This window comes from Delphinapterus leucas, chromosome 18 (genome assembly GCF_059928025.1).
Source record: "Delphinapterus leucas isolate spDelLeu-1000000601 "Yukka" chromosome 18, BTC_Dleu_Yukka2, whole genome shotgun sequence".
Lineage (NCBI taxonomy): Eukaryota > Metazoa > Chordata > Mammalia > Artiodactyla > Monodontidae > Delphinapterus > Delphinapterus leucas.
Genome location: NC_143146.1, coordinates 58,385,742 through 58,674,099, shown reverse-complemented (window position 1 = coordinate 58,674,099; position 288,358 = coordinate 58,385,742). Strand labels below are relative to the sequence as shown.

At 38.3% G+C, this 288,358-nt stretch overlaps 4 protein-coding genes and 1 non-coding gene across 14 annotated transcripts; 4 read left to right on the top strand and 1 right to left on the bottom strand.

Annotated features, from left to right (window-relative positions):
• Positions 1-15,241: 15,241 nt before the first annotated feature.
• On the bottom strand, positions 15,242-57,536 carry LRRC63 (leucine rich repeat containing 63). The gene is made up of 9 exons (XM_022574425.3): positions 57,092-57,536; positions 49,944-50,618; positions 49,398-49,466; positions 46,120-46,280; positions 39,578-39,676; positions 34,692-34,828; positions 28,303-28,386; positions 26,513-26,752; positions 15,242-16,083 (listed from the first exon to the last, which is right to left on the bottom strand). The coding sequence occupies exons 1-9, from the start codon at positions 57,174-57,176 to the stop codon at positions 15,840-15,842; spliced, it is 1,794 nt and encodes a 597-aa protein (XP_022430133.2). The 5' UTR covers positions 57,177-57,536; the 3' UTR covers positions 15,242-15,839.
• Positions 25,806-25,877, top strand: TRNAG-CCC (transfer RNA glycine (anticodon CCC)). Its single transcript has one exon. It is a non-coding gene; the product is annotated as a tRNA-Gly (tRNA).
• Positions 57,537-84,216: 26,680 nt separating the features above from the next.
• Positions 84,217-139,212, top strand: LCP1 (lymphocyte cytosolic protein 1). 3 transcript variants are annotated; one of them, XM_022574859.2, is made up of 16 exons: positions 84,220-84,337; positions 103,080-103,168; positions 103,777-103,940; positions 104,109-104,238; positions 106,167-106,299; positions 108,311-108,392; positions 110,238-110,403; positions 111,740-111,882; positions 114,623-114,718; positions 118,723-118,918; positions 121,002-121,080; positions 121,660-121,774; positions 122,982-123,115; positions 130,886-131,009; positions 134,272-134,396; positions 137,419-139,212. In XM_022574859.2, exons 2-16 carry the CDS (start codon positions 103,105-103,107, stop codon positions 137,549-137,551), a joined length of 1,884 nt encoding a protein of 627 aa, XP_022430567.1. In that variant the 5' UTR covers positions 84,220-84,337; positions 103,080-103,104; the 3' UTR covers positions 137,552-139,212. The 3 variants fall into 3 exon arrangements, with proteins under 3 accessions (XP_089755667.1, XP_022430567.1, XP_022430568.1); XM_022574860.2 differs by lacking the exon at positions 84,220-84,337 and adding an exon at positions 97,632-97,744; XM_089899541.1 differs by lacking the exons at positions 130,886-131,009; positions 134,272-134,396; positions 137,419-139,212 and adding an exon at positions 126,176-126,783 and having other exon boundaries at positions 84,217-84,337.
• Positions 139,213-139,335: 123 nt separating this feature from the next.
• On the top strand, positions 139,336-188,236 carry CPB2 (carboxypeptidase B2). The gene is made up of 11 exons (XM_022574861.3): positions 139,336-147,631; positions 159,624-159,699; positions 161,311-161,435; positions 162,973-163,081; positions 166,504-166,605; positions 168,895-168,999; positions 172,878-172,988; positions 175,668-175,761; positions 180,534-180,736; positions 183,474-183,561; positions 187,439-188,236. The coding sequence occupies exons 1-11, from the start codon at positions 147,558-147,560 to the stop codon at positions 187,621-187,623; spliced, it is 1,272 nt and encodes a 423-aa protein (XP_022430569.1). The 5' UTR covers positions 139,336-147,557; the 3' UTR covers positions 187,624-188,236.
• Positions 188,237-188,410: 174 nt separating this feature from the next.
• On the top strand, positions 188,411-280,761 carry ZC3H13 (zinc finger CCCH-type containing 13). Of its 8 annotated transcripts, XM_089899535.1 has the most exons (21): positions 188,411-188,783; positions 191,959-192,128; positions 194,679-194,804; positions 195,133-195,242; positions 198,110-198,221; positions 216,279-216,387; positions 225,608-225,747; positions 226,325-226,485; positions 231,925-232,122; positions 243,764-244,074; positions 246,741-247,205; positions 251,345-251,536; positions 255,532-255,615; positions 255,955-256,498; positions 261,072-261,175; positions 261,522-262,703; positions 263,373-263,885; positions 266,129-266,281; positions 267,988-268,188; positions 271,389-271,552; positions 279,922-280,761. In XM_089899535.1, exons 3-21 carry the CDS (start codon positions 194,688-194,690, stop codon positions 280,090-280,092), a joined length of 5,031 nt encoding a protein of 1,676 aa, XP_089755661.1. In that variant the 5' UTR covers positions 188,411-188,783; positions 191,959-192,128; positions 194,679-194,687; the 3' UTR covers positions 280,093-280,761. The 8 variants fall into 8 exon arrangements, with proteins under 8 accessions (XP_089755661.1, XP_089755662.1, XP_022430573.1 ...); XM_089899536.1 differs by lacking the exon at positions 191,959-192,128 and having other exon boundaries at positions 194,682-194,804; XM_022574865.3 differs by lacking the exon at positions 191,959-192,128 and having other exon boundaries at positions 266,132-266,281.
• The last annotated feature ends 7,597 nt before the right edge of the window (positions 280,762-288,358 follow it).

The following is a 288,358-nucleotide window of genomic DNA, read 5'->3' as shown; positions in this document are numbered from 1 at the left end:
AATAAACATATTTATAGTGACCAAATTTTTAATAAGCTTAGAAATCATAATAACAGCATACGTTCTATGAAAAAGAGAGTTAAGAAAGAATCAAATCGAATTTCTAGAAATAAGTCATTGAAAAAAACTTGTATGAATTAAACAGCATGTTAGGAACAGCTGAAATACTGGAAGATAAATTTGAAGAAATCGTCTTGAATGCAGTACACCAAAATAAAGAGATGGAAATATAAATGAGAAAAGTTCAAAGACATGGGGAACTAAATAAGAGATTTTTAAAAATTACATCTAGAAGGAAAGCATGGAGGGAAGGAGGGAGAGGCCAATGAAAAGCCAATGGCTAAGAATTTTCTAGAGAGGAGCAGTATGCAGTCTCAGTTTGAAGAAGCATTCTGAATTCCCAAGCATAAAAAATAAAACCAAGTCCACACTAAATATATTAGGGTCAAACTTCAGAATATCAAAGACAACAAGGAAATACTAAACACAATGAGAGGATCCATAGGTTACCTACAAAAGAATAGTAGTCATGCAGAGAACAGACTTATCAACAATAGGTACAAAAGATAAATGTCACAGTGCTGAAGTGAAATAGTCATCAGCCTGGAACTCTGTACTCGCCTAAATTATTATATGAGAGTGAAGTGAAATAAAGGCGTTTTGTACATCCATGCCTACCATGTAACAGAAAGTCTTCCTGTAGAAATTCTTCCTGTATTTAAAATATATATTTGTTTCTAAAAATTAGTGTTTCTCATAATACACTTTATAAATGTTACTACTGTTGATTCAATTCCCTGGGCGGAACAAAAAAGCAGAGGAAAAAACACCAAGTTTACCAAACAAGTTGAAGACAAAAATCATTGATCTTGGACTTCCAGCTCCAGAACTGTGAATAATAAACTTCTGTTGTTTACAAGCTACCCAGTCGGTGTTGTGTTGTCGTAGCAGCCTGAATGGACTACCAGATAGGTAACAAATAGTCTGTGGACTGACAGGGATCCACAAAACATGCATCATGTAGCACTGTCCTGCAACACAGTGGCTTCACCCAGAGGATTATTCGATTTTAGAATTTTAGAGCTGGAAGGAATGCTAGACCCCATCCAGTCCAAATCCTTGGTTTTACAGTGTAGGATACTGAGAACCTGAAAGTTTTAGTAAATTGCCCAGAGTCACACAGTGGGTGCAATTCCATATGAAGTCAAGGCCAAGTGTCCTAAATCTCCTCACCAGCACCCCCTGAAATTCCCAAAGGAAGATGAATTTCCTCTGAGATTCCTGTTGAATAGTCTTCAGGCTCCATCTGACATGGGATTTAGTAGAAGGGCCAGGGTTGCCCTCCTGGATGGGGGCATGATGTGGAGGATGAAAGGGGTCATGTTCCAGCTGTCTCTTACTAGAAGAATATCTTTGGGAAAATTACTTAAATTCTTAAAACCTCAGTTTCTTATATCGTAAACGTCCCACCTTGACGTTTGCTGTGTGGATTAGAGATACAAAACTAACGTCTCTGGTGTTCCCTCTTGTGGTAGGCAGAATAATGGTCCCCCGAAGATGTCTCGGTCCTAATCCTTGGAACCTGTGACTGTGTCATGTCACATGGCAATGGGAGAATTTAGGTTGGCAGGTGGAGTTAAGGTATGTTAATCAGATGATCTTGAGATGGAGAGATTATCCTGGATCATCTGGGTGGGACCATTGTCAAGAGGGTAAGAATCCTCAAAAGACGGAGAAAGAAGAGGAAATATTAGAGATGACAGCGAGAGACAGAATCATCGCTGGCTTTGAAGATAGAAGGGTGTCATGAGCAAAGGAATGAAGGCAGCCTCTAGAATCTGGAAAAGGCAAGAAAATGGATTCTCCCCTAGAGCCTCCGGAAGAAACGCAGCCTCGCCGACACTGTGACTTAAACCCTAAACCCAGTGAGACCCATTTCAGACATAAATCCTCCAGAACTATACGATAACGAAATTGTGTTGTTTTAAGCCACTGATTTGTGGTAATTTGTTACAGTAGCTCTAGGAAACGAATATACCTTTCATCTGAGCGTGATTCCTGCTTTCCTAGAGCAGCCTTTACTTATCTTCTGGAAGACATAGCTCTTTGGAGGACATATCTCATAGTGGTATTTGGGGCAGAATATGCTCTAACAAAGCCAGCCAGGGCAGAAAGCCAGCTTCTTTTGAGGGTGTAGCTTCTCTCCTGCTGTTTCTCAGTTGCCTTTAGCTATGTGGGTTAGAAACAGTGATTTCATTTGGGAGTCATCACACTTGGGAATTCAGATGTATTCTAAAATAGCTAATAATCTGATTTTGTTTTTCTCTTGCCTGATTGTACATTTTAGTTAGAGCTGCCTTCTTGCAATGTGTCAGGCGCTGTTGGCCAGGAAAGGGTTAAGGGAGCAGCAACAATGAGGTTCCGTGGTGCCTGGCAGTGGTGGCCGCAGACGGTTTGTGGTCTCTGCCCCTTGCAACACCCATCATCCTGTTTGATGCAACCCTTTGATGCAGTGTGAAAGGGCAGCGACCTGCTCTGTTTGACCCACTTCCTTATACTCGAGCACAGGTATTGGGATTTGCATGTTTCGTAACTGGGTATTCATTACATTGCATAAAATTCTCAGCGTGTGGAGACACCATAATATGACCGTTGCCAGTGATGAGTTTATATAAAAAAAGGAGAAAATGCAGCGTGAGGCTCAACCTAGTTTGGACACATTCTTGTCCGCTTGCTTCCAATCACATGGGTGTGTCGCCCTCAGCTTCTCTGGTGATACTGATGCTGGTGGGGACCCGCTGGCTGTTGAGAAGAGGAACAAACTTTTTAGTGGTTCCTCAGAGTAAAGAAGCTGTTTCTGTTTCTGAAACAAGCTGTAGAAGTGTGGGATACTTTTAGCTTCCCCCTTTTCTAATTTTTTTAGAATAAAATAGCTAAATCTGGCTCCAGGTAAAATAGTGAAGCATTTAATCTATTTCCTTAAGATTTATGGCAATCAAATTTATTTAATTTTATTACAAAATTAAACTAGTAGAAAATAGGAAATTTTAAAAAAACCACAATAAGATACCAGTTTCCCCTATCAAATGATTAAAAATTTTAAATGACAGTCCTCAGTGTTTTGGTGAGTGTGTCGTGGAAAAGGTGATGTAGATTGCTGGTGTGTACATGAGTGAGCACACACATTTTCCAGAAAGCAAACTGGCTTTCTGTGTCAAGAGCCTTCAGCGCGTTTATATATGTAACCCTGAAATGATACTGTTCAGAATTCATCCTTTTTAAACTCACCCTTTCAGTTTCCTTATCTCTAAAATAGAGATATTAATAGAGACTATTTCATAGGGTGATTTGAGAATTAAATAATGGAAAACTGGCACACAATGTGTGCTAGACAAATGTTAGGCATAATTATTGATGAAAAAAATAAGAATCTTTCCAGATAAAAATTATTACAACATGGTGGCATAGAACTTTCAGATATTGGTACCCTGTGTGCTTGAACAAACCTAAAAAAATATTTTAGGAAGAGAGCTTTGGTCCACCCACTGCTCATTCAGCTCTGGAAATAGATCTCTTAAGATGTCTCAAAGTTACGTAAACTGGAGCTTTTGATTTAATTCAGACATATTGTCATAAAAAGGGTTAAGGACTTCTTTTTTTTTTTTTTTGCGGTACGCGACCTCTCACTGTTGTGGCCTCTCCCGTTGCGGAGCACAGGCTCCGGACGCGCAGGCTCAGCGGCCATGGCTCACGGGCCCAGCCGCTCTGCAGCATGTGGGATCCTCCCAGACCGGGGCACGAACCCATGTCCCCTGCATCGGCAGGCGGACCCTCAACCACTGCGCCACCAGGGAAGCCCAGGACTTCTTTGACGTAAGAAAACTACACATATAATTTTTATGGATTGCTTTTAGGGTAAACTTTGTTTGTTTTTTTTAAGATTTTTTTGATGTGAACCATTTTTAAAGTCTTTATTGCATTTGTTACAATATTGCTTCTGTTTTATGTTTTGGTTTTTTTCGCCATGAGGCATGTGGGATCTTAGCTTCCCAACCAGGGATCGAAGCAACATCCCCTGCATTGGAAGGTGAAGTCCTAACCACTGGACTGCCAGGGAAGTCCCTAAACTTCGTTTTCTGAGGGAACATTCTAGTGAGCACTCAGTGCCTGGAATTGTGCGTTTCATGTGGGCTGATTGAACTTTATAAGCAGCAGGTGTGTAGGATTAGGGTCTGGGTCTATTTGAATGTTTTCAAAGGTCTTTGATGACGAGCCTTCCTGGCCCCTAAGGAACAGGAATTCAGATTGCTTTGGCTGGTAATGATTGGGCTGTAGTTTGGATGAGCAAATCAAAGTCTGTTGTGAAAGGAAAGAAGAGAATTCGGCTGTTTGGGAAGACAATAAAGGGAGTGTGCAACAGGAACTCACAGAAAACAGAGAAGAGAACGCTGCAAGTAGTGTCTATGGGATGGAGAGCTAGTTACCTGGGACTTTAGAGGGGATGCTCAGAATGCGGAGGGGCTGCCCGGGGAGGGAGAGGGGGAATTGGGGAGGGGAGTAGACTGATAGACCTGTCCTGGGTCCTTCTCATGCATTTGGAGCCGCCTTGAATGGTGTCTCCATCACTGACCCACAAGCGTTCACACATGTAGAGACCTCCGTCCCCTCCACCGCTGAGCTGCATATAGGGTAAACCTGGGCTCCACCTGTCCTGTGTTTTGTCAGCTGAAAGAGAGACCCTCAGGCTGGGACAGTGCTTAATGGCATCCCCATTACCATTATAAGGTAATATTGTTTTCCTATTTTTTAAAAACCTGTTTGTCTTTTACACAGGACATGCTATCTGCTTGTGTCCATTGTGAACTATAAATAGTGGTAATTCCATTTGCTCTGTAAAAAGGAGGTCAAGGAGATAGATCCAGTAGTCATGATAACAAACACCCTCTGTTATCATAATGGAATGAAGACAGCTGCAATCTAAATTCAGGGACGTTTGGGGGTTCTTTGAGAAATCACCAAAAGGAATACTGTACATCATTTTGGGTCTCTTTCTTGGTGTATTGCCAAGTGGACAGGAAAAATGAAATTGGAAAGTTCCAGTTAAGGCAGTTCTTTCTATGACACATGATGTTACAAAACAGCGCCCTTTTCCTGGATGCTGTTTCAAGGACTGTCTATTATCGTGCTTTCTGGGCCAAGAGCGTCTTCAGTTAAGGTCAATTGGAAATCTGGTGGCTGAGCAGATATTTCCCAAATAGATAATGACTTTTTGTAATTGTCTCTGTATCTGTCCTAGGCCTTATGGAGACTATTGATCTGTGAGCTGAGCCAAGTTTTGCATTACTATAAATTACTGGGGTAATTCTTACTTTTTAGTGCCTCGCTCCTTAAGTGAAAAGTGTATGACCAAAGCAAGAGTGATTCAGGGATCAAAAAATGCAATTGGTGTGCATCTCTTTTTAGTACAGAAAACACCTACCGTTTAAAAGCTGTGTGAAATTGAGCTAAGAAAAAGTAAAGGAAGAAAATCAAGATGACTGTCATTTGTACAGTTTCAAGTAAGCCCATGGTTCTCACTGAATTTTTTAAAATTATTGGTAAGTGGCTTAGCTGAGTTGCCAAGGAATATGCCACTTGTCCCCATAAAGTTTCAACTCTGGCTTCTGCAGAATTTTCTAACATGAAATTCCTGTATTTGAAACCCAGTGAAAATTTAGTTGGTTCAGGTTTTCCCAGGGATCAAACATACTCAGCAAATTGCTGTGGAAATGCTGTTAAGGCGGGTCAGACAGCATTTGAAAACTGACACTGTGAGGAGGCTGAGCCTTATTCTTCTCGCACTCCAGGCGCCAGGAAACATCCTTTCCAATTTTCAGAAGCAGCCGGGGTAGAAATTCTCTCAAAAGGGACAGGTGGTCCCAGCGTCCTGCACTCGTGCATTGTCCTTGGGCCACGAGGGCCCGATGGCGAGGGGGCTGCAGCTGCCCTTTTTGAGCGAGTGGGACCCAGTGAGGGCGGAGGCCGTTGTCGGGAAGGGGGCGGCACCGAGTAACTTGACCCTTTCTCAGCACAGCCGTTTATATCCACGTCCAAGGGCTGGTTCTTTCCCTGCCCCTGCATGGAATTTCTGCTAGATCCCGAAGTCCTCCTGCCCTCTGTGTCCTAGGCAGTATCCTTTCAGTACCAGAGCAACCAGTCCAGTGGGATAATCACACTCTGAGCTCTTCAGCAAGTAATAACATATTGGGTCAGGCCTGGAACCCATGGAGGGGAGGGGCTGTGATCCACTGCATCTGTCACCCCTCACTACCCTCCCCCACCTTGCTCTCTGATTGCTTAGCTACAGTTTCTGACCTTTCAGAGAGGTGCCCCGGGGGGGAGGGGATGAGGAGAAAAGGACACAGTCTCGTGTCGCTGTCATGATCTGGCACTGTGCCATGTGGGCTTGGTGGATGCTCGAAGCCCTCTCTTTCTGGCAGTTTTGGGGGGTTCTTGGAGAGTCCGCCATGCCCAGGAGTCCCCTGTTGCGGCTCCCACTAGTCAGGCAATGCTTCCTTCAGTTGCCGCTTCCGTCTCCCTCAAGCCCTGTACCTACAGCAGTAGATCCCCCTGCAGAATCATTTGACTCCACACCCCAGTAGAGCTCCCAGAGAGAACCCTTTCACAATGACTCCAGGCCTGATGTTCCCTCTGGTCACCTGACTCAAAGGGAAACTCCTGCATCCTTGCGCCTGAGTGTGGTCCTGCCGCTCGTGCCCAAGCTGTCCTCTTTTATCTTTGCTTGGCCACCTCAGGCCTGTAGCCACAGCCTCTTTCCTTTAGAATTCTTTGTGCGTGTCCTTCACCAGTGCCTTGTGTTCGTGAAGTTCCAGTGAACATACAACTCATCAAGCAGGCCCTAGAAACCTCTCCCAGGTGCCTTAAGGCAAGGGGGAAGCTACCTCCACGATTTCTTTTGGGTAGCTGGAGGATACCTGTCTGTCTGCTTGTCTGTGACGGTCACAAATCTAGTTTTGTCCACCTTATTTCCAAGCTCTATATAACGTTTTGACTTGAAATGTTATGTGTAACACCTCAATTTGGAAACTTATTTTAAGCATTCAGGCCCCCGCAAAACAAACACCAAGAGTCCCACTTTAGCATCCTGTTACAGTTGCTAACCAGTATCAAACAATAGCTTAGAACCCAAGAAGTGATATCAAATGCATTTATAAGGTGCTAACATGTAAACAAAGAAAAGCTTAGTCTGACAAGTTATACTGACAAGGATTCAGAGGTAGGTCAGGACCTAGCAGGTGTGAGTGTTAGGATTGATTAGTAATGCCTGCAGGGAGCTGGGGAATATGATGATGCGGGGCTAGGTGTCTGCCCGTCCCAGAAGATGTTGGGGGCTCAATAACAAAGCAGATCTTACATGCTGTTCCCAGGCTATCTTGGTTTGCTCTTTAGAAGATTTTTTTTTCTTTGAAGAGGTGTACAGAGGTACAAAAAGGAAAGTAATTGGACCAGGAGTGGTTGCTTTCTTCCTTGCCAGTAGGCTAGATAGACCAGTGTCTGGTGAGGTGAAAGACACGGGCCCCCTGCCCCACCCCACAAGTGGGATCACAGCAAATCAGTTTGCTTAACCTTGTTCCCAGCCTAACATTATAAACCTAAGTGAAATCAGGTTTAAAAGAGCAGCTTCAAGGGAAAAATAAGTGAGCTCAAGACAGATGACTTTAGCAGGGGCATATTACTCTTTGCTGGTATGGTTGATTGGAGTCACACGACAAGCTATATTTGTTAGGGTTAGGTCTGGCTGGAGATAACAGCAAATGCAAAATATCAGTGGCTAAACCAAGCTAGAAATTAATTCCTCTCTCATATACAAGATATGCAGTACCAGGTCTGACATTGTGGTTTATGGTGTCATGAGGTACCTGGGATCCTTCTTTCTATTCTCGAGGTCACCTCATGGCCCAAAATGGCTCCAGTTGTCTGGTTTTCATCCTAGGCTGGAGGAAGGAGGAAAGGGCAGAAAGGATCTTCTCTTGGATCAATCTGATCCCTTTAAACAGACTTCCTGGAGCCCTGTGGAAACTTTCATGTCTCATTGGCCATAATTTCGTCATCAAATCTAGCCTCAAGGGAGCCTGGGAAATTCAGTATCTTATACTGGGAGGCAATGTGCCTAGCTAAAAATCAAGATTCTGGTCCTAACGAGGAAAAGGAGAAAGGAAATGCTGTGGGTTATCAGTCTTCTGTGCCACACAGGTAATACTAGAAAAGCAATGGCTTTAAAATCCCTCCATTCTTTTGGTATATGAAAATGCTTTGCAAATTATAAAATATTTAGGCAATGTAATCTGGTTTCTAATGGGTTGTAAGAGTTTGAAGTGATGCAAAGACAGGGCACTATTTGGTGAGAGGTTAAATGAGCAAATTAGGAGTATTCAAATCGTAGTGTCTTTTTCTCCTGATAAATAACTTAAACATTGTGACCATATATCTGAATTTTTTTTTTTAAATGAGAATGTATAGTCTGGCATCTCATCTGAGTCAGGCAATAGATCAGAATATTGTGAAGTCATTTTACAATATGTTATTAGACTCACTTTCTGTTCTGTTGAAAATTTATTCAATTGAATAAAAACATAGAAGGTGCCTGCTATGTGTAAGGCATTGTAGTAGAAAATACCTGAAAAACTAGCAAAAGGGAAAATGGCATACCCTCTTTTTAAAAAGGAAAAAAAAAATGGCCAATCCATTAGAATGTGAATTTCATGAGGACAGGAACTTTTGTCACTTTCATTCACTGCTATAACTGAACGGTCTAGGACAGTGTCTGGCATACAATAGGAACCCAATAAATATTTGTTAATTGAGTGAATGACTGAATGCATCCTAGAGAATATTGACCTGCCTCCTACTCTAAAATAACAAAACATAAATCAACTTGAAAGTATATATATATGTATGTTTTTCTTTATTTTTTTTAGGCCACGTCATGCGGGACCCTAGTTCCCCAACCAGGGATCGAACCCATGCCCTCTGCATTGGGAGCATGGAGTCTTAACCACTGGACTGCCAGGGAAGTCCTTATATATGTATGGTTTTATAAATATGTTTCTGAGGAGTGGTATATTAAATCATACTTAGAGCTAATAATTTAAAGATGCCATATAAAGATTTTCAAAGAATGCTTTTATTAAGAGAATAATCACCCTTACTTTGTTTGTTTGACAAACCTAGATTTTTTTAATATGTGACACTTGCATGAAGTGGCCTCAACTCCACTTCAGTGCCCAGAAGAGAACAGAAATGACTTAAAACTAACATAGTTTTTAAATATCATATCAGCTCTATAAAACTAATTTTTTCCTATGACAAAGTTATAGTCTTGGTGAATTAATGAATGAAATAAAGATTTTTTTCATACTTTGTCCTCCTATGAAGTATAAAACAAGGGAATCATTCTAGAGACTTCCCTCCCTCCATCATGTTCAACATCTACTAATTTTATATTTTTAAAATATTTTTTATTTTATATTTATATATTTATTCATATTAATATTTATTTATATTTTATTTATACTTATATTTTTTATATTTTGTATTCTAAATATTTCTTTTTTTTTACATCTTTATTGGAGTATAATTGCTTTACAATGGTGTGTTAGTTTCTGCTTTATAACAAAGTGAATCAGCCATACGTATACATATGTTCCCATATCTCTTCCCTCTTGCATCTCCCTCCCTCCCACCCTCCCTATCCCACCCCTCCAGGCAGTCACAAAGCACCCAGCTGATCTCCCTGTGCTATGCGGCTGCTTCCCACTAGCTATCTACCTTACGTTTGGTAGTGTATATATGTCCATGCCTCTCTCTCGCTTTGTCACAGCTTACCCTTCCCCCTCCCCATATCCTCAAGTCTGTTGTCTAGTAGGTCTCTGTTTTTATTCCTGTCTTACCCCTAGGTTCTTCATGACATTTTTTTTCTTTAATTCCATATATATGTGTTAGCATACGGTATTTGTCTTTCTCTTTCTGACTTACTTCACTCTGTATGACAGACTCTAGGTCTATTCACCTCATTACAAATTGCTCAGTTAAGTTTCTTTTTATGGCTGAGTAATATTCCATTGTATATATGTGCCACATCTTCTTTATCCATTCATCCGATGATGGACACTTAGGTTGTTTCCATCTCCGGGCTATTGTAAATAGAGCTGCAGTGAACATTTTGGTACACGACTCTTTTTGAATTATGGTTTTTCTCAGGGTATGTGCCCAGTAGTGGGATTACTGGGTCATATGGTAGTTCTATTTGTAGTTTTTTAAGGAACCTCCATACTGTTCTCCATAGTGGCTGTACCAATTCACATTCCCACCAGCAGTGCAAGAGTGTTCCCTTTTCTCCACACCCTCTCTAGCATTTATTGTTTCTAGATTTTTTGATCATGGCCATTCTGACCGGTGTGAGATGATATCTCATTGTAGTTTTGATTTGCATTTCTCTAATGATTAATGATGTTGAGCATTCTTTCATGTGTTTGTTGGCAATCTGTACATCTTCTTTAAAGAAATGTCTGTTTAGGTCTTCTGCCCATTTTTGGATTGGGTGGTTTGTTTTTTTGATGTTGAGCTGCATGAGCTGCTTGTAAATTTTGGAGATTAATCCTTTGTCAGTTGCTTCATTTGCAAATATTTTCTCCCATTCTGAGGGTTGTCTTTTGGTCTTGTTCATGGTTTCCTTTGCTGTGAAAAAGCTTTTAAGTTTCATTAGGTCCCATTTGTTTATTTTTATTTCCATTTCTCTAGGAGGTGGGTCAAAAAGGATCTTGCTGTGATTTATGTCATAGAGTGTTCTGCCTATGTTTTCCTCTAAGAGTTTGATAGTGTCTGGCCTTACATTTAGGTCTTTAATCCATTTTGAGCTTATTTTTGTGTATGGTGTTAGGGAGTGTTCTAATCTCATACTTTTACATGTACCTGTCCAGTTTTCCCAGCACCACTTATTGAAGAGGCTGTCCTTTCTCCACTGTACATTCCTGCCTCCTTTATCAAAGATAAGGTGTCCATATGTGCGTGGGTTTATCTCTGGGCTTTCTATCCTTTTCCATTGATCTATATTTCTGTTTTTGTGCCAGTACCATACTGTCTTGATTACTGTAGCTTTGTAGTGTAGTCTGAAGTCAGGGAGCCTGGCAGGCAGATTCTTAACCACTACGCCAGTAGGGAAGCCCCTATACTGATTGGTTTTTGAAGGTTAAACCAGTCCTGCATTCCTGGGATGATCTTTATAGATGGAATCTCAAGGATGACAGTGTATGGCTGAGATGGAATGAGAAGACAATAAAGTATTTTACACCAAAATCTGCATCTCTTATTTAATCAGCATCTGTCTGTGAGCCTTCTGGCCTCTGGAGACCAATGATTCCAGCTTCAGTGAGCCTTCGAACAACCTGGAGAGATAGTAGTTATGAAGATTCCTGGATACCATCCCCAGAGATTCTGATCTAGTAGGTTTGGGGTGGATCTGAGAATCTGCATTTCCAAGAAGCTTACAAATGATGCTAATATAGAATATAATGCAAAAAACTGTTTTTTAAGCCTACTGGAATAGGGGAGGTTCTTCTGTATACAAATGCATGCTTATATGTGCTTGTAATTTCTCTGGAGCTGGTAGCATTGTTTGCCTCTGAAAACTGGTTTCTGAAAAAAATTCATATGAGGCAGACTTACTTTTCACTCTCACCTAAATCTTTTTTGAACTGGGTATTATGTGCTACTGTTATTCATTCAAAAGTAAATAAAACAAATATATATTCCCTATTAAATATAAACACACATACCTTTTGAACCAGCACTTCCACTTCTAGGGATATATCCCACAGCTATATCTAAGCATGTGCAAATGACAAGGTTATTCACTGCAACATTTTCTTTTCATAGCAAGAGTTTACAAAAATTTGAAAGTTCACTACTAAAGTGAACTGGTAAAATAAACTATATACAGTGCTCAGCGGAATAATATGCAATCATAAAAAATAATATAAGCTAATATATGCTGATGTGAGACTATCTCTGTGACATAATATTAAATGGAAGGGTGCAGAAAGGAGCATGTATTATTTTAATATTTTATAAATAGTAGGAAATGTATATATTTATTAGCTTACATGTACATAAAGTATCCTGGAAGAATATAAAAGGCTTGATATCATTGGTTGTCTCTGAGAAGGGAAATGGATGACAGGGCACTGGGGTTAAAGAATTTTTAAGATATACTCTTTTGTATCTTTTAAATTTTGAGTTACGTGATTTTAATACCTGGTAAATATTTCTCTAACAATACTTGGTAGATATCTTTTCATGTCAGGCAAAACAAAGCTGTCTAATTTTTTAAGTGGCTGGATGATACTACCTTGTTGGATTTACCATATTTAACCAACTCTCCACTGATGAAAACTTAGAATGTTTCTAATTTTTCACTATTGTAAATATCATTGCAGTGAATGTCTTTGGATATATTTTTGCATACATGTACAAGTTTTCTTTTTTAAATTATTTTTTAATTTTTGGCTGTGTTGGGTCTTCGTTGCTGGGCACGGGCTTTCTCTAGTCGCAGTGAGCAGGGCCTACTCTTCGTTGTGGTGCACGGGCTTCTCATTGCGGTGGCTTCTCCTGTTGCGGAGCATGGGCTCTAGAGTGCAGGCTCAATAGTTGTGGCACACGCACAGGCTTAGTTGCTCCGTGGCATGTGGGATCTTCCCAGACCAGAGCTCGAACCCGTGTCTCCTGGATTGGCAGGTGGATTCTTAACCACTGCGTCACTAGGGAAGTTCTGTGCAAGTATTTTTGAGCAATAAATTCTTACAGTTATTAGGATAAAAATACACATATTAAATTTTGATTGTTATAGCTATTTAAATATTTAGTTCATCTTTTTGTTGTTATTTGTAAAAAGTCTCTGATAGCTCTAGATTTTAGCTGCCCAAAACATTTTTCCTTTCCCCAATTTTCAGTTCCAGAACTCTTCTTCCTTGTAAAGAATCTATTTCATGTGTTTGGGGAGGGGCTAATTTCCCTTTTCCCAGTTACAGAAATGGGCATGTGACTCAGCCAATCAGAGTATTCCATTCATGCATCTAGAATGATTTGTTCATATATGGACATGTGAGAACCATGTTGAACCAGTGAAAATCATCCCTAATGTGTTTTGCAGTAACAGTGGAGATAGATAGTGCCCTTTTCTCTGAGGTTCCTGACATTCCAATACACGAACCTGGAATCATCAGTGGTCATCCTTGCTACCTAGAAATGAGACAGACTGACAGAAAGGTGTTACTAAGAGGTAAATGATAGATAGATAGATAGATAGATAGGAAAATAGATAATGCCTTGATGACACGGTTTGAACTGAATTTGCTTGCCTGAAGACTCATGCACAAATGACTACTAATACATTTCCTTTTGTTGCTTCCACTGGTTCTAGTGGGTTTCTGTCATTTACAATCAAGATTCCTGGGTGAATAGTCTAGTTCTCTGTCGGTCGTATGTATTACAGATGTTTTCTCCAGTATGCTGCTTTGTCTTTTGACTTTATTTGTGGTGGTTTTGGCTGTACAGGAATTTTAAAAAATTTTACACAGTGAATCTGTTCATCTTTTCTCTTGGGTTTCATTTCCTACTTAAAAAGATCCTTCTCATTCTGAATTTTTATTAATACCCTATTTATCTCTTTATATTTTCAATTTTGACCTTTAGGAATCTGGAAATTAATTGTTATGTGTGGTGTGAGGCAGATACAGATCCCATTTTTTTAAGTAGAGTAATACATTATTTCAGTGTGCACATATACACATATACCTGTTAGAATGATTATCTCTTGTTCATTGTGTGGTGGCATTACAACAGAGATTTTGTTTTCCCTAGGTTTAGTTCTATTTTCAAATATTTCTGTAATGTATGCCTTTTTAAAAAAAATTATTTATTTTAGGCTACATTGGGTCTTTGTTGCTGCATGTGAGCTTTCTCTAGTTACAGTGAGCAGTGGCTTCTCTTGTTGCAGAGCATGGGCTCTAGGGCGCGCGGGCTTCAGTAGTTGTGGTGCACAGGCTCAGTAGTTGTGGCTCGTGGGCTCTAGAGGGCAGGCTCAGTAGTTGTGGCACACGGGCTTAGTTGCTCCGAGGCATGTGGGATCTTCCCGGACCAGGGCTCGAACCCATGCCCCCTGCATTGGCAGGTGGATTCTTAGCCACTGCGCCACCAGGGAAACCCCTCTATAATGTACGTCTTACTTTCATATTTAAGAAACACACTGTAAGTTATTTTTTTAAAGATCTATAAGAGATCACTTAGATTCTGGGTTTGTACTGAACATGAAGAAATAGCGAGATTGAGCTCTAGGTATGTTTCATGTTTGTCCAAATGTCTAGGTATATTTGTTTCTCTGCAATGTCTCTAAGATATTGTAATTTCCCATGAACCCTATTCTTTCCTGTTTATTCTTATTTCAGTATGACACCACCCAGTTACTCAAACCAAGAAACAACATTATTTTAAATAAAAAATAAATATACTTTTCCTCCAAGAAATATTTCATGGACAAGTGTAAGCATTAATAGGCTATATGCCACTAGGATTTAGCGAATTAGGATTTATTTTTTTAAATCTTGTTTCACAATTATGGGTGTATTACATTTTTAATGAATTTATTATCATGCTGTAAATATCCCCTTCTGTATTACATGTGTGATATGGTAGTTACTTCTCCTACATTAATAATTTTATTCTTTTGCTGGACAATACCTTGTATACTTCTCAGGCAAGGTTTTCCTATTTCTGCTTAAAATTGAATTAATTCTCAAGGAGAAGAATACAGGCATCCCAATTTATTGAATTCATTAGTCAGAAAAATTATTTTGCCTGGCCTATTTTTTTTATTTAAATGATATTACTACATGATACGCACAAACTGACATAAAATGTATTTTCTGACATTCTCTAATGATACGATAGTTGTATAAATTTAAGTCGTTTCATTTCATCAGGTTTCATTAGCAATGACATTTTAGATTTAAGTTACCTGCACATAAAAGATACGCCGTATATGAAACAATTCTATGCCTTTCTAAAATTGTTTGTTATCTCAAAATGCTCTTTTACCTTCTTCTTACTAAATACTAATTCTTAAAGCCTCAAGTTCTACTGTATCCATATGTTGCTTTGCAATGTAATTTTGTACATTTTACTTTATTTTCTTTCCAGGCTGTCACTGAAAGCCTGCTGAATGCTGGCACTAGCCTGTGGAATCAGGCTTTATGAGATGGCAGTCAGGATAACTGAAAAATTGTCCCGGTTTTCTTAGAGCCTGGGTAATGAATTCAAACAACTAAATATAGTCCTGGAATTAATCTTTTATTCCCCAAAGCAGTCCACATTTGAGATGGTTGGCACTGGACAAATTTCCACAGAAATGCACAAATATTGAGAACTTGGGTACATGACTTTGAATCCATATGAGGCCCAAACCTCACTGATGACTTTGATTACTATCTTATCCCTGAGAATGGTTGCATAAAAAGGCCAACTGTAAGATAAACACTTTTTGCAAAGGATTCTAACATTTTTCTTTTTATAGTAAACATGCTCTGAAAGAAATTTTCTAGATCTTCTTTGAAATCCCTGAAGACCTTTTTACTAATCATTCTTAAGGAAATATTCTGCAAAGATTCCCTAACAATCACAGACTTTCATTAGGAGCTAGGATTACAAAGAGGATTCACATGAGAAGACACTTATCTTCCACACAGAACCTGTGCTCTCAAAGACATGAATGATTATATACGTAAACTTTAATGGCTTTTAAAGTGGGACTCATAAATCACTGTATGATTCATCAACTCGGGATTTAGAGATATTCTTTTACCAGGAACATTATCGAAAACAAAATTGCTTTCCTTTACTTTTCTGTAGCAGGAAGAGGAACAGACATAAAATATAACAGGAAACTGTGTTACTCCAAAAATATTGCAGGATCGGATGATGCGAAAACCTTCACCGAACATTGGACCATGACACCATTCACATCGGGATGTGCTGCAATGAAGGAAACATCAGATCTACTAAAGGAAAGACATTTTGCTTGATGCTATGTAAGACTCAAAGTAGTATAAAATAGGGCCTTTCTCATTATCGATCTTACCATCTCCTTGAGGAGCTAAGACATATGCAAGTGAAAAACTAAATGCTAAAAAATAAATATATGTGTATAAAATAATCCTAGTTCTCTAAAACAAAAAAAGTATAGATTCATAGTAAGAAAACACCCTAAGGATAAACCCCAAATGGAAGACAGTAATTATCCTTGGACCTATTCTCCTATGTGATCACAGGGAATTTTAAATTTCTTCATAATGTTTTTCTGTATTTCCCAAATTTTCTATAATAAATACATATTATTTTTATAACTCAAAATAAATATATCATTTTAAAAATAAAGGGACTGTTGTAACCTAGTGTAGGATTAGTGTCCATGTATATTTTTAAATGCTCACAAATCAGTTAAAAAAAGACATCAGCCCATTAGTATGTTAAGAGTAGCACATGAATGGACTATTCACAGAAGATGAAACTTGAACATCCAGAGAACATTGAAAAGTAAAGCTTCTCAATTTCATTAGTAATCAGGGAATACAAAACAAAATAACAAAAGAATACCATTTCATAAATCATCAGATGGGCAAAATGTAAAAGTCTGATAGTGCAAAGTTTGGTGAGGATACATATAAATTGGTGGAGTATGAATTGGTGTAATCACTTTGGAGCAACTTGGCAGTTTCTACTTAGGTTGAAGATGCACATACTCAGAAAGAGTAGAGTGATGGTTGCCAGGGGCTGGGGGAAGAGGGAAATGGAGACATGTAGGTCAAAGGGTACAGACTTTCAGTTATAAGATGAATACATTCTAAGGATCTAATGTACAACATGGTGACTATAGTTAATGTGGTATTATATACTTGAAATTTGCTAAAAGTAAACCTTGAATGTTCTCACCTCATAAAGCAAGAGTTAACTATATGAGGCAACGGATGTGTTAATTAACATTATCTTTGTAATCATTTCCTGATGTGTATGTATATCAAATAATCCTATTGTACAATTTAAATATATACAATATTGTAAAAGAAAAAAAAAAAAAAAGACAAAAAACAAGCCTCCTCTGGCCAGGAATTGTTAGAGAGGAAAAATATCTTTTCCTCTATACATCTTAGGTTCATTGGCTGGGGCCCTGGAAATTAAATTTGTCAGTTTAAACTTGTCAAACAGATTAGCAAGAGAAAAAAACGGTTTAATTATGTACACATACATGGGACTTTCTCAAAGAAATGAGACTCAAAGAAGCAGCCAAATGATTGAGGCTTATATACCATCTTAGGCTAAACAAAGGAAAAGGGGATTTGGGCTTCTGGGCTGAGAAGCCCAGTTATGGGAAGGCAAAGGGTGGAAATATATGGTAAATAAGGGTTGTCTTGTTATACAGCTAAGAGTCTTTCAGGTGATAAGAGTTGTCTCCTGAAGTAGTTCTCTTCCTGGTGTGAAAACATTTTACAAATGGAAATTTCCAAAAGGGGAAATTTATGTTCTATTTTAAGGTAGTTACTGGGAGGTAAAGAGCTTTTCCTGCATCTGCTAGATCTCAGTTGCCTTAAGCTCAAAATAATACCTATGTCAAAGAAGCATATTTTGGGGTGGCATAATTCTGGTAGCCTTAAGAAAGTGGAACAATTCAGAAGGTCCAATATTTGCTATAGTCCCAGAAAGAGCACAGAAAAATAGAAGATAGAATTTTCGAAGTAATAGTGTAAGAAAATTTCTCAGAATTAAAATACATGAGTTTCCAGATTGAAAGGATACATCAAGTACTGAACACACTGAGTTAAAAAAAAAAACACTCACAACGGCACATCATCTTGAAAATTTTAAACAACTAGCAAAAAAAAGAGAAGATTCAAAAAGCTTCCCCTTCCAAAAAAAAAGGTATAGGTTATATATAAAGGATAAGGAATAAGAAAGCTGTAGATATCAAATAAAAAATAGAAAAGTTCATGATGAAGCAATGTCTCCAAAATTCTGAAGAAAATGATTGAACCCAGAGTTTTATACCCAGCCAAATTATCAATCAAGTCTGAGTGCAGAATAAAGACATATTCAAATATATATGGTGTTAAATTTTTATTTCCATGCATTCTTTTGCAGGGAGACACTGGAGGGCTGGCTTCACCAAAATGTGGAGGTAAACAAAGAACAAGGTATCCGATGTGACTATAGTAAAGGAAATTCCAAGATAATAGTGAAGGGAAGTCTTGGAATAACAGTTGTGCACCAGATCTAGACAGCAACATTTCTAGATTAGGGCAGAAAGACACAGGGCTCCAGGATGTATTAAAAAAAATTAATAGGACTGATAGCCATATCTGATACATTCATACTGATAAAGATTTAAATAATTCTATTAGAATTTTCATGGCAGAATTAATGATAAACACATAAAGCAAAGTAAATGAATAAAAGTCAATTACTCTTTCTAGGAAAAACAAAAAGTTGTACAGTAAAAGAAGTATATTCATAGTACACTGTGTAGCCTAACTATGCATTACTTAGATTTTATAATAATTTAAATAATAATTATTGATTTAACTTAAAATCATTATTTTACTTGAGAAGTATTAATCATTTATTATGTCACCAGAACTATCCTAGGTACTGGAGATAACATTAATGAACAAAACTGTCATGTATTCTTCTCTTCATGGAGTTTACATACTAGAGGACCAGCCTGATATTAAATAAAATAATTAGGTAAGATATAAAATGAGGTGATGGTAAGTGCTACAGAGAAAAATTAAAGCAATGAAGGGGGAGGAATAAGGAGTGCCAGTAATGCGAGGCATAGGCTGCTTGAACTTTTAAACATTCTGTAAATAACTATATTGTGAGGTTGGAGGAAGAAGACAGGTATATATGAGGGCTGATAAAAGTCCTAATACCTATCTTGCTTAGTAGGAAATTTAGAGATAATAGCTAAAATTGAAAACACAAGAAGAATGACTCAAGGATGCTATTTAAAAACATAGAGGCAGCTCCAAAATAAATCCTCATATATATGGTCAAATGACTCTCAGTAAGGGTGCCAAGACAATTCAGTGGGGAAAGGACAGTCTTTTCAACAAATGGTCTTGGGAAAACTGAATATCCACACATAAAAAAAATGAAGTTGGACCCTTACTCACACCATATCCAAAAATTTACTCAAACTGGATCAAAAACCTAACTGTAAGAGCTAAAACTATGAAACTCTTAGAAAAAAATATAGGGGAGGGACTTCCAGGTGGGGCAGTGGTTAAGAATCTAACTGCCAATGCAGGGGACACGGGTTTGAGCCCTGGTCCGGGAGGCTCCCACATGCCACGGAGCAGCTAAGCCTGTGCGCCACAACTACTGAGCCTGCGCTCTAGAGCCCGCCAGCCACAACTACTGAAGCCTGCGTGCCTAGAGCCCGTGCTCTGCAACAAGAGAAGCCACTGCAATGAGAAACCCACGCACCGCAACAAAGAGTAGCCCCCGCTCGCCGCAACTAGAGAAAGCCTGCGCACAGCAACAAAGAACCAAAGCAGCCAAAAATAAATTAATTAATTAAAAAATATATATATATATGGGGAAAAGCTTCATGACATTAGATTTGGTAATAACTTCTTGTAAATGACACCAAAAGCACAGGAAACAAAAGAAAAAATAGATTAAGTTGTACTTCAGCAAAATTAAAAACTTTTGTTCATTAAAGGACATCATCAACAGTGGGAAAAGGCAACTGACTGAATGGGGGAAAATATTTGTAAATTGTATTTTAAAGGGGGTTAATATCCAAAATATATAAGCAACTACAACTTGACAAGAGAAAACACAAACAATCCAATTTAAAAATAGGCAAAGGACCTGAATAGACATTTCTTCAAAGAAGATACACAGATGGCCAAAAAGCACATGAAAGGATACTCAGCATCACTGATAATTAGAGAAATGCAGTGAGAACCACGGTGAGATCCCACCTCACACCCATTAGGATGGCCAATATAAAAAACAAAAACAGAAGCAAAACAGAACATAAGTGTTGGAGAGGATGTGAAGAAATTGGAACACTGTGCACTGCTGGTGGGAATGTAGAATGGTGCAGCCTCTATAAAAAGCAGTGTTGCTGTTCCTCAGAAAATTAAAAATTCAATTACAGTAATTTCACTTCTGGAAATAGAAAAATGGAAAGCACGTGTTTGTACAACCGTGTTCATAGCAGTATTCACAATAGCCAAAAGGTGGCAGCAATGCAAATGTCCTTCAACAGATGAATGGATAAACAAAACGTGGTGTATCCATACAATGGAATATTATTCAACTTTTAAAAGGAAGGAAATTCTGACACATGCTACAGCATGGATGAACCTTGAGGACATCATGTTAAGTGAAATAAGCTCATCACAAAAAAACACTAATATCGCATGATTCCACTTATATGGGGTGTTTCTGGAGTCGTCAAACTCATAGAGACAGAAAGTAGAAGGCTGTTTTCCATGGGCTAGGGGGAGGGAGAAGTGGGGAGTTGTTCTTTTATGGGTATAAAGACCAATTCCAGTTTTGCAAGTTGAAAAGACTTCTGGAGATTGGATGCACAGAAATAAAAATGTGCTGATTGCTAAACAGTACTCTTTAAAATGACCAAGATGCTAAATTCTGTGTTATGTGTATTTTACCACAATTGAAAATAAAATTAAAAAAAATATGAGAGCGAACACCCAGAGGAGAATTGCAAAAAGAGTTTGGCAATAGGTGACTCTGGAGGTAAAGAGTGAAGGGGGATAGAGATGCAGGCAGGGGTGATTTTCATGGAAAGACCTGTAGTAAACATTTGATCTTTTAAACTAAATACTTGTGTTGATAAAAGATAAAATTATTTTAAAGAGAAGAAAATTTGGTTGAGCAGGTCACCTAAACTCTTGAGGAATGTCATCTTCAGAATAAGGGAGTTTAGTGGCCTGAGTTGTTATTTCCTTATTTCCTCTAACTAAATAGTTCTATTACTGTCCCCAGGTAAGTGATATATACTTGAGAAAATACGCTGGTACTAATAAAATCACATGGAAAATTAAATTGTAATATTTAATATAATTTTATCAAAAAATTCAAAGACTTTTGCACAATAATGAAAAATGGAAGGCTACAAAGATGTTAAAAAAAAACATACTGAGCTATCTCTAGTAAAGATGACTTCCAAGTATTAAGTATGATCAAGGCTTTATAGTTTAGTGAAACTGAAAAATACTTTTGAAACTTTAGTCTATATCTCTAAGTAAACATTTCTATCATTCTCGTGCGCAAGGAAGTTAAGGTAAAATCCCATGGAATGTGAGTCTTCTGACCCAGCTCTCAACAAAGGCAGATTCTCTGTCTGATTGAGGTGATAGAATGCAGGTAGAGACACAGGGAGGCAAAATGCAAAGAGAAGTTGTAGGGGTCAAAAAAGAAGCTCACAGCTGCTAATGGGTAGGGCCCAAATCACTGGGGTAGCGGCAGAAGCTGGGCTTGGAGCAGCCTAGGAGCAGACGTTGTACAGAGCCCAGAGCTGAGCCACCATCCAGACTCAGCAAACATAGTATTTGGGACGGAGGTTGGAAATTAAGGATCAAAGCCAAGAGTAGACGTTAGAGGATGAGGGTGGGGTTGGGTGACAAATGCCTCCTTCGTTGTTTCTTTATTAATATGACAGTTGTCCTTGATGAGATTGAACCCCTCATCGTTTTTACTCCTCCCTCTTTTACTTGCCTCACATACTCAGGCAGCCATTGAGTTCATTTTACCTTCATAATTTGTCTTGTGTCATTTCCTACCCATTTACTCCTATGCCTATTACTTTGGTTTAATCTCCCCTTACCAGTTACAAGAGCGCTTTAAGTGAGCTCCACCCAGCCTTCCGCTACTCTAGCCCATCTTCGACACTACTGCCAGGTCTTGCTATCACCTGCAATGGCTCCCATGGCCTAAAGAAGAGACCCCATCAGTGGTCTCCATAAGCTAGCTCTAACCTTCCTTTTTAAACTTACTTTTTGCTACTCTTCATAGATGTTTTGTTCTGGCTGGACATTCACTTTTCTCTGCCCACGTTCCTATTTTTACTCAGCTTCGGTTCATTTCCCCACTTGGTTCCCTCTCCCTGGAATGTCTCTTCAATACAACACATATTTCCAAATATATAAATTTTACCTGTTCTTCTAAGACTCTTTCCAAACACCGTTTCATTCCTAAATCTTTTCCCTATTTTCCCAGCTGTAGTTGTAATCTTTCCTTCCCTAGCCCCTTTTATTTGTAATTCATTTGTCACTTTTTATTTACATGAAAACCCATCCTTGTAAAATTTCCAAAAAAATATAGATACATACAGGAAAAAAAGCACAGAATTTCCCCTTTATTCCTCCTTTAAATCATTCTAACTCCCCTTTGCAGAATAACTAAAGCTCATATTGGTGGTGTTCCCTCTAGCTCCCAGACACATGACTCTTCTCTACATAAATGGAATCTCTCTTGTGTATGTGTTCTCTCTGTATGTGTCTGTACATACAGCTTGCTTTTCTGATTTAACAAGATGCTCTGGACAGCTTTCTGTGTCAATACATTTTGTTTTACTTCATTCTTATTAACAGCACCATAATGTTCCAAAATACGAATACACCATTTTATCTTACCACTTTTTTATTGATGCACACTTAGTCTGCAGTTATCATCCCTCTGCCTAACTGTGTGTTCACATATACCTGTTTCTATAAGACATATTACTAAAATTTAAATTTCTGTTTTAAGGAATATGTAAGATACTGTCAAATTAACCTTCCACAAAACTTCCACCAACCTGACAGTGCCACCAATGGTGTGTGATAATCTTGTTTCTGGGCATGCAAGGGCAACACTTAATATCAATCTTTTTAATTTTGATAAAACAGGTAAAAAGCCCTATTGTTGCTATTTTACATTGCAGTTCCTTGGTTACTAGAGAGATGTAACATTCTTTATGTTTATCATCTATCTATGTATTGTCTTCCATGAATTGCATATTCCTATCATTTAACCACTTTCGTATGGGTTATATCTTTTCTTATTGATTTGTGGGAGATATATGTTTAAACAGTTATAAGCATTGCAATATCTTCTTTCAGTTAATAGCTTGCTTCTTAATATTATTGATGGTTATAATATTATGTAGAAACATCTTTTGTCAAATTTATGAAACTTTGCTTTACTGTTTATATTTTTGAGGTTTGTTTAAGGTATCTTTCTCTACCTTGAAGTCATACAGATAGTCTCCTATACTTGCTTGTTAAGGCTTTAAAATTTTGCTTTTCATATTTAAGTCATTAATCCAACTGGAAATGATTTTGTAAATGATGGTAACATATACATAGCAGAAACATAATTATATACTTCTTACTTATAGATTATCAGATGTTTCAGTGTCATTTATTGAAAAGTCTCTCCTTTCCCTACTGATCCACAGTGCTATTTTTGTCCAACGTCAAGTTTCACATGTACATGAGAACATAACTGAGCTATGTATTCTTCATTGGTTAGATTGTCTTTCCTTGCATGTAATATCAACTGTATTTCTCTAATTTTATAAGTCTTTATATCTGATAGGCAAGTGCCTAATGTTAGGCTCCTTTTTCAGGCTTGCTTTGGCTATTTTGGAGTCTCTGCTTTTCCATACACATTTTATAATCAGCTTATCAAGTTTCTCAGAAAATTCTGTTCAGATTTTGACCAGAATTGCATTGAATCTATAGCTCTATTTGGGGAGAACTGATATATATATCTATATCTCTCTATATATATCTCTATCTATATATCTCTATATATCTATATGTGTATATATATATATATATTTTTTTTTTTTTTTTTTTTTTTTTTTTGCTGTACGCGGGCCTCTGGCTGTTGTGGCCTCTCCCGTTGCGGAGCACAGGGTCCGGATGCGCAGACTCATTGGCCATGGCTCACGGGCCCAGCCGCTCCGCGGCATGTGGAATCTTCCCGGACCGGGGCATGAACCTGTGTCCCCTGCATCGGCAGGCGGGCTCTCAACCACTGCGCCACCAGGGAAGCCCAGAACTGATATATTTTTGGTATTAAATCTTATTATACCTGAGTGTGTGTATCCCTCCCATTTAATTCAGCCTTCTTTACCTTTTTGTAAAGTTGCAATCTTTTTCTCCATAAATATCTTGGACATACTTCACTTGATGTATTCCTAGGTACATTATGTTTTTTATTGCTATCATAAAAGGTATCTTTTTAAAAATCACATTTCTAACTGTTTGATGTCTGATTTTAGTTACGTCTTCTTTTTAACACCACACCATAGACTTTGTTGTTACTATTACTTTATAGGTCGTAGAGATCATATTTGTTTAATTTCTTTTCCCTCCATCCCTTCTTACATCTCAGAACATACTTCTGGAGTTATCTTCCTTCTTTCTGATGCACATTTGTTGCAAGTTTCATTTCACTAAAGTGAAAATCTGTGGGGAATAAATTCTCTGTTTTATTATATGAAAATCCATTTTTCTCCCTTGTTCTTGAAAGTTAGTTTTGCTGGGCTAAATAACATTTCTTCAGTTATTGTTCCATTGTTGCTAGCAGTTTATTTGTTGTTCTTTGTAAGTGACTTTTTTTCCAGCTGATTTCTAAGTCTTTGTCTTTGGTGTTCTTCACTTTCACCACAAGGTGTTTTACTTGGCTTGTGTAGAGTGTTCAATCTCTGTGAATTCACTCCTTTCATCACTTCTGAGAATTTACAGTCACTACCTCATTGAACAATGACTCCCAACATTCTCTGGGACTCTAAGGATATGTTAAGTTTTCTCCTTTTACTGTCCGTGTCTCTTTGCCTCCTGTCCACATACACACAATAATTTCTCCAGATTTCTCTTCATATGTGGATAATTGTCTGTTAAACCCATGCACCAATTTCAACTATTACACTTTTAGTCTCTAGAATTTAATTGTGTTTAAAATTTCTTTCTCTTATTTGCCTGGTCATATTTGATGGTCTTTTATTCCTTAACCATTTAAAAAATTATATCTTACTTCTTTAAACTCTTAAAGAAGGTAATTCATATTCTGTCAACAATTCTAGTATCTTGGATCCTTGGAGATTCATATCTGTTGATTGTGCTAATTTTTACTCTTGGTGGTTTATTTCCTCATGTATTTGAAAGTTTTAATTTTGAGATAATATTCATTTGAAATTACTTTTCTGGAATCTTTAATGTCTAAATTGAGGATGTTTCTCTCAAAAACATTTGTTCTACTGAAAGAGAAGTATTCACTGCTCTGGGGCCACCAGCCCCTTTGGCGGTACAGATTTCACTCAGGAATACCATTTTCAGCTTCCCTACTTTGTGGTGAATTCAAATCTCTTGGTCCCATATATGTTTACAGTCACTAGTTAGGTTTTAATTCTTTTTAAATGTTTTTGTCCTCGGTGATTTTCTTACTTTCTCATGCGCATTCAAACTCATAAACGTTGACATAGTGCATTAAAATTGAAAACTTTGGCACCTGGTTCCTTTTTTTATTGATAGATTTTTAATTACTTTTTCAGTTTCTCCAATGGTTACTAGTCTGTTCAGATTTTCTTTTATTCAATCAATATTGTTGACTAATATACTCCTGGAAAACCATTTTACTTAGACATACAACAAATATTTGTTATATCAGGGAATTCCCTGGTGGTCCAGTGGTTAGGACTCAGCACTCCCACTGCTGTGGCCTGGGTTCAATTCCTAGTCAGGGAACTAAGATCCCGCAAGCCATGCAGCACAGCCAAAAAAAAAAAGTTATATCAGCAATACAAGCACTGATCATCGGTAGTGCAGTAAAAAATAGTTTTACACCATCTGAAAGGAAATAAGAGGTGAGCCTGAGTGGACTCATAGTGTGTGGGCTTTGAGAATCCTAGTCCTGAGAGAGGCAATAATTCCCACACTGGCTTTCGACCCCTGAGGAAGAGAAGTTGCCCTGTGTGTGTCTGCTCTATTCCTCGTCTCTGTGAAGTTAGAGTAGAATAAAGCATTTCCCTTCATAGTGTGCCTGGCACTAAAGAATCGTTTTCTGGAAGAATCCCCTTCTTTGTCCTTAGGGGTTCATAGAAAAGACTTATACTACAACTGTATAGATATTGCCACTATACCCCAGCAATCTGTACCTCACATTGGATTTAAGTAATAACATGAGAAGGTGGGCTGAATTCAGACTACAGCATTATGCCTGAAGAGCCCAAAGGAGCAGTCTGAAAGATTGCATGGATGTTTTGGTGTGTGGTGGTGTGTGTGTGTGTGTGTATGGTAAAACTATCATCTGGCCCTGTAATAAAGAATATTTTAAACCCTAAAAGTGTGTCTTGGTAAAAAGAGCTTCAGAATTTGCTCACCATTTTAGTAACTTTTGAATTTCCACTGGGATCACATTATAATATTTATGTAGATTATTCTTTAAAAAGAACAAAGAAGTGAGTTGAGTAAGACGTTGTGGACTATTCATAGAATTCTCCTTCCAAAAACTAGGATGAGTGAAATTATTCTCAAATAGGATTTTTTTCAGGTTAAGCTTCAAAATTGCATGTGGAAAACTAGTCAGTTCATTTCCATCAGCGATCAGTGTTTCAAGTGATCTGCAAATAAAGGAAACCATATTTTAAAAGATAGAAGAAGAAATCTGTCCCAGTGTTCCCAAAAATTGGTATAAAACTTAGTAGTAATATGTGTTAAGTATTTCCTTAAAATCAAGAGAATTAACTAAAAAGCAACCAAACCAATATATTATCATGGAAATAAGTGCATTTGTGTAAATAGTAGAGTTAAAGCACATATTTTGGGTCTTTGCAACAAGTCATCGCTATGGAAAAAGAAATAATCACAAACAGAAGAATGAATGTTACACTACATAAAATATAATATAGTGTAGTACAGTGATACAAAGAAAGAATTTATTTTCATAGACAAATTAAACATTAACACGTACTTTTTTTCATTCAGGTAAAGGTCTCAACTATTGGTGGAAGGCAGCAGTGGGGAAACAGACCATCATACTGGGGGAAGCTTTTATCTTGCTTTTATAAAATATTAAAGAAAAATGTGTTTGTGAATTTTGGGGAAGGAAAGATAGTCTGCAATAGACTCAGAAAGTTCAGTGGAGTTCCAAAATTAACAAGGGAGAAAAAAAGAGAACAGATAGAATCCTGAAAAAAATCTCCCCCCCCCAAAAAAAAGAAATATGAAAAGGAGAAAGTGAATAAATAGTAAATACAAAGTAAAACAGAAGGTAAAAAATTATAACAAATATGAACAGGCTGCATTCTATTAAAGTACAAAGATTGTTACACAGGAAATTAAATAATTGGTATAAATATTAGAAAGCAGAAACAAAATGAACTCATTTTACTGAAGATAAGATAATCCTCCTAGAAAGCAAATAAAATCTAGTAAAACTCAATCAGAACCAAGATAATTTTTTACATAGTTTGATTTTAAAATGTAAAGAAGTAAATAGCTCTTCTCTATTCTGTTGTATTCTTTATTTCTCTATTCTCACTGGCGATAGTCAACTAGAAATGGAAATTACAGAAAATATTACATTCATAGTAGCAACACAATTGTATGTTTTTGGGGGGAGGAGGGGCTTAGAATGATATTAAATGATTTTAAAGATCATAATCTAAAGAGACTAGTTGAGACTATTATTGAAAAACAATCTCCATACTACTTATTAAAATTATTCTAAAGTCATAATCAAAATAGCATGGTACTGACCTAGAAGGTCAGAGATCAACTTCAGAGACTTTTTAGAAATTAGCACAAGAAAGAATCAGATCTTAGTATTAAAGCACTGTGTATTACTAGCATTTTGTGTATATGTATTTCCTTACAAAAAAATCAACTGATAAGAATTCCACGTGCACACATGGATGAATGGACAAAAGCAGCTTGTCATTCTGTTAAGGTGGCCATCAATACTAGCTTTTAAATAATTACTGAAAATGTTATGTCTTAAAAATACTAAACACCAGTCATTCAATTTACATTTTGGTAAACCTTATGCTTCACATATTATGTTTTATGGCTATTGAATAAATGAAAGGACTCAATTTTATCCATCACAATCATCACCTAATATATCCTTAAGGGACATATGTCTTATGGGTACTTACTACTTCCAAAATACCTGAGTTTCTGGATTTCATTTGGAATAAAAGCAATACTATTGTAGGAAATATCAAGTTCCTCAAGATTAAACAAGCAAAATAACCTTAAATAGAAAGAGAAAATGATTATATGTTTACAGTTACTGGGCATTAATAAAGAATTTAATTCTTCAGTAAATAGAAGCATAGGGAAACTGTATTTTTCTAAGATTTTTCAACTTATAGACTTCTTTTTAAATTATAGATGGTATAATTACAATGAAATTTCCTAAAAATGATTCATCTATCCCTTAAGACTGGTTTGAAATGTTTAGAGTTGGTAAATCCCCATCTAGAAAAAACCACCTCTATTAGTTCCCTAGGGCTGACATAACAAATATCACAATCTGGGTGGCTTAAAGCAACAGAAATTTATTCTCTCACAATACAGGAGGCCAGAAGTCTGAAATAAAGGGGTCGGCAGAGTTGGTTCCTCTGGAGGCTCTGAGGGAGAAACTGTCCCTTGCCCCTCTCCTAGCTTCTGGTAGTTGCCAGCCATCCTTGGTGTTCCTTGGTTTGTGGCAGCATAACTCCAATCTCCACCTTTGTCTTCACATGGCCTTCTTATAAGGACACCATTTATTGGATTTAGAACCCACCCTAATCCCACCCTAATCCAGTATGACCTCATGTTAACTAGTTACATCTGCAAAGATCCTATTTCCAAATAAGATCACATTCTAAGGTTCTGCATGGACATGAATTTTTGAAGGGCACCATTCAACCCAGTGCAGTTGCATTAAGATTTTCCTGGTGAAATATCTTTGGTCTTTCTTTCTATTAAGCAAAGTACTTAAAAGTAAGAACCAAAGAACACAAAGGCTAACGCAGAGAGTCCTGTCTCCTGGGGGGTGGGAGTGGGAGTTGCTTCTTGGAGACTGGAATTGAAGTATGACATTTACCAAAATCCCTAGTAAATATTCCCCTCTTTGTGAATGCTCTTCTCAAATACCTTCCTGTTTTCCTTAAAGGATGAAAAATTACTTGCATGATTATTAACTAAGGCATCATGAGCACAATATTTCATTAACTTCGTACTACTTTAGTGTGGATTATAATGGTCCTCATGATCTGTCCCCAGACTACTCTTTCAACTCACCTCTCACACTACCCGACATTCACCTCAGGCCCAGAATTTATTTGCTGAATTTCCCTGAATTAGCCCAGTTCTCACATATCTCCAGTTCCCCCAAATTTGATCAGTGTCTTTCATTTTTTAAGTCTTGGCTTAGATGTTACCTCTTCCAAGGAACTCTTCCTGCATCTTTCAGAATAGGTGAGCTGCCTCTTCTGTACTTCTGTGCTTACCACTATCATAGAATTTATCACACTGTGTAATAAATGTCTCCTAAACTATGACATTCTGGAGGCCAAGGATTCTATTTTACATTTCTGTATATCCAGTGCTTTGGCCAGTGCCTAGCACATCAAAAGTGCTTACGAAATCACAATTGAATAAAAGGTATGGTGACCCCAGTTAATACAAAATCATTTGCTCTGGGAAAGTAATGAGATTGAATAGAAAAGCAAAAAAAAAAAAAAACTTTTCAGTTCAGTGTTCATCTCAGACTTTTTTTCCACCTCTGTAAAGAAAATATTAGTACCATCTGTTCCATTTTTTTAATTCAAAATTATGTTATTTCATTTTCTTGCCTTAGGCAGTTTCTAGAGTCATTTTGTATTCCCTTATTACTTCAGTACAAGCAAACTAGTCTGGTTCTAGGCTTTCACTGTTGATGATAAATTCCTGTTGATTGTGATGTTTAATTGGGCTTGTAGACAGCACTGAGAAAGCTAATTAAGAAATTTCATAGGCTCTAGAGTTGAAATTTATCTCATCTATATATGATTTTAGAGAGCACATTTGTTTAGACAGCCTTAGTTTCGTTTGATACTCTATACCCCACTAGCAACAAATCTATCACAATTTTCAGGGTGTATAGAAGGTTTTACATTTATTTCATTGTTTTATTTATCAGCATATTGAGCAATGAGATGCTTAAACTAGACACTTGCTGTTGGCTTGGGAGATTGTGCTAGCATTAATATTTGCATGTCATAACATTAATCACCACCACAGCAACATAAATATTATTTATTGAGAGCCTACTATGTGTTTGTGGCAGTTTAGAATGGTCTTTCATTGGACCACAGCAATATTGTTAATATTATTTACAGATTTAAAAAATGGAAGCTACCTTGATTCCTTGCAGTGGTAAATGAGAGTGTTCAAAAAGAATAAAATACCTAGGAATAAACCTACCTAAGGAGGGAAAAGACCTGTATGCAGAAAACTATAAGACACTGATGAAAGAAATCAAAGATGATACAAACAGATGGAAAGATATACCATGTCCTTGGACTGGAAGAATCAACACTGTGAAAATGACTATACTACCCAAAGCAATTTACAGATTCAGTGCAATCCCTGTCAAATTGCCAGTGGAATTTTTCACAGAACTAGAACAAAAAATTTTACAGTTTGTATGGAAACACAAGAGACCACAACTAGCCAAAGCAAACTTGAGAAAGAAAAACAGCTGGAGGAATCAGGCTCCCTGACTTCAGACTATACTACAAAGCTACAGTAATCAAGACAGTATGGTACTGGCACCAAAACAGAAATATAGATCAATGGAACAGGATAGAAAGCCCAGAGATAAACCCACACACATACGGTCACCTTATCTTTGACAAAGGAGGCAAGAATATACAATGGGGGAAAGATAGCCTCTTCAATAACAGGAGTTGGGAAAACTGGACAGCTACATGTAAAAGAATGAAATTAGAACACTTCTTAACACCATACACAAAAATAAACTCAAAATGGATTAAAGACCTAAATATAAGGCCAGACACTCTAAAACTCTTAGAGGAAAACATAGGCAGAACACTCTGACATAAATCACAGCAAGATTTTTTTTTTTTTTTTTTTGCGGTACGCGGGCCTCTCACCGCTGTGGCCTCTCCCGCTGTGGAGCACAGGCTCCGGACATGCAGGCCCAGCAGCCATGGCTCACGGGCCCAGCCGCTCCACGGCACGTGGGATCCTCCCGGTCCGGGGCACGAACCCGTGTCCCCTGCATCGGCAGGCAGACCCTCAACTACTGCGCCACCAGGGAAGCCCACAGCAAGATCTTTTTTGACCCACCTCCTAGAGTAATGGAAATAAAATTTAAAATAAACAAATGGGACCTAGTGAAACTTAAAAGCTTTTGCACAGCAAAGGAAACCATAAACAAGATGAAAATACACCCTCAGAAGGGGAGAAAATATTTGCAAATGAAGCAACTGACAAAGGATTAATCTCCAAAATATACAAATAGCACATGCAGCTCAATATCAAAAAAACAAACAACCCAATCCAAAAATGGGTGGAAGACCTAAATAGACATTTCTCCAAAGACATACAGATTGCCAACAAACACATGAAAAGATGCTCAACATCACTAATTATTAGAGAAATGCAAATCAAAACCACAATGAAGTATCACCTCACACCAGTCAGAATGGCCATCATCAAAAAAATCTACAAACAATAAATGCTGGAGAGGATGTGGAGAAAAGGGAACCCTCTTGCACTGTTGGTGGGAATGTAAATTGATACAGCCACTATGGAGAACAGTATGGAGGTTCCTTAAAAAACTAAAAATAGAACTACCATACGACCCAGCAATCCCACTACTGGGCATATACCCTGAGAAAACCATAATTCAAAAAGAGACATGTACCACAATGTTCATTGCAGCTCTATTTACAGTAACCAGGACATGGAAGCAACCTAAGTGTCCATCGACAGATGAATGGATAAAGAAGATGTGGCACACATATTAATGGAATATTACGCAGCCATAAAAAGGAACGAAATTGAGTTATTTGTAGTGAGGTGGATGGACCTAGAGTCTGTCATACAGAGTGAAGTAAGTCAGAAAGAGAAAAACAAATACCGTATGCTAACACAGGTGTATGGAATCTAAAAAAAATGGTACTGATGAACCTAGTGGCAGGGCAGGGATAAAGACACAGTCTTAGAAAATGGGGGGGGGGTGGTGGGGGGAAGGGGAAGCTGGGACAAAGTGAGAGAGTAGCATTGACATATATACACTACCAAATGTAGAATGGATGGCTAGTGGTAAGCTGCTGCATAGCACAGGGAGATCAGCTCCATGCTTTGTGATGACCTAGAGGAGTGGGATAGGGAGGATGGGAGGGAGGCTCAAGAGGGAAGGGCTGTGGGGATATATGTATACTTATAGCTGATTCACTTTGTTGTACAACAGAAACTAACACAACATTGTAAAGCAATTATACTCCAATAAAGATATTTTTTAAAAAAAGAACTGTAAAAAAACAAAAAGGAAGCTATAAGAAGTTAAGTAGTTTATCCAAGTCAGTATGAAATCAAATTAGTACTCCCTGTTCTTCAGGTATATGGATACAAAGTAATTCAATCCCTATCTTTAATCAATACCAATATGGGAAAATAAATTTGTGCATTTTTAGAATCAGCTCTTACTTCAGGGTTCACAAGTATGTTCTTAAATTCTTTATTCCAAACAGCTTCTCTTTCCCAAAGAACATGCTGGCTAATTAAACTGAACCAAAACAAGGCAAAACTTTGATTCTATTAGTTAAAAGTAGTAATTTTCTATGTCATTTTCCTCCTGGTATCCACTGAGAAAAAGATAAGAGCATTTTTTTAAAAACTTTTGTTACAGTTATGGCTTCATAACTTCAGGGAGTGAGGTGTGTGTACATAGATGTACGTGTGTGTGTGTATACACAGAAACAAATGTGTGTACACAGATTAGTATACATACATAAGTTATCTATCTCTGTCCACTGAGAGTGTCTAGAAGCAATATCATCCCAATAGCAGTGGGAATATCCAGCACCCAGGTCTTGTTTTTTAAATACCATCCTCCAATAAAAAGGAAATAGGGTTTCCTAAGAGAAATGGCTGATTCTAGTATCAAGGCAGGGAATCAAGGCAGTACAGTTTATGTTACTGTGGAAAGATAGATGAGTCAAACAAAAATAAAACTCATAATGCAATATCTTTACTTAGTATTTATTCTTTCTTTTTAAATACACTTTATGTGTAATGTGTGATGTGTATATAAGCGTTTTTACACAGAAATATAATTTTTATATACTTTTTAATTTTTCAAAATGAATAGTTTTACAGTGTTTTAAATGTAGATCTTGGATTGTTAATTACAAACAATGCTGGATGAACAGTTTTATAAATGAATTTTGATGCACTTTCTTAATTACTATAAGAACCTTCTTTTGCAAAATGTTATTCAACTATTTAAGAGTCCCTGTGCTCTTAACTTTTTGCCCTTAACCTACATTCAATTTGTTAAAATCTAACTGGAAGAGATATCTTGTTTTGGCATTTGGTTAAGGTTTTGGTTCAAAACTTTCATTAAGACTTAAATAATTACCAGTCCATATGTGGGGAAAAAATCCATCTCTTTTATACCTGGATATCAACATTCCTATTAGAGTTTAAAGGATCTTAGACATCATACAGGTAATTTCTTAGTTCATAGATTAGGAGATTGAGGCCTAGAATGGACTTGTGTCTTTCTCCAGATCAAATAGATAATTCTCAACTTTGAAGTTAAAAGTCTAGAATTCTTTTTTTATTCTCGATCTTTTTTTTTTAATAAATTTATTTATTATTTATTTATTATTTATTTATTTATTTTTGGCTGCATTGGGTCTTCACTGCTGCGTGCAGGCTTTCACTAGTTGTGTTAAGCAGGGGCTACTCTTTGTTGTGGTGTGTGGGCTTCTTGTTGCAGTGGCTTGTCTTGTTGTGGAGCATGGGCTCTAGGCACATGTGCTTCAGTAGTTGTGGCTCGCGGGCTCTAGAGCACAGGCTCAGTAGTTGTGGTGCACAGGCTTAGTTGCTCCACTGCATGTGGGATCTTCCCAGAACAGGGCCCAAACCCATGTCCCCTGCATTGGCAGGCGGATTCTTAACCACTGCGCCACCAGGGAAGTCCCAAGGCTAGAATTCTTAATTCCAAGTTCAGAGTTCTTTCGATATCCAAAAAGGCTACCAAGGGATAGGTGTAAGTTTCTCACCTGAGCTTCTTTATATGACTTATTCCATACTCAGATAATGGATGTCTAGATATGTATTTACTAGCCCCAGATTAATTGCCATCTATGTAGCTGGTAGGTTTTTTTTTTTTTTTTTAACACAGTAATTAGAAGCAAATCAGCTAACTGGAACTGAATAAAAATTATCAAATGGCTAAAAAGTAGCTAGCTGCTTTCAGAAGGGAAATTGATCCTTTTCTAAATTACATGCTCTTTATTTTCTGTGTTTAGAATCTCAGACTATCAACCTTACCCAGGTGGAAGCATAGTAATCAAATTAAAGGCGATGTTGAAAGTTCTAAGGAACTTAAGTTGTTGAATTGTAGAAGGGATTTCTTTGATAGGATTATTTCTCAGATTCAGTATTTGTAAATTTTTAAGACAGAATATCTGAAAAATGGAAAAGAGAAATAGCATGAGTAGAATACTAAAGTGTGCGAATCCTTATTTTTTACATTTTATAAACCCTTTGAACTAATGCAGTCAAATCAGTATGGTAACACTAATTGGCTGTGTCATATATCTCAGTAAATACCTTTGGTAAGCCCTGAAAATAACTAACCAGCATTCATATGTATGATATGGTAAGATAGTGCAGCTACTGTACTCATATACCCTTGACTCAAGAATGTTCCTTTTCTAAATGGGAAAATCATGCTGTTTGATCAAGCTCACGGTTTCATAAGAGGCAACCATGTCAAGAATGAGGAATGTAGGAGATACCTGCAGAATCAAGAAAATAAGTGGAATTAACCGTAGCAATCATGGGGTGTCTGATATCATACCCAGCTCGATTCACTCTGATATCACAGTAATTTGTAAATAACTGATTTTTCATATGAAATTTAAAAATAGAGTATGCCATTTAAATCCACAATCTTTGCTTGATTTATATATTTCTTCTTTTCTAGTGAATCTTAACAAGCTTTTACATTAGCTCTCTTTAACATTAAATTAAAACTTTTTATATCATGAAGATTTAAAATTGGTGGAGTAGAGCATGCTTATTCTTGCCATCAGAAAGTTTAAGTCCTCCAAGTTTGTTTTTTCTTTTCAAGATTGTTTTGGCTATTTGGAATCCCTTGCAATTCCATATGAACTTTAGGATCAGCCTGTCAACTTCTGAAAAAAAGGCAAGTTGTAATTTTCATAGAGAGTGCAATGAATCTGTAGATCAATTTGCAAGTATTGCCATCTTAACAATGTTTTCAGATCCATGAACATGGGATGTCTTGTCATATAATTATGTCTTCTTTAATTTCTTTTAACAATGATCTGTAGTTTTCACAGTATAAGTTTTGTGCTTTTGTTAAACTTCTAAGTATTTTCTTCTTTTTCGTGTAAGTAGATTTGCTTTATTAATTTTATTGTCAGAATTGTTTGTTGCCAGTATGTAGAAATACAATTGATTTTTGTATATTGATCTTGTACACTGCACCCTTGATTAACTCACTCATTAGTTCTAATAGTTTTTGGTGAATGCCTTAGGATTTCTATATATAAGACTGTATCAGCTACAACAAAAGATAGTTTAAACTCCTTCCTTTTTAGCGTGAATGCCTTTTACTTCTTTTTCTTGTCTAATTGTCTTGGCTAGAAACTCCAGTACAATACACAGTGACACGAGTAGACATCTTCATCTTGTTCCTGATCTTAGGAAGAAAATTTTCAGTTTTGCACCATTAAGTATGGTATTGGCTATGGGTTTTTTGTAGACACCCTTTATCAAGTTGAGGATGCCCCCCTTCTATGCATAGATGTTGAATGCTTTTGTCATGAAAGTATGTTGGATTTTGTAAAATGATTTTTCTGTCTCTGTTGATATAATTGTATAGTTTTTTTTAACCCTTCACTATATTAATGTGGAATCACATTGATTGATTTTTGTATGTTTAACCATCCTTGCATTCCTGGAATAGGTCTCACTTGGTTATGGTGGAAAACCTCTTTATATGTTGCTGAGTTTGGTTTACTAGCATTTTGTTGAGGATTATTGCATCTATATTCATGAGCTATTGTTCTGTAGTTTGCTTTTCTTTCTATATCTTTGTCTAGTTTTGGTATCAGGGTATTACTGGTTTCATAGTTTGAATGAGAACATTTTCTCCGATTTTTCATAAGAGTTTGTAAAGGATTGGTGTTAATTCTTTTTAAGACATCTGGCAGAATTCGCCAATGGAGCTATCTGATCCTGGACTTTCCTTTGAGGAAAGTTTAAAAATTACTACTGAAACTCTTTCTTTTTTTATAGAACCATTCAGGTTTTCTATTTATTCTTGAGTCCATTCTTGTGTCTTCCTAAATATGTGTCCACTTCATCTACATTATCTAGTTGGCTGGTATACAGTTATTTGTAGTATTCTCTTAAAATCTTTTTAAAAATTTTCTGTAAGGTTGGTATGATATCCCATCCTTCACTCCTAATATTAGTAACTTGAATCTTCATTTTTTCTTGGTCAGTTTATGTCAGGTTAGTCAATTTTGTTGATCTTTTCAAAGTAACGGTATTAGATTTTGCTGACATTGTTTTTCTGTTCCCTGTTTCACTAATTTTTATTATGTCCTTCCTTATTCTTTCTTTAGATTTATTTAGCTCTTTTTCTCTTGTGGCTTAAGATGGAATGTTAGGTTTCGATTTTTTCCTTTTTAATATAGTAACTGATAGCTGTAAATTTCCCTCTGAGCACTGATGTAGATGCATCCCATAAATTTTGGATTGTTGTGTTTTGATTTTTATTTATTTCAAAGTAATTTTTAATTTCCCTTTTGATTTCTTCATTGACTCATTGGTTATTTAAGAGTGTGTTGCTTAATTTCCATTTATTTCCAAATTTCTTTCAACTACTGATTTCTAATTACATTTCATTGTGGCCCAAAAATATACTTTCTGTGACTTTCAATTTTTTTTAAAATTTTTTGTAGACTAACCTATGGTCTCTTCTGGAAAATGTTCCACGTGAATTTGAGTGTTATGTATTCTGCTACTTTTGGTTGGAGTGTCCCATAAATGTCTGTTAGGTCTTATTGGTTTGTAATGTTGTTCATGTCTTCCATTTCACTTTCATCTTCTGTCTAGTTGATCTGTGTGTTATTGAAAGTGGGGTATTGAAGTGTCCAACTATTATTTTTGAATTCTCTATTTCTTCCCTCAGTTCTTTCAGTTTTTGCTTCATGTATTCTGGGGCTCTGTTGTTAAGTACCTAAATGTTTATAGTTGTTACAGCATCCTGAAAGATTGACAAAACGTCCCTCTTTATCTCTAGTGACATTTTTTGTTTTAAAATTTATTTTGTCTGATATTAGTATAGTCACTCCAGCTTTCTTATGATTGCTATTTGCATGATATATCTTTTCCTATACTTTTACTTTTAGCCTCTTTGGATCTTTCACTCTTAAGTGTATCTCCTTTAGACAGACTACCACTGGGGCTGACAACTGTATTTTTTTATTAGATTGTTTCATGTATTAACATTTAATGTTATTGACATGGTTGGATTTATATCACAATGTCACTTATAGTTTTCTAAATGTCATGTCATTTTTGTTCCTCCTTTACTGGCTTCTTTTGCATCAACTGGATATTTTCTAGTATAACATTTTAATTACTTTAATGATTTTTTTCCCCACTGTATTCTCTTCAGTTATTTTCTTAGTGATTGCTTTAGGGGTTGTAATATACACCTTGACTTACCAGAATCTACTTCAGATTTACACTAACTTAATTCCAGTGAGATATGGAGATGTTGTTCCTAGATAGCTCTATTCCCTCTTCCTTTTTTGTACTATAATTGTTATACATATTATATCTATATATGTTACAAACGTAACAATACATTATTATAATTAATTACTATTGTATGTGATTTTGTGTCTTTTAAAGAAGCTAAGAGAAGAAAGGAGACCAAGTATATATTTATATGGTTTGTTATATTTACCATTTCTGCTTCTACCTTTTCCTATCCTAAACTATTTCAGTAGGCTCTGTCTCTGCCAGAGTCTACCATCTTGAATTTTCCATGAAACTTGTCCAATCACCACATGTATGCCAGCCTCTAGTCTTCTATTCATTTCACTTACACTATGCTAATAGCTTGGCATCATTTGCCTACCCCTAGTACGGCCCTTCCAAGCCTGGATATTGCCATTTTCATTGGAACATTTTGTCTATAGCTGTACAACACTGATCTGCATTTTAATGGCAAGTTCTACTTATTTCTATCACTTTAAAAATGAGCGTTTTATATTTTACACCTGAAAATCTCCCATATGGTTATACATTCTGCTTGAGTGGTTAGAGTATTCTTTGGCAGATGCACAAGTCTCATATATGACTGTTTAGAAGAAAGGTTAAAATTAATGTGAAGAACTAAGATCCCTATATTCCTTGGGAATTCTTGTCAACTTGTCTTAGTCAAATTAATAAAACTAGTGTGATATACTAGAAAAGAACAAATAACTCTTCTAGTGAAAATAAAAACACAATATCATAGAAATTATGGAAAATATATGTTTCCAATACTACATGTTTGAAATAGAAAACAAGTCAATTTGCTAGAAATCAATTCACTAAAAGTTAATACTCTGGAAATCAATTCACAAAGCAACAAAACACCCCATGACCAATGAAACAATGACTAAAGACACTGAAAACATAATCTGTCCTAATTACTTATAATGACTTGTTTATATAATGACATTGAATCATCTCATCCCATATCTGATTATCCTTGGTATGTTTTATTAAGCAGAATATCCTATTTCAGCCTATTGTAATTAAAACTTGTTACAACATCATATTACCTTGTCACTAAACATTGCCTTTAAAGCTTCCAATTAACATGGATAAAGTATATCTTAGGTTTTATTCAGAATCAGAAAAATAAATAATTTTATACACGTTGTACAATTATGAGAACATATTTGGGAGCCTGACCATAACACAGTCTTTGAGGATTGTGTCATGGGACTTGCTAAGAAAAATGTACTATACTTTTGGTACTTCTAAAAATAAGCCTTTTAGGATACAATCCAAAATATATTTATTTATAGTAACTCCAGGGTATCATAAGTGTCTATTTTTAAATTATTATTAATAATAAGAAATTATGACAATATATACAATAATAAAAATGGACTCACTTCTGTGGGAAAGTAACAGATGTTATTATATGATAAATTAAGATATATCAATTGGAAAGCCAAAGGTGTTAGGTCTGGACAATTCAGGAGAAAAAAGCCCTAAAAGAAAGTGACAAAAGATAAGAATTAATTATTTACCATGCACAAAATATTTTATACAAGTGTTTAAAAAAATGAGCACATAATCTAAATGTGTGACCTAATAACAAGCCTATAATAATCTTCCATTCATTTATTTTAGTCTTTCATGGTAATAATTTCTTAAATATGTAAAGAAACAAAATAGAAAAACTAAGTATTTACATATGTAATAAATATAGTGTTACATGTGTGAAAGGCATTATTTCAGTTAATAACAAGCAAACATTTATTGACTGTCCACTACATGCTGAAATAAGTCATTAAATATATTTTATATTTAATTCTCTTTACCCCCTCTTTTTTTCATGTTTATACTTCTGTTTCTCTGTTATCTTTCTATTAATCTAACATCTTCTTAAAGTTTCTTGCTTAAATATGCCAGTTTCTGATTGAGGAAAACATATGCCTTTGTTATGGACTAAATGTTCGTGTTCCCCCAAAATTCATTTGTTGAATCTCTAATCCCCAACATGATGGCATTTAGAAGTGAAGTCTTTGGGAAGTAATTTGGGTTAGATGAGGTCTTAAGGATGGAGCCCTCACGATGGAATCGGTGTCCTTATAAGAAGAACAGTGGACCAGAGATCTCTTTCTCCCTGCATGTGAGGATACAGCAAAAAGTCAGCTGTGAAAAAGAGAGCGCTCACCAGGAACCAAATTGGCTGACACCTCAGTGTCAGACTTCCCAGCCACCAGAACTGTGAGAAGTAAATGTCCCTTGTTTAAGCCACTCTATGGCATTTTGTCGTAGCAGCCCAAATTGACCAAGACATGCTTAGTGCCCCCAGTATCTTTAATATTCCAGTAAAGTTGGTACGTTTGTTTCTTAAGTATCATAGAATCAGTAGTGTTCAACTGAATGAACCAAGGAACTCTAATGCTGAAGGATCAAACCTCAGCTTATAGTGAAGGGAGGCATTGCTACCAGTGCATTGGGTTATGGCATGCACTGTATGAGAGAGATGAGGTTCATGGCTAAAGAATCTTCGAATTGACAGTACTGGTTTCAAGACTGACCTCTTATTAAAGTATCAATATTTGTAAATGTCTAGATGTTGGTAGACATATACACCTATAGAAGAGTACGTGTTCTTTCTTCCTGTCACCAAACATTCATCTCTTCTCGACATAACTAGTAGTACACTAAATTATGTAGCAGGAAAGTGTCTGTCAGAGTCTGTAATCATTCCACTAAGTGTGCTCAGATAACTAGTGCCTTTACATTTTCTTCTGCCTGGAAAGCTCTTCCCCCATCTATTCTCATGAAGTATCTTCTCACTTCATTCACAGGTTGCTTATAGGCAGCTCTCTGCTCCATAAGTCATCACATCCTATCACAAATAGCAACCTCTCAAACCAGTGCCCCATTGATGGCTCTCTGTCCCCTCCACTTGCTTTATTTTTCTTCGTAACTCTTATCACCAGAGGACAGACTATATATAAATGTATGTATGTATGTATGTATGATCTCATCCCACTAAAGTATAAGCTCCATGAAATAGGTATTATTTTTCTGTTTTGCACACTGATACATAATGAGATACATAGTTTACCACTGGGTACATAGTGGGTTATTAATAAATATTGGCTGAATGAGTGACTATCCAGGACCTTCTCATTGCCTCATGGAATCCCAGGAACCTTCACTGTGGATATACTATGAGGTCTGCCCAGCATAGGTATGCTGGATCTCTCTTTTACCATCCCATCATAAAACCTGTTTGCTGCAGTTACCATGATAAGGATGTGAAGAATTAAACAACACCAAGAAAGTGGAGGCTTTCTCAATCTCTTGAATTGCTCTAGCAACATTTAAGCATTGATGCACTGAGTCTGTATTAAATTAATCAGTACATTTGTTTTGTGTAAATTCTATTCATGTAAAATCTGTTTCCTTAATAAGTCCATGAGATAGATTAGAAATTATTACTTTTAATTCTTTTATATCACCCCCACAGAGCTCAGGATTCTACTCTGGAGTCAAATATTCTTTTAAAATAATATTGATGACTGTGTAAGTAGATGTTTCTCTTGACTAGCTCCATTTAACTCTTTAGAAGATATACTCTTCCTCGATTTAAAGCAGGAATCAGTGAGCTACAGTCTGCCACCTGTTTCTATAAATAAAGTTTTATTGGAACACAGCCACACTCTAAGTTTGGGTGTTGTAATATGGCTGTTCTTATACTACACAACAGAGTTGATTAGTTGTGACAGAGACCATGTAGACTTCAAAGTCTTCTCTGTCCCATTACAGAAAAACCTTGCCAACCTCTGATTTAAAGTAATTCACTTTGGGACTTCCCTGGTGGCACAGTGGCTAAGAATCCACCTGCCAGTGCAGGGGACACAGGTACAAGCCCTGGACCGGGAAGATCCCCCATGCCGCAGAGCAACTAAGCCCATGCACCACAACTACTGAAGCCCGTGAGCCTAGAGCCCGTGTTCCGAAACAAGAGAAGCCACCATAATGGGAAGCCCATGCACTGCAATGAAGAGTAGGCCCCGCTCGCCACAACTAGAGAAAGCCTGTGTGCAGCAGTGAAGACCCAACGCAGCCAAAAATAAATAAATTTATTTAAAAAGAAATAAAGTAATTCACTTCAAAACCAGATAATCTGATTTTTTCACTTATACTAATGGGCAACAGCCTTGTTTCAAACCAGCCCTTCAACTAAAACCAAAAAGGGAAACAAACACAACACAACAAAGACTTGGAGAATGACTAAAGTAGCTAGGTCTTAAGAAGCCAAAATTCCAGAAAGAAGGGAATCTCAGGGTGTTAAACACAGCACTCAACACTATTTTTCTCCAAAAGTCATTTGCCTAATCCAAAGCTGTGGTGGCGAACTACAGCCAGTCTCACAGGGCTAGGGAGACAAAAATTGGAATTCAGGGCTTCCCAAGGAGAAGGGACTTCAGACTTGATATGAGGTGGCTAAAAGGCTACAGCCTTAGGAAAGAAGTTTAACAGGAAATCTCTACAAAAATTAAAGTCCAGCATTAAACCAGCTGATTTTGATTAGATTAAGATGAACATCCCCTAGCCTCTTTGCCTGTCAGAAGCAACAATAAAAAAATTTTGGAAGAATGTAACATTATCTAGGGCCTCAAATTATTTCTACACAACGTCTATCATGCAATCAAAAATAAAAAGACATGCAAAAAGATAATACTTGGACAAAAATCAAGAGAAATGATAGAAATAGGCCCATGGAAGGTCCATGTTTTGGATACGTCAGGTGTGTTAAACAAAAAAAAAGTTAACTGTGATTAATAACCTTGAAAAATCAAATTATAAGATAAAGAATTTAAAGTTCAAAGAAATTAGATTATAAAAGAAACCATCCAAAATTAAGGACTTGATAAAAGGTTTAACAGCAGATTTCACAAAGCTGAAAAGAGAATGAATGAACCAGAATTTAGGTAAGAAGAAAATGCTCAGAATAAAGCACAGAGAGTAAAAGGGATACAGGAAGAGAGTAAGGGATATATGGGACAAGATGAAAAGGCCTAAGATACATGTAGCTGGAGTCTGATAAGAAGAGGACAAAAGGAATGAGACAGGAGCAATATCTGAAGAGATAGTAGGAGAGTTACACAGGCATCAAACAATGAGTTAGCAAGTGTTCTTCCTCCTCTGATTTCTGAAGGAGTTAGCCTAAACTGATATTATTTCCTTCTTCATTGTCTGATAGAATCACCAGTGAGGCTGTTTGTGCCTGGAGCTTTCTCTGTGTGAAGGCTCTTAATTAAAATTTCAATTAGGTTTTTACAGGTGCAAGACTATTCTGATGTTCTAGTCCTTGTTGTGCCTGTTTCAGCAAGTTGTGTTTTTCAAAAAATTTTTCCATTTCATCACAGTTGTTGCATTTATTGGGAAAATGTTGTTCTTATTATTTCATTATTTTCTATTTTAATGTCTGTAGGAAATGTGGTGATTTCCCCTTTTTAAATTTTGAATTTGGTATTTAGTGTTTCTTTTTTTCTTAATCCTATCATGGATTTAGCAATTTTATTAATTAACAAAGGATATTGATCTGTAGTTTTCTTGTGGTGTCTTTATCTTCCCTTGATATCTGGGTTATACTGATAGCATAAAATGTGTTATATGTTGTTGATATTTTTACTTGTTAAAAAATATATTTGGTCATCTGAATGACCAAAATATATTTTTCATATATAGCTGGACTTTATCCATGGTTCCTCGCTACCAGCTCCCAAAACCCTTGGAATTTCCTGAACAATAAGAGCAATGGGAGCATCTTTTGTCATAATACTTATTCTCTTATCTTCAGCTCCTGAAATTGCTTCAGAACCATAAAGGCGAAATGGGTGTCTTGTTATTCATAACAAACCCCTTTCCACCACAACTGGATTTATGTTGGTGAGGTGACTTTTGAAAGGGGCTGGGTGTCAGAAGAACCAACCATGTGATTAGAAGGTTGGAACTTTCAATCCCCTCACCTCTGAAGAGGGAAAGGGATTGAAGACTGAGCTCAATCAGCAGTGGCCAATGATTTAATCAATTATACTATTAATGAAACCTCCATAAAAACCAGAATGACAGGATTTGGAGAGCTTCCAGGTCTGTGAACACGTGGAGATTTGGGGAGAGTAGCACCTGGAGAGGGTGTAGGGTCTCCACACCCTTTCCTCATACCATGTCCTATGTTTTTCTTCATATAACTGTTGATTCACATCCCTTAATATCCTTTGTAATAAACCAGTAATCAAGTAAGTAAATAGCTTTCCTGAGTTCTGTGAGCCACTCTAGCGAATTAATCAGGAGGGGTCGTGGGAATTTCTGATTTATAGCCAGTCGATCAGAACTATAGGTAACAACTTGTGATTGGCATCCTGAGTTGGAGGGGGTCCTTGGAACCTCCAGTCTGTAGGTGGTTGGTCAGAATCACAGGTAACCACCTGGGCTTGTGATTGGCGTCTGAAGTGTAGAGCAGTCTTATGGGACTGAGCACTTTACCTGTGGAATCTGATGTTATCTCTGGGTAGATAGTGTCAGAATTGAGTTGAATTGTAGGACACCCAGCTGGTGTCCAAGAACTGTTGGGTGATGTGGGATTCCCGCCCCCTCCACCAGCACAACAGTGGAATTGGGTGGTGTTCCTTCCTCTTTTATTTTCTGGAAGATTTAGAGAAGTATATATGTTCCTTTTTCTTTAAACGATTAGCAGAATTCACCCATAAAGCTATCTGGACCTGCACTGTTCTTTGTTGGGAGGTTTTGATTATTTTTTCAATCTCTTTACTTTTTATAGGTCTGCTCAAATTTCTATTTGTTGTTGAGTCAGTTTTGGTAATTTATGTTTTTCTAGAAAATGTTTCATTTCATCTAGGATATTTAATTTGCAGGCATGCAGTTGTTCATAGTATTCTCTTATAATCCTTTCTGCTTCTGTGAAGCCAGTAGAAATGTTTCCATTTTCATTTCTGATTTTATTTATTTGGACCTTCTCTCTATTTTTTCTTAGTCTAGCCAAAGGTCAACTTTGTCAGTCTTTTCAAAGAACTAACTTTTGGTTTCATTGATTCTCTCTATTGCTTTTCTATCCTCTGTTTCATTTATCTCTGTTCTAATCTTTATTTCCTTCTTTCTGCTAATTTTGGGTGTAGTTTGCTCTTTTGTTCAAGTTCCTTAAAGTGCAAAGTTAGGTTACTTATTTGAGATCTTTCTTTTCCACATACCCCTTCCCCACACACATCCAGTACATCTCCCGACATCAACATCTCACACACCAGTATATTTGTCACAATCAACGGACTAACATTAGCACATCATTATCAACACAAATCCGTAAATTATGTTAGAGTTCAGACCTTTTGTTGTATATTCTATGGGTCTTGACAGATGTATAATGAAATGTGTATCCATTATGACAGTATCATACAGAATAATTTCACTGCCCTAAAAATCCCCTGTGTTCCTCCTATTCATCCTTCCCTCCCTCCCTCCAAAATCCCTTACAACCACTGATATATTTACTGTCACCATAGTTTTGCCTTTTCTGGAATTTTTGTTGTTGTTATTCCACGTTTACTACATTACTGCCTCCTTGGTGTTTAATTAATTTTTTGTAATCTGTCATGTTGATTCCTTTCTCATTCCCTTTTGTGTACATTTTTAAGATAGTTTCTTAGGAGTGGCTACCATGAAGATTACGATCGGCATCCTAAATTTAAAACATCTAGTTTGGATTGATACCAAGTTAACTTCAATAGCACACAAAAGTTTTGTTACTATACAACTCCATCACTCCCTCAGCCACCACCACTTTATGTTGTTCCTTCAATACCATGGAGAATAACCTAAGTTAGGAAACGTAAAACAAAAATGACCGATGATACAACAGGAAATTGCCATTGAGAAGATGTAGCAATACCTTAAGATTAAGTGCATTTCTTCCATGAATTTGACAGTTTACTATGGCCAGCTTGGTCACGGCTGTTACTGTTCCATAGCGTGTTGCCACAACAGCCTTAAAACCGTCACCATGTACGATATGTGCCACTGAGGTTTCGATTTTTCTAGATTTAATGCTACCTAAATAAAACAAGACAGGAAATGTAAATGTGTCATCACTTAGAGTGAAAGTTAAAAGGTATTCATGTTATGATAACAGTAAGTCATCACAAATAGGTTACCTGGATGCCTCCTTTGGAAGAGATTCCCCATAACTTTCACCCACCCAACCTCACGTTGGAGATTCCCTATAACCTCCATCCACCCAACCTCAGTTGGTTCTGTTGGCCAAACATTTTAATATTAGATAGCAGACTAATATTAGATAGCAAACTTTTCTTCCCAAAAGAAACCATAAGCTCATAGATTTCTACCTCAATAATTTAGATTCCATCAGTCTGAGTCTTGTGCTATATGTAAAAACATCTTATTTTATGATGAATTACATAAACAACTTCTTTCTTCACAAAATGAATAAAGGACATCATATAAGCATATCTCAGATAGAGATCATATCCCAAGGAGAAATCTTGCTTTTTGCTTTAATAACGCATTGATGCATGATTCAAATACCCTGTGTAACTAAGCTCTTCCCTCAGTTTAAAGACCTCACACAAGAAAGGGGGGGGGGGAAAGCAGACAACTCAGGAGTAGCCAAACAGCGACAACCTACATTTACTTTATCACAACCCTCGTGGGTTTCCCCTTTTGTCAAAAATGGCATGTTCAAGCACACACCCAGGTGTGGCAGGAAAATATTTTGAAATATATTTTACACTCCCAGCCATTCTTGCTATATTACTTGCTGCAACATATTTTATCATCTCAATAATTCTTATACCATTGCTTCAATGAGAAGAAACGAGGCATCCTAGACCAAAGAAAACAATGTTCAGTTGTTAATTTCTAAAATAGGCCTTTGTGCCCATTTCAGGTCAATCGATGTGAAAGTTAACCACAGAATGAAGAAAGATGTATGATGTGATATGGAGATTCCTTGTCTTGTGGGAGGGAATGGAGCAAGAGGAATGGAGAATGAGTTAAGAATTAAGTCTGTGGCCTGCTTCCTGCCCACCCACACTTATGGGCTAAGCTCAAGCAGTTGATTTTTGAGTGAAAAGGAGGGAGATGGAGGTGCAGAGGTGGTTAGAAATTCCCTGAAAGATCTCTGAAGGATCTCAGGATGCTTAAACTTCCCTGGGAACTTTTCAAAGAGGGAAACACCAGAGTGGAATAAACTCCCTAAGTCAGAAATGGTAACATGACTTGTTTAGGCCTATGATGTGGAGGAGACCCAGTGGTTAATTTATGTCACAGACAGGGATAGGGAACTGCTGGAAGGGTAGTGTGCTCAGAAAGTCTTATGGCTGCTGTAGTTAATGATACTACAGTGTATATTTGAAAGTTTCTGAGAGAGTGAAGCCTAAAATTTCTTGTCGCAAGAAAAAGTTGTCAGGTGATGGGTATTAACTGAATTTATTGTGGTAATCATTTCACCATACTGTATATTCATGTATCAAATCATTATATTGTATACCTTAACTTTATACAGAGTTGCATGTGACTTGTATCTCAATACAACTGGGGAAAAAAGAGAAAGTTTTATGGCTGGAGTGTTCTTCTGTGTATAATCTCCTACTAAACACATCTGTGAATCATTAATTTGTTATATTACTTTTTCTGTTCTAAAATTTTATATGACTCTAATTTTTAAAAGCAGAAATTCCAGTTCTCTGATAAAATTCTTCAACTTTTTATTTTCTTCAACATAGTAATCATAGTTATTTTAAACTCCTTGTTTGAAAACCCCAATATCTGATCCTATGGTTCTCTTTCTTTTGCCTCTTTCTACTGGTTTCCAGACCTTTTATCCTGTTTTTAGGATGCCTTGTGATTTTTAAGTTTAATGCTGGACATTGTGAATGAAAATTTTAAAGGGTCTGGATAATATTATCTGTCTCTAATAAGTGTTAGGTTTTCTTTGACTAGGCAGGAAGTACCACTTTGATTTATCAAGGATTGGTTTTGAGTTTTGTAGGGGATAACCTATTTTAGTTTTGTCCTTTCTCCTAGAGCATCATTCTTATTCCCAAGGCATAGGTCTTCTGGGTCTGCAACTGAAAGCCCAGTGTGTTTACCAAGGCCCCTTCATTTCAGCAGAGCTTGAACTCCAATAATTGTCTTCTGTGCAACTGTCAAAATCTAGGCTCACTTCCTTAGCATCTCAGCTGTGTTTCTTAGCGTATTGTCCTGTACATGCCCAGCTTAGAAATCAGCCAACACTCTTAAGGGAGTTTGTATGCAAATATTTGAATTCAGTTCTCTCCTCTCTGATATATTACCCCTCTATCCCAGCTATCTTGTCAACTCTGAAGTCTGACTGCTATCTCCTCAATCCAGTAAAACTATCACCTTCTTTCTACCTGTGCCCTGTTCTCCAACACCACAAATCCCCTCAAGCAAAAGCCAAGGTAAATGTACAGCTAATTCAGCTTATTTCAAAGATGGTAACCACTCAAGTCATGCTTGCAAGGGTTACTCTCCAGTAACTTCAATGGTTATTTTATATATTTGTGGGCAGCTTTAATAACTGATTTTGGTGGGAGGGATTGTCCAATACAAGCTACTCAATCTTGGCTAGAACCAAAAGTCATTAGGTTATTTAAAAATCTGAATCTGATCATTCTAATAGCTGGAACTCCTGTGGGTATGTTTCTACTGCTTACTATTTCTGCTAGTTTTCATTCATTTTGTTTTTCTTTGTGTACCTGATAATTGTGAATTGTTTACTACACACTGTATTTGTGAAATTGTTTATAGAAATAGTGTGAGATGTAGGATGGTGTAATCTTTCTTTAAAGATGATTTTTCATTTGTTTCTGCTAGGTAACTAAGGTCAAAGCACTTAAAACAGTGCTGGCACATGGCAAGCAGTTAACTGTCATGATTGCATGTCTATCTTCTCCATCCAGATTAAGAATACTCCATCTTTTATGTTCCCAACATCAGTACAAAGTTGGGTTTATAGTCAACACTCTAAAAATAGTTGCTGAGTAAATAGCTTAAGGAATGGAAAATGAGGTGGGACATATGTGTGAATCACACACATATACACAAACACACAAAATCACAAATACTTTTATGGAGAGATAATCATATATACAATTTTTAAAAGAATGATATAAACCTAGCATTTACCTTCACATACGTTCAGCACGCTTTGCTTTGGGACACTTTCTACATGTTCATATTCTGTTACACGACTTTCTAGGAAAAAAATTTAAAATAGGATAATGTTTAAATTCGTGTGAAAATTGATGTTGAGGGTATTATGACTTCATTATAATTGTTCATCTTTTAATGAATTGAGGTTATCCATGGAAAAGTGCCCATGAAGGCATCCATGAGCACTGGCATTCTGCTTCTAGAGTTCATCTAGACCACCTTACGGACGACTGTTCATTCACACTCCTCCTTCATGTGAGCTTTTCTGATCCTTTGAACTGCTTTATCTGGTTCCCATCACCACCATCTGGGTGGAGTTCCCAGTTTGCCCTTGGCAGACCTGCAAGGTCAGGATTTCTGCTACTGCATTCTGCCCCATATATTAAATGTACAGGTGAAAGGGGATCCCACCATCCCATTCTGCAGACCCAAGGGGGAACCACCATATGCTTGGATGCCTTCTCTCCCTTTTGCTCTACTTGACCCCATTATTACAGACCATGTTCAGACTGGATTTACCTATCACAGACTGTCTTAGAGGTTTCCTTGGTAAAACCGGCGTCGGTATGAAAATGGAACCTGGAAAATCTTTAATATTTAGTGTCACTGTACGACATTGTAAACGGTCAGACTGCTGACTTTCAGCTTTAACAGGTATAGTCCTCGGTACAGGGATTGGCACTGTTGCACTTAAACGTAACAGGGGCTGCTTAAAAGTATAGGTACTGCTCATTTGTAAAAACTGGTCAGAATGAACTTCCTGGAGTTTGGGAGTGGGCACTGAAGAAGGGGCACTTGGTAGCTTGGAGAACTCTGAGGAGAGAATCAGAATCTCTTTTAAAATGTTAGCATAAATATTTATTTTTAATGGCTCTTCTGATTTTCTGGAACTTTCCATCTTGCTTGTTTCTTTCCCAAAAACTCGACTTGAAGCTGAACGACACTTGGGAAAAAATATGGAACCAGTAGCAGTCTCTGGAATGTGCCAATAGACATGCTTAGAAGATTTTGTGGTTGTTGAAATAGTAGTCACTCTTTTTTGTACACGATGATCAAGAAAGAGATTTCGAATATTAACAGGGGGTTGTGACTGATCTCTTGGAACATCAGAAAAACTAGTTTTATCTCTTTCAAATGAAGCGGTTTTATCTGGAATGAACCGTACACGTGGTAGCTTAGTTTCACCAGTCTTTCCTAAACCAGAAAAAAAAAAATAAGGCAGAATTAGATTATGTTTATCAAGGTGTCAGGGGCAGAACTATTAACGTCTCAGCATTCATAGCTTTTCTTTATCCACTCACCCTCTCTCACCTTATAAAAACATTTCTGTATACACTCACTCAGCTATCAGGACTTTTGCTTACCTTACTGGGATAAAGTTTGCATGAACAATTGGAGAATCAGGAAGGCTAAATTGTATTAGATTCAGAAAGATGAGGGGGCTACTCCTGGAAGAACAGAATGGATGAAGAAGAGTAGGACATAAAGGGAGATTTTTGAGCAGTTGCCACAGAAAACTCTGGCAATATGGAGAGGTAAAAATGACTCAGTGAAGTTTCGCTATTTATCATTATCACTTCCTCATTTGAAACTTTTTGAGCAAAGATTTACATTTCTTTTCAAAGCCAGATATCAGACCAAGATGGCTTTGGAACATGATAACATGCTGATACTGGCTACAGGGTACCACGAGTTCACTCAGGTTACAACCAGAAGTATTCTTATCTCTCTTAGGTCCAGAAAATGCACTGTGTCTGCATTCTTAGGGACCTCACTATATCAAATCGTGCTTTCTCTTTCTTCTGTGACAGAATGTTAAATAACATTTTTGTCCATCATCTCAGTTGAGTACAATAAATGATGAGGACCTCAGCATTCTGATGAGAAGATAAGAGATTCATTAAGGCAGGATTTGCAAAGAGATGGCCAAAACAAGCCCAAGTCTCACCTGTTGTCTGTATATGAGAGATGGCTAGAGGTTGATCTACACTCGCAGAGAGGATTTCTTCTGAATTGAGCTATTGGTGTGCTGTGTGTTTCTCCGATCTTCCCCTCCTTGTGGTGGGTAGAGGAGGATTTACCCCGACCTCAAACCAAGTGAGGGGGATTCTCAGAGAACCATCTACAGAGAACAGGAGTGTATGCCACAAGGAGAAGATAACATCTCATCACTCCCTGCCATGGTTCCCCCAACCCCCTTATACCTACAGAGTAACAGAAATGTATTGGCCCTCCCATTGCTGTGTCGCAACTTGTGTAAGGCAAGAGAATCCTTGAATCTACTTGACCTCTACCTTCTGGCATTTCAGGGGAGTACAGAGACTGATGACGGATTCTCACCTTCACTCTTAACTCCTTAACTCTTTCCCACTCCTAGCCACACCTATGAAGATACCAGAAACTATGAGTTGGGGAAGAGAAGTAAAAGAACAAGATGGAAGCATTTATCATGCCCCTGTTTCCCTTGGCTTGTCTAAAAATTAGCAGACCTAGTCTGAGCTGGGAGAAAGGGCAAGGTTTAATTGCATGCTAGATGAAGGTATTGATTTAGATTGGACTTAATATCTAAAAATGAGACAAGGCTAATAGATGAAAGTGACTAGAAAAGCCTCGGTAGAGAGATGTGTGCCATGTGAGTTTAAAGGGCAGTAGTAGGAGAAGGATAATGTTTGCTTCCTGCTTATATGGAGCTTATCAAAGCTAGCTCATTCCATAAAACGGTTACACCACCATCTTCAACTTTCCTTTCTCTCTTTCTCATATTAAAACAAAACATAACATGAGCAAAATCTAGGTGATGTTAGGTGTGGCAGTGACTTTTATTCTTAATTAATTTTTTTATTGGAGTATAGTTGATTTACAATGTTGTGTTAGTTTCTGCTGTACAGCAAAGTGAGTCAGTTATACATACACATCTATCCACTCCGGTTTTTTTTAGATTATTTTCCCATATAGGTCATTACAGAGTATTGAATAGAGTTCCCTGTGCTATTCAGAATGACTTTTTAGATATGACACCAAAACAACAATCCATGAAAGAAAAAATGGTTAAGTTGGACTTCATTAAAATTAAAAACTTCTACTCTGTGAAAGACATTCTTAAAAGAAGAAAAAGACAAGCCATGCACTGAGAGAAAATATTTGCAAAACATTCATCTGATAAAGGAATTGCATCCAAAATAAAGAGCTCTTCAACTCAACAATAAGAAAACAAGCCAATGAACACAGCTACTCCAGCTTTTTTTTCTTTTTTTACATCTTTATTGGGGTATAATTGCTTTACAATGTTGTGTTAGTTTCTGCTGTATAACAAAGTGGATCAGCTATACGTATACATATATCCCCATATCCCCTCCCTCTTGTGTCTCCCTCCCACCCTCCCTATCCCACCCATCTAGGTCACAAAGCACCGAGCTGATCTCCCTGTGCTATACAGCTGCTTCCCACTAGCTATCTATTTTACAGATTGCCAACAAACACATGAGAGGATGCTCATCATCACTAATCATTAGAGAAATGCAAATCAAAACTACAATGAGGTATCACCTCACACCGGTCAGAATGGCCACCATCAAAAAATCTACAAACAATAAATGCTGGAGAGGGTGTGGAGAAAAGGGAACCCTCTTGCACTGCTGGTGGGAATGTAAATTGATACAGCCACTATGGAGAACAGTATGGAGGTTCCTTAAAAAACTAAAAATAGAACTACCGTGTGACCCAGCAATCCCACTACTGGGCATATACCCAGAGAAAACCATAATTCAAAAAGAGTCATGCACCACAACGTTCACTGCAGCACTATGTACGATAGCCAGGACATGGAAGCAACCTAAGTGCCCATCAACAGATGAATGGTTAAAGAAGATGTGGCACATATATACAATGGAATATGACTCAGCCATAAAAAGAAACGGAATTGAGTTATTTGTAATGAGGTGGATGGACCTTGAGTCTGTCATATAGAGTGAAGAAGTCAGAAAAAGATATTACTCTATATTAACACATATATATGGAATCTAAAAACAAAAATGGTTCTGATGAACCTAAGGGCGGGACAGGAATAAAGACGCAGACATAGAGAATGGACTTGAGGACACTGTGGCAGGGGTGGAGGGCGGGGGATGGGAAGCTGGGACGAAGTGAGAGAGTAGCATTGACATATATACACTCCCAGCATTGACATATATACACTCCCAGCTTTCTTTCGATTAGTGTTAGTATGATGTATCTTTCTCTATCCCTTTACATTTCATCTATCTGTGTTTTTATATTTACAGGAAGTTTCTTGCAGACAGTATATAATTAGCTCTTGTCTTTTATCTACTCTGACAGTTTCTATCATTTAACTGGTACACTTAGACCATTCACGTTTTAACGAATTACTGACATCGTTGGCTTAACATCTACCACATTTGTAAAGTTTTCTGTTCACTGCCGTTGTTTTACTTCTTTGTCTTTTTGAAATCTTCCATTCTTTTTCTGTCTTTTCTGGTTTTAGGTGAGAATTTTATGAGTCAGTTTCTCTCCTTCAGTTTCATTCCTTTCTTAGCATATCAATTATACTTATAAAATTTTTTAAAAAGTGGTTGCCCTAGAGTTTGCAATATACATTTACAGCGAATCTAAGTCTACTTTCAATAAACACTACACTGCCTAATGGGTATGGCAAGTATCTTTTAACAGAATAGTCCCAATTCTTCTCTCCATTCCTTATAACACCGCCGTCATTCGTTCCATTTATCCTTGTGCTATAATCACCCAGTACATCGTTGCTATTCTTGCTTAGAACAGAAACTTACCTATTAGATCAAGTGAGATCACTTATCCTTCTCTGACACTCTTCCTTTTTTAGGTAGACCTGAGTTTCTTTTGTTGCTCACACGGTGTGGAATACTTTCTCTTACCAACCAATTTAAATCATTTTCCTTTGCCGAAGTCTACCTTAAACCTTATACAATCCATCCTTCTTGATTAACACAACCCATACTTACCGTTCTCATTACTTAATTAAACAAACATTTAACACCTCCCGTGTGCTAGCTGTACACATAGTGCTGAGGGTACAACCACACAGCACAAACCTTACTACCATCAACGATCTCATGATTTAATATAGAAACTAGGCAGGTAAACAGTTACACTAGAGAATAAGAGCTCAGTAAGGGGGTAGATAGGGGATACTCTGGGACCATAAAGGTAAGAACTCTGACTGGGTGAAGAGAGAAGAGGTGCTTAGGGAAATCTGCCCAATGAAGATGATATCTGTCTTCTCAATTTAGACTTCCCTATTTTATTTATTTATTTATTTATTTTTTTGCGGTACGCGGGCCTCTTACTGTTGTGGCCTCTCCCATTGCGGAGCACAGGCTCCGGACGCGCAGGCTCAGCGGCCATGGCTCACGGGCCCAGCCGCTCTGCAGCATGTGGGATCCTCCTGGACCAGGGCACGAACCCGCGTCCCCTGCATCGGCAGATGGACTCTCAACCACTGCGCCACCAGGGAAGCCCATAGACTTCCCTATTTTTTGATACATTTCCCCATCCCCATGATTTCTTTTCTTTTTCTTCTAGTACGTTAAAATTCCACTTTTCCAATAGACTCCTCTGCCATCAAAAACTACACGGGTCTCCTCTATAATTAAACATATTTCATTTCACTTTCACTAATTCCTCAAGTCTTAGTTCACACCCCATTCCTGCCCCAGGGTTTCTCACATTTATGAAGTACTACTGTCTGTACCATTAATTGGGCATAAATTCTATGCTTTTTGTATTATTATTTAAGGTACTTACTGTATGTGTATCTCATCTTTAGAGTTTAACTAAAGTTCTTGAAAGGTCCTGAAAGGCAGGGACCAGATCAATAGTGTCATTCATTCCCTACAGCATTTAGCATTGTATGCAAACTGCAGGTATTTATTTCAGGTTTTTATTTCAGTGTTTGAATATTCATTTTTATAAATTGTATTTCAGTCATTTTAAGTATTCATTCATTTATTCAAGTATTCGAACATCTACTATATGCAAAGCACTCTGCCAAGAACCTTTGGAGACACAGGATTACTAATAGTTAAGGTCATTGAATCTCCATGTTGTCAAAAGCAGGAAAGCCCCCCCCCACAAAAAAATTATCCAGCCCAAAATAGCAAGAGTGAGAAACTCTGTACTAGAGGATAAACTTCAACCAAAAGATAAACGGAAAAACTACAACCAAAGAACTAGTAGTGAGCAGTATATCTACATAACTGTGGGTATTATTATTACAGAACAGATTGTAAATGCAGAAATGTAGACCATTATGAAATGTAGAAATGATATAACAAAAGTTGGTAGGGAAAGTGAGAGAGGAAATTGGATGTAACATAGGTATGTTGATTCACACATCTTTAATAGCCATGGATCAAAAGGTAATGATATAGCATTGTAAATCAAGTTAGACTAGGCACATTTTAACAGTATAAATGCCGACACTAAAATAATTAATGTAATCAACTAAAATCAGGGGGTAGAGGAGACTGAAAAGGGGAAAGAAGAGGAAATATGCTAATTTTACCATTGCTTATAAGTAAGGAGTTAATAAATACCATATACAGAAATAGAGGATTAAGGGTATTATATAAAGTTATAATCATAAAAGTGGCTCATCTTTACTTCACAGCACTTATCACAGATAATTTTACATTTAGTTGTATGATCAGATCATTGGATCCCACCAGAGGGTAACTAAGAAAGAGGGGTGGCAGACTTGGTTTTGCTCACTATTATATCTCCAGTTCTTAGCACTGTGCTTATAAGTACACTCAGTTCTCATGATTTGTGGCAGTTCTGTTCTGTAGTCTCAGTGAGCACTGAGTTATCCAACACTGAACCATTACTTCTTGGGAAAATACGGGGTTAGGTTCCTCCAAGCCTCTGGTCTCAACATTATCAGCAGCCAGTCAATACATAACCTTGTTTTATATGTGCTTCTATTTCAAGACACTTTATTTAATATAGATCGTTCATTCATTAACATTGAACTCTCAGCCAACAACACTGTAACTCAGGCCTGAAGGAAGCTTCTCTAAGGCATATATTTTCTCCATAAGGCACATCACAGCCTTCTTGTACTATACTTAGGGGCTATTTTAGACTGTTAAATCACCAACATAAAGTACAGAATTGAGAAAACATGGTACTAACTAGACCAGGAAAAGGGCAGTTATTTGTAATATGAGAGCTAAAACAAGAAGGCACAGCCATATCTTTCTTTGACCTCAGCTGGGAACATGTGTGTTTTCAATGCCCTGCATGTGTCCGAGAATTATCATATATACCCCCCTCCTGCACAGTTTCACTATTATAAAAGGACTGAGAAAGAGCTCTATATACTGCTCCGAAGTGTTCTTCATGGTATATTTTGGAGCTAAAAAGACAAAATATAGTACAGTGTACTGATTGGGAGGTTACAAATAGATTCTAGCAGTTAGGTAAATTCACTCCTACAGAATCCACAAATGATGAGGATAAACTGTACTTGTAGAAATGAATTGGATGTTACCATCTTACAACAAACATTTGTAAGTTGCTGGTTATTAGTGAATGTCCTTATTGTGATTCTGAGCTGTGCAGGTTGAGAGACTTCTGTAAAAAAATAAAGTTAAACATCTGAGTAATGCACATACCTGCACGGGCTTTCTTCTGACATAAAGACAGCTTAGGGAGATTTGGAGGTAAGGGTCTTCTAAGAAGTTGTGGATGGTTTTGCATTTTACTAATAAGCACTGTTTTTCACAGCTATTGAGAATTGAAAAGTTTTTGAATATGTTTGAATTGTTGCTGAAAAATAATTCATTCGAATGCAGATTACATCCTAATGAAACTTGTTCTGCACTAATACTATACTGGGTCCAAGCAGAATTCCTATAAAAGGAAAAGAGGGGAAGAAAATAATTTCTTAAAACTTCTAGAATCTAAATAAAATTTAGGTTTATAATTAATACAAAATTTAAAAATACATATACTGTCACCAATCAGGATCATTTTAAAATTTCACATGTTAGCAAAAAGTTCAGTCAGTGTTATCTCAGCTAGTAAATACTGATTTTCCAGAACAGTAGAACTGAGACTCATTTTTTTTCTACCTCCAAAATATTATCAATTTATAAATTTGGAAAGAGTTTTTGGTCAAAAAGGTGAGGAAGTCCTTCCATGGCCTCTGAAGACCCACAATACCTAACTCTTCACAGATAAGTTGTTTCCTTTCTGTAATAATGACTTATTTTAAATTTCAGCCACTACACTTGGGCCATAACTATTTAACCCAAAAATAAAATGGTCTTCAGTACAATGAGATTTTCCAGGATCGCGGTCCCAATTAGTACTGTTTGAGAAATGACGCCAGAAGATAGAACCAAATATGTGTGCTTAGTCGGGACAATATCAAAGTGCCTGGGACATCACTATTCCGTTGACAGTCTAGGCGGCTACGCTCTGGAGCTGCACAAATGGGCCGCTTTATACCCCCAGGATGACTTGCACACAAGCACTCAAGGTATGCTTCCTGGTAGTACGTCCCACTTGATGCCTGTAATTTTCCGTTCTTATTATTGGAAGAGGTGCTTGGAAACGTTGGACTCGTACGCTCTCCTTTAGGGCAATCAGCTGCTTCTGAAGACAGTCAGCTTTTCCTTTTTTTATCTCCTCTTCCTGGGAATTTAGGCAGGTTAAGGTCAAGTGAGGTCGCAGGTCTTCCCGCGGTATATGCTGTCCAGAAAGAAAGCACCCAGGCCACCCTCCCCCAATCGCCAGGTGCGACCCGAGGCCAAGGAGACAGGCCCTAGCAACCGGAAGCCGATAAAAGCGTCCCGGCCGCCGGATGCGCAGGCGTAGAGGGGAGGGCGGGGCCGGGCGGGGAGCGCACCCGCCTGCGGAGCACTGCGCAGCGGGTCCCGCCCCACCGGGCGGCGCGCGCCGAGGCCATTCGCTTTGCCCAGCCGCTCTGCCGGGCTGCAGGAGAAGCCCGCTCCACGTGCACCTGCTGTACGGAACCCGGTGGTGACAATCGTTATTACTGTTTTTATTCTTAATGACAATGACCACTATTATGTATTTACTTTCCTCGCTTGCAAGGTGCTTAACTCGGGTGTCTACGGTCCAGGCTGGCATTCTTTCATGCTGCACTTCTGTGCAGCCGGGTTCCGGGGCTGATTTTACAGGGCCCCCGAATAGCGAACATTCTGTTTTGTTTCTCTTCCTTTAATGCAACCTGTTTTGTCTTTCTGATCCTTTAAAGTGCCTGGATGAATAGGAAATGTGTAGGCATAGGGGCATGAAGGATCCAAGAAAGCTTTAAAAGAAACCCATTTCTCACTGTCCTAGTTATTTGTTCTATCGTGTTGTGACTTGTGTCCTGTGTCATGTTGTTGATGAACCTGTACGTACAGTGATCGATACATCGTGTGTGTTTGCATGTATGCGCATGTGTTTCTCTGGAGATTTGATGGAGAAAGTGCGAGAGAGAAAACTCATTAGGTAGGTGTGTAAATCCCAGCTCAGAAAGTGAAGTAGATGGAGCTACCTTCCAGTCTTTTGTTTTGTTTTGCTTTATTTTGTAAGTACAAGTGTAGGAACTTTAGTACAGTTGTTGGAAGATGAGACTTGTGTGTAAATCTTTGTAACTTTGGGGTCTTTGAAGATTTACTCCCTAACCAAGTCTTCCTTTTTCTCCTTAGGAGCAAGCATATATTTTTAAACAGTCAGTGAAAAAAGTGGAAAAGTAAAAAAGTATTTCCTCAGACTCTGGGAAATATTCTGCACCTTGTTTTCCTTTGTATGTGGTTTCTTTTCCTTGTAAGATAACTATGTCCCAGTTAAGCTGCTGCTCAGCACTATGAATTTATTCCACTCTTAATTGCATAGATTAATTAGCTTCTCAGAAAGCTAAGAAAGTTGACAATAGGCAGATCTGTTTGCTAGGTTTTGTCTCAAGTAATATTTGTTGTGCATATTTTGTAAGTGTGAAAAATGTTTATATTTTTAACCATGAAAAATATTTATGTTCCAATAGATAAATTGAGTCAGGTTCCTATCCTCTTAAAAGTTGTTTGAACCGTGAGAACTACTGGGATTCACTTTTACTGACTAATGCTTGGCCTTTAAAATTTGTACTTAGTATTGCATAGTCAAAATCAAAGCGATGCACTTATCAATAGTTTTTTTTTAAATGCTTTGTCACACATGGAGTCAGGCATCAGGCTTCATTCCCTGCAGATTTCTTCTAGCAAATAGCAGGCAGAAACTAAGGCTGTTTAATATGTAACCTTCTTAGGTGTGAATATTTTGTCTTCCACTACTTACTACTTCTGTTACTTAGCACCAAACATTTAGGTAAATGAGATCGTGATTATGAAAATTAAATTCATGGCTTGGTGTGTTTCATATGCATATATCAGTTTTTCTAACACAGATTACGTGCTTCATCTATGGAAATGATGTACAAGTGCAGGCCGGATTTAGAAAGTACACATCACATTCAATTTGGATTCTTTTACTGTTTTTATTTAATTTATTAATTTTTAAATTTTGGGGGGAAATATTGCTACCTCAATCTCCTTTTCTTTTTTAAAAATAATCATGTCTCTTCAAATAATACAACTCCCTCTGATTTTAAGGGTCTCCTTCACCTGATATACAGTACAGTCATCCTTTTTGTTTGTCGCATTAGCTGTGTGATGAAGCTTGTCAAACTGAACCACAGCACTTTTAGCAGACTGTATTAAGGAGGCCACAGTAATGGTGAGCGCCAAGGTTGTATACATCCTGCGGTTTTTTTTGTTTTTTTTTTAATGTTGCTAAAATGAGATAAAAGCCTTATGCACAAGCAACCCTACGCACCCTGCAGGTAATGCTATTGATTTTCCTAAGGAGTGGGGAGTACTTGGGGAATCTCAGATTTGCTATTGGTGAAAGGACACAGCTCTGTTGGAATGGTGTAGAAACTGTTGCTGGAAATCTTCTATATATAGAAAAACTATTCTCTATATACCGCTCTATTTGTTTGTTTTCCTTTTAAACAGGATGGAGGTTTACAAAATAGTTTGGTCAGTGTAGATTTAATTTAGCATTTTACTTTATGGAAATAACTGCAGTGATCTGTATTTTTGTGCTCATATTAGTTTTTTAGAAGTTCTTTTAAAAAAAACAGTTATTTTTGAGAGCACATTGAATAAACTGTTGAGTCCCCAGGGTAAACCAAGGCACAAAAAGCTTTTGAGAAAGAGGTATTTTCTTGATCCGAGTTTACCTGTTTTCTTATATATATACTGAGAAATGTCTTTACTCTTCACCAGTCACAGTGGCTTAAATGTATACTTTTGTTTCATGTGTTTTCATGCTGCTGCATAGAGAACAATTTTATATTTTCTTAAATGTTAATAAAGATATTTTGAAGAAGCTGCTTTTCTTTTTACCTCTCCTATCTCATTGCAAAGGCAAAAACTTCGTTTCTGTTCTTAATTATTTAGGGGCGGGTTATTAATTTTTCCTTTTTGTCTTTCATGATGATAGTCCTGGGATTTTTTTCAGAAAAATCATTATTAATAAGGAAGGGTCATGCAACCTGCATCATAGAATTAAGAAAAATTCCCAGACATAGTGAAAGAACAATGTCTATCTGTTATAAAAGCATATTCATGAATTCAGCCATTCATTCCAGAATGATTTATTGGAACCTGTGTGTAAGGCTCTTTGCTAGGTGCTAAACTTTAAACTTTATTAAAACAACATGTAATGATTCATTTGAGGCTTTATAATTTTAGACATTAAAATGAAATTTTAAATCTTTTCAGTCTTTATAATTACGACCACTTGAGGTTTTTTAATTTTTTTAACATTTTTTTATTATGTTGCTCGGATAGAATACTGTTATGTATTCACAGTACCCCGAACACTTAGGAACAGTTCTGTATTTCCTTAGTTTCAGTGATTGTTTTAGACTGTCTGCGCCCAGCTGATACTAGATATCTGTGTGTATTGTATGATTGTGATCTTCACCAAAAAAGGGCAGATAATACTTGTTTCCTTAATGTTAGGTTGACTAAGCAACATTGTCTTTCATGCTGTGAGTGACGAAATGTCTGTCAATGGTGGCTACTTACCATGTGGAAGGCACTGGTCTAAGTGTTGGTTTTATGTTTTATCTTACTCCACAGTTCTCACGTTAACTGAAAATTCTATTACCTGCATCATATGTCAATCCAAGGCAGCATAGCCCAGCTCGGCTGGGTTCAAATCCCTGGCCGCTACTTGATAGCTCTGTGCCCTTGGACCAGCTACTCAACCTATTAAAGCTCCTGTGGTTTCTTCACCTGTAAAACTGGGGTAAAATGGTACCTGACTCAGGATGTTGTGAGGATTTAGAGAGAGAATCTAGGTCAAGGACTTAGGTTTTGCTGAGAACAGGTGAGTCCTCATTAGATGCTAACTGTTAAAAACAAATAGCTCAGATTTCCTATCTGCGTTGTCCCTGCTTTATGTGATTATAGTTGATGTTAACCAAAGTATTTGGAGGGTTGAAGGGTGAATCCTGGGCATTTATCCATAAAGTATCACACTTGGTTTGCTAACGTCTCTGGTATGTTGGTGAAAGAGGTCTGCACCTCTCAGACTGTGAACAAATGCAGCGCATGCTCCAGGGCAGGTCCCTACATTCTGTCACTGGTCCTTATACCCCTCTGGGCCGCAGAGGAGCCATGGGACAGCTCATGCCTGAAAATGTCCAAGTGCAGTGATGTGAGTAAAGAGACCTTGACCTGTGTCATTCACGTGAGTTGAGTCTGTGAGCTGCTGTCAGCATTGACTGAGCTGGACCGAATCCATGATGAATGTCAACCTGTGACCCAAGGATGAAAGCCGCCTTGTTCTTGGTGTCCTCCAGGCCAGCTGGTGAGCCAAACAAAAGTGGAAAAGGCCAAAAGGCTGCAGTGTGTCCCTCCTTAGAATTGCTAGAGGGAAAGATGTTCTGACAGTATATAATTTTTCTCAGGTTTTTTCTAAAGTGCTCACTGGACTTTGGGAGAATAATCTACTGAGTCCTTGGGGCCAGCTAGGATTTAGTCCTAAACTTACAAGGAGCATGTGCCATACCCAGGAGGTGTAGGCGCTGCATGCCTTCTGTTCAGTCCTCAAAAAAGACCTCTAGGGCTTCCCTGGTGGCGCAGTGGTTGAGAGTCTGCCTGCCAATGCAGGGGACACGAGTTCGTGCCCCGGTCCGGGAAGATCCCACATGCCGCGGAGCGGCTGGGCCCGTGAGCCATGGCCGCTGAGCCTGCGCGTCCGGAGCCTGTGCTCCACAACGGGAGAGGCCACAACAGTGAGAGGCGCGCGTACTGCAAAAAAAAAAAAAAAAAAAAAAAGACCTCTAGCATGTAGAACCATAGGTAAGCAGAAATGCTTTGTAATGACTTACTCTTCATTCTAAGGCAAATAGCAATTTATGATCTTAAACAGTAAATATGGTGGATTTGCTTTTCAGACTTACTCTGCTTTATGCTGACAGTCCTAAGTGTAATGAGGCCTGGGGATGGCAGGTGGGGAAGAGCACAGGTTGCCTGCACATGTCATGGTGCTTTATATTCTCCATGTTGGTGAAGAACTCACATTTCTTACACCACAACCAGACTAACAGAACCATCACTTTTGTTTCAGTGTCACACAGTGAGTTTAGTATGCTCTTGACAGTTCTTCAAGAGTTACAACAATCTCAATCCCCCCACCCTTATGTTTTGATGTTGGAGAGTATATCAGGATTGAACTTAGTAAATCCCAGGATACTGTTTCTTTTCTCACCCTGTTCCTTCATTTCCTCTGCCAGTTATTCCAGGTGAGGTAATACCCTCCAATGGAAGAGATACGGTGTCCAGCTCTGTTCAGGAGCCATGGGGAAGACAGATCATGGGGCTTTGCTCTTCCCTCCACCACAGTTCCAAGTAGAGCAGCTACCCTTTTATCTGTTTGACATATTAATATGGCTCTGCTTAAGACTTGCTTTAAAGAAGAGGTTCAGTAACTACAAGAGATTTGCATGCAAACCACCAAATAGCAGGAGAGTAAGTCTGTGCTCCTGCTTTTCATCAGATGGTACCTCGTCCTGAATCATGGAGACCTCGCATGCCATTGCTGGTGGGGTACCTTCCTTGCACCCACGAACCCCACACTACCCACCCACCCGAATCAGGCCCATAAGGAGATACCTCTACTCACCCCTTCTTTCAGTAGGAGCTAAGGAAACCAGACCATCCCCTTCTTCCCCAGCACCCACTTCCCAAACCCAGACTCCTGGCATGGAAAAGGATTTGCATCCAGGGGAGTTGTACCTTCTCATATCACTTTGCCCAGGTGATCCCTTTTGGAGGAGAAAAGCATCTCAGCCTCACATTCACTCTGCTTCTTCTCAGTACATGGTTGTGAGGCACTTGATGTCCCCAGTGAATGGAAAAGGGACTTATGGGGTCAGTGAGGAGCTAAGCTGATAGACCACAGTGACTGAAAGTGGAACCACAAGTATAACAAACCCAGCTTGTCACCATTGGCTTAGTAGGAATTAGTTAGGAACCAGAATGGCCGGTTTTGCTAATCTTGTAGTGTAAGACAAGCTGTAATGAATTAGAGCAGCTGTGATTTTTAGACCCACACCTGAGGACTAGACTTGATCCAGAGTGGGGTTTTTTGTTTGTTTTTTTAAATATCCTCAAGGTTTTTATTTATTTATTTATTTATTTTTGGCTGCATTGGGTCTTCGTTGCTGCGCACGGGCTTTCTCTAGTTGCGGCGAGTGGGATCTACTCTTCGTTGCGGTGCACGGGCTTCTTATTGTGGTGGCTTCTCTTGTGGAGCAGGGGCTCTAGGCGTGTGGGCTTCAGTAGTTGTGGCACGTGGGCTCTAGAGCACAGGCTCAGTAGTTGTGGTGCACAGGCTTAGTTGCTCCACGGCATGTGGGATCTTCCCGGACCAGGGCTCGAACCCGTGTCCCCTGCATTGGCAGGTGGATTCTTAACCACTGTGCCACCAGGGAAGTCCCCCTATTTTTCTTCTAGAAATCCTGATTTAAGCACCTATCAGCTGTGTGTAAGAGTGTTTATTTCCCTTCATTCTAACTGATCCTGGGAATTAGTCAATTTTTTAAGCTTTGCTATTCTAGTAGGTGGGAAATAACATCTTATTTTAATTAGCATTTGATTATTAATGAGCTTAAACATCTTTTCCTCTGTTTATTACTGAATGTTTTCTATTATAAATGACTTATTCTAGTCTCTTGCCTATTTTTACATTTTAGTATTTATTATTCCCCCTGGTGATTTTGAAGGGAATCTTTGTATAGTATAGATACCTAATGTACCCAGTTTGTCTACCTCAGCTATTTAAGATGAGACATAAAGTGGTTACATATTTGGGCCCTAAAACCAAACAGGCATGGTTTGAGTACTGTCTCCACCATTTACTAGTTGTAAGACTTTGGTCAAGTTTCTCAACCCTCTAACTATTAACGTCCACATCTGTAAAATTGGGACAGTAATGGAGCCTACCCTACATAGAATTGTTGTGAAAATTAAATGAGAATGTCCTCAAAGTGCTTTAATACAGTCCCTGGAGTATTGAAAATGCTCAATAAATGTCAGCTATCATTTTTTCCCAATGATAATTCCAGAATCTAATAGTATAAAGAAAAGGCTACACTCCTGATCATTATTATTATAATTACATATAACAGTGACTTTCTTTGCTGCTAAATTAAACTGAAATGGAACTTGGTATCCGACGTGAAGTTTTAGGGGCCAGGCACTGGGATTGTACCACTGACACAGGAAGTAAAGATGAGCTCTCTAGTCTGCAGTGGGCAGAGAACTGAATCAAAACACCCTGAATAAAGTTGAGAGCCTCAAAACTGAGACCCATCCTCTGGAGCTAGAAAATCTACACCTTAGCCAGTGAAGTGTCAAGGAAGTTGACCATAAGGCTGGGCAAGAAATATACAAATATTGGACAAAGTAGGCTCTCATGGACTTATTTTTTAAGGATGCAAGGAAATGATTCATCAAGATGACATGCCAACATGAGACTGTCTGCACCTAACAACGTAACTTCTAAATACATGAAACAAAAATGGACAAAATTACAAGGAGATGTTATTGATACATTCATTTCTAAAATGGGGATTTTTAAAAAACACGTCTCTCAGTAACTAAGAGATCAAGCAAACAAAAGAGTACTAAGGATATAGAAAATTTGAATAACCCAACTGATAAGTTTGATCTGATAGACGTATATAGATAACTGTATCCAATAACCAGAGAACACACAGTCTCTTCAGTACACAAGAAATTTGACCAAGATTGATGCTTACTTGGCCATAAAGAAAATCTCAGCAAATTCTAAAAGAATATTTTGCAAGTGTCTTTGTCTGTTCTGGCTGCTATAACAAAATTACCATAGACTGGTGCCTAATAAACATTTATTTCTCACAGTTCTGGGAGCTGGGAAGTCTAAGTTCAAGGCACCAGCAGATTCGATGTCTGGTGAGGCCCGTTTCCTGTTCCATAGATGGCTGTCTTCTGCTGTGTCCTTACATGATGGAAGGGGCAAGGGAGCTCTCTGGGATCTCTTTTAAAAGGGCACTAATCCCATTCATGGGAGCTCCACCCAAAGGCCTCACCTCCAGATACCATCACCCTGGGGATTAGGTTTTAACATATGAGTTTTGAAGGGACACCGACAGTCTATGGCAAAAGGTATCGTAGTTTGACTAGAGAGAAGATGGGTAGGTAAGGCTGCAAATGTAAGTCTGGAAGAGACTTAAACGTCAGGATTTTGACAGGCAGAGAGCTACTGAAAGATTTGGAGCTGGGAATCCACGGGCATCTGCATTAAGAGATGTATCTAGAATTGAGACCAACTTCCTCCCTTAATTTTCAAGAGCTAATGAAAAAGAACCAGCTCCAGGTAATTCATGAGCTCATGCAAAGTGAAGGCCAAATGATGTCACTGAAGCCTGCAGTTGTTCAAAGAAAGCGAAGTGGGAGAACTGAGCAGAACACAGTAGACAACCTGGACGGTGAACACAGAAGAACTCGCACAATGGGGGATCAGCGCCATGTTCACAAGGCGATTTAATTCCAGAAAATCACCAATATCCTCATTAAAATAACTTAATTTGGTTTTGTTGTTATTGTTGTTTTGAAGTTAACCTGATTTTGGATTTATACTTAGGCTCTGACGGCATTAGCAGTTTATGTCAAGTTTTATGGTTGCTCATGTAATAGAAATAAAGACAACTTTGGGCGCTTCGGATAATTTTTCCAGATATTTATTCATGTTCGAGAAATTCTGGTCTAGCTGATGCCCCTCATATTTTACAGTTATGTAAAACGAAGCACAGAATGGTGACTAATAATATTAGTAACTGTAATAAAAATTATTAAATATGACTTACTTTTGGTTCATATCTTGTATATTGGTCATTATGCTAAGTGCTCTCCATGCATCACTTCCTGTATACCTTGTAACTATGCTAGGCTGTGAGTGCTGTTTACTTTTCCCATTCTGATGAGAAAACAGGCTTACAGGGATTAAGAAGCTTGTCCAAAGGCACAAAGACAATAAACCTAGGAACCAAGTTAGGAACCCAGACCTTTGTAACTCCAGAGCATGTGCTCTTTATCACCTAGCTATACCAGCTTCATCTGGCCACACAGTTGAAACAGCCAAATTTTGATCCAGGATCTCTTGACTTGTGGTCAGGTATATTTTCCACATCAGCCCAGGCCTCCATTTCTTTGAGAGTATATAGGTGAAGCCACAGAGTAGTTCAAGATCCTATTGCAAGGAAAATGTTTAATTAGGCATATCTACTGTGTCAGAAGTTTAGAATATTTAATCATATTTTTAATGTCATTTGGGAAAATATTTGACTTTTCATGGAGCCTCTGGAATGTTTTAATCAGATATTTGACACATCTTTTGTTTTCTCTATCACCTGTAGCACAAACCAAGTATTCAGGTTTTGGACCAGATATTGGTCTAATAAGTATTTGTTGGATGGATGAATGAAAATCTAGAACCTCTTTTCTACTTATGAACAGGTTAGATTTCAGAAGGCTGTTTTCAAGTACACTTGTATATAAGTCTATAATGACGAAAGTGGATTGAAGTAGTATTTCCCAAAAGTCCCCAGAAGTATTTCCAGTAAAGCTGGGTGTAAATCAACCAGTCCTGGAAAACTTTAAAATCAGGTCTGTTTATCTCCTTTGATAATCAATCTATCAAACATCTCTTCTATAACTGATTGTCTTGGTCTACTTTAAAAATCTTTTGAGGCAGTTAACCCTTCTCTTTGATGATATCTACAACTGTTTTAGTTATACCTTGGTTGAGGTCCTCACTTGATAAACCACAATATTAAATCAACCCTCCACTTACTCAGTACCTGCAACCAGGGGAGATGAATGGGGTGGGGAAAAAAACATACGAAATGCTTGTATTTTAAAGTCCATGATCACTGTATTATTAATTATAAAGGAAATAGTACCTTTACAGAGGAGGACCCTGGCAGAGATCACGTGCCGCATGATGCGATGCACTAAAAACGGCACATCACTTTTGTGATATTCTTGCCAAAACTATGTACCTGATTTAAATTGTGAGGAAACAGACAAGCCCAAACTGAGGGACATTCTATGACTAGCCTTTTCTAAGGTGTCAAGGTAATGAAAGACAGACTGAAGAACTGTCCCAGATTACAGGAGACTAAGAAGACAACACAACTAAATAGAATATGGGATCATGGATTGGATCCTACTCCAGAAAAAGAACATTCATAGGACAGTTTTCTAAATTTGAAAAAGGTCTAGTTTAGTGAAGAGTGGTGGATCAGTGATAACTTTCTGATATGGACAGTTATACTGTGATTATATAAGATGTTAACATTTGGGGAAGTTGAGTGAAGTGCACATGGGAATTCTCTGAACTATTTTTGCGTCTTTTTGTAGTTCTGAAATGATTTCAAGATGAAAAGTTAAGAAATTAAAAGAAAAATATTTTTTAAATGTAATCACTAGCCTTAGATGTTGCTCAGCCATCATACCCTCTGCCCCTAAAGCATTCACTCTTCCAACCTCCTCAACAGTTATTTCATACACTCTGCTTTCTCTTTAACCCTTCCATAGCTTCCCCCAAATCCTTCACTGTGAATATAGAGGCAATCAGAAGAATTTCCACAGCCCGACCTCCCAGCACCTGTGACCATTTACTCAGCTCTCTCTCCTGTCGTTGTAGATGAGCTGTCTCTGCTCCTAGCCAAGGCTGAGCCCTCTACTGTTCACTAGAGCTTATCTTTTCTTATCTTTTCTCTTATACGAGAAAATTGTCCCAGCTAATCTTCCCCCTGTCTCTTGCATTATTTTTATCTTTCTCTCTGCTGGATAATTCCTGGAATCATAGAAACGTACTGTTATTTCTCCTGTCTTAAAAAAAAAAATCTCTTGAGCCCACTTCCCCCTTGAACAAGCTTCCACAACATTTCTCTTCTTCCCTTTATAATAAATCTTTTGAAATTTGTTTATAGTTGCTATCTCCAATTTCTTCCCTCCCATTCTTTCAGGGAAGCTCTCCAATGGGACTTTTGCCCCACTCCTCCACCAGACTGCTCTTACATGACTACTAACGGCCTCCATGTTTCTGTATCCAGTGGCCAGTAGTTGTCCATCCTTAAATGACCACCAGTGGCTTTTCAGAGGTTGAGCCTTCTCCCCAACTTGAGATCTATCTTCCCTAGGCCTCCAAATCATTACCATCACCTGATTTATCTCCTACCTCACTGAGAGTTCCTTCTTAGTATGCTCTGCTGGTCCCTCTTCATTTTCCTAACCTTTTATGTTAGAGTGCCCCCAAAGCTCAGAGCCTGGTCCATTTCTCTTCTTTATCTGTATTCACCCTCTAGGTGATCTCATCCAATCTCACACCTTTAAATACCAAATATATGCTGATGACTTCAAATTTAAACCTAAAGTGTGGACCTCCAGACACTATATCCAACTGCCTACGCCACATCTCCTGATTGGATCCCCAGTAGGCTTAATGGGTCTAAAACTGAACTCTTGCTGTTCTCCACCCCGAAGCCTGCTTTCATCTAGTCTTCTCCACATCAATTAATGCCAGCTTCATCCTTCCAGTGGCTCAGGCCAAAGGCCTTGGAGTCATCCTTGCCTCTTCATTTTCTCATATGCCGCAAAGAATGTCAGCAAATCCTCCCAGTGCTACAATAAACATATACACAGAATCTGATGCCTTCTTGCTGTCTCCACTGCCAAGACGTTAGTCCAAGCCATCATTGTCTCTCACCTAGATTATTGAAACAGCCTCCCAACTGGTCTCACTGCCCCTGGCTTTGCTGTCTTTTGGTTCAATCATGACAGCAGTCAGAGGATCCTTTTAGAACATATGTCAAATCTTGTAACTCCTTTGATTAGACCACCTTCCCTGCAATGACTTCCGGTACCACTGATGGTAAAAGCCAGCCCTCTGTGTGATCAGGCCGCCCTGACCTCACCTGCTGCTGCTCTGCCTCTAGTTCTTGGATTTATCATGTTGCTCTTGAAAGTGACACATGCACCTTTCCCTCGGGACCTTTACACTTGTTCCTTCTGCCTGGACTTTTCTTACCCCAGATATCTCAAGGCTTGCTCCGCTTCCACTCTCTCAGTGTCAGCCCTCACCCCCCTCATGTCTCTATGCAAACGTTTCTTTCTCAGTAAGGCCTTTCCTGTTCCCCTTATTTAGAATTTCAAATCCTCTTCACCCTTCTCCCTGCAAAAGGATGCACACATACTACACAAAAACAAACTTCTATTCCCCTTTCCCGATTTAATTTTTCCCCCTAAGACTTATCAGTATGTAATATAGAATATACTTATTTATATTGTGTATTGTCTGTCTCTCTTAACTGGAATGTCAACTCCAGAAGGTCAGGAACTTTTGTCTGATTCATGCACTATTGTATCTCCAGTGCCTCTGATGGTACCTGGCACATAGTAAGTGCTCAATAAATATTCGTTGAATGAATGGATGGATGCATGAATCTGTACTGGAACCTCAACACAAGCCTTAGTGAAACAGGCTTTGAACCAACAGACTTATCCACGCCTTGCAACAACTTTGAGCGGTAATTTGCCACAGTGTGTTATGACTCAGATTCTTAGCTTTCTTCCTCTAAATTAACATTGGACATCCAACGTTTATCACACCAAAGATTTTTCCCTCGTTTCTTGCAGATGGTAATGTCGATGTTGATGATGATAATGATTACGTAGGTAAAGCCTGTTTCAACATTTTGCATGATTTGTTATCAACCTTTCAGTATCATCTTTACTGTCACATCTTCATCCAACATGCACTAGTAATGGTCATTATTTTCTTATTATTCTTAAGTTTTAAATTTGTCTCTTTTGTCATGTCAATTATAATTGCAGGCCTCTTCCTTTAGGTTATTTCAGCATTCTTAAGTCTTTTGCACTGATTGCATATGCTAAGGTTAATCATGTTTGTAAACCTGTGATGAGTTCCATGTTTCTGTGCAAACACAGCAAACTTGCCGTAGACCAGAGGTTGTAAATTAATGACCTCTGGATGAATCAGTTACAGAGTAACCAATATGACATTTAATATTTTTAAATTCATTGCCAATATTTTTAAAAATCAGATGATTTCCAAAAAAATCAGATTTTTGGTTTCTCTTGAACAATCAAATTTGCCTTCCTTCTGCTACTACCTTTAGACAAGACATACATTTTCCAGTGTGTGTCAGTTCCTGCCACCTACACTTGGCCCATTTAGCTCAGTTTAGTTACCTGCCTGGTCCCTGGAGGTATTTGAGATGGACTCAAACCATAGGCAGGGAAATGGCTTAGAGATTAAAACAACCCTGTGTGCTCACTGTTGCCACCTGCTACAGTAGGCAGAGTTGTATACTTGCCCTGAAGCTTTGCTTCCTCTCTCTGAACACTTAATGAAAATTTATAAATTCAGTAGTTTCAGTGAAACTACCACTGGAAGTAGTTTTGGAGAAGTTCATTCATTCTAGCTCATTCATTTCTTTTTTTATTCCTAATTTTAAAGTATATATTTTTTTGTTTATCTTTCGTTTACCCTTCATTTCTTTGTTTGTTTGTTTGTTTCGTTTTGTTTTGTTTTTTGCGGTACGTGGGCCTCTCACTGTTGTGGCCTCTCCCGTTGCGGAGCACAGGCTCCGGACGTGCAGGCTCAGCGGCCATGGCTCACGGGCCCAGCTGCTCCGTGGCATGTGGGATCTTCCCGGACCGGGACACGAACCCGTGTCCCCTGCATTGGCAGGTGGACCCTCAACCACTGCGCCACCAGGGAAGCCCTACCCTTCGTTTCTTTTGATTTACATGGGAAGGAGCAATGAGATGAGAAAGGAGATGAGATGGCAAAGGATTCTTCTCCCTCCCATGTTCTCATTCCTCTGACTGGAGTCATAAAGGACTAGGAGGCCTCTGTAAGGCCCAGACCTCACTGTGTTGACAACTGACACAGCCCTCTGGAGTGGTAACAAGTTCCTGTTAAACTACTCAGGTTAAAATGTGTAACCACTGGGGCATATATTTGTCACATTTTCTGGCTACTCTATAATTCATTTAAAAGAAGACTTCTACTTGCTGGTTAACAAACGCTCAGCCTTCATCTGTAAAAAGTATGTGGCCAGGGACTTCCCTGGTGGCGCAGTGGTTAAGAATCCACCTGCCAGTGCAGGGGACACAGGTTCGAGCCCTGGTCTGGGAACATCGCACATGCCGTGGAGCAACTAAGCCCGTGCACCACAACTACTGAAGCCCACGTGCCTAGAGCCTGTGCTCCGCAACAAGAGAAGCCACCGCAATGAGAAGCCCGCGCACCGCAACCAAGAGTAGCCCCCGCTCATCCCAACTAGAGAAAGCCCACGCGCAGCAATGAAGATCCAATGCAGCCAAAAATAAATAAATAAATTTAAAACAATAAAGAAGAAGAAGTACGTGGCCAGAGGACAATGGGAAATGTTACTGAAGTTCAATCCTGATTGCTTTGGATTAGAAGCAAAGAGGCAGGATATGAATTGTGGACTAGACTATGAACTACGCAAGAACAGAGAGTGTGTCCGTCTTATCCATCACTGTCCTCTCAGTGTCTGGCTGAGCACCTTGCAGAAAGTAGGATGAATGAGGAAAATAGTGAATGAATTTGGATGTTGGGATCACTGAAGGCAGAAGCTGGGCACTTTCAGGGTCTTGCTGATGGAAACAGATGTTACACGTTGGTGTAAATGGAAATGGATTCTAAATATTCCCATTTGGTTGAAGGGACTTCATTTTCAGCCATGATTTCCTTTCCCTGAATATGATTCTTCTCAAAATGGACAGAATTGAAAGTGTATGTGCCTTCTCTTTTGTTGATACTTAACCTTTACTGGGCACAGAAAAACAGGAATAAAATGTAGTCCTTTATTAGCTCATCTAATTTAAAATAATATGAATGCTAAAACAATATTATCTAAATATTATCTAAATATCTAATATCTAAATATCTAAATATTATCTAAATAATATCTAAATATTATCTAAATATATTCTTCTTTCTCCCTCTCTTAATGTTAGATGTCAGTCCTCGAACTTCTGCTCACATGCTTCTAAGCGCTTCCCCCTCCTAGAGAGTTGACTCCATCCCATGGTTTTAGTTATCTCCATGGTGATGAGGCTCGGATCTGTATCTTCTGCCTTGATCTAGCCTCACCCTCCAGTTACACAGCTTGCATTTTGCACAGGTGAGCTCTCCTGAGCCTTTTCCGTGTGACCCTAACCTCATTGTGGTCACGTGGAGTTCATCCTTTTCCTCCCTAAGTGCCACATTTCCATCCAGGAGATGACTCTTCCCGCAGCTGACTGACCTCAAAGTCATCCATGACTCATCTTCTCATTTATTTTCTATAGACAGTTAGCCTCAGAAACATCTCTTAGGTGCCCACTGCCACCGTCTAGACCCAGCAGTTACTGCCTCATACCTTGTCAGTAGCCATGGCTTCCTAACCCTTCTCCCTGTTTCCAGTCATTTCCCATCCATCCCATTTCTCTGCCACCAGACTAATCTAAAATCATCTATTTCACTGTTTTAGTTTCTATTGTGTATGTTTCCTAAGATGCTCTTTACCTGGGTCTGCTTTGTGTCTTCCTTGGCACTTCATTGTACACAGTAAATACTTGCTTAATAAGTGAGTGAGTGAAATCTGGAAACTGTATCATATGAATTCACTGAAACTCTGCTGACTCTCCTTTGGCCTAATACGCAGAGAATTAACGGCTGATTCATATCTCTATTTAAAGAATGGAGAACTTGACCAGAAATATTTTCATATTGCAGCTGCAGATAAACGGAAAAGAGAAAAACTTTTCATCTGGGCCTCAGTTTCTTTACTTTAGGATAGAGTAAATGCCACTTATATCATGGGTTTGTTGGAGGTATTCACTGTGATGCATTACGGCCCCCAGCTCAGGGCAGTAGTAGATGTAAAATCAATTCCAATTGAATCTTACTAAAAAACAAGATTGATTGATGGAATGAATTTGAATCAATATAATGAAATATTTAGGTATTTTATATAAATCACAATTTACAAATTCAGATTCAACTAAAATTTGGCACTAACTAGGACCACGGTGTTGGGTGTGTTAGCATATATCATCTCGTTTAATTTTCAAAGTAACCCTATGATATAGGGGGTATTTTCTCTAATGTACATGTAAGTTCAGCTACGGAAAGGGAAAATGCCTCATTCAAGATCTGTTAGCGTATGCTGGAATCAGGATTTGTCTCTAAAATTTTTAATTTCAGGTCTTTTGCTTTTCCTGTGTACCATCCTCAAAGAGTTTTCTTATTAGTTTTTAAATTTTTATTATTTTTAGGTTTGCATTGTTAAAAGGCTCATTCACACTCTTTTTCTTTTATTGTTTTCTGTATGCTTATTTAAAAATCATTGTCCTTGTATTTGTATTCTTGGTGGTTGGGAGTGTCTCAAACATGGCCTCAGCTGCAGCAGCAGCATATCTATTTACAAAAGGTGAGAAAATATTGTATTTCCAGTGTAAGTTGAATGTAAGTAGCGTACATTTGAAGTTGAATGTAAGTAGCGTACATTTCAGCCTGCATCTGTTTTAATGACTCTGTTAGTGCAGATGGGTTATTAAATGTCAGTGAATATCTAGGGAGTTGTTATAAACCAAAGATGTGCAGATGCTCTACTTCTGAAATGGTCATAGACCACATACTGTGCTGGATTCAACTTTTTAATACTTAGAAATATTGCAGAGATACATTTTTATGTACTTGACATTTTGTGAAAATAAAATTTGCAGCTATGAACAGCCCTCTTCCTTTTATAATCTATCTGGCAATAATAGCTATAATTAGCTTTCATTGCACCATTATCAGAAAGGGAAAGTAAAATTAGCATTAAACGTGTGAAAGTCAGTCTTTATATGGCAGCTGCATACATAAATTCTCTGGGAGAACTATCATGCTTAGTGAATTTTAGAGGTATATTTAAAACATCTAATTGCCTTTGCTCTTTGGTTTAACCTTTAAATGCCATATTGTTCATAGAATCAATTTGCCTTCTCAACTAACCAAATATTTGTTGAATTTGTACTGTGAGCAATGAATTGTGTTAGGTGGTAGGAGAGGGTGCAATTCCTGTCCTCCAGAAGCTGACATTTTAGTTGGGAGATGACCACACTGTACATATGCTGGTCCCTCTATCTGAAATGCCCTTTATCGCTCTCTTTCCCATCCTTTGCCTGACGAGCTTCTAAGCATTTTGGAGGTTCAGCTACACATCTTCTAAGACGCCTTCCTGCCTGCTTCCCCACTCCCCTGTCATTGGTACATTAAGCATCTCTCTATCACAGTGTTTGTCACAGGGGATGATAATTGTTAGTGCGTTGGCTAACCTCCCAGATTGTGAACTCCTCGAGTTTATGAGACTGAATCTTTTGGGTTTGTTTTCTGAGGGCTTGGAACATAGTATGTTCCTAATAAAAGCTTGATGAATGAACAAAGATGCTACAAACACATAGATAGCTAGTCATAGAGACTAATTGACAAAGGTAGCATGCAGTCAATGTAAAGAATGGCTTATAAACAAACACTGTAGGTTTTAGGAGGAGAAGAAAGACTAGATTGATGGTCAAGGAAGGATTCTTGACTGGGGGCTCCTCCGTGGGCGTGTGGCATTTGCCACGTGGGGCCCTGTGCTCAGAAGGGCTCTGCACTTGGCTTAATGTTCTGCTGTCAGGGTCTGAAAATTCTTAATCATTTTTCAACAGAGAATCCCATTTTTTCATTTTGCCAGCAACCACCAGAAGCTGGGAGAAGGGCATGGAACAGATTGTCCCTCACAGCCCTCAGAAGGAACCAACCCTGCTGCCATCTTGATTTCGGACTCTAGCCTCCAGAACCATGAGACCATACGTTTCTGTTATTTTAAACTACCCAATCTCTGACACTTTGTTACAGCAGCCCTAGCGCACCAATACAGACCCTACAAGAGCTCCCCATTGCTTGCTGGGTAAAGCCCAAAGTGCTTAACACAGCTAGAAGACCCACCACCACCTGGCCTCTGCTGCATTCTCCAGCCTTTCCTCTTTCTTTGCATCCTCCCCCCACCCCACCCCCACCCCCAGCTGCCTTGCACTCTTCACTGCAGGAGTGCTCAGCTGTATCAGGTTCTAGATGTTCCTTGCTTTCTGTCACCTACGATCTTCCACACATGCCAGTCCCTTGCGGTCAGAGTACATTTCTGCCTTTCCATTCCATCTCATCCTTCAAGTCTCAGCTTAGTCCTCTTCATTTGTTTATTCAACAAATCTTTTCAAAATGCCAGGTATAGTATTTAGAAGTTAACAAAACAAACACAGCCCTTGGCCTCATGGGATTCCCAGTCTCGCAGGAGAGACCAATGGCAAATGAGGCAACAGTGGACGAGCAACGTCAGCAGAGTGTTGGGGGCCATTAAATAGGTGGACTGTGGAAAGTGCCCAAGCACACACGACAGAGCTGGACCCCAAACCTGTAATGAGGGAAGGCAACACGAAGCAATTCAAAGCCCACCATAGACTCTCAGCAAAGCTCAGACCTCTGAGATACCATGTGTCTTTGAAGGCAGGGGTGCAGGATAGAGCTATCAAACAGAAGCATTGGTAGAAAGCTTATATAAGGAGCACAAGACGTTCCTAACCCCATCCTGACCCCTACCTTGCTATAAAAAAGGGAGATTCATAGAAAAAGAAAGAGCTTTGAGTTATTTTAAAAAATGATAAAAGAAAGAAAATGTTCAATAGAAGTTTTGAAGAAAAGGTTAAAACACTTCCCTGACAGTAGAACAGGAAGGTCAAGAGGCAGAAAATTAGAAGATCAGTTTGGGAAGCCCAACATCCAAGTAAATCTAGTCTCAAGGAAAAAGAACACAAAAAAAGTAAGGAAAGGGAATAAGAGAGAAAAAGGGAGAGAAAACTTACCAGAACTTAAATCTTTGAATTTCCAAATTAAGAGACCACTGAGTCCCTAGCACAGTGGATGGAAACAGGCCCACTTTAAGACATATCATAAAATTTTGGAATGTCAGGCATATAGTAAAAACCCTAAATATTTCCAGAAAGAAAAAGTGACATGCAAGGGACCATAAGTCAGAACCATAGGTCAGCAGATCTCTCAACAACAACACTGGAACAGTTTCTTCAGAATTTTGAAAGAAAATGATGGTGTGGACTTCCAAGAATGAAGGTAGACTATGTATGTTTTCAGCTATAAAACATCTCAAGAAGCTTCTGTCCCATGCCATTTTTCTCAGGAATCTACTGGAGGATATGCTTGTTAAGACAATGAAGTAGACCAAGAAAGTGGAAGGTCTGTGGTCCAGAAACAGAAGATCCAACCCACGGGGAGAAGGGGATTCCCAGGATGATAGTGAAGGGAAGCTTCTAGATGGCAGCTGGAAAGCAGGACCAGGCAGCGGGATGGAAGACTCTGGGAAGGACCTCTCCAGGAGGAAAAGAGAGGAATGGATTCATTTCCTGGTTTTGCAAATTGCGTTTTAGCTCTGTTGGAGAGTTTGGTACAGGATTACTAATGTGCACGTAGAAACCTAACAAATGAAAAAAGCAAGATACGAAAAAGGAAATATAAACATTTTGCTCTACATAACTCAGCTATAAGTATTTACATAGTCATTGTCAAAACTGCACGTTGGTTTAAAGGTATTATAACCTGTTTTAGAGGATGGTGGGGAGGCTGGTGTGTACACACTGGGGGAGGGAGAGGGTCAAATCTTCAGCTCCCAAGTAAGAAGTTAAAAAAGAATTGAACCTGAACAATCAAGACATAGTATAAGCATAGGCTCTAGAAATATGAAGTAGCAGAAGAAATAGCTAAACTGTTGAAAATAATTGTTTCTGGGGAATAGGAATCAGAGGTAGAGAAGGAGTGTGTCAGGAGACCAGTGTTTCATTATAAACCCGGAGGTAACGTTTGACTTCTAAAACGATGCACATGTATTACTTTATTAAAAAATTCAAATGTATGTCCACACAAAGTGTGTGCACAAATGTCCACAGCAACGTTATTCATAATATCCAAATGGTGGAAACAACTCGGATGTTTATCTGTTAATGAATGGATCAATAAAATGTGGTGTATCTGTAGAGTGGCTATTATTCTCCCATAGGAAGGAATGAAGTACTCATCCACGTTACAACATGAATGAGCCTTAAAAACATTCTGCTAAGTAAAAGAAGCTAGACACTAAAGACCACATATTGTACAGTTCCATTCATATGATATGTCCATAACAAGAAATCTGTAGGGACAAAAATTACAATAGTGGCTGAGGGTTTGGGAGGTTGGGGGTCAAATGGAGAGTAACTGCTGGTGCTTTCTCTTGGGGGGTGATGAAAATGTTCTGGAATTACATAGTATGATGGTTGCCCAACTCTGTCAGTATACTAAAAGCACTAAATTTCACTTTTAAAAGGTGAGTTTTATGGTATGTGAATCATATCTCAATAAAGCCATTATTAAAAAAATAAAGGGGAAATGGGTTGCCAGAGGATAGAGTTGGAAGATAATATTTTTACTAAATAATTCATTGCATCTTTTGAATTTTGAGCCATGTGCATATATTATTAATCAAGAAATTAATTTTTAAGTTTAAATGAATAGTAATTAAAACATGATGAAAGAGAATATCATAATCAACACTATCGTATCCAACACTTGTTTTTGCCAAATCTCAACATTTTGCTGTGGACATAGTTGAATTCTTCTGTCTACCTTCCCACCACCTCCCTAACTTGCCAGAGTAGCCGTGTTCTTGAATTGGTATTTATCATTTCTCAGACATATTTTTATTATAAACACACACAGGTACAGACATATCCATAAACCACACTATAATAGTTCTTTAAAATGTATACAAATATATTAGTAGTATTCCACAACTTTTGCTTTACACCAACTTTATATTTTCAAAGTTCACTCTTACTTAGTCAATCTAGTTCCATTCACTCATTTTAACTTCTGGATACTGTACTGAACCACAGTTTACATATTCCCTCTCCTGTTAGCTTCATATTTTTTCTGTCAAGCAAAATTGCAGTAAACATTCATTCATTCATTCATGCCATCCCATCACTGGGCACTGCTGCTGCTCCAAGAGCCGTAAAGACCTGCCCGAAGTTGGGCTTATTTTTGGGAGGAGACAGTAAGCTTCATCTTTATCATGTGTGTTAGAAGGTGTTAAATCTGTGGAAGAGCAGAGTGAGGAAGATTGGAAACGACAGGAGTAGGAGTACAGTTTTAAATAGCTGGTCGTGGCAGGGGAAGTACAAGTCATCTGTTTCTGTGATACTGCTGCCTCGTAAACAACCCTGAATCTCAACTGTTTACAACAACAAACCTAGATTCCTGCGTCAGCCGGGATGGCTCTGCTTCAGAACATGGTGAGCTGGAGTTGGCCTGGGCTGCGGGTCAGTTTCAGGTTGGCTTCATGCATCTCCTCATTCCCTTTGGACAAAGATGGGATTTTCTCATGGTAAATGTACTCAGAAGTACAGGAGACCAAGTTGAATCATGTAGGCGTATTCAAGACCTCTGTTTGTGTCCTGTCTGCTAACGTTCCAAAGCTCAAGCAAGTCTCGTGCAATAAGCTCAGGTAGGAGGAGAAGCATGCTCCACCTGCCTGAGTGGGAGGTCCTGAGCCATCTCACAGCAAGGATGTCAGTGTATAATTCTGTAGTGGAGAAGTAGTGTAGAATTGGAAACTATAATTTTTAAAAATTGAAGGAAGAAGATAAAGCTAATACCTAATTAATAGGATTATTGTGAAGAATAAATAAAATAATGTATGTGAACAGTCTAGTCCAGAGCCTGGTATAAATATTACAAGACTAGTTAACACATATTGCATTTCCTATGTGCCACACACTCTTCCAAGTTCTCTACATGTATCAGTCGACCTCACCCTCACAACAGCGTAGAAAACAGACACTGTTCTTATCCCCATTTTCTAGATGAGGGAACTTAGGCCAGTGAAATCAAATAATTTGCCCGAGGTCACATAACTAATACAATAGTAGAGATGAGGTTTGATAACCAGACAAGTGGCCCAGCATCTTTACTCTTAATCACTCTGCTATGATCCCCCTGCATGCCTCCCAGACCCCAAGTCTGGGTTAATGCTGTGTGTTCTCACGGGCACCCAGCTTTGCTTTTGTCATGGTTCTGAGTACCACTGTGAGGTCACTTGTCTGCATCCTTGAATACAGTGGACATTCTGCCAAGGCGGAGATTGTGCTCACCTTAATTGCTCTCATTCCCTGCCCATCAAATATCAGGGGGAGGGGATGGGCAGTAGAGTGAGGCAGAGGCATTTTCCTCTTTGAACAATCCCCACAGTGCATGAAGGGGAAGTGGGGAGAGTATAAGCCATTAAAGATGCTAGAAAAACATGAGATAATTGATGGAGCAAGGTATCTAAGTAAGTAGAATATATAAGATTAAGATTAAAATGAGGAACTATTGACCTTGAGAAGATAGAAGAACACCTTCTCTTTTAAGAGTGAAAGAGAAGGAGAAGATGGGTCTTTTAATTTTTTTAATATTCCATAAGAAAACAAGTTGTCCCATTTATTGAAGAACTGGTCCTCATTTATTTTAATGCTTCCTTATGCCAACCAAGTTCACATGTACACAGGGAATTGTTTTTGATCCATTCCCTTAACCAGTACATACTCTTTGTAGTATTTGTACTATAGCTCTGTAATATACTTTAATTCCTAGTACCCTTCTTGATATATTTCAGAACTGTATTTGGTTATTCTCATGCAGTTATTCTTCCTTACATATTTTAGATTTAATATTTCAAGGGCCATAAAATCTGTTGGCATTTTAATTGGAAATGAATTGAATTAATAGACTAAAATGGGGAAATTCAACATTTTCAAGAAAATGGCCATGTCTATCCATATATTTTCCTATTTTTTGGTCAATTATTTTATGTCCATGTATAAAATTTTATAACTTTTTCCATATAGGTTTTGCCTATATTTGTATTACAAATGCTACTACTACTACACAAATTGAGCCAGATATCATTTTAAGTAATTTGCAAGTATTATTTAACTTAATCTGTACATTAACCCTCTGAGAAAAGTGTCAATTATTATTCCCATTGAAAAGATGGGTCTTGTGAGAGTTGAGGCTAGAGAAGGAAGCTCACACCAGATGACTCGGATCATCTCAATCAACAAGGGGCAGGAATATTGGGCCAGGAAAGGATGCAGGCTGGTAGGGAGATAAAAGCAAGAGGAGAGAGTTTGGAATAAATGTCTAACCTTTGGGTTCTGTGATCTCTTTAATACCATGATAAATAGTATGATGGACCCAGAAAAAAGCACATACATGCAAAATCATGCATAAAGAGTTAGGGGTCCGTGGACCCCAGGCTGAGAATACCTGTTCTCAGGAATTAATGAAATTGAATAAAAGCATTTCTAAGAAGCAATTTGAAGGCAAACAGCTTGAATTTATAGCATTTCAAGTCTATGTTTCTGGGACTTTCTTCAGCAACATTCAGTAGCCGGGGAGTAGCAGCTGAGGCGGTTTTAGGGACTGAGGCTGTGAGCTCCATAGCCACCCAGGGTGGGATAAAGTAAGGAGGGCAGTAGGGGTAGAGGGAAGGCAAAGCACAGGCCAGTTAAGAGGCAGAGGTGGCAGTGGAGGCATGTGGATGGTGGGGTAGGAAGTGGGAGAGGTCCTCTCTGGGTGTAGGCCATCAGGGGGGCATGACCTACAGAGAAGGTAAGAATAATAAAACCAAAATCAGTCTGCTGTTTAAACAAGCAATTCTAAACACTGACAGTGATGAAGTATTCCTCTTCAAGAAAGCCTTGGCCTGAGACCTAAACAGCTGACTGCCGCCGGGTAGCCTTGTGCCACTTGAGGCAGATAGAGATTACGATGGAGGGAGTGGTCCAGGATGTGGGTGAGGCAGTGGTGGGAGGCTGAGTTGGGGACCACAGCTGAGCGGGTGCTAGAGAGGAGGGTTCCTTCAGGTGGGTGTTTGCAAGCAGCAGAATTCAATGGCTTTCATCTCCTAGAATCTAGATGTTGACTGGAATCCAACGAGCTTTTTTTGGGTTTTTTTTGACTTGAATCAGCTGCTAGGCATAACCGCACATTTCGCCCTCTTCAGACATCGGCTCTGCTCACATCTGCATCTGCCTCGATGCTCCACTGCCTTTTTCACCCCTTTCTGTAGCAGATGGCACTTATTTACTTACATGCTTTTCTCCTCTACAGACTGTGTGCTCCTTAAGAGCAGCGATTGTGTCTTACTCATTTCTGAATCACCAGTGCCTCCAGACAGGCACTCAAACACCTACTGAACCCATGCACAAGTGTATTTTGCTCTTGTTTTAGATTCCTCAGATGTCCAATGACCAGGCACCAGTAGCCGCCATGCTGCTGCTCTCCTCCCAGGTAAACGAAATGAGTCTCTGTTCTTCTTGATGAAGTGTTACTGCCACACCTCCATTCCATCCTGAAACCACAGGGATGCAATTAGGGAGATCCACAGTGTCTCGCGTATTTTCATCCTTCAGACCATCAAGACAGTATCTGTGCAGCTGCGGAGTCCTGACTGATGACTATTCACCCCAGAGTGAAGACCACCAGCATTTGGCTGCTTTGTCGTGTGATCAGCCCTGTCACAGTGATGCGTGGTTGTGTCTCTGGTGTCCTGAAAGAACTTAGGTGCCTCTTGAACCCCACCCCCTGCAATGAATTACTTGGGAGTAATTATGCAATGGAGAAAACGGGGTCCAATTCACCCCCTCAGTCTTCCCTGGGGAGTCACAAGAAAGTTGACAGTTCTCTGTGAGGTGAACCACTTCTAGAATGGACTGAATCTCCACCATCTATTCCTATTCTTCTGCCCACCCTCTCCACCAAGATGGCCCCTGTAGGGTTCTGACCAAGACACTGCCACACCGCTGACTAATGAAGTAGAGAAACCAGAACAGCTTGGTCTGATATTTGAGGTTGGAAGCAGGAACTTTCTAGAGGAGAAGTCAAAGAAGCAAAAGGAGTATAATGGCAGCCCCCCAACCATAGTACCCACTGGTGGGGTCCCAGGCCCCTCGCAAATACAGAAGCGTATTGAGCAATCAAGCATCTTCAACTCACCATCAGAGCTGGAGCAGAGCCTCAGATTCTCATTCCTTAATAGCAGGCTGGGTGCTGGAGCTGCACACAGGCTCTGGGCAACACGGAGACAGACTGTGTAATGTTTGGTCAACATTACTCAGGATACTATACAACCTTCACATCCTCTGTTAGGCTGTGAGCGCTTGAGCACTTCCATTTGAAGATGAGAATTAGCCCTCAGGACGAGCATTCGGGGTTTGGGCATAGAACTGAGATATTTTAATTCTCCTGCTAATTTTCTAAAATGTGCGTTCAAAAAATAAGTGTGGTCTCTGGGAAGGAATTTAGCAGCATTGGACTATAGCAGCTGCCTAAGTGATCCGCTGGTGCTCTTTGTAGGAAGCGTCTAAATAATTGAAATCTTTAATTGGGTTAAAGAGATCCCTAGTACATAGGTGCTCTATAAATAAAAGAATGAGTAAATAATATGGTGACCTTCCCTTTCGGGCCCTTCCCCTTAAAGAGATCGTTTTGTTTCGTTTGCACCAATAAGATCACTGTTCAGGGACTCTTGAGAGGGGTTTGGTTTCACCTTGGGGTGGGGCTTTCCCAAGGAACTCCCTTTTAGCTTGTTTCAGGGATGCTGCCACCTCTTCCCTTGGCTCTTTCATTAAAAATGAATAATTTGTTTATCTTTGCTGTAAGTAGCTAGGCACCAGAGCATTGCGTTCGCAATTAGGGGCAGATCAAGAAGTCAGGGTAGCAGGCTGACCTTGCCTTGTTATCTGAAATCAACAGGTTTAAGTAGCCCAATGCCTACAAGACAGCTAGAGGGGAAAGAAAGGGAAGGAGAGAGAAAAATGCTCATAAAGAGGAAGTGGTAAGAGGCTTCTGAATTTCAGTGTGACCTGTCAGGTGATTTTTGCAGGGGAGGGGACATGAGAAAAAAAAAACACGTTAAGTAAAAATGTCCTTATAAAGACAAAATCTATTTCTTTCCTGCCTGATGATTTGTCATTCTAGTCACTTCCTGCCTTGTGACCACACACCCGGGGTTGACAAAGTTGTTCTGCAGATCAGAAAGAAGGGAGTTTCTGGTCACATACCAGTACCACTGAGAACAGTTTTGCTACCAGGTAAATTTCCTTTGTCTTTTTGTCATTTCTAAGTGCTTATGATGTTTTGCTTGTTGGGCGGCTCTGGTTCTGTGGATTGTGCCCCCAGGGGACTAGAGATCTGAGCACCTGTCGCCCTTGTCCGCTATGAGCCAGGGCACCGTTTAACTGCCCAGCAAAGCTCCAGCCACATCTCGTGGCCGCCCAGAGTGGGACCCTCCCCTCCGCTCTCTGGGGTGGCTTCTTCTCCAATTATATGCAGTTATCACCCCCCCCAAAAAACTATGATTTTTGCTTCCTTTTTAAACCAAGCCATGTTCTGATTTATTTCTATTGCTTTATTTCTGGGAGGCTATTTACTGTGATTTGATCTACTTTCAAATGTTCTCAGGAAAGTGGACATTGATCGTTTAGATGCTGTTGTGCATTGGCCTAATGGGGATAGTTTAACTTTAGCTCCTGTGGTTCTGTTTTTCTAAAAAAACTCCTTTACAGTACTTTAGTGGATGTGCTAACATCTTGAGTCGTATGTTACTGAGTGTGCTCCTGGTTATTTGAGTGATTTTGGGTACCGCTGGTTTTCAATGGGTGTGCTTAATAACCACATGGAATTAGAGGCTGCCTCTTCTCCATTTATTCTCTAAAAATAAAAGCAACTTGTGTTGCTTAATTGTACTGTTTTGTAGAATTGTCTGAACTATTTGGTATCCCTGTGATCATACAAATGACCATTAATTATGGAAGAAAGGCTTCAGTCTATAATAGAAATTCTTATAAAGTTGATATGGGATATTTATTCCAGAAACTTTATGGAAACATAGACTTTGAAACTTGTAGCATCAGCCTTTATTAATTACCATTATTCAACAATATTTAGTACCATTGACAGATGATAAACATAAAAGCCATCCGGACCGCAAATGGATTCATTTATCCGCACACTTATCAAAACCCAATTTTTCTTAATCAAGTATAGCAACTTGTTTCTAAAATTACCTCCTCAGGACAACTTTAAAAAAAAAAAAAACTGTCGTTAAACGAAGGTGATTTATCCACACGTCTTGATTTTGAATTTATGTAATTTATCATAATTGGTTTCTAGTAAATAAAATGGTTTAAAGAACATCTACACAGGCAAATTTCAATGGAATTAACTGCTTACCTATAAATGTGAATTTCTGAAGTTGTAAAATGTGATCATCAATATTGTTTGACGCATCTCACCTGAATAGTTTTTTGTTTGTTTGTTTTTTGCGGTACGCGGGCCTCTCACTGTTGTGGCCTCTCCCGTTGCGGAGCGCAGGCTCCGGACGCGCAGGCTCAGCAGCCATGACTCACGGGCCCAGCCGCTCCGCGGCATGTGGGATCTTCCCGGACCGGGGCACGAACCCGTGTCCCCTGCATCGGCAGGTGGACTCTCAACCACTGTGCCACCAGGGAAGCCCCCTGAATAGTTTTAAACTAGCAAAAATGTGGAGCTGAGGGAGAAGGACTTGGACCCCTAAAAATAACAGATTAAAACTATGCTATGTCATATTTTAAGTAAAAATATTGATGAGAATAAAATGAATTAGGATGCAAAGGTATGTCAGTATTTTCCTTACATCGGGAGGAAATAAAAATGGAATCAAGTTTAGATTGTTAAAGCATCAACCTGATATCCATTTCTCTTCATTCTTGTTCACTCCCAGCAGCATCAGGGAAGAAACTTCTGAGTCTTGCCCTTTGAACAAGCACTGCTGAGGTGGGACATTTCATTAGCTATCCCAGGGATGCTTTCTTTTGTCACGTTTGAAATTTTGTCTCCTTCATAAATTGTGCCTTGAAACAATCGGTAATTTGGGAAACAATTTCCGTGTTTTAACACCATTTCTAATTCTTTTGCTGAACCCTTTGGGGAATGGGAGGCCACAAAGTAACTTTCTCATTCAAATGTATCTATTTAAATTAGGACAGAACAAGTAGTAATACCACTTAATATTGATACGTACTTACTATGTAAGCCTCTCTTCGTGCATGACCTCATTTAATCCTCCCAACTACCTTTAGAGATGAGGAACAGGCTTAGATGGTTGAAGGACACGGCCCAAGGTCACAGGGTGAGGGGCAAGGGCGGTAGGTAGCCAGGATTTCCGGCTGCATTCTGCCTCTCTGTAAGCGTCGTCTATTCCAGAGCCTATCTTCCCCACCAGCATCTTTTTCCCAGATGTACCACGTTATAGGCTTTTCGTTCTGAAGCTGACTGAAGAGATCTTAGCATTCATGATTTGAAGAGAGAAAGAAAGAAGACAACAGTTTGCAATAAACCCAGAAACTTTTTCATAAATAAGAGGTATCACTGTGGGTTTCATATAATAATAGAATGAAGTGTTTTCTTTTAAGCAATGCATAATTTTACTCAAGAACTGTGTGCCTTCACAAACCTGCCTCAGCCACTTTCCCAACCTTATTTCTTGTCACTTCCTTCTGCTCTAGCTGCCACCTCCCACCTCTCCCCCTCCCCCCTCCACTTACCCACATGTCAAGTGCACAAGTCCACAAAACCACCAGAAAGTTCCATGCTCTTTCACCCCTTTTCACTCCAACTGCCTTTCCAAGTGCTTTCTTCTTTATCTGTGAAACTTCTGGTCACTTTTTAAGGCTTATTTCAAGAAACCTGTCCTTTTGCAGGGCTTTCCTACTGGTTCTTGCCTCCACCGATTCTTCTGTGTGTGTTTGTTTAATGCTTTGAGTTTAGAGTAAGTAGAGCAGTAATCATATTGTTTTCCTTTCAAGTCCTTAATTTGCTGACAGCCTGAGCTCCTTCTCTGTTTCTCCTGGCATGTAGTAGGTGCTCATGATATTTACTGAATTTTTTCTCAGTTCCTTAGATACGCATAGAAGTCTTTTTTTAATTTCACTTGTTAACCTAATATTTACTGAGTTCCCCCAGTGACTGCTATGAACGGAGATATAACACCATTACAGTATTTTGCTTTCTAACATGCTTCCTTTTTGTCAAAGCACTATTCTTCATTTTAGTCTCAAAGCACTAAATAGACATTGACTTCAAGGCATTTAAGGAATTGTCCAGTGACCACAGCCAGCAGGCAAAATTAATCTTATTATTTTAGTTTAAATACATTAATTGAGCTAAAACTTAGCTACCCTTACCAAAATTATGTACCTGATAATAAGCATATTGGATGACCAAGAGCACAGGAACAGATACCATTAACTTTTATTTATTCATTTTGCACTCTTCTCAGAAAATTCTCAAGTCAACGTCTCCTTCTTACCAAAAAAGTGAAGGCTCCTCTGCGTATATGGGGGAGATGGCAAATGAATTCTAAAATCAGGTTAGGTAAAATAAAACTAAGAAATTTTCTCCTAAGATTATATTTATGAAGAGTCAAAAATTTATAAAATAAAATTATAAAATCTGATGACTTTATGACTAATAGATTTTATAGCAAAGTGACATTATTTAGATTCATGTAATTGTCTCCTTAGGATATTTTTTATTTGCTAGTTTTCCAACTCACGGATATCATCAAATGAAATGATTCTATTCCATCTGCGTGTGAACCCTGCAGAAATAAAAATTAGAATTAGAGTCCACCAAAATATAAAACTAATCAGTGTCAGCAGACTCCAAGAGTTTCAAGTTTCCCTATTTTACCAGATGGCAATGCACTTCTTAAAAGAGTTCATGTTTCACATTGTTTTCATTCTGAAGTATAAGAAGTTACCACCCAATCAGATATTCATCTTCTAGGAGCATCTCCCTACAGCTGCTTTGACCCCTGGGCTCCCCAGATGGCAATTCCCCGTTGCTTTCCTCAGTTGCCTCCTGATTGAACTTCCTTATGCTGTTGACTGTTCCCGTTGTTTTGTTTGTCAATTTCAGTCATTACATCAGTTTTCCCAGCAATTTCATAGTCACTCCACTTTGTAAGACACTGTAGGCAGCAGATGGGGAACAAAGAATTTCCATTCATCATCCTGATAATAACAGCTTAGCCTTCTATACCACTGTTTTGGATTGAGTGTTTTTCTAAGTGTTTGGACCGTATCAATACATTGAGTCATCACAACCCTGTGAGGTAGGTATTGGTGTTACCTTCGTGTTGGAAGGCAAGTTAATCCATTCAAGTATGTTATTACTTTAATTTTCTACAATTGAATCAATTTTATATTAACCACTGAATTCCAGGGGAAACCTCCTGGAATAAACAGGCAGCGGGCCATGGTGCTTATTTGTACCTAGACCTGGAGTTGCACGCAGATAATAATAATTTATCCTAAATAAATGCATCTGTATCGTTAATTGCTTTTATTAAAGACTGTTCTTTGTCAACAACATCATCAGTATTTACTCAGCCCCTCTGCCCTTGACTATTTGGTTTCTACCAACTTATAGACCTGTGTATAGGTCACAAAACATGATCTCTACCCTCAAAAGCTTTGAGAAGTTCTCAGTCATAGAAGACTAGAACACTTGAGTCAAGTGGCATTCCCATTTTCTAACTGTTGTGATCGACAGACATGAATAAATTAAACAATTTAGTGTTTATACCCAAGCACACATATCTATAATTACATAGTAATGGCCAAATATAGGTGTCCTAAAAAATGTGAAAAAAATGAAAGATTGTTTTAATTGTGAGCTGAAGAATAGAGGTAAAAAGTGACCCACTTACTGAGTTAAAATAAGTTTTGCTCAACTTCAGAGCCACGCCTGCCTCAGCCCCACCTTAAGTTATAAGGAGGCTTGTTTCTCAAATATGGTCAGTTGTTTTTTCTGGCAGAAGCAAAAGCTAAGATACTAAATTGAGGAACTTGCAAAGAAAGCCACAGTTTTGTGGTTGCAGCATTGATTCTTGTTTTAGTCTAGCACCAGTTCCACGGACAGATGGACACACTTGCATGCTCTCTCCATCTCTTTGTCTGTCTGTGTGTCTCCCTCTCCCTCTCTCTCTCTCTCTCTCTCCCTCTCCCTCTCTCCCCCCACCTCGCTGTCTCTCTCTTTCACACACACACACACACACACACACACACATCCTCTCGACTGGCTGAGATAAAATGGAAAAGAGATTACATTCTCCACAGGCAGAAAAGCCAAGATGCCGAATTTGGCCAGCAAATTAATGTGGCATGTGAATTGCAATCTCTAAGATAATTTCTTTTCCCTTTTTCTCTGGTTGCACTTTCAAGAGGGAAGTGAATGAATGGACTAATTACTTTACAATTAAATAATACCCTGCATTTTGATTCCTCAGTCTGGTAGTTGTCTCCAGTATTTATCCAAACTGTGTATCTGAATGAATGAAGTAAAGAGGCGCACAAGTGCATCTGTATAAAATTTGCATCCTCTGCCTTTTCGCCGTTCCTCAGGCAAAATTTAGAATTAGAACTGCATCTTTGTTAACCTCAGGTGTCACATTTTAAAATGTGGATCCTTGATGTCATGGGCTCACATTACCTTCACCAGGAGGCAATGTGATTAAGAAAGAAGAGTGGAAAGTACATTCCTTATGGAGAAAGCTACATAATAGATGCAAAGAGAAAGTAAGAAAAAATGAGGAACATGTATGCAGTTTTGCATTATTGAGCCCCTTTTTCTTCATCTCAAAGATGTAAATGGGGCTTCCCTGGTGGCGCAGTAGTTGAGAGTCCGCCTGCAGATGCAGGGCACACGGGTTCGTGCCCCGGTCCGGGAGGATCCCACATGCCGCGGAGCAGCTGGGCCCGTGAGCCATGGCCGCTGAGCCTGTGCGTCCGGAGCCTGTGCTCCGCAACGGGAGAGGCCACAGCAGTGAGAGGCCCGTGTACCGCAAAAAAAAAAAAAAGATGTAAATGAACTTTCCCTTCATTTCCAATGCTTTATAACATTAATTTTCTTTTCCCTTTCGAAAGATGGAATATCATGGGCACCTTTGATGACTTTTTTCAGATTTTTTTCCCTTCCCTCCTTGTCTTTCAAGTTGAGATTTTTCATCAAATATCCCTGATGCTCTGTTTCTTTCCTGTGACCACAGAGGAAGACAGTTGGGACTCTTAATCTGTCTGGTGATTGAATATAATGTATATAGTATAAAATGTATTAAATATCATATATAATGTCAGTTTTTAAAGCTTGTGAGTCTGAGTGTCTGCAGTTTCTGTGCATGAGACAAACAGGTATGGTCTAAAGAAAAGAGCAAATTTGGAGGCAAATTTGGATTCCTTTTCTAGCCTTTTACTAATTGTGGAGCCCAAGCAAGTCTCTTAAGCCCCCTGACGCTCAGTCCCCTCATCTCTGAAATAGGGAAAAGTACTGTCTATCCGCTGGGTCTGCTCTTGGGTCCATCTCCCCTTCCGTTTCCCCGTTTCATCAATCTGTGTGTATATCTCACTCTGCTATGCTCACCATCGCTGCTGACTTACTGAGCCCTCACTGTTTGCTAGGCATTGTGCTAAGCGCTTGACATATATTTGCTCTTATATTTCCACACAAAAGCTGCCTGGGGTTGATGTTCTCATCTTCTTAGAACAGATGATCAAACTGAGGTTCAGGGAGGCTTAAGTCCAAGGTTACAGAGCTAGTCAGAGCCGAGATTCACACCTTGCCTCTTTTCCATTTTAATATTCACGGTTTCTTAAACATGTAAACCATGTCTGTTTTCACTGCATTGTATTTTCTAACATGGTCCACTGGCTACTTTCTAATAAGTCTAAATATTCCTTTCTGTGGTTGAATATTCAATGATTATTCCTAATTTTCCATCAGGCGGAGATCCCAACTCTGCCTTTGATGGGTCCGCCGCTATATCAAACAAATAAATGCTTGAGGATATTATGGTACAGAGTTCTTAAGGGTTATGAAGCATTTACGCTATTTAGTTATTTAAAATTTTGACAAAAGAAATGTCATAGCATATCCCATTAGTAAACTGGTACTGGTAAATATTTGCCCACCAAACTGTGGCTTCCAAGAAAGTGTAGATAAATCTAGTCTATCAAATGAATACAAATTCCTGCCTCAGTTTATCTGTAACTGCTTGTTTTGTCTTTTATGAGAATGAGCTGGTCCTTAGAAATTCTAAAAGAACTACCCCAAGGAGCCCATAGAAAATGAGGTCACATTATTGAGAGTAATAGAAGCTTCTGTTGGCATTGCTGGCATACAGATGTCAGCTGCATGTTGTCTTGGTGTTTTTCCATCAGCTCAGACCACAGCAGAGAAAGTGCCTGGAGAACTCCGGAGTGGGTAAGAGATAGAGGCAGAGAAGTGGCCAACAGACTCAGTCCCCAGGCACTGGTGTACCTGAGAATGAGGAGAGACATAGCCCAATGGTCTTCATCACAGATGCCCAAGATCCTTTTTCATTTCATGTCTCACAATGGATGTGCGGGCTTTTCTTAAGATTGCTATACATTTTCCCACTCTGGCCACACTTCCTCAACTGTCAGAAGGTACTTTCCGCGATAAGTATTTCAGGCAAGACTAAGCCCAGAGCCCCTTGACCGCTCAGCATGAGATCAGCCAATACCGATGCTGTTGGCTTCTAGCTGGTATCATCTTCTAATTCCGCAATTGCTTTTGAAACTGCCTTCAAGGACTCTGGAGGAGAGATGTGGTACAAGCGCCAGAGCAACCAAGCTAAGATCATTTGAAGATAAAGCGTAGGTGTGAAATCTAGATTTACACCTATCCACACATGTGACATACATACAATTAAGTGTGACTTTTAGACAGTGACTCTAGATAATATTTCATATAGTTTATAGTGGAAATTGGGTTTGTTCCCCAAGATAATTTTGTAAAAGTTCTGGGTTTTTTTATTTTCTCCTTCCTTCCTTCTTCCCTCCCTCCCTCCCTCCCTCCTTCCCTCCTTCCCTTCCTTCCTTCCTTCACCAAGCACTGTTGTATACAGTTTAAACACTTTATCTAATTTCATTCTAATGCAACTCTTATGGAGTGAGCACCGTGATTGCATTATTAATATCCCCTTTGTACATATGAAGAAACTGAGGCTCAGAAATTTTAAGTAACGTGTACTCAAGCACACAGCAAGAAGCTGTTGCATCAGAAAATCCAGCATCTTTTCACCATACCATGTTGCTTCCTAGTTCATTCTTTTTTATGTATATAGCAAGCTTAATTTCATGAAGGAAGATAAGATCGTTAACGTACAGATGAGGTTTGTGAGACGCCTATGATGCCTTTTCACACTTGCTTAGACTGGGAGAAAGTGGGTCGTGTTCTAGCACAGGTGAAGCTGTAAACTAAGCCAGTGCTGTTCTTAAAATGAGTGGAAGAAACTCCTCCCCTCATTCTCTTCATCCACGTATTGAAGATGTGAAGTACATTTCATGGACGGTGCATCTCAGGGTTTTTTTTTTTTAACCTTTAAGTTGTTTAAATGTTCATTGACTTGTGTTTTTCCCGTACTTTGGTTACACCAAACTAAGCTTCCGGAGGCTCTACTCCTCTTTTCTGACGAGTCACTGACTCACTTTGAGACTTTGGGGAACAACTTCACTTTTCAGAACCCCCATTTTCCCGTTTTCTCGCACATCAGGACCATAATGCCTGAGGCTTCCCCAATTCAGAGCAATGTAACCCTGGGCCGGTTACTTAAATCTCAGTTCCCTCATCTATAAAGAGGAAATCATCATAATGCTCCATAGAGTTGTGGTGGAATTAAATGTGATAACGCATATAAAACATTCAGCATTGGGTAACCACTCGGTAAACATTAGTTTGTCTTCCATTTGTCCTTTAGCTATTGTTTTCTCTGGCTCCAACATAGATAAACTTTCTGTGGAGAGACTATGGGTTCATCATTCTACATGAATAAGGAAAAGACTGACCTTTAAGCTCTCTCCTCTTCATCTGTGGAAACCCAGGTCACATGTCACTTCTCCCCGGGGCACCACGCATGGCTCCCCAGGGGAGAGCTGTTTTCCCCATTCCTGTGGATCTAAAAAGTCCCCCTGTATTCTAGTGATGGGTGTCTCTCTCCCCTACTAAACAGGCCAGGACCACATCTTATGTCTGCGTCGCCAGCATCTAACCCACGACCTAGCATGTAGTAGGTACTTACTTGGTAGATGTTTAGTGAAAGAAGAAACGTACAAATAAATATATGAATCCGCCTAGTGGTGGACACTTAGAATTACCAGAGGATGAAGTTCATCGTCCAGATAATGATATGCAAATTACATTCAAGTGAACTCTAACGCCCATTCCTAATTCTTTCCTGTGTGTTCCTGGTACATTGAGTTTGTGCATCTCAGCTGATTTTACCCTCCTTTCCGTCCTGCTCTGTCTGCACACCACAGCCCCTTTCCTCCCAGCAGGACTCAGCTCCAAGTCAGACACTGTACACTTAGGTAGAGAGACCTGAGCATCAGCCGCGGCCAGCAGGGTTTACAGAAACTGCCCGGCCCCAGGTTTTGTTACCTCAGCCAGAACCCTCTGGTGGCTGGAGGGTAGGGGCCAGGGGGCATCCCCAGCCTAGTTCAGAGACTGCCAAGGGACACTTGCAAAGTCATCTTTCCTACAAAGTGGTTTCCTATAAACTTGATGCATCTGCTTGCCTTGTTCTGTTGTTTGTATCTTTCAGTGGGAGGGATATGATAAGTATGTACACAAGAATATTATTGTTAAAACTCCTCAAAGAAGGTGATAGTAGACTTCTTTTTTTTAATGTTTTTTTATTGTGGTAAAAGTCACATAATATAAAACATACTATTTTAACCATATTTAAACTCTACAGTCCAGTGGCACTAAGTACCTTCACATTTCTGTGCAACTCTCACCATCATCCATCTCCCGAATTTTTCACCTTCCTAAACTGAAGCTCTGTCCCCTTTAAACACTAACTCCCCATTCTCCCCACCCGCTGGCCCTTGGCATCTACCAACGTACTTTCTGACTCTATATGAATTTGACTATTCTAGGTACCTCGTATAAGTGGAATCAAACAGCATTTGTCTGCACCTAATGTATATTGGAATGCACTTTTAAGGTTCACTTAATATATGTCCTGCAAACAGATTGTACCTTCTTTTTTTTCCCCTGTGCTATACAGTAGGCCCTCACCAACCATCTACTTCATACATAGTAGTGTATATGCGTCGATCCCAGTCTCCCAATCCATCCTACCCGCCCTCCCACCCTGGTGTCCATACGTTCGTTCTCGGTAGTAGACTTCTTAAGCCCTGTATACCGTTTGTTTATGGGTTTGTTTGTTCACGGTTACAACTGACTTCCTACGTACTTACACTGCGTGCCAGCCAGGAGGCAGTGCTGTGAGATGACCTCATATAGTCTGTGACCTCATCATGAGATGCGGACGTGGGGTCTGAACCAGAGCTCAGAGGAGGAAAGATTCCCAGAGCCCCACCCAACCAACAGAGGACAGAATGTCTGAAACCTTGCTGATCTCAGAAGTCTAAGGGTATCATTTTCATATTCATCTATGAATTTGGTGTTTTGTCTTAAGGACATTGTGCCTCGGCATGAGTTATTTTAATGTGGTTTGCTTTTTGGTTGCTAAGAAATATCAGAGGTCCTTCCTGCAAAGTCAAAAATGAATGTGCAGATGAATACAGAGGACGTTCACCTTGCCTCGGTCATTGTAACCCTGAAGGTGCCAATAGGATATGTATGTAGTATTGGGCATGTGTTGTTTGTAGCCCAGACCTGGATGCTGCCTGCTCAATACCTAGATTAAGTTCTCCTTCACGTGTAGGAAACGTACGTGAAATTATATTCATAAGATATTTGAAATCATGGGGGAATTATACTTTACCATATGTTGAGCAGGTCTTATTTAAAGAACAACATTCCCTCTTAGGTTTGAAAACTTATTATAAAGGAAAGAGGAGAAATAAGGAGCCTTGGACTCCAGTCCCAATGAGCTCGGTGACATTGGTCACATCCTTTAACCTGGGTGTTATTTCACTCCTCTGTGACAGGAAGAGAGTGGCCAGGTAGAAAATCTGGTGCCTTTACCTCTACATTCTGTGACTCTGTTTTTCTTGTGTTATCATTTAAGGAACTTGACATAGATGCAGAAGATAGCAAAGGAAACTATTAAAGATTTGGAGAAAGCCTCCCAAAGCAGGTTAAAAGAATTTTTTTGAAGGCCCAGTGGCTATCACCAACGCATGTGACAGAATTTTTATGAATTGAGCAGCTTCTGTAATTCCCTCTGAGAATAGCCCAAGAGAGGGAGCTTTAATCGTATCAGAAAAGATTTAGGTTACAGGGTTGGGATATGAGACACCAGAGAGGTTGTAGGGTTTCCTTATTTGGATATTTTTGAGAAAATAGTAGATGGCTCTCTTTCTGGGGCAGTTTGCATGCAGTCTTGCCTAGAAACTAGGAGCGAACTGGAGCAGCGGGACTTAAGATGTACGCAGTGACATCCCAGAAAGCTGATCTCACGTGCCGTTCTGGAAACTTCCCTGCTCTGTGCTGAGCGGTCAAGCAGCTGAGCAGTGGGCATCTGCCTTGGTCAGTGAGGAGAATGCATGAGGACAGAGCTTTGCCTGCTGCTGAGGTAAGAGCAGGTGGGGCTGGGAGATGCTGGGTCCACTTCCGAGGAGGTATCTCCCCGGAAGCTGCTTCAGGCCATGGTCACAGCTCCTGATGGCCCCTGACCCTATTTCTAGGCTCATTTGAAATACACCTTACCCTGGCTCTAACTTGTACATACACTTGTCAGCTAGTGAACAGACTTTTGGAACTTTTAACGTGGAAGGGACTTCATCTCTCAATTTACAGATGAGGAAACTGAGGCCCGGAGAGGCTAAGTGGAGTCTGACGTTACATAGACAGGTAGCATCCTGGGTCTCCCGACCCCCAGGCTCTCCCTTCCACCCCCTGCTCGTTATTTTATTCTGATTTCCTTGGAGATGTCCATGTGTATAAATGATCTGATTAGTTGTATTGCATGGGCTGATTGAGTTGTTTGGTATTTTATTTTTTGAAAAGCTTCTGTGCTAATTTCTTCCTCTTATCTGATCTCTTCCCTGCTCCTCCTCCCACCACTGCCCTGTGTTTAGCCTTTCCACCTGTTCATATTTGATCTTCAGAACCTCTTCACTCTATAACCATTTTGCAGTAAGTGAGCTGTAATCTCTGTGTTGCATTTGAAACTTGACATTTAACGGTGGGTGTCATGAAGCCCCAGTCTTCGTGGCCCCCTTGCTTGTAGCCCAGCAACCAGGGCAGTGCTTTGCACTTAGACTTCTAGGTGGAGTGAATGAATGAATGAATGAATGACGTCCGATATTGAGGTAATGGTGTCACAGTGGGTAATCAACTAGCCCATAATAATATTCAGCTTTTTGAAAAGATTATTTTCAAATAATCTTTGGGGTCCCCTGAGCTTTCAGTAGCGGAGGTCTGGATCTTAAGTCCTTGTGGCTGCATGTGAAATGAAGGGTAGCTGTGGATCTTCTAGACATGAACGCCAGGAGTATCACTGTACAGCCCAGGGAAGGAGAGAGAGGCCAAGGCAATGAGGGTCTCCCCAACCCCAGCCTGGAGCATCCCCTTTGCTTGCAAGAGGTTTGCTCTGTGTTCCATCCTTAATGGGGTTGGACAGCTTGGTAGAAAACAGACATTGGGGGGTGCTGAGGGAGAAAGCAGGGAGCTGGACACTCCTTAGTTGGGGACAGAGTAGGGCTCCGTGTGCCATGCTAATACAGCTTCAGAAGCCCCTCAACTGAGTGATCAAACCACAGAGACCCCCAGAGAAACATCAGGTTTGGAGTAATCAGGGCTGCTGGCTTCCTCGGGGGGTGTTTTCATCCCCTGAGATAGACAGCAAGCTGCTGAGCCTGTGCTGGGAACAGCCTTCCAAGAGTGCAGAGAGAAGAATTCTCCCCTCTGCAGCAGCCTTGGAAGAATCAGTGTATCTGCAGGGAGAGAAAAGACAATCTCAAAGAGATTTTGACTTGACAAAAGAATTCATAAGAGCCCCCTTAGTGGCCATCTGTATTTGGGGACATTTATAATTATTTGGTTCTTAAAAACAAAGGCACTTTTAAAATACATTTTGAGAATCGTCCCTTGTGTGAAAGTTTGGAATATCTGTATCCACAGAGAAATTGTATCCCCAGCATACATAGTAAGCTATCACCACCACCACCCCGCCCCTGCACAGTGTTCTACTTTGTAAAAGAAAGCGGACAGAATTAACTGAAAGCAAAACTCCTTCCTTATCTAACTGTAGTATGATAGCTTCTAAAAAAAGTTATGGGGATTTTATTTTGCTTCGGAATCCTAAGTATTTTATGTTTCACTTCTTTAATCATCAGGGTCTAATGCTAAAGATTACGGGATTCATGATGTTCCGGATGACATGTTGTTTTGGGTTGCTCACTACTCAGTGAGGTGTTCGGAAGTTGTACAATTTTCCCCTGGATACGTACTGAACTTATGAGGTAAAGGTGGGAATTTGGGTCCTGAGTTTCCAGTTTTACTTTCCCCACTGTGTCAAGTTGCAGGAAAAGTAGGGCACATTCAAAATAGTCCCTTGGCAATGTGATGCCATGTTACAGATGCCACTCTGATCCTAGCAGTTATATAATTGGGTGTCAATCTATCGAATCAAAATACCAACCCACACAGTGTTACCTCCTTTCAGAAATGATGCCAGTTCAGGAGCCATTTCATTTTGCCAGGTCACCTTTTATCAACCTGTCTACTTCTTTTCATTATCAGTTAGGAAACTCCTCAGAGAAAATTCAGCTTACATTTTTACATTTATTTTAAAGAACGCATTTCCTTCTGTAAATTCTACAGCACTGTGTTCTATAGTAAACTCCTACAGATTGTTTCTACATTCAGATTTCGGGGAACTTGAGTCAGGTACTTTTATTATAAGAAGTCATTCTCAGAAATTCTCTTTCACTACCCATCTGGAAAATACCAGCCTCCTTGAAACAGAGACTCAGAACTGGCTGACCTAAAGGAATGGACAGGTTTGGTGGCTTTTGCAGTTGGTGGTTATTTGATTTTCTTATGACTTTAAAAATAATCTTATTAAAAAGAACAACTGGTACTTTCTTTGGCCAAATGTCCTGGGATTTTATAATCATTGATTTAATAAATGTAAGTGCTTACAGAGAAACTAGCCAGACGTGACTTAGATGAATGATTTGAGATGTGTCTTCTTAGATTTATGACTTGGGCAGTGATTCAGAAGTGGGGTTCCAAAATTCACCACTGATTTGCAAAAAACCTTAAGATGGTTCTTGGCAAGTCATAGTTAGATGATACAGTCATTGAAAAGGGCCACACTTACTGCAAAAGCAGTAGAGCAGAGCCCAAGAAACTGCTCATTCATGCCCTGAAAGGGACATGCCTTCCTCAGCCACTTCTTTTAAGCTCCAAATGGGAGTATCCAAAAGCCACAGCCCATCCCATTACTGCAGTGACCTCTCTAGAGTCAGCTGCCAATATGGTGCCGGTAATTTGCAAACAAACCCTTGTCAATTCTCCTTAAGAATCTTAGTCATATTATAACCCAAACCATCAAACATGCGTGAATTAAAATGGGTGTTTTTTTTCAGGTAAACATATTAATAGACTGTGTAAAGTACCTAATATTTGATTCTAGCCCCAGCCATGTCCTTCTTAGAAATGGTCTGATCCACATGTTTTTCCATCAGTTACCTCCTCTTCCTGCTTCTCTGCTTTGTGAAAATGCTGTCATTTGCACATTCAGTTTAATTAGTTAAAGAGTCTGTTCTCAGTTCTGGATCTTAATGGCCCTGTGAATGGTCAGTCCATCCTCTTCCTGCTCTGCTCTTTCAGCTCTGCATTTACAAACCCTAGCCTGGCAGTGCTTTGAGGACTTGTACATAGACAAAGCATTTCATCTCATTGGACCTTATATCTCTTTATTTATAAAATGAGGGAGTTGTACTAAATTATTTCTTAGCTTGCTCTGTCTCTAAAAGTTGGGTTGTGTTTCCAGGACTTACAGCTCACTCTGATGGTAAAAGAGATTCTCTCTCCATATCTATTTGTGTTTGGGCGCAACAAACAACCAACGGTATCAGAGTAATTTAGGCTGGTGAAGCCTTCTTCTCCAAGTCACCTCTTAAATTAATTCAATCTATTCTCTTTTCCTTTAGCTATTAAATCACTGGAGGGTTTTGGATTTTTTTAATTTGAAGGCTGTCTCACTATTTGTCTTCTCCCAGTTGATCCTCCCCATTTATGTAAATCTCTTACAAAAATGTGGTTTACCAGATGCTCAAGGTTTTTCATCTTGTCCTACCTGCCATGGTTTAAAAATCACATCGTTTTAAAATAAACCTACTTTCCCTTCCTAGGTCTTTTATTTGAATGGGCCCTGCAATTTTTATTCTAAAATATTTTCTCTGCTTTTTTACTGTACCATGATCTTGAGATTTTCTTTCTTACCCAACACTGTAATTCTTTCCTTTCTTCCCCGGCCCTGCCCTTGATCCTTAAAATACAGTCTCATTCCCTGCCTTTACATATATTTCTCACCAGTGTCTCACAGTGCTCTCAAATCTAAAACTCTTGCATCAAAGGATAGGCCAAGTTTAGATTCGGAGATCCCATTCATTCTCTTTTTTTTTTTTTTTTTTTTTTTTTGGTACGCGGGCCTCTCACTGTTGTGGCCTCTCCCGTTGCGGAGCACAGGCTCCGGACGCGCAGGCTCAGCGGCCATGGCTCACGGGCCTAGCCTCTCCGCGGCATGTGGGTTCTTCCCGGACCGGGGCACGAACCCGTGTTCCCTGCATCGGCAGGCAGACTCTCAACCACTGGGCCACCAGGGAAGTCCCAAGCTTTGATTTCTTAACACATGAAAGCGAAAGCTTCTTAAGCTAGAACACCTGGATAGAGACTTCATATTATAGCTTTTTTAATCTCCCATAGGCTAGGCATGTTATATACTTAATGAATAATTGCTGAATGAATGAATGAATGGGTGGATGGAATGAGTGTCTAACAGAAATGCAAAGCAACATAAATAGACAGCATGGGAGAGGAGAAAAGACTTGACAACTGGAATCTTGCTGCACCTCTACCTGGCTGTGTGAGCTGAAAGATGAATCTTCTCTGAGTTTCTGGTTCCTGCTCTATAAAGTTATGCTACATGTACCTATGCCATCAGCCTTCCTTGAGCAACATTATAAGAAACATAAAACTTGCGTTTACTACATCCCACAAGTGTCCTCTTCTCCAGGCCTAGGTGAGGATATTGCTCTCAGACCTCAGTTCTCCTGCCCTAAGAAGAGTGGTTTGTCTTATGTAAATAGAGTGAACTATGTAACTGAGATGTCCTTTCTTCATTGAGCATCTCGAGAACTCAGAGCTAGATTTTCAGCATACTTCTAGCAAAACGTTCAGTCCTGACCATGTGTTTGAAATATGCAAGCTCTTGCTTGCTATCCTCTGATTTCACCTAAGCTAATTACTCCTTCTCCCTGATCACATGATTTTATTGGTTTACTTCTTAGGTTTGGTTAGATCTTTGTAACTAGGCTCAGATTGTTTTCGGAACAAGGCTTGATTTAAAAAAAGAAAGAAAGGAAACGAACAACAAAAAAAAAAAAAAAGAAAGGAAAGAAGAGAGGAGTGAAGCGGGGGAGGGAGAGAGACAGAGAGAAACAGACAGACAAAAAAGGAAGGAAAGGAAGTGAAGGCAAGAAAGTCAGAAAGCCAGTAGCTGTCTCTTGAGGGTTATTGTGATGTGTGAGACTGTGTCTCCTTACACAGTTAAGCCCTCGACAGTTTCTACCTTCCATCAGAGAACCCAATGGACTGGTACATTTTTAGATATAAGGTAAATAATAATACAATAAATCTTTATTGATAGTAAAAGATATTTTTCAAGGAATTGAAATAATAACAATATATGTAATCCCACGATTTTTAAATCATGCTCCCTGGAATTCCCACCGTGCGTAGATGACAAGGAGGTGGGATAATGGAGGTAAGGTGACCTTCAGGGTCTTTTTCAACCAAAGGCTTTCAGGGTTGGTTTTTTTTTTTTAATTGAAGTATAGTTGATTTACAATGTTGTATTAGTTTCAGATGTACAGCAAAGTGATTCAGTTATACATATATAAATATCTATTCTTTTTCAGATTCTTTTCCATTAGAGGTTATTACAAGATACTGAATATAGTTCCCTGTGCTATACAATAGGTCCTTGTTGTTTATCTATTTTATATATAGTAGTGTGTATCTGTTAATCCCAAACTCCTAATTTATCCCTCCCCAGAGTTATTTTTATTTGTTCGCTGTTATTTACGTGTAAGGTTTCTATTCACAGAGGGCTGCTTAGGAAAACAAAAGTTTGAAACTACTGATACATGCGATAAATGGTACGTGACAGGATAGTGAGTTGGTGGATAACGGATGAGGACTTGCAAAATTGAGCATAATGCATTTCTGGCCGACAGGTTTAAGTGCTGAAACTGTTCCCTTTCCTGTGTGGTTGTTCATTGTCACTGAGAACAAGTACGGCACTATAAAATGATGTGCAAATATAGAAAAGGAAATCCATTTAAAACAGTATCCAGTCACGAATTTTAAATATTTTTAAAAATCAGTGATTTCACGAAAATTCCCCAAATATAATTATACATAGAAGTACCCCTTCTCCCACACTCTCACCCCACTTATCCCTTCCCCACCAGGAAATCCTATAAACTTTAATGGAACTCCTATTTGAAACATGGGCGTGTGAATTAGCTAGAGACAAGAATATAATCCATTTTCTGTTGCATTCTCTTTCTACCCACTAGAGGGCAGCCGTAAGGCACAGGGAAAGGGAAAATACTCAGGCATTAGCATTGTCTCTCAGCCAACACTAGCCTTTCTGAGAACACCTAAAAAGTCCCTCAAATTCCCATATATGAATGATTAGCGAGTCAGATTCCCTTCCTCTTTTCTTAAATATTTAGAGAACTTTGATAACTCCCTTTGAAGTTATAAAATTTATCTGTTGGCTTGGCCAAACATATTCATTTGCAGTATGAACATGAAGATATCTCTTAAAAAGACATTTATATAAAAGTCGTGTTTTGGTTGTATATTTCTGTGTTTCAGACTACTCCAAAATGTGATTTTAAACAACCATCATTTTACCATCTCTCAGTTCTGTTGGTATCAGAATTCTGGGCAATTCTGCTTCATGTGATGTTGGCTGAGCTCGTGTTCATCCGGGGGCTCAAGTGGGCTGGAATGTCCAAAATGGCCCACTCCGCTGGCTGGTAGTTGACGGTGGCTGTCGGCTGGGGGCACAGGAAGGACTGTTAACCAGAGCATCCAGTTTTCATACTTCATGTGGCTTCTTCCTGTGGCTTAGACATCTCACAGCACAGCAGTTATGTTCCAAGAGGGAACAGCCCAAGGATGAGCATTCCAAAAGGAGGGAGAATTCCAAAAGGCAGGAAGCAGAAGTTTCCAGCCCCAGACATGGCTTCTCCAGCCTTCTAAATGGTCAAAGCAGTCACAGGATCAGCCCAGATTCAAGGAGAGGGAAATAAGCTCCATCTCCTGATGTGAGGAGAGAATCAAAGGGAGGAGAGAAACTGGTGCAGACCATCTTTGGAGACCACCACAATGAGGGTTAAGAAAAAGGCTATTTCTTACATCTGGGGAAGATAATTATAAGTCATGATGGATGCAGAGGAATATTTCTTTACTTAATAAATGAGAATTGCTTCTCAGTGTTGTATCTTAAGAAGATACACATCAACCACTCCCTATGTTGTCCCCTCTCTGCAGATCTGTTGCCTAAAGCAATAAAAAAATGGCCAGAGGATCGGTATCTGAGGAAGAAATGTTGGAGCTCAGAGAAGCTTTTGCCAAAGTTGGTAAGTAAACCTGATACCTCAAGTCACACAATTCTCTTCTTTTTTAGTAGCTTTAGCACAGATGCGGTGACTGGTAACGTGAGCAAAATAGCAGAAGGGACAGGAATACAGTGGTATTGGTTAGAGGAGCTGGGAAACATTTTTGAAAGCTGTTCTTCAAGAAGATTACTTCTTTCTCTATCTAAACATGGAATATGGGCCCTTTGTCATCTGTAGCCTTTCCTGGTAATGGCCAACTAAGTCTCATCTTTCATGGCTTGTCTGCTTTCTTTGGTTTCCTTTGTTTTCCTAGTATTCCATACTTATTCTTACTCTGTAGCCCCAAACCTGTGATTTATTTTCCCATCTGTTTCTATGAGAGTCTCTTCAGATTCAGCTGTCAGAACCTCTGTTTTGAAATTATGACTCTTGGATGTTGGAAGTGATGCTAATGCCCATATCCAATAGCAACAGGCCTCTTGTGAGATTCTGACTTTGCATGGGGTCAGGCCACAAGCCCTGAATGACTGCCTCTCCTGCCCGCTCCCTTCCAATCCAGCCTACTCTCACCTCTCTTCATGCTGTGACCCAAATCGCCCCAAACCTTCAGCTCCCCGTTTGCCTTACAGATTCTGACGGCAATGGGTACATCAGCTGTAATGAGCTGAATGATTTGTTCAAGGCTGCCTGCTTGCCTCTGCCTGGGTACAGAGTGAGAGAAATTATAGAAAACCTGATGGCTACAGGTGACCTGGACCAGGATGGGAAGATCAGCTTTGATGAGTTTATCAAGGTGAGTATGACGCAGAATCCAAGGAGATGCATTTGAAATGTGGGAGTTCAATTCGGAAAACGTCCAGAAAGACATTCCTACCCTCCTTGCTTCCACATTGCTTATTCTTTCCTTTATGGTTTTCTCAATCACAGATGGGGTTTCTAAAGATAAATTACGTTTTTGCAGGTTTTTCATGGCCTGAAAAGCACAGACGTTGCCAAGACCTTTAGAAAAGCAATCAACAAGAAGGAAGGCATTTGTGCGATCGGGGGCACTTCAGAGCAATCTAGTGTTGGGACCCAACACTCCTATTCAGGTAGGTGTACCAGTGTGGGGCGGGGAAGCCGAGGTGGAGAGAGTGTTGGGATGAGCTGAGGGCGGAGGGAGACAGAACCATGTCAGAAGGATCCACGTCTTCTAGGGTTACAGATTCCAAACTCAGTATTCAAACCTAAGGGGCACAAAGAAAGACAGATGTTAACATGAGTTTATTGACTACTGCCTATTTTCCTATGTATAAGTGGGCCAGCGGTTCTGGCTCCAGGTAGGGTCCGATACCAAATAATCGCATCAGCATTTAAAAAGTACATTAAAGGCTGCCAAAATTCCTTTGTAAATCTTCTGGACAAAAAGAGCTACTCAAGCTTCTACCTCCAAAATTCATGCTCCAAAATGCCTGCTGAGCGGTGAAAAAAAAAGCTGTGTTTTCATTGATCTGAAGGAAAGTTGTATATTTATTCTGAAGGCTGCCATCCAGCAGCCTTCATGGAAACTTCTCCAGAACAGCACAGTAATCCAATAATTCCCAAACTGAGGACTCCAAAACATTAGTTGATGTTAAAGTTCAGCTCATGGTTAAGTACGATTCTTAATTGGGAAGAAAATTTCACAGCCTCTTACTATGTAAACGTGCATTAGGAATCTCCAAGTCAATAAAATGCTGTGCGATGTTTCCCAAACTTGTGTGACTTAGGATTCTTCTGAGGGACTCTTTTTTTCAGTGACATGCAATTCGGGAAACACGGTGCTGGGCTGTAAGGCATAACTTGAGGCTTTATTAAAATCTCTAAAATCAAGTTCTGGCAGCTTTACTGATAGGAAAGAAATAACATAACACAAATGATTTCATTTCATAGCAATTTCATTATACAGTTTTCCCCTGCTACCTGAAAGTAGAGTGTTCCTGTGAAACGTTTCATAAACTGAAATGGCGTAAAGCAAAGAAGCAGTTACCTTAGGACATATCTTGCTAATGGAATGCACAGAATAAGTTGAGATGAGACAGATGCTCACAGACACAGTTCAAAACAATGGCCGCTCGATGCTGAGGTGCGGAGTGTCGTTCCCGGGGAAGGAGCTGGGCAGGGCCACTCTCCCTGCTAGGGGTGCCCACCGCCTCTGTAAAACAAACACTGCAAAACAAACACGGAGAGCTATTTTTACTTTTAACCTTTTCTCGTAAAAGCAAAAATCCTCTTCGGATTTCTTCTGGTTAACGGAAACAGGTACTAATGTAGGTCTTTTGTAAAAGTGAAGTGGCATACAGCAAGTTTCAAAAAGTGGGGTTACCTGTCATTGTATAAAGAAGCTCAGAGCTATTGCAGAGATTGCCTGTGATCATCCCATATTTAAATCAGCAGAGCTAGAGCTAAGCATTAAACCGCATTCACATTTAAATTGTATATAAATATAAATAAGCACTTAATTATTTATATATATTTACATGTATAAAATACAGATATGTATATATTTACTTCTTTTTTTTAAATGTATGTGTTTTTTTTTAATATTTATTTATGTGGTTGTGCCGGGTCTTAGTTGCCGCAGGTGGGCTCCTTAGTTGTGGCACATGGGCTCCTTAGTTGTGGCATGCGTGTGGGATCTAGTTCCCTGACCAGGTATTGAACCTGGGCCCCCTGCATCGGGAGCGCGGAGTCTTAACCACTGTGCCACCAGGGAAGTCCCTATATATTTACCTCTAAATATAATATATTTGCATATATGTAGCTTCTAAATCTGCTTGCTATATATATGTTTTATGATTGGAGTGAACAGAGATTCTGTGCCTATTTCCCAAATCATTTGAGATTTTTAAATGTCAATAAATGTGAGATGATAGGATAATGGACGAGATTAGCCTCACAATGTCTCTCCTGGGCACAAGAATCTAAGATCCATGTGTATAATTTTGTTTGTATCAGATTTTCACTTTGCAAATAAGTCATATTAATCATTTACTTGCAGAGGAAGAGAAGTATGCCTTTGTCAACTGGATAAACATAGCCCTGGAAAGTGACCCCGATTGTCGGCATGTCATCCCAATGAATCCAAACACCAATGATCTCTTCAGTGCTGTTGGAGATGGCATTGTGCTTTGGTAAATAACACTACCTTCTTGGCTTCCGAAGGTTTCCCTAGAATTTTCTGGAATACCAGCAATTCACTGCATTTATCTTTAGGCTCACTTCCTCTGGTACTCAGCTGGATCTGAAATGCTTTTCCAGACTTTCACGTGGCAGGTTCAGGAGAGCAAACTGATTTCAAAAGCAGCTTATAATGAGAAATGTAAAACTACCATCACTTGGGTGGAGGGGAGGTACGCACAGTACAGAGACAAACATGAACATAGAGATATAGTAACACAAGGTCAAAATCAATTATTTTTGGAATATACGTCATTTTGCTTCATCTGAGCATGGCCTGCTGTGAGAGTACATAGAATTGAATGATAATAGCAGCATGATAATTGAAGCATCCAATGCAAATCCTCAAGCCAAAGAACTATTATGTTGAACTACTATTATGAACTAAATATATGTTGTGTGAAAAAAAAACAAAAGAACTATTGAGTGGTGCACAAATGCTGCAGGCGCCTGGAAAAGGAGGGATGTATTCTATGCACGGGAGCCCTCTCAACACGGTTGGTCAACTCAGGATGGTGCCTTTGAAAATGCCTCTGTGGCTCTTGCTTTGGCAGCCTCTCTGTCATTGTAAGATGTGGCATGAATGAGGAGGCTTGAAAGGCCCAATCTCAGGTGGGCTCGGGAATTGAAGGGAAAGATGTGTGGGCAAGACTTTGAGCCTCCTACCCCTCCTCTGCTCTGACCAGAGCAATTCCACTCTCGGTATTTTGTTTATTAGAGCTCACCATGAGATTTCATTTTTAAAAAGTTCAGTGGCTGAAAAAAGACATCAACAACCTAGCCTGCATGTTCAGGTCCTGACTCTTTAAGACCACCCCCTGGTCTTCCCTCAATCTCTTTCTAGTTGTACCTCCCAAGACCCCCATGACTCAGGCACCCAGCCCAGGGCACGAGTGAAGGGTTGTATGAATGATTGGATGCTTCATCAACCATACTCACTCTTCCCCATACACGCCCTGCTTACAACTTGCGACTCTGGCTTTGCCTTTTATTTTCCTTTTTAAGAATGTCCTTCCCCACCCTCTCCTCCTACACAAATCCATTTACTGTAAAACTCCTACTGATCTCTCCCTTCACTGAATTCTTAAAGCACATACTGTTTGTAGTACTTTGGGAGCCATTATAACGTTCTGCTTTGGACTGTTTTGTAAATTTTCATATCCATATATTTTGTCTCTGTAATTTGACTCTAAGCTTTTCAAGGGCAGGGATATCTTACACTTTTTTAAGCCACCCCTCTCTCCTACTGTTTCCCAGAGCTTCTAGTTCACTAGAGTTTCATATTTTTCAAATAATGATTTAGGGGTTTGTTTTGCCTAAATTGCAATAAAGTGCCTTTTATTTAAATATATGTACACACACACACACAGAGCAAAGTTGTGGAAATACATCTTTATTTAAGCATCTATATGCCTAAAAATTGTTAGAAAAAAAGTTAATGTTGATTTCTCTTATTAAAAAAAGAAATAGTCACATTCAAGTTTATTATTCTTTGATTTTGTTGTTGTTCCTTTGGATTTTTTCCCAACTTCCTTTCTCTAAATAAGATGCAAGTGACCTAAGGAAATTTATTTTTAATGACCCATTGGAGGTTAAACCAAAGCTAAGTGGGTAAAATAAGTTTTTCATAAATAATAACTGTTTATTTTGGATGTCTGACCAATGTATTAGCTACGTAAGTGGGAGACATTGCTAAAGTACTGATACTATAGTGCCTACAGGAGAATATAAAACATTTTATTATATGATCAGTTGAAGGTATAGAGTTTGACCAGCTGTCAAATAGAAATTTAGACATTATATAAGCTCAAAAGTGTACAGATAATCTTTTATATAGTGGAGCAATTTTCATGGCTAACGATGATGTTGCTGTCCTCTTTGCTTATGGCATTGCTAGAATTTAAATTCAGTGTCACTGGGCTCTTTTATTTAGAAGCCTGCTTTATTTAATTGTTTCTCTTTCAGTAAAATGATCAACCTATCAGTGCCAGACACAATTGATGAAAGAACAATCAACAAAAAGAAACTCACCCCTTTCACCATTCAGGTGTGTCTTCCCTGTGTTACCTTAATGTAGGATTGTGCTTTGAAGAAATGAGTCGCCGTGACTGCTGGCCTTTTTCAGGCGCTCAGACATTATTTCCAAAGCCCAGGCTTTGGGCTGGTGATCTGTCATGACTAGTAGGGAGAGGGGGACACATTTCTATTTTGTCTTGTATTAATATAGTGGGGGGGTGAGGGAAGTTAGTGAATATTAGTAGTTGGGGCAGACTTTGTTTGTTCTGGCCACGTATGAATAAAATTCACACCGGCTAAAATTTAACTCAAACTTTCCCTGGCAATTTATCTCGGAGCTGATGCCAACTACACAATATTTTATCTGAAAAGATTAGCCTTTCTAAGAAGTGAGGGGGTAAAAAAAGAGAAGTGCTCTGGCAGCCTTCACGGTGCTATTGGCCACAGACACCAATGTGATAAATATAACTTGCTTTTATGCCTTCAGTTTTGTCGATTAACTGGAACAGTGACCGGTAGTAAGTAAGCTGCATTTCTGTCTTATGTTCCAGCATTTTAACATTATTGTAATCTTTTGCTCAGAAACTACATCTCACTTCTTAAATCATGAGCAATATATTATGTCCTGTTTGGATTTAAGCAACCCTGTGTTCCTAAAAAATGGAAGCTGTGATCAAAGCAAGAGCTATGATTAAATGTACATGAAGGCACTTAACGTCATATTTAATCTTGATGTTAAATTTTAGTCTTGGCCGTAAGTGGACGTGATATTTTTTACTTGTCATTTTGAGCTCTACATTAGGGTAAAAACCCAGTTTTCTTCTGATAATCCCCTTCCCAATTCACTGGTGGCCTGTGTTTTGTTTTTAATCTGTCATAAAAACAAATTCTGTACATCTTTGACTCTGATATCTCCTTCTTTGTGGACTCAAAAATAATAGTAGAGTTGACCCTTGAACCATGGGGGGAAGGGGGAGTGTCAGCCCTCCGCTCGGTCCAAAATCCAAATATAATTTACAGTCTGCCCTTCCTGTACTTGGTTCCTCCATAACCACGGTTCTGCGTCCATGGTGTCAACCAACCGTGGATCATGTAGTACTGTAGTATTTACTATCGATTAAAAACCTACATATAAGTGGATCCAGTAGTTCAAACCTGTGTTGTTCAAGGATCAACTGTAGAAATACCCTGGACTGCAAATTTCACTGACCCTATTCCAACTGTATATGAGTTACCTTACATACATTGTTGTTAGTTATAAGAACATATAATCTGTATGCATGTGGATATGCGTGTGTGTGTTTGTGTGTGTGTACTCAAGGTCCCTAGATATTATAGATAATCAATAAATTGTCCTAGTAAAAACTGCTCTGTCTTTTCTAGGAATTTCATTTGAATCTTTTTCATTCCTTCAATATCCAATCTGAATGTCAAAAAGATATTTTGTCACTCTCTTTCATGACCTTGATTTACATTAACAACTGGGTTATTGACAATAGCTAGTCACAAGACAGTGACTGCCCTCAAATGTGCCCCTTCGTTGCTGGCTGATGGAGATGCTGAGAGCGGAGGCTCCATCACAGAGCAGTATGGAAAGAGAAGACTGGTTAGTTTCATCGGGACCAGGATGAGCCTTCAGCTCAGGGCTCTGGCTTGATGGACTAGGCACTGCCTGAGCCCAGTGTCTGGTTACTGGATTTTACTCCAGTAAAATCCAGGTGTTACTCCCTGCTTTTTTTCAATGTTAAAAATCTAGTGAAGACAATGCCTCTAGACCTATGAACTTTCTAGAAGCAAAACGTTGCTGCTGCCGATCAAGGATGATCATTTGGCATCTGCAAAGTCAAAAACAAAACTCATACTTTTTCCCCTTCAGGAGAATCTGAACCTGGCTCTGAACTCTGCCTCAGCCATCGGCTGCCACGTGGTTAATATCGGGGCTGAGGACTTAAAGGAGGGGAAGCCTTACCTGGTCCTGGGACTGCTGTGGCAGGTCATCAAGATTGGGTTATTTGCCGACATTGAACTCAGCAGAAACGAAGGTACCAGCAAAGACTCCGACGTTAATAACGGCATGACTTTTTGTTAGTGCGTGTGTTGGGGGCTGTGAGAGGAAGATGTCAGGAGTTGTCAAACTCAGAATCCTCAGTTTTTGAAACTACAGTTATATCCAATCCATTGTATTAATGTAACACATTCTATCCACACTGCCCAGACTTTTTAAAACAACAGAGCAAAAGCTTTTTTAAGACCACAGACTACTAATAAGCTTTGTTTAGAACCTAGAGCTCAGTCTAGCTGTCTGGGACCCCAACCTCAAGAGCTTTTCTGAGCTCGCTTTGCCTTTAGACGCTTTGTAACAAATTAGGCTAATTTAAACTTGGATTTTACAAAGTGATTCACATTCATATACTGTAGTGATAGCACCAGAGTAGAAACTCAGTCTCTTCCTTACCAAGATTATAGGAAATTACATTTAGAGTTTCAGAGCTCTCAACTAAGTATTTGTAGCTGTCATTCTTATCCCACCTGCTGTCAGCGCCCTAAGCACTTAAACAATTCAGCCTGTCCTTTAGACAGTAATAGTAGACCTCAATAAATATACAAAACACACTGTTACCTTTCATTTTTCCTGTACAGATCCTAGTAATATGAAATCTGTAGCCAAATTCTAACCCTTTTTATACATATATTTATTTACATGTTCAAATCAAAGTAACCAGTGAAGAATCCTGGGGTACCATTTGAAAACCAATATATTAAACAGAATATAAAGAAGAAAAAAGCAAATAGGGAACTTAGAACACATTAGAAAGAATATTGATTTGCAAATAATGACCTCAGCTAAATTTAAACCTTCTAGCTGAGCAAAAATGACTTAATTCATCTGGGAAACAGAGGAAAGAGTTAATTACACTTTCTGAGATGCTATAATTATGCAGGTAAGCATTTGAAATATAAAACACCTATGGGAATAAACAAGAGGACATTGTCATGATTATGAAATAGATCTCTTAAAAGCAAAAATGTCATACCATATCAAACGTGCTCTGACAGACCCAGCAGAGTATTCTGAGTCGATAGTCTGGGTTATTTCCATGGCTCTGCTCCTGTATTCTGAGGCATAGCACTGATATTCATTGGTGCCTTGTCTTCTCCGCCCGAAAAATGGGGATAATAAATAGGCTTACAATACCTTACACCTCTTTTTAGGGAATAATAATAAAGTGTTTATTCCATGGGAAAGGCTATATGTCCCTCTATCCCAGAGAGATAACGTGGTATCTTTGACTTCCCAGCAGGGCTTAGTTTAATTTATAACTAATCCCCCCAAATATCCCCTGCATTTATTTTTCTTCGGCTTTTGCGCTTCCTCAGCACTGGCTGCTCTTTTGAGAGAAGGGGAGAGTCTGGAGGATATGATGAAACTCTCCCCTGAGGAGCTCCTGCTGAGATGGGCTAATTACCACCTGGAAAACGCAGGCTGCAGCAAAATCAACAACTTCAGCAGTGACATCAAGGTAGGAGGAGTGGACTTTGTACACGACTAACCACAGGGGTGAAGGGAATTTGGGCATTAACAGAGAAGAGACAAAGATAAAGACAAAGGGCTTCATCTCTTCAGAAGTTCTGGCGTTAGTTAGAGTGGCCGATGCTGTTTCGGGGCCCATGCTGTCCTCGAGTCCATGTGCAGCTCCAGCTCAGGGCCACATGCAGACCTGCCCAAGGCCCTAGCAACCGCACCACATCAAACGAGATGGGTGTCCCCTGGAGTTTCAACATCAGAACGTAGAGGGATGAGGGTGAGATAGAGGAAGAGCAAGAGGTAAGACTGATTTTTAGGTAAAGAGAGTCTGTGTAGGATTCTAATGTCTTTCTGATTTTATCAACGGGAGCATCAGATGGGGATTCCTTTAAAAAAAATTAAACCAGGATTACTCTTCTAGTTACCCTAATCATAGCAAACAGTATGTACTGCATGCCAGGCGCTGTTCTAACTGCTTCATGCATGTATTGACTCATTTAATCCTCACAACAGATCTTTGAGATAAGGATTATTATTTGCTCATTTTGCAGATAAGGAAACCGAGGTAAAGAGAATATAAGTAACTTGTTCGAGCTCACATAGCTGGGGGAGTGGGGTCAGGACTCAAACTGAGCAGTTGACCTCCGTGATACTTGACCACCATACATACTGCTCCTCTAAAACAATTCATAAATTTCTTGAAAGCTTTTTATTTGTAGAAACCAGAGTGATGTTTAAAAGATAATGATTCTGGAAACCATCTGCAATGAGAATTAACCCCAGAAATCGTAGAAGACACAGTTAGTCCTACAACAGCGATCCAAAGGCGGAAAGGCTGAGGGAAGCATGCACTGTAGTTTTCAAGTTTGTGAAAAGTTCCATGCCAAGGTGAAAGGAGCAGCTTGTTAGCATTGATAACAGATGGACCGACACAGAAAGAGCTTAAGGAGCGGGAAGGAATGTCAGTCCCAGGAGGAAATGGTATGAGATGCTGGAATGCAACATGAGAAAAACATTCCAGTCTCCAGTTTCTCAAAAGTTAAAGACATTTTCTCCAAAGAGGAAGAGTCAGAGGAAAGGTCACATGACTCACCAAGTCAACCCAGGCTTGTAATTCTTGAGTGACAACTTCCCCCTGCTGTGGACTTAATGGCTTTTAGAACTCAAGGTCTGCCAGGCACAGTACCAATTAGAGTGAAGCTTCTAGATGGAAAGTCCCCAGTTCCTTAGGACATAAGCTAATAATGCCAAATTTATTTTTTCTAACTACACAACTTTCATTGGTTATTAACATTCTTCTTGCACCACCAGCCAAACTGGGATTAAACAGAAACAGGATAGCATTATCTTTCTTTGTGCTCAACACTTAGGCTCTGCAATTATTTCAGCCAAAATTCTCAAACTTTTCAGATAAAATTAGGTTGCTTGGTTGGAGCCATAAATTTACCTGAGTTCCTATGACTGAAAGGCTGTGTTCTTTAGAATATGAGATAGGAACTGGCAGGCTGAGCACTTATACAGTGGTTGTGCCTGTTCTCTGGGAGTAGCTGCCTCACCACCAACGTCAGTGCTGTGACATGTAAGTCTGAGCATGTGGTAACTTTGGGAGGTGCCCTTAAATCACACAAAGTCAGCAAAGGAGGGGAGAACCCCCCAAAATACAATGAATGAGACAAGTCTCTTAGGGTCTGGTGAAATGAGGTGACTCTTAGCAAAGCTAAACAGATGTGACACATGATGTGCAGATTTTATTCATGCCTAACCCTGCGTGGAACTTTCACTGACTTCGAAATACCTACAGCAAAAAGTAAGAGAAAGGAGAAGGTAGAGAGAAGAGATGAAAATCAGTTTCCCAGGTGCAGCATCCATGGCCGGTGCTGTCTCTTCTCATCTTTCTAATGTCCCAAGAGGTGAGCATACCTCTGCTCTCCCTGGGCTCTACCCAGTTTTTAAAAACAAACAGAGGGACAGCTGATTTTTCAGACTTTAAGAGAAACTAAGATGTCTTTAAATGATTTAAATAAATTACCTGAAAATCTGTATGCTTTCATTGAATGAGAATAAACTTGTCATTTTAAGACTATGATTCAGAAAATTTTTTGTCAATAAGCCTATTTCCAGAATCTAAGAAAACATGAGAATTCAATACCCACATCCACTCTGCAATAGCTAAACTAAACCACCTTTTCTAGCTTCTTGATAAATAGTAAATGCACTTCCCTTAATATTGCTCCCTTTACATAAAGACTGCTTGTGAATGCTTCAATACTCTGTCTTCGAAATCTTTTTCTTTTGATGATTGTCCATTTAAATGTGTTTTTAAACTCTGCCTTAAACTTCTGCTTCCTTTTTCTGTCACTTTTTTTTTTTAACTAAACCTTAGCTGACTGACTTCTACAGCAATATAAAGGTATATATATTTTCCTGTATACGATTTAATACATGTAAACAAATTATATTTCTCCCCTAAGATCAACAGAATAGCATTTGCCTTTTATGTATGTCCTGTATTTTTAGCTGTTATACTCCTTTTAAAAAGAAAGGCAAATATAATATATAAAGAGATAAATAGAAAATTCAAATTAGTGAATGTTCCCGGCTTTGTTAATTAAGTTGCATTCTTGAATGATAGTTGGATGAGAAATGAAATAGGTTTGCTTTGGGGAAATTATTGTCGTGCTAAGTATGTAATTAGCTGTGCCATTTTGAAATTGTAATTTCCTCATTTCTCACAGGACTCAAAAGCTTATTACCACCTGCTTGAACAGGTGGCTCCAAAAGGAGAAGAAGAAGGTATTCCTGCTGTTGTTATTGACATGTCAGGACTGAGGGTAAGGCCATGCCCCAAGTCGTGTTAGATGTGATGATTCCTCTGCATTGGCTGTTCCATTGCCCTATGTGATGCTGGCTCCAGAGTTCCATGAGTGGACATCTCTGCTTAGAGCCGTGTTAAATTGTTAAAAACTGTTAACAGTTTTGGGTTGTAACTGTGGAAAATTGAATCTGGAATTAAAATTAAGGAAGGAGAGGAATGCTAATTAAATGCCATACACCGTCAGAGGCACTTCTGCATGTGTCCCATCATTTAACAGGCCCTACAACACCAAGAAGGATTCTTTTTTCCATTTTTAGATACCTGAATATTATTTCTAGAAATAGACAGGATATTTACACAAATAAATAAGTTCCCACTATCACGATGAAAAACAAAATGAGATTCAGAGGGGTTCATTAATATGTTCAAGATCATATGACAGATTAGTGTAAGTCATGTGATCCAAGGCTGGGGCTCTTTCCTCTATTAATCCTAATAAGAGGAAACCCCACTTGCTGGGCTCTTCCTATGTGCCAGGTATTATGCTGGGCATGTTGCTTACACTGCCCCTAATCCTTGCAAACATCACTAAAGTAAGTGCTAATAACTCTGTTTTATAATTGAGAAAACTGAAGGTCAGAAAAGTTAATAATCACCTCATGGCCACAGAGCCAGTATGTGACATAGCAAGGATTTAAGCCCAGTATGGCTCCAAAATCCACTCAGCCACAGCCCTGCCTCACTACACCACTGAGGGTAACGGGAGAAAGGGCTGGACAAGATCGTCTGGGTTTTTAGAGGTGTCTGGTATGAGGACTCATTGAAAACAAAGTGGACAGCCTGGAAGAAATGGACAAATTCTTAGAAAGGTATAACCTTCCAAGACTGAATCAGGAAGAAACACAAAATATGAACAGACCAATCACAAGTAATGAAATTGAAACTGTGATTAAAAATCTTCCAACAAACAAAAGTCCAGGACCAGATGGCTTCACAGGTGAATTCTATCAAACATTTAGAGAAGAGTTAACACCCATCCTTTTCAAACTCTTCCAAAAAATTGCAGAAGAAGGAACACTCCCAAACTCATTCTATGAGGCCACAGTCACCCTGATACCAAAACCAGACAAAGATACTACAAAAAAAGAAAATTACAGACTAAGATCACTGATGAATATAGATGCAAAAATCCTCAACAAAATACTAGGAAACAGAATCCAACAATACATTAAAATGATCATACACCATGATCAAGTGGGATTTATCGCAGGAATGCAAGGGTTCTTCAATACATGCAAAACAATCAATGTGATACACCATATTAACAAACTGAAGAGTAAAAACCACATGAAAGGATGCTCAACATCACTAATCATTAGAGAAATGCAAATCAAAACTACAATGCAGTCACACCAGTTAGAATGGGCATCATCAGAAAATCTACAAACAACAAATGCTGGAGAGGGTGTGGAGAAAAGGGAACCGTCCTGCACTGTTGGTGGGAGTGTAAATTGATACAGCAACTATGGAGAACAGTATGGAGGTTCCTTAAAAAACTAAAAATAGAATTACCATATGATCCAGCAGTCTCACTACTGGGCATATACCCAGAGAAAACCATAATCCAAAAAGACACATGCATGCCAATGTTCATTGCAGCACTATTTACAATAGTCAGGTCATGGAAGCAACCTAAATGCCCATCAAGAGACGAATGGATAAAGAAGTTGTGGTACATATATACAATGGAATATTACTCAGCCATAAAAAGGAACGAAATTGAGTCATTTGTTGAGACGTGGATGAATCTACAGACTGTCATACAGAGTGAAGTAAGAAAGAGAAAAACAAATATAGTATATTAACGCATGTATGTGGAACCTAGAGATGAACCGGTTTGCAGGGCAGAAGTTGAGACACAGATGTAGAGAACAAACGTATGGACACCAAGGGGGGAAAACCGGGGTGGGGTGGGGATGGTGGTGTGCTGAATTGGGCGATTGGGATTGACATGTATACACTGATGTGTATAAAATTGATGACTAATAAGAACCTGCAGTATAAACAAACAAACAAAAAAAAAACAACTAATACTAAACTTTCTTTGGGTTATTTGTATGGAAATATGTTAATATAAATGTTTCAGACATTACATGAAATTTCTAAAAATCTTATATGTTCTGGTATAATGTTATAAGTCATAATTCTAGTTATTACTTTAAAATGTATATCTCAGAAATAACTAAATTTCCTAGTCAACTGCATTATTATGAACTTTCATCAAATCTTTAACCGTGGTCATTTTTAAGTCTTTTGTCATTTACAGACAGTTCTGGGTGTACTCTTATGCTTTTGCAAAAATGTTCCTATAAAAGGGTTTCATCTTCAAGGAATTCACGGAAACGACTCTGACAAGTACAGGTTTCTGGTAACTGACTACACTGCTGAACTGAATGAATAAGCGTTTTCAGAACTCTAATGGAAAACTGATGAATTCATAAAAGTGCTAACAGAAGATCAAGATGTAAAAAAAAAATTAATTACATGGGACTGAGTGAACTGATGAAGATAATTATAATTTTTGTGACTTTCTGTTTGAATAAAAAAAAAATCCCACAAGGACTCAGAGGCAAAAAATATACAAATCAATTTTCACTGCAAGTAAAGGAGCTGTTACAGTGGAGGATTACTGGACTGAATGTCAATATTATGACATAGCATGAGTGTGTTTCGTGTTTGGTAATTGCAATCATTGTTGCTTTTGTTGTGGTCATCCAAAAAAAAAATTTATTCTTACAGTTGTCTCATCTGTTGTTCAGCCACATTATCTGACACAGATAGGATTTAGAGAGAATAATCTTAGAAAATCAGTATGGTTGAAATCCTCAAGAAAAAAAATCCTGTGGGTCAATCCAAAAGAAAATCTTGATGGAATGTTTTTATCTTATGTAGAAAAACAACTTTGGAAAGAAAATAAAAGATTTTGCCAAAAAAATAAATAGAACCATACAGTATAAAAAAAAAAAGAAAAGAAAACAAAGGGCACAACAAGGGTCCGATTAAAACTTTAGTTTTGCCAGCACTTTAGTATTGATGTAGAGAAGTTGCCTTACCCATTCTTGTACCTCATTTCATATCATTAGAGTTAAATCCGGTGAGTTAATATTAAAGTTAACTCATTCCTGCATGAGAAGTAGAGCTTCTGAAATGTATAGTGTTATCTAGCAAAGCATCATATTAAGAGATAATTCTAGTTTTAATAAGTTCCAGTTGTCTGAAAATTTGTGGTTTCATACACTTTTAAGAGCATTAAAGGGCAATGGACCATATTTCAACAAAACTTTAGTTTTCTGATAAGAGTCTGTTTACAAATGACTGGAGATTCTCTAGAACTATTTGAATAGACTTTTAATACATTAAGGGGGTGATCCTCAATCTGAAGTCTGCAGAAGCCAAATAGATATTATATATTTATCAATGACACTGTGTAGCTTAAATTTATTTTGTCTGAGCTGCAAGTACACCAACTAAGTGTGGGAAAGGCGGTTAAACCAATCAGAAGTTCTTGTTGGCAGATGTAAATATCTTTGATGAACTGAAAATAGGAATATAATTTATTCCTTAATAAATGAACATTTTTCATGAGGTCTATGCAAGAAGATAATAAAAAGGAAACCTAATGGTTGAAAATAATTAAGATGAACTTAAATGATAAAACTGTAGAATCTACTGAATCTCTTTAAAAACAAGACAACCAGCTATTCATCTGAAATCGTTCCGTTCTGTATAAAGATGGAAGGACTTGATTACTTAACTTCTGAGATTCCTTTTACTTGTGACGTTCTGATTTTGGTTCAGGCAAATACAAGTGATAATTTGCTGTTTTAAGTGTCTGTCTGAGGTTGAATACTAAGGGTTTCAGTAAGATTCCCATCTCTTTTTCATATTATTATCCATGTCTACTTTGTGCCTGGAGAGGCTTTGACCCAGCCTTGAGACGTCCATCCTTTTTCATTGCAGGAGAAGGATGACATCCAGAGGGCAGAATGCATGTTGCAGCAGGCGGAGAGGCTGGGCTGCCGGCAGTTTGTCACAGCTACAGATGTTGTCCGAGGGAACCCCAAGTTGAACTTGGCTTTTATTGCCAACCTCTTTAACAGATACCCTGCCCTGCACAAACCAGAGAACCAGGACATCGACTGGGGGGCCCTTGAAGGTAACTGGAAATTGGTTGCTTAAATGTTCGGAAAAGCAGTCACAATTCTAATTCAAGGGCAATTCAAAATCACCTCCTAAGCAAACATAAGCCCCTCACGTGGAAGATTTGCAAACAGGTCATCAATTCTCTGGTACATAACAAAGAGAATAAATAGATGAATCAAGTCAGTTACAGACAAACAGGGATAATCAAATACCATTATATCACATCCATTATACATAGGCTTCATCCATTATCAGAATTAAATGTTTTAGGGAAGACAATGCATTTAATTATCAGATGAAATAAATCCTGAGTTCCAAAAACCTAATTTATGTACTTAATGGACTGAGTGTTAATTCCTAGAGGCAAGAAATTGCAGGCACTCATCATTTAAAAATGATATTTAACTTATGTTAAGAGATGGTTACTGAGATTTTTGTTTTGCTTCTTTGATTTGGATAATGGGGGCCACAAAATAATATTCTGAGGCAGAATCCATGACCGTTACATTTAGGAGGTTAAAGCCCTAAGACTGGACAAAAAAATCACACAGCTTTAGTCAAGTTCTAATAGGTGATAGTGCCAGAGATGTTTTTCTTTTTTTCATCATGAATTGTCCCGATATTGAGACAGAAAATCAATACAAAAGTAATAATAAATGAATGTCACCAAAGAAAGAAAATCCAGATTTAAAGAATTGGTTGATCCTTTTCTGCAGCGCTTTACTCTAGCTGGAAGTGCAAAATCAATCTGTGTTCCAACGCTGCTGCATTTGTATGATTTGATAAACAGTGGTCAGGGGTCTGTGCATTCTGTTGACTACCAAATATGTACGTCAAGCCCTCTAATCACCCGTTTCTAGCTGCCTCTAGATCATCCAGATTTGGGTCCATCACTATCGCTTGAAATTCAGCATATACAAGACAGAATTGATCATTTCCCCTTCCCTCATTGCCTCTCTACCCCCTGCCCCCATTCCATCTACTCTCCTTTAGAAATTCTCCATTTCCATTAATCATACCATTTTTTTTCTTCAGTTACCAAAACTCTGGGTTCCACTTTGATATCTTCCTCTCCTTCGCGCCAAAATCTCTTGAATCAACAAATACTAATAATTCTTCCCACAGAATGACTTTTAGATTGTTATTTTTCCTTTCGGCTCTTCCGGACTCTTATTAAATCATACACCAACTGTTTCACTAGGTCTTAGGGACCTACTCCTCCATCCATCAAGCACTGGAATGTGCCCACGTGCTGGTGTCAAACACTATCCCCTCTGTGTGTTTAATTTAAATGCATATTGCCTTTCAGTAATTCTGCACACTGCTGCCGAGCACATCACAGCGCTGCTTTCGTTATATCTCCGCCTTGCTCAAGAATTTATCATAGTAATAAAAAAAAGAACCCATAATGACTGTCATTGTCTAATATATCAACCAAAATCTGCTACCTGGCATCCGAAGATCCCTGATTCTGGTTCCAGCCACTAGACAGCCTTGTCTCTGTGGCCTATACAACACAGATCCCTGAAAAATCAGTTCTTAATGGTTTTAAGACAGACCTTGCCTATCGCTCCCTTTGTGTTCATATTTACACAACCTCCTACTTCCACTCCTTACTTATCCCCCCCAGATCCTTTCCTCTTTCCTCTTTAGTATCCTCTTTAGTATCCAGATTTTACTAACCCTCTAAGGTAAAGCTCAGATTGCGTTCCCTCCAAATTTAGCCCATAAAATTCTCTCCTTTATCTCAACTCAAATATAAATATCTACCTCATATTTTTGCCTTCTAGCTTGCATGATCCCTCTTTGATGCCTAAAATACTTGTTTTTCCAGAAAGAATGTAAGCCTTTGAGGGACAGCCCTGAAGAGTTTCCCCACACAGGATCTTGTGCACCACTAATAGATGCTCTAGAGATACTCATTGAATTGAAATGGAAAAAAAAATTAACACAGAATAGCAACCCTCATCCAAATCCATTAGGGTTTTTTTTTTTCTACTTTCAGTATTTATTACAGCTTCTTTAGTTAAACTTTGATCATAAAAAAAGGCATATTTTCTAGGTACGTGAAAGATAACTGGTCTTCATTCATTTAGGTGAGACAAGAGAAGAGCGGACATTTAGGAACTGGATGAACTCCTTGGGCGTAAGCCCTCGAGTCAATCATTTGTACAGGTAAGAATATTGGGAGACTCTTCCTTAATATGGGGTACCAAGACCTGGAAAGATCCCCAAGATTTCAGATACCACTGTGGTGTGCAATCCTCTTTACAAAGTGGGTGCACCTCGGTGAGAAGGGGGAAATGCCACATTGAGCAGCAGATGTTAAGAAACTCACTTCCATACACTAACCTTGCTGTGTATTTAGGACAAAAATCATAACCCAGCAGCAAAAGGACAAATGGAATCCCTGTTGTAAACCCAAGATCTGCTCAGAAGCAGGCCAAACAGTAAATGTTCAGTTTGTGGCTGTATCTCCTATGCCATTTGTTAGAGCCGTATTTCTTTTTCTGGAGGCTGCGTGTTTCTGCTGAAGGGGCAAAGGTGGTCACACCTGGGGGAGACCTCCAGTAAATTCCCTCCCCTTCTCTGAGTCGAGGTTTCTTCACCTCTAAAGATGGAGCTACTGATGCCACTGTTGCTAAGTTGCTGGGAATATTCCTTGAGCTAATATATAAGGAATTGCCTGGCCTGCTGCAGGAGCTTCATAAATGCTGAGTATCTGAGAATTCTTTTGTGTTTGTTTTTGTTCAGTGACTTATCAGATGCCCTGGTCATCTTCCAGCTCTATGAAAAGATTAAAGTCCCTGTTGATTGGAACAGAGTAAACAAACCACCATACCCCAAACTGGGGGGCAATATGAAGAAGGTAAACAATGACTCTTTTTTTTTTTTTTTTTTGGTTGCATTGGGTCTTCGTTGCCGCATGCGGGCTTTCTCTAGTTGCATCGAGTAGGGGCTACTCTTCATTGCGTTGCGCAGGCTTCTCACTGCAGTGGTTTCTCTTGTTGCGGAGCTCGGGCTTTAGGTGCATGGGCTTCAGTAGTTGTGGCACATGGGCTCAGTAGTTGTGGCTCGCAGGCTTAGCTTCTCGGCGGCATGTGGCATCTTCCGGACCAGGGCTCAAACCCGTGTCCCCTGCATTGGCAGGTGGATTCCTAACCACTGCGCCACCAGGGAAATCCCAAACAATGACTTTTCTGATGTTCTGGTAGGCAGTTGAAGTCATAAGCCTGCAAGAGTACCTTGTGAATACTTTATCAGGAGGCCAAACTTAGATAACTGTTTATCCATGGATTAAATTAGAGTACTGCAATCAGAAACCTGAATGGTTTTTTTAAAGTGAGTTCATTATTTCAGTTGATTACTTATTTATAATTCCATGTTGGATGTCTTTAAACTTTATGATGTAAAAATTCTAATTAAGATAATTAGAGCAAGCAGAGCTGCAGGGTTGCTTTTGCCCCAGCAAGATCATCATTCTAATTTTCTAAAGAATCAAAGCCTTGTACTAACAGTTTGACTTGTACAAATAGTATGCCTAGTGTCAACGTAATGGGAACACATTGTTTTGTAAAAGCAGCCACGGGGTTGGCACGAACATTTCCCACCATTTCTCGTGCCTGTGACCCAATGATGCATGAGTCACAGCCACAGGAATATCTGTCCCACATGTCGGTCTACCGTGTGCCTGTAGGATGGAGAATTCAGATGTTCTGTGTCAATCTCTATGAATTCAGCTATTTTAGGAATATTATAGACAGGTCACTTAGTATGGCTGTCTAGTTCTGTAGTGTGATATAGCCATGAAAATGTCCATCATAATTCATTTTGGTTTTGCACTTAAAGTACACTATGAATATGTTTTTGGTGGGAGTGAGGGGTTCGATTTAAGAAGAGACAGAAAATTATTTGACTAACTTAGAATCCTAGAATTGCAGAACCAGGCGCGGCTTGAGAGATCAATCAATCTCACCTTATTGTTTCATTTCGTGTCTTTATTATCTTATTTTCTCGGGTATTTATCATCATCAAGATGCTGACATTAGATTGTTTCCCTTCCCGCTCATTAACAGCTTGAGAACTGTAACTATGCAGTGGAACTGGGGAAGAATCAAGCGAAATTTTCCCTGGTGGGCATTGGGGGACAAGATCTCAATGAAGGAAACCGCACTCTGACATTGGCCTTGGTTTGGCAGTTAATGAGAAGGTAAATGCAACCCGGGGGAATGACATTTTATTGAATGTATTCTTCATCTAGAAAAATACTTGCAAATTTCAGAGTTGTGATTTAATTTGATAAAACTATATTTTAAGCTAAACTTAAAACCAAAGGAATGTTGGCAGAGCAGTCCTGCTTTATTTTTTTCTTCCGTTCAGTTCTGACAGTTCTGTTTCAGGTACTTTGAAACTCTGTTATTAGGTTCGTCAGTGTTTTAGATTGTTATGTTCTCTTAATGAATCACCCTGTTTCATTATGGAGTGACCCTGTTTATGCCTGGTAATATTCTTTTCTCTAAAACCTATTTTTCCTGATATTAATACAGCCAGTCCTGCTTCTTCCTGATTAGTTTAGTGTGGCACATCTTTTTTCCATCCTTTAACTTTTAACTGATTTGTGTAAATACAGTCACTTATCTTTTAAAGGGGCTTTCAGAATAAGGGGGTAAATATGCTATATTTACCTACATATCTGCCATTTCAGGTTCTCTTCTTCCCATGGTGTAGATCCAGATTTCAATCTGATATCATTTGCCTTCTACTTGAAATATTTCTAGCAGTGTGCATCTGTTGGCGAGGAATTATTTCAGCTTCTGTCTGAGAAAATCTTTATTATATTTTCATTTTTGAAAGGTATTTGATCTGAGTGTACAATTCTAGGTTGATAGTTTTTTCTTTCACTATTTTGAAGATGTGTTCACTCTCTTCTAGCTTGCATCATTTCCAATGATAAATCTGTTGTCATTCCTGTCTTTGTTCCTCTGTATGTAATATGTCTTTTTTCCTCTGGCTTCTTTTAAGATTTTCTCTTTATCACTCATTTTAAGTAATTTGGTTATGATGTGCTTTGGTATTTCTTGTGCTTGAGGTTTCTTGAGCTTCTTGAATCTGTGGGCTTACAGTTTTCACCAAATTTGGAAAAATCTTGGCCTCTATTTCTTCAAATATGACTCCTGTACCCACCCTCTAGTTTTTTGGGAACTCCAGGTACATATTTATTTGGTCATCTGAAGTTGTCCCAAAATTCACTGATGCTCAAATCATCTTTTTCCTTTATATTTCATTTTTTCCTCTCTCTCTTTCATTTGGGATCATTTCTATTGCCTTGTCTTAAATTCACCACTCCCTTCTTCTACAATGTCTACCATTAATTCCATTTGGTGTATACTTTTTTTATCTCCGACGTAATAGTTTTCGTGTATAGAAATTTGATGTGGGTCTTTTTGACATCTCCTCTACGTCTTTCCTTAACACGCTTGAACATATAGAATATAATTGTAATAACTGTTATTTCTGGGTCTGTTTCTATTAACTGATTTTTGTCTTCATTATGGGTCATACTTTTCTACTTCTCTGCATGCCTACTGATTTTTCATAGTATGTGAGGCACTGTGAATTTTACCTTGCTGTGTGCTAGATATTTCTGTATTCCTTTAAATATTCTTGAATTTTGTCCTGGGATGCAGTTAAGTTACTTAAGCACAATTTGATCCTTTGGGGGCTTACTTAAAATCTTAATTAATCTCGAGCTAATTTTGTCTCTCAATACTGAGATAATCTCTTCTGAGTACTTCACTTGATGCTCCATATATCATGAGATTTTTCCACTCTGCCTGGTAGGGACCAAATTTATGCCAGCCCCTGTGTGAACTCCAAGGATTGTTCTGCCCATTCATTTCTGAAAGTTCTTTTCCCAGCCTCTGGTAATTTCCTCACATGAATGCTCCAAGTAGCACTCAGCTGAACCCTTGAGGCAAACCCTCTGAAGATCTCGGGAGCTTTCTTTCTAGATGACTGTCCTCTCCAGGCAGCTCTCTTCTCTCTGCTATTCTGCCCCACACATTCTAGCGCCCTGGCTTCCTTGAGTTCTCAACCCTGCCCGCCTGGCTCAGGGTCACTGTCATGCTCTGTTTGAGTTCTCTTTCCCTGCACTGCAGCCTGGAAACTCTCCATGCAATAATCTGGGACAATCTTAGGGTTTACCACATTTGTTTCCCTCCTCTCGGGGACCACTGCTTTCTGCTTCCTGTTGCCCAATGTCTGAACAACATCGTTTCATAGTTTTTCATTGTGCTTTATGTGTTTAAGGCAGAAAGGTAAACTGGTCCCTGTTATTCCATCATGACCAAAAGCAGAATTTCCTGCTACTTCCTTAACAGAACTTTAGATACCTTTTAGAGTCAAACATAAAATTGATTAATGTGAGAGCTATGTGGCCATATTATTTAAGCAATAGTAGAATATAATAAGATATACAAATAGAAAATAAATGGTGAGAAAAGTAAACAATTTTGGGTACAAAAGCATGAGCCTGGGAAGAATTCTAGACAGCAAATCTGTAAGCATGAACAGGTTTACTTTTCCATGCTTTGCTCTTTCCCCCTTTACTGATAGCTCTGACCAGGCAGAAGTCTTCCGCTCCTTAATTAGAACCTATGTTAGTGTGACTTAATTCACTTTTCTACCTGGAAGGAAGCCCGAGAAACCATATGTCACATTACATTATGTCTAACAAGGTAATGGCAGAGACGAGGGTTTGTCCCTCAGCACTGCCGCTTTATTCCCAGGCCACTGTCTGCAGATCCTAATATTTATAATGGTCCTTGGAGTAATCATGTCAGTGTCTCCAGGTGATGTAGGGTGATCAGAAATGATCATAATCAATTTAACTACCTGATTTACATTTGCTTTATCAAGTATGATGCTCCATTACTCTTTTCTCAACTGGGATCTCTTTAATGGTTGAAGGCAGATATCATAAGGCTTCTCTGGCACAGAAAACTCCAGAGCTAAAGAAACTTTAGCCTCTATTTCACTGCATGTATCTAGAACATCACTGAAAGTTCCTAAGGGCTGTTCTCACTGGTGTATTTGTAGAAACGATTTCTGAACTACTCTCTATTTTCTTTCACATGTGTTTTTAATTCTTAACAGACTGGCTTTTGGTACTGATTCCTTTAAAAACCAAAGCAAAAGTCTTTTTAGTTGCAACAGTTAAATTGACTCATGGGTTTGAAGATGAAATTATCTTTGATATTTTCTATTTTAGTGACTTTAAAAGAAAACTCAGGGGGGCTTCCCTGGTGGCGCAGTGGTTGAGAGTCTGCCTGTGGATGCAGGGGAGGCGGGTTCGTGTCCCGGTCCGGGAAGATCCCACACGCCGCGGAGCGGCTGGGCCCGTGAGCCATGGCCGCTGAGCCTGCGCGTCCGGAGCCTGTGCTCCGCAACGGGAGAGGCCACAACAGTGAGAGGCCCACGTACCACAAAAAAAAAAAAAAAAAACGAAAAGAAAACTCAGGCCAACTCTATTCTATTTTGAATTTCATAATATCTGAAAATCACTTTGTAATATGATCTTCGTTCTGGAAGTTTTATAAAAATGTGACCCAACATCATAGTTTAAGGCTAGTATATATATGATAAGGGCTAGTTTGCTGCTGTGTCTCTACCTGGTAAATAAGTCATATTTCTCATGTGTCTTTACTATATAAGAATTGTGCCTATAAGAAAATGGACAGAGAAATACATTACTGTGAAAGGTGATGAAATGACTGATAATTATGTAAATGCCACCAGAAGGATATTTTTTTTTCTCTGTATGCCACACATGAACAGATCTAATAAATTTAGAGCCAGTTCTAGCTGGAATTTGTTTCATTGGGTTTCACAGATGTGCTAATTTGGTCATTTATCTGGACAATAAATGGCATGTCATTTTTCCCTCTAAAAACAAATGAAAGCTTAAACCTCCCTTTCCCCTTCAGTAGCCTGGAAGTCATTCTCAGATTGGAAAGGTGGCAAATTGCACGTGTCTAAGTTTGGAGACAAAAGCCTGAGGCAAGCAGGCTGCCAGCAGACAGCCACAGTAGTTAGACTCCAACAGATGAATCAAGAGTCTGAGGCAGGCCAAGGAGGGAATTCTCCCCAGATCAAACAGGCTGTGGATGGTGAATTGGGGATAGGTCCCTGAAAAACAAAACACTGAGGTATGTCCCTCTGGGTCACATGTTAAATAAATAACACAAGTGTTTGATGGCAGGAAATCACACAAGTCATAATCACAGCTTCTCCAGCCCCGCACCCCACCCATCGTCTGCTGTTGGATGAGGCCCTGGCTTAAGCTGGAGCTCACGGGGCCATTTCATTTTGACAGAGGGCTTCTCAGCACTGCGTGGTGTGCAAACACCAGAGATACTGGGATCTTGTCTGCAGGGTTCCATTTAATAATAGCACAGTCCCCCCAAAACATGTTTCATGATAAGGAGTGATTATCTCACAAGGAAAATCCTAGGAAGACACAAGCCAAATTGATTTTTGTTTTCAATTTTGAATCTACATTTGGTGCTTCATGGACTTTCTAGACTGGAGTCTCCAACCTAAATTTTTACCTTTCTTCCCTTTGTTTTTCTGATGTCCTTACAAGCAGGTGTCTGATTCCTTTTAAACCTCCACATCTCCCTTGAGGCGGCAGAAGGACAACTCGGTGCTCCCTAGCACTGTGTGCCACCATGAGGGGCTATTCTCAGACCCCTGAATGCAGTCAGCCGCCTCCAGGATGTTCTGTGTCTAAGTTTCCCTGTCCCTTTGTGGCCTTTTATATTTGCATGAATAGACTTTTGTATAAAGGTGAGCTTCTCCTCTGCACCATTTTCTTCCCTCACTCAAGGAGTGGCTTGAAAGCACTGCTCCTGTCCACTGGAGAGAGTCAACAAAGCAGCCTGGGCCTCCTGGCAAAGGGAAGTGAGAGTTTGGTCCTGAGATGAGTGAGGCTGCTGGAAGATTAAACCTAGTCTGTTTCTCAGGTTATTTATGGACGTGACCTGATGAAACAAACACTAACCCACCATCTCTTAATGAGCGGACTAGGCAGAAATTCTTACATGGTATAGTAAATGCTGGTAACTTAATGCACATGCTGTTAGGAAACAAGCCGGTTATGACATAAATGATATGATCAAACCTCAGGCCTTTTTCCAAACTAGTAATATTTTGAAAATCTAACTGGAACTTATCCCATTTGTACTCATTATTCCTTAGCACTTTGGTCCCATCTCTGGGCCCAGACTAAGCATTTCCCATCTTGACTTTCTCCTTGCTTTTCCTGGGAGAAAATCATTCTGTTCGTTTCATCTACTACTCTACTCCTTCATTTGCTAGATGCCCAGTATGTACTGGGCACTCTGCTAACCCGTGAAAGCACTGAGATGAATATGGTCTATGGACTCTGTCCAAGGGCACAAGGTAGGCAGAGAGACATGCACATCAACTCCATGAAAAGCTCTGGGAAACAGGTTGGAAGCAAGTGTAGCAATAATGATTAATATACTGCATGGGTCAGAAAAATGATGCTTGAACTGGGACTTGTTCTCAGGATTAGAAATTCACTAGAGAGGAAGGACATCCAAGGCAGAGCACGCATCTGAGTCATGGAAGCAGGAGGCAGGAGGACACATGGTGCGGTCGGTGAGCTGCTGATGGTTATGTGCAGCTGGGAGAGCATGAGTGTGTGTGACCATAAAGCCTCGAAGAAGGAGGGGAAGGAGGAAATGAGAGAGGCACTGACAAGGGACACTCAGGTCAAATTGCGAAAGGACTCATGTGCCATTCTAAGGAATTTGATCTGTGTTCTTTGGGCCTCGGAGAGTCACTTTAAATGACATGACCGGAACAGTAGTTTAGAAAAGGCAGAATGAAGAGGAACCAGCTGATGTGAGGGAGTCTGGGGAGGTGTCATTGAGAGGACTTGGATGCCGGATTGGTCCACACGATTTTACTGTTTTGATAAAGAAAAGTTGCAGAAACCCTCTTCCTCCCCATCAACAATGATAGGAAAGTGCTTTCACCTGAAGGAAGCAGGGCATTGCTCCTGTTTCCGAAATTACACTTGGAAACCATTGTGGAAGAACTGTGTTTAGCGCAGAAGCCGTAACTGGAGGAAGATATCCGATGGATTATGTAATGAGCAAAACCCTGGGCACCCAAGTGGAGGGTGACCTCATTTAGGGAGGCCCTCAAGACAGGACTCAATGGCACAATACTTGAGTTTCATTTTGGACAACACACACTGAAATTCTAGTCTTTCGTGGGTAATTTGACTCTCCCCCCTTACAAGACTGAACCGTGAGGCCAGCAGACCTGCCCACCTGCCCTACTGCTTGGCTCTCTCCCTGTGTTTACTCTTTGAGAGAGATTAGCTTGGGGAATGGTGAGTCTTCTCTGCTCCATGGAATTTGTTTTTTTTTTTTTTTTTTGCGGTACGCGGGCCTCTCACTGTTGTGGCCTCTCCCGTTGCGGAGCACAGGCTCCGGACGCGCAGGCTCAGCGGCCATGTCTCACGGGCCCAGCCGCTCCGCGGCATATGGGATCTTCCCGGACCGGGGCACGAACCCGTGTCCCCTGCATCCACAGGCGGACTCTCAACCACTGCGCCACCAGGGAAGCCCTGCTCCATGGAATTTTAAGAGCTTGAAGCATCTTCTTAATGTTTCCCCTGCAAAACCCACTTCTCATAACAGTATGTATCTAAGGCAATTCTTACCCTCAAACTAGAGACTAACTAGAGATTACTGTGTATTCCCAATATTTCTACTTCTGTGATACACAGAGGAAACTCTTTTATATTTTTTCTTTATTATGTTGGCTGCCTGGGCTGATTTACAATGTTGTGTTAATTTCTGCTGTACAGCAAAGTGATTCAGTTATATATATATATATATATATATATATATATATATTCTTTTCCATTATGGTTTATCACAGGATATTGACTATAGTTCCCTGTGCTATACAGTAGGACCTTGTTGTTTATCCATTCTATTATAATAGTTTGCATCTCCTAACCCCAAACTCCCAATCCATCCCTCGGCCACCCTCTAACCCCCTTGGCAACCACAAGTCTGTTCTCTATGTCTGAGAGTCTGTTTCTGTTTCATAGATACATTCATTTGTGTCATATTTTAGATTCCACATATAAGTGATATCATATGGTATTTGTCTTTCTCTGTCTGACTTACTTCACTTAGTATGATAATCTCTAAGTCCATCCATGTCGCTGCAAATGGCATTATTTCATTCTTTTTATGGCTGAGTAATATTCCGTTGTATATATGCCACATCTTCTTTATCCATTCATCTGTCGATGGACATTTAGGTTGTTTCCATGTCTTGACTAATGTGAATAGTGCTGCTATGAACATTGGGGTACATGTAGCTTTTTGAACTATAGTTTTTTCCGGATGTAAGTGCTTGGGCTTTTCTAACGTTGAATTGTTCCTTGATTTTCATAGTTCCTTTAAGAAAAGCATCACTGGTTCAAATCCTTTATTTCATTTTCCTTTCCCTGCTTCTCTTCTGCTTTCTCTCTGTACAATGACAGTGGTATTCACTCTGCATCTGACTCTAAGTATGAAGTTCTATTTTGTTATTCTAAAAGGAACTAATGTCGTTACATATTCTTTTTTCCTCAGATGTAATGGTGTTCAGGCCATCTTCTGTGACAGGAAAAAGAAAACTTTTCTATGCTGGCGACTCTCTGTGAATAGTGAATTCTTTTTTAAAACATTTTTATTGGAGTATAGTTGATTTAAAATGTTGTGTTACTTTCTGCTGTACAGCAAAGTGAATCACTTATACACATCCACTCTTTTTTAGATTATTTTCCCATATAGGTCATTACAGAGTATTGATAAAGTTCTCTGTGCTATACAATAGTGAATTCTTTAGCAACTTTTCTCCAGAAATCATTCTTGATTTTGTTCAGGTACACACTGAATATTCTTGAAGAACTTGGAGGTGGGCAGAAGGTCAACGATGACACTATTGTCAACTGGGTGAATGAAACATTGAAGGAAGCGGAGAAAAGTTCATCCATCTCTAGTTTCAAGGTAACATGCGTGTCTCCTGCTCGCGGCCACATGAGCATTATGCTTATCTTTATTGCTTCCACTCTGTTTTCAAGAGTGACCTTCAGTGTGAGGCCTTTGAGGCTCCCCCTCCCGTTTTGATTTTGCTTGAATGACCCATTATTGTTTTGACGTTCATAGGCCATTTCATTGACAGATTTCTTGTCGTTTTCTCCCATAATAATTAATTTTAAAAACCCGATCATTTTTTAGATGTTGTTCTTCCAAAGTAATGTAAAATATAATGTTTTTTAAATGTGCATAGCTCCATGGTTCAGATTGTTAACATAATGAGGGTGAAATGTAAAATGCTAAGAGATCTCCCATGGGATGTCTTTCTTTCTGAGAAAAAAGCAGTTGTTTACTTGTATCCAAATCCCATTTTTATTAATAACAGCATGACATTTTATTACATTTCTTCACTCATGTTTTATACATTAGCTGGATCCTTCCTCAAGGGCCCTGTGCCCTTGATCGACAGTATAATGTCTGCGTCATATCTTAACTACATTTTCCTGGCTTAAAGGTCAGGATGGCTGAGAGGGACCCCCTTCAGAGTTATATTAACAGGGCGGGTGAGGCAGTTCATCATGCTATCAGTCCTCTCCCTCAAAATCAAGAGAAAAAATGAAAATCTCTCCCCTCCCAGAAAGGGCAGAAGGTATATCTGTAGGCTGGGCTCTACCAGGAGTGCCCAGTCCCTGTGAGCTCAGCACAGGAAGCGGCCAGCTCTGTCCTCCCTCTGCTTACCATCCGTTTGGTCTGGAGGTCGAAGTGGAGGCTGGTGACAGATGTGAGCAAGTCCTTCCAGAAGATTTGGGAAGGCGGTGGCGAACTGTACAGTAGAGCGGTGCTCCCACGATGGAGCGCGGTCTCAGTACTAGGGGCTCCTTGTTGGTAACAGGGGGGCTCCTCATTTCCTTTTCACAGACATGATGAAGACAGCTTTACCATTTTCCTGATGTTTTTCTCTTTTTGGCTGCTTTGGGCGGCATGCGGGATCTTAGTTCCCTGACCTGGGATCCCACCCGCGGCCCCTGCAGTGGGAGCGTGGAGTCTTAACCACTGAAGCACCAGGGAAGTCCCACCATTTTCCTGAGTTTATAGTGAGGAAACTGGGGGCTCATTGAACTCCTGAGGTTACAGCTACAGGTGGTGTCCATCAGGGAGGGAAAGCACCTTTCACCTGCGAGGTGAGGTTATAGAGTGGAGGGTATCTATAGGTCACTTAACCATGGCTATGAAGTGAATAGCCCCGGGCATGCGTCTCTCTGTACAACAGCTGCCACCTTACCGGAATGCATCCCATTTCCTTACCCAGCAGCTTCCGGGGTGATCCTGTGGGGATTCACTCTTGGGAATGTTTGGCAGTTTTTTGATTCTTGTGATGCTCTGGGCTAACTTTCTCCTGTCTTCCCGCTGAGTCATTGCGGAATTGATTAGGTCAAAAGGACCACAAAAGGAAAATGTCAGATTAGCCCCACACTGCTTTTAAGTGAAACCCTTCAAAAACCGAGCACAGCGCACCCCTATTAACCATTGCAGAAACAGTCCTGGGCCCTCCTCACCTATGAACACTGCCAGCTGCTGGCCATCTCGCTGCCTGTCAGCCCACCAAGACTGTGGGGAGGAAGCGGGAAAGAAGGTGAAACTCAAATCTCTGCGTTTTGTTTCCGTTGTGCTTCTTTACCAAAAAGTTCTATGGAGACAGAAGCTCAGGCTAATGGTGGAAATTAGATTACGATTATATGTATATTGATCTTAATTTTGTGGTAGTTCTTACATAACCCAGAAGTAAATAAAAATGGACCCGTTCTACCTTTTAAAATAGTATGCTACCTCTACAGAGGGCCAGTGCTGGAGACCTAGCATCTTGCAGGGGTCCTGTGTCTTGTTTCTTTGTTAGAATTGGTTCTGATTTGGACCCGCAAGGTATGAGGTGTTTGAACTTGACTATGCTCGGATGGTGACACACAGTTGCCTCGGCATGTCTGTACTCACAGGTGCAGAGTTTTGTGCATTTACACCTTAAAAGCATTCACAGGGAGTTCCCTGGTGGTGCAGTGGTTCAGAATCCGCCTGCCAACACAGGGGACACAGGTTCGATCCCTGGTCTGGGAAGTTCCCACATGCCGCGGAGCAGCTAAGCCCGTGAGCCACAACTACTGAGCCTGCGCTCTAGAGCCCATGAGCCACAACTACTGAGCCCGTGAGCCACAACTACTGAGCCTGCGTGCCTGGAGCCTGTGCTCCGCAACAAGAGAAGCCACCACAATGAGAAGCCAGCGCACCACAACGAAGAGTAGCCCCCGCTCGCTGCAACTAGAGAAAGCCCGCGCACAGCAATGAAGACCCAACGCCACCAAAAAAATAAATAAATAATGTTTCTTTTTTTAAAAAATCAGGTAGAACCCTTAAAAAAAAAAAAGCATTCACAGCTTTGCGTGTGTCCATCAAACTGTTTACAGACGCCAAAGAAAGAGCCCAAGATTTTAAGTCAGAATACCTGGGTTCAGATCCCAGCCCCACCACTTATTAGCAAGCCACTTAACCTCAGAAACTCCCTTTGCTTGCTATAAATTAAGATTAGATGCCTCCATCCAAGGCTTGTGGCAATAAGTGAGATAACCTATAAAAAGTGCTGAGCAAACTGTGAGACACCAATGGATATTAGTTGCAGTCATTGCATTTGATCACATAATTGCTGTCACTGTCTACCTGGACCTATGGACCCTTTTCTTTCCCTAAGGTCCCCAGGAAAGGAGCATTCACTGAATCCCATCCAACTGAGCCCGCATCACTCTCCCTGCCTGTCACCTCTGGGATGTCCCCTGAAAATGAATCGGGGTTCCTCTTAATGTCTTTAGTCTCTCTTTTCTGATGGTTTCTTTTTCAAATCATCCCTTCCTCTACTAATAACCAGTACTTGAATGAAACATACTATATATCAACCTCTCTGCTTTTCTCTAGTTGCTCTAACTTCCTTCCATTCACTATTTGGGAATGACTCCCTGCCTGTTGGCAGACAATGGATTTCCTCCACTTAGTGAACCACCAGGATGCTACTAGTGATGCCCCTACAGAAATGACCACTGGTTTGAAACACCATGTGCGACACTGTGGCATTTCCCACACCAGGATGTATATATTCGTATTTAAGAGGAAAGCACCACTCACTTTCCTTGAGCCAAATAGAAGTAACTTGGGAGCATATTGTTAAAACCCATGCTTTCTCTCTATGCAGGACCCAAAGATTAGTACAAGTCTGCCCGTCCTGGATCTCATTGATGCCATTCAACCAGGTTCCATTAACTATGACCTCCTGAAGACAGAAAACCTGAACGATGAAGAGAAACTCAACAATGCAAAGTACGTAAATAAACCTGGGGTCGGGGAGGATAGGATGAGCCGGCATCTGGGGAGCTGTGAACTCCAGTGCCTGTGCCTTCGTGCAAACACTTCTAGGTTCACTGTTGATGCTTTTTCTTCTCATGACGTACTGTGTCCCATCATCATTATTTTCAATACTGGGCAATAGCAGTTTAAGGCTCCAGGTGTTAGAGAGAACGAGACAAAAACGATCGATAACAATTGAAACAATTGAAATTGAAAACAGTTGACTTCTGATTGATAAGCAAGCCTGTAATTTCATAAAACCAATTTCCTAGTCATAATCTATGGGAGGCTTCCTGAATAGAGTTTGTACACGGTGCGTGCAAATATAAGCATTCTATTTGTGAATATCTGTGGATGTGCCTGGGCAGGGGTGGGGTTCAAGACCAGAGTCTTCACCAGCTTAAGAGCAACTGCCGTTTGCTTTACTTGTAGAATGAGGGTCAGCAGAGTCCAAATGTGGTCTGTTGTCAGCTTTTATACATCAGGTTTTATTTACATAGTTTCTATAGCTCTTTCCCGGATACAATAGCAGAGTTGAAATCGTTGTGACAAAGCGCACGGAGTCTGAAATATTTGCTACCTGGTCTTTATGGAAAGCTTGCCTTCCTAGAGAGGTGCCTTTCTACCCTAGAGAGGCACCTTTCTACCCTAGAGAGGCGCCTTTCTACCCTAGAGAGGTGCCTTTCTACCCTAGAGAGGTGCCTTTCTCAGAGCAGGCTGTATTATTTCCTAGGTCTATCATAACAAAATACCACAAACGAGGTGACTTCAAACAACAGAAATTTCTTCTCTCACTGTTGTGGAGGCTAGAAGTCCAAGATCAAGGTGTCGGCAGGGTTGGTTCCTCCTGAGGGCTTGGATGGAGAATCTGTCCCACACCTCCCTCATCCTTGGGCTTATAGATGCACCACTCCAATCTCCAACCCTGTCTTCACGTGGCCTTCCCTGTGTCTCTGTGACTTCACGTAGCTGTCTTCTCTGTGTGTGTGTATGTCTGTGTCTCTTCTCCCTCTCTTTTATAAGGACATCAGTCATACTGGATTAGGGCTCCAACCTACCCCAGCATGACCTCATCTGAACTAGCTATACCTTAAATAACACTTTTTCCAAATAACATCACCATCTGAGGTACCAGGGGTTAGGTCTTCTGCATACGTTTGAGGGGGGGCAGTATTCAACCCGTAACACAAGTCCAGGGTTGACGAATGACTAGTGCCCAGCAGCCCTGCTATGTATCTAATCCCAGCAGCGCCCTTCTCTCTGTGCCCAGTTTGGGAAAGTGGGGACGTGCGTTCCTGATATGCTGATGTCTAGCACAATCTAATGGAGAGAAGAGAAATAATTCAATAGCAGTTACAGTAGAGTGTGAGGGATGGTACGGAAGGAGGACCCCAGGGTGCCGTGGAGGGGACAGGAAGCTCTACCAAATAACATCTAAGCTGGGACGCATTGAAAGGACAAGTAAGAAGGAGCTGGACAGGTGAAAGAGCTAGGAAGACTATTCCAGCAGAGGGAAGAACACGGATGAAGACGCAGAAGTTAAAAAAAAAAAAAAAAGACCTTGAACCTATAGATGTTCAAGAGGGATGTGATTAAGTTTAAGGAACTCACCCAAGGTTTTACAGTTATCAAGTGGTTCAACTGAAATTCAAAGTCTGACTTGAGAGCCCAGGCTCCTAAGCACTGTCCTGTAAGGGCAAGATACAAAATTACTTAGAAAAATGGGTAGAAAGAATTATACAGAATCCTAAAGGCGGCCATGGTGGCAGGATTGTGCATGGTTTGTTTGGTGTCTGAAGCTCTATTTTCTAACTTTTTAATAATTTTTCCTCTATTTTATAATGGAAAAATTAATTTTATTTCATTAATAATTAATATAGAGGAAGTGATTGAGAGATGGACAAGGAGAAAAAATGGGGATGCTCTGGCCCTATGCTCTTAAATTAATTTGATCAATAAAGTAAGAGTAAAGTCATTTCAGGAGAGCAAAGGGAGTAATGGGGCTTTGGGTGGAATGGAGAATCTCTGGAGTAGCCACTGCAAGAAGTTACTAGATAATGAATGAGGAGAAGAAAAGAACTGCCAGGTAATAGTGTGGGCCCGTTTGAAAATAGACTACAGCTAATAAAAATTACCTTCATATAACTATAAACAGAGCAAAAGTCTTCTGCTACAGCTATGGTAATCTTATGTGAAAAATGTGTAATATAAAACTCTGGTTAGGGGCTTCCCTGGTGGTGCAGTGGTTGAGAGTCCGCCTGCCGATGCAGGGGACACGGGTTCGAACCCTGGTCCGGGAAGATCCCGCATGCCGCGGAGCGGCTGGGCCCGTGAGCCATGGCCGCTGAGCCTGCGCGTCCGGAGCCTGTGCTCTGCAACGGGAGAGGCCACATAGTGAGAGGCCCGCGTACCGCAAAAAAACAAAAACAAAAACAAAAAAACCTCTGGTTATTCTACTATTATAGTATCATAAATAAATACACATACATGTAGGCGAGGATTAGAATGGAACAAGGAAGAAAGGACTTGACGGGTAAGGTTGAGGTATTACAGGTGCATTTCCCCTTTTTTCTGCCTTGTAAAAATGTTTCTGTAGTTAAAATGGTGTCTGCAGACCTTCCCTAGCACACACTCTTGTTCAGTTCTATGACATTTTCTGCACTGTACAGCCCAAGTGAATAAGCATGCTGTAGGCACCAGAAGTGGTGCTAGTTAGGAAGCTCTCGAAGGACAAATCATAAATTTGGTCATTATCACGAGGCTGGACAGCAAGTTTGGCGGAGCCAGGAGCTTTGTCAGGCCAGCATTTGCCCTCGGATCTCGGGAGGAACCCAGTGATTGGCTCCAGCCATACCAGGAATGAGCTCTGTCTAGCAGGTAGTCTATAGTGCAGAGTGGAGAGTATAGATTATATAGAATGACTATAACTATGATCCTCAGGGGTCCGCTTCATACTTGCTTAGGCTCCCCTCATTCCCCCTCTTTTCTCTTTTAGGTATGCCATCTCTATGTCCCGCAAAATTGGAGCACGAGTATATGCCCTTCCAGAAGACTTGGTGGAAGTGAACCCCAAGATGGTCATGACGGTGTTTGCTTGCCTCATGGGGAAAGGGATGAAGAGGGTGTAAGGCCCAGCGGGCAGGACTGGAGGCGCACATGCGTTTCTGACTGCTCAGCACTGGGTGCTCCCAGGAAACACAGGGACAAGTCAAACCATTCCGAAGTTTTCAACTTGGTTATACAAGGTTCCAAAAAACATGTGTATCTGTTCAGCCAAGTAGCCTTCGCGTATTTAACAAAAAGTGCTTTATTCTTTGCAAAAGACCCAGTCTCTTACAAATTTTTTTTTTTATGATTGAATTGATTGCTTTGAAAATCTAGAGACAAAAAGAACTTATTTTCCAGGCACCCTTTCTGCTTTTGCCATTATAGTCAAGCATAGAAGCTGTATGTAGTGTTGTTAATTTTAACATAATCTTTCGAACCAGCTTAAATCGGCTGCTTTCTTGTTTAGGGTGAGAACCAGGTGGGGAGAATCATCAGACCAGCCCTAAAACCGGCTTCTGGAGGCCAGCGTTTGATCTGTTACGAGCCTCCTTCGTGTAGCCCTTCTGCACTCTGTCTCCCTGTGACTTTGCAATCCACTCTCTCAGAACTCTGCCTTCTCTGTGGCCGACCTCTGCCGGCCATCCTCCTCTTGGGGCCGTTTGGATCATCTGACGAATCAGTCAGGCTGCTGGGATCTCCAGGGGTCTCTGGTAACCTGAAGACCCAAGACTCGTCATCAGAGCCTTTTCTCGGAACTAGGGTCCCAAAGGTCATCAGATTTTAGTTTTTCAGCCAATAGGAAGTCCTCTGTTTTTAACCCTACGATTTGGGCTCTGACCAGATCTAACATCTTGAATACTGTGCCTTCAAATAGATTCTTACTTAACTCTTGGTGGAAGGTTCTATCCAAGGAGGGTGTCATTGAGCAGCAAGACACTAGGGGGCAGTGCAGAGCCATAAAAAAAAGCATCTGTTCTTGGGTGCTGCCTCTCCGTGTATTTAGCTCTGTGTGTTAGATCTAGTATGGCTGGATATCTGGTGACTGGGAACCATCTTGCTCTGATTTCATTTGCTCTTAGATCATAGTGCACGTGATTGCTGCCAGGCCATAGGACTGATGTTTACTTTTTTGGTACCCTCAAGTTCGCAGGGGCCATATGTGCCAATGACCGGTGACCCGCACCTCACCCCCGTACGCCAGCACACACACACACTCACATACACACATACCTAGCCAGGTGTCAAGCTGGGTAAGAACTGGCTGCATTGCTTTGCAAAGAGCTAATGACTGGATAGTTCAAGAATCCAAAATAAAACCAGAGGAACAGGGTGAATTTGAGCAGCTCTAATAGACTATGCAATTTCCTTGAAAACTTACCAAAGGCTAAATAGCAACAGAGCACTGGGCACCAACACTAGACCCCCTCTATGGTGGTGAGGTATCTTCTTTAGGGGTGGTATGTAGTGGAACTTAGCCATTTTTCAAAGCAATTGAAATGCATCGCCCCAGATCTGCTCCTTGGCGGTGGGCTCAGGAAGCCGACATGTGGCTTCTCCTGGCCCATAACCTGTGTTTCTGCTGCATCCGAATGCAAAGTGGTTGGCTTTGTCTTAATCTGCACTTCACCATGTAGCCTCAGACAGTTCTCCCCCATCTGCCTCCAGGAAGCATGTTACTGCCTTAAAGGACAATGAAAATGAAGTAATGCTCAAGTTCTCTCCAAATAAAATGTTCCCTGTATTGGATGTCTTCTGAAGGTTTCGTAAGAGTGTACTCTAACTTATTCATTCATTCAGCCAACACGCACTGAGGGCTGAAATGTGTCAGGCACTGCGCACGGTTTTGGGAATACACCGTAAATGAGGCAGGCATTGCGCTCAGCTGATCAGGAAAGCCTGAGGATAAACAACTCCACTGACAGCTGTGATGAGCGATTGATGCGGGCAGGGTGAGACAGGCTTACAACAGAGGAAGCCATCTAAAGAGAAATATTTTAGCTGAAAGCTGAAGAGTAAGTTGGAGGGGGTTGGACAAAAAGCAGGCCAGAATGAAAGGTTTAAGACACAAATTCTCAGACACACACTGAACCCAGTCATGAGCAAAAGCCAGACTTGGGAATTGGTGCGAAATGGTTTCTAGAATGATTCGAGGAGGAATCTTTAGGGCTGGCGGTGCCTGGGGTTTCCTCTCTAGCCTGTCTGGGCCTCACTTTGGCTGGCACGGGGTGGGAGGCAAGGCGTTTGCTGAGGAATTCTGCTGCAGCCGGCCCCCGCGGGTGGGCTGCTGGGACAGAAAAGCATCTGTTTGGCAGGGTCACATCCTGAGCTGCGCAGGTGTCACTCGCCCGCACAGCTGCTAGGAAGCTGGGCTTTTATGCTTAAGCTGTGCGTCCTGACTTCACCAGCAGCAGCTCTTTGGAGATGGCTCTTTCCTGGCCTGACATTCCTACAGCTCCTACACTTAGGAGGTAGCGGCCTGCCCTACATATCAAGAGGTTACCAATATTAAGTGTGTTTTTGTGTGTATAAGACTGCACTGATAGGTCCTGACCAGAAAGACCGAACAGGTACAGGAAAGCAGAATACTATCAAGGGAAGAAAACTAAGACTCTTGGAGAACGAGAAGGCTAAAGGAATACAGCCATCTGAACACGATAATTTTTCTAAATTTAAAAGTTTATTGTTACATTTTAGCCCATCCAAGTATGACGTCAGAAAGTAAAATTGTACCAAAGGGTCCACAGTGGGAAGCAGGCCACCTTCCCACCCCCGTGTCTAGTGATGTGCTTTGAAGCCAGCTCGTATTGGCTCCACCTGGCTCCAATGTTAAACCATTGTTATCTTGAAATTGGCCATGGTGGGCGTATTTACAGCATAGAAATAATCAGACTCTACAAATAGGGGTTTTTATCCCCAGAGATCTGGTTTACCAACCCACCACTACCTCTGTCCCGAAACCTCAGTTCCCCTCCTCGTCAGCGACCACTGTTACCAATTTCTTTTGTATCTTTCTAGAAATAGCCTACGCACATGTTACACACACACACACACACACACACCTTTTTATTGCAAATATTAGCATACCATACACATCATTCTGCATCTCATTTTCTTCACACCAAACCTTGGAGACTGTTCCACGTTGCCGAATATAGACCTGCCTCAGTCTTTTCAACAGGTGCGCAGTATTCTGTTGAATGGACGTGTCAACCTGTATTTAACCAGTGGCCTACAAATGGGTATTTAGGTTGTTTCAATCCTTTGCTACAGCATATAAAGCCACCGTGAATATTATGTCCACTTCTTGTGCTCAGAATGTTCATTTTAATTTAACAGGTACTTAAGTTGCTGCTCTAGCAAAGGTATTAAACACTGTAGAGTCACACATCAATCCTCCTCTGAAGTTTCCTTGAAGTATTTGACAAAGAGCCCTGAGCTGGGATGGGCCCTTGAGCCCCTCCCATCTTCTCCATTTCACATCTAAAGTATGTTAATCCAGTGGGGGGATAATGTGCACATGCAAAATGTACTCAAAAGCTGAATGTGATAAATGCTATAACAAATTTGTAAATAAAGTATGGGAGCTCAGGGGAGAGAGTAGTTCTGAAGGAAGGATTAGCAACATTTTGCAGAAGATCTGAGCCCCGACTAATGAGAAGTGGGCAGGCACCATGCCTCTCCATGTTGATGTCTCCAGCAGTGCCAAGCACTTTCTAGATTTTTAAGGAGAGCTGGGTAACTGAAAAATCGATTTGTATTAGCCATGAACAAATGTTTCCTGACTGTGGGAGATGCCAGAGAGAAGTCATTGTGAGAAAAGTTGTGAAATAGACCTACCTGCAGAGTTTTTAGAAGGGGATGGATTCCTGTTTGTTTGGAAATTATGCCATTAGAGCCCGTCTTGAGACAATGCATAGGACTAGATGGGCTCTTCAAGTCTCAGCCAATCTAGCGATTTTATCCACCTAAACGCACACACACAATCTAGTCTGTCCCTTGGAGCACAACTGTGGTCTCGATTATAAAAAGTATGGAAACTCAGCCCACCTTACACCAGCCCATCTCAGACTGGTGCTTAATGCACGAGAGACACTCCCCTGTGCTCCCAGTGTCCCTGGGCAGCTCCGAGGCCCACCTTCCCTGCAGTTACTGTACCTGTTGTCATTCAGCAGCTGCCGAGATATCATCAGCTTTGCTCTCTGTCCCCCCCCAACCCCCCAGCGTACCAGTGCGCTTGGATGAAATGCTGGCAGTGCTGTCCTAGTGAGCTAGACATGGCACGTCTCTGCCGCCCTCACGATCCAGTAACCAGAGCTGATGCTCAGCACGAGTCAGCAGTGCTGACCGATCCTCTTGTGAAATCTAGTTCCTTTGACGGTTTCCTAATAAAATTCCAGGAATTGAACTCTCGGCTGCCAAGGACTGCTCTTTCCACGGTGTCCTCACCCCCTATTTTCCAGAAGCCGGAGTTTACCAACTGCGGCTGTGTGTAGGTGACCAAAAAAAAAAAAAGGAAAAGGAAAATTGTGTAAATGTCTTCTCATGTCTGAAGTCTACATATACTTAATAACCCACCTTAGGTCAGACACAAAAGCACAGATAAGCTAGTCAGGACCCACGGTCTCACCTTTAACAACTCAGAGAGAGGTCGGCAAAACGGCAGGGATTTTTATATTATCTGGCATGTCAAAATTGGGGAGTTCCATTTCAATAAGTATTTTGGTGAATAAAGAGCTACCATGTCTAATTTTTGGAGGATTAGAATGCATGCAAATATTTCATTCTAAAGCTCTGTGCAATACAACGTAAAAGTGAATGATTCAGCAGGCACTTTTGGATTGGGCAAGACCACGGGCCCACTGTTAAGAGTCGGAATGTTCAAACCTCCTTGCTCTAAGTTTGGGGCCAAGACCAGGGGCACTTGGAGGCTGGTTAGAAATGCAGAATCTCAGCCCCACCCCAGACCTACTGAGTCGGAATCTGCAGTTTAATAAGATCAGCACTTAATTCATGTGCACTTGAAAGTTTGAGAAACGCTTGAGAAAAGAAGATCTGCAGTTGATAGTCAGTTGCATTTGAACCAACTTTTTAAATCAGATCACGCTTTCCCAGTAACACTAGACTTGAGAGATTGAAAAAACCCTCCACTAACATTTCCCCATCATCACTGTTCATTGGAGGTAGCCAAAGTGGCTCTGCCCTCCATCTGGGTATATCCCCCATCACCCAGCCTTGTCCTTTGCTGTCCCTCTCCCCCATGGCCCCTCTCTCCCCTGTGGCACCCACTGCCAGCCACAGGTTCCAAAAGCTACATGTCCCTGGTCCTGCTGGGTAACTTAAGGTGTCTCTTGGCACTGCCTTCTCTTACCTGCAGCCCAGGGCTGCTGCTTTCATGCATCTGACCCAGTTGGTGCCACATCACTTAAGTCTTCTCTCTCGTTCCTTCAATACCTCCATCAAACCTACTGAGTTTTCTCCCACCATCTCTGGAGCAACCTCTCTATGACTTCCAGTGACAGCTAGCTGACTTAGTAAACCAAACTGTCCCAGGGGGAGGGGATTGTGGCCCTTCGGTGCCTACTCTTTTCTCCTCCAAAACATGCACTTTACAATGATTTTCTAGGGCTATAGCTTCATCATTGTTATCTTTGCCAATTTCCTAATGGCAAAGAGAGAGCAAAGTGCCTTCCAGATAAACAGCTATAATAGGCAAAGGTCCAGAGGCTGGAAGAAGATGGTTATCTTTGAGGAACTGAAAGACTAGTATGGCTGAAGGAAAGGGAAAATTACCATATCATGAGAAACAGATGGACTAGAGAAAGGTTTAGAGCTGATTCTCAGACTCAAGTGTGCTTGAGAATCACCTGGGGACGTTGTTAAAACACAGACTTTCCAGATCCCACCTTGAGGTTCAGTGCTGAGAGGGCTGGTGGGTCCAGGAGTCTGCATTTTCCACCAATACTCTCAGAGATTCTGGGACTCACAGGCCACCCCTGGAGAAGCGCTAGTGCAACCCAGCTGTTCTCACCTCTGGCTGCACAATGGAATCATCTCAGGAGATTTACAAGAAGCTGGTGTCTATGCCCCGCCCTCTGATGTTTTGATATAATTGATCTGATGTGTGGCCAGGGCAGCTGGAGATTTAAAAGATGTGCAGGTGACTCTAATTACCAGTCAAGTTTGAGAACCAATGGGATACAGCCTGGGGTGCTCTTCAAAGGGGCGGCCTGGCTGCAGCATCTTAAAAAGCGGATAGGGCTTCCCTGGTGGTGCAGTGGTTGAGAGTCCGCCTGACGATGCAGGGGACACGGGTTCGTGCCCTGATCTGGGAAGATCCCACATGCCGCGGAGCGGCTGGGCCCGTGAGCCATGGCCGTTGAGCCTGCGCGTCCGGAGCCTGTGCTCCGCAACGGGAGAGGCCACAACAGTGAGAGGCCCACGTACCGCAAAAAAAAAAAAAAGCGGATAGACGCATAAGAGGGAGTAATGGTTAGAAACGGGGAATGAAGGGATGGAAGTGTTTCAAGGACAAACCCTGCTTTCTTCACAATTGAACCATCCAGCCGACGAGCATTTGCCTCTCTGGGTGTCTAGTAACCTTCCTGGTGCCACGACTCCCAGGCTCAGTATTTGTAGCCAAAGCGAGGGCATGAGAACCTGAGATGGAGTTCTCTGCCTTCGGGCCTCAAATCCCCCTCTACAATGACTCCCAAGATGGCATCATCTTTCCTCCCCCCTCAGAAACACAGGGGGCCGGATACGCCAACCTTTTGTGCAAATTCTAAAACTGCTTCGCTCTGCATGAATAAACATGAGAGAGAGTGTGTGGAGGAAAACACATTTATCAATTATGTGTCCTCCGAACCTCCCAAGATTATGCAGCTTTAATGGCTGAAAGACTCTGAAAGGAAAACTTGAAAATTGAGCTGCACCTAAACTCATGACAAAATGCCATGAAATTGACTGACTCTCTCAGCGCTTACCTAACAGTAAGCCTGAGCTGCATATCCAAGTCCCGGCCCGTCCAGATCACGGTGGCGTTGCCCTTATCCTCAGCCCGCTCCAATTGAGAGAAGGCAAAGCAGCCACTATTCACAGGGGAGGTTATCCTTTTAGGCACCGTCTTAATAAAAGCAGAGGGTTATGGCTCTTGAAGAAACACTTGCCATATTATTTTTGCCACCTAATGTTACAAATTGACTGGAGAGCAAATGTACAAATTAGCTGGTCCCTAGGGGACATGATTCAGTGAGATCGATCCCCCAGGACTAGATTGGCTTCTGGGGCAGTGACTCATCCCCTAACTCTTTGGGAGCAGCCGAAGAAGAAGAGGACAGCTGTCACCAAGGTTCACCTGACCTGGGTAAGGCTCCGGGAAGAGAACACATTGGCCCTTCTCAGCTCCCTTCCTGGTTTATCTTTTTTTTAATGAATGGGACATACTAAACACCTGGTTTTTTTTTTTTTTTTTTTTTGGTACGCGGGCCTCTCACTGTTGTGGCCCCTCCCGTTGCGGAGCACAGGCTCCGGACGTGCAGGCTCAGCAGCCATGTTTCACGGGCCCAGCAGCTCCGCGGCATGTGGGTTCTTCCCGGACCGGGGCAGGAACCCGTGTGCCCTCCATCGGCAGGCGGACTCTCAACCACTGCGCCACCAAGGAAGCCCTAAACACCTGTTTTGCCAGTCACTTTCAGCTGCTATCCCATTGAATTCCCACAACAGCCCTCAGAGGTAGGTTATCATTAACCTCATTTTTCTGCGGGGGAAACTGCACCTCCGAGAAGCTAAGAGATTTGCCTGTGAGCCAGGGTGGAGTCCATCTGATCAAGCTGTTGTGTTCTTCTCTCTCTCTCTTCATGCAATAAATTTAACTTAAGAGTTCAGTTTGAGGAATTTTGCCTGTACACAGTGTAAATACCACCACAATCAAAACAGAGAATTTTCCCACCACTCCAAAAACTTCTCCTGTACCTCTTTGTAGGTTAATCCCTTCCTCCCCAGCCTCAGGCCCTGGCAACAGCTAACCTATTTTCTGTATCTGTAATTTTGCCTTTTATTGTGTCATATAGATGTCCGGAGTATATAAATACCTCTACAAATCAGTAATAAGACAAACCATCTGATTAAAAATCAGGCAAACAGTTGGAACTCACATACACACACATATACTTATCGCCAATGAGCACAAAAAAGGTTCTCAACATTATTAGCCATCTCAGAAATTTAAATGAAAGCCAAATTAGACACCACCATACACTTACTAGAATGGCTGAAATGAAAAAGACGGCGTCAGGTAACAAGGATGTGGACCAACTAGAACTCTAATATATTGTTGGTGGGCGTATAAAATGATACAACTACCTAGAAAAAAGGCACAGGAGTTGCTTATAAAACTAAATATCTTTATGACCTAGCAATTCCATTCCTAGATATCTACCCAAGAGAAACAAAAATGTTTGTCCATCAAAAAAGCCTTGTGAGGCTTCCCTGGTGGCGCAGTGGTTGAGAGTCCACCTGCCGATGCAGGGGACGCGGGTTCGTGCCCCGGTCCAGGAGGCTCCCACGTGCCGCGGAGCGGCAGGGCCCGTGAGCCATGGCCACTGGGCCTGCGCGTCCGGAGCCTGTGCTCCGCAACGGGAGAGGCCACAACAGTGAGAGGCCCGCGTATTGCCAAAAAAAAAAAAAAAAAAAGTTCACTTTGGTTAGTTTTTCCCCCTCTTCACTTCAGTGTGGTTATGTTATTTATTTGAAACAAAATTACATTCATTTGGTTTGGTTTGTATTCATTTTATTTACTTGACTGGTTGTTTTGAGTATGTGAAAAATTAACACGGTTCTAAAATACAGAGGTATTCAAAGAGTTTTACTCGCAGAAATGTCCCTCCCCCCATCTCTTCTACCTGGTTCGTATTCCCTCTTCTACCCACTTCTTATTCCCACTGTTTTTCACTCACCTGCTGGAGGTAACCCAACTCATTGATTTCTGGTCTATCCTGCCTGTGCTTCTTTCTCCACAAATGAGCAGAAACGCATGTATTTTCTTTTTTCTCCTTCTTTCTTATATAAAATGTATTGGGTTGGCCAGAAAACTCGTTCGGGTTTTTCCATAAGATGTTATGGAATGGAAAAACATGAACAAGCTTTCTGGCCAGCCCAGTCGTTTCAGTGGCGGTCACCTCGATCCATTAAATATGTTTCAATACCTTTGAATCCCAGAGAGAGCTCTGAACTCTCAATCCTTTCCTTCTCAGAAGTCCACTGAAGGGAGGATGATTTATTTTGCAAATTTGCCTGCCCTGACCTCAAGGGCATTCAAATGCACTTACCAGTGGGAATGTAGGAAGGGGACCAGGGTCCTTCCACTTACAGAGGTTAGATGTGGCCTCACACCAGACAAAATGTTAGATGGTGCTACCTTCAGAATGACGTACGGTAGGCTTTGATTCAGACTGTTATGGTGTTATGGCTGTTATGGTGACCTTCCCTAAATAAACATGATTCACAACTACCTGATTCTTTTACTTCTCAGAAGAGCTCCCCACACATAGCATTCTTATTCTTTTACGGGTGGAGCCATCATTCCACATGGACGAGGAAACTCTCTTTGAATGGAGATCCTATAATCCTCCATATAAGCTCTCCTTCTCAGCCATAAATTTGAAAAACTCACCTTTTATGTCTTCATGTAAGTTGAAAGTGTTGAAAAAGAGAAAAGCAACGGAAGACCTAATGAGTTAGTACTCCACAGGAGACCTCCCTCAGCATGGGCTGAGACCCGTGGGTCAATACTCTATGGTAATGGTTCTTCAACAAACAAGACACGTTTCCACTGTATTACTATCCTTTTATTCTTGGCCTCATCTTCCCTGAAGAGTTAAATATTTTCTAGATAGTCTACAATGAGAATAACAGCTCTCATCATACTTTCTTTTTGAGGGTGGGAATGGAAGCGAAGTCGAATGAGCACAGAAACGACAGGGAACGTGCCATTATATTTTAACCAGTGTGCAAAGAAGGCTCTTAAGTAATCAGCTATCTGGACCCTTCTCTTCAGAGAGTTTTGTTTGATAGCAAATCGCTGTGGGGATGAAGCTTGATAGCTTTGGAGTCCTTGTGGCCACCATCCTGTTCTGTGAGCAGCATGCCTTCGCATTTCAGAGGTAACCCGCTAGAATCCTAGATGGTGGTGGGTCGTTTCCCCCACTTGTTTGCCCCTCATGGAATCCAATCAGTGCATTGGACTGGGGAGCAGAACATTCAAGTCTGAAGGTCAGCTCTTTCTGAAACTTTCCATGTTGCCCTTCCAAATTGTAGATGTCAGTATAATAAGGATCTCACTAGATCTAGGGTCTTTTTTTCTTTTCTGGCTCTAGTTTTATTACTGAGAAAATTCTGGATGATATGTATATTCAGTAGCTATGAAAATTAAAGAAATAGACTCTTGATTTTTTAAACTATGTAATTATTTACACCTTAACACTTCACATGATTTATGTTTTTCTTGTCTTCACACGTACTATGCATTGTCTATGGATAATTTACTTTTTTCTTGTACATAGAACATGGGAGGGAGAAGAGGATAAAGGTATCAGAGAGGAGGTTTGGGTTGTGCATGGGTGTTCAGCATGGAGTAGGAAAGGAAGAATGGTTGTGTTATAAAGAACACACACATGAACATATCTAGTTCTTATTTTGCTTGGTAGGGTGAATCCCTTAGGATTTTCTACTATAAACCACTTGACAGAACAGAAACTCATGCCCTAGCATATATAAAACATGGTGTAAATAGTTTTGAGGCTATATGTATTATTGTAATTCATTAGTCAACTTTTAGGCTTTTCAAAATTGATGTTGTTTCCTTTGGAATTATCTTTTTTTCCTGTTGTTTTTTTCTATGATCCTTTTCTCCTCCAGTTGTCTCTGAGATGTATTCCTCTCCTCAGTGAATGGCAAAGAGGGAAGGGACATACCAGGGGCAGGGGAAATTCTGCCAAAGAAACTGAGTCATAAAGAGCCATAGGACAGCATTTAGGAAAATAGAGTTTGGGAATTTCCTGACGGTCCAGTAGTTAGGACTTGGCACTTTCACTGCTGAGGGCCTGAGTTCAATCCCCAGTTGGGGAACTAAGATCCCGCAAGCTGCACAGCGCGGCCACAAAAAAAAGTTTGACTTGTGAGTTGGAAGCTGTGTTTGCCCATCATTACTAAACTAAGAAGAGTTGGTTGATTCTTTTTTGTTGAATATAATCGCCAAGTATCAAGTAACAAATTTCATCACCAAATGATTGTTACTGAAATTGACACGGGAGACATATTGCTAGGAGAATTGGTGACTTATGTCTCTATGTATTGTCAATAAATCAGATGGCTATGATTTCTAAGGTTCTTGCTAGTTCTAATATCCAATTACTTGGCAGTTGGCTTTAATTAAGGGTAAAGGAGAGGGAAGGAGAAAAACTGCTCTCAACATGTCCAACCTGGGCACTGTAGGCAATGGTAGTGTCGTTGCCAGAGAGGGAAAGGGGAGGAAGTGAGTGACTATTCAGCATCTGTGTTGTCCCAGGCACTGGGATAGGCACTTATAAATGTTAACCTGTTAAGTGCCCACAATCCTCCAGTCTTTCTTACTGACACTTTACAGAGGAGGAAAATATGCCTCAGGAAGAATAACACTGGCTCCAAGTCAAACAACAAATGTTGAGTTTGTATTCAACCCCATTTTCACCTCATTTCTACTCTTTTCACTGCACAGCATTGCCTCTAAAAATTATAGAAATTAGGAAGACAGCCAATTTGAAGGGAGGTCAGATTTAGTCACAGTGAATTGGCAGAGACAGGCAGTCTGGAAGGTAGCCTGGAAGAGAGGCCGGGGTTGCAAGTCCGGTCTCAAGGTCCTCACTACGGCAGGTCTAAAGGTGGCCTCAGCGGCAGCCTGGCACGAGCATCATAACAGCTGGCTGTGTCAGAGGTTAGCAGGCTCACCTACAGACCACCATCTGCATCATATAGTAAACTAAACTCCTTGATAAGACAACCACTAGCAAGATCTACCAAAGCTTGACCATGTTGCTGCAAAACGAATAAGCTTATAATAGTTCAGTGGAACTACACGTTAGGCAAATAAAGGAAATACACAGAAAGAAAATAGTAAGAAATGAATGAGAAAAAGTCCCTCACGCACGGCTCTTCTTACTATTTTTTGCTTCAGCATATACTTTGAAGTCTGATTGATACCTATGCTTGAAGAGAGGGGTGAGACTATGACTATATTTTAATCAAATAATATCATGTTGAAAATATTTAATACTTTGTACCTATCGTAATGGTCCCCATGTACTGGGGAAGGGGAACTGCAGCTCTGTGGGCAGATGCATATCTGATTCCTGGGTCCCATTCCTCCACTAGAAATAAAATCACAAACTCTCTTTCTGTGAGTAAAAAAAAATATATATATATATATATATATTTTTTTTTACCAAATGTTTCTGAGCATTGCTTTTCCACGACTTGCCTATTACCAAAGCTAAAAGAAAACTCTAATTTTATTCAGGGTGACAGACTTTGATGAATTATTTCTGGGGGTAAAAAATATAACCCCTCCTAAAAAGAGTTAAGGGTCTGACTTTTTTTTAAAGCTGCTCTTTGTTATTGTTTCCTTGTCATGATCATTTTCCTAATAGCACTTTGTGTTCAGACAATCAATGGCGGATCTGCAGTTGCATTTTGATAAATCTCATCAGTAAAAGGTTCTGGAATGAAAACAAAAAAAGTTTTAAAGGCATAAATACCATTTGTCAAAGAGAAAGACAGCCAAAAAAAAAAAAGTCTCCATGTTCACTTGATTTTAAAGGCTAAACACTATAAAGCGTAAAAAAATACTAGCAAGAATCTTGTAAACAGTCATTAATTGCATTGTGCTCTGATTACCCAAGTGTGGCCAGTCAGCTGAGGCTATTTATTTGGAAAGAAGATGAAATAGGATGAAAAGAAGGAAAAGGAGCTGGAGGAGAGTGGAGGAGGCTTTTGAATTATTAATAGACCACAGGAAGAGCTCCTTTTGTTGACTCCATATACTGTCTGCCACCTGGAGACCAGCTTGTTCTCTTTGACTTAGCTCCTACTGATATATTACTTTCATCTTAGAGAACAGGGCACTAGTGGCTTTAAAACGCTGTAATGCATAAAACAAAACTGCAGCCTTGGGCTATATTCCATTGTTCAGAGCCATCTCACCAGCTTTTTAAATTCAAAAATCATCTTTCAGAGCTATGGCGAGTGTGACTCATCCCTGTAAACCACAGCAGGGAACAGACCTTGAGGACCATAATCATATCCTTAGAGGGGAAGCAGCAGAGGAAATGTTGCCTAGGTATTAAAAGCTCAGGAGCTGGAGAGTTGAGTTGAAACCTTAGGTCTGCTACTTATGAGTCATGCAGTCTTGAACAATTTGAGCCCTCCTTGAGCCTCGTTTTACTTTTTGTGTAAAGTGACCTGTTATCTCACTGTGCTTGTATTTTTAACTTTATTTTTGGTGCAAGCTTTTTTTTTTCCTAAATGGTTATTGGTTACATCTGTAACTGTATCCCTTCAGAGTCCTCATCAAAACACATCTTTACAAAACAGAAATAGATACAGATACAGAAAACAAACTTATGGTGGGGGGGGAAGGGGGGAGGGATAAATTGGTAAATTGGGATTGCCATATACACGCTACTATATATAAAATAGATAACTAATAAGGACCTACTGTATAGCACAAGGAAGTCTACTCAATACTCTGTAATGACCTATATGGAAAAAGAATCTAAAAAAGAGTGGATATATGTATATATATAACTGATTCACTTTGCTGTACACCTGAAACTAACACAACATTGTAAATCAACTTCACCCCAATAAAAAGTAAAACAAACAAACAAAAATACCCCACACCTTTATTTTTCATCTCCCATTGCCCCAGTATATTCTATGTGACAGAGTAATCTTTCCCCGCCCTTGCATGGAAAGTTAGAAAATTCTATGGCTTTTTAGCCCACTCTTAAGTAATTGGTAGTCCTTGAGTCATGTTGAAATGCAAACCTCAATTCAGACACTAGAATGTCTACTCCAACCAAGGCATTATTCAAATATCTCAATCTTTGTAGGAAAACAACTCCTCACCCCTCTCCACACACACACACACACCTGACTCCTTTTCTCATTAGTCCTTTTCTTGGGTTTTAAGTTCTTAGAGATTTCTGAGATTCCCTTGCTCAGAAATTCTGCAGACCAGGATAGAGGCAGCTGTTTCTAGGTAGCCACTTGTGACTCCATCTTTCATTCTAAGAATTTTGCCTTCACCTCCAGGTTCTTGCTCTCCAGGTTCTTGCTCTCCACCCCTTTAGGTGGCGCTATTGGACGGCATCTGAGCCATAACGAATACATAACATGAAGTGCCTTTTCTTCTGATATTAATGGCTAATCTAGTCAACTGGAGGCCAGCCCATGCAGGTTTAGCTTTCTCAGAAGCAAGTCAGGCACCGGTGCTTGTGTCAGTTAAACTTGAGGGAACATGCTTAGACTCACCCATCCTCCCCCCCACTAGGCTGAGTTGAAGGAAGTAACATCCCCAAACTTCATCCCCTTTGGGAGAGTGGGGATTCACAGAATCGCAACAATTTGATGCAAAGAAATATACTCACAAATTCTCCCCCTGTCTCCCCTCTGACCGCTTTTCACATCCTCTCTCTGACTTAAGGGGGCACGGAGCCAGGAAACTTATTTGAAAAAATGGTAAGCCCTACATAAGGTGATCTTGTTACCGAATGAGATGTGAAGCCCCCCCTCTTGGGGCCCCGGCTGAACCGAAGCCCCCCTGGCTGGGTCAGGGAGCTCTTTCCGGCTCAGGTTTGTGCTGCCAATGATGAAACTGTTTGGTGCAAGCAAGACAGGCTTTTACTCAATGGCCAGAGAATGGAGAAGGGGAGCTCGAGCTCTAAAGGCACCTTCTCCCAGAAGGGAGGGCAGTAAGGGAACTTTAAGGGTTAGGAGGCACAGAGGTCATCTGGGCTCGAGGAAGGGGGCGGAGACTTCCAGGGGCAGCCAGGCATGCGCAGTCTTCCATGCTCCTTTGCACACGGCACAAACTGTGCCAGCAGAGTACAAATCCCCTCTTAGGGCGGAGATATAAGCATGGTGATGAAGCAAAGCGCATTCTCTGACACCTCCAGGTTTCATCTACGTAGGTGTGTTCCTGTGGTCAAGTCAGAGCCGGTTCGGGACGGTTGACCGTTGTGTATCTCTCAAAGTACAGCTGCAAAACATCTCTGCCGAACACCAGGTACTTTTGAAACAAACACAGAGATAAATCAAGTTCAGGAAAGCGGTGACCTTTAGCCTATTTTGCCCTCTATCTAGGATCTCGCTGGTTCAGTCTGGTTTTGTTGTGGGCCTTTGCAGCAACCTGTTGATAAAACCCAACTAGCCTGTGTGGTTAAAACCAGTTTCTATGCCTGGGTTTCATAGCCTCTGACTGACCCCATCTCATTATTTGATTCTGTTGTGTTGGCACTTTTGTCAAACTTGAGATAGGAAGAGTCCAGCTCACCACAGTTTGAACTTGGACATATTAATATATTTTATGGTAAATTTATATCCCCATAATTTTACTCCTCCACATTTCCTAATTTACATTTCCTTAATTTTTTTTCTCCTTAAGAGACCCATTTAGATAACACATTTTTTACCTTTACATTTTCTTTCCCCTTCTGTTGACTAACTTTGTTACTTTCTTGTCTTCTAATACATATGAAAAACACCCAAGCATCTTATCTTCTAGTCAACACAAAATTTCCTTTATGCGAAATTGAAATTCAGCCTCTATTTTTTTTAACTTTTTATTTTATATTGGAATATAATTGATTAGCAATGCTGTGTTAGTTTCAGGTGTACAGCAAAGTGATTCAGTTATACATATACACACATCTATTCTTTTTCAAATTCTTTTCCCATTTAGGTTGGTACATAATATTGAGCAGAGCTCCCTGTGCTATACAGCAGGTCCTTGTTGATTATCCTTTTTTTTAAAAATAGATCTTTATTGGAGTATAATTGCTTCACAATACCGTGTTAGTTTCTGTTGCACAACAAAGCGAATCAGCCATATGCATACACTTGTCCCCATATCCCCTCCCTCTTGAGCCTCCCGCCCATCCTCCCTATCCCACCCCTCTAGGTCATCGCAAAGTACCGAGCCCATCTCCCTGTGCTGTGCTGCTGCTTCCCACCAGCCAACTATTTTACATTCCGTAGTGTGTATATGTCGATGCTACTCTCATTGCGCGCCAGCTTTGCCCTCCCACCCCGTGTCCTCAAGTCCATTCTCTATGTCTACCTCTATGCCCTGCCACTAGGTTTATCAGTACCATTTTTTTCTTTTTAGATTCCATATATATGCGTTAGCATATGGTATTTGTTTTTCTCTTTCTGACTTACTTCCCTCTGTATGACAGACTCTAGGTCCATCCACCTCACTACAAATAACTCAATTTCGTTTCTTTTTATGGCTGAGTAATATTCCACTGTATATATGTGCCACATCTTCTTTATCCATTCATCTGTTGATGGACACTTAGGTTGCTTCCATGTCCTGGCTATTGTAAATAGTGCTGCAATGAACATTGTGGTACATGACTCTTTTTGAATTATGGTTTTCTCAGGGTATATGCCCAGTAGTGGGATTGCTGGGTCATATGGTAGTTCTATTTTTAGGTTTTTAAGGAACCTCCATACTGTTCTCCATAGTGGTTGTATCAATTTACATTCCCACCAACAGTGCAGGAGGGTTCCCTTTTCTCCACACCCTTTCCAGCATTTATTGTTTCTAGCTTTTTTGATAATGGCCATTCTGACTGGTGTAGGTGATAACTCATTGTAGTTTTGATTTACATTTCTGTAATAATTAGTGATGTTGAGCATCTTTTCATGTGCCTCTTGGCCATCTGTATGTCTTCCTTGCTGAAATGTCTATTTAGGTCTTCTGCCCAGTTTTTAACTGGGTTGTTTGTTTATTTGATATTGAGCTCCATGAGCTGTTTGTATATTTTGGAGATTAATCCTTTGTCTGTTGTTTCATTTGCAAATACTTTCTCCCATTCTGAGGGCTGTCTTTTTGTCTTGTTTCCTTTGCTGTACAGAAGGTTTTAGATTTAATTAAGTCCCATTTGTTTATTTTTGCTTTTATTTCTGTTACTCTAGGAGGTGGGTCAAAAAAGATCTTGCTGCCCTTTATGTCAAAGAGTGTTATTCCTATGTTTTCCTCTAAAAGTTTTATAGTGTCTGGTCTTACGTTTAAGGCTTTATTTAATCCCTTTGGAGTTTACTTTTGTGTATGGTATTAGGTAGTGTTCTAATTTCATTCTTTTACATGTAGCTGTCCAGTTTTCCCAGCACCACTTATTGAAGAGGCTGTCTTTTCTCCATTGTATGTTCTTGCCTCCTTTGTGGCTGTGGCTAGGACTTCCAAAACTATGTTGAGCAAGAGGGGTGACAGTGGACATCCTTGTCTTGTTCCTGATCCTAGTGGAAATGCTTTCAGTTTTTCACCATTGAGTATGATGCTTGCTGTGGGTTTGTCATCTATGGCCTTATTATGTTGAGGGAGGTTCCCTCTATGCCCACTTTCTGGAGAGTTTTTATCATAAGTGGGTGTTGAATTTTCTCAAAAGCTTTTTCTGCATCTATTGAGGTGATCATATGGTTTTTACTCCTTAATTTGTTAGTGTGCATTGATTTGCGTATATTACGTATATTGAAGAATCCTTGCATCCCTGGGATAAATCCCACTTGATCATGGTGTATGATCCTTTTAATGTGTTGTTGGATTCTGTTTGCTAGTATTTTGTTCAGGATTTTTGCATCTCTGTTCATCAGTGATATTGGTCTATGATTTTCTTTTTTTGTGATATCTTTTTCTGGTTTTGGTATCAGGGTGATGGTGGCTTCATAGAATGAATTTTGGGGTGTTTCTCGCTCAGCAATTTTCTGGAAGAATTTGAGAGCGATCGGTGTTAGCTCTTCTCTAAATGTTTGATAGAATTTGCCTGTGAAGCCATCTGGTCCTGGACTTTTGTTTGTTGGAAAATTTTTAATTATGGTTTCAGTTTTGTTACTTATGTTAGGTCTGTTTATATTCTCTAATTCTTCATGGTTCAGTCTTGGAAAATAGTACCTTTCCAAGAATTTGTCCATTTCTTCCAGGTTGTCCATTTTATTGGCATATAGTTGCTTGTAGTAGTCTCTTAGGATGCTTTGTATTTCTGCAGTGTCTGTTGTGATTTCTCATTTTTCATTTCTAATTTTATTGAGTTACATCCTCTCCCTTTTTTTCTTCATGAGTCTGGCTAAGGGTTTATCAATTTTGTTTATCTTCTCAAAGAAGCAGCTTTTAGTTTTATTGATCTTTGCTATTGTTTTCTTTGTTTCTATTTCATTTATTTCTGCTCTGATCTTTTTTTTTCGGTACGCGGGCCTCTCACTGTTGTGGCCTCTCCCGTTGCGGAGCAACAGGCTCCGGACACGCAGGCTCAGCGGCCATGGCTCATGGGCCCAGCCGCTCTGCGGCATGTGGGATCTTCCCAGACTGGGGCACGCACCCGTGTCCCCTGCATCGGCAGGCGGACTCTCAACCACTGCACCACCAGGGAAGCCCCTGCTCTGATCTTTATGATTTCTTTCCTTCTACTGACTTTGGGTTTTCTTTGTTCTTCTTTCTCTAGTTGTTTCAAGTGTAGGGTAGATTGTTTATTTGAGATTTTTCTTGTTTCTTGAGGTGAGATTGAATTGCTATAAACTTCCCTCTTAGAACTGCTTTTGCTGTGTCCCATAGGTTTTGGGTCATCGTGTTTTCATTGTCATTTGTTTCTATGTATTTGTAAACTTCTTCTTTGATTTCTTCAGTGAACTCTTGGTTATTTAGTAGCACACTGTTTAGCCTCCATGTATTTGTGTTTTATACAGTTTTTCCTGTAATTGATTTCTAACCTCGTAGTGTTGTGGTCAGAAAAGATGCTTGATACAATTTCAATTTTCTTGAATTTTCTGAGGCTTGATTTGTGACCGAAGATGTGATCTATCCTGGAGAATATTCCATGTGTACTTGAGAAGAAAGTGTAATCTTCTGTTTTGGGATGGAATGTCCTATAAATGTCAATTAAATCTATCTGGTCTATTGTGTCATTTAAAGCTTGTGTTTCCTTGTTTATTTTCTGTTTGGATGATCTGTCCACTGGTGTAAGTGGGGTGTTAAAGTCCCCTACTATGATTGTGTTACTGTTGATTTCCCCTTTTATGGCTGTTAGCATTTGCCTTATGTATTGAGTTGCTCCTATGTTGGATGCATATATATTTACCATTGTTGTATCTTCTTCTTGGATTGATCCCTTGATCATTAAGCAGTGTCCTTCCTTGTCTCTTGTAACATTCTTTATTTTAAAGTCTATTTTATCTGATATGATTATTGCTACTCCAGCTTTCTTTTGATTTCCATTTGCATGGAATATCTTTTTCCATCCCCTCACTTTCAGTCTGTATGTGTCCCTAGGTCTGAAGTGGGTCTCTTGTAGACAACATATAGATGGGTCTTGTTTTTGTATCCATTCAACAAGCCTGTGTCTTTTGGTTGGAGCATTTAATCCATTCACGTTTAAGGTAATTATCAATATGTATGTTCCTATTACCATTTTCTTAATTGTTTTGGGTTTGTTTTTGTATGTCCTTATCTTCTCTTGTGTTTCCCACTTAGAGAAGTTCCTTTAGCATTTGTTGTAGAGCTGGTTTGGTGGTGCTGAATTGTCTTAGCTTTTGCTTGTCTGTAAAGCTTTTGATTTCTCCATCGAATCTGAGTGAGATTCTTGCTGGGTCGAGTAATCTTGGTTGTAGGTTCTTCCCTTTCGTCACTTTAAGTATATCATGCCACTCCTTTCTGGCTTGTAGAGTTTCTGCTGAGAAATCAGCTGTTAACGTTATGGGAGTTCCCTAGTATGTTATTTGTCATTTTTCCCTTGCTGCTTTCAATAATTTTTCTTTGTCTTTAGTTTTTGCCAATTTGATTACTATGTGTCTCAGTGTTTCTCCTTGGGTTTATCCTGTATGGGACTCTCTGTGCTTCCTGGACTTGGGTGGTTATTTCCGTTCCCATATTAGGGAAGTTTTCAACTATAATCTCTTCAAATGTTTTCTCGGGTCCTTTCTCTCTCTCTTCTCCTTCTGGGACCCCTATAATACGAATGTTGTTGCATTTAATGTTGTCCCAGAGGTCTCTTAGTCCGTCTTCATTTCTTTTCATTCTTTTTTCTTTATTCTGTTCCACAGCAATGAATTCCACCACTCTGTCCTCCAGGTCACTTATCCGTTCTTCTTCCTCAGTTTTTCTGCTATTGATTCCTTCTAGTGTATTTTTTGTTTCAGTTATTGTATTGTTCATCTCTGTTTGTTTGTTCTTTAATTCTTCTAGGTCTTTGTTAAACATTTCTTGCATCTCCTCGATCTTTGCCTCCATTCTTTTTCTGAGGTCCTGGATCATCTTCCCTATCATTATTCTGAATTCTTTTTCTGGAAGGTTGCCTATCTCCACTTCATTTAGTTGTTTTTCTGGGGTTTTATCTTGTTCCTCCCTCTGGTCCATAGCCCTCTGCTTTTTCATCTTATCTATCTTTCTGTGAATGTGGTTTTTGTTCCACAGGCTGCAGGATTGTAGTTCTTCTTGCTTCTGCTGTCTGCTCTCTCATGGATGAAGCTCTTTTCTCCTGCTTTTAACACTTATAAGTTTCCTTTTTCTTTCTAACTTATTTTTTTACAAAAATGGGATAATATTTCTTACCATTCTCCACTCACTTCTTGCTTCTTTCTCTTAATGCCTCACATAAATCTCCCCCAAGTTAACTATTTTAACTAACTCTTTCTTTATAATGGCTACAAAACATTCTAGAATGTGGAGACATCACCAACATTCAACAATTCTGTTACTGATAAGCGCTCATGTGGTTCCCAGTTATTGTTACTATGAATCATCTTGTGATACATATCCTTGGACATATGTCATTTATCACTAGTTGAATAGTTTACACTTAACTGTACCAGTGATTGGCACCAAATCTCTGAATCTATTGTTTCTGGGAGCTCCTCTTTCTCTTTTTTGATAATCAAGTCTCCATAGGCTTATTTCCAGAGTTTAGAATCTTTTGATCAGGCTTTCCAAAATAAACCATCCTCCACGCTGGCATCAAAATTATTCTTGTAAATCACAAGTCAAATGATGTGACTTTCTTAACTCCTAATTGCCTGCTAGATAAAGGCCAAATTTCTCAGCATGCATTGGAAAACTTCTCTAGGGGAGAACTAACATAAGTTTCCAAACTCACTTCTGTTTGGCTTCCATTCTTCTCTTGCCCTAAATACCTAAATCCTACACTTGGCAAAAATAAACAACTTTCCGTTTCCCCAACAATGCCCTTTTGTCTCCTGCCAGTCTGCCATTACACTGCTTACTTACCCAGTTACCTCTTCCATGAAGCCTTTGCTCATAATGACAAGCAGAAATTATCATAAACTTTTGTGCTTCTGGAGTTCTCAGTACATGATTTTGTTTTATTTTTTAAATAAAATTTTATTTGAAGTATTTTTAGATTTACAGAAAGGTTGCAAAGATATTACAGAGAGTTTCTCTATACCGTGCACCCAGTTTCACCCATTGTTAGCATTTTATATTATCATGGTATATTTATCAAAACTAAGAAACCAACATTGGTACACTACTCTTAACAAAACTGCAGGCTTTCTTATAGATGACACCAGTTTTTCCACGATTCTGTTCCAAGACCCAATCCAGGATACAGTGTTTCGTCATATTACAGATATTCAATTTCTTGAGTGACATTGTTTTACATACATTGTCCAGTGTTTTATTTGTTTCAAGCAGGAGGGTAAACTTGGTCCCTGTTTCTCCATCTTGACTGGAAGCAAAATCTAAGGTTATTTTAAAATCTGTGGTGAGATCCTCTTTTCTTTCAACATTTTGTTTCCTTTTTACAGTTTCCTAGGAGCCCCTCCCAATATAATTTATCTTATTTTCACTTTTTGTTTAAGGTCAAACTCCTGTTTTATTTTTTCCCCCAGTGGCCAGGTTTTATCTGCTCTTCCTAGAACCTCCAGGCAAGTTCAAATTCTGCAAAATACTACTACAACATACGAGGTAACTTCTCCCTCATTTATCTTCTTATTGTTTATATTTTATACAAGTCTGGTGTACCATGTTCTCTCCTATATGTCGTCTGACTTATATACAGCTGGTATAAACCCCTCTCCTTGTACCCTTCTCCTCCTTCCCATAATCACATGATTTTACTGGTTCCCTAAATCAAACTTTCTTCATTTATGCTATTGGCTTTTCAGCAAATTACATGACAGTACCTAGGCATTGAAAGTGTGAACTTACTGGTTCATTCCTGGGTTTCAGCACCAAAAAAAAGGGGGGGGGTACTTACAAAGATGCTACAGTAACAGAAATCCAATAGATCTTTGTTTAAAAAGCAATAATACTTAGCCAAGGTGTAAGCATCAAAAATACAAAGGAAAATTTATTAAAATTTTCATGCCTGGGACTCAACTCCCCAGAAAATAGAAAACTGATACATTACAAAATATCCTGATAGAATATTGATGGCTCCATGGTTGTTGGGTTAGGGCTCTGTGAGAAGCAGAGGTCACAACTATATTAGAGATGTGTGAGACTTGTTATGGGGGCTGCTTGTGAAGGATGAAGAGGAGGGAGCTGGAGGTGGCAGGGAGTACCCCCCAGACCATCAAGCAGCTCTGACATGTGTGCAGAAAGGAGGGTTGTGTGTGGACAACCTCTAGACCACAGGGCAGTCCCAGTGAAGGTTTGCCTGGACCATGATAAGTCCTTAAGCCAAAGACATCTGTAAGAGGAGACCATAATCTAGCAGGAACGGGGCTGCAATAATACACCCGCAGTGCTCTGTCACTGGCTGGCTGCAGCCCTGGAGAAGGCAGGGGGGAATCATGAGGGACAACGGTGGGGAAGGTTAGTGAACTAAGCCCCTCCCAACAGAAGAGCTGCCCAGCGCATCCTCACAGCCACCACACCGTGGACAGACGAACTACTGCCAGAGGAAGCATCTGAGATTCAGGACTTAGATCTGGTTCTGCCACTTCTTGGTGTGTGATTTTAGGCGACTTAGCATCGAGCCTTAATTTCTTCATCTGAACAATGAAAATAATAACACCTGCTTGGTTTATGGCAAAATGTTGTTATAATGATCAAAGGCAATGCGTGTGAAAGTGCTTTAAAAAAGCTCAATAAAATAGAAAAAAAACATGTAAATATTATGTATGGGAAGACATTTCCCAAAGGCAATTAGATTAAAGAAAAGGCATAATAGTGTCAAGGATATGGAATTTTTATTAAAGAAAAGCAACATTTCATCAACTTTCTAGACAAACTTTCATTTCTCTTTAAACATGTGACATACACATCCAGTTCTACAGTTGGGCCATAAATATATTCATTCATGAATTCATTCATTAGTTCATTGCCTTGCCAAATATTTATTGAGTACCTAGTAAGTTCCAGGCCCTCTTTAGCTACTGGGGTTACAGAAAAGAATAAAACTAGCCCCCTGTAAAATAAATGCTTACATTACCACATGTGTAAATGGGGACCAGTCACCAGGAATGTCTTTTTTATTTCCCTTATAAAAACCCTTTTATGGCTTTAGCTACAGACGAGAATGGTGTGAAAAACTGTCTTTGTTTTTATCAATTTTCCCCCTTGAAACTGCAGATTGTCCTCTGGCAGCCAGTGACAGCTGAATTTATCACGAAGAGCAAAGAAGTCCATTTTTTTGTGAATGCGTCTGATGTAAGCAACGTGAAAGCCCATTTAAATGAGAGCAGAATTCCGTTCAGGTAGAGGCATGATTCCATATTTACTGAGCAGCTATTCTAAGCACCTATGATGCATTTTACTAGTGGATGGTGTCGTTGCTTCCTGGAAAAAATATTTACATTAAACATGGCAACATGGAAATCTCTGGAACGGATTGGTGATGAAGCCCAAGGGGCTAGCTCTGTGACCCTGGACAAGTGGTTTACCTCTCATGACCTTGGTCCCTTATCTGCAAAGCACTGTGAGACTCAACGATCTGAGGAGGCTCTTACCATTCCTCCCAGTTGCTTCCTTCTTATAGTTCCTCCACCCTGTGCCTGGACTCGGGGAGCAAAACTGTCATTCACTTTAGTAGGCTTTGTGGTGTCTCTTGAAAAAGCAGCTACTGAAGGAGATTTTGCTTCCTTCACAAGGTCAGTGAACATTCTGGAATGTCTGGCCCTAAACTAAAATTTGCATTAGGTATGATTTCTGTTCAGAGTCCATGCCTTCTTCCTTTTGGAGTCTCCTGTCCACATCTCCTTTCTGTATCCATTGCCCAAGCGCCAGTGTCCCTCTGCTGCCCTGTCACTTCCTGGAGGCCGTGCTTTCTTCTGTGTATCAATGGGCAACCTTTGGATAATACACTATGATTATTATTAATAATATGTTATTGGTGTTTTCTGCCTTCCTGGAAAGGTGCTGAGCCTTTCTATACATTGTATCATTTAATCCTTATTTAATCCTGTGAGGTAAATACTATCCTCATTGTGTGTATGAAAAAAAATTTTCAAAGGAATTTCTCAAGGTCAGCTAGCTGGAACGTGGCAGAGCTAGGAGTCATACTCAGACCTTTCTGATGTCAAAGGCTTGGCTTTTACCCCCTGACCTAAGTAAAAGTAAAGAAAGCTTTATTAGAATGACAGCTAACTTTCAATTGTTCATCCCAGGTAACAGAATGGCTTCAGGCTGTCTTAATTAAGATGTTTGTGCCTAGTTAACTGTGTGATCCTTTGCAAGAGAAATTAAATGAGATCACCTTTCTGTACCTTCCCTGTTCCTGTGCTCTTATTTCTCTAGAGATTTGACCAACTTTGGCCATGCAGAACCTATACATGCTTATATATACCTATACATGCATCTGGTGTAGGTCAGTGACTCACAGGGAAAAATAAAAAGAGAAGGCTTTCTGCTTCTCCTCGGTCCTTAACTGAAAACAGAATAATACATTGTTCCTCTGGATTGAAGAACATTGTCCATTAACCTGTATGTTCACATAAAACACACTAATGAGTCACAGTCAAGAAATGTTCATAATGTTGGAGAAGGGGTGAGATTTTGGAGGCCCTGAAAACATACCCCATAGGAGCCACTATCCCTCCAATGCCCATGAGGCTCTACCCAGAGGGCTTGTGTATTTCAGCTCATCATAATGTTAGCTGGCGGTGTTTTCACCTTGGGCTTGTTAGATTTCTTAGTGACTTTTCCCCCTTGCTCACCTGTTGTGCCTGCAATGGGCCATGCAGGAAAATCAGAGCCCTCTTTGGCAACCAGCTCATGCCCTGTTTCATAACCCAGGGTCTTGTTGGAAAATGTGGAAGATCTTATCCGGCAGCAGACTTCCAATGACAGCATCAGCCCCCGGGCCTCCTCCTCCTACTATGAACAGTATCACTCACTAAATGAGGTAAGCTGTCACGTTTCTCTCGAAAATTCCTATTTTCGTTTAACGAGCTTTGCCGTTTCAGCCATGGGAAATTATTAGAGAATCAAAATTAGTGGAAGAGGGTGAAAAAAAAAATCACAATGAGGTTGATTATACAGAAGTAATTCATCCTTTTGTAGATATCTTCCCTGGGAAGATTGCGTCGTATTTTGGAAATTGCCTCTAAGCAGCCTGTTTGTCCATAGCTAAGAGTATCTCTGTTAGGAGTAACACTGCATTCTAAGGAACAACAGGAAATTAAAAATAGGGCCTTTTTATTGAAACTGCCACAGAAAAATTAACAGTCCAATTAATCATGTCTCCTTAGACCATTATCCTAATTGTGCTCTTACGGAATGGTCGCCGTATTATCTCGCTGAATTAAAGAAATTTATTCACTTATATTTAGTTCACAATAAAGTGTTTAAGTGCATTTTACTCCTCTCAGAAAGAACCTATTTAAGTAATAATAGTAATAATAATAATGTTGATAATGCCTGTGTTTTAATATTTAAGAAACTGGTTTCTTTTCCTATTAGTACTTATAGGTTCCGATTTTTCTAGAGGGAACCTAAGCAAGATATCAGTGTTCAATTGGCCTCAGTAAGCTTTCACATCATACTCTAAGAGCCATTTCCCCATATTTGTTAGTTGAACCCCTTGGAGCACTTTCTTTTCAATATAATATACTCCAAGTAGTACAAATCCCTTGATACCTTCTATTCTTTCATAGGAGTATGCTGCTATATTCCTTAATACAAGTATTTTTTATCGTCTTTGGCTAGGTGCCCAGAAACTGTTAAGAACCATATCCATATTTTTAAGACATCTAAGGCTTAAGTAATAAGAAAGTTTTCTATTGAATCTTCAAAAGCATCTGTTCTTTTCCAGTTAGTTAAACCAGAACTCAGTGTGCTTCTAGAATCGATGTACCTGGCTGGTTGACGGGGATCTTAAAATTGCAACCCTCTCTTTTCTCTCTCCTACCTTGCCTCTGTCTATTCCACCTAGACCACCTCCCTCCAGCCTCCTACATCAGCCCTGCATCAGCAAACTTGAGGTCCAGAGTGGAGAGGCTGGGTAGGCACAATTTGCAAATGGAGAACCTAACTATGTCAATGCTGTGTTGGGTTTGGTGGGAAGAGTGGAATGCCTTATACAGAGGTATTTAAAAACATTTTTCTGGGAATTCCCTGGCAGTCCAGTGGTTAGGACTCTGTGCTTTCACTGCCGAGGACCCACATTCAATCCCTGGTTGCAGAACTAAGATCCTACAAGCCGCATGGTGTAGCCTAAATAAATAAATAAAGGATATGAACATTTAAAAAAAATTTTTTTTCTGGTATATTTTAAATACTTTGTTCAAATAAATAAAGGATATGAACATTTAAAAAAAATTTTTTTTCTGGTATATTTTAAATACCTTGTTCAAAGGGCTTATTTTTTTCTTACCCTCACCCCAGGAAAGAGTTGGAAAGACACGGGAGGAAAAAAGTATTAGTTTGCCATACACTGTATTAGTCGGTCATAACAAAGTGACATATACTGAGTGGCTTAAACAACAGAGTTTACTCTCTCACAGTTCTGGAGGCTGGAAGTCCAAGGTCAAGGTGTCAGCAGGGCTGGTTTCTTCTGAGGCCTCTCTCCTTGACCTGCAGATGGCTACCTCCTTGCTGTGTCCTCACACGGCCATTTCTCTGTGTGTGCACATCCCTGGCGGCTCTCTGTCCGTGCTAATCTCCACTTCTTATAAGAACACCAGTCAGGTTGGATTAGGGTCCATATCAACAGCCTCATTTCAACTTAATTACCTCTTTAAAGGCCCTATCTCCAAATGCAGTTACATTCTAAGGTACTGGAGGTTAAGGCTTCAACATATGAATTTGAGGGGGGACACAATTCATTTCATTACAGTGACGTTCCAGAAAACAGTTTGGACCTCTCCTCGCTCCCACGCCCAATCCTTTCTAAGAGGTTTGTAGGAACCATGGCAATCTTGCTCCCCGGAAATTCTGCCAAGTCCTTTCTTCCCCTTCAACACTGATCTCTCCTTCAGTCCTCACCACATGTTCACTTGAGGGGCAAGAGGGGTTTCTTTTGTCATTGACTCTCACTAGGAAATTTTCAGTAATCCCCTGCAGGGGAAAAAAGCAAATGACTGAAAAACATCACTTAAAACAAATGGCAAAAGAAGAGAGTTATTCAAAGGATGTGACCATCATTACCGCAGATTGTGAAATGAATAAAGTTTTCCATAAAGCTGCCTTTATATAACACAGCCTCCCTGTTGGAGGAAATCTACTGAACCATCAATGCTGTAACACAAAATAGTTTGATGTAGTAGTTCTCTCAGGTGTATGCATGCCTTAGAGGAGTAACACAGTAAACAGAGGCCCAATGAGGAAATCCTGATAGTTAAATTTCCGGCACCTCAGACACTGACAGCACTGGTACTTGGCAGCAGGTAGGCCTTCCAGGAGCATCTGAACTCTTGGCACAAGGCAACCACTCCCACATACCACTCACCCTAGTTATGTTCCTCTAAGAGGATCCAAGGGCAAACAGTGCTCGCATTCCCATCAGCTAGGATTGCTATTTGAAATTACCTCTAGAAAAGTTCCCAGAGATAAGGCCATTGGGTTGGTCATTCCCACTGCAGAAGGTGTAAAAGTTTAAAAATCGCCCCTGAGAAGTTAGTCTACATTAAACGTGGCCAGGCTCCATCATTCAATGCCTGCTTTCAGGTGGGCACTAGCCTAAAATCAGACCCAGACATATTTGTTTTTTCTTTCTATTATAACCTTGACAGAATCACAAACCACTAGACTTCCACCCGGGAGAGAGGTCCAGAATCAAACTCCTTCCCTGGGTAGAAGAGAAATTTTTCTTCTCCGGATTGTTTTCCCCTTTGCTTCTCATCCTTTCACAGATTTTGTTGTGAGTGCACAGGTCTTCAGTAAGAAATAACGGCACCTCGATTTATCCTGTTCAAAGACAGCGCCCAGGACTTCCTTAGGTTACTCTTGAAAAGTGGATATTTAAAAAAAAATTCCGTATAGAAATGAACTCTTGAATGGTAAAGAGGATTTCATGCACAGAGGCAGGGATTCAATGTGATGAGCCTTTAAAAATAACTTAAGGAGCGCTGCTTTGAAGATTATCTTTTCCTAATTTGTTGTAAGTTTCTTAGTACTTTTTCCCTAAACCTTGATATTTTTCAAAACTTGTTTTATTGATTTTTCTAAACAGCAGAAGAAACACCCTACCCCAAGGGTTTTAGTCCCTCATTCTCTCCACATACAAGTGTTTTCGAGGGATTGCCCTTCCTCGAAGAAGTGGTCTGTTTCCTTTGTCAGGAAAATGCTTTGAACTTGCTCTGTGACTGCTGGTTTCTGCTCTGATAGATCTATTCTTGGATAGAAGTTATGACTGAGTGGTATCCTGATATGGTTGAAAAAATCCACATTGGATCCTCATACGAGAAGTACCCACTTTATGTTTTAAAGGTATGTTGTGGGAAGAGTCGTTGACCTTTCAACTTTGGGGGATGTGTTAATTCTCCAGCAGTGCTTGTTATTACTTGGATTTTTTTTTTTTTTTGAGTTCTGGAAATATGTGTGTTATAAGTGTTCCTCAACTTTAATATCCAGCTATTTAGGGATTGGTTATTACCTTTAAATTTTTTTCCTTTACTAATGTAGTGTTGGTCTAACGGTATCAACGCTGTGACGTAGATAAGCCATTTAACCTTCCTGGGCTTTAATGCCTACCTTCATAAAATGAGGGGTGTGGTCTAGATTAAATTTCAAATCCTGTTTTATTAACACCACCACCTCTGACTAACTGACTTAGGCAAAAAAAAAAAGAGTAGGGGAATCTGTGATTGAACAAATATTGACATTGATACAGTTTTTAGAACCAAAGAAAGAGTTGAACAGCGAAACTTAGGAAAGGATAGGAACCAGGGCAATGCTGGGATTTGGGGCAGCAGGGCTGATATGATAGCTTTTGCTTCAGTCACCGCCTGTCTGGTTCTTTATTTTCAGTTGAATAAACTGGCCTTAGTAAAGTCAGTGAATGTGGCCACAGGAAGAATATTGGGAGCCGTGAAACTAAACTAATTCCTGCCGGTTAATTTCTAATTCTGCAGTTCTGTTTTTTTAACCACTCTTTCCCCCGAAGAAAAAAAATAAAAATAAATGAAAAAGAAGCTCTGGAAAACAATTTAATCATTGGAAAAACACATCCAATTTAGGAACATTTAATTTATACATAGTTTCCCAACATTATCTAAATTGTGATAGGTGGGCCTCTTCGATCATCCAAAGATAGGATTTTGACTCAGGATTTCTGGGTTTTCATCTGTTCTGACAAGAACTTGCGGTGCACACTCAAGGCAGACCTAGGAAAATTGGGTCCTCTTGGCAGCCGAGTTGGTCAACCAGACTGGATCCACTTAATCATGGCCTACCCACCCGTGACATTTACTTTCAGCCGTGTTGTGTGTACTCTTTGGAACTTGTGTTTCTGGGACCTAATGTACATGTTGGAGAACCATGCTTTCTGCATGCATTACTCCCAATCGTACTCAACCAAGGATGTGCACATCATGTGAGTCTCTGGGATTCCTCCATCTTCCCAGCATCAGGACCGGCACCAAGAGAATTTGCTCAGCACAGTAAAACAGAAGGTCGAGTAAGGCAACTAGTGCAGACAACTCAGGATTTCTTTTACACTGAGTGGATTAAATCAGCTGGGTAGTTCTCCTCTTTGTACAATTTGACCCTTTGTGGCCAAAGCCATTTGACTTTCTCACTTGCCTTCTTATTGGATATCCCGAGCTCCGGGTTAGTTAAGAAGAACCTCCCTGAGTGGCATAGATGGCAGTTTAAAAATCGAACTCTCTCTTTTTCTTGTTTTGGAATTCCAACCCCACTTATTTGTTTGAGTTTGCAACACTCTTCTCCCTTCCCTCCATACTCTAAAATGTGTGTCTAACTAATGTTTAAAAGCAAATGAATTATGATTCATTTTGTTTGGAGGCGTTTTTGAGAATTCTGAAGACATCAAAGCCTATCATGGAGGAAAGGTGGGGAGTTCTTATTCCAGAAAGCTGGCAGCTCCACTAGTCCCCCAGATGGTAAATCAGAATGAGGCCCCTGTCCCCAGACCTGTTGGTAATAAATTGGTGTGAAGCTAGATGTGTGCTTATTTTGGGGTGACATAGGGAAATAATCTACACATTAAGAGTGTGCACCCGGGGAAAATGGTGAGGGAATCCAAGTTTATCTTGGACCACTGGCTTTCCTCTCCCAAGCCTTTCTCTGTCCCACCCCTCCCACAGAAAGCTGTGTACCCAACACATAACCACTTAATTCTAACTAGAGTGTGAAGGTATGGCCTGAAACACTAGTTCTCTGCTGTCTACTTCTACACCCACCTCATGCAGCTCTGGTATCGCAAGGGGATTGTGAGGGAATAAAAAGAGCTTTACACAAGACTAAATCAACTTCAATAAAAATTTTTAAACATTAAAAAAAATAAAAGTTAAAGAAAAAAGAGTTTTAAATCGAGTCCTGGCTTCAGACCTCAGTCCCAACCCTCACCAGCTATGTGACCTTAGCTACTATCCTTTAATTACACCAGCTTTTAATTTCCCTTGAGAATTCTCAAAGGCATGCAGAGAATAATACGTATTTCATAGATTTGCTAAAAGGATTAAGTAGAAGCACTATATATATGGAAGTTATTGTCCTGAAGCCTCTTATTACTGTTATTTGATTTGCTCTGTGCAGGTTTCTAGGAAAGAACAAAGGGCCAAAAATGCCATGTGGATTGACTGTGGAATCCATGCCAGAGAGTGGATCTCCCCTGCTTTCTGCTTGTGGTTCATAGCCTCTGTAAGTATTCACATTCTCTTAAGCCAGAGCTTCCCAATATGTGGCCTAAGACCACTTGCATCAGAATCAACTGGCCTGTTTATTAGATGCATTTTCCCAGGTCACATCCTAGAATTCGTGACTTAAAATGTCTGGAGGTGAGACTTGGGTATCTACAATCTTCACAATCTTCTCAGGTGACTTTTATGCATATTAAGTTTGAGAACCAAGACTTTAAGCATTTAAATTACACTAAAGATTGTCTGTCTTATCCTTTCTACATTTCTGGCTGGTGCTAAACACTGGAACATAATTAAGAAATAGTATGCTATTGTGGTATGTTTCCTAAGTAAAGGAAAGAACTGAAGCAATTATCGGAATTGAGTCCCAGTGAATTTTTTTCTTTTGATTTGAATTATGCAGATATCTTTTGCCATATTCTGCCCTTAGAAATTGAACATAAAGCAACATTACAGAGCAGATCGTATTATCCCATATATCATAATAGGGAATTTTGTCCCCGAAGAAGGCCTCAGCATCAAAAAATCCATATATGAGACAAAGAGTACACCATAAAAGTAAAAATTATAATGACTGTAAACCTCTATAATAAATGAAAACCGTTCAGAAAATTTTTGCAAATCATATATATGATCAGGGACTCATATCCAAGATATATAAATAACTTTTACAAATAAACAGTAAGAAGACAAATAAAAGACAATTTTGAATGGGCAAAATATCTGAAAGGACAATTCTCCAAAGAAGATACACAAATAGCCGATAAGCATTATGAAAAGATGCTCAACATCATTAGTCATTAGGGAAATATGAATCAAAACCACAATGAGATACCACTTCACATCCACCAGGATGGCTAAAATTTTAAAAAGACAGATAATAGCAAATATTGGTAAGAGTGTGGAAAAATTGGAACTCTCATCCATTGCTGTTGGGATCACAAAATGGTGCGGACACTTTAGAAAATTGTTTGGCAGTTCCTCAAAAGTTTAAGCATAGAGTTACCGTTTGACCCTGCAGTTCCACTCCTAGGTGTATAGCCAGGAGGCTTGAACACGTATGTTTACAAATGTTCAAAGCAACATTATTCATAAGTCAAAAAGTGGAAACAATCCAAACGTCCATCACCTTATGAGTGGATAAATAAAATGTGGTATATCCTTACAATGGAATACCATTCAGCAATGAAAAGGAGTGAAGTACTGATTCAACATGGATGAATCTTGAAAACATTATGCTAAGTGATAGAAACCAGACACAAAAGGCCATATATTTTATTATTCCACTTACATGAAATGTCCAGAATGGGCAGATCCACAGAGACAGAAAGTTGATTAGTGGTTGCCAGGCTGGGGGAAGAGGAGAAAGGAGAAGGGGGGTAATTCCTAATGGCTAAGGGGTTTTTGGTTTTTGGTGTTGGTCGGCGGGGTGATAAAAATATTCTACGATCAGAGAGTGGTGATGGTTGCATGCCTCTGTGATATAAAATCCACTGAATTGTGCACTTAAAAATGGTGAATTTTCTGGGGCTTCCCTGGTGACGCAGTGGTTGAGAGTCCGCCTGCCGATGCAGGGGACACGGGTTCGTGCCCTGATCCGGGAAGATCCCACATGCCGCGGAGCGGCTGGGCCCGTGAGCCATGGCCGCTGAGCCGGCGCGTCCGGAGCCTGTGCTCCGCAACGGGAGAGGCCACAACAGTGAGAGGCCCGCGTACCGCAAAAAAAAAAAAAAAAAAAATGGTGAATTTTCTGGCATGTGAATTATATCTCAATAAAGCTGTTAAAAGCTAGGCACCCCTTCCTCTGGGATTTCAGCTGCAACCACACGTGAAGGTAGGGCTTGACACACAGAGTATAGGCTATATTTCAGCCCTCACTCACCCATTCTGTTCGGAGCCCTGCTTATGAAACAAGAAATTCTCAGACTAACATTGATCATCTCTCAGAGACTAACTTTTTGCTGAAAGACTCCCATCCAACCATTGCTAAAGTAGGAAAGAAATAAAGAGTGTGAAAAGGACAAAAAAACCAACAACCATAGCACATCTATTAAAATTTCAGCAAACATTGTAGAAATAAAAATGATAAATGCTTTATTATTTGAAAGAAAATAAGATCTCCTAATCTTTTTTTTCTGATAATGAATGCCACGTTATTACTGAAAAATGACTCTAACATAAATTTACAAATTTGTAGCATAAAAATGTATTTAACTAGTCGCTCAACTATTTAAAAGATTGCCTCTTTCATTCTATAAAATTACTTCCTTTTCATTAAGTTTTTGTTTCTGACCTATAGTAGATTAAAAAGTAACTGTACTTTTGCTTTCCTTTCTCCCATATTTACTAAGGGGTTATCTATGGCAAGTAATTTAAATTTGACTATTATGGTTGTTCTAGGAAAATGTGGATATAATATTTTAAATATTTAAAGAAAAGATGGTAAAGTTTTAGCTATAGCAAAGGTAAGATTTAAAAGACATTTTTCTTGGATATTAGCCCTTTATTGGTCATGTCATTTGCAAATATTTTCTCACATTCAGTAGGTTGTCTTCTAGTTTTGTCGATGGTTTCCTTTTCTTCTTTTTTTTTTGTGAACCACTATATTGTACACCTGTAGCTTATATAAAATTGTACAGCACCTATACTTCAATGTTTAAAAAAGACATTTTCTTTTTATCAACAATGAAAAAATACTTAACAAAGTCTTTTGAGTAAAGTTTAAATCAACAACTAATTGTGAACTAATCCACAAATTAAAATGTAACAATGTTGCCACAAATGAAGAATTTATACCAAAGCTTAGTCCTAGATGAAATGATCTAACTGGCTGAAATTTGTCTTTGTGCTTCTGCTACGTCTGTATTTGGTCATTTTGGAGTGAACTTCTCAGTCGTTGGAATGTGGATGTCCTTGGATCATGTTAAAATATGTGACCCTAAGCTGGGTATGAGTCTAAAGCACAGAAGAGCAGTGTCAGATGATATCTGTTACGAAACTCACAGCCAGTACCTAGGAAAAGCTACCACTGGCTTTAAAGCCAAATGATCTGATGCTTGGGAAACGAACTCGATTCTAGCAGAAATTTAGCTCACAACTTATAAGGACAATGCAGAAAATATTATCTAGACATGTGTGGGAATAAGACAAGGTTAGTCTAAGCTTTGATTGAGATGGCTTATTGTGAAAAGAGTGGAAATATAGGTTTTTGTTTCCTTAAATCTTTGTAGTGGGCTTTAGGCTTTAATAAAGAATTCTTTTTGTTTCTTGAAGGAAGTTTTAGAAAATAGATGGTTGAATTTTCTGCCTCCATAAATAGGAAGACCAATTGTCCCATGTCCAGGGCATTTACCACCGCTTGGCAACATAGTACCCTAAGTTCAGACTTTTCAAGGAATTAATACTCTTCCTGAAAGTTGAATCTGCAAGTCTAAACATCTCAAAATTTTTTAAATAAAAAAATAGACTAAGTTTAGTGGATGTTAACTAGATGGATATTAACTAGACTTATTGTGGTGATCAGTTCACTATATAGACAAATTTTGAATCATTATATTATACACCTTAAATTAATACAGTTGACCCTTGAACAATGCAGGGGTGAGGGGTGCCAACCCTCCCTACACTTGAAAATCCATGTATAACTTTACAGTCAGCCCTCCATATCCACAGTTCTGCATCTGTGGATTCAATGAGCTGCAGATCATGTAGTACTATAAAAATCTGAAAAAAATCTGCATACAAGTGGACCCACACAGTTCAAACCTGTGTTGTTCAAGGATTATATGTCAATCATATCTCAGTTAAAGAAGAAGACACAGACTAAGTTTAGAAGGACATAAAAGATATATCATCAAATATACTTGGTTTAATTTGTAGGTAACTCGTTTCCATGGGCAAGAAAATCTGCCTACCAGTCTTCTGAGGCACATGGATTTCTATGTTATGCCAGTGGTTAACGTGGATGGTTATGACTACACATGGAAAAAGGTAGGTGAAGGTAAAGAAAACAAAATAGGGGATACAGGATACATAGGCTGAATTATTTATAGAATCCTGGACCCTGGCATAATGGTTTTATTATGAAAAAAATTTTTTAATTCATTATGGAAAAGTTCAAACATATATGAGTGGGAATAATTGTATGGTAAACTCCTATGTACCCATCGCACAGCCAATCAACTCACAGCCAATCTTTTTTTTTTTTTAGCCAATCTTTTTTCATCTATATCCCCAACTCCCTTCTATCTTACCCGTATTATTTTGAAGCAAATCTCAGATACCATATCATCAATAAATATTTCAGTATGCCTCTCTAAAAGAGGTCTTAAAAAAATAATGGTACAATTATACCTAAAAATGAACAATAATTATTTACTAGCATAAGATTTCCAAGCAGTGTTTAAATTTCCAATTGTATCATAACTTTTTAAAAAGTTTATTTCTTTGGTTCAGGATCCAAATAGGCTAATATATTGTGATTGGTTTATAGTTTTTATTTTAATCTGTAGATTCTCTCTCCATCTCTCTTTTTCTCTATTTCCTTGCAATTTTTTCATTGAAGAAAAGAGCTTCCTGTTGTCTGGATTTGCTAATTGCTTTGCCATGTTCCTTTGTCCTCTGTATTTTCTAAAACTTGATATTTGGATTCTAGAAGCTTTATAAGATTCAGGTTTGACGTTTTTGGCAAAACTACTTCATTGTGATAGTGTATTCTCCCAACAGGAGGTGCACAATGTCTGGCTGTATCTCTTTTTGTGATGTTAGCTACCTTGATGTGCAGTACCTACATCCATTCATTCTTACTAGGAATCGTTTGAATGGTATTTTGATTGTAAAATCATGAATTACAAGAATTAGAACAGCATTCTAACCGAACGTGCATTGTAGCAGAATTGCATTCTAACCAATATGCGAATTTAATCCTAGTACCCTCTAACTCAATCATGAACATAAGTATGAATATCATGGTCCGTCTCATCTATACTGGAAACCATTACTATTTCTAATCCATCAACATCATGATTCATGTAAAATTACTCAAGCAATATGAAGTACAGTCCTTTCTAATTTAATGTGAGGCACATAAAAACATAGTTGAACATATATGAAAAACCTACTTGAATAGCACATACAAACACTAAGGGGAATGAGAATGATTGCAATGATTAGATACATAAGGAATTATACAGGAATTATTTTATGTAGAGGGTAATTTAAGCAGAAGAGATAGGAATAGTGAAGGAGATTGATGAAAAAGTCATCTCAGGGAAGACAAATACTGTGAGTAAAAGTTTGTCCGTAGGAGTGAGCAAACCCTGAACTAAGTAAATGAGAAATACCTAGGATAGTACCTAACACAAAATTGGTGTTCAATAAATGGTCACATTTGTAGGTTGCTATTACAATGAATTTATGCCTTCACTGGAATCACAGTGAAATTCAGCCACCCTTTAGATATTCTTACTCCCCAACTGTCCTTTGTATCTTAACTCTGCCAATTAGTCCCTGAAGTATGAGAACTTGATTTCCTCAGAACAACTGTTGCTACCAGAATCACAGGTCTGGGGTTGGAAGCAGACTGGGAGGCTTGGCAAAAGTGTTGGTGGAATAGGGAAAAGTGTGCCATGTCATCCCAACCCAGAACTTAAACAAAGTCTGTGCAACTGTTTACATGATCAAATTCCCAGATTACCCCAAGAACCCAATGGAGTATTTGCATTACGTTTAAAAACCAGAGTTGAATCAGTACAATCAAAGGAGCCATCAGGCTAGAGGTGTCTGCACAGCTCTGCCTCCTAAAGGTTTTTTTGGTTTTTTTTGCGGTATGCGGGCCTCTCACTGTTGTGGCCTCTCCCGTTGCGGAGCACAGGCTCCGGACGCGCAGGCCCAGTGGCCATGGCTCACGGGCCCAGCCGCTCCGCGGCACGTGGGAGCCTCCCGGACCGGGGCACGAACCCGCGTCCCCTGCATCGGCAGGTGGACTCTCAACCACTGCGCCACCAGGGAAGCCCCTCCTATAGGTTTTAAGTGAGTGTTGAATTCAATCTAAAGAGAGCATTGAAACTCATGACTCAACAATTTTGTATTATAATCATCAAGCTTGCTAAAAGACTTGATCTTAATTATTCCCACCACAAAAAAGAGATGATAATTTATGTGACATGATAGAGGTGCTATCCCCCAAATGGCAATCATATTACAATATGTGAATGTATCAAATCAACATGTTGAACACCTTACATTTGTGCAATGTTATATGTCAAATACATTTCAATTAAAAAATGACTCATAGTTTCAATTTGAGTTGAAACACCAAGTTATTTTACTTTTCACAGAAGGAACTTAAAATGACAATGCATAAAATTAAAGGAAACAAGGCCAAATAAGAAGGCCAGTAAGCAGCCTAGCAAAACCAAATGAAATGGTTTTTTTGTATAGGTCAAAGCTCATGAAATATCACCATTTCAGTTGATTCAAGTTTGAGTGAACCCAGCTGAGACCTGGATAGAACAGGGGCTATGCAAGAAGTACTGTGAAGACAGTGACAGGATAAAGAGATGGAGTTGAAGGACAGAAACACAACACTGTCCACTTAGGCTTTAAAAGTCGTGTCTTTCCTGAACTGCAAACATGGCTGCCCTGGTTACCTGTGTTTTGTTTATTTAGAATCGAATGTGGAGAAAGAACCGTTCTTTTCATGAAAACAATTCTTGCATCGGAACAGACCTGAACAGGAACTTTGCCTCCAAACACTGGTGTGGTAGGTTGTTTGCTTTATTTCTAACAAATGTCTCTTCATTTAAAAGGTGGTATTCCTAAAAGCTCATTAATTCAAACTGATTAGAGGGGAGGCCTATCTGAATCAGAAGATAATTTAGATAAGAAACTTTTTGGTTAAACGTAGTGCTATGAAGTTTGACTCAGATCAGCAAAACACCCTTCCCTGTTCCTCCCTGCCATATCCATACCTTTAAAAGAAGGAAGTTGGATTAGTTCTTTAAGGTCCCTTCTAGCTTCAAAATTCTAAAATTCTATTTCTCTGAAATCATAAGGAAGTGACCACTAAATTTCCTACTTTCATCAACAAATAACATTCATTATGAGGATATCAAAAGCTAGGGTTGGGTGAGTACCTCTTATTTTCAATTGCTTTGGAAAATATTGACTTCTATAGTGCTGCAAAACATTTTGTGGGGTTTTTTTCCCTTTGGCTTGTGGGATCTCAGTTCCCCAACCAGGGATTGAACCCATGCCCCCTGCAGTGGAAGTGTGGAGTCCTAACCAATGGACCATCCTGGAATTCCCAGAACATTTTGTTTTGTATTCACTATTCACTTTCTTAAGTTCTTTCTTTCATGAATATCGTAAAGAGAAACTTGTGTCCAGCACTGTGGGAGCTCCTTGTTCCTTGATTCCAGTGAGTTAAGACACTCAGTGAACACTGATTTAGGCATTTGGGGATATTGTCTGCTCTCAGGGAGGTAGGTGTTAGTTCACCACCCCCTCACTATGTTTCATAGTTACTACATTTAAGAAACGACTACAAAGCAACACTAAACTTAACGACTGAGCTGGAATCACCCATATTTTTGGAGGTGGGAGCATGTGACAACAAGGGAGCACAGCTATTGAAACCATAGAAACATCTTCTTCCTCCCATTCCTTTACTCTACACAGCCCTAGGTACATGATCTTCTGTGTTTCCTTTTAAAAAAAGAAGTGAAAATTCATGATTTTGAACATTTCATCATTATCCCAAAGTAGATATGAAAACTTTTCGGTCGAGTACTTACCTTTTCTCTTCATTTCCTCCTTCCTGTAAGTCAGAAACCCCATGAGGGCAGTGACCACTATCCATTACCTAGTGCAGTACCTGACACACTGAGGGGTCTCTGAAAGCTATTCAAATGAACATGTGCATGAAATTAGTTGTTTTAAGAGAGCTACAGATAAAGTAAGTAAACAGAGGAAAGAACAGTTGATCCTGCCTCAGGCTAAAGGGAATCATTTAGTGGTTTCTTCGCAAGAGGCCGTCGTTAAGATTATTCAGTAAAAGTGCCCACTGAGCATTCTTTCATGTGTTTGTTGGCAATCTGTATATCTTCTTTGGAGATCATTAATCATTAGAGAAATGCAAATCAAAACTACAATGAGATATCATCTCACACCGGTCAGAATGGCCATCATCAAAAAAATCTAGAAACAATAAATGCTGGAGAGGGTGTGGAGAGAAGGGAACACTCCTGCACTGTTGGTGGGAATGGAAATTGATACAGCCACTATGGAGAACAATATGGAGGTTCCTTAAAAAACTAAAGATAGAACTACCATACGACCCAGCAATCCCACTACTGGGCATATACCCTGAGAAAACCATAATTCAAAAAGAGTCATGTACCAAAATGTTTATTGCAGCTCTATTTACAATAGCCAGGACATGGAAGCAACCTAAGTGTCCATCATCGGATGAATGGATAAAGAAGACGTGGCACATATATACAATGGAATATTACTCAGCCATAAAAGGAAACGAAATTGAGTTATTTGTAGTGAGGTGGATGGACCTAGAGTCTGTCATACAGAGGGAAGTAAGTCAGAAAGAGAAAGACAAATACAGTATGCTAACACATATATACGGAATCTAAGGAAAAAAAAAAGGTCATGAAGAACCTAGGGATAAGACGGGAATAAAGACACAGACCTACTAGAGAATGGACTTGAGGATATGAGGAGGGGGAAGGGTAAGCTGTGACAAAGTGAGAGAGAGGCATGGACATATATACACTACCAAACGTAAGGTAGATAGCTAGTGGGAAGCAGCCGCATAGCACAGGGAGATCAGCTCGGTGCCTTGTGACCACCTAGAGGGGTGGGATAGGGAGGGTGGGAGGGAGGGAGATGCAAGAGGGAAGAGATATGGGAACATACGTGTATGTATAACTGATTCACTTTGTTATAAAGCAGAACCTAACACACCATTGTAAAGCAATTATACTCCAATAAAGATGTTAAAAAAAAAGTGCCCACTGAGGTGTAAAGACTGCCACAGCAGTGATAATTGGGCAGGGAGCCAGAGAAACAGCAACTAATATAAAAGACCTCTGAATAAATAGAGCTGACAGTTGCTAAGTGCTGAGCAGTTTATATATTCCATCCCGTGAGTTTCATTGTCTACACATCATGGATGAAGAAACCCAGACTTTAAAAGGTTAAGTCCCTTGCTCAAGAGCACAGAGCTAGGAAGTGGCAGAGCTGGGATATAAAGCCAGGCCGACTAACTCCAAGTTTGTTGAAATTCGTCTAAGTCTGACAATCACTCTTCAGTTATAAGTTCCCTTTTGGAACTTCTTTCATCCGCAAGCTCTTTTGCTGCTCTATTTTACTTAATGTTTTTCGTGGTAAAACTAGCATTACCTGGGCTTCCTTAGTGGCGCAGTGGTTGAGAGTCCGCCTGCCGATGCAGGGGACACAGGCTCGTGCCCCGGTCCGGGAGGATCCCACATGCCGTGGAGCAGCTGGGCCCGTGAGCCATGGCCGCTGAGCCTGCGCGTCCAGAGCCTGTGCTCCGCAACGGGAGAGGCCACGACAGTGAGAGGCCCGCGTACCGCCAAAAAAAAAAAAAGAGAAAGGCAGGCTCTGTAAGGATAATAAGGATCATGGAGTAGCCCATGGAACCCAAGGACTAGGATGCAGGCAGACTTCGGAAACAGACTAGAACTGGGCCTGAGGCACTATAGGGAGCTCAATGGCTCCTTTCTTTCCCCACCTCATCTCTGCAATGCACACTGGCCTTCTCTGTGTCCCAATCCATGTGACGATAATGATGATGATAATGCTGATAAACAAGTTATTAAACACTCAGTATATGCCAGCACTGGGAAAAGCATTTTATAATTTATCCATTTAGTAGATAAGGAAATTGAGGTATAGATAGGTTTAAAAAAAATCAAGATTGACTTGCCTCCTAGGGCATGCCCAATAATTCTACTCTTTCTCAACCACTCTAGAAGATTGATTGAAATGCAAGTGAGTGATAAACAGCTTAAACGCCAAAATAGAAGACTAGAACTTTTAAAAATTACTGTTGAGTCTTAACAATTAGCAGTGCCTTACTGGCACTTTAAAAAAATAAAATAAAACAGAAATATATTTGAAAGGAAAACTTCCAACATGTTAAGAGTTGACAGTGCCAGATGCCCCTCTTGTGCCACAAGTGTTTTGTAAAATGTAAAATTCCCATTGAGTGAAAAGAATTTGTCTTGCTTGGTTGCTTTGGGAAGCCAGAGAGCATATGGGTATTCAGATTTCCTGCTGGGCCACAAAAGTTCTGTTGATATTACATAGAATGGGGATTCCAAACAGTCCTTATAATGGAAGTCTAAAAGTAGTGTCCAATTTAAGGCCTCATCTTTCATTACCGTTATTTATTCCTATAAAGGACTAATTTAGATTACATCAACTTTTGACTTATTGGTTAAAAAAAGTTACCCAAGCCATATAGCTATTAAATGGCAAAGACAAGATTGAAATCAAGTGATGGGGTAATTAACAATATGATACATAGCCTCTTATTGTAAAGAATGGTTATCACCAATGGTGCCCAATTTGAGTCTCCTAAAATAAGAGCGTTGACTTCACAGGTTTGCCATAAAGATTAAATGAGATACCGCCTGTAAGTCTTAGCAGAGTTCCTGACAGATAGCTTGTGTTCTTTGGATGTCAGCTGGTGATGTTATTGCTGTTATCTTCTTTTTTTTCAAGAGAGTAGCTTGACTGAAACTAGAATCTGCATCTTGATTTCAAGTTATCAGTGGAGGGATTCCGAATGGCAAAAGACAAGTGAGGGACCCAAATTGGGGCTAATAAACGGTTTCCAGGAGGGAAGAATCTTTCTGGGTCAGAGGTGGCTCCCTGGGGCTCTACCGCTGTGAATTACGTACAGAGGAGAGAAGTGATGGGAGTCAGGCTACCATCCGAAGTGACGTTTCGTATAATTTCTCAAAGGAATGAACACATATCAGTCTAGCACCAAATATCGCCATTCCGTTTTACTTACTAAACCACTTCAGCAAGTTAGAAGTAGCACTGAAGGCAGACTTACATATTCTGAGTTCTCAAATGAGACTTTTATGGGCTGGATTAATTAGTGATTTTTAAGCTACACATGTCAGAAAAACCAGACTTACAATGATGAAAGAAAATGGGGTTTATTTTTCTCTTGTAACCACAAGTTTGGAGGCAGAGCTGCCATTTCTGAGACTCTCTTAGCCACTTTCTCGGGGCTGCAAGATGGCTGCCCTTAGGCAGCAACTGTTGGATGGCTGCTATGAGGGCATGTAAATATTTGGATTCAAAATAAACATAAACAACATTTAGGGGACATTAGAAATATGTTCTTTACAGAGCTCGAGTGAATCCATTTATCTAAAAATGTTACACCCTATATATGAGGAGAATACATGGTCGGGGAGATCACAAATTACAATAGGTTGCGTATCTACTTATGGTTCCACTCCATCAATTTCACTACAGAGGAAGGTGCCTCGAGTTTCTCGTGCTCGGAAACCTACTGTGGACTTTACCCTGAGTCGGAACCAGAAGTGAAGGCAGTGGCTGATTTCCTGAGAAGAAATATCAACCACATTAAAGCTTATGTCAGCATGCATTCATACTCCCAGAAGATAGTGTTTCCGTATTCCTATAGCAGAAGCAAAAGCAAAGACCACGAGGAACTAGTAAGTGCCGCTTAATTAATTTTCTCATTAGCATTTCAGAAGTAAAATAATACATACTTCAGGAATCAAAAACTGTGGGGAAAAATGTTCTGTAGAGGACAAAGTGGGATAGATGCTTTATATCTTGATCTAACATTTCTGAGAGTCACCCTAGGTCAGGGTTCATTGAGAGATTGTAAAGGACTGAGCCTTATTTTGAGGACATGAACTTCCGTCTAGCAGAGGGGCTCTCTAGGAAAATGTCAGACTAGCTCTTGGAACCTCAGGAGGGAACCAGTCTACCTTGACCTAATCTACATATGAAGCCATATGAACAAGGACAAGGACAAGGCTTTCTGGAATTATTGGTCTGTTTGTAGGTGCTAGCTTTCTACAACAGCCCGCCACAGATCAAGTCTTAGCACAATACTTATCGATTTGATACTAGCATTGGGAATTGTTTATACACTGACCTTCCTAACTTGCAGGGGTTTGGTCCTATTAAAAGCAACTCCAATTTCAGCATTGAGGCAAGACCTCCCTCCTTTTGTGGAATGCAGTGGATGATACAGTGAGTTCAAAGAGGACTCACAGTTGGCTACCCCCTCATCACTTTTTGGTCCCAGATATTCTATGCTTGGGTTAATGGCAAAGGATGCAAGGGTTCTTGATGGATTGTGGCTAGGTTTGGACAAATCCTCATCCCAGATGCTCTCTAGACAATGGAAGTGCTATGGCAACAGTCCACTTCTTGCCCAAGGTCTGATCTTTATGTACTGGTTTGTTTCTTATTGACTTGTTTTGGTCTGGTTCTCTTAACAGAATAAACTATAGCCACATTAGGGGCTAGCAATTCCTGATGACAAATATAAAGTTATTTGCAGTTGCTAAGAATAACTCATTTAGAACAGAAACATCCTTGATACTTATGATTCCTTTTTCCTCTCAAGGGAAAACTTTTAAGGAAAGTTCCTTTATTGGTTGTTATCTTTGAAGAAGTGAGAGGATATTCATCATGATCTGGAAATAGACTTAGTGTGATTTTGAATTATTTTTGGATTACTGTCATCACAAGTGTTTGTTGAGAGTTATTATGTGTAAAATACTGTGTTGATGGACATTGAAAGAAGCATCAGGTAGGACCCTGCCCTTTAAGAGAATATGAAATGGTTAGGGAGCTCAGCCATTAGCAATTGTTACAGATAGCTGTACTGTAAGGTATAGTAACTACTAAGTAAGTGACACAGATGGTACAACTCACTTCTGACTGGGATAACTAGGAGTGGCCTCATTAATTCATTCAGAAGGAAACAGATAAGTGAGGGGATAAAGTCCCTGTCCCGAGGGCTTATAATCTATTAAGGTGTGACATACTGTAAAGAAAAAGGAATGATAAAGCGCCAGTGAAGTGAAGGAACAGGCACAATTCCAGCCAGATACTGAAAGATAGGATTTCTGTAAGTGGACCCGGAGGGGAAGACTTTCTAAGCTGAGGCCAAGGTTCTCCCCACAGGAAGTATGTTCAGGGGAATGTAGGGTCAAAAAAAGGAAGTTGATCCCTCAGAAAGTAGATGAGGTCAGCCTGTGAAGGAGAGGTCACCTAGTCTGAATGTCAGAATCAATTTACATTTTATTCCGTAGATGGGGGGGGGGGGTTCCGTTAAAACTTTTGAGCAGAGGAATGGCACAACATCATATCCACTGATATTCCTCAGGTCCTTCAAGGGAGGGACAGTGAATACCATGATGTTAGTGCCAATTTCAGAAAAGATCTGCATAAGCTAGAAGCAAAAATAGTGGAACAGGGGACTTTGTTACTATCCTGCAGCACACCAGGGATATAAACTTTTTTATTTGATGAGTCTTTGGGAGGTATTAGACATTTTACACGAAAAGGAAATAGAGTTTGTGAGAAGAATGAGGAGGGAATCATACATTGCTGACATACGTGTATTGTTTAGAGAAGCTGGGTTTAAAGTTTGGTGACAATTTTGTCTAGTTGTTTGCCTTTGAAATATAGTTAGACTTTGTTTTACAGTATAATTTTGTTACATATACTTTGTTTTACAAAATAAATGAATTCCTAAAAAAGGCTTATGAGAATTATTTTTTCTTCAACGTAAATAAAATTTCAATATATTGGAAGAGTCTGTGTCTAAAGCCACCCAACTGTGATTTCCGTAAAGAGAAAAACATTTTTAAAAGTTAATTTATTCTTCTCAATTTATCTCTTGGATAAATGCAGATTTTTTCATATATACAATTCTCCCCACACCCCGGCTCTATTGAGATATAATTAATTGACTTGTATGTAAATTGTGTAAGTACAAGGTGTACAATGTGACGATTTGATACACATATATATTGTGAAATGATTACCACAATAAAGTTAATTAACACGTTCGTCACCTCACATAATTAGTTTGTTCCTTTGTGCTGAGAATACTTAAAATCTACTCCCTTAGCAACTTTCAAGTATATAATACAGTATTGTTAACTATATTCACCAGGCTGTATTTTAGATTCTCAGAACTTACTCGTCTTATAACTGGAAGTTTGTATCCTTTGACCAGCATCTCCACATTCTCCTCCCTCCACCACCCCCAGCCCCTGGCAACAACCATTCTGCTATTTCTTCATATATACAGTTTGATTGAATAAATATATGATTGGGTTTTTGTGTTTTTTTTAAGAAACTTCTACCTGTCTTGTTTTAAAGCTGTACATTAACTGAAATTCCATATCTTATTGATTTCAGTCTCTAGTGGCCAGTGAAGCAGTCCATGCTATTGAGAATACTAATAAAAATACCAGATATACACATGGCAGTGGTTCAGAAAGTTTATGTAAGTATTTCTTCTTAAGATCTTAGGGGACTGTGAGGTACTAAAGAAATTTGTGTTTGGTTTTTCTGTGTGGATTTAATTTTTCTAAGTGGAATCTTTAAACATGGTCCCATGTAAAACAATTGGATTATAACAGTTAGAATTGCAAGCATGATAGCTATGACAGTACTGAACAAGGCTATATTAATACATAAATATACTAAAAAGAAACCAAAATGATACTTAAGAAATTATGCTCAGTGCTATAGAGTAGGGATTATAGAATTGGTATCACACTAGTTGAGTGAAACAGAAAAAGTCATAAAGGGTCAAAAGAATGTTTAAGATGCCCAGGGCCACCATGTAAGGTTGTGCAGGTTGAACACTGTACAAATCTAGGAATACCATTTACATTAGATGCTTTTTTAGTGGCAACCTGTGTCCAAGAGTATAGCTCATGGCACACTACAGTTGAATGTCCTTTGTTTGTATCACACTGATGGAACATGTGTGTGGCAAGCTCTTAACAAATATTTTAAATTAATTTCTGCTGGGAGATATTTGTTGAGGGACTCCTTTGTATCCACAGTGGAATAACAGACAATTTTGCTCTTTTTTAAACTGGAAGGGGAGATAGGAGAAGAGAAACAGAAAATAAGCATGTAACAAGGTGTCAGCAAACTATAACCCACAGGCCAAATCCAGCCCACTGCTTGTTTTTGGATAGCCTGTAAGCTAAGAATGGTTTTTCCATTTCTTAAGTGGTTGAAGAAAACCAAAAGAAGAATAAGATTTTGTGACAAGCGAAAATTACGTAAAATTCAAATTTCAGTGTCCACAAATAAAGCTTTATTCAAACACAGCCACACTCATTCATTTGCATATTGTCTATACAGCTTTCAGGACAGTGGAGTTGAGTAGCTCTGACATAGACTATGTGGCCCTCAAAGCCTAAAATATTAATTATCTGGTCCTTCACAGAAAAAGTTCGCCAATCTCCGATGTAAACAATTAAATAGTAAAACATAGGGTAATCCCATTGATAAGTGAACAACATAATATTAGCGTATAGGTTTGAAAATGACCTGAGAGAGAGGCAGCTTAGCTCAGGTGGCCTGGAAAGGTCTTCCTCGGTAGGTGACATGTCTGGGAGACCTACCCAGTAAGTGGCTGCCAAACAAAGGTGTGGGAAAAAACCAGGGAGAGGAAATGGCATGTGAAAAGGCTTTGAGATAATATGTGCCAAGTCCCAGAGTTTCCTTTAACAGGTATGATTTATAGGGGGATAAAAACACATTCATATTAATAATCACATCCATATTATTTTCAGTAAATTACTTGAGCACCAAAGGTCTATTAGTAGAAAGTCCAGAATCTTCCTTTTCCTCCTCAATCATCCCAAATTATCTCAGGACAAACTGAGGCCAGATTGGTCCACGTGGTGTCTCTGGCTCTTGCTGTCACTGGTCTATCTCTGCCTTTGCCGACCCAGGTCCTTGCTCTGGGTCACAACTTCCTTTCATAATTCAGAGCTTTCTTGATTCCCATCCTCTCTCTCCTGTTGTTCCCCAAAGCATGACCATAGTGCCTCAGGGCTGGAGGCACTTCTAGAGCAACTTCTTGTTTTGACGAAATCATTCCATCTCCAGGCATGCATTCATTCAATACAAATCTCTGTGTGTGTGTGTGTGTGTGTGTGCGCGCGCGCGCGCGCGTGCGCACGTGTACATAAGTATAAAAAAAATTCTGGAAGAATAAATGCCAAATATTAATAATAGCTATCAGAAATATTTGCTGAATGAATAACAACTAATCCACTGTTGATGGATATATTTCAATACTTCAGTATAAACAGTGCTTCAGTAAACACCTTTGTCATTAATTCAAGTATAGGTATTGGAAGGAGGAAAAATGATCACTTTGCATATTATATGAGTGCCTACCTGGAAAACACAAAAATAGAGTAACAAAGAGTTGAGTAAGGTGGCTGACTATGAACTAAATATAAACGAATCTATAACTTACTTATATACCAAAAACAATCAGGAAGAAAGTAAAATGGAAAAAAGATCCTACTGCCCCCCCAATATACATGTATACACATGCAGACGTGTACATATAGATACATACATACATGTATAGATTCATTGTTAAATGTATATACGTGCGCACACAAATCCATATGATCTCTATGAAAAACCTAGAAAACTTTACTGGTGTACATAAATGAAGACAAATAAAAGGAGAACCCCACTATGGTTTTGAGTGGAAAAGCAATACAAAAAAAAGTGCTAGTCATTCTAAATTAGTTTGTATATTTAATGCAGTCCCAATGAACACTTAATGACTTTGAACATCATTTGAAAGAATACATTTGGTAGAAGAGCTTGTAAAATTCTGAAAAATAAGATTAATAAAAGAAAATTTGCTCCAACCAAGTATTAAAACACATTATAAACCTGTCATAGTTGCAGGGGTTTTTTGTTTTAATTATACTAATTGTAAAGACACAAAGAAGCAATTATGGATAAACAAGAAGGTTCAATGTAAAGGAACTGAGCCTGGAAGTGACATCATTAGAAGGGAATACTGAGTACAGAAAGACACTCAGATATATAAGATCTAGTATCTCATAAAGAAGGCATTTCAAACAGTGAAGAATGTTAGACATTGTTCAATTAATAGGGTTGGAAAAACTGGTGAGTTATTTAGAAAAAAATTGTACTTAGATTACTAACATGTCTTTCTCCAAAATAAATTCCGGATACATAAAATATTTTAACATAAAAACACTGCCATAAACCAAGTTGAAGGCTAAATGACCAAATAAGAAAAAAAAATTCTCCACATATTACACAGGGCTAATAACACTAATGCTGCTTTTATAAGTAATCTATAAAATGAATCAAGAAGAAAAATGAGCAAAGACAATTGATAAAAATATAAAGATGGTCAATAAATATACCAAAAAAATGTTCAACTCACTGATAATCAAACATAAAGAAAATTTGATATTATTTTTCATCCACAAAATTGCCAGAAATGTATAATTCACATGGATGGTATGGGAATGGAGCATGGGCATATTCATACCCTGCTAATGGAGGTATAAATTAGTTCAATTCTTTTGAAGGCTATTTGGCAACGTGCAGCACAACAGCACAACGTGCAGCTCTCCAAATAAATATTAAAATTAATTACATCCAGCTTTACAGAGCAATGCTATGAGATCATTAAAAATGATAAGGTAGGGCTTCCCTGGTGGTGCAGTGGTCAAGAATCCACCTGCCAATGCAGGGGTTATGGGTTCGAGCCCTGGTGCGGGAAGATCCCACATGCCACGGAACAGCTAAGCCTGTACACCACAACTACTGAGACCATGTGCCACAACTACTGAAGCCCGCGTGCCTAGAGCCCATGCTCCGCAACAAGAGAAGCCAACGCAGTGAGAAGCCCGCACACCGCAACTAGAGAAAGCCCGCGCGCAGCAAGGAAGACCCAATGCAGCCAAAAATTAAAGAAAAAAAATGATAAGGTAGATTTGAACTCATTAATACATAAAGCTGGCCAGGATAGATTATGTTTAGGAATGTTCCTGAATAGCTTGTATAGAATGATCTTATTTATGTAGGAAAAATATTATGTTAAAGTATGCACTGAAAAAGAAAGCACTAGAATATAAATGGTGACCATCACTCCTTGGTAGGGTTATATGGGTAATTTTTATTTTCTTCCTTAACCTGCTTTCCTTCAATCTCTATTTTCTTCCACAAACTTAGATTATTTAATATTCAGAAAAAAGCAAAACTATTTTCATTTTTAGGGAAAAAAATCCCATCTTGTTAGTTAACTTGAAACATCTGTATTTCAAAAAGTAACTTCTTTTTTCTTTTTGTAGATCTAGCTCCTGGAGGTTCGGATGACTGGATCCATGACTTGGGCATCAAATATTCGTTTACAATTGAACTTCGAGATACAGGCAGATACGGATTCTTGCTGCCAGAGAGTTACATCAAACCCACTTGTACAGAAGCTTTCGCTGCTGTCTCTAAAATAGCTTGGCATGTCATCAGGAATGTTTAATGCCCTTGATTTTTTCACTCTGTTCCCATATTTTAATTTACTGATTCCAGCCAAACCAAATCTTTGTACCAGTTTCTTTTTAAGTTTTATCAGTTTTCATAAAAGGTTTTCCCATTCCTTGGTTTTGTCAAAGAACAAAATAAATGCTACCTTAAAATTAAGGCAGACAAGGGTTCACATTTCTTTTTCCTTTTTTTTTTTTTTTTGAGAGGCTAGGTACTGATTTTTTTCTTTGATTCGCGACATTTGACTAGACATCTCAAGCAATTGTAATACCTACTTTCATGCAGAGCATTGCATCCTGAACAAAAAAAGGAAAGGCTGTCACAAGTACATTAAAGATTTCTGCTCCAAATTTACATTAAGTTTCTGCTAACGCCTTTAAAAACACACCCGTGCATTCCGTTTGCTCCACTGTAATAGACGATGGCCGAGAAAGCAGAGGAGTGTGAAAAACAGGACAAATACCGCCTGTCACTCCAGTTCAGCTGCTCAATAAAAACGTTGAGCGAATGAATGCAGTTATCTTCGACAACAAACGTGGCATTTTTGCATATTCACAACAGCTGTCTATTGTAAGAAATTATGTAATAAAAGTAGAAAACGCTTTCTCTTAAATCCACTGTTAATTGGGAATTTTATCTCTCCCGGGTTCCCGGTTTCTTTTCCGGGGCTAGCTCGTTAGGCACAGGTTTTTTGATTTCGACAGCACGCCTAGGAAGCGACGTTACGCCCAGGGGGCGCGTCCACAAAGGGGCGGTGCATACGCGCTGACGACTAATCTGGCAGCCGGAAGCTGCCTCGGTCTACAGAGGAACAGGGCGAGCTCTTGACTTCCGGCGGCATTTTGAGGCGATCCTCTTAGCGGCCTGATAGTGTTTTCCTTGTCTTTTCTTACTCTCCAGTCTCTCTTCGTTCCTTTTTTTCCTACGTCCCAGGCTCGCTTGACCCTGGCGAAGCGGCAGGTGGGTTCCGCTCCCCAGCCATCCCGGAGTCCCTCGGTAGCCGAGGACAGGTTCCCGGGAGCCGCGCGCACCTCCTTCTCGCTGTCGTCTTCCCGGGGCCAGGCGCGGGGACAGAGAGTCGCCTCCCCCGCTCCTTGGAGCGGCGGCGGCGGCGCCACCTCCGGACTGCGCTTGCGAAAGGAGCTCAGCGAGGAGGTAAGTTTGAACTCCGTGAATTGGCGTGGGTACCGGGGGAAAGGCGTTGGGTGGGCCCGGGATGGGGAGGCCCCGCTTGTCCTCCATCCCTGCTTGGGTCACGCCGGAATTTTGAGCTCTCCTTGAGCATTCCACCCTTAACTCTGCAATAGATCCCTGTGCTCCTGACTGGTTTCTCGCCCTGGTTCTGATTCTGGCGAGTTTGCCTAAGGGGGCAAGTGGATTCAGACTGGAGGCTTTGCTGGGTCACTACCATTTGATGTGAGCCTGGGAACTCTTGCGCGGTATTCGCGTTGGTATGAGATGGAAGGGTGCCGGAGTATGGTCTTAGATTGAGAAGCTCCCTCTTTACACATTCCAGACCCGTTAGGGAAAGGTATCTTACTTTTGGTTATAGTTGGTCTTGGTTATTTCCCGGCAGTGATTACGACGCAGGTGCTCGGAGTTGAGGAGTGCTACTTTTATCTTCACAGTCCCTAGGTAGTTACTTTTGGCAACTATCTGTCAGAAACCCGGAAAGGTGAATGAAAGGAGAGGCTCTGATGTTTGGCATTGTCTCTTTCTAAATAGCTTAAAATAATTTATGTGGCTGGAAAATTATTCAGAGTCGATATCACGTGAATGATATCGGTAGGATCTTGTTTGTGGAGCGTAGTGTCGAGCCATTCGGTTATATCCCGAGGTTTTCAGATAATTTGAGCTACTTTGAAAATTATGGGCGTACGCAACCTCTTCAGGTTTTTGATTGTTTTGAAGAAATAATTTAAAAGTTTGGAAAAATCTTCACACCTCAAGTTTTCAAAGTTTTGCCAAAAATACTGTTGCAGTAGATCTAAATGCTTATGCAGTACAATCCATGCGTATGTATGTGGTGCCGGTTATCGGAGTCTGGTTCTGCAGTGTTTGAAATTACTGACTTTAGAACCTAAGCGACAATGTTTTGGACAGTTTTGTGGACATATCTCTAGATTTTCGAATAATTTAGAATTTAATGAAATATTTCGATTATAACATGACAGTTTCACAAAGAGACTAAGAATGTAGGTGCAGGTATGTAGCAATTTGTGTCTAAAAATAGTTGTATTGTGAAACTAAGACTTTTACTGTGGGAATCTGGGAGGATCTAGTTTTTTCAGGTGCATGCCTCTTACGCGCTTCCTAACTATCTGGTGATTCGAAATGAACATTGATTGCGTATGTTAAGATATGCAAATTTATCTAATTTTCATATTTATAAATTAAAACTAAAATCCCACAGGTGGATGCTATTTTACTTTCTGTACAAGTTATCAAACATTTAATAAGTTATCGGTGTTAACTTGTATTGTAATATGCACTGACATTTACATATAGAAAGCAGTTGTTTAACATTTATTTATAGAATTGGTTTTCAGTAAATTTTAGTCTTTCCTACCTCCCCCAAACCCCACTCTGCTTCTCATATAGAGTTGAGCTGGAGCTTTTTCAGCAGATACTTAGCAGCAGTTGAAATGTTAACCGGTGTTGGCATATATAAAGTGTCTTCTATTCTCTTTTTGGTCGTTTTGTATGTTGCAGTTCTGTTTACTTCACTTTATAGTAGTTGCCAGCATGGGATATTCTCCCTGCATAGTCTTTTTAACAAAATGTATTTTCTGCACAATGCTACAATATTGCCTTCCTCACACCTGTGTAGTCAGTTTAGTGCTGACGATTCTGTTTTGAATTCAGTTTGAAATTGTTTTAGTCTATCTACATATAAGCAATTGGCAAGATTGTTCAAGAAAGTTCTTTTTTTCTTAAAATATGTTAAGAAAAAATTCTCTCACACTATGCAACAAATAAACGTAACTGTTTTTCTTTCAAAACTAAGAAATATAAATATGAAGAGGTCTTATTTTTAATATAACACTTTTAATTTTAGGATGCCAGTGGATAGAGATTTATTCTCCTACCAGTTAGCACCAGTAATTATGTAGCTTTAATTGCTTAGTTATTTCACAGTTTCCTAATATTATGGTGCTACTTATCCAGACTAAAGTGTTTTATGCTTTCATTTATGCTACCGGAAGATGAGAACTCAAAAAGATGTAATTGTGGATTGCAGTGAGAATACTAGAACTAATAAGTTTTATTGACAAGATTTTAGTAATCAGGATTCAGAAATAATTTAAAAAGAGGCCCCTGTGTTTCTCCCCTCTCAGTCATATTTATAGCATGAAGCTATGAGTACATTGTGATATTTGTAAGTTTCCGGGGGAAGGAGGACATTTCCCATTTATTAAGGCTTTTTGTTGTGTCTTAATAGATTTAAACTTTGTGTCCCATGTTTTTCATTTTCTTTATGCCACGCGGCTTGTGGGATCTTAGTTCCTCTGACCAGGGATCGAACCTGGGCCCTTGGCAGTGAGAGCTCAGAGTCCTAACCGCTGAACCGCCAGGGAATTCCCTTCATTTTCTTTTTCAGTTGAAAAAATATTAAAACTTCTGATATTTATTTACTCTACAAATGGAGAGGAGAAATAGGAGAATAACTCAACAGACTTTTACCACTGTCACTCTGGCTTTGCTAATAATGCTCATGTTTGGGAAAGGCATGATAATGTGAGTGGGAGTGTGATGGTTACTTAAAACTAAAGAATAAATTGAAAACTGAGGGAAAGCCTTCAAAGTCTCTGAGATAGGGAAGACTTTAATATTTACATTTTTTCTTATTGTTTCTAATTTTTCTCTTATATTTTGAAGCATTTACTTCTTATTGAAGCCTGTTCAGATATTAATTGAAAAACTTTTCCTCCTCTCATTCAAATCTACATTTTATTCTTTTGTGGTTTATCTTTCTCTTTGGGCCCAAATTTTTAGAGTGAAAATTCTAATCATCATGTTAGATGGTAACATAGTTTTAAGTTAGTATATATGAGCAAATGTTTTCCTCGTGTATTGTAGGTTATGTGTATATATTTAGAAAAATGGGATTTAAAATATTATATTTTGTATTTGCAGGCATAAGGCATTTTATCTGTGCAAAAATCATAAATGTTTCATAATAATATTTAGATAATTTGTTGACTACTGATAGAAGTTCCTAGATAGATGATCAGAAAAATTTCTGTTTCTGTCAATTAGAAAAGTTCAGTTTCTACTTTTTCTTTTATTGCCTCAGGGTTTTTTTTCTTTCTTCTTTTTTCCTGTCTAGGACCTCCCTGTAACCTAGACCTGGTCCTCAAACTCAGTGTCATTTTAGGCCAAGGTCTGACACTGTTGGACTCTCTAAGAAAAGAGAATACGTCTTTACTTCATTGCTGTTCTTCCCTAAGTTGGAAGACTCAACAGTAGCAGAAGTAAAACTCCTGGGATAATCACTATGTAGGTGAATCTTGTAGTTCTTGATGTCACCTGTAAAAGCTACTTTGTCTCTGTTGGAAGGAACTTTTTTAGTGTCAAGAATACAAGTAAAGGGATAAGATTGGATCATTAGTCCTCACTTGATTGTCTGTCGCAGTCCAAACCCTTGGAAGCCTTCAAAGCTTATGTTAGGGATCTAGGATGGGAGAGAAGCTGTGAGACCCTGCTTTCCAGCGGTAGGTCAGAGGAGGAGAGGAGTGCTGATTCAAACAACAGATTATAGGCGGGGAAGAGAAACAGTAGAGTTAATAATACCTGGAGCCCTCAGAAAGACAAGAAAAGAGATATGACCAGTGTTTCAAGTATAATAATAAATAGCTTGTTGCCCCAGTTGTGCAAAACACTACTGTTGACTTTTTTTGGAGGAGGGAGGGTGTGTTTGGAGTTATGGGCATGTTGGGGATAGAGATTTTGGGGGCAGACCATTTCCACTGATAGTGGAAGGAAAAATGTAAGCTTAGGGTTACTTGTCTTGATGCAGTGTGGTGGGATGGTGTGCCTGTTTCCCAAGTTGTAGATAACTAATAATAACTAATAAGAAACTTTTCGAACACATTCATTTTTAAGTTTATTAATAAATGTTTTTAAAATTGAATTAATGAATGAGGATTTCAATGTACACCTGTATGTTTTTATAGTAACAGATAATGAGACTTTAAAAATTTGTTTTTGTTCTAACTTTTTCCATACATTTTGTTACATGTTTACTTCTTATCGAATCCTAGTTATAAATTATAAAAAAGTGTTTTTCTCAGTTAATCAAAGCTCTACGTTTTCTAGATCTTTCTCAGCTCCCCTTATCGCTTATCTTGGCTTTTATTTATGTTCAGTAAGTCAAATGTACATGTGGAATTTACCACCTTTTCCTTTATAAATTCACATTTGGGCTGAGAATAAGCTCAAGAAAAGTTAAATCAAAGATTATCTTACAATACTCACTCTAGTGTGGAGGGTGGACCTCATAGTTCCTTACTTGATGAACAGTTGATACATAAGTGATTTTATGTTGCACAAATTCTTGTTCACTTATGTGACACTCTGTAATTTTTTTAAATTTGTAATTACTTTAAAGTTACCTTTTTTGAATCACTAAAAATTGATTGTAATCGTAATTAATGATTACATTGTATATTAGAAAATAAGAATATAAAATTTTCCAATTTAAAACTACCGTATTGTATCATATCATATTTTCCTTTTGGTTCATTACCTGTTAATTTGTCAAATGTCCATATTCTTTGGACCTTTTCAAAGTGTGACTTGACAAGAAGTATCTAACTGGACCAAACATTGTAATTTTTTTTTTAAAGTTTTGATTCTGTACTACCATGATTTAATTTCCTTTTAAGTGATAGGACCTTACTTTGAAACCACATTAAAGAGCATTTGTGAACTTTATAGAGACCAGTTCTTTACCAAATGGAACTTTTACTTCTTTAGTTGACATCATTCATTGTAGTAACTTTTGACTACTAACAAAATTTCAACTAATATTTAGTGTATAAAGTGTGATATGGTTTAGTTCCCTTTTCTTTCTCTTAGGCAGTTCCTACCCACTTCCCACAGTAGTGTACTCTCTAGATTATTCTAGGTCTAGAATTTAACATTGTTTTCTAATGTATATCATAGTGCTGATATTTTCATTTCTAGTTGAATCACCTGATTGTATATTTTAGTTTCTAATGTTTTATTTACTTTTGTAAAATATTTTTATAATTCATCTTTCTTTTCTTGTTAATAATAATGGTAAATAGCCTGTTTATTTCTTTTAGCATCTTTGACTTTTATGTCAATTCAGTGCAGTATAGATTATCAAAACATCTTCACTTTTTCTAGTTCTACAGCCTGTCATATTTTGAAAGAAGGTCACTTATCAACATTGAGGGTTTTGTTTTTTGTATTATTGCAAAATAAATTTCCTGATTATGCTGTTCTTCTTTGGCTTCTGTAAGACAAAGAAAATATTTAAATAGTATTTTTCTCCCAAGCTGATTTTTGGGACATAGCTGATGTTATCACTTAAACTGTATAAAACATAATTTCTACTCTGACTAAAATTCTTACCTGATTTTATTTTTGGCAAAGCTTTCTTTAACCGTTAACTAGTTGATGGAGAATGATAGCACAGCTTTCTTTAAAAGACAGTTATTAAATTTTGAAACAACTTTTATAAGGAACTTAGAAACTAAACATTTTATAGTGTGTTTTCTGAAATTGAATGTACTATGGAAACTTAACTGTGTGAGCAGAATCTTACTCTGTAGAAGAGGTAAAATTCTAGGCAAAAGATTCAAAATTGTTCTAAATTCACTAATAAGGTATGTCTTAGAAGACAGTTTCTGTTTACCTCTGTTTACTTGTGACCTCTCCTATGGCTTTTTTCTTCTGAGAAAAATCCCCTGTAATTTTGCAGTGTTATCTTATCTACCATTTTATCTACTTGTAAGTTATTGGCTCAGTTATTTAAAACTGAAGAATTTTACAGTTTGCCTCTCTCTTTTTTGGTTAAAGTAGTACAAAATGTCAAAAATTAGAAGGAAGGTCACAGTGGAAAATACCAAGACCATATCTGATAGCACATCCCGAAGACCCAGTGTATTTGAGAGGCTTGGACCCAGCACTGGCAGTACAGCAGAGGTGAGTTGTCACTAGTACAGTCACAGGGGTTCTCTTGAATTCCTGTTCTTCAACTTCTTATTTATATCACAAAAGTGAATAGGTTGTTGTATTATAGGAATATTGGTTTAGTAAATTTTTTTAAAATGTGTTTCATAAAAAAGGAGTGACATGGGCATTAGGGTTTATGGGCTTTTTTTTTTGATGTTTTTATTATTTGGGGAGTAATATATCTCAGGTTAGTTGGAATTTTGATAGCATTTATTTAAATTTTGTCCCACTAGCATCTTTTTTTCCAGAAATAAATATGACTAAATATGAAATTTACATAGTAATATCTGTCTCTTAGACACAGTGCCGTAACTGGCTGAAGACTGGCAACTGCCTCTATGGAAACACATGTAGATTCGTACATGGCCCTTCACCCCGTGGTAAAGGTTATAGCAGCAATTATAGAAGGTAAATTGAGAACTTTGAATTGTTCATATACTATTAGAAGATGGCTTTTGTAATTTATCTAGTATAAAAACCTGAAATACTACCATATGTTTGGTCAGATTTTCTATTTTGGTGGTAGTCTTATCAACAGCAAAGATCGACAGGATCTTTTTAGTTGTTAATTTCAAGATTAATAGAGATGTTTGCTTTAAAATTAATTTGCTCAAAAATTTGTTTTTTTAATATACGTATGGCTTACTTTCGTGCCCTGCCCCGCAATTATGTATTAAAGTGCTGTTTAAGACGGCAGAATTTCATGGATTTGCTTTTAGTGAGGAGAGACTACATTCAACTCTTAAAATAGTAGAATTTAAATAAGTATAATTTTAGCTTTTTAAGATGTTCTAAATTCAAATCGTAATTACAAAAGATAATCTAATGCAAGCTCTGTAGGTTAAAATGCATTTGCCAAATCTCTTATCACAATATATTGAGGTAAATGAAAGTATGTATTTATATGTGGATAAATGTACTACCTATTTAGAATATCATTTTTCCTTTAATAAAGGCAAGGCTAAATTAGACTTTCCTAATAAAAATCTTTTATTTTTCTTTTGGCTCCCTCATGATGATTTTGTTATGGTGTTTAAAGATGTAACATACATAAAGATTGTCACAAAAGCAGTTTAAACTTGATTGGTAAACAACTGATTTACCTAGTCCTAAAATTGAATGTGCTGATTGCTTTGGCTTCAGCAACAGTGTAAAAACTGAACATTAGCATTTGGAGATTTCCTTTTTAATTGGGTGAATTTTTGTGTATGTGTATGGATTTTGAAGTTTAACAGAACTTAAAATTCAAAACCTTAACATTAGCTGACTTTCTGTTCACTTAAATGTTGTACATTTTTAGGTTACTTGTGATGCTGAGTACTCTGTTTTATTTGTATTTAGATTGTCATCTGTCCCTTCTGTCAATGTGGGAAAGTTAGTCTTTATAAGTTTAATACCTGTATAAACAAACACATACCTGGGGAAACTGTTTCAATAATTTTAATGTTTTGCTTATATTATTACTGTAATTTTAATACATGCTTTACTTCATCTGTGACATTAACATACTCAAAATTTTTATACGAGAGATGGTTGTGAGGCAAATGGGCAGAGAAATTTATCTAAAATGGAAAAAAATAGTGTCATTACTAGATCTAGAATAAAGGATTTTTTGTTATAATTTTGCTATTTTGTGCATTTTTTCCCCAATAACTTCCTTCGTATTTGTGTATTTTCCCTTGTTTTTTATAAGGAAGAAAAATATAGTTCATAATATGATTCAGAGATGGAAAGAAAAGTAATGTATTTCAGAAATGCTTACTTAGTCACAAATCATTTAAGTCACTGAGCATTCACTGTATGTAGAGCATTCTGTTAGGTACTCTTTAGGATAGAAACAAGTTTATTACTGTCTTATTATATGAAGGAAACTAGGGCACATAAAATTTACATGTGCATCATAATTATAATTTAAAGCATTTAAGTGCTGGTTCTTAATAAGAAGATCCATTTACCAGTTCAGCTTTAACTGTTAAAACATTTAATATAGATCTATAAAATGTGCATGTAAATGTTAATGAGCTCCTTTAAAGTGAATTGACTGAAATTATTTTTTCACTAATCATGTGATTTGTATTAATGATTGATAAAGGACTCGATTTGATTGAACAGCTGTTACTTGACATAGATGTCAGTATTTTTGTAATCTGTTTATATCTTTTAAAAACATTATACACATTTTTTTTTGGTGGCTGAAGAGGGACATGTCATTCCTTAACAACTATTGCCCTCTTTTTTTTTTTTTTTTTTTTTTTTTGCTGTATGCGGGCCTCTCACTGTTGTGGCCTCTCCCGTTGTGGAGCACAGGCTCCGGACGCACAGGCTCAGCGGCCATGGCTCACAGGCCCAGCCGCCCCGCAGCACGTGGGATCCTCCCGGACAGGGGCACGAACCGGTGTCCCCTGCATCGGCAGGCGGACTCTCAACCACTGCGCCACCAGGGAAGCCCAACTATTGCCCTCTTTTAATGGTGCTCTAGGAATAGTCTATAAAGGCAGTGTGTTTTCTACCTCTGCTTTATTTTTCTCACTTAGTGATGGTGTGAAAATAATTGAACATCCATTTATCAAATTGCTAATATAAATTATGAAGCTTTACCAGTGTTAAATATAAATATGTATATTTTTCCTTAATTAAAAACGAGTATAAAAGCAGAGTATAAACTCACTGTTGAAAATCTTGCTTTGAATTTTTCAACTACTTTCTACTCTGAAATAATTTCAAATTTAAGAAGAATTGTAAGAATAACATTATTTGCTTTCATTCTTGAGATGCATAAAATATTTTCACAGTTGTTGATGTTGCATCCAACCATATACGTGTATAGATGATAATACTGTTGTTTCTAGATTAATTTTGCAGTGCTGTGGTTTAAAACTTTACCTTCCTACTCTTTGCTTTCGAATATAACTCATATATTTATGTGATTCATAGGAAAACAAATTAAGCTATTAATTACAAATTCCTTTCTCTCAGCTCACCTATAGTTTCTTATTAATATCACCAGTACCTGCCACCCCATGGAGTTTTAGTGTATGCATTTTGATTGGTATTGGGAGAAAACTTGTAAGTGATGCTTATATTTTTTTATATATTAATATATAAACAAATTTATTAATTGTTTTTCTGAACTTTAGGAGCCATGGATAGTAGAAAAACTATATTGAGATTTGTGAGGTTATTTCTGTAAATATATTCTTATAAAATGTTATATAAATATAGATTTTTGTTGTTTTGTTTTGTTTTTTGCTTTGTTTTTGTTTTTTGGTTCAAAGGTCACCAGAAAGACCTACAGGGGATCTTAGAGAAAGAATGAAGAACAAGCGCCAAGATGTGGACACTGAGTCCCAGAAACGAAATACAGAGGAGTCATCCTCACCTGTTAGGGTAGGAATGAATTTCCCCAAACAAAGTTAAATTTCAGTAGTGATTTATTATTTATGTTCTATTTTAAATATTATCTTGTGTGCTAAATATATGGTAAATGTGTAATATTGCATTACAGTGTTCTATATGGATAATGTAATTTAGAGGGAAAAAGTCCTCTGGAAAAACTCATAATTCTTACCGTTTTAGTTCTTGGTGGTAGTTAAAATGAAGGGATCTGGTTGACAGAGCTCAAGCTGAACTTCATAGGGTTTCTGTGCCATGGTGGACATCATGAGTATTTAAATGTATTCTTAAGTTTTCGGAATTCAGCCAGCCATCGTTTCCTGCCTGCTTCCAAGAAGGGTTGAAGTGCCTTGCAGTACAACACTTTTAAATTAAAACAGTGAAGGCAAGGCATGGTGGTGACAGAAACTGAACTAGAAAGCACATATGATCACAGAATTTAGTGGTAAAACCAAAAGAGAAGCACAATTTATGATGTAGTTTATTGATTAAAAGAAAACATAGATGTTTGTCAGGAATGGAAATTTCCCAGATCTAATTTTTTTTTTAAAAGAAATTTATCGTGCTCTTGTGTGTGCATTTGCAAGGAATTTATTGAGATACAGTTCATCCATTTAAAGTGTACACTTGGGCAGCTTTACACATATTCAGTCATGCATCCATCACCACAGTCTATTTTAGAACAATTTCATCACCCCAGAAAGAATACCCATAACCTTTAGCGGTCATTTCCCTAGCCCCTCAGTTGACCACCAGCCCTGGGCAAACACTATTCCAGTTACTGTCACTGTAAATTTGCCTATTCTGGATATTCATATAAATCGAGTCATACAATATGTGAGTTTTTTTGTCACTAGTTTCTTTCACTTAGCATAGCGTTTTCAAGGTTTGTGAAAGATTAGGGGATGTATCAGTATTTCACTTCTTGTTTTTGCCAAATAATATTCCATTGTATTGAGATATCACATACTTTTTATCCATTCATCAGTTGATGAATGTTGGGGTTGTTTCCATGTTTTGGCTCTTATGAATAATGCTGCTATGAACATTTGTATACAAGCTTTTGTGTGGCCATATGTTTTTATTTCTCTTGAGTTTATATCTGGGAGTGGGATTGCTCAGTCATGTGGTAACTATGTTTAACCTTTTGAGGAACTGCTAGGATGTTTTCCAAAGCAGCTGCACCATTTTAAATTCTTTACATCAGTGTGTCAGATTTCCAGTACTCCACATCTTTGCCAGAATTTGCTGTTATCTAATTTTTTGATTATACCTATCGGTAATCTCATTGTAGTTTTGACTTGCATTTCTCTGATTGCTAGTGATGTTGAACATCTTCTTGTGTGCTTATTGGCCATTTGTATATGTTCTTTGGAGAAATGTCTATTCAGATCCTTTGTCCATTTTTAGATTGGGTTGTCTTTTTATTGTTGATTTGTAAGAATTCTTTATGTATTTTGGATCCAAGTCCCTTATATATATGACTTGTAAAAATTTTCTCCTATTCTGTGGGTTGTCTTTTCATGTTCTTGATGGTGTCCTTTAAAAAATGTTTTTAATTTGATGAAATCCAATTTATCTATATTTTTGTTGTGCTTTTGGTGTCACATTTAAGAAACTGTTGTCTAATTCAAGGTCAGAAAGATTTATGCCTATGTTTTCTTCAAAGAATCTTAGAGCTTTAGCTCTTACATTTAAATCTTTGATCCATTTTGAGTTAATTTTTATTTATGGTGTGAGGTAAGGGTCCAACCTCATTCTTTTGCATATGGATATCTAGTTGTCTCATTATAGCCTTTTTACGAAAGTTACTGAATTGTATAAGCAGCAACCTCTTTGATAATTTTAGATATATAGAAGCTTTCTTTTGGCTATTTTGATCCTTGAAAAAAAGCTGTGTCACAGTTTTATATTATGGTTTGTAAAGACATCTTTGGGGACTTAAAGTAATGCAGTTTTAAGTATGTAGCTTTCTAATGTCTGATGTGATACATAAAACCGTTTTAAAAATCTCAAATGGTAGTTCTCAGCTGGCGGTATGTATCAAAATCCTTTTGGAGGAGAAATGGTCTTTTTCAAAATACACACGCAGGTACTTTACCCTTAATCTACTGAATTAGAATTTCTGGGTAGGGGCTGAGCATGTGTATTGCATTTTGAAATAACTTTTTATTTCAGAATAATGAATGGACTCCATGGTTTGCTGGTATATGTTTAACAACCACTCAGAAAAAAAGAAAGCCATACTTTGTAGGATTTACCAATTTCTTTGGTGTAAATACTCCCATCATGGTCAGTTTCAAGCTACTAAAATGGTATCACTGAATACAGAGTTGGGAAGTGTGGGAATACACACACACAATAAATGTAATTAACCACAAGAGTAAAGTGTACTAAAATATTTGGGAAGTGAGTTTTGAATAATTAGTACTGTTGGTTTTAATATTACTTATTTAATTGTTAGTTTTTATGATTTAAGTTTTAGTTACAGCTTGTGCAGTTCCTAAAAATTTAACAGTTAGCTCTTGTGAGTCAGTGTGAACTGGCTCCAGCATACCACTAGGTAGATTGTACTTAATGTAAAGGGCAGACATCTGGAATTCATATTCTGAACACATTACTTTAGGAATTGTTATTTAATGCTACTGTCAGTTTCTTTATCTGTAAAATGGAGGTGATAGCTATATTATTGTGTTGCTGTGAAGAAAATATATGTAAAACAAGTATCATGACTGACTCTTCCAATGTGACAGCTTAATAAATGGTATTAGAATAGCTCTTAGCCTTTTTTCTCAAATATAAATTGGTTTTAGGCTCTTAATAGGAGATGAATATCGGCATCGGAGATTGAGGTTTTTAACAGATTATCTAAGTGTAAGTAGTTGTTGATTGTAAAGGTTTATATGTTCAGCATATCATTTTAGTAGACAGCAAAGTTGGTATTTTGTTAAGACATTTAAAGCCTGGTTCTTGCTTTCCTTAGATGAGATAGTCCTCAAAGGCACTTAACTTCATGCACACCTAAGGGATAAAGTCTCAAGATTCAAGAGCAGTCAGGTTTTAGGGAATTCACTATCCAAACTTAGAGAAAACTGTTAATAAGTTAGGATAGCAGGTATTAATTATTTTGAGTGCTATATCTGGCACGAAAACAGGTGCTGATCATTTCTGTGGTACATTCCCTATTGTAACATGTGTGACTCTTGATCTTCACATAATGAATTTCTATGGGAAAATCAGATGTAGTTTATGTAGGGGCAAGTATCGCATAGATAACATAGCATGGCTAAGATAGGATGTGTGTGATTTTCTGCAAACTAATTCCACCGTTTCTCTGCTATTGACCTCAACTCCAATGTGTCTGAGGTTGATAAACCCTGAACTTGTGGAGAGACCAATTCATAAATAGGTAAACTGTAATGCTATAGACTGTGGTAGTATGTCAGAGAGAGGAGAGCAGAGCTCACAATGGAGGGAATAAGTAACTGCCTGGGGAACCAGAGGAAAATGACATTTGCACTGGATATTGAAGGATAGATGGGATGAAGGAGGGAATGGGTGAGAGTCTAGGAAGAGGAAGAAAACCAACACAATAACAATAAGGTGTTTTAAAGGACTTGTGTGTTTGAGAACCTGTGAAGCTGTGCACCTAGAGTGAAAGAATTAACAGCATGTGTATGGGAGATGAGGGCTGAAGAGATCTATCTTGTTTACCAATTCATCTCCAGACCCTGGAACTAGTAAGTTCACTTACTGAATAAATGAAAAGTGATTCTGATGTGCAGCCATTGTTGAGAACTCCTGATGGTCTCAGGTCTGCGCTGTCCAGTGGGGCTGTTGAGCACTTGAAGTGTAGCTAGTCTGAATTGAGATGTGCTGTAAGTATAAAATACATACTGAATTTCAAGGACTTAGTATGAAAAAAAGAAAGTCAAATATCTTGTTAATAATTTTTTGTGTTCGTCATATGTTGCATTGGCAATATTTTGGACATGTTGGCTGGTCTAGGTGATCAGAACCATGCTTAACATAATGGAACTGAATTTAACATGGTGAGAGGCTAATTTGAGGTAGTGTCAGTAGGATTTGATGACCAAAAGAATGAGTGGAGGGGAGGTGTTAAGCCTAACTACAGGCTTTCCATGCTATTAACTGAGATGGAAAGGCCCCTTTTGTGCACTAGACTCATAGCATCACGGACTACTAACTTTTGGCACTGTTTTCTGTATTTGCACAGACAGTAGTATGCTATTTTAGAACAGTTATGAAATAATAAACATATTTTTATGGTACTGGATACTTTCCACCAGTCTATAGAACTTTTCAAATGCAGTCATTGAATTGTGTTTTCTTCTTCTATAACAGAGACTTGTTATTTTACATAATTCGAGCACACAATTAAAATAGCTTTGAAAGCAAAATTAGACCTGTGAATATAGAGTCAGGAGGAACATTCGAGCATTTGTTGATGATTAGGGCATGCATGTGCTATAGGGAATCTCTGTCTCTTAAGAGAAGCTTTGTGGCCACATTCAAGAAAGTATAAAATAATTCATCATTGTGGGAGGATATCTAATAGTTTAGGATTTAGAGATGCACTGTGAGCATCCCTTGCTCACCTTGAAATCTTACCTTAGAGCAGATGGGCAATGGTCTGAGTTTATTTGTATGAATTGATCTTTTAAAACATGTTTTTCTTTTTTAAGTTATAAAATACATTATACATTTACCATTTTAAACATTTTTAAGTGTACAGTTCTGTGGCATTAAGTATATTTACATTGTTATGCAGTCTTTATCACCATCCATCTCCGGTATTTTTCATGATCTTTGTTTTTAACGTCTTAATCTTTTTTGTCAATCTGCTTTCTCATATATGAAATTAAAACCATTGGAATAATGTTTCAACTGATCTGTGTAATATATTTAAAATATTTTTTCTTAATCATTTTAATGACCTTCTCTGGTTCCAATAATAAGTCATTTTCAGAAGTTTTTCTTTTGAGACTTCAGAATGATGTTCCCTTTTCCTTGTCCAGTATTTTTTCAAAGGTCATTTTTATCATTTCCTACCCCACCTCAACCTGATGACTTATCTTCAGACAGTCTATTTAGACTTGATATTTATCCTCACCTCCACTCTGGATCTATTTAAAATGACTACTATGCAAATTACTTTTTCAGATCTCAGTCTTTAGCTGAATCGTAAGTTGATTATCCAACTTCCAGCCTCTTTCAGATATTTTATAGGCTACCATTGATGTTGACCTTGCACACTACAGTTGATTTTGACTTTGCACACTACAGTTGATTTTGACCTACCCTTAGTGCTTGGTTCTCTGGTTTTCTGAATTGAGAACTAATTTCTAGCATGAAGCTTTCTGTCTCTGGGAACTGTACCTCCCAGAATGTATACATAATTATTAGCTTTGCTTTGTAGTCCCCTACCCAGTTCTATTCCTGTCCCTCATTTCCCTCCCCCCACCACCTAAAAAAATTCCCTTGTTCTTTTTCTACATCTTGATATTTCTGGCTAGATGAGGAAAAAGTTTCACTGATAAGGAAGGAGATAGGACTATATGTGTTATAAAAAGCTGACTCATGCAATGGAGGGCTTTAACTTAAAAGGCCTTATTAACAGTTTTATAACCATCCTGAGTAAGTCTCTTGCACCAATATGTCACAAGTTATAGTGAGAACCAAGTGAGGACGTACATGTGAAAATTCTTTGGAAAGAATAAAACACAGTAAATGTAAAACAGCAAGAGTAGAGAGTCACCAAATTAAAAATTTGAGAATGAGTATAGGATTAAGTAGAACACAGGAGTGTTGTTTACCCATTTCAAAGGAAAAGGTTTAGAAGAGAAGGGGAAGGGTGTAAGTGGAGATACAATATATACCACCTGGTAGGAATTTGATAATGTATATATAGTACATGATTGATTACTGTGATTTTTAAATTTAGATTAAAATGTTCATTTTATATAAAAAATATGTCTTTAGCCTTGTATGATCTGCAAATACATAATATTTTTTGATAGTATTAAAAGGAGTTCCAGTTGCCAAACCTTGGCGTATAACAACCATTTATTTTGTTCATGGATTCTGTCAGGAAATCAGAAAGGGCACAGTAGGCATGGCTTATCTCTTCCTTTATGTCTGGAACCTCAGCTAAAGTATTAGGATGCTGGAGGCAGGAATCATTTGAAGATTTTTTCACTCTCATGTCTGGTTGTTGATGCTGGAAGTCAGCTGGAGGCCTCAGTTTCTATGTGGACCTCTTTGTATGGGTAGCATGGACATTTTCTCTGATGGCTAGGGGAGAGAGAGGGGGAGAGAGAGAGAGAGAGAGAGAGAGAGAGAGAGAGCTGAAATCTGGTACTAGGTGTGCTTGTTCCTACTGGTGCTGTTTTTTTTTAGGCCCTCTCAGCTGACAGAGCAATGAAATATATGAGTGTATACTAATTGGTGTATATGCATATATCTATAAATATTACAAGCAACCGTCTTTATCTGTATTGAGCTAAACATGAGTTCTTATTGATGTCTCTTAACTCTAATCCAGTACCACTATTTTTCTTTTTTTTTTTCTTTTCCCTCAAATGTCCCTTCCTTAGCTTGTTGGAGGTCTTTATATTAGATCCTGAGCTCTGTTTAAAAGTTTACTTTATAAAATGTGTTCATTTTAAGTGTACCGTTTGAGTCTTGACAAATGTACACACCTGTATAACCACCACCACAATGAAGATACATAACATTTCCATCACCCAGAACATATCTTCATGTCTTTTTAGAGTCAGTCCTCTCTCAAACCAGGCTCCTGACAACCTCTGATCTGTCATTATAATGGAATCAGATATTATATATTCTTGGGTCTCGGTTCTTTTAGCACAATACTTTTGAAATGCAGCCATGTTGTAGTATGTGTCAACAGTTTGTTCCTTTTATTGTGGGTTACTGTTTTATTATATGGATATGTCAAAATTTGTTTATCCATTCCCCAGTTGATGGACATTAGAGTTGTTTTCTGGTTATTATGGCTATTATGAATAAAGCTGCTATGAACATTTGTGTACAAGTCTTTGTGTGGACATAGTTTTCTGTGGGTAAATACCTAGAGGTGGAACTGCTGAGTCATATGTTATGTGTATGTTATGTGTCTTGGCTTTATAAGAAACTGCCAAGTAGTTTTCCCTAGTGGTTATTCCATTTTACATCCTCAACCCACAGTGTATGAGAGTTTCAGTTGCTCTACATTCTTGCCAACACTTGGCATTGCTCTGCTGGGTATATAGTGGTTTTAATTTGCATTTCCTTTTTTTTTTTAATTAATTTATTTTTGGCTGCGTTGGGTCTTCGTTGCTGCGTGCAGGCTTTCTCTAGTTGCGGCGAGCAGGGGCTACTGTTCGTTGCGGTGTGCAGGCTTCTCATTGCGGTGGCTTCTCGTTGCTGAGCACGGGCTCTAGGCGCGAGGGCTTCAGTAGTTGTGGCGTGCAGGCTCAGTAGTTGTGGCTTACGGGCTCTAGAGCGCAGGCTCAGTAGTTGTGGCTCACGGGCTTAGTTGTTCCATGGCATGTGGGATCTTCCTGCGCAGATTCTTAACCACTGAGCCTCCAGGGAGGTCCCTTAATTTTCATTTCTTGATGATTAGTGATGTTGAGCATCTTTTCATGTGTTTATTGGCCTTTTATAATTTTTTTGTGAAGTGTCTGTTTATGTCTTTTGCTTATAAGTTGGGCTGTTTGTCTTATTACAGATTTGTGGCTCTTATATGTTCTGAATACCACCAGTCATTTGCAGGATATGTGTATTGCAAATATATTTTCCCAGTATGTCACTTGCCTTTTCATTTTCTTTGTGGAGTCTTTTTTTTTTTTTTTTTTTTTTCTGCACCGTGCAGCATGCGGGATCTTAGTTCCCTGACCAGGGATCGAACCCATGCCCCCTGCAGTGGAAGCACGGAGTCTTAACCACTGGACTGCCAGGGAAGTCCCTGTGGTGTCTTTAAAGATATCCTTTAATTTTGATGAAGTCCAATTATATCCTGCCTGTATTGACACAGCTTCAGTAGTCCTTGATAGTTTCTTTGTTTCTGTTAAGATGTTCCCAGCTCATTGTATATATTTTATATCTATCCTCTACTTGGAGTCAGCCATTTTCCCCTACGTACAGCGCTGGTTCTTTTATTGGGAGATGGTATTTCAGGACTACTACTTGGAAACCACTAGTTTAGTTATTTTTAGGGCTTTTCATTGTATTTCACCTAGGAAATACATATGTATCTTCTCTTTAAAAACATGCACGCAAACATGAGTTCAAATAGTTCAAATTTAGAATTGCAAGACTTTTACCTAATTCTTTGATTTTATAGCTGTATCACTTTTCTCTTATGCTGAAAATTTTAGTCCCTGTTGACATTCATTTGCATTATCTTACATTTAATAGTTCCAGAATAATAATTAACAATCGTATTACTAATAATATGATTACTTCGAACAGTTTAAGATGTCTTGGTAGTTCTTAGGATATATCCCGTGAGGGAAATATCTGTGATATATGTTTCTTAGGAAGAGATAGTCAAATTATTGTATTTTTTAAAAATTAATTTTTATTGGCGTGTAGTTGATTTTCAGTGTTGTGTTAGTTTCTGCTGTATAGCAAAGTGCAAATTATTGTATTTTAAGTCACTTGAACAGTTGTCTGTGTGGTTAAACTACAAAATTGATGAAGTTGGGTTGATTCATTTTGATTTTAGTTTTAGGGATTTTTTAAAAATATAATTTTGTTTTCTAAGTATATAAAACATTTTCATGGTTTCAAAGTTATGAGACTGATGCCTACTGGGCTAATGAGGTATCTTATGTTTCAAAGTTAAATCTACAGAACAGGTTACATTCAGGAAAGTCTACCTTTTATCTCTTGATCACTCTATTTTTTTCCCTATAGGTAACCTAAAAACTAAATTATTGGATTATCCCGCTACTTTAAAATACATATACACGACTATTTGCAGGTGACATGATACTATATATAGAAAACCCTAAAGACTCCACCAGAAAAACTTTTAGACTAATAAATGAATTCAGTAAAGTTGCAGGCTGTGAGATTAATATACAGAAATCTGTGGCATTTCTATACACTAATAATGATCTATCAGAAAGAAAAATCTATTTACAGCAGCCTCACAAAGAATAAAATACATAGAAATAAATTTAGCCAGGGAGGTGAAAGACCTGTACCCTGAAAACTGTAAGACACTGATGAAAGGGATTGAAGATGACACAAATAAATGGAAAGATATACCGTACTCATGGATTGAAAGAATTAGGATTGTTAAAATATCCATGCTACCCAAAGCAACCTACAGATTTGTTGATTCTTTCAGAATTTCTACATAGACAATCATGTCATCTCTAAACAGACACTTATTTCTTCCTTCTCAACCTGTATACTTTTTATGTCCTTTTCTTGTTTTATTGCATTAGCTAGGACTTCCATTATGATGGTGAAAAGGAATGGTGAGAGGGGACGTCCTTGTTTTGTTCCTGAGGTTAGCAAGAAAGTTTCTCACCATTAATTATGATATTAACTGTAGGTTTTATATAGATGTTCTTTATCAAGTTGAGGAAGTTCTCCTCTGTTTCTAGTTTGTTAAGAGTTTTTATCATGAATGAGTGTTGGATTTTGTCAAATACTTTTTCTTTGTCTATCTATATGATCGTGTCTTTTTTTTCTTTTTTAGTCTGTTGATGTGATGAATTACCTGAATTGACTTTTGAATGTTGAACCACCCTTGCATATCTGGTATAAATCCCACTTGGTTGTGGTGTATAATTATTTTTATATATTGTTGGGTTTCATTTGCTTATATTTTGCTAATGTGTTCGGGAGTTTTGCATCAATGCCCATGAGAGACCTTGGTCCTTTTTTTTTTTCTTGTAGTGTCTTCATTTAGTTTTGGTATTAGATATTTAGGTATTAATGCTGGCCTCAGAATAATTCTGTAAATATTCCCTCTGCTTCTGTCTTCTGGAAAAGACTATAGAGAATTGGTATAAGTTCTTTCTTAAATGTTTGATAGAATTCACACATGAACCCATGTGGACCTGGTGCTTTATGTTTTGAAAGGTTATTAATTATTGATTCAATTTCTTTAGTAGATATAAGTCTGTTCAGATTGTCTATTCTTGATGTGTGAGTTTTGGCAGATTGTGTCTCTCAAGTAACTAGTCCATTTCATCTAGGTTATCAAATCTGTGGGCATAGCATTATTCATAGTATTCCTTTATTATCCTTTAAATGTCCTTGGAATCTGTAGTGATGTCTCTTCTTTTGTTTCTGATAGTGGTAATTTTTGTTTTCTCTCTTTTTTTCTTAGTTAACCTGCGTAGAAGCTTGATCTTTTCAAAGACCTGGCTTTTGGTTTTGTTGGTTTTTCTCTGTTGATTTCCTGTTTTCAGTTTCATTGATTTCTGCTCTAATTTTCGTTATTTTTCTTCAGCTTACTTTAGATTTCAGTTGCTCTTCTTTTTCAAGTTTTCTAAGGTGGAAACTTAGATTATTGATTTTAGAGCTTTCTTCATTTCTACTATATGAATTCAGTGCTGTAAATTTTTCTCTAAACACTGCTTTCACTGCATCCCACAAATTTTGATAAATTGTATTTTATTTTCATTTAGTTTGAAATATTTTAAAATTTCTCTTGAGATTTCTTCTTTGACCCATGTGTTAAGTAGAAGTGTGTTGATTAATCTCCATATATTTTGGGATTATCCAGCTATCTTTCCATTACTAATTTCCAGTTTAATTCCATTGTGATCTGAGATTAGACATTATATGATTTTTGTTCTTTTAAAAGTGTGTTTTATGGTCCATAAAATGGTCCAGAATGTTCCATGTGAGCTTGAGAAGAATGTGTTTTCTACCTTCATCAGGTGAAGTAGTCTATCGATGTGAGTTATATCCAGTAGATTGAAGGTGCTTTTGATTTCAACTGTGTTCTTGCTAATTTTCTCCCTCCTGGATCTGTACATTTCTGATAGAGGGGTGTTAAAGTCTCCAAATGTATTAGTGGATCAGGTATATCTCCTTGCAGTAATATCAGTTTTTACTTCATATATTTTGACACTGTTGTTAGGTGCATATATACTAAGGATTGTTATGTCTTTTTGAAGAATTGTCCCCTTTATCATTATGTAATGCCCTTTTGTCCTTGCTAACTTTCCTTATTCTGAAGTCTGCCTGTCTGAAATTAACATATCTACTCCCACTCTCTTTAGCATAGTATATCTTTCTCCATCCCCTTCCTTTTAATTTATATTTGTCTTTATTTTTATAGTTGGTTTCTCATAGACATCGTATAGCTAGCTGGGTCTTGTTTTTTGATCCACTCTGACAATCTGTGTTTTAATTGGTGTGTTTAGTCTATTGATGTTTAAAGTAATTATTGATACAGTTGTATTAATATCTACTGTAATTGTTACTGTTTTCTATTTGTTATACCATTGTTCTTTGTTCCTATTTTTTGTCTTCCACTGTTTTTGTGCCTTTTATGGTTTGAATTGAGCATTTTATACTATTATATGTTCTCTCCTTTCTTAACATATCAATTATACTTGTTATTTTTACTTTTTTTAGTGGTTGCCCTAGAGTTTGCAATTACATTTACGATTAATTCAAGTCTACTTTCAAATAATACTATAGCACTTCACAGGTAGTCCAAGTACCTTATAATAACAAAATATTCCTAATTCTTTGCTCTGGAATATCTTAAGTGGTATCAGGATTTTCTGCTCTTGAAAGGTTTGGTAGAATTCCCATGTGAAACCACCTGAGTCTGGTACTATTTTATGAAGAAGTTCTGTAAGTAATTTATTTTTCCAGTGGAAATTAATAGACTTTTGACTTTAAGTCAGTTTTGTTAATTTTTTTCTAGAGTATTATGTACTTTGTCTAGGTTTTTAAACTAGTTTGCATAGAGTTGTGCAAAGAAATCACGTTTTTCTGTTTTCTCTGTTCTAATGGCTACTTTCACATTGTCATATAGGATTTTGAATACTTGGGCGTTTTCCCTTTTTTCTTCATTAGTTTAGTCAGTGGTTTATTTCCATCAGCTTTTGGATTTATATATTAGTTCTTTCTCTTTTCAACACATTTATTTCTCTGTATTAATTCCCTCCTTGGTTTATTGTATTCCTTTTCTTTTTTGAATTGGTGGCATATTTATTTATTTATTTTCATAATGCACACACGTATTTAATGCTATAAGCATTTTTCTGATAACTGCTTTAGCTGAATTCCATGTATCTCATATATCATGCTTTCATTGTCATTATTTTTAAGGAATTCTCATCTTTAGGTTTGTATTTCACCTGTGGTCCAATAATTGCTTAATGTCATGTTTAAAATTTTTCAGATTGAAGAGCCTTTTGTTTGTTTTATATGTGTATTCTTTTCATTTTTTAAAAAATAACTTCTATATTATTGCTTTTTGTATTTCTTTTTCTCAGATTTGATGAGATTTTCTTTGTGGCCTAAGATATGGTCGGTTTTTCTGAATTTTCTGTATATGCTTAAAAAGAAGGTATATTTTCTATTTTTTGGCTTTCAGGTTCTAAAGTATATCTGAAACATCTGTTGTTTTGATCTCCTGTAGTTTTCATATCTTTGTCTACTTGATCTATCTTGGTTTGAGAATGTCTTTTAAGTATCTTGGTAGTAGTATGCTTCTGTCTAGTTCACTCCCCATCTCCTGTAGCTGTGCTCTTCATTGCTGTATTAGTCGGTACATAGATACAGAAATATTAATAATTGTTCTCTCTTCATTGTAATTTTTAAAATATGGTGCTTGGAGATGACCAGATTTTTGTTATCTGTTGACTGTTTTTTGAAGTTTATAATCTTATTTGTTTTTTTGTGACTCTGCTTATTCTGAGATGAGCTAGTATAATTTTTGTGACCACTTCATAAAAGAAAATCTCTGATAACCCTATTAGGGGATTTTTCTTCAGTATAGTATAAACAAAATAAACTACAGTTTCCTTAGTGTAGATCTAAGTTTCTTTACCGTCTGTGTTTCTGTAGTGTTGAAAGGATCTGAAATTGCACATCTGTGAATCATTTAAAAATTTCAAAATGTCAGTTATATCTGTCCTAAAAGCTATATACTGAGCTAAGTTGTTGGGCTAATATTCAGGCCAAAAAACCTCAATAAGTATTGTTCATTATTTAAAAGTTTTTAGCCTTGATCAGAAGTGTCCAGTTGAAAAGTTTTGAAAACATTAAGGTGAGAACCATAATCTTTTAAAAATTAATAATAGCTTTTTGAATTTTTAATAGCTTTGATATAATATGTGATAGTAAATGACAGAAGAAAACTTTGGATTAACATTAACTTTAACTCGAGCTGCTGAGAGAAGGGTTTGACATGCTTTCTCAAGAATGTAAACAGCAGCAAAACAAGGACAGAATTGAAACCAAGGATTGAGTAGCAAGTGTGAAAGCTGGTAGTGACTTTAAGACTTTTACAGGTATTAGAGCTAGTCAGACACTAAGCCTTGGGCCCATCTGTGAAGAGAGTACTGGTAACTTGGAAGATGGAGTTGAAGAGTTTATCCAGAATGCAGCACATAAAAACAACGTTATAGAAAATATTGAAGAGGTTCACAAATGTGGAGGAAAAACTTAGAAAACCTAATGTACATCTAATTGGAATCCCAGGAAAAAAATAGAAAATGGGAAAGGCAATATTGAAAGAAATAATGGCTGAGAATTTTCCATTATTGATGAGATATAAGCCTGCAGAAAGCACAATACATATCAAGTAGATATTATATCATAACTGCAAAACATGAGAGGCATAGAGAGAATATTGGAAAACCCAGAGATAAAAGTCAGATCTTTCTACAAAGGAACGATAGACTGATACCATCAGTAACAATAATGGAAGCCAAAATGCAGTGGAATGATATTTTCAAAGCTGAAGTGAATGTATGAACCCATAGTTATGAGCCCAGCAAAACTGCTTTTCAAGAATGAGGATATAATAAAGAAGCTTTCTGGTAAAAGTGAGAGTGTTGACTACCAGGAGACCTTCATTACTCAGAGAATGTCTAAAAGGATATACATCAGGACGATGGAAAATGACCTTAGAAGGAAGGTCCAAAATGCAACAGTAAAGGTGAACAGAGAAAACGTTTACTAGGTCGGAAAGTGTCTTTTTTTATGGCCTATTGCAGTTGTCAGAAGTGTGGCATTGTACTCTGAGGAGGTGAAGTGTAGTACCAAAGGTATAGTATGTTACTTTGAACCCCCCAGAATCCATTCAGTTGTTTTCATTTTGAAGCTGCATTTTGGTTTGGGGAGTTGACCCCAGATTCACTGCTAGACCCTCATTAGTCTAGTCTAGTCATAATAATCCCATTCTCCTTGCTAATTCTGTTGATTCAGGAACCAGGCCTAATTCATTTAGCCTGTGGCTATTATCTTGCTATCAGTTATTGATTCAGATGTGGCCATGTGACTGAAGTTGGCCTACTCAGACTGAAAGAAACAATTCTTATTTTGTGATTGGAGAGAGGCACACACTGGGTGAACCTAGATTGCTTGTCATCGTAGTAAAAGAAATATGCCTTAATGTGAAGTCAACAGTAGGAATAGCAGAGCTGTAAGAAAGGAAAAAAACAACAGGAAAATTTGGTCTCCAGTGATTTCACTGTGTTACTACATCATCACCCAGCCCTGAAGTTTACCCTATTTCTAGACTTCATTTTATGTGAGATTGTAATTTAAATTTATATAGCTTATAAGATTATAGTTTCTTATTTAAATTCTACCCCAAACTCCCCACCCCCCCACAAAACAAGTTCATTAATGCAAGAATAATTTCAGTTCTATACTAGGAGAGGTGGAAGCTATATGCTCTATGCTGCTCTGGCAGGACTAGGTTAATTTTAGTTATCACATTTTATTGAAGCAACATTGGCAAATTAGTGTGCCCAGAGAAGATGACAGAGTAGTGAGGGGTATGAAAATTGTGAAATATTCATGTATGATCAGTGTGTAGAGTATCTTTGGCCTGATATAAGAAGATATTGAAGAGATTTAGTGACAGTGTTGAAATATTTAAATAGCTATCATGTGGAAGAATTATTAGATTTGTTTTGCACGATTCTAGAGGTCAGAACTAGTTCCAATCAACAGAAATTCTGGAGAGGTATAAAAGAGTTGTGATCAGTATAAGAAATAATTTTCTAATATTTAGAACTTTCTGAAAATGGGAGCAAAGAATGCAACAGTGGAGAGCTATGAGTGGAGACCTTGGGAGTAAATCTTTTTTTCCGTGAAATTATTCTATTAGAGGACTTCTATAACTGTACAATATTTAGGAAAAACATTTCAGCATGGGGTAGGAAATTGAATTATATTACTTCAAAGATCCCTAGCATTTTATTATTATGGTTGCTAATCCAGTTAATATTGGTTTTCAATTCTTTTTGCCTCAACACTTCTTTTTAGATTGTATTCTTGGTAATGCCTCCTTACTAGCTAAAAATAAAATTTATAATAAATATAATCTGTCCATACATATAATGTTTAAGAAATAAATGTGAATGTAATATAAAGTAGAAATAAAGTGAAAGTAAAGTTCACAATTATTTATTGCATTGCTCAAATGTAAGAGACATTTAAAACCATACATTTTTCCTAAGTTAGGCATAGACTTATTTGGCAGCAAAACCTGATTTTAATTGATATGAAGCTTATTATACAGTCTTTACCCAGTTGGTGAATTCATATGTTTTGCTGCAAAAATATCAGTATATTTGATTATAGGTTGCTGCTCCAGACCCTACTGGCATTGTTACTTAATATATTTTGAAATCCAAATAATTCTGAATTCATAAAATAATCCCATGGGTACTGGCTAAAATATTGTGGTTCTTTAACAAGTATTTCAACATGTACATGTTCCAGAATGATTAATTTAGAATACGTAATAATCAAATGGTTGTACCTCTAATTAATATGTTTGCATATAAGAGCAGTAAGATGATAGTCCATTCTATTCAAGAAATTACAGGAAGGTGAAAGAGCAGACCATGCTGTACTACATGGGACAAGTAATACCAGACCCTTTATATTTGAATATGATCAGAGAAAGAGGGAAATAATTTTATTTTACAAGGAATAACATGCCTAAACAAGTTATACACTATTGAAGTGGAAAAATGAGGAAATACAACATTTTAAAAAATGACCTAAGCCTTAGGTGTTATCAAAATAATTTCCTCTATTATGATTTGAGGTGGGATAGTGACAAAGTATTAGGGAAAAACATATCTCCTAACTTGAAATTCCACCACATATTGAAGCCTGCATTCAATCTCTAGTACTTAATAATAGAAGTTATATGTGATCTCTGGGGGCAGTATTAGAGTCATATTGGAAAACAATAGGTAATACAAAAATTATATAATTTCAATATGTAGGGTAAATATTATGAAATACATACATTATTAATGGAATTTATTGAGATTATTATATCTGTTTCTAAATCTGTTAAAAATATTCTGTTACAAACTTGCAGATTATTTTGTTTTCCAGTACCAGAATTACTGCTCTGAAACCCTTTTCAACTACATTTGTAGTTGGTATTACAACTACATATAGACAAATGTAGTCTGATACCTTATAGACAAAAGAACCCAGAATATATCATTCAGTAATTTGGAGAGAACTTTCTATGAAAATTTTTTGATATAGCACATACTAATGTATATTTATAGTGGGTGTAAGCTACAGAACATTCAAAAGTTACCTGGGATATAGAATAGCTCTTCATAGATATTCCACAAAATGTGTTTTAAGAATAAAAATAGATTGTGTTCCTTTTTCTCCTTTGTCTTATGTACAAATAGGAGTGCATTTCTTTTTTCTTTCTCTTTTTTTGACCTTTTACCGTTTTGTCCTGGCTGGTACAATTATATAATCTTTTAATGATATTTGTCAGCCTCTGTTGTCGTACCAGCAACTATATATGTCATTTAGCAGTAATACTTACAACATGACTTCATACCTAAATAAGTAAAATTTAGGGGCAGTTATATGCTAGAGTTCTTTAAAAAGAAGACAAAGAGAAATTAATTTGTGTTTTAAGCAGCCAAATTCTGTGTCTGGTAATGCCCAGAAAGAACTCTCAGCACTTAATGTCCTTGTGTGTTAGTGTCTTTCATAGTCAGGATTTAGTGTTAATAAAAGTGAGACATGGTGGGGGGAAGATAACAATTCCATGACACTGGTTATTTTCTTACCGCCTAGTAAAATGTGGTTTAGAGTCTTCATCTTATGTAACAGGATATTTAATTAAATTTTACGAGCTGAATCACTGTTGTCCTGCTTTGTCTATAGGCTACTGTTATACCTGGAATAAAATGTAAAACTTTTTGGTTTTTAGCTGAAATGTAAAGGTAACTTTTCTAACTATTTTAGTTACCATTTTGGTTTCATCAAAATAGGGAAAATCTCCCCTTTTAAAGCATTTATAAAATTATTAGATGAGTTTGGATTTATCTTTAGCTGTAGGTAAATGCTTTTACATTAGTATATGGCAAGTCTTAGATCAGCAATTATATTTGAGAATCTACTGTGAACGGTGTAACCTTTTTAAGTCATTTTAAAATATAGTCACTTACAATTCCTCAAGTTGTACTTTATCCGTTTTAAACTTTACCCCTGTAATTTTCACGTAGAAACTGAGTATGTAGTATACTACCAAATGCTTATTATTCAATTTTCGTTGTATCTTTTAAAATCTTAGTTACTTCAAACATTTACCAAGTTGCCGTTCTTTAGTAAAATAGATAATAGTACAGTCTTTTCATCGTGATACTCTAGAACGTGTTACTTCCTCTACTTACTGGATGCGTGATTATTTGCAAGACTGATTCTTTAATGAAACAAAGATGAAGTTAGAAATATTCTGTATTATAGTAACTACCTCATGTAGTTTTTATAAATATAATAACCCATATGTATGTATGTACTTTTTAGAAAGAATCTTCAAGAGGGAGACATAGGGAAAAGGAAGACATAAAAATCACTAAGGAGAGAACTCCAGAAAGTGAAGAAGAAAATGTAGAATGGGAAACTAATAGAGATGGTGAGTTTCAAAAAATCTTTGTTTATATAGTCAATTTATTGATTATTCACTTTGTAGACTTCCTTGGGCTTCCAAACACTTTCCAGCTATAGTTTCAGAATTGTCTAATTGACTTGTGTCTATCTTACTGAGCTATAAGGCAGAAAATGGCATATAGTAGCAGAACAAAAGCAAAGAAAGCTATTCTCCCTAGAACTTACTGTACAGCATCACAGTCCTTTGGAATTTTATTACATTTGTAAATTTTTAAGTTCCTCAGTACCAAGATTTAAAAGAATCTAAATTTATGTTTATTGTTTTGCATAAAATATTAAAAGTGAGATTCTTAAACCTTAAAGACCTAGGAAAATTATTTCTAAAACATGGTTGGATTTCATCTTTCAAGAAATTGAAATCAGATGATAATTGAGACCTGGAATTTGTTCGTAAGAAATTAGCAAAATTATTTTTGAGTCATTGTCTTTAACAAGTAAGCATTTACTTTCCACACCATGAATGTTCTCTCTTCTCTACTTCTGTGATCTTCTGGAATGTGAGCACTGTAGCCTCACACTACCAAATACAGAGAAGGGGAACTCACATCTGTTGAATGTGTTGGGTGTGCTGGGCATTTTAATATAACATATAATTACCTCATTAAATCAGTAGCTTTGTTACTCTACTTATAGATGACAAAACTAAAGAGTTTAAGGATGTAAGCAACTTCCTCATCAGATAGCTGAAAACTTAAACCAGGGGCTAGAAAATTATAGCTGTGGGCCTGCCACCAGTTTTTGCAATAAAGTTTTATTGGAGAACAGCCATGTCTGTTGGTTACATATTTTCTGTGGCTGCTTTTGAGCTACAATAGATGAGTTGAGTACTATGACAGCCAAGAGCCTGCAAGCCTAAAATGTTTACTACTATACTTAAGAACTATCTCTGAAAACTTACTAATACTTGAAAAGTACCTTAAATGGCTGTCCAGTAATTTGAACATCAGTACTTTTTAAGGAAATCCATTCCATCTTTATACAGTATTGTCTGTTAAAACGTTGCTTCTAAGAACAAGTAGGAAACTTCTCTATGATTACTTCATGCGACTTCATAAATAAATCTAATACCTCCTACAAAATAGCAGTAAATAAAATATTACAAGCCTTAACTGTTCAAGGATGAATGGCTAACTTTTCCTAAATTCTAAGGGATTAACTCTTAACACACTCAACATTTTTTTTCATTTTAATTATTTTTGTATAAAATACATTCCGAAATATATTGGCTGCTTATTTTTCAAAATAGAAACTTCTATTCCCATTACAATAATGCATGCTAATTGTTGAACATTTTAAAGGTTCAGAAAAGCCTAAGTTAGTTTGCTCCTTTTCTTTATAGTAGCTCTTTCAAACCCTCTCCTTAAATCTCAAACCTTCCAGCCCCGCCTCTCACTGTTGTGGCCTCTCCCGTTGCGGAGCACAGGCCCCGGACGCGCAGGTGCAGCGGTCACGGCTCACGGGCCCAGCCGCTCCGCGGCATGTGGGATCTTCCCAGACCGGGGCACGAACCCGTGTCCCCTGCATCGGCAGGCGGACTCTCAACCACTGCGCCACCAGGGAAGCCACCTTTATCCACAGACTCTTTTCAGCTTCCTGCCACCACACCTATAAACTAGTCTTTCATTCACATCTAAACTTTTTCACTTCCCTCTTTTTCTTTACAAGGGGCCTCCCTCCTGCTGCATAAGGTTATATTCCCCTGATTTCCTCCCGCCTCTGCAGTCTTGTTCATTTATTTTGCCTTCTCTTTTACAGCTTTAACATCCACCTTGGCACATTTTCTCTTTTCCTCATATTATTTAGAGCCATCACCCTGCTTATTCCCACTTTACAACCAAATTCTACTTTTTCCCCTCATATTTATTCAGTCTTCTGACCCTTGTCTTCACTAAAACTGTTCTTTAAGGTCACAATAACCTCCTCTTTGCTGAATAAAAGGAGACATACTTGTCTCCTTCTTCTATAACCTTTCTGCAGCATGTGACACATCCCAGAGCCTCTGTCTTCTTGAAACACTTTCCCCTTGGCTTCCATCTATCATTTGTCAGGTTTTCTGTTCTCCTGTTGAAGCCCTTTGGTCTTACATAGAGGCTCCTTGTATGCTGTCTATCCCTTAAATGTTGATTCCCAAGGCTTCGCTCACACTATCATCTTTAAAAAACGAACGTGATTTTACTACAAGAGGCTTTTATATGTGAAATTCTTTTAAAAGGTGAGTAAATGTCTCTTAACGTAGTTTTACATACAGAATACATTGCTGTTTCTTACTCTTTTTCTTGAGGTTCTGATTGTTGTGTATCTCTGTGGTTTTTCTGTTTTAAGGAATATTGAAGCATGGAGTTAGACTGAGCTCATTTAATATATTTACCTCCTGCATTTTCAGTCTAAAGTGAATAGCAATTTTAGCTAGACTCAGAAGAAGTTGATCTGTATGAGTAATTGTCAAACTTTTAGGTCTCAGGACACCTTTCACTCTTTTTATAGACCCCAAAGAACTTTTGTTTTGTGGATTATCTGTTTCAGTAGTCTCCATATTAGAAATTGGTTCTGAGAACATTTTAAAATATTTATTAATTTATTTAACAATGACAGCAGTAAACCTAACATATACTTTTATGGAAAATAGCTATGCTTTGCAAAGCAAAAATAGAAATTGGAGGAGGGGGCAATGTTTTACATGTTTTTGCACAGTTTTGGGGGTTTTTTTGGCTACACTGCTAGGCTTGCGGGATCAGTTCCCCAACCAGGGATTAAACCTGGGCCACAGCAGGAACGCGCCGAATCCTAACCACAAGACCACCAGGAAACTCCCTGAAAATCTTTTTAACTTCTTAAAGTGAACTCTTAACTGGCTTAATGAAAGACCTCTAGATTTTCATATCTGCTTCTGCATTCAATCTGTTACTGATACCACATATCATGTGACTTCTGGAAAACTCCACTATATACTCAAGAGAGAGTGAGTAAACCAGGCAAATAATGTAGTATTATAGAAATATTTTTGATCTCCTGGAACTGTAGAAATTGTCTTGGGAATCCTTAGGAGTCCTCAGACTACTCTTTGGGAACCACTTGTCTCTAGAAGCAGCTTCTAAAATTTTTAGTTGTTTCCCCTTTACCAAGACTTCTTTTTTTCTCATTTTCCATTTTTCTCTCCAGATGAAATCATGCTCCCAGGGCATCATTAACATCTATGTATTAATGACTCCAATATCTGGAGCTCTTAATTGAGGCATCTGCCAACTGGATGCCTCCATCTGAGTCCCATATCTTAAGGGCACCACTTTCCTACTGGTTTCCCAAAAGCCTGAGAGTCATTGTCCCGTTGTTTTGTTTTTTAATTATCTACTTTATACATATTAGTGTGTATATATCAATCCCAGTCTCCCAATTCATCCCATCCCCACTTTCCCCCCTTGGTGTCCATACGTTTGTCTCTACATCTATGTCTCTATTTCTTCTTGCAAACCGGTTCATCTGTACCATTTTTCTAGATCCCACGTATAAGCGTTAATATATTTTTTTTAATATTTGTTTTTCTCTTTCTGACTTACTTCACTCTGTATGACAGTCTCTAGGTCCATCCACATCCCTACAAATGACCCAATTTCATTCCTTTTTATGGCTGAGTAATATTCCATTGTATATATGTTTATCCATTCATCTATCGATGGACACTTAGGTTGCTCCCATGTCCTGGCTATTGTAAATAGAGCTGCAGTGAACACTGGGGTGCATGTGTCTTTTTGAATTATGGTTTTCTCAGGGTATATGCCCAGTAGTGGGATTGCTGGGTCGTATGGTAGCTCTATTTTTAGTTTTTTAAGGAACCTCCATACTGTTCTCCATAGTGGCTGTATCAATTTATATTCCCACCAACAGTGCAAGAGGGTTCCCTTTTCTAAGAGTCATTGTTGATACTACTTTTTCCCCTCAACCCAGACGTTTATGGAATTCTGAACATTTCTATCTACTGAATGTCTTTCAGAACCATCTGTTTCTCTAAATTACTACTAATATTCTAGTTCTTAAGATATTTGTTGCCTATAAATATATTTTATTAAATAACCTTCTAACCTCATGCCTTGAGATTAGCCTTGTCTCCTAAATCATTCTTCACTTAAAGGCAGAATACTCTTCACAGAAATTTTTTTCACTGAAGTATAATAATATGTTCAGAAGAGTGCATGATTCATGTGTACAACTTACTGAATTTTCATGAACAGGACAGCCTTGTATAACCAGCACCCATCAATAAATAGAAAATTATTAGTATCCCATAAGCCCCCTTGTACTCCCTTTCCAGTTACTGCCTCCCAGCCCCCATCTCCCAAAGATAACTGCTGTCCTGATTTTCTGCCACCATGGATTAGTTTTGTCTGTTTTTGAGCTCTATATAAATAGAACCTATAGCATGTACTCTTTTTGTGCTTAGCTTCTTTTTATTTTTTAATAAATTTATTTATTTATTTTTTGGCTGCGTTGGATCTCTGTTGCTGTGCACGGGCTTTCTCTAGTTGCGGCGAGCGGGGACTACTTTGTGGTGCGCAGGCTTCTCATCGCGGTGGTTTCTCTTGTTGCAGAGCACAGGCTCCAGGCGCATGGGCTTCAGCAGTTGTGGCTCGTGGGCTGTAGAGCACAGGCTCAGTAGTTGTGGCGCACGGGCGTAGTTGCTCTGCTGCATGTGGGATCTTCCCGGACCAGGGCTCGAACCTGTGCCCCCTGCATTGCCAAGTGGATTCTTAACCACTGCACCACCAGGGAAGTCCCTGCTTAGCTTCTTTTGCTTACAGTATGTCTGTGAGATTATTGCGTATGGTTATAGTTCATTAATTCTTACTGGTATATAGTATTTCACTGAATGTACCATAATTTATTCATTCTGTGGATAAACATTTGAGTAATTTCTAGTTTTGGGCTGTTATGAATAAGTTGCTATTACTATTCCTAATCAGATCTTTGGTAAACATGTACCCATTTCCCTTGAGTTTATGCTTGGGAGTAGGATTGCTGGGCCATGGAGTTTTCATATGTTCATCTTTAGTGGATAATGTCAAGTCAAAAATGATTCTTCTTTCTCTGTTGTTTTTTGCCTTTCTCATCTTAGCCATTCTGGAGGTGTGTGGTAGTATCTTTTTGTGGATTTAGTGTGCATTTCCCTAATGAGTAATGAAATTGAGAACTTTTTCACATTTTTGGCCATTGTACAACCTGTTTTATAAATTCTACTCTCGACTTTTGCCTACTGTTTTATTGTGTTACTGTTTTTTTAATTGAGTATTCTTTATATATTCTGAATATGAGATCTTCATCAGATATATGTATTGCAAATACCTCTCTCATTCTCTGAGTTAGAGTGAGCTTTTAAAAGAATAAATTGGTTCATTTCATTCCCCTATTTAAAATTCTCTGATTTCCCATTGCCTTGAGGATCAAGTACAAATTCTTTTGTACCTACAAAACTTTTCATTATCGGATTGCTTTCTGTGTTTCCAGCTCCCCACTCCCAAGTCTTTGTTTTTATTTGGTTCCCTAAATTTATCATATTTGTTTACCATAAGAACCAGTGCAGTAATATAAAAAGCAAAAGTATCATTTCAGTAGAGGAGAAAATGAATGAACATATTTTGGCAATCTTGGTGGTATGTACATCCTCCTAAAATAAAGCATAAAATCCAGAAGCTGTAAAAGATTTGATTATATAAGGATTCAAAATTTTTTGTGAAACTAAACACGCAAGTGATCTATTAAAAATAGATCACTGTAAGAAAGTACTTGACGTGTGTAATGTGTAACCATATAATAAAAGCACTGTATAAACCTATAATGAAATTCCACAAATATATAAGAAAAAGATAGTCCAGTTGGAAAATAGGGAAGAGAAACAAAAATTGGTTACGAAATTCATAGAGGAAATAGAAATGGACAACAAATGCTCAGCCTTACTACAGGGAAATGCCAGTGGAAATAGAGATAGCATTCTTCACCCATCAGATTGGCAGAAATGAAAACTACTAGTATTATCAAGTGGAAGTTTACATTGGTAAAGCTATTTTGGAGTATAATTCTGCAATATTAAAAATAAAAATCATACTTACCTTTTGTCCAGCAAATCTAGTTTGTTCTAAAAAAAATACTTGCTCCTGTAAACTAAGGTAGGTATCAAAATGTTCATTGAAGTCTTGTTTATAATAGCAAACTATTGAAAACAAAGTAAATGTCAGAAGGAAAATGGTTAAACTATGATATGTTCATATCATGAAATGCTTTGCAGATGTTAAAATGAAGATGTTTTACCTTTGTGTATGACATGGAAAAATCTTTCTATGGGGCAATGTGTGTAGAAGAGTATAAAGGCTTATTTTTATATCTATTGAATATGATTACTTGCATACAGTAGATTGCTGGAAGTAAAATTGCCATATTAAAGGGTATGAATGTTCTTAAAGCTTTTACCCATACTGCCAAATTATTTTCCAGGCTAGAAATATTAGTTTACATTGCTACCTCCAAAGAATGAACATGCCTGTTATCTGTGCCTTTGCCAGTACCAAATATTATAATTAGGGAAAAAATGGCTCTTTAATACATGAAAAAGGCTTATTTATATATCATTTGTGTTTCTTTTTGTGTTTATATCTGTTCATGTCCTTTGCCCATTCTTTTAATTAGTAAGAGTTCTTTATATATAAAGAATGTCAACCTTATGTATTTTTGTTACATATTCTTAAAAAATCTCTGCCTGTTAAATGTGCCATTCTAATTATATTTAATATTTTCCTGATGATTTATAACAGCTGATTCATATAGATGATTCTAAGGTAATTGTAATGATAACCTTAAGCTGTAAGATACGAGAGACATTTTCTAAACTTATTAAATGGTTTGACTCCTTTTTTAAAATAAAATTTTATTGGAGTATAGTTGATTTACAATGTTGTGTTAGTTTCAGGTATACAGCAAAGTGATTCAGTTATACATATACCTATATCCACTCCTTTTTTTTTTTTTTTTTAAGGATTCTTTTCCTGTGTAAGCCATTACAGAGTACTGAGTAGAGTTCCCTGTGCTATACAGCAGGTTATTATTAGTTATCTATTTTATATATAATAGTGTGTATATGTCAGTCCCAATCTCCCAATTTATCCCTCCCCTCCTCAGACTCTGTTTTTGAGTCCTCTCCTAACGTTCTGTGCTTTCTGATTTTTCTTTTGTCAGACTGTCAGTTGCATTGTGCCTACTTCATAGCCCATCTCTTATAGATTGGGAAAACATCTTATGTTTGATTATAACAGATATGCATAAAGTTAGAATAAGTAGTTTCTGAGTGAAGACTTGAGAGCTTTCCCTCTAAGCAAAATATATCAGCTATAGTACCTCGACTTCGACATATATTTTAACTGCTCAGGTCTCCTCCTACCCGCACTTCTCCCTTGGTTGAGTGGTTAGGGATTAAAGACTGAAAGCCAATTTGTCATTTTTTTACATGTGTTCTGTATGGGTGATATTCCCAGAGAGCAGTTTTTAGATGAGCAGAACATTATTGATAATACCTTCAGAAACACTGTAAATCATTCTTCTCAATTAATTACCCTTTCCTTTGTTTTACCCTTAGTATTTGGTAATGAAATTTTATCTGTTAATAATTTAAGAACACAACAAACCGGATCATCGAACCCTACTATTCACTGATGTAAAGTGTCTCAACGGAGTGTAAAATCGTAACTAGAGATAGCCACTATTCATTTAATTAAATTCAGTATCTTTAATTATTTTGTGTAGTAAAAACTGCATGCCCATAAATATTTAGTAATTGCTTGCTAACTGAAAAGCATGATTTAGTCAGTGTTATGTATTTACTGAGGAATTATCATCCAGTATAAGATGAGTAATCAAGTTTTGTGACACAGATAATAAGATATGTAATTACCCTCTTAGTCCCCAAGCATGAATGGATAGTTTTCATTCTAATGTATTTACCCGTACATGCCAATGATGTCCGTTTGTTTTGTGCTTTAAGCAATCAAGTAGGACTCTTTATTTTTTAGTTCTTCATTTTATTTCTCTACCCCAGGTTAAGAAGTGATGATCTTAAGTGCTAAAAGTATAGCTTGAGAAGGCACCTGAGTTTATAATCGGTCAAGCCCAGCGTGTTCATGTGTTAGAATAGAAGTCAGTGAAATTTCCTCCTCCAGGCTTTTGGCATTATTAGCAAATAGGTAGCAGTGCCAGGAGCCTCTGAAAACTACATGTTGTAATGAAATAGCTCTTCACACCACTCTTTCCCCACCCAAACCAACCCTCAGATTCTTTTCCTTGGAAAGGATGAATAGAAATAGATACATGCTATCAGGTCCATTGAAGAGATGGACAGTTCTAGCCTAAGAAACTAGTACAAATCACTTATAATGAAAATGTTATAGATCCTTCAGAAATTAGCTCATGTACACATTAGTATTAAAATTACTTAACTTTATTTTTAGATACAAATTACTTAGGGTATTAATTTTAAAAAAGCAACAAAACTATGGAAACAGTATTGCACACCTAATGTGACCTTAATTTAATACTGAGTCTTTAAGAAAATGAAGAAGATAATCATATCATATGCAGCATGAAATATTGAAGGCTTTGGTGCCTTTAATGCTTAGAATTTATAGCTGAGTGTTTAAATTGTATCTTTTTTTTTTTTTTTTTTTTTTTGTGGTACGCGGGCCTCTCAGCGCTGTGGCCTCTCCCGTTGCGGAGCACAGGCTCCGGACGCGCAGGCTCAGCGGCCATGGCTCACGGGCCTAGCCGCGCCGCGGCATGTGGGATCTTCCTGGACCAGGGCACAAACCCACGTCCCCTGCATCGGCAGGAGGACTCTCAACCACTGCGCCACCAGGGAAGCCCTAATTGTATCTTTTAAAAATTCCGTCTCTTAACCAAAAACCCAAACAGCCCAAAATCACTTCCAGAAAACCCAGGAACCTTAAAAATGTTTGTTTTCATAAAGAAATTAGCCATATTGATTTTAATTCTTTATAGAAACAGTGTATATTTCTTTTATCTTTTTGAAGTATGTTGTTCTTGTTAAAGAATCTACCATTTTAATTTGTATAAAAAATAGTTGAAATTTTTTCTCTAATTTTTGGTATAGATAATTATAGTTTCCGACAAGTAATGGAACTTTTATTTTAAAGATTCTGACAATGGAGATATTAATTATGATTATGTTCATGAGTTGTCATTGGAAATGAAGCGTCAAAAGATACAGAGGGAATTAATGAAGCTGGAACAAGAAAACATGGAGAAAAGAGAAGAAATTATTATTAAAAAGGAGGTATGCTATTTATTGAAATTTGTTAGTAATTAACATCAAAATGAGTATTGATCAGAGAACTCATTAGCTGCTTGCTACATCTTAAGTTGTATTAGGATATCGATACTTCACATATGTTAATTAATCTTCACATTTCTCTATTAGATAAATAGGACATATATTTGTTATTGAATAAACAAAACTGAGTTTCTGTTGCCTGGAGTCACCAGCTAATGTAAAATGGGACTTGAATCTATATACATCTGGTTTTTAGGCCCATGCTATTTCTAGAATACTTGTTTCTTTTTTAAAGAGTAGAAAGATACAATATATTTGAATATAATTTTTTTTTCTGAGGAGATTTTGAAATTTCATAATTTTAGTTTGCTTTATTGATGTTAGTGTTATGTTGGGGCAGTTAGTATTGGTTAACAGCATAGGTTCAGGAGCCAGACTAATATTAATATGTGGTCGCTATCGTAACACTTAATACTTCATCTGAAGTTTGGTATAATTTAAAAACACGTGCTTTGTTGTCTGATTATAACAACCCTGATTGGAAGAGTTTCTGAATTGAGTTACTGAATTCTTTTGGAAGGTTTCACCAGAAGTGGTTAGATCAAAGTTATCTCCATCACCTTCTCTAAGAAAGTCTAGCAAATCTCCAAAGCGAAAATCAAGCCCTAAGTCGTCATCTTCAACTAGCAAGAAAGACAGGAAGACAACTGCAGTATCCTCTCCCTTGCTGGACCAGCAGAGGTCAGTAGGGTGATAAATAGTGCCAGAATGAAATAGCTTTTTCTGAAGTGATATTCAAAAGAATTACTTGGTAGATTACATAAAGATACTTTTAATACATTCAGTATTTAATGTAAACTTTTTTCGTCTAAGAAAAAAGTGTGAAAAGTTTCCATTTAAAAGAAAATTATAGAGAACAATAAAGCAAAGGTCTGTGTCACATCTGTATATGCTTCAGAGCTTTTTATTTTTTAAGAAATAAACAGCTATATTTCTGGTCCTTCCCTCTTGAATTTGTTGTTTATGATACCTATGCATGTGTGTTTATACTTCCATAATACGTATTATCTTACAATATATAGTATTACTTTCATCTATTTAATCTTAATATAGATACAACTTTTCTTCTGTAACTTTTTCACTTAGCATTTTTTTACATTTATCTATATTGATATATGTAGCTGTAGTTCTTTCATATTAGTATTTATGTATTTATCTACTTTTCTTTTGTTGAACGTTTAAGTTGATTTCAGGTTTTAGCTCTTACAGATTATGCACAATGAACATTCTTGTCTCCTTGTGTACATGATCAAGAGATTAAATTCTTTATAGTATGTATGAAGCAGTATGAATATATTATTTAGAATTATTGTAGTAGTCAATTGAAAGAATAAAGATAGAAATAAATTACATTGAGGGGTTGAGAATAAGGCAGGAGATACCTTTTCATTTAATGTCACTGTGGACTATTTAAATTTTATTAAAGGACATACACTAATTTATTATTTAAGAAAAAGGCTAAACTAAAAACCTCTTCCCAATATTTGACCAGTTGGCAAATGTCTATTTGAACCCATAATGAAACTCATAGTTGTCTCCCTCTAGTTTCTAGAGGCTTTAACCCTATTCTAGATTCCATTTACTTTTTACCTAGTTTATTATATCATCCTATTAACTCTGTTTATCTAGTGTCCATTCTGCCACACATATAAACATTTTCATTCAGCTGCCCTAACCCTTCACTTTACAGATGTTGTGAGAGAAATCTTAAAATAACAATTACAATTAATTTATTACGCCATTGAAAAATTTAGTAGTTTGACTGAAATTCAGATTTTTTAGAATAGCATTCATACTTTGATCTTTCCACTCTTTCCACTCTTGTCCATATTTTCGTCCAGCCTTCTTCCTACACTCATCACCTTCAGTCCGTCAATGTCTAGCTCAAATTCTGTCTTTCCATTAAGTTTTCCCATTTCTCCTTACTGAACATAATTTCTGTTCCCTTTATATATCAGATTTTATTTATACCTCTCACTTAATACTAATTGCTATTTGCATTATATTTTAGCTGTGGCACATATGTTTTACAACCTCTATTAAATTTAAGCTCCTTGAAGATTGCAGTCTTCATGGTTCACTGTTCTATCTCCCCACAGCACCTACTCTGCAAAGAGCTTTGTATTGTAATAAGGCACTCTGTACAGTTGACTTGATTCTCTCCTTTGTGCCTAAGATTGAATAAAGAGATATGAAAGAAGTTGAACTACACAGTGATATGACTAACCAATTATATAATTTTCCCTCAATTCCATTCATTTCCCAAAAAACCGCCAGCATACCAGAAATACTCCTTTTCATTTTCTAATCCTTTCTAAATATTTATAAAATCTTCAAAACTTAATCTCTTCATAGAAAGTTTCTATAACCATTCAGATGAAGGGTTAGTTTCATCCTGTTCGTTTTCATGTAGTCTTCTCTTACTGCTTTGTTAGTAACTCACTTACCCTTTGATGAATATTGAGCATGAATAATTACATTGATTTAACTACTATATCTCTGTATTATAAGATATTGACTTTAAGATGCACCATTAATTTAATAATAGAAGCAGAAGGATCTGGAAAACAGTACATTAAAGGTACAAAGAAAACACTGAATTGGGTATAGCATTTCTGTAGTTGTGCAGTTTACATTGCCTAGAGTGGGTCAGACCATCAACTTTTAGTTACATTGTGGGTCATACTATAAACTGAATACATTCAACAAGTTAAGGATTGGAATTTCAGTTAAAATTCAATGGAATGTTGCAGCCAATGCCAGTAAATCAACTGAGGTGACAGGTAAACAAACTCCTTGGTTTTACGTGATTATCATATTGAGTAGACAGAGATAATCACAGACAAATTAAGACTCACACTTCTCTGTGAAAATTAGCAGTTTTCTTAGACATTTATTGTGAGAGAGAGCCTGATGGAAAGCTTTAAGCTGAAACATGTGAAGTATGTCAAAAGCTATTAAAAAAAATAAGTTTTGGGGAGAGAGAGAAAAAGGCTCTAAAAGTGATAGAAGTAGATAATTGAGCTGTGTGCCACAAATAGGAAGTGGGCTCTTTGCCACTAAAGGATAATCATTTGACTTTAAAAAAAAATGTTGAAAGATCTTGTTGACTTCAGAATGCACAAAATCAACTTCGGCCCATTCTGTTGGAAGTTACTTGCAAACTCTGTAACACAACTATGTTTTCCAACTACATATATTTTTTAAGGTATTTGAAGAAATTCTTCACTTTAGTGAGTGTACTGGCATAATCCTGGTGGTTATAATAGCTTAATCCCAGAATGTGAATTTAACACAACAGAAGTTTATTTCTCACTCAAGTAAGAAGTGGGTGTTTCTGATTAATAGGTGACTCTTCTATACATGCAGCTTCAGTACCTAGGCTCCTTCTGACCATGGCTTTACTTTCTTAGGTTTTTGAGGACACCAAAGAAGAAAAAAATTAAGAGTATTGCACTTATTTAGTTACATAGTTTACAATTACCTGGAGTATGAGAGTCTTATTAGTTAGGCCTGGAAGTGGTGTACATCACTTTCACTCACATTCTTTTTGGCCAGAGCTCGGTCATTTGGCCACATCTAACTTCAGAACAGTCTAGACAGTATGGTTCAACAGTATGGCCAGGACAAAAGTGTAGTAAACACCTAGCTAGTTTCTGTCACAGGCAATGATGTGAAAATACAGTCTGTGTCAAGAACTTCTCTATCATTTTATCTTGAAAATGGTTTTTTAAGTAATTTTTGATACTATCTACCAATTATCGATCAGTGTGTGTCTTTTAAGTGGAAAAATATGTAGAAATGTAGACACATCACTTATCTGTTAAATACATTAAAAATTTGAGTCACTTCATAAATATGCAGTGAGATATGTAACTAATAATCGTTTTGGCAGAAGACAAAGATGAAAAGTAGATTTGGTCATATTTTAATAACTTCTGATTTGCTAGATGGTTGACCCTATCTATGACAATAAGAAGTAGGGATAAGGACTAAGAGAGGTAAATTTTCTGAATACCTGCTATGAGTCAGTTGCTTTTATCTGTTTTTAATCTTACCAGCAATTTTGAGGAAGATACTATCCATTACCTTTTTTACAGCTAAGGCATCTTGGGATTAGAGAACTCTAGGTCACAGGAAGTAAGTTCTAGGATTTTGGCTTAAGTTGTCATTTATAAATATCAATAACTAGTGAAATAAGTAGCTGATGAAAACTTACCAGATGTGTGAAGAGAAAGGGCTACTTAAAAACTCTGTACCAGGCTGAACATTCAATGTTGCAGAAAACAGGAATAAATTTAAATAAGAAATTAATTCAAAATTTTAATATGATTTGAGAGGATATTGATTGATCTGTTGAGAGCAGTTGATCGTGAAAATAAAAGCAATCTGTGAACAAAAATATTTTGGATGAAAAATGATTTTTAAAACTGGAAATAGCAGAATAAAGAGATTGCCAAATTTAATATTAGTAGAATGAGTGCAACCTAAAAGAAAATTTACTGAATTTGAAAACACATTTAAGATATTTCCAATATTTTAAGATATTGGAAAGCAAAAGGAGAGATGGAATAATGGAAAACAATGGAGGAGTGATCTAGGAGATGCAGTACCTATAATAAAGCAAACCAGAGAGACTCGGGTCACATGGAGAATTGATGAAATAAAAATAGAAAAAAAAGTGAGTAAAAGACTAGGGTTTCAGACTGAAGCAGCACACTGAGTGATAGAAAAGGTTAAAAAAAGAGAAGGTATGCTTATCTTGATGAAACTTTTAGTTTGCAAGGAATAATATAATAATGCATACAGGCAGAAAAGCTGGGTAACCTGCATAGGAAAAGAAATTAACTCTCTTTGGACTTTTCATCCAAAACACTAAATGCCACAAAATATTGTAACAATATTTATAGAGCTCTGAGGGAAAAAGATATGACACCAAAATGCTCAAACTGTTGTCAGGGTATGAAGTAAAGACAGACAATTTGTAATGTGTAAAGGCTCAAAGTTATAGCATTTAGATAAAATGCTTTTAAATGCCAACTTTTAGAGAGGATAGTCTAGACCCAAAAAAACAATCCCAGGTAGATTAACCGTGAAATACAAAATTTTAAAATTTAAAGGATCAATCTCTGTAATCTAAGAGTTGGGAAAGATTTAAATGAATGTTTAAGATTTAAAACAAAGATTTAAAAGAATATTTACTAACAGTGCTTAAGGTTTCATTTATAGTTGATGTAATTGTTCTTTATACTGCTGAAAACATGGAAACCACCTGAAAAACTTATCAATGTGAAATTGTTTAAAGAAGTTATGGAGCATATCTATTAAAGGAAATTCTGTACAGTCCATAAGAATAATTATCAAAATCCACTTTTTTGGGCTTCCCTGGTGGCGCAGTGGTTGAGAGTCCGCCTGCTGATGCAGGGTACACGGGTTCGTGCCCCGGTCCGGGAAGATCCCACATGCTGCAGAGCAGCTAGGCCCGTGAGCCATGGCCGCTGAGCCTGTGCGTCCAGAGCCTATGCTCCGCAATGGGAGAGGCCACAACAGTGAGAGGCCCGTGTACCGCAAAAAAAATTAAAACAAAAAAAATCCACTTTTTTGTTATAGAAAGATACCCATGCTATATTTAGTACAAAAAATTTTACAAAACACTGTATTATGACTGTGTGTATGGGGTGGCAGGGAGGGAAGAAGGGAAAGAGACATGGAAAAAGTGTGGACAGATATCCAAGGTGTTAACATTGGCTATACTTGGGTAATGGAATTATAGGTGATTTTTACTTTTTCATCTACTTTTCTATAATAAGCTTTAAAAAAAAAATTCAGTTCATGCAGTTGTTTTATTTTATGATATTTTCCTTCCTGAAAGAATCTCTTCCTACTCCACCTCTTATTTTCTCAGAAATATACCCTTTAAAATTATATAATAAGCAGTATTAATGAAGTAGGTAGCAAGTAAATTTTTTTTGATATTGATTGCTAGTATATAAAATAGTAAATGGCAAGTTATTAAAAGGAATGCTACCATTTTTTAAAAGTGCTTTGTTAAAATGAAAAAAATATTTATTTGACCTTCTAAAAGTCTTTAGACTTCTGATAGCTTTGTGTTACCTTCAGGAATTCAAAAAGCAACCAAAGTAAGAAGAAAGGACCTCGTACTCCTAGCCCACCCCCTCCTATACAGGAAGATATTGCTCTGGGGAAAAAATATAAAGAAAAATATAAAGTAAAAGACAGGATAGAAGAAAAACCAAGAGATGGAAAGGACAGAGGACGAGATTTTGAAAGACAAAGAGAAAAAAGAGACAAGCCAAGGTAAGTAGGATTGGATATTTTTAATAATCTTACTTTCTTAGAATCTAAACTACTATTCAGAAGCTTTTAGGCATTACTACAATGGATTACTTAGTGTTTTTGAACTATGTATAAGTATTTAATACTTACCATATTGAAATATCAATACTTCAATCAATGTTAATATGTTTATAAAACATATAAATCATTATGATTTAAAAAACATAAAATTTCTTAATTTTAACCATTTTTAAATGCCAATTTGGTAGTGTTTTTTATATATATATACTATATATATGTATATACAGTATATTCACAGTGACATGAAATAGATCTTCAGAACCTTTTCATCTTACAAACCTGAAACTCTATAACCCTTAAACAACTCCTTTTCACTCCCCCACCTATCCCCCGGCTCCCCAGTCCATAGTAAACATTGTTCTACTTTTCTGTTTCTTTGATTTTGACTCCTTTAGATACCTCATATAAATGAAATCATTTTGTCTTTTTGTGACTGGCTTATTTTACTTAGCATAAGGTCTTCAAGGTTCATCCATGTTGTGGCATGTAACAGGATTACTTTCCTTTTTAATGCTGAATAATATGCCATTGTCTATATACCACGTTTTGTTTATCCATTCATTTGCTGATGAACATATAGGTTGCTTCCACCTCTTGGCTATTGTGAATAGTGCTGTTATGAACATGGGTGTGCACATCTCTTCAAGACCCTTCTTTCAGTTTGTTTGGCAATGTACTCAGAAGTGGGATTGCTGGATCATATGGTAGTTTAATTTTTAATTCTTTGAGGAACTTTCATACAGTTTTCCATACAAGCTGCTGTACACCATTAACAGTGTACAAGAGTTCCAATTTCTTCACATCCTCACCAACACTTATTTTCTGTGTTTTGGATAGTAGCCATCCTAACTGGTATGAGTTGATACTGTGGTTTTGATTTGGTTTCGCTGATGATTGATGATGTTGAACATCTTTTCATTGCTTTTTGGCCACTTGTATATCTGGAGTGATGTCTATTTAAATCCTTTACGCATTTTTTTTTTTTTTTTTGCCGTACGCGGGCCTCTCACTGTTGTGGCCTCTCCCGTTGCGCAGCACAGGCTCCGGACGCGCTGGCTCAGCGGCCATGGCTCACGGGCCCAGCCGCTCCGTGGCATGTGGGATCCTCCCGGACCGGGACACAAACCCGTGTCCCCTGCATCGGCAGGCGGACTCTCAACCACTGCGCCACCAGGGAAGCCCTCCTTTACACGTTTTTTAATTGAGTCCATTTGATTTTTGTTGTTGAATTATAGGAATCCATTATAATTATGGATGTTAACCCCTTATCAGATATATGATTTGCAAATATTTCCTCCCTTGTCATAGGTGGCCTTTTCATTCTCTTGATAGTGTTTTTTGATGCACAGAAGTTTTTAAAGTATGAGGTAGTCCCATTTGTCAATTTTATGTTTGTTGCATGTGATTTTGGTGTCGTATCCAAGAAATCGTTGCCAACTCCAATGTCATGAAGATTTTTCCCTATGTTTTTTTGTAGGAGTTTTATTAAAGTCTTAGATCTTATATTTCAGTCTTTAATGCCTTTTGAGTTAATTTTTTGTATGTGGTGTAAGATAAAGGTCCAACTTCATTTTTTTGCATGTAGAAAACCACTTTTCCCAGCACCATTTTTTGAAGGATCTCTCCTTTCCCCGTTGAATGTTCTTGGCACCCTTGAAGATCATTTGACCATATATGCAAGGATATATTTCTGGGCTCTCTTTTACTCCATTGGTCTGCTTGTCTGTCTTTCTGCTAGTACCACACTGTTTTGATTACTGTGGTTTTATAATACATTTTGAAATCAAGAAGCATGAATCCTCTTTGTTATTACTTTTTGAAATTATTTTGGCTATTTGAGTTCCCTTGAAATTCCTTATAAATTTGGGATGAATTTTTATATTTCTGCAAAAACTATCTTTGGGGTTTTGATAGGGATTGCATTGAATCTGTAGATCTCTTTGGATGATATGGACATCTTAACCGTATTAAATCTTCCAGTCCTTGAGCATGGAATGTCTTTCTGTTTATTTGTATCTTAATTTCTTTCAGCAGTGTTTTGTAGTTTTCAGCATACAAGTCTTTGACCTCCTTGGTTAGGTTTATTCCTAAGTATTTTTTACATTAAGTAATTTTTATGCTTTATTTTGTTCTTTTTTATGCTATTGTAGATGGAATTGTTTTTTAAAATTTCCTTTTCAGATTGTTCATTGTTGTATAGAAACACAACTGATTTTGTGTGCTGATTTTGCATCCTGCAACTTTGCTGAATTCATTTGTTAGTTCTAACAGTTTGTTTTGTTTTGTGGAATGTATAGGGTTTTCTACATATAAGATCATGCCATCTGCAAGTAGAGATAATTACTTTTTTCTTTCCAACTTGGATGCCTTTTTAAAATTTTTTTTGACTAATTGCCCTGGCTAGGACTTCCAGTACTGTGTTGAATAAAAGTGGTGAGAGTGGGCATCCTTGCCTTGTCCCTTATAGGAAAAGCTTTCAGTCTTTCACCATTGAGAATGATGTTTGCTATGGACTTTTCTTAAATGGCCTTTTTTTTATGTTGCGATCATTCAGGATAAATTATCCATCCAGTAAGCAGCTGATAATAGTTTTATGATATATAAGTTCAACAAAACCCAGTCTTTTCCCCAAAAAAGATTTTGGTGATAAGCTTAGCCCTTTCTTTGTCTTGGTAAGAGATCATCTTGTCTAACTTATTTAGATGAATCAGTTTTTTTTTCTCTCCTCCCTGTGGTGACTTAGAAGAACCAGAATGATTCTGTCAGCTGTTGCTAGGACCTAGCAACATTATTATGTCTTACTGGAGCAATAAAAACTGGTTAACTGGAGCATCCATAATTCTTGAACATATTTTCCTAAAATACACTCTTTATCTTATTCAATCTGGTAGGTTTGTTTTTGAAAATGACATGTAAATCAGATATAAATTATGTTAAATGTTCTTGCTGATTTACATTTTAAGAAGTCTTTATTCTTCTCTAATGGTTCTTGGTGCTCTTGTTTTGTTATTTTGACCCAGAAATCTTTGAGAAGTGATTCTTAACTTATATCCCTGGGTAGTTCACCACTGAAATGGTAACACATTTTGTATTATGAGGAATTGAATATTACAGAGATTGATTCTTCATTTTCCATTTTTTTCTCCCTGGCCATCTCTACCAGGAGTAGTAAGGTATGCCTAAGATTCACCTGTTGCTCAGTGTACAGAAAAATCTGAACTTGGTTTATTTCTTGTCTCTAAGGAAACTAAGCAGCAGATTACTGAAGGACTGCATGGGTACCTGATTGTCACTGGAGTTCTAAAGCCATATTTGACAAGGTTGAAAGGGGGCATTTTGATTTAGGAGGAGTTGATTTGATTTCCAGGTGTTTTTTTTTTTTAAGGCAGATTCATTAATTTAATTTATCTCCATTACTGTGAATAAAGAATAATTCTAAAGCCAAACAGTATATTTAAGAATCTTTGTCACTGCTTTCAGATTCTGGGGTATGTAATTAAAGGTTAGTATCTAAATTCCTTTTGGAGAAAATTGCCATTTAATATTAATTTAGATGTTATAATGGGTTTATTGGGAGTATTTTGGTTATCAGGATGTGTCGTGCTTAAGTGAAAGTATGCTAATACATTTATTATTTATTAGGTTACTGAATACCTAGTGTGTGGTGGACACTTTAAACATTGGCGATGCAGCAGTGAACAAAAATCTTGTCAGAAACTTTGTTACTACAGGTGGAAGTAATACAGTAATCATGTGTGTATAAAATAATATCTTTCCAAATATGGATTGTTTTTCTCCCTTCCAAGTAAAGTAAGACTTACTAGGCCTATTGGATATAGGGGATTGCTTACATTTCTTAAAGGGTGGTTCCCAAATGCATATGCATACATGTGAGACAAATGATGTAACAAAGCCACATGATCCTATGACTTTAAGTCCTTTTCCCTGTCTTCTGTGTCTCAGTTCTTCAACTTTCTACACCAGGAGCTACTAACCTGGATTTTAGAGGTCTGATTTGTGAGTTAAAATTCGCCCGTGTATGTTTTCATGAGGAGTAGAGTGTCCATATCCTCCCAGAAGAATTCACGATTTCCCCATTCTCCAAAAATTCTTAAGAGTTATTAATCATTCTTTAGGCCTTTGCCACTAATCTGGCATCGAGGATTTCAGTACTCTCATCCCAAACCTTTATTGGCCATGTCAACCTAGTTAAGAATATACTCTCTTCCCAGAATATTTGTTAATTTGAATAACACTAAATTCTGTTATGTAGTTGCTTTTGAAGCGAGTAGTTTCCAGGCCATAGTTCTTAAAGGAATTCTGTATCAGTGTCTTACAATTTGACTGGTAGACTTTACTCAGCAATGATTTATTTATGCAACATTGATCAAAACCTGCATACCACTTATTTATCCCAAAAAAACATGCCTTATGGATTTATTTTATTACTCTGCTTTTAGAGAATGTAGCAATTTCCTGTAATACTTTTAAAAATAAACTTTCTATGACCTGTTTGGTACAGAAAACAGCAAAATCTTGATTACTTAGAACTCAGCTAAACCATTTATATTCTGTAATTTGTTTTAGAAGATATGAGCTCACAGGAAAATTAAGTTTGAGTTAGGTATTTAGTCAGAAGATCACTTGTGAAGGGAATATTTTGTTTCAGTATTCCTAACCTACTGTATCTAGATAATCCTAAACTAGATATTTCAGCAGTGTTTCAGTGGACCTCTAATATCATCTTTATCAATGAAAATCTGTATTCTATATTCTTTGCTGAATTAGGAACGACCAGTATATTAGTGTAGTTTAAGAACAAGGGCCTAAGGAAACACAAAAACTTTTTTGATAGTAGTTAACCAGAGGAATTAGCTAACAAGTGCATATAGTTCATTCTGCTGGTTAAATATGGTTTTATGATAGGTAATATGTTTTGATCAAAATACTAATCAAAATGCAGAATTTTGTGGTTTAATAAGATAGTATTAAGAGCATAGTAAGTTGTTGTATTTTTTTTAAATCACTTTATTATAATTACCTGAATATGTCTTGATAAGAGTATAAATGCCTACATGAGTCTTCCTCAGATTTTAAAGACAGATGTGATCATTCAAAACTTACTGACTGGGCTTCCCTGGTGGCGCAGTGGTTGAGAGTCCGCCTGCCGATGCAGGGGACACGGGTTCGTGCCCCAGTCCGGGAAGATCCCACATGCCGCGGAGTGGCTGGGCCCGTGAGCTATGGCCGCTGAGCCTGTGCGTTCGGAGCCTGTGCTCCGCAACGGGAGAGGCCACAACAGTGAGAGGCCCACGTACCGCAAAAACAAAAAAACAAAACAAAAGAAACTTGCTGACTTTGACATCAGCTTAGTAGGATAAGCAAATTACCACCAAATTGACAGTCTTATTTTCTTTCAGTGATTGCACACATCTGAATAATTAAAATCAGAATGTTTCAGGTGTTTGACAAAGACTGTTGCCTATTGGATTAATTCTTTAATTTATTCATTATCTACCATTCATGTTCAAATACCATGGTCTGGACTGGTGAATCTTATTCTGTGGCCATGAAGGACAGGACAGGGAGGAATCCATGTGTGAACTAAGCATTTCTGTAGACTGAATTGATAGTTTCTTGAGTAAATATGTACCAGTGTTACTCAGTTATATATAGAGGATGGAAGAATTACATGTTAATGTTTCATTAACATTATTATGGAGCATTTCACAACATAAAAATAAAATAGTATAATGACCCTCATATATCCATAGTTTCATCTGTACCCCTATCCACCTCCCCCATCCAGTGTTATTTTGAAGCAAATCCCAGACTTCTTATTTCATCTGTATATATTTTAGTATATATCTCTAAAAGAGAAAGACACTTAAAAATATACAATCACTATCTATATATATACACACACAATCAGTATATATATATAACTGAATCACTTTGCTGTACACCAGAAACTCACACAATGTTGTAAATCAACCATACTTAAAAAAAAAAAATACAATCACTATACCAGTATCCCATCTAAAAGGAAAAAAGGAGAATAATGTAATTTTAAAATTCAGACTTTAAAAACATTGATGAATTTGTAATATCTTTTATAATATTTTCCCAATTAGTCGACATTAGCAAAAATAATATCATGAAGGATATGCAAATCTTTTAATATTAATGTGGAACCTTTGTATTCAGATTGAGAGTTGCTTGTCTGAGGCATTGTCTTTTTTCTGCATTTAATTGAGCCCTGTCTATAGACCTAAAAAGTATTTTTACATGAATACTAATTTAGGCTAGGGATATAAAATTAAGACACTTAAAGAAATATGTAATATAGCTGAACATAATTATATAATATACTGAATTCATGGTAGACGTGTTAAAAATGAAATCGTTCTATAAATATCAAAATAACTTCATCAGGGGGCAAAAAAACCATTTACATTTAGTCCAATTGATCAAGGCTTGGACTTCCTTTTATAGGTGTGATATTGGGAAAATCTGTTGAACTCAGAAAAGCTCCTGTTTTGCAGCCAAAATCTAGAGTGGTATTTATGTTCCTAAAAATTGTGCTCTTAACCCTTTGTCTGTCATGCTTGATGGAATTAGAGACTTGAGAGGAAAATTGTTCTTCGGGGAGGTTTTCAGTAGCAGGGGGTGGTTGGGAAGTTTAGCCCTGTTTAATAATTGGTCCAATCAGAAATGCATAACACGGCATTCAAAGGCCAAAAGTTTAATCTGGTAAAAATATGGGACTGTGTGGTATGTAATGAGATTAATGAAATAATAGATACCCAGCCACACTATCAAAATCCATCTCTGTCTGGCTGTGGTTTGGTGTTATCTGGTGGTAATTTTCTACTGACAGTTAAATGACCTGTGACTGGATTGAACTTCAGGACAGTGGCAGTGATTTCAAGAATCTCCCTTATTTGACATCCATTTTCTTGGCCTGACTGAGGAGATTTGGGATCTGAGAAGTCGGACTAGGGACTTGAGAACCGTTCTTTACCTCCCTCTTTCCTCAGACTGGATTGCTTGCTGTTTCTTGGCAGGGGCTGGGCCTCTCCATCTCATCACCCCATCCTGTCCCAGGAGAAAGTGATAAGTTTAACTTCTTCCACCAGGTAGAAGATAGGAGCCAGCTGTCTTAATATTTGTTATGCTGGTGTATATTGTTTCTGGGCTTTATTGCATTTGGAATACCAACTCTCTTAGAGCTTAAAAACAATCTCCCCATGTGCCAGGGATACTGGATATTTGTCTCTTCTGACTCTTGATCACAACAATAGGTACAGTTTTTAGCTCCCTCAAGTCATGGGATTGAACAAGTTCATGTAAGGCTCTTGAACCAGATTCTGAAAAATTATTGTAATTAAATGGCACATAATTCTGGACTTGAATATCATTGAAGGATGTGCTAATAATGCTTATCTTAACATTCTTCTCCATTCTTAGACTGAGGTTTTTGAAATTAATTCATTTCTACATAAATGCAAAAATGAAATTGAACCAAAATTATTAGTACTTGGCTTAGATTTACTTGTATTATGTACTTCTTACTAGTTTGCTTGAATCAAATCTGTTTTTCAAGTACCATATATTTATGGAGGAGACATCTTTCAAAAGATTCCCACAACAAAAGTATTCTAGTTTCTGTAGATTATTCGGTTAGAAATGATTCCCCTTCTGAGGAGTATTTATCACCTGCTGCAAAGGGAGAGCGAGCTACTATGTCTAAAACAAATCATCACACAGAAGCATTTTCTTTCTCTGTCTTACATATTTATTTAGGCAAGTTGCTCAATTTCTGAATGACACTTCCCTGCCCAAAACTCTCCAGTGATTTCTTTTATACTTAGAATAAAATCTGAACTTTTATCATGACCTAGAAGACTCCATATCCTCTGTCCCCTGCCTGCTTTCTGACCCTCTCATGAACTTTCCATTCTCCCATGAATCATAGTTATACTTGTCTTCTTTCTGTTCTTTTTATATATCACCATCCCTCCTGCCTCCTTTATGGTTGCTGAGTCCTCACTCAGCATGAAAAGCTCTTCCCTCAAATTTTCAGCTCTTGGCTCAAAAGCTATCTTCTTAGTAAAGGCCCTTTCCTTACCAAGCACCTAATGTAGTCCCCCGATGTACTTTTTTTGGACCTAACAGTTTACACTTCCTTACTCTGTTGTATAGACTTGTATGTTGCATTAATTAGCTGAAATTGGGTTTCTTTGTTGTTGGTGGGCTACTCCTGGACTCTGCAACTAAGACAGACTGTTTTTCAGTTCTCTCTGTCTCAGTTACCTCATAGGGTTGTCATCATGAAGACGAAATGAGTTATTATACGAAAGCACTTAAAACAATGCTGTGGACATAGTAACAGCATATGTTACCTGCTATTGTTAATATTATTATAATCATCATTATTGTTAGTGATTTTGTCTGTCTTCTTCATTTCTGTATCCTCAGTGTCAAAAATAATGCTTAGCATAAAAGGTACTCACTTAACATTTGTCCAGTGAATCAAAATGACTCTTTTCCTTCCTCCCTTCCTCCCGGCATCCCATTGGAGGTTAGGGCCTCAACATATAAATTTGGGGTGGAGGGTGGACACAAACATTCATTTGATAATGGATGATTAACTCAACAAACTTATTTTTTCCCTGAAGGATAAGTAGGAGGAAAAATATGGTTAAAATGCTGAAGCCGTAATGTGACAACACATTGGTGCTCTGTCCTTAATATGATAGCTTGATTATGTAAGCTTGAACCGAAATTTTTTCTTCCATGTTATAGACACCAAATTGGAATAGACATGTGATTAGACTGTAATGTGTTTTAAAAGATAGTATTGTGAACTATTTTATTTAAGTTTTGTGAACAAATCACCAAAGGATATTGCAGACATTCCTGAAATAATTTTGAGTATACTCCAGAAATAAACTCAAAACTAACCAAAATGTCAGTTCAGTGGAGAGCCACATTCTTTATTTTTTCAGTTTAGGTATTTCCAAACTGACTAGAACCTAATGAAATTGAAATTGGAAAGCACCAAATGATAGTCAAATTAGAATTTCTCAGTCTTACAGTGATTTTTCTGTTCAGTGTTTGCATAGCCATTGGTCATAAATGGTTTTCCAAATTTGGGCAAGACCCATTGAGCATTTGTACTCATATCTGTTAGTAAATAAATTTCAGTTTAGACTCAATTAAGCTATGGTGGTTTATGTCTTATTTTTTTTATGTGAGAAAGGAATAGCAATTTTTATTAAAAGCGTGAAAGTACTGCAGAATCGTAAATAACTATAATGATTAGGATAATGTGGTGTTCTAGTTAGCTGACTTTTATTTTTTAAGTCAACTATTATCCAAAAGGTGATTTTGTTTATTTGCTTAATTTCTTGTTTTGCAAAATTCTTTCCTATATATCTGACCACTTTCCTGACTCAGTAACATGTATTTTATAGATTTAAACCTTTTATTGATAAAAGTTCTACTAAGGCATCATTTATAAACAGCATAGTTTAGAGCAGCGGTTCTCAACCAGGGTTGATTCTACCTCCCTGGGGACATTTGGAGATACCTGGAGTAGTTTCTTATCGGCATGAATGGGGATGGGAGGGAGATGGTACTGGCTTCTAGTGGATAGGGGTCAGGGATGCTGCTCGACATCCTACAATGTACAGGACAGCCCGCCACCACAAAGAATTACTGAATACAATGTCAATAGTGTCAAGATTGAGGAATCCTGGTTTAGGATTAATAATGATTTTGCCAACATTGCGGAAGTTAAAAAAATATTTATCATAGGCAGTGAAGGTAATTCTAAAATATTTTGACAGGAACTCATAATTTTTTTGAACAAACATCTGTCCTCAAAATGATTACTTTGAGAAATATGATACTTATCTGAGCATGTGATGTCTGAAGTGTTGTTTTTTAAACATTAGTCCTGTTTCTTTTTAGTTATTGCCCAAATGTGTGTATTCTAGCTCTCCGTCACAGACACCTTTTGCATATTCATTGTAGACACAGCCCAAGACATAACAGATTATAGGAGTGATTCAGATGTGCTTCATGAGTTTATAAGTTATTTCTCTGGCAGCAAAGAAGATGATTTGAAGGGAGCAGAGGAAGCCTCAGTTAAACCAAAGCTTATGAACTAAATTTCAGTTTGTGCTGCCCAAGAGGAAGGCAGGTTATTTAAGATAAAGACAGTATAGACAGTATGTCCTTTCCTTAACTCTAGCTTTCTTTCCCTATCCTAAGTGTCAGCCCAGGCAGTGCAAACTTTTGTTTGGCGTAGCTGGTGATAGCTTTTCCCGTCTCCCACAGCCCTGAATTATAGACATTCTTACACCCACTTTCCTAGATCTTACTAGTATGTTTTCTCTTTAGCTCTTTGTGGGTTCCCTCCTCCAATATCTATCTACACTGTCAGAGATTATCTCTGGTAAGAGTGAGTTCCAGACTTTACATGAGAGTAAGAACCATCTGTGCTCAGGGAGGATGTTACCTGGAAAAGGGAGTGTGCCTTGGAGCCAAAGCTCAGGAGAAGGGCAATGCATGTCTCATCTAGAACTGTTGCCTCAAGCTGACTTCAAAATCAGTCAGATCTTTAAAAATCAACTTGTTAATGATTTTACACCATTGTGAATTAAAATTTATCTTGGAATTATTACTCACACTTTTAGCTTTAACTTCTACATTCAGGTTTTTTTGTTTGTTTCTTTGTGGTTTTTTTGGAAATTACTGGAATTTTATTTGCCTCAGGCTTATGACTTGCAACCAAAGACATTGTGCAAAGAAAGCAAAGATTAAGTACACTTGAGGGAGGAGACAATACACATGGGTAACACAGGAGATCAGGTTGACAAAGGAAGCCCCATTACACTATATAGATTGCAATATTCAATAGCGATTTCAACAAAACTTTTCTTTTAAATCAAGAGCAAAAAATTAAGCAATGTTTACAGTAGACATAAATCTTATACAATTCAAAAAGCGGTTTTTTTCAGATCATAGAGCATAAAATGGAAAAATGTCTATGTAGGTGAAGTCTAACTGCTGTACACTTATCGCCTATTAAAGTTGCTCATATGTACCACAGTGTAAAAAAAAAAACAATACCGAACAAATAAAAACCTTGAAAATTGCCTGATGAAAAATAAAATAACCAGTGGCTTTTAATGGCTTCTCCTGGTTATCAGTGCTACAAAAAGACAAAAATCTTCTCATCTGAACAGGTGATAAAACCAGGCACAATCAAACCGTTACCAAGACCCACCCATAGAAACATACTATCCACCCACATATTTTCCATCAAAAGCTTTTTTGTTTGTTTTAATCTTTGAGGCCCATTTGGTCACAATATGTTACAAAGATTTGTGTATGAGCGTGTGTTTCTTTACACCATGATATCATATGTTTGTCTGGCACTATCCTAAAGCTAGCTTATAGATGATAATGATATAGAATGTTTGTTTCTTTGTTTTTAAAGAAGATTTTCCTTTGGCTAGAAATGAAAGCTCTTGAACACATTTTTTTATTGTTGTTGCTTTCTTTATAGGTCCACTTCCCCAGCAGGACAGCATCATTCTCCTATATCTTCTAGACATCACTCATCTTCCTCACAATCAGGATCATCTATTCAAAGACATTCTCCTTCTCCTCGCCGAAAAAGAACTCCTTCACCATCTTATCAGAGGACAGTAACTCCACCTTTACGCCGCTCTGCTTCTCCCTATCCTTCACACTCTCTGTCTTCTCCTCAGAGAAAGCAGAGTCCCCCAAGACATCGGTCTCCAATGAGAGAAAAAGGGAGGCATGATCATGAACGCACTTCACAGTCTCATGATCGGCGTCATGAAAGGAGGGAAGGTAAATACTCTATTGTGGTTTTTTTTTTTAGAGTTCTTTAAGTGGATATTTTCTTTATTAAAAAAAATGGACTTTCAGATTTATTGTTAAAATAAGAGACAGAAGAGAACTGTGTTATATTACGTCTCTGTAACACATGGGTGATAGCTCTTGAGGGCAATAGGAGGTGCTTAAGGACACAGAAATGTAAGCTACTAAATAGATGTAAGTGGGCATTTATATGTATGCTAAGTTGGTCCTTTTCTTCAGTTATGATGTTTTACTTGAGTACTTCCAAGTTCTAGAAATTTGGGATGGTATGATTCTTAGAGCGTCAGTCTAACTGCTTAGCTAATTCTTCAAAAACAACAGAGGTGAAGGAAAGAAAAGCAGCAAACCAGGGAGCAGAGTTTGAACATATCAGAAATATTTTGACTAAGAGGTGAGGGCTGGGGGAATGTTCAGAAAGTCAGTGTGAACCAAGTGATCAATATTCTAGGTCTAACTCAACAAAGAAGTCAAGCAAAGCAGTTTTCCTTTCTAGATCCCTGAGAATTATGTTAACTTTGAATTTGCTATTCCCTGTTCACGCTGAGATGTTATTATCATCAAAACTTGGCAGTACAATCTAATAGCTCTCATCTCTTTCTGTATTTCTTATCTAAGCTTCTTGTCCTTATTTATTTAACTTAACAAGTCTTTTTCCTGACATTTCCTGAGTTAGTTTTTTAACATAATGAGTACTCAGGAAATACAATACTTGCTGACTTGCAACAACATTTGTTTAATGTGCATTTTTAAAGCATCGTACAGCATGCTTCTGCACCCCACACAAGACTGACAAAAAGTCACAATTTGAGTATCGTATAGCAGTCGCCTATGAAACATGTCGAAGTTAGTTTTTTCTCTTCCAATCAACAGTGCAAGTTATTTTATTCAAGAAATGATGGATGCATAGGTAGGGACTGGAGAGAGCACCTATTTTAAAGAATTATTCCTTGTGTACATGATTTTGGAACCAGATCAGCACAGCAGTGTTTATGGAACATTGGTAAGATGGGAAAATTCTCTTATACCTATCTATGAACAACTTGAGTTGACTGGGAATATAGTATATATTTCATGACTACTTACTGAATGAAAACTATTATTTCAAAACATAATTTATTAAACACACTAATGAAGGGGAAATTTAGCATGCAATTGAGTCTCATAGGAATGCTTTTTTGTAGTAAGAAGGGTTTGTGTTATAGGAGGAATCCTTTTAATAATAAACCATACATTTTTAGGTTCTTTGTGAGGAGGATGTTTCTTTAACCTTCCATACAAGAGATGTAGTAGGCGTTTATTCCTCTCTATTTAGAGGTCATTTTTTGAAATAAGAATAATTTTAGTGAAAGGATGGGGAGGTAGATAAAGAACAAAATATAGTAATTAGATGTATTCGTAAAGACAGCTGGGGGTATCATAAAAAGAGAATCTAATACTAAGTGAACAAATTTCTAGGCACATTTGGTATTGGAGGAGGACTGGAAGGGATGGATGTGCACAAAAAGAGATGGGAATGTTGTCAGATTCTTGCCTAGTGCTTCTATCCTTATATGGCATTTATGGATGTAGGCATATGGGCAAAGTTATTTTGCGGGGGAGATAAGTTATTGATGAGAATCTAGGGGGTCTTGTGGATACTGGGTGGAGAAAGTCTGGACCTAGCCATAGGTAAATTTATAATGTCCTCGACCAAGAGCTGCTACAGTTGCTTAAATAGCCTCAGATCTTGGGGCTGTTGCAGAGTGTAAGAACAATTTATGAAGGAATCTGATAAAAAGTACAGGGTTTGTTCTTTGAGGGTCTCTTGTTAATTCTTTCAGTTCATATCAGATTTATGCTGTAATCAATTTATACTTTTCTAGGCATCTCTAAAGAACAGTTTCTAATCTTTGCAAATTCCTATGATGTACGGGGCTGACTAAACCATTTAAGCTCTGGGCCTCTGTTCCTTCATTTATACAATGACAAGGTTGGATTAAGTAACTATTGAGGTTCATTCCAGCTTTTTTAAAACTGAAATTATTTTTTTAATTTTTCTATGAAATGTTAGAAAATGCCTTAAGTAGAAAAATCTTTAGAGACAGGAGTGTGATTTCATTAAATAGCTCAAAAAATAAATAAGAGAGGGGGGTGGGGGGGGAGAGAGAGAGAGAATATAACAGTATGTGTTTACCAGCCAGCATACTAATAGTAGGCTACTCTCAAGTGCTTAAGTACATTGGAGGTAGTCATGTGTGCTCTAGTCTGGCCTAATACTTGGTAGAGATGATTAAAATCACTTGTGCCTCTGGATCTAAAAGTGATTTCTAAAAAGCAGGCCATCATTGATAGATCAACTTAACTTGTTTCAGTTGTTTAAGATTTATAAGTATGGGTACGTTGATGTGAGAAGATCGTGTTCAAAGTTTATCCAATCAAGACAAATAATCCAGATGTTAATAAAATTATCTTTGGAATTTTAGCTTACAGATAGTTTTCTTTTTCTCATTTGCCCATGTTTTCTCCTTTTATTTTTTGTTAAGAGTATAAATTATACCATTGTATTAAAAGTTTTAAAGCTCTGTATTAAATACATCGTCTGGTTTCCTAAAATTTTGTGAAAGGAATTACAGTGTATTTCCAAAATTGTGTTACAGAGACTAGAGGAAAAAGGGATAGAGAAAAGGACACAAGAGAAGAACGAGAGTATGAACAGGAGCAGAGCTCTTCTAGAGACCACAGAGATGACAGAGAACCTCGAGATGGTCGGGATCGGAGAGATGCCAGAGATACTAGAGACCGAAGGGAACTAAGAGACTCCAGAGACATTCGGGACTCCAGGGAGATGCGAGATTACAGCAGAGATAACAAAGAGAGCCGTGATCCCAGAGATTCTCGGTCTACTCGTGATGCCCACGACTACAGGGACCGTGAAAATCGAGATGCTCATCGAAAGGAGGATGCATATCAGGAAGAATCCCGAAGTTATGGCAGAAACCATTTGAGAGAAGAAAGTTCTCGCACTGAAATAAGAAATGAGTCCAGAAATGAGTCTCGAAGTGAAATTAGGAATGATCGGATGGGCAGAAGTAGGGGAAGAGGTCCAGAGTTACCTGAAAAGGGTAAGGTTTTTGACTTGTCAGTGAACTGTATGTTGTATGTTCATAGAGAAATTATTAACCTCCTAAGATTTGTTTTCTAAAGATATTATTTCTGACGTTCATTATCACTTTGTCAAAGTAATTTTCAATTAATTGAGTTTGTGATTTCCCCTATAAGTTCCGAATAGGAATTATTAGCTACAGTAGCAGAAGATAGATGGGGCTTAGACCGCCTGACTTAGACCTCCTGTTTGAATTATGTCCAGTCATGCCTACCATCTTGTTTAATGTGGAACACTAAGAAAATTGCTATCAGGCAAAAAAGTAGCATCAAAAAGAAATAATTTCTAATAAACAGGTATATAGATAAAATGATCATTAAAATGGGATTAAATGGTGGGCTTTCAAAATTGGTGGTGTCAGAAATGACTGACTTGTGTGTTCATCGGTACTTGTGCTTGCTTCAGAGCCACCTCAGAACATCACACATCTGCATCTTGAGCCATTTTTCTCATCTTCCTCTAAAAAGCATTTGCCATCATCATTGTCATCAATAACTACCTACCTATATGTTTTTGACCATCTCCGAACTGCCTTAACTGAGTTAGCTTTGACCTCTCTCTTCCTCCACCCACTTCGCTCCCCTTCCCCAAAACACTGCTGCAGAATTCTGACCACTCTTACTCTTTCCATAGGCCTGTTGGTTTATCCTGGTCAGTATTACAGTTCCACATTAAGATGAAGGCCCCTCACCTTCTCCTCCATAGTTGTTTGGCTTTTCTTGGCCCTTTGCTTTTTCATATACATTTAAAAAATGAGTTGTCTTTTTTTTTTTAATTTCATGAAAAACTGTTGGATTTTTATTTCACGTACATTAAATTTATTGATTTGTAACTTCTTCTGTTAAGGTCTTGTACATGTTTTGTTCCTGTGTACCCTCTATTTTTGTTGCCATTGTAAATGGTACTTAAAAAAATTCTCTCTTTTTAATAATGCATTCACATGGTTCAGAATTTCAAAGCTGCAAAAGGATGTATAGTGAAAGCCTCCCTTCTATCCCTGACCTGGTTTCTTCTTTCGCCAATTTTGTATGTATCCATCTGAAGAATATTCTACACAAGCAGATGTATATGTCTATTCATTTTCTCCTCTGGTTTTCCAAATATAATTTAAAAAAATTTTTTATTAAAAAAACCCACACAACTATATACTCTATACCCTGCTGTTTTCACTTAAAAAATATCCTGGGGACTTCCCTGGTGGTGCAGTGGTTAAGAATCAGCCTGCCAATGCAGAGGACACAGGTGTGAGCCCTGGTCCAGGAAGATCCCACATGCCATGGAGCAACTAAGCCTGTGCACCACAACTACTGAGCCTGCGTTCTGGAACCCACGAGCCACAGCTGCTGAGCCCGTGTGCCACAACTTCTGAAGCCCGCACACCTAGATCCCGTGCTCTGCAACAAGAGAAGCCACTGCAGTGAGAAGCCCACGCACCACAACGAAGTGTAGCCCCCACTCGCCGCAACTAGAGAAAGCCTGTGTGCAGCAACAGAGACCCAACACAGCCAAAAATAAATAAATAAATAGATTTATTAAAAAAAATCTTGGAGATGGTTCTATATCACTCAACTTGGTAAATAGCCACCTCCTTTTGAAAGAGTGCATAGTGTATGTTGTAGGATATACCATAAAGTTAATAAATCCTATGTATTAGGTGTTCTAATCTTTTTTTTGTTTTTGAATACTGTTTTAAGTGAATAACTGTGTACAGGTACACCAAATAATATATTTTAAAACATTTTTTTTGATGCTTATTGCTGGTGTACGGAAATGGTAATTAATATTTTTATACTAATCTTACATTGTGATGTTGCTGTATTTTCTTAGTAGATCTAATTAGATTCTCTTAAACATTTATGTATGGGAGCAGACAGATTTGGCTCTTCCTTTCTGAGTATGATTTATTTACTGTCAAGTAACCTGCTGAGCAGCTGTTTCAATGAACTGTTTACTACAAGTGATATAATGGGCTTCTTTGCTTTGTTTCAGATTTTAAAGGATTATTGCTGGCATTTCACCATTAAGCATGGTGTTTGTAAATTTTTAGCAGATGCTTTTTATTGTGTTAAGGATGTCTCCTAATTTTCCAAACTTAGCTGACAGCTTCTATCATGACTGTTTTTCTGTATCTTGAGATCATATAGTCAGTCTCTTTTACCTTGTTACTTATGTTAATGTATTTTTTAAAATTTAGAACTATTCTTGCATTTCTAAGATAAATACACATTTCATTTTTTAAAAAAGTTCTAAAATAGGTGTGTTAAAATTTAATTTTGAATTAAGTATCTTTGTTTTTAATTGAGATTGGCATATAATCAGTGGTATGATGGTAAATATTTAACAACTTACTCTTCAGGCAAAACGCCCTGGCTTGTAGCTAATGCCAATTTCCATGGTATAAATTACTCCTGCCATAGCAGATTTTGAGCTACTAATGTCACTCGGTGTGGACACGGGAAGAGGTGCACACAGTTGGCTCTTCGGAGCCAGTGTTAACCGGTTCCACCATACCACTGCATAGCTCTTGTTTTTTATATTGTCTTTGTTTGGTTTGGTGATCAGAGTTATAGTAGCCATATAAAATGTGTTGGAAGTGTCGCTTCTTTTTTTCTCTTCTTTGAACAATTTATGTATAAATAATTAGTTATCTTTTTTTATATATATAAATTTATTTTTATTTTTGGCTGCGTTGCGTCTTTGTTGCTGCATGTGGGCTTTTCTCTAGTTGCAGCGAGCAGGGGCTACTCTGTTGCGGTGCGCAGGCTTCTCCTTGTGGTGGATTCCCTTGTTGTGGAGCACGGGCTCTAGGCGCGCGGGCTTCAGTAGCATGGCTCGTGGGCTTTAGAGCGCAGGTTCAGTAGTTATGGCGCATGGGCTTAGTTGCTCTGCAGCATGTGGGATCTTCCGAGACCAGGGCTCGAACCCATGTCCCCTGCATTGGCAGGCGGACTCTCAACCACTGCGCCACCAGGGAAGCCCTACCACTTTTTTTTTTAACCACATTTTTTTCCCATTCATCTGTCATTGGGCATTTGGGTTGCTTCCATGTCTTGGCTATTGTAAATAATGCTGCAGTGAACATGGGAGTAAAGATATCTCTTTCAGATCCTGATTTCAGTTCCTCTGCCTCTATACCCAGAAGGAATTGCTGGATCATATAGTAGTTCTGTAATTTTTTGAGGAACCTCCATACTATTTTCCACAGTGTGTGTGTATCCTTGTATTACCATCGCCACAATCAAGATACTCAGCTGTATCATCACAAGACTCCCTGTGTTACCTCTTTATAGCCACACTCAAATCCCCTCCCCTATCCTTGACCACTGGCAACCACTAATATGTCCATCATTTTATAATTGTTATTTCACAGATGTTACATAAATGGAATCCTGCTGTCTGTATGCTGTTGAGATTGGCTTTTTCACTCAGCACAGTTTCCTTGAGGTTCATCCAAGTTGTTGTGTGTATCAACAGTTTGCTCCTTGTTGTAATATTCCATGATCCGGATGTACCACAGTTTGTTTAGCCTTCACCCACTGAAAGACATTTGGGTACTTTCCAGTTTGGGGCTATAACTACTGTGAACATTCTAAAATGTTACTACTGTGAACATTCATTTCCCAATTTTTTAATGAAAAATTTCAGGTACCACCTACTGTCAACAAAGTACCTTGGTTCTGTATTGGAATGTTTTCACTATAAACTGTAGTCAATGCAATATATCCATATCCTGAATTATTTTTATGATATTTCTGTGATTTAGATATGAATTAATAGTTTTTATTTTTTGTTTCGTTGTTTTTTGGCTTAATTGAAATGAGTCTCTTTGCTTTATGATTCCATTATATGTCCTTTTTTTATAGGTAGGGAAAACTGGTACTTAGCTTACCCAAGTCAGTCATTAGACACCTTGGGTGTTCTGATCCAACATTTAATATCCTTTTTGACAATGAATACCACACTTTGAAATACAAAAAACCCACCAAAACCAGAAAAACCCCACATATCTTTATATGTTTGGGGGAGGAAAGATTGTGACTGACAACTTGTCGAATAAAGTGTACTTGTTAAATATTTGTGTGAATATCCTTTGTTTAGGAGGTCGAGGCACAAGAGGTTCTCAAATTGATAGTCACAGTAGTACTAGCAACTATCATGACAGCTGGGAAACTCGAAGTAGCTATCCTGAAAGAGACAGATATCCTGAAAGAGACAACAGAGATCAAGCAAGAGATTCTTCCTTTGAGAGAAGACATGGAGAGAGAGACCGTCGTGACAACAGAGAGAGAGGTTTGTTAAATGAAATATTATTAAATAGTGACCGACATTGATTGGGAGAATTGTTTTTTTTTTTCAACCATTATCAGTTTACTTTTTAACATAAAATATCTTTTAAGACTTTGGCTTGTTGACACATTTTAAATTATTATACTTATTCATATAATCTTCCATTTTTACTTAGTTTAGGAGAGATTATGTAAATAGCTAGCTACCAGTACCTACTTGGTAACAGAGCAGGTGCTGAATTAGTAGGTACTTGCATACTGCAAGAGTTAAGGTGCCTTGCTGTATGTCTCTTACCTTAACCAAACAGCTCACAACGTTTTAAAGAATATAGATGCTTGGGTGACGTTTCAGGTATTTCTGATTCAGGAGGTAAAGTTTCTCATCTGAGTATCCTGGCCACTCACTCACTAGCTGTGATACACAGTCTTGTAAGGACTGCCAGGGAGAAACAAGAAAAAACTGATAAAGATAGTGCTGGGGGTTGTTTAGAGAAATGTTTTATTCATGTTCCTTCCTGAGAATATGTAATACTTGGTTTAAATTTAAATTCTTGTATATTTTAAGCTAAAAGTGTTCTGTTACTACTAGGTGATCTCTTAAATCAGTTTTTTTAAAAATAAATTTATTTATTTTTGGCTGCGTTGGGTCTTCGTTGCTACGCGCGGGCTTTCTCTAGTTGTGGCGAGCGGGGACTACTCTTCATTGCAGTGCGGTGGCTTCTTATTGCGGTGGCTTCTCTTGTTGCGGAGCATGGGCTCTAGGCGCATGGGCTTCAGTAGTTGTGGCACATGGGCTCAGTAGTTGTGGCTCGCGGGCTCCAGAGCACAGGCTCAGTAATTGTGGCGCACGGGCTTAGTTGTTCCATGGCATGTGGGATCTTCCCAGACTAGGGATTGAACCCATGTCTCCTGCATTGGCATGCGAATTCTTAACCACTGCGCCACCAGGGAAGTCCCTTAAATCAGTTTTGAAGCAAGATACTAGAAGGCATTTAAGAAGGGTTATAAGTACTTTCTTTAACAGGCTTTTATTCTGTACAGATTAGGGCCTTTAAACATTTATGACCTTATGAAGGTCTTACAAACCTTGCCTGCTTACTAAAGTAAGGTTTGCTGTAATGCTGAGGTTAATATAGTACAAGACGTGATGGAGTAGGGAATTGAGTATTGATGCTTCACAGTGGGCTGAATTAAATCAAATGTTCTTTATAATATTAAGTCAGAGAATGTATATTTTAAATCCTTTATCTTTCAATATCCGTGAGTTTATGTATGATAAGAGAATCTATGTTTCATATTTTAGGAGATTTGGGCTAAGAGAAGGGTAGTAATTTTTCCAGTGTTAGAGAAGTAAGTTCTAAAGCTAAAAGTCGAACTCAAGTCTTCTGACTATAAGTCTTATTCCGTTTTTATTTTACTGTAACTACTTCAATAAATATCAGTTGTATGATTGAAAGAGAAATATATTTTTGATAATGATATATTCTACAAATGTTTATTGAGTACCCATGCACTTTGCTAGGTTTTTGGAGTACAACACTTGGGCTTATAGAACTTTATAAAGGGGACGATATCCCCCCTGAAAAAAGAAAAGTGATTGTTGGGTGCTGTCAAGGAAACATACAAGGGATCCAGATAGAAATAAAGGATGAGAGGGACCTACTTTACTCAGATAGTGTGCTTATGAAAAATTTGCAATGACATTTATGCAGAGGCATAAATGCAAGGGAAGAAGCTAGCATTGCAAGTATTGGAGGGTAAAAACATTCCATGCAGAGGAAAGAATGTGTGCCGATTCCGAGATAGGAAATAGCTTAGTATGTCCTAGAGTTTGAAATAAGATCATTGTGACTAGAATGTGGTGAGCCAAGGGAGATAGATAAAGGTTGAAGGTAGAGATGTGTTCAGGACCTTGTTCTGTGCTCAGGAATTTAAATCTTCCCGTTAGTTCTTCACAGCCTAATTAGGGTACGAATAGACAGTTATTTATATGATAAATACTACTACTATATAAAGTTCTGTGAGAAGACAAAGATGCAGACAGAATACTTGAGGCAGTCTATAAAAGCTTCCTAAAGAAGAGACATCTGAATTAGGGCCTGAAAGATAAATAGGAGTTGGCTAGAAGGAATCATGGAAGAAACACTGCAAGGAGAGGGTGCAATATGTGCAGACACACAGGACTAAAAGAAACATATGCTTTGGAGTAGTAAAGAGTTATGAGGTTGGAGTAGAGGTGTGCTGTAATCGGTAGGGAAGGAAAGAAGCTAGGAAGAAGGATGGGGGTGTGTGTGGTGAGAGACTATAGACCACGTTGTAAATGGCCTAGTAAGTCAGGCTAAAAATTTTGGATTTATTTGCCTTTTTCATTGCCTAGGAGATAAGTAATTTTAAGCAGTTTTTTTGTTTGTTTAGCAGCTGGAAAAAAATATAGAGTTTTCCTCAGAAAAAGAAAAAAGGTATTAAGGAGTCTGGCAAAAGACGGAAGACAAGGATACCAACCAGTTAGACCATTGATAACATGGGCATCTAAGAAGAGCTGATCCAAGTCTAAGTTAACTATTAATTGTAGGGATTGAGAGAGGAAATAGAATAAAGAAATATTTTGAGATTGAAATTGATGGTACTTGAATATGATGGTACTTGGAAAACTCAGAGGTTTCCAGCTTTCATGAATGGGTATACCATTCATTAAAATAAGGAAATACATGAAGACAAGTATGCTTTTGAAGAACACATTTTGGGGGAAAGATAGGGAAGATGGTTGAGGTGTGTTAAAGTGGTGTTCCTTTCCGTTTTCTCTGAAGTAAGTAACCTTGTCATTGTGGTTGGGAAAATAGACTTTTTATTTGTCAAAAAAAGCTTGCCTGAGTAAAGGAGTCTGTTCCCTAACATTGCTATAATCAGGAATTTCAAGTCTGAATTACTATAAGTTACAGTATTGAATTTGTTTGAGGTTGTTTTGTAATCATTGTGACATTAGTATGATCCCCAAACCAAGAATTCAGACAGTCTAAGACATGAGTGTACAGCCTTCCAGGAATCTAGAGTGCAGTACAATAGAACCATTTTAAATTTAAACTGGTTTCAGCAAAAGTAAAAAAGAATTTAAGAAAATTGACTTCTAGTCCTGATGTTCCAAGTATCTACCATCTCTGTGACTTTGACAAATCAACTTCTGACCATAAATTCTAAGAAGAAAAGGGGTAAAGGGGCTGGACAAGGTTTAGCTTTGTTTTGTTTTAGCTTTAAAATTCTGTGAATTTTCATATCTTGATCTAATAAATATGGATAATTCTTGTATTTTTCATCTGTGATAAGAAAGGAAATTCAAATTATTAGATTGAACCCTTCACTAAAAATATCCTAAAATTATTCTGCTTAATAAGTTAATGTCAGAGATTGCACTTACAAACCTGTTGGCCATATTGTAGTATGCCTTTTATGACTAACTAGTAAACAATACTGTGTAGTGTGAAAATAGAGATATCGCAGTAGCCTAGATCATAGCACAGTGACCTACTTTCAAAAATGGCTATCTCTGTGGAAAAGTTCATGCCATTTTCTTAGACATCTTTTGATCCCAGACTAATTTCTTGCTCAACTGGGCATACTGGGTAGCATGCATTCAGTTTGTGTTTATATGATTCATGTATTAAAAAATATATATATATGTGATGGGGTTATCATTTAACATTTTAAGAAAACAGCTCTTCATCTGAGTAATCAGTTATATGATTAAATAAAATTTTTAGTCGATTAGTAGTTATTATAAATATATATCACTAATATGAAACACTTTTTACATTTGATTATTTCAAGATTGCTAAGCATCAGTACCCTTAATATTCTAGTTTATGATAATGTTGCAGCAACAAATATTGACAGATGTTTTGTTCTGCTGTATTTTCCTCACATAATAGCTGCACTTTGATGTGTATATATTTCGGCCTGAAATTAGAGGTGTGACTTACGAGGGAAATTTTTTTTTTCCTTCAGCTCTTATCTTCTTCACCTCCTGCTGCCCCTATCCTTTGCCACCAGTGTTCTCAGGTCCTGCTGGGGGGACAGAGAAGATCAGAGGTGAAGGGTAGAGATGGCAGAAAGTGGGGTTGGAGCAGTGGGCTGGAGGTAGGGTAGGGAGCATGCAGAGAAGGATCCAAGGTGGATCAGTGGGAGGCGGGAGGGGGGTTGATGGGGAGCAGAAAACATGGTAGTTAGAGGGCAAATAAAAATTACCTTTAAGAAAAAGAAACGTTTTTAAACATCTAGTGGTGATTATTTGGATGATTAAATTAAAAGTAAATACAGTACCTGATTTATATTTGTTGCCAGTGTGACCCTATACACAGATAAAATGTAAGATTTGCCATACTGTCATCTGTGAAATTAATCACTGACAAAACTTGGTTTTCATTGTAGATCAAAGACCAAGCTCACCAATTCGACATCAGGGAAGGAATGACGAGATTGAGCGTGATGAAAGAAGAGAGGAACGAAGAGTAGACAGAACGGATGATAGAAGAGACGAAAGGCCCAGGGAAAGAGATCGGGAAAGAGAGCGGGAGCGGGAGAGAGAGAGGGAACGAGAGAGGGATCGGGAGAGAGAGAAAGAAAGAGAACTAGAAAGAGAGCGCGCTAGGGAACGGGAGAGGGAGAGAGAGAGGGAGAAAGAGAGAGACCGGGAAAGAGAGAGAGATCGGGACCACGATCGAGAGAGGGAAAGAGAGAGGGAGCGAGACAGGGAAAAAGAGCGGGAGCGGGAGAGAGAAGAAAGGGAGCGGGAGAGAGAACGGGAGAGGGAGAGAGAGCGAGAGCGAGAAAGAGCGAGAGAAAGGGAGAAAGAGCGAGAACGCCAGAGGGAGTGGGAAGACAAAGACAAAGGACGAGAGGACCGCAGAGAAAAGCGGGAAGATATCCGAGAAGACAGGAATCCAAGAGATGGGCACGAGGAGAGAAAATCAAAGTAAGTGATTGTGAACCAGTTTTTTACATGTCAGTGAGGAATTCAGAAAGTTCCATTTAATGCTTCTCGGGGGCCCCTAATATCCTCTTAATTCTTCTTCCTCTCCACATTTTCCTGTATTTTAGTTTTATTATATGTATTTGGTGTTCAACATCTTTTGAATTGTCTAGGAAAAAACAGTTTTCCCATTCTACTATTTCTGTATCCAAGGGATATAGTTAATAATTCTTGTTTACTGTTTGATTACAGCCATTTAAAAAAAATTATTTATTTTTGGCTGGCTTGGGTCTTTGTTGCTGTGCGCGGGTTTTCCCTAGTTGTGGTGCGTGGGGGCTACTCTTAGTTGTGGTGCACGGGCTTCTCATTGCAGTGGCTTCTCTTGTTAGGGCGGCTCATGGGCTCTAGGCGCGTAGGCTTCAGTAGTTGTGGCGCACGGGCTTATTTGCTCCGTGGCATGTGGGATCTTCCTGGACCAGGGCTCGAACCCGTGTCCCCTGCATTGGCGGGCAGATTCTTAACCACTGTGCCACCAGAGAAGCCCAATTACAGCCATTTTTGATGGTACATTGGTTTATTTGACTGCTACAGACTTGTTTTTAACAGGAATCCAACCTAAAAGTGGTAGCATCAGTGGGTTTTTGTCCCATCATATCCACTTTATAAGTATTTAATGGAGTTGGCTTGTCACCAAGACATAATGCTTGTGCTATTCCTGATAATCCTTTATGAGTTCTGTGTACGTATAAGTCTAGAGTCACTATCCCCAGGCTGCAGAAGCATTTACAGTGTCTTAGAACTGAGGAAATTCTGGAACCACTGCATGGCTAGAAGGAGATGAGAGATAGAGAGGTATCCTCTCTTGGGTTGTGGAGTTATAGTAGATTATTGGAATAAAAAGATGTGTTCTTATTATCTTATATATCTGAGGGCATCTTCTCTCTTCTTTCTTTTCGCTCTCTCTTTGTTTTTCTTTTTTTTTTTAATATCAGTAAGAATTTATTTGCTCTGGTATCTGGGAAGTCCAGGGTTAGTTTTTGTTTTGATGTGACTACATCCAGATTCTCAAACAAACATAGAGTGTATCTCCACTGTTCTTTTTCTGTATTAGTTTTAGACTCAGAAGGCTTTTACCGAAATGATGGCTAGGATGACCCCAGGGTTATACCTATCAGCTCAGTAGCTCTCTCTGTGCTGGAGCTCTCATCAGTAGAGGAGTTAGATAAGAGAGCTAAGCCAATCACTATAGCCATGAGAAATCTGGACTCTGATTGGTCAATTTTGAGGTTTTATAGACATAAAACCAAACATATCAAAATTGTTTTTTTTTTCAAATACCAACTAGAATAGAGGGTATGTTTAAGTTTGTTAAGACAAACTGGAAATAATTTATATATCCTCAATTTCTTTGCCCCTACCTCTACCTTATTTGCCTCATGGTGAATACACTCTCTGCTTTAGGCTTTTTTCATCATTGCTATTATGGATTTTGGTTACAAACAAACAACGTAGCACAGAAATGGAGGCTTCTTCCATTAGGTCTTGCCTTCCCTTCAGTCTGCAGCCAAGGTTTTCTGTAGTTCACTCTCTCGCTTCCCTCTCGCCACATTAAAAAAAAATCTCACGTTAACATAAAATTGATAATACCTTTCACACATGCAGGCACACAGTACATTATTATTTCTCTTCTCTCCTCTGACCTCTTTAACTCTCTATCTTCTAAGATTAAAATTCTGAAATCTTTGCTATTTATTTATTATTATTTAATCCTATGCTTTGATTATATTTTACATGCTTCTGATCTCAGCTTACAGTAGCCAAAATTTCTTCTAGTTTTTCGTGGCTAGACATTCCAAGCATTGACAAGGGCCCCAGAAATTTAGGAGTCAGCAGCTCTATAAAATAACTAGTTATATGAGGTTAACATCTTGATGTTTTCATCAATTATATTGTCATCTCAGTAGTTGAATTTATCCAGCACTTTTGTTTTTAACCATGGTTATGAGGAAGGTTTGTTGAATTGCCGTAGTATTTATTTTACTCTAATTTTGTTTCTGTAGATACTTCCTTGAAATTAAATTTTGTTTTTTTGCATGTTTTATATTTTCTTATGTTATCAATTATCTCTTGCTGTGTATCAAACCACATGAGAAGTTAGAAGTTTAAAACAACCACCATGTATTTGGTCATGATTCTGTGGGTTAGCAATTTTGTCTCGGCTCAGCAGAGTGGCTCTTCTCCTGGTCTCACTTGGGATCACTCATGCTTCTCCAGTCATTCTGGCAGTTCAGCTCAGTCTGAATGACCCAACGTGGCCTCACTCACATGTCTGGCAGTTGGTGCTGGCTGTTGCTTAGGGCATCTTATTTTCTCTTCCATATGACCTCTCATCCTCCAGTAGTCTAAACTCTACTTTTGCATATGATAGTAGAAACATACCAAGAAGGCAAAAGCAGAAGCTGCAAGGCCTCTTGAGTCCTAAATGTCCAAACTTAAACTGTCATTTTCACCACGTCTTCCTGTCATAGTAAGTCACTGGGCCAGCCCAGATTCAAAGAATGGGGACAGAGACTGCCTAATGATGGCAGGAGCTTTTGATAAGGAATTGCACAAGCTTGGGCCTGTGAGTTGTCATACTACATCTGGGGTCTCCTTTTCCACCTGGTTACTCATCTATATGAATGAGCTGTCAAGGAGAAAATGTGCTCATGTGCTGCAGTGTTTCTCAACTTTTAGCCATAGTATTTACAAACATTGTTAGCTTAAAAAAAAAAGTGGTCAAAATTTAACAAAAATATAGGAAAACACTAGAATAACTTAAGTATCCAGAGATATAAGTCACTAGTCATTTAAAGTTTAACTGAAGAACAAGAAATATAGTGAACATATGAATTATTTTATTAATTTGTCACCAAGCAGATGATATAGTTCTAAGAGATGAGAAGAAACCGATTTTTACAGTGTGCCCACAACATGACTGGCACTGGGTTTATGACATAACTAACTTATTCCTCATTGCAATTTTATGAGATGGACCCCCATTTTTTCAGCCATTTTCAGATGAGAAAGCTAAGAATGACTTCAAGGAATTTACCTAAGGTTGCATAATAAGTAACATGACTAGAAGTTGAACTCAAGTCTTTTTTGACTCCAAAGCCAATACTAGATTTTCTTATTTGGCTTCCCAACATAAGGTATTTCTATACCATAAAAAGGTAAAACTAATGAATAATTTTCAGTAGAGGGTACATTGATTCCTCTGCTATATGTTACCACTTCGTAGTAGTTAAATCTGGTGAATTTCAGTGAGTTATTCTACATCTACATGAAAAAAATAAGAGGTGATGCCATGTATTTTAAGTCCACAGTTGTAAGTCTTAACAAATGAAGAATTTTATTAAAGATGCTGAATACCCTTTGTATGATATAGATAGCTCTGAGAGTATTGGGGTTTTTTTTGGTTTTAATTGTGTTCTCTATATTTTGCCAGTGTTACCTTTATTTATTTTTAATTTTTATTAGAGTATAGTTGATTTACAATGTTCTGTTAGTTTCAGGTGTACAGCAAAGTGAGTCAGTTACACATATACATACATCCACTCTTTTTTTTTTAAGATTCTTTACCCATATAGGTCATTACAGAGTACTGAGTAGAGTTCCCTGTGCTGTACAGCGGATTCTTATTAGTTGTCTGTTTTATATATAGTAGTGTGTATATCTCAATCCCAGTCTCCCAATTTATCCCTCCCCACCTTTATCCCCTGGTAACCATAAGTTTGTTTTCTACAAACTCTCGTTTTGTGAATAAGTTCATTTGAGTGTTATCTTTACTTAGATTGCTAATTGTGATGGGACATTTAAAGTTCTGGATGAAGCAGGAATACACTATTTTTTGAGACCTAAAATTCATAATTTATTGATTATTGGATATTCATTCATTTATATAATAGAAAATCACCATAGAATTTCCATCACTACCATTTTCTCATTCTATTTTTTTTCTGTTTCTTTCTTGCTATACTCTGTCACTCTTTTTTTTTTTTGCGGTACGCGGGCCTCTCACTGCTGTGGCCTCTCCCGTTGCGGAGCACAGGCTCTGGACGCACAGGCCCAGCGGCCATGGCTCACGGGCCCAGCCGCTCCGCGGCATGTGGGATCTTCCCGGACCGGGGCTCGAACCCATGTCCCCTGCATCAGCAGTTGGACTCTCAACCACTGCGCCACCAGGGAAGCCCTCTTTTTTTTTTTTTTTAACATCTTTATTGGTGTATAATTGCTTTACAATGTTGTGTTTGTTTCTGCTGTACCACAAAGTGAATCAGCTATATGTATACATGTATCCCCATATCCCCTCCCTCTTGCGCCTCCCTCCCACCCTCCCTATCCCAGCCCTCTAGGTGGTCACAAAGCAGCGAGCTGATCTCCCTGTGCTATGCAGCTGCTTCCCACTAGCTTCTGATAGTATTATAATCCTACAATTATACATTCTAGTTACAACAAAAAATAATAGTAAAAATGTAGTAAAGAAATCTTTTTCATCCCCTGGAATTTTATAAATTACATTTGTCCAATTTAGGAAGCGCTATAGAAATGAAGGGAGTCCTAGCCCTCGTCCGTCACCTAAGCGCCGGCGAGAACATTCTCCTGACAGTGACACCTACAACAGTGGAGATGATAAAAGTAAGCAGGATCTGTTTTCCACGTTTCTATAGTCATATTCATTTGTAACCACGAGACCATTCTTTCACATCAATACGAAATGGTGAATTAAGATTTAAAATGTTTTCTTGCTCTACTGCCTCTGAATATCTCCCATTGTGACTAAAGTATGTGTTAGAAATAGTCATTCTGCCATAATGGCACTGTCATTTCCTACTAGTTGTAGTAAAGCCATATTTTTATTTTTACTGAAGTTGTTATTTTTAAACTTTTAAAATGAAAAGGGAGAAATTGGTTTATTATTTATAGGTAGCATGCAATATTGTTAACATGGTGAAAGTGTGATTACTTTTATCTTTTTGTATAGATGAAAAACACAGACTCTTGAGCCAGGTTGTTCGACCTCAAGAATCTCGTTCTCTTAGTCCATCCCACCTTACAGAAGACAGGCAGGGTAGGTGGAAAGAGGAAGATCGTAAACCAGAAAGGAAAGAAAGTTCAAGGCGCTATGAAGAGCAGGAGTTCAAAGAGAAAGTTTCTTCTGTAGATAAGCAGAGAGAACAGACAGAAATCACGGAGAGCTCAAGAACTCGTTCACAAGACATGATAGGACACCACCCATCTGAAGATCGAGACACATCTGATCGAGCTCATGATGAAAATAAGAAAAAAGCAAAAATTCAAAAGAAACCTATTAAGAAAAAGAAAGAAGATGATGTTGGAATGGACAGGGGTAACACAGAGACAACGTCTGAAGATGGTCAAGTATTTTCACCAAAAAAAGGACAGAAGAAGAAAACCATTGAAAAAAAGCGTAAAAGGTCCAAAGGTGATTCTGACATTTCTGATGAAGAAGCAGTCCAGCAGAGTAAGAAGAAGAGAGGCCCACGGACTCCCCCTATCACAGCCAAGGAGGAATTGGTTGAAATGCACAATGATAAGGATGGCACTATGGAGGATCCTCAGAAGAAAGAAGATACAGCGTTCAGTGACTGGTCTGATGAGGACGTGCCTGACCGTGCAGAGGTGACAGAAGCAGAGCACGCTGCCACAGCTGCTACTCCTGGAAGGACTCCTTCCCCGTCTTCTCTTCCTCCTCCTCCTCCTCCTCTTGCCACGACGACGGCTCCTGCTGCCACCACCTTCAACACATTGACCACCACCGTTTCCACCTCTTCCACCCCAACCAACACCACCAACACTTTTACCAGTGAAGACTCACATAGAAAATGCCATAGAACACGAGTGGAAAAGGTAGAGGCACCTCATGTCACTATAGAAGATGCACCACATCGCAAGCCAGTGGATCAAAAGAGGAGTAGCAGCCTTGGCAGCAATCGGAGTAATCGTAGTCATACATCTGGCCGTCTCCGCTCCCCGTCCAATGATTCTGCACATCGAAGTGGGGATGACCAAAGTGGTCGAAAGAGAGTACTGCATAGTGGCTCAAGAGACAGAGAAAAAACAAAAAGTCTAGAAATCACAGGAGAGAGAAAATCTAGGATTGATCAGCTAAAGCGTGGAGAACCCAGTCGAAGCACTTCTTCAGGTAATAAAAATGAAGTATAATCTAACCACTGTTTCCTATGTTAGTATATTTGTATATTTTGTACAGTTTTATGCTTTGTTCAAATCATAATTTTAAAGTAAATGCTAAATTGGTTACTTTATATGCTGCCTTAAATTTCAAGGAACCTAAAAGCTTAACCATCCCACCAAAATGTTACCTGTTATCACATTACTAGCAGCATTATAGTAGAGGTACATTCAATGAAGTCAGTTTAGCATCAGGATTTTAGTAGTATATCTTGGTGGAAATACTTACGTATTCAAGTCCTCTATTGATGCCTAAAATTTTAACCTTCTGCCTCTTCTTCCTGCAACCAATACTTTCTCTTTTGACCACAGAAAATAAGGTAGGGGGATAGGAAGAGGTCAGATAATGAAATGATCATTTCTTTTACTGCTTAAATACTTTATGTATTTATTTCTTTGAAGATATTTTGTGGTTATAGTGGAAATAAACAAGGAAACATGCTTTTTACATATTTTAATTAACACTTTGAGAGATGGAATTTTTCATTAAGATGGGTCCTTTGGATAATTTAAAATAAATATAGAAATAGATAAATTGTCAGTTTTAAAGGGCCTTAAAATGAAGCCTTTTATTTCCATTTTATCACATGTTAACTCCTTGTATATGGTGTATTTATTTCAGATCGCCAGGATTCAAGAAGCCATAGTTCAAGAAGAAGTTCTCCTGAGTCAGATCGACAGGTCCATTCAAGATCAGGGTCGTTTGATAGCAGAGATAGGCTTCAAGAGCGTGATCGTTACGAGCATGAGAGAGAGCGGGAGAGAGAGAGGAGAGATACACGGCAGAGAGAATGGGAGCGAGATGCCGATAAAGATTGGCCCCGGAACAGGGACCGAGATCGACTACGGGAACGGGAGAGAGAACGAGACAAAAGGAGAGACTTGGACAGGGAAAGGGAGAGATTAATCTCTGATTCTATGGAAAGGGACAGGGACAGAGACAGAACTTTTGAGAGTCCTCAAATAGAGTCTGTAAAACGCAGTGAAGCAAAACTGGAGAGTGAACATGAGAGAGACCTAGAAGGCACTTCCCGGGACTCTTTAGCTTTGGATAAAGAAAGAATGGATAAAGACCTAGGATCTCTGCAGGGATTTGAAGATACAAATAAAGCTGAGAGAACAGAGAGTATGGAAGGTGAGTGTCACGCCTTTTTGTCGGTTTCAATGCTCCATTCCTTTTCAGATTTCATAGCAAACAAATATTTCCTTTTGAAAGGTCATCTGATACACATATTGACTCCATTGTTTTAGGGAAAATAGAGTTTATAAGGAAAAGCCTTATAATACTTAAAAAATGTGTTCCACTCATTAGTACTATCAAGGTAGACTTGGTTCAAATAAGCCTAAATGAAATAAATGGTTACAGTCGTCCCTCAGTCCCTCAGTATCTGCAGGAATGGGTTCCAGAGCCCTCCACAGATAGTAAAATCTGGGCATGCTCAGGTCCCTTATTAAAATGACTTCCCGCTCCTAGAATGAGGGACCCTGAGAAGGCCACATCCACCCTTTTGCCCACTCAGAGCCAGCCTCAGCTATGGACATCCACTCTCCAATCCTTCACCCCTGATAATGCTATACAAGCTGACTTACGCCTCTGCACTCTGAATGAGCTTCCTTCTCTAGGCTTCTCTGTACCTGCTCTTCCCATTGCCTGATAGACCTTTTCCCTTTTATCTTTTACTCAAACTGCAAGTCCCAGTTTATGCATTATTTCCTCTATGCAGCCTTCTCTGCTAAAGGTGCTTTACTCTTTCAAATCGCCGTAGCACCTTGTTTATACATCTTTAATAGCATCCCTGTGCCATATTATAATTATTTTTCCATAGTTTTCTCACCACTATACTGTACTCCTTTGTTAGGCACCATAGCTTTTCATTTCTTTATCATCAAGACTCTAGTAAGGACACAATAAATGGCTGATGAATGAAAATATGTTCTGCTGTGCATACATGTTCTGCATCTTATTCTTTGGTGAATTATAGCCCAGGTTAACAATAGTAATGGCCCCCCTGAAAATTCTTCTGGAAGTTCTGCCTCCACTACACCATTGTTCTGACATAACCTCTCTACTTCAAGCCCCCAAGAAACTTCTGGGATACTTAGTACATAAGCAGTAATATTTTATATTCTTTTTATTTGCTGTATTGTAGCACTAGTCCCAGAATAAAATTCACATTCTTTTAAAACTATAAACATCCTTACATCTTTTGGTTATTTGGTTAGATATATTCCAGTACGCCAACTGTTAACATATTTTTTCTACTTGACAAAAACATTTCTGCCTCAGTGGTCTTCACATTTTTAATCTCAAATCTGAATTTAAATGGCATCAGTTTGTGAGCCATAGCACTATTAGAGGTACAACCTTGGGTATAATTGAACATAATTTTAACCAATCATTGTAATATCTCTCTTGTGATAGGAGTTCGTGCCCTTCATCCCTAAAATATACCATTCATTGGTTGTGATCACAGATAACATAGCATAGAAATTTAGAGGTGAATTACCTATTGTGAAATGCAAAATTTTATCCAGTTAAAGTAGGACAATGAGTTTGATAAAGCTTGAAAAGTTAAAAATCCTATTATTTGCATTTATGTTTAGATGTATATCTGTGTAATGAAGTTATTAAAATTGTTTACTTTAGAAGTGAATGGTGGGGGTATGAGATTACTACAGAATTTAATAGAGTAGAAAATTATTAGAATGACTAGAAACAGCTCATAGTTTATTATATTTTATTTGCTGTAAGTTTTATAAAGCATGCTGTTGCATTTTGAAAACTAGTGTTGTAAACTCAGTGAAGTGTATGGATAACACCTGATTAGAAATATTAAGTGTACTGTATAGTTTTATGATAATTCAAGTTCACAACTAAGTCACCAGGAGACAAAGCTTTAGCCTAGGTAGTTGAGAAAAGTTGGTAAATAAAGAAATGAAAGGTATGCTAGTGGTTAAAGTTTCAAATAAATTTTACTAATTAGTTTGCAAGTTCTTTAAAATTAATGAATTTATTTTGATAAAGAAATTAATGCATCCTTTTGAAATTAGATTTCTCTGGACTTAAAGTTTTATAAAAAATTAACAACGTAATATCAACATTAACATGTTAGTGGTAGATTTTCTCATATTTTAATTGTAATCTTATAACTTATTTTGATATTGCTGTCCATATTGTGTTCTTGGCATTAAAACTAAATTTAATTTTTAAGTTTTCTTTTGGAGGTATCAAGTGTTTTGAATAATTAAATATAGTTTTCAAATAAAAAAATGCTTTTCAACTTTTCTTAGTGTGCACAGCCTCTCCTCTTTGTTTTCACTTAGATAACCCTTTCCCTTAACACTCTTCTTTGGCATGAAATTAATTTTTCTGTTTAGCAGGAGATGACGAATCCAAGTTAGATGATGTGCATTCGTTAGGATCTGGTGCTGGAGAAGGATATGAGCCAATTAGTGATGATGAACTAGATGAAATTCTGGCAGGTGATGCTGAAAAGAGGGAGGACCAACAGGATGAGGAGAAGATGCCAGGTAATCATTTGCAGAGGTGGTTGAATGTAAGAAATATTTAATTATGGTATTGTGATATTCTTTGTTCCCTTGCATGCTGTAAGAATTGATAAAATGCAGTTAGAATTTTCCCATTTTAATTAAATGTTTTAATTAACATAGAAGGGCCAATAAAATGAAAATTATAGTTAATGTGCTCTGCTCATTTTTAAGTAGACATTGCCTATAAATTGGAAAGGGCATTATTTAAAATAGCACAATTGTAAGCTTTCCTATCAAGCAGTGATTGTCTAGCAGTGTTCTAGATGGTAGGTGTATGGTACAGAGCTTCACAACTGTGCTGCCGCAAACCAACTTTTGAAATGACCGTTCAGAAATTTCCAAAGGTCGAGGTTATATTTGAACACTGTTTACATACTTCTCTCTCTCAATTTTCTAAATTCAGTAATCATTTCCATTTATAGTACTTTATTCATTGCCAGAACTTCCTCCAGTGACTGTACCATGAAGCAGCTACCTTCAGTGTTCTTGTTGAATCATCCCAATTAGTCTAATTGTTACTAACAATTTTTTTTTTATCATAGGGTCTTTGCTTTGTTTGGGTATACAGAATATTAAATTCTTATTTTGACTTAATTTGCTCTTACATTTTACAGTTTTTTCTAATGTATAATATATATATGAGTGTTATCTTTATTATTATCAGCTATTAGGTATTTCTGAATAGAACATTATTTTGTTAATTTCCTAAACTCTGACTTATCAGTGGATAGATTATTCTCAATTTTAATCTTAGCCACTGCCTGATTCTTAAATTTATTTCATAATGAATCATTTGTTTTTAAAAGGTAAACTGTGTCTGTGCATGCATGCACACATGCAAACTAAATACACTCCTGGATTTACTTACTTAACCCTTGAAATGACTCTGGTACCAAGCTTCAAAATGTCAGACCTAATATGGTGAAATGATGGAGTTCTTTCATTGAGGATCTCTCAAGCAATTTAAATGCATTATTTGTAGGAATGGGTTTGCTTAGGTGTTTGTTTGCTTGCCTATTTTTTTTTGGTTTTTGGGTTTTTTATTGAAGTATAATTGACATACATTAGTTTCAGGTACACAACGTAATGATTTGACATTTGTATACATTGCAACATGATCACCACATTAAGTCTAGTTACCATCTGTCACCATGCAAAGTTACAAAGTTTTTTTTCTTGTGATGAGAACTTTTCAGATATACTTTCTAGCAACTTTTAATGTTGAAATACAATATTATTGACTATAGTTACCATGCTATACATTACATCCCCATGATTTATTTATAATTGCAAGTTTGTACCGCTTGATACCCTTGACACATTTTGTCTAAACTTCACATTCCTTCCCCTCTGGAAGCCACCAATCTCTGTATCTATGAGTTTGGTTTTCTTTTTGTTTGATTCTTTTCATTTTAGATTCCACATATAAATGAAATGGGGGGGCGCGGAGGCACTCGCCTGTGACCTCTTCGCCTCTTTTCCTTTGGTGAGAAAATTATTTGTAAAGGTCCTTAAGATTCTAAATTTTAGCTTTTATAGAAAATCTTTTGTTTTAAGAATGTGCCTTTTTTGATTTATATTACTTGTTATTTAATGCTTTCTGTGGCTTGGAATCTGTATTTCTCTATACATAACGAGAATGTATTTCTTGGTGTAATAAAATTCTGTTCTTTAACTTTTTGTAGATCCATTAGATGTGATAGATGTGGACTGGTCTGGTCTTATGCCAAAGCATCCAAAAGAACCACGAGAGCCTGGGGCTGCACTCTTAAAATTCACGCCTGGAGCCATTATGCTGAGAATTGGGATCTCTAAAAAGTTGGCTGGTTCTGAACTCTTTACTAAAGTCAAAGAAACATGTCAGAGACTTTTAGAAAAACCCAAAGGTAATTCCGTCCCACTTTGACTATATAATGTTTAATATAAACATTAAGGTGCCTTTGAAAAGGATTCTGTTCTCATGTAGCAGTTACAGTATAAGAACTTTTTTTGTTTTTGAGGACTCACTTATTTTCAGTATTTAATCCTCATGGTCAAAGTTTGTTTTAATTTATTTTGAGAAAAATTTAAGCCTACAGAAAAGTTGTAAACATAGCACAATGATCTTACTGTATCAAAGTTACTTTTTAACAGGTAAGTTCTAATGTCAAAGTGCTCAGTGGTTTACCCAGGGCTAAAGGAAGTGAACTAGATATTGTTCATATCTAAGCAAATCGGCTATCTTGGCAACCCTTTCCCCCGGGAAATGGGGATTCTACTCAAGTGCAGATGTTTAGGTTGAGCCTTTCACAAAGTGGTTAAGAGCTTAGTCTCTGGGCCAGATGGCCTGGATTCCAACAGGCACACCACTTACTAGCTGTTATTTAATTTATGTGTTACTGTTACCATCTACAAGCTGGGAATAATTACACCACCAGTCAGTTGTTCCATATGATTGTTAGGAGGAACAAATGAGTTGTTACAAGTAAAACACTTAGAATAGTTTCTGACATACAGTGATGCTCAGTAAATATGAGCTGCTGCTATTTAGCTTAAAACATTTTATCGCATTGATTTTAGACCTTACTGCTACAGCTTTTCATTATTCCAGAACACTTTTAGTTTATAGGGTCCTTTGTTTTCTGTTTCTCTGGTACCTAGCTTATTATGTTTTGGCAGCTTATTAAGACTTTATTAATGGGGAGGAGGAATGTAAAACAGGAGGAAAGGAGGTAAAAGGGGAAAGCACTAAGATTATTTAATGTTATGTCACATTCATTAGAGTAAAAAAGTTTAGGAAAAAGAATTGAGCTTTTACTAAATTGAAAAAAAATTGTTTTATGTGTTTCATGATTCATGTTCTTTCTTCAACTGTTAGCATAAGCAGTAAGACTCTTGATTTTAATATGGCTTAGTATACATAGAACGTATGTGTAAGAAACATAAACTATAATGGTGAATATGTGTTAACCTGACAGATGACCAGTGTCTTGAGTTCTTGCCCCACTCTTTCTACTTTGATTGGTTCTGTGATCTTAAGTAACTCTTGTGGGCATAAAATGATGTAATGAAATCCCTAAGTTCTTATCCACATCTACAGCTATTTGCTCCTGTGTCTCTTGCTAATGGCATTTAAAGTTAAAATCTATTGCGTAGTTAGCAAAATCAGGCTATAGTTTGTCCCTGACTAATGATCACTTACTTTAAACAATGAAAACGTACACTGTAAAGAAGGATTTGATTGTCCTTACCAAGTAGTCCTATTTTTTGGTGGTATGATAGCTTTGTTAGAGAACTAATATATGATACTGAATATAAGTTCCCTAAGGAATAGGACTGTTTTGTTTACTGCTGTATTGTCTAGTGATCTATTCTTACTAATTATGCCATTGCCTTGAAAAGAACCTGACACATAGTAGGTATTCAATAAATATTTGTGAAATAACTGATTTTTTTCTAATCTATTCTGTCTGTTTCTGTGCCCCAGTGCTGAAGAAAGTATATCTCCACTCCCTATGTAATTTTTAAATTCTAAGGCTTAAAACAGAAAACTTGAATATGTACTGAAATTTAAATTGCTTTTGTCCAGGTTTTCTGATTATAGTATGATTAAGTTCTTTGAAGCTAAACTTTCCCAGTTATTTTAGTTCCTTTGGTTTACTTGTACTTATATACGTGTTTAATCTGTCTCGAGTTATTTGGTGCTGGTCAGTTCAAAACCAGGAAGAGACTAAGTTTAGCCATGTTATACGTTCTAGGGAGGTTTGCAAGTGTGTTTTGTAGTCTACTGTGGTGAAAGCAGAAAAGATTTAAATAAAAAGTAATTTGTCCTAATGAGCAATTTTCAAGGAAGTGCATGGACTCAATGGAGGTTTCTTTATTTGTATCTATAGTAGAATGGTGGTGAATGTTTGGTGCTTCTTTTTTTTTTTAATAGTCTGCATTATATGACTGTGTCATTGGTTGGCTCAAACATTGGTATGGCTGAATTACCTGAGGAACTGCCTTTTCCCCTAACGGGATACCCACTAAGGTATCCTAGTTCCAACTGTGGAGAGTCTGTAGGTCTGGTGGTAGAGCCCTGGCACTGTATTTTTAAAAACTGCTCATATGATTCTGATAGACATCAAAGTTTGTGAACTATTTCTGAGTTTTTATTTACATTTATTTTTGCTTTAGTTATAAACCTATTCACTAGTGTATAACTTACCAACTAGGTATATTACATGAGACAGGTTTCTTGTTAATTATCTAATCTATTTATGCTCTGCAGTTCAGGAAATGAAATATGTAATGCAATTTCATTAATTCTCAAATGCCTGTTTTGTTTTTACCTAGGTGTTACTTACTATTTCCCTTTGTGGGCTCTAGCAATAACCTGTTTGATCATGTTGCTATAGAAACACTACCTGATACCATTCATACTCTTGGCCAACTCCTGGAATGTTAACTTTGAAGTTACTACTCTTTCTGTTATTTATTTAGATTAATGACTGACCCTATTCTGTAAATTTTGATTTCTTGTCTATTTTAACTCAATCTCTATAGTGTTTTCTCCCTACTTTGCATGTTATGACTTAAAACTAAGTGATTTTGATACATTGTCCCAGGTTTTTACTGTGACCAAATATTGGATAAAATTTGCAGATTATCTAACAAACAGCTAATCACTTTCCTAAGTTTTTTAGGGTTCACAGAATGTAGTCACATTACTACATTTGAATCTTACCATAATAAAGTCCTGAATCTAGAACTTTTAGTAGTTGATGGTACACAATATATTGAATTTGATTTTACTAATTCTTAACTTGAACTTTTTTCCCATAGTAATCCGTGTCTAAATTCTGTCTCCCAATTCTGCTTTTCTTATATCTTAAAGTGGCTATCAGAGTATTTATTTTTGTTTGAGCCTAGCACCAAAACTACATACTGGAGTTCTCTCACAGAGACCATATTGCCTTTAATATGAAATAGTTTTCACCACTGTTGGTAACTTTGATGAAGTATAGATAAACTTAGTATAGCTAGACTTTGTGGAATATTCATCTAAGCAGTTGATAACACTTCTATTTTCAGAAACCTTAATGTGTTTATTTTTTATTGAAAGACGCAGACAATCTTTTTGAACATGAATTGGGGGCTCTCAACATGGCTGCATTACTACGAAAAGAGGAAAGAGCAAGTCTTCTTAGTAATCTTGGACCATGCTGTAAAGCATTATGCTTCAGGCGGGATTCTGCAATCCGGAAGCAGCTTGTTAAAAATGAGAAGGTACTGTTGTTTCCTTAGAAAAATTGGAACATGTCTGTTGAGTAGTATGGATGACATATTCTTCATTTGATTGCTTTAAGGTGAAATTAAGGTCTCACGATCTGCTTTTATGAGTTTGGTTTCCCAGTCTTTTACACATGTAAAAGAAAGAATTTTATTAGTACTTTTTATTTTACTGTAATAGTTTTGAATAACATTTGTTTTGAATAACATTGTTATTGGTACTGGAAAAAAAAATTTTTTTTAACATCTCTATTGGGGTATAATTGCTTAACAATGGTGGGTTAGTTTCTCTTTATAACAAAGTGAATCAGTTGTACATATACATATGTTCCCATTATCTCTTCCCTCTTGCGTCTCTCTCCCTCCCACCCTCCCTATCCCACCCCTCCAGGTGGTCACAAAGCACTGAGCTGATATCCCTGTGCTATGCGTCTGCTTCCCACTAGCTATCTACCTTACGTTTGTTAGTGTATATATGTCCATGCCTCTCTCTTGCTTTGTCACAGCTCACCCTTCACCCTCCCCATATCCTCAAGTCCATTCTCCAGTAGGTCTGTGTCTTTATTCCTGTCTTACTCCTAGGTCCTTCATGACATTTTTTTTCTTAGATTCCATATATATGTGTTAGCATACGGTATTTGTCTTTCTCTTTCTGACTTACTTCACTCTGTATGACGGACTCTAGGTCTATCCACCTCATTACAAATTCATTACAAATAGCTCAATTTCGTTTCTTTTTATGGCTGAGTAATATTCCATTGTATGTATGTGCCACATCTTCTTTATCCATTCATCTGATGATGGGCACTTAGGTTGTTTCCATCTCCAGGCTATTGTCAGTAGAGCTGCAATGAACATTTTGGTACATGACTCTTTCTGAATTTTGGTTTTCTCAGGGTATATGCCCAGTAGTGGGATTGCTGGGTCATATGGTAGTTCTATTTGTAGTTTTTTAAGGAACCTCCATACTGTTCTCCATAGTGGCTGTATCAATTTACATTCCCACCAACAGTGCAAGAGTGTTCCCTTTTCTCCACACCCTTTCCAGCATTTATTGTTTCTAGATTTTTTGATGATGGCCATTGTGACTGGTGTGAGATGATATCTCATTGTAGTTTTGATTTGCATTTCTCTAATGATTAATGATGTTGAGCATTCTTTCATGTGTTTGTTGGCAGTCTGTATAGCTTCTTTGGAGAAATGTCTATTTAGGTCTTCTGCCCATTTTTGGATTGGGTTGTTTGTTTTTTTGTTACTGAGCTGCATGAGCTGCTTGTAAATTTTGGAAATTAATCCCTTGTCAGTTGCTTCATTTGCAAATATTTTCTCCCATTCTGAGGGTTGTCTTTTGGTCTTGTTTATGGTTTCCTTCGCTGTGCAAAAGCTTTGAAGTTTCATTAGGTCCCATTTGTTTATTTTTGTTTTTATTTCCATTTCTCTAGGAGGTGGGTCAAAAAGGATCTTGCTGTGATTTATGTCATAGAGTGTTCTGCCTATGTTTTCCTCTAAGAGTTTGATAGTATCTGGCCTTACATTTAGGTCTTTAATCCATTTTGAGCTTATTTTTGTGTATGGAGCTTATTTTTGTGTGTGGTGTTAGGGAGTGATCTAATCTCATACTTTTACATGTACCTGTCCAGTTTTCCCAGCACCACTTATTAAAGAGGCTGTTCTTTCTCCACTGTACCTTCCTGCCTCCTTTATCAAAGATAAGGTGACCATATGTGTGTGGGTTTATCTCTGGGCTTTCTATCCTGTTCCATTGATCTATCTTTCTGTTTTTGTGCCAGTACCATACTGTCTTCATTACTGTAGCTTTGTGGTATAGTCTGAAGTCAGGGAGCCTGATTCCTCCAGCTGCGTTTTTCGTTCTCAAGATTGCGTTGGCTATTCGGGGTCTTTTGTGTTTCCATACAAATTGTGAAATTTTTTGTTCTAGTTCTGTGAAAAATGCCAGTGGTAGTTTGATAGGGATTGCATTGAATCTGTAGATTGCTTTGGGTAGTGGAATCATTTTCACAATGTTGATTCTTCCAATCCAAGAACATGGTATATCTCTCCATCTATTTGTATCATCCTTAATTTCTTTCATCAGTGTCTTATAATTTTCTGCATACAGGTCTTTTGTCTCCTTAGGTAGGTTTATTCCTAGATACTTTATTCTTTTTGTTGCAATGGGAAATGGGAGTGTTTTGTTGATTTCACTTTCAGATTTTTCATCATTGGTGTATAGGAATGCAAGAGATTTCTGTGCATTCATTTTGTATCCTGCAACTTTACCAAATTCATTGATTAGCTCTAGTAGTTTTCTGGTGGCATCTTTAGGATTCTCTATGTATAGTATCATGTCATCTGCAGACAGTGACAGCTTTACTTCTTCTTTTCCGATTTGGATTCCTTTTATTTCTTTTTCTTCTCTGATTGCTGTGGCTAAAACTTGCAAAACTATGTTGAATAAGAGTGGTGAGAGTGGGCAACCTTGCCTTGTTCCTGATCTTAGTGGAAATGCTTTTCAGTTTTTCACCATTGAGAATGATGTTGGCTGTGGGTTTGTCATATATGGCCTTTATTATGTTGAGGAAAGTTCCCTCTATGCCTACTTTCTGCAGGGTTTTTATCATAAATGGGTGTTGAATTTTGTCAAAAGCTTTCTTTGCATCTATTGAGATGATCATATGGTTTTTCTCCTTCAGTTTGGTACTATGGTTTATCACATTGATAGATTTGCGTATATTGAAGAATCCTTGCATTCCTTGGATAAACCCCACTTGATCATGGTGTGTGACCCATTTAATGTGCTGTTGGATTCTGTTTGCTAGTATTTTGTTGAGGATTTTTGCATCTATGTTCATCAGTGATATTCAGTGATATTGGCCTGTAGTTTTCTTTCTTTGTGACATCCTTGTCTGGTTTTGGTATCAAGGTGATGGTGGCCTCGTAGAAGGAATTTGGGAGTGTTCCTCCCTCTGCTATATTTTGGAAGAGTTTGAGAAGGATAGGTGTTAGCTCTTCTCTAAATGTTTGATAGAATTCGCCTGTGAAGCCATCTGGTCCTGGGCTTTTGTTTGTTGGAAGATTTTTAATCACAGTCTCAATTTCAGTGCTTGTGATTGGTCTGTTCATATTTTCTATTTCTTCCTGATTCAGTCTTAGAAAGGCCCAACCTGCCAAGAATTTGTGTATTCCTTCCAGGTTGTCCATTTTATTGGCATAGAGCTGCTTGTAGTAATCTCTCATGATCTTTTGTATTTCTGCAGTGTCAGTTGTTACTTCTCCTTTTTCATTTCTAATTCTATTGATTTCAGTCTTATGAGTCTGGCTAGTGGTTTATCTATTTTGTTTATCTCCTCAAAGAACCAGCTTTTAGTTTTATTGATCTTTGCTATGGTTTCCTTCATTTCTTTTTCATTTATTTCTGATGTGATTTTTTATGATTTCTTTCCTTCTGCTAACTTTGGGGTTTTTTTGTTCTTCTTTCTCTAATTGCTTGAGGTGCAAGGTTAGGTTGTTTATTCGAGATGTTTCCTGCTTCTTAAAGTGGGCTTGTATTGCTATAAACTTCCCCCTTAGAACTGCTTTTGCTGCATCCCATAGGTTTTGGGTCGTTGTGTCTCCATTGTCATTTGTTTCTAGGTATTTTTTTATTTCCTCTTTGATTTCTTCAATGATCACTTTATTATTAAGTAGTGTATTGTTTAGCCTCCATGTGTTTGTATTTTTTACAGATCTTTTCCTGCAATTGATATCTAGTCTCATGGTGTTGTGGTCAGAAAAGATACAATTTCAATTTTCTTAAATTTACCAAGGCTTGATTTGTGACCCAAGATATGATCTATCCTGGAGAATGTTCCATGAGCACTTGAGAAAAATGTGTTTTCTGTTGTTTTTGGATGGAGTGTCCTGTAAATATCAATTAAGTCCATCTTGTTTAATGTATCATTTAAAGCTTGTGTCTCCTTATTTATTTTCATTTTGGATGATCTGTCCATTGGTGAAAGTGGGGTGTTAAAGTCCCCTACTGTGAATGTGTTACTGTCGTATGGTTGTTAGTATTCGCCTTATGTATTGAGGTGCTCCTATGTTGGGTGCATAAATATTTACAATTGTTATATCTTCTTCTTGGATCGATCCCTTGATCATTATGTAGTGACCTTCTTTGTCTCTTCTAATAGTCTTTATTATAAAGTATATTTTGTCTGATATGAGAATTGCTACTCCAGCTTTCTTTTCATTTCCACTTGCATGGAATATCTTTTTCCATCCCCTTGCTTTCAGTCTGTATGTGTCTCTAGGTCTGAAGTGGGTCTCTTGTAGACAGCATATATATGGGTCTTGTTTTTGTATCCAATCTGTGTCTTTTGGTAGGAGCATTTAGTCCATTTATATTTAAGGTAATTATTGATATGTACGTTCCTATTCCCATTTTCGAAATTGTTTTGGGTTCATTATTATAGGTCTTTTTCTTCTCTTGTGTTTCTTGCCTAGAGAAGTTCCTTTAGCATTTGTTGTAAAGCTGGTTTGGTGGTGCTGAACTCTCTCAGCTTTTGCTGGTCTGTAAAGGTTTTAATTTCTCCATCAAATCTGAATGAGATCCTTGCTGGGTAGAGTAATCTTGGTTGCAGGTTTTTCTCCTTCATCACTTTAAGTATGTCCCCCCACTCCCTTCTGGCTTGCAGAGTTTCTGCTGAGAGATCAGCTGTTAACCTCATGGGGATTCCCTTGTGTGTCATTTGTTGTTTTTCCCTTGCTGCTTTTAACATGTTTTCTTTGTATTTTTTACAGTTTGATTAATATGTGTCTTGGCATATTTCTCCTTGGGTTTATCCTGTATGGGACTCTCTGTGCTTCCTGGACTTGATAGGGAAGTTTTCAACTATAATCTCTTCAAATATTTTCTCAGTCCCTTTCTTTTTCTCTTCTTCTTCTGGAACCCCTATAATTCGAATGTTGGTGCGTTTAATGTTGTCCCAGAGGGCTCTGAGACTGTCCTCAGTTCTTTTCATTCTTTTTTCTGCTCTGCAGTAGTTATTTCCACTATTTTATCTTCCAGGTCACTTACTGTTATTCTGCTATTGATCCCATCTAGAGTATTTTTAATTTCATTTATTGTGTTCTTCATCATTGTTTGTTTCCTCTTTAGTTCTTCTAGGTCCTTGTTAAATGTTTCTTGCATTTTGTCTATTCTATTTCCAAGATTTTGGATCATCTTTACTATCATTCTGAATTCTTTTTCAGGTAGACTGCCTATTTCCTCTTCATTTGTTAGGTCTGGTGCGTTTTTATCTTGCTCCTTCATCTGCTGTGTGTTTTTCTGTCTTCTCGTTTTGGTTATCTTACTGTGTTTGTTTGGGGTCTCCTTTTCGCAGGCTGCAGGTTCGTGGTTGCCATTGTTTTTGACGTCTGCCCCCAGTGCCTAAGGTTGGTTCAGTGGGTTGTGTAGGCTTCCTGGTGGCTGAGGCTGGATCTTGTCTTTCTGGTGGGCAGGTCCACGTCTGGTGGTGTGTTTTGGGGTGTCTGTGGCCTTATTACGATTTTAGGCAGCCTCTCTGCTAATGGGTGGGGTTGTGTTGTCTTGCTAGTTGTTTGGCATAGGTTGTCCAGCACTGTAGCTTGCTGGTTGTTGAGTGAAGCTGGGTGCTGGTGTTGAGATGGAGATCTCTGAGAGATTTTTGCTGTTTGATATTATGTGGAGCTGGGAGGTCTCTTGTTGACCAGTGTCCTGAAGTTGGCTCTCCCACCTCAGAGGCACAGCACTGACTCCTGGCTGCAGCATCAAGAGCATTTCATCCACACAGCTCAGAATAAAAGGGAGAAAAAATAGAGAGAATTAGTAGAAGTAGGAAGGAAAGAAAGGAGGGAGGGAGGAAAAACAAAAAAATAATTATTTAGGAAAAAAAGGGACAGATAGAACCTTAGGACAAATGTTGGAAGCAAAGCTATACAGACAAAACTCACTAAGAAGCATCCACATACACACAAAAAGAGGAAAAGGGGAAAAAATAATAAATCTTGCTCTCAAAGTCCACCTCAATTTGGGATGATTGGTTGTCTATTCAGGTTTTCCACAGATGCAGGGTACATCAAGTTGATTGTGGAGCTTTAATCCACTGCTCCCGAGGCTGCTGGGAGAGATTTCCCTTTCTCTTCTTTGTTCTCACAGCTCCCAGGGGCTCAGCTTTGGATTTGGCCCCGCCACTGCATGTAGGTCGCTGGAGGGCGTCTGTTCTTCCCTCAGACAGGACAGGGTTAAAGGAGCCGCTGATTCGGGGGCTCTGGCTCACTCAGGCCAGGGGGAGGGAGGGGCACAGAGTGCAGGGCGAGCCTGTGGCCGCAGAGGCCAGCATGATGTTGCACCAGCCTGAGGCACGCCGTGCATTCTCCCAGGGAAGTTGTCCCTGGATCCCGGGAACCTGGCAGTGGCAGGCTGCACAGGCTCCCCGGAAGAGGGGTGTGGATAGTGACCTGTGCTCGCACACAGGCTTCTTGGTGGCAGCAGCAGCAGCCTTAGCATCTCCCGCCCGTCTCTGGGGTCCACGCTTTTAGCTGCAGCTCGCCTGACTCTGGAGTTCCTTTAAGCAGCACTCTTAATCCCCTCTCCTTGCACACCAGGAAACAAAGAGGGAAGAAAAAGTCTCTTGCCTCTTCGGCAGCTCCAGACCTTTTCCCGGACTCCCTCCCAGCTAGCCGTGGTGCACTAACCCCTTCAGGCTGTGTTCATGCAGCCAACCCCAGTCCTCTCCCTGCGCTCCAACCAAAGCCTGAGCCTCAGCTCACAGCCCCGCCTGCCCCGGCGGGTGAGCAGACAAGCCTCCGGGGCTGTTGAGTGCTGGTCAGCACCGATCCTCTGTGCGGGAATCTCCCCGCTTTGCCCTCCGCACCCCTGTTGCTATGCTCTCCTCCGCAGCTCCGAAGCTTCCCCTCCGCCTCCCGCAGTCTCCGCCCGCGAAGGGGCTTCCTAGTGTGTGGAGACCTTTCCTCCTTCACAGCTCCCTCCCACTGGTGCAGGTCCCATGCCTGTTCTTTTGTCTGTTTTTTCTTTTTTTCTTTTGCCCTACCCAGGTACATGGGGGAGTTTCTTGCCTTTTGGGAGGTCTGAGGTCTTCTGCCAGCATTCAGTAGGTGTTCTGTAGGAGTTGCTCCACGTGTAGATGTATTTCTGGTGTATCTGTGGGGAGGAAGGTGATCTTCACGTCTTACTCTTCCACCATCTTCCCCTCCACCTGGAAAAAAATTTTAAATAGTCTATTCCTGTGAAATATTTTTCATTTGCAAAGTTTCTTTAGATAATGAAATATACTAGAAACTTATTTAAATTGAAGGTCAAGGAAAAAAATTTTCCAGAGTGGTGAGGAGATTATATAGTGTTTATGAGAATATACCAAATTGAAGAGGAAATAAACACAAGTGATTATATGTAAACATTTCCTTGAAGAATAAAGGAAATTGAAGCTCAGCTTATTTTTTGTTTGGTTCAGGTAAGGAACCCCAGTTGAGAAAGACAACAGAGGAATTTTTTTGAATGATGACACTTCTGATTGCGGTCGTGGTTTCTTGAATATATACATGAGTGAAGACTCACAGAACTATACATAAAAAGCCAGTTTTACTGTATCACAACTTACAAAATATTTTTTACAATGCAAATGTGGTCAATGCATCACTCTTCCTTTAAAGATCTAGAAGAGAAATAGCAGAATGCTGGAGATATTCAAATCTTTATTTCATTCTACACATGGTTGGAGAACATTTAACAAAATTTTATGACAATAACTTTCGAAACTGCTAAGGTCGCTTTAAGTTCCAATAATAGCGATCTACATCTTAGTTTCTCAGTAGACTGCACTGATCAGCTGTCTTCTGGAGAATTTGTTCAGTTCTGGAGCCTACATCTTATGTCCTATCAACAGACCAGCAAGGAGTATGGAATGTTCGGTGCTTCTTTTCAGAGAATTGATTGTCATGTGAAAGTAAGACTGAATTAGTGTGTAGCTCCATAGAAGAGATTTTATTTCAAAACGTGGAAGAAATAGTACCGTTCAACAATAGAATGTGCAGTGTTTTTCGTTGTTTTGTCATTGGAAATAATGAAGTAAAAACTACTTGATTACCTGTCAGGGATTGTTGAGAAGATTCCTGCTTTAAGAAGTTAGACTAGGCGCCCTCTAAAGATTGCTTTCTTTTCTAAGAAAGATTCCTTGAGTCTGCAAACATTTCTTAATTTTGCTTTTAAATATCCAATACAGCTAATTTAATATTCATCACAAACGAATTTTTCTTATAACTAACTGATATTTTTGTAAGCAATTAACCTGTCTTTTCTACTGTCAACTAATAATGTACATGTTTAATTTGTTTTCTCCAAATAGGGCACCGTAAAACAAGCTTATACAAATGCTCCAGTGGTAGACAATGAACTCTTACGACTGAGTCTTCGATTATTTAAGCGGAAGACTACTTGCCACGCCTCAGGACCTGAAAAGACTGAAGATAATAAACTCTCACAGTCCAGTATCCAACAGGAACTGTGTGTGTCTTAAGACTGAAGTCCAGGCACATTTTCGGTACTATTTCCCTTCATCAGTGCATATTCTTTTTCAAAGTTCTTTGGTTTGACAAGTGTTACTAGTGATAAAGGCAGAAAAAACTTATCAGCCATGCTAAAAGAGTGACAAACTTTGATTTAAAGACAGTAGTTTGGCTAACAAGATTTTACAAAAATTTTTACACAGTACTTGATTGATACGCATGCAAAATAATGTGAAAGCATCTAGATTTAGTAGTTTATTCTGTACCTTTTGTTAAAACTGAAGACTTTGAAAACAGTCATCCCTGCTCTTCCTGCCTACACAGATTTTTTTATGAAATGGAGCCACTAATTTATGTACTGGATCATCCTTACAGAAACTGAGATTTTCTCCAGAAACAGTGTGTTCACTGAATGAACACACACACCATGCACCGCTGTGCTGCACAGGACACAGAAAGTGGGGCTGGGCCTGCATGCTGTGTGTAGGCAGGAGCAAGCCACAATCCTGTTTTCCCTTCTAAAATTGTAACAATACTACTTAACGGCTCTTCGGTTTTTTTAATATATGTGCATTGTTACAATGTATATTGGATATATTTCGAGTCTGAATGGTTTTGTTTGTTATCAGAGACTGTCGACTATTTTTATTTTTAATAAATGTACCTTCCCTTGTTGTAGATTTACTTTGCTCTTCATTAATCTTACTCCTGATGTTGTAAAACATTTGTCATCAACGTTACATGTTTCATACTTAAGATATTTTACTGCTGGAGTTATTACTGGACAGCTGTGCATAATGCAATAATAGCTGAGGATGTACTTCAAATATAGCTCAGTAATACTTGAAACAAACCAAGCGTTAACCAACCTATGTAATCTGAGTTTTAAAATCCTACCATCATACTTTTCAGAGCTATAACCTTTGATTACATTAACCTGCCTCCAGATACAGAGTGGTGAGGAGATTATATAGTGTTTGTGAGAATATACCAAATTTAAGAGAGGAAATAAATACAAGTGATTTTATGTAAGCATTTACTTGAAGAATAAAGGAAATTGAAACATTATTTTCTGTTTGGTTCAGGTAAGGAATCCCAGTTGAGAAAGACAACAGAGGGATTTTTTTTGAGAAAGACAACAGAGGAATTTTTTTGAATGATGACACTTCTGATTGTGGTCATGGTTACCTGAATATATACATGAGTGAAAACTCAGAACTATACATAAAAAGCCAGTTTTACTGTATCACAACTTATATTTTTTATAATGCAAATGTGGTCAAGGCCTCACTGTTACTTTAAAGATCCTAGAAGAAAAATAATATATAAAACAATTTACTTTTTATAAATAATATATCTGCTTTATTTTGTATGTACATATTTATCTCATGAAGTGGACTCTTAGAAGGATTTGAAATGGACTCCACTGCAGAATTTGTGGGCAGACAGTAATGATGATAATGAAGGAAACCAATGAAAATTGTAATTTGATGATTGCCTTTCACAGGTTTTTGTTAAAACTGTAATCCTGTTACCTGTCTCAGTAGTTGTGTATCCTTTGCCTACAGGTAACCTAATGTTACTGGTTGAAAGGTTATATTCATTTCAAGAAACAGTCATTGTGCACTTAATTTTTACAAAATACTTACCCAGCAAAGGAAATAGTCTTATTTCCAAGTGACCTGGAAAGCATGTATAAGAAAATTACCTTCTTGGGTTTTGTTTTGCTACTTGTAAACAAAAAGATTCAGGTGTGTTTCCTCTTCCAATTGGTAAATGTTTTGAATAAAAAAATAAAATTCTTTAATGACCTGGAGAATGAATAACCTTTAGAAAACTACTTCCTGTTTTAGTGGATAATATCATTCTCTGTAGCATAAAGATTTAAAGTCATAGAACCTCTAATATTAGTTCCAAGAATTGTGGAGTGTAACAGAAATAATGGTTTTCCTGTTTTGTGCACTGACTTTAGGAATATTTCACAAGTTATTTCTTTACAGAAATGAAAACTCTGTAGGTAGGTTTGCCATATAGTCAAATCCATTGCCATCTTAGTTTTGAATATCTTTTTGTTAGGTTGTAAAAGAAAATGTTAAAACCGTTTGTTTGCTTAGTCACAGTATTCAGAGCTTTATGCTCCCAGTGGGAATGTCCTGTTAAGTCTCATAATTTTAAAAAATTCAAACATTCTGTGTAGTGCTAATCATATACCCATAAAGTTCTTCTAAAGCAGATCTTCTTGTTGAATTTCCATAAAAGCTCTTGGACCATAAAATCTCAAACCAGTATTCCTGGAAACATCTTCCGATCTATAAATTGTTAGTATAGTTAATGGTTTTCTGTCTCATAACTGATGATGAACTTTGTCCATTTGCCATAACTGCACAACTGGACTCCAGCTGCTAGTGATAAGGAGTTGTCTGTCTAGAGAAGAGGCAGAGAGTTATGTCTGCCATCCAAAGTAAATAAAATGGGGGAGTTAACAGATACTTATATTTTGTTGAGTCAGTTGATTTTTTTTTTTTGGCAGATGTCTTCACTATTTAGTAAAGTTTATTATAAGTTTACTAAACTTATAATAGTTGGTAGCTTCTTCACAAAAATTTGTAACTATACTCAAGTAGTACCTTAGTATGTTAAAATCTGACCCATCACTTCTCTTTATTCTGATCAGTAACCACAGGTTATTGTCTCCATCCTTCCCCATGACCACTTATGACTTATCCTTATTAATTTGAAAATCTGTGGCATCAGCAGAACATCCCACATTATTCCTTACTGTAAGATTAAGGTAAATAATATCTATATTGTCAATGATGCTTTTAAATCTCAGAAAGAAGAGCCAGCATCTGAACCTCAATTTGTTATTTTAAAAGGTGTATGGGTTCCAGCACAAGATAGCTACATAGGAGGATCCTAAACTCACCACTTCCCATGGCCACACTGAATCTACAGCTGCATATGGAACAATTTCCTCTGGACAAAACTCAAAATTAGCTGAGAGACCCCTACAAGGAAGAACCCACATCTAAGCTAGTAGGAGAGGCTGAGACAAAATCTCACCATAAATCCCACTCTCAGTATGGAGACCCCCAATCAAGAGGGAACTTGCAACCTTGAGGTTCTCCCAGAAGAGTGAAGGGTTTGAACCCCACATCTTGAACCCCAACTTTTAAAACTTGCCACTGAGACAAGCCCCCCAAACAACAACATCAAGAGACCCACACTGAGACATGTTGTAAAGTTCAAGTTAAAGACCAGGAGAGTATCTTAAAAGCAGCAAGAAAAAAAAAACTTGATACCTATAAAGGAACTCCTATATGATTATCAGATTTTGTCAACAGAAACTTTACAGACAAGAAGGGAGTGGCATGATATAGTCAAAGTGCTGAAAGGAAAAAAACTGCCAATCAAGAATTCTCTACCTGACAAAGTTGTCCCTCATAATTAAAGAAGAGAGAGAGTTTCCTAGACAAGAAAAGCTAATGTTGTTAATCACCACTGGACTGGCCTTACAAGAAATGTTAAAGGGACTTCTTTAATCTGAAATGAAAGGGTGTTAATTACTAACAGGAAAAGATGAGAGTACAAATCTCACTGGTAAAGGTAAATGTATGGTAAATTCAGAAAAATCTAATGTAACATGATGGGTTAATTACTTATAAGGCTAGTATGAAGGTTAAAAGACAAAATTAGTAAAAATAACTACAGCCATAATGATTTGTTAATGGATATACAAGATAAAAAAACATAAATTTTAACACTGAAATAAAATGGTGGGGATTAAATGTAGAGCTTTAGGTTGAGTTGATACTTATGTTTTTATCCACTTAAAATGGACTATGATAAATAAGTGTTGTAAGCCTCATGGTAACCACAAAGCAAAACCCTATAACAGATTCACAGAAGATAAACCTGAGCATACCACCACAGAAAATCATCAAATTACAAAGAGAGAAGAGGAAAAAGGAATTACAAGACAGCCAGAAAACAATTTAACAAAATGGCAATAAGTACATACCTATCAATAATTAGATTATACGTAAATAGACTAAATTCTCAAATCAAAAGACATTGAGTGGCTGAAAGGATTAAAAAAACCAAGACTCATCTAATATGCTGCCTACAAGAGATTCACTTCAGATGTGTGGACACACAGCTGAAAGTGAAGGAATAGCAAAAGATATTCCATGTAAATGGAAACCAAAACAAAGAGTAGCTATACTTACATCAAACAAAATAGACTTTAAGACAAAAACTGTAGTAAGAAGCAGAGATGGTCACTGTATAATGGTAAAGGGGTCAATCCAACAAGAGGATATATTACAATATTTATGTACCTGACAGAGAAGAACCTAAATAAAGCAAATATTAACAAACCTACAGAGAGAAATTGACAGTAATACAATAATAGTAGGGGACTTTAATATCCCATTTCCATCAGTGGATAGATCATACAGATAAAAATTAATGAGGAAACATTGGCCTTAAAAGGACATATTATACCAGATGGACTTAGAAAACATACACAGAACATTCCATCCAAAAGTAACAAACATTCTTCTGAAGTACACTTGGAATATTTCCAGGATAGATCATATGTTAGGCCACAAAAAATCTTAATAAATTTAAGAAAATCAAAATCATATCAATCATCTTTTCTGACTTACAATGGTATGACTAGAAATCAGTTGTAAGAAAACTGGAAAACTCACAGGTATGTGTACAGAGGCTACTGAATGACCAATGGGTCAGAGAAGAAATCAAAACAGAAAATTTAAAAACCTTGAGACAAATGAAAATGGAAATACAACATACCAAAAGTTATGGGATATAGCTAAGCAGTTCTAAGAAGGACATTCATGGCAATAAATCCCTACATTAAGAAAAAAGACCTCAAATATACAACCTAAATTTACACCTCAAAGAACTAGAAAGAGGACAACAAACCCCAGAATTAGTAGAAGAAAGGAAATAACAAAGATCAGAGCAGAAATGAATGAAATGTAAATTTAAAAGCCAATAGAAAAGATCAATGAAACTAAGCGCTGGGGGGATGGTTTTTGAAAAAAATTGACAAACCTTTAGCAAGACTCACCAAGAAAAAAGAGAAGATTCAACTAAGAAATGAAAAAGCTGTTACAACTGATACCACAGAAGTACAAAGGATCATAAGAAACTACTACAATTATTCAGCAAATTGGACAATGTATAGGAAATGGACAAATTCCTAAAAATACAATTTTCCAAGACTGACTCATGAAGAAATAGAAAATCTGAACAGATTCATACTAGTAAAGACATTAAGTAAAACCCTCCCAATGAAGTCCAAAAGTCCATGACCAGATGTTTTCACTGATGAATTCTACCAAACATTTAAAGAATTACTACAAATCCTTCTCAAACTCTTCCAGAAAACTACAAGAAGCAACACTTCTGAATGCATTTCATGAGGCAAGCATTACCCTGATACCAAAACCAAAATAGGACACCACAAGAAAATTACAAGCCAATATTCCTGATGAACATAGTTGTAAAAATCCTCAGCAAAATATTAGAAAACCAAATTTAACAATATATTAAAAGGATCATACACCTTGACCAAATCAGATTTATTCTAGGGATGCAAGGATGGTTCAACATCAGAAAATCAATCAGTGTGATACACCCCATTAACAAAATAAAGGATAAAAAAGTATATGATAATCTCAATAGGTGCAGAAAAAGCATTTGACAAAATTCAACATCCATTCATGATAAAAAGTCTCAACAAAGTTGGTATAGAGAGAACATAACATACTAAAGGCCATATATGATGTGCCCACAGCTATCATACTCAATGGTGAAAAACTGAAAGTTTTTCCTCTAAGATCAGGAACAAGACAAGAATGCCCACTCGCACCACTTTTACTCAGCATAGTATTGGAAGTCCCAACCAGATCAGTTAGTCAAGAAAAATAAACAAAAGTCATCCAAATCAGAAAGAAGTAAAACTCACTATTTGCAGATGACATGATACTATATAGAGAAAACCCTAAACTCCATCAAAAAACTATTAGAATAAATGAATTCAGTAAACTTGCAAGATACAAAATCAGTGTGCAATAATCTGTTGTGTTTCTATACACTAACAACAAACTAACAGAAAGAGAAACTAAGAAAGCAATCCCATTTATAATTGCATCAAAGAGAATAAAATACTTAGGAAAAAATTTAACCAAGGAGGTGAAAGACCTGTACACTGAAAACTATAAGATGAAAGAGATTGAAGATATAAATAAATAAATGGGAAGATAATCCATGTTCATGAGTTAGAAGAATTAGTGTAAAAATGTCTATACTACCCAAAGGAATCTACAGATTCAGTGCAATCCCTATCAAAATTCCAATGGCACTTTTCACAGAAATAGAACAAACAATCCTAAAATGTGCATGGAACCACAAATGACCCCAAATAACTGAAGCAAATTTTGGAAAAACAGAATAAAGCTGTAGGCATCATACTCCCTGGTTTCTAACTATATTATTGTACAAAGCTATGGAAATTAAAACAGTATGGTATTGGTATAAAAACAGACATATAGATCAATGGAACAGAATAGAGAGACCATAAATAAACCCATGCATATATGGTCAATTAATATATGACAAAGGAGTCAAGAATATACAAATGGGGAAAGGACAGTATCCTCAATAAATGAGGCTGAGAAAACCAGACAGCCACATGCAAAAGAATGAAACTGGACCATTATCTTACACCATAAAAAAATTTTAACTCAAAATGGATTAAAGACTTGAATGTGAAACCAGAAACCATAAAACACATAGAGGAAAAGATAGGCAGTAAGCTCCTTGACATCAGATGGCAATGATTCTTTGAACTACAAAGCAAAAAAAATAAACAAGTGGGACTATATCAGACCAAAAGCTTCTGCACAGCAAAGGAAACCATCAACAACATGAAAAGGAAACCTACAAAATGGAGAAAATATTTGCAATTCATATATCTGGTAAGAGGTTAACATCCAAAACATATAAAGAACTCACAGGACTCAAACCAAAAATCTCACACAGAAAAAAGACCCCAAACAATCCCATTATAAAATGGGCAGAGGCTCTGAACAGACATTTTTCCAGAGATGACACACAGATGGCCAACAGGTACATGAAAAGGTGTTCAACATCACTAATCATCAGGGGAATGCAAGTCAAGACCACATGATATTACCCCACACCTTTTAGAATGGCTGTTCTCAAAAAGACAAGAAACAACAACTGTTGGTGAAGATGTGGAGAAAAGGAAGCCATTTTGCACTGTTGGTGGGAATGTAAATTGGTGCAGCCACTATGGAAAACAGTATGAAGGTTCCTCAAAAAATTAAAAATAAAATTACCATATGATCCAGCAATTACACTTCTAATTATCCAAAAAAAATAAAAACACAACTAACTGCTGAACATTCATTGACAGGAAGACACTGGAACTTACCAAAAAAGATACCCCACATCCAAAGACAAAGGAGAAGCCACAATGAGATAGTAGGAGGGGCGCAATCACAGTAAAATCAAATCCCATAACTGCTGGGTGGGTGACTCACAAACTGGAGAACACTTATACCAGAGAAGTCCACCCAGTGGAGTGAAGGTTCTGAGCCCCACGTCAGGCTTCCCAAGCTGGGGGTCCAGCAACGGGAGGAGGAATTCCTAGAGAATCAGACTTTGAAGGTGAGCGGGATTTGATTGCAGGACTTCAACAGGACTGGGGGAAACAGAGACTCCACTCTTGGAGGGCACACACAAAGTAGTGTGTGCATCGGGACCCAGGGGAAGGAGCAGTGACACCAGGGGAGACTGAACCAGACCTACCTGCTAGTGTTGGAGGGTCTTCTGCAGAGGCGGGGGGTGGCTGTGTCTCACCGTGAGGACAAGGGCACTGGCAGCAGAAGTTCTGGGAAGTACTCCTTGGCATGGGACCTCCCAGACTCCGCCATTAGCCCCACAAAAGAGCCCGGGTAGGCTCCAGTGTTGGGTCGCCTCAGGCCAAACAACCAACAGGGAGGAAACACAGCCTCACCCATCAGCAGACAAGTGGATTAAAGCTTTACTGAGCTCTGCCCACCAGAGTAACACCCAGCTCTACCCACCACCAGTCTCTCCCATCAGGAAACCTGCTCAAGCCTCTTAGATAACCTCATCCACCAGAGGGCAGAGAGCAGAAGCAAGAAGAACTACAATCCTGCAGCCTGTGGAACAAAACCCACATTCACAGAAAGATAG

Excerpts from the sequence above, each read along its gene's own strand:
- LRRC63 (XM_022574425.3), bottom strand. The coding sequence starts at position 57,176 with ATGCAAAACCATCCACAACTTCTTAGAAGACCCTTACCTCCAAATCTC. Across the intron at positions 49,467-49,943 it reads TCTAAGACAGTCTGTGATAG|AAAGTCGTGTAACAGAATAT; the intron begins GTAAATCCAGTC and ends TTTTTTTCCTAG. Across the intron at positions 34,829-39,577 it reads TCTGTTACTTTCCCACAGAA|ATATTCTGTCTTAAAAATTT; the intron begins GTGAGTCCATTT and ends TCCATTTTTCAG.
- LCP1 (XM_022574859.2), top strand. The coding sequence starts at position 103,105 with ATGGCCAGAGGATCGGTATCTGAGGAAGAAATGTTGGAGCTCAGAGAA. Across the intron at positions 110,404-111,739 it reads TGAACTCAGCAGAAACGAAG|CACTGGCTGCTCTTTTGAGA; the intron begins GTACCAGCAAAG and ends GCGCTTCCTCAG. Across the intron at positions 131,010-134,271 it reads CATCCATCTCTAGTTTCAAG|GACCCAAAGATTAGTACAAG; the intron begins GTAACATGCGTG and ends CTCTCTATGCAG.
- CPB2 (XM_022574861.3), top strand. The coding sequence starts at position 147,558 with ATGAAGCTTGATAGCTTTGGAGTCCTTGTGGCCACCATCCTGTTCTGT. Across the intron at positions 159,700-161,310 it reads ATACTACTACAACATACGAG|ATTGTCCTCTGGCAGCCAGT; the intron begins GTAACTTCTCCC and ends TTGAAACTGCAG. Across the intron at positions 183,562-187,438 it reads CAGTGGTTCAGAAAGTTTAT|ATCTAGCTCCTGGAGGTTCG; the intron begins GTAAGTATTTCT and ends TTCTTTTTGTAG.
- ZC3H13 (XM_089899536.1), top strand. The coding sequence starts at position 194,688 with ATGTCAAAAATTAGAAGGAAGGTCACAGTGGAAAATACCAAGACCATA. Across the intron at positions 216,388-225,607 it reads ATGGGAAACTAATAGAGATG|ATTCTGACAATGGAGATATT; the intron begins GTGAGTTTCAAA and ends TTTATTTTAAAG. Across the intron at positions 261,176-261,521 it reads CAACAGTGGAGATGATAAAA|ATGAAAAACACAGACTCTTG; the intron begins GTAAGCAGGATC and ends CTTTTTGTATAG.